Here is a 281,843-nt window from a genome sequence, read left to right as displayed (position 1 = left end):
GCTCTGCAATCACATCCGCCAACTCCTTTAGCACTCTCGGATGCAACACATTCGGCCCAACGGACTTGTGCACGTCCAGCTTTTCTAAATAGTCCCGAACTACTTCTTTTTCCACAGAGGGCTGGTCACCTCCTCCCCATGCTGTGCTGCCCAGTGCAGTAGTCTGGGAGCTGACCTTGTTTGTGAATACAGAAGCAAAAAAAGCATTGAGTACATTAGCTTTTTCCACATCCTCTGTCACTAGGTTGCCTCCCTCATTCAGTAAGGGGCCCGTACTTTCCTTGACTTTCTTCTTGTTGCCAACATACCTGAAGAAACCCTTCTTGTTATTCTTAACATTTCTTGCTAGCTGCAACTCCAGGTGTGATTTGGCCTTCCTGATTTCACTCCTGCATGCCCGAGCAATATTTTTATACTCATTCCTGGTCATTTGTCCAATCTTCCACTTCTTGTAAGCTTCTTTTTTGTATTTAAGATCAACATTACGGGATGTTGAAAAAGACAAAAGACTCTTGTTGTGCTCTTGACCTCCCATTAGCTGAGCAGCACCCTCAAAGGCAATGCTGCCAGTTGGTCACCCCACCATGGGGCTGATAGGGGGCCATTCCCTGGGCCTGGGTGCCTGTGAAAGGCTATATAAACCCCACACTGGCACAGAAGGGGTTAAACTGCTGCTTTAGTCTGGACTGGCCCAGTCCCTCCACACCTGCAATGCCAGGACTGGAGCAGGAGTTAACAGGAGAGACCTTCTCTACTCAGAAGGGGTCCACCCTGGGAAGGGAACAGTCTATGGAGCACCTCCAGCCCCAAAGAGAGGGCTGGCAGCATTCGGGGCTCTGGCCTTCACTGAGTTTCACTTGACCAGTTATGAGCTTTCACACAGGCTGCAAAGCCCTGGGCAAGGCAACTTTCAGAGGCCAAGAGAAGGGGATAGAGCTTAGAGTTTCTCTGCCAGTGAGGAAGGGGTAGCAGGAGGGAAAACTGGCAGCTGATAGTTGGAGGGATGAAGAGATTTGGGGGTATGGAGCGGGACAGAAGCAGCTGGGATTGGGCAGAATTAAGGTCTCTACAGGGTACAGGCAATCGCCATAGGGCTACGAATAAAGCATTTTCCTGTATAAATTTCCAGATTACATTATACCAATTTGTAAAGACACATGAGCTCTTTCCCTCATGGTATCACCTTCACTGGGTTCTTTCTTTTATTGGTAATTCCCACAAGTCAAGAGATAAAAAAGATTCTATCACTTATGAAGTGGCCATTTCAAATTTCTGGGGAGTGTCTATTATTTTGCACTAGGGGCCAGGTCCTTGGAGAAACGGAGCCTTGGTTTCATTTTAACTTGTGCATACTCAGCAGCTTCTGGATTTTGGTTCAAAGTATTAACATGTTTCCCTGGCCTGTTCTTACAAGTACTGCTATAGAAAGTAGGGAGGTGCAGAAACTCACTGCAGGATCAGTAGCTGAGTCCCTTTGATATTTATAGCTCATCAGAAGTGGTGGACCCACTTGATGCTGCCAGAGCCATCTGCCATGGGACCTACATGGCAGAATTAAGGTTGGGTGCCTTAACTGTGAATTTCCAACCCTAGCGTATTGCGATTGCTGTTAAGTGGGTTTGGCAAAATTCATTTTGTCTATTTCTTTTTTTAATTTCAATAGATGATATCGATAATTATTTTTAAGCCCTTTTTTCAATGTTTACAATTTCAATGTTCAGATCTGTGGGAAGTTATGGGGGTGGTCAGACAACAATTATTTAATTACAGTAAATGTTGAGATTTAAAAAGCCAAATTTTTGTAACTGTTCAAACACAAATTGTCAATGTCACATGCAAAACATACAGTGTAAATATCCGTAAATCAAACTTGACTTTCTCCAGAAGCATTTCTATATTTTACCTGTACAGTGAAGTCAACATTTACTGCAATTTATTCATAAAAATCCAATCCTTTCAAGTGTATTTTTAAGTAATGAAGTACTTTACAGTCTAGGAAGTGAAATGCTTGCTTTGAGGATAATTACATCCTCCCTGTGATGTATTTTACTCTCAGTAGCGTAACCCCATCGTGATGTAGCTCCTGTCTGGGAGCTCTGCTGAGGCCAGTGGCATTATGATCAGAAGGTGACACTCTCACACATGAGCAGAGACACATGGGGGAGGGTGGAGGATGAGGTAACATGGAGACTTACAGAGTGTGGGGAGCAAACTCCGTCTCAGTCTCTCCTCTCTCCCACCTCCCAGAGAGGGTAACGCTGATAAATTGTTCCCTGAAATCTAAATAGCCCCAGCATGCGAGACAGTGACTGATGCAGGTGCCTTAGGGGCTGCAGCGCCAACCCCCTGCCTGGACGAGGGGGATGAAGAACTGCAGTAGAAACGGGTTAGGCTAGGAGAGGGCACAGCTGATGTGGGACTGGGAGCTCAGTTGACCAAGAGGCCAGAACTTATGCAGGGGGTTGGGACAAGAAGTCAACAGGACGCGGTAGAGGCACTTCTGTGTTTCCCCTTGTTTACCATCCTGCCATGTATTTAATTTAGAAACTTTTCATTCAGATTTAAACACATTGGAGCGAAGCTCTGTTGAGGCGTTTCCACTTACAGTGGTACAGTTTTAATTAGGTGCTTAATCAGTTGCGAATGCAACACAAAGCAGGCAATAATTAGTGTGCTTTCCTTCATTAACTTGACTGTGTGCGGTGCATAGCTTTAAAAAAAAAGATGGTGTGAGTGAGTGTCAAAAGTTCAGGCATTAAGACATGGAAGTTAGGTGTCAGTTCAGTTCTCATGCGTTTATCTCATTATTTTAATTTCGGTTTTGAATCAGTATTAATACCATGTTGCTTTAATAGCATTAGGGTCTATTTCTATAATAGTTTGGAAGATTTCATCGGATATTATGAACCAGCCATCTTAACCTTTTATTTTGAGATCAGTAAATACTATCCAGCTCCCCACTCCTGAAAGTCTGCAAGCCCTGGCCAGTGGCATGCTCCCTAGAGAGCAAACACCTGACAAGCCCTTTTGCCCTAAAAAGCACTTTGGCTCTTTGACATTGCTTCATCCACCCCACCAGAAAATGCTATAGGTAACCAAGTAATTACAGCGTACCCTCATGAGGTGTAGTTCTACCAGGTATGTGCCAAAATTCAAATGGTTCTGTTTGGTTTATCTTTCATTCAGCTTTGCAATTATTAGATCCCATTTAACAACTGGAACTGAAATAACAAAAACAAGTTAAGAAGAGAGTGGCCTCGGGCACAGGCAGGGGGAAAACAATAAAGGGAAAAAACTGACTATGCAAAAAGGAACATCCCAAACTATCAGAGCCCCAGACCCCCGTCCAACTGGATCCACCCCAGCCAGGCATATCAAGCTGGGCCCCTGAAAAATCGCCCATCCCGTCTGGCAGTGAACGCCGCGTGTTCCAGATGGAGCGATGGTGTGTGCGTCTGCTCCGCTGACATGCTGCTTTGGTACGGAAGGCACCACGGCCACAGGGAGCAGGGACATGGACTCCTACAAAACAAAATCCAACACCGCGTCCCCTCCCACCTCCGCACGGTCTGCCATCCCTTCCCCCACCTCCACATGGCCACTCTCAGCCTATTGCTAACAGTTCCTTCCAGCCTTCAGCTCTATAAATAAATAAAACATGGTGTTACAAAAGGTAGATCCTGCCAGAGCAACCTGATCTCCTTCTGTGAGAAACCTAATTTTTTGGACAAAGGAAATGCAGTAGCTCTAATCTATCTGGATGTCATTAAGGTATCTGATACAGTTCCACATGGGAAACTATTAGTTAAATTGGAGAATAATATGAGAACTGAAAGGTTGATAAGGAATTGGTTACAGGGGAGATTACAAGAGGTCATGGTGAACGGTGAGTTGTCAGGCTGGAGGGAGGTTACTAGTGGAGTTCCTCAGAGATCAGTCTTGGGAACAATCTTATTTCATATTTTTATTAGTGACCTTGGCACAGAAAGTGGGAGCGTGACACAAAGCTGGGAGGGATTGCTAGCATGGAGGAGGCCAGGAATATCATCCAAGAAGATCTGCATGACCTTGAAAGCTGGAGTAATAGAAAATGGGATGAAAATCAGTAGTGCAAAATTATGCACTTAGGGACTAACAACAAGAATTTTGCAAATAAGCTGAGGACTTATCAGTTGGAAGTGACAGAGGAGGAGAAAGACCTAGGTATATTGGTTGATCACAAGATAATTATAAGCTGCCAATGGGATTTGGCTGTGAAATAGGTTAATGCAGTCCTAGGATGCATCAGGCGAGGTATTTCCAGTAGACACAGGGAAGGGTTAGTCCTGTTATACAAGGTACCGATGAGACCTCATCTGAAATACTGTGGGCCATTTTGGTCTCCCATGTTTAAGAAGGATGAATTCAAAGTGGAACTGGTGCAGAGAAGAGCTACTAGGATGACCCAAGGAATGGAAAACCTGCCTTATGAGAAGAGACTCAAAGAGCTTGGCTTGTTTAGCCGAACCAAAAGAAGGCTGAGGGGAGATAGGATTGCTCTCTATAAATACATCACAAGGATAAATACCAGGGAGGAGAGGAGTTATTTAGGTTAAGCACCAATGTTGGCCCTAGAACAAATGGATACTGGCCGCCAGTAAGTTTTGGCTTGAAATTAGGCGAAGGTTTCTAACCATCGAAGTGAAGTTTTGGAACAGCCTTCCAAGGGGAGCAGTGGGGGCAAAAGAACCAACCGGTTTCCAGACTGAGCTCAATACCTTTATGGAGGGGATGGTACAGTGGGACTGCCTACAATGCCATGTAGCTGATCTGCGACTGCTAGCAGCAAATATCTCCAAAGGCAGGTGATGGGAAACTAGATGGGGAGCGCTCTGAGTTACTACACAGACTTCTTTCCCAGGTGTCTGGCTGCTGGCTCTTGCCCATATGCTCAGGGTCTAACTGATTGCCATATTTGGGGATGGGAAGGAATTTTGCCCAGACTCAGATTGGCAGAGACCCAGGGGGTTGGGGTTTTTTCCCTTCCTCTTCAGCATGGGGCATGGCATGGGTCATTTGCAGGTTTAAACTAATGTAAATGGTGGATTTTTTTGTAATTTGAAGTCTTTAAATAATGATTTGATGATACACTGACGGCGATCAGGGCCCCATTGTGCTGCGCTTGGCAGAGAGCCTGACTGAGATCAGCACCCCCATTGTGCTGGGCACTGCACAGACAGAGAGGGACAGTCCTTCCCCCAAAGCAATCACAATCCAAGTAGACAATGGGTAGGAGGAAAACAGAGAGGGGCTGGGACTCCCCAAGGTCACCAAGCAGATCAGTGACAGAGCCAGAAACAGACCATGCAAACTCCAGAGCCCCAACACTCTCAGCTTGGAAAGGTCCCCAGACCCCACTGTATTAGGCTGCGGGAAGAGGTGGTTTGTCCATGGAGGCACAGGCTGTCCTGGCAGGGCAGCTCAGCTGCAGTCCCTGCACACAGCTGGGGGGGTGTCCCCTGGGTCAGGAGAAGTCAGTGTCCAGTCGTGTGGGGCTGTGCTCCTGGCTCGTACCTCCAGCACTCACTGCTGCCCCTCCATTACCAGCTGCACCGTTCAGCCAGCCCCAGGCCTCAGTGAGGTCACTGTCCCCCTCCCCACCCCAAACCGTCCGACTGGGACATGGTGCACCCGTGCCAATCAGACTGCACTAGTGTAAATTGTGTCTGTACTAAGGGTTTGCACCAGTGCCTAAAACACCGGCGTGGCAGAGACCTTCAGTACCCAAAACAGCACTCGAACTGGGATCTCTTTCTAGCTCTGTCACGGACAGCCTGCGTGACCTTGGGCACGTCAATGTTTCTCCTCCCAACTTTCGTCTATTTACCCAGCTGCCCACTCACTGGGGTCTCCTCTCTCTCTCTCCAGAGCTGCTCACCCCTAAGGTCTGTGTGGGTGGCCCCAGGGCCAAGGTAGCTCAGCTCTGGAAGAGTCTCACAAGGGCGGCTGTGGAGTCTCTCTCTCTGGAAGTTTTTAAGAGCCGGGAGGACAAAGCTCTGTCGGAGATAATCTACCTGCACTTGGTCCTGCCTCGGCAGAGAGAGCTGGGCTTGCTGACGTCTTGAGGTCCTGGCCAGCCCTACGTTTCTATGGTGCGATGCAATCTATACGTAGAAAAACACAACCCACAGAATAAAACCCACCGCCGCCAGGCCAGGCAATTGGGGGGGAAAACCCCCAAGCCCCCCAGACCTCCTCTGCGCCGCGCGGGCCAGGTGTGGGTCAGCGGGGAAACCCGAGGGCGTTTCCCGTCGCCGTTGGGCCGAGGGACCGAGCGAGAAGAGGCCGCGCTGGCAGGGAAACGCACCCCCCGGCTGGCGCGCGGGGGGCAAGGGCGAAGTCGCAGGCGGGGGTCGTACGTTACCGCTGGCGGGACGGGGCCCAACGCTCGGGGCCCAGCCCGGTCGAGCGGACGAGGAGGGAGCAAGTGGGGGGGGGGGATGTGGGGGATATTTTCTAGCCATCAGTTGGGGGGGGGGACGGGTCACAAACCCCCCCTTTGACAAGAGGCGAGAAACCCCCCCGGAGCGGGCGGGGGGGGGGATTTCATGGGGCCGGGGGAGGGGGAGGGGGGGCCGTTTGAAGGGATTTTATGGGACTGCCCAGCACAGACAGGCACAAAGTGGGCCCCCCCTTCACACGGGCCGCGGGGGGGGCAGTTTGAAGGGGCCCGGGGGGGGGGCGGTGCCTGGACCAGGGAAGGGGGCAGCAGCGGGGGATGGGCGGGGGCAGCAGCGGGGGATGGGCAGGTGCCCCCCCCCGCTTCTCCCAGGGACCAGAGACACGTCAACCCCCCCCCCGCCCACTACGGAGGCCGAACCGGGACCAACCAGCGCAGGCCCCGGCCCGGCGGGGGGGTCTCGGCCCAGTTCCCCCCCCCCGAGGTGCGGCTCGGACCCAGGCCGGGCGCCCCCCCCCGCCCGGCTCTTACCGGCTCTGCGCCGCTACAGCGGGGCCCGGAAGTGACGTACCCAGAGTGCGCGCGGGGGGGAGGGGGGGGAAGGAGGAGGCACGTGACGGTTGCGGCCGTTTGGGCCGTTGGAGCGCGGCGCGCGCGGGGCTGTGAGGCGGCGCTGCCCCGCCTTCTCCGTTGGGGGCGGGGTTCTCCACAGCCCCGCCCCTTGCCCCGCCCGCCGCTCCCGGCCCCGCCCCGCTCCGGCCGCGGGGAGCTCGGGGGACCCCCACCCCCGCAGGAGCCTGTCCCCGCCCCCCCCGCGGGGTCTGCGCTGGGGGGGGGGGGGGCGGGCATTAACCCCTCGCTGCCCGGGGGGGAGGGGCAGCCCCTGGGCCGGAGCCTGCAGGGAGCGAGCTCGGAGCCCCCCCAGCCCGGGGGGGGGAAATGGGGGGAGACGAAGAGACCGGCGGGGGGGGATAGGGGGAGACGAAGAGGCCGGCGGGGGGGAAATGGGGGGAGACGAAGAGGCCGGCGGGGGGGGAGATGGGGGGAGACGAAGAGGCCGGCGGGGGGGGGGAGATGGGGAGAGACGAAGAGGCCGGCAGGGGGGAGATGGGGGGAGACGAAGAGGCCGGCGGGGGGGAAGCGGGGGCAGATGGCGGGAGACGAAGAGACCGGCGGGGGGGGATAGGGGGAGACGAAGAGGCCGGCGGGGGGGGGGAGATGGGGAGAGACGAAGAGGCCGGCAGGGGGGAGATGGGGGGAGACGAAGAGGCCGGCGGGGGGGAAGCGGGGGCAGATGGCGGGAGACGAAGAGACCGGCGGGGGGGGATAGGGGGAGACGAAGAGGCCGGCGGGGGGGGGAGATGGGGGAAACAAAGAGACCAGCGGGGGAGGAACAGGGAGAGATGGGGGGAGACGAAGAGGCCGGCGGAGGGGGAGATGGGGGGAGACGAAGAGACCGGTGGGGGGGAACGGGGGCAGATGGGGGGAGACGAAGAGACCGGCGGGGGGGGAGATGTGGGGTGACGAAGAGGCCAGCGAGGGGGGAGATGGGGGGAGACGAAGAGGCCGGCGGGGGGGGAGATGGGGGGAGACGAAGAGGCCGGCGGGGGGAAGCGGGGGCAGATGGCGGGAGACGAAGAGACCGGCGGGGGGGGAGATGGGGGGAGACGAAGAGGCCGGCGGGGGGGGGGAGATGGGGAGAGACGAAGAGGCCGGCAGGGGGGAGATGGGGGGAGACGAAGAGGCCGGCGGGGGGGAAGCGGGGGCAGATGGCGGGAGACGAAGAGACCGGCGGGGGGGGATAGGGGGAGACGAAGAGGCCGGCGGGGGGGGGAGATGGGGGAAACAAAGAGACCAGCGGGGGAGGAACAGGGAGAGATGGGGGGAGACGAAGAGGCCGGCGGAGGGGGAGATGGGGGGAGACGAAGAGACCGGTGGGGGGGAACGGGGGCAGATGGGGGGAGACGAAGAGACCGGCGGGGGGGGAGATGTGGGGTGACGAAGAGGCCAGCGAGGGGGGAGATGGGGGGAGACGAAGAGGCCGGCGGGGGGGGAGATGGGGGGAGACGAAGAGGCCGGCGGGGGGAAGCGGGGGCAGATGGCGGGAGACGAAGAGACCGGCGGGGGGGGATAGGGGGAGACGAAGAGGCCGGCGGGGGGGGGGAGATGTGGGGAGACGAAGAGGCCAGCGAGGGGAGAGATGGGGGGAGATGAAGAGGCCGGCAGGGGGGGAGATAGGGGGAGACGAAGAGACCGGCGGGGGGAAATGGGGGGAGACGAAGAGGCCGGCGGGGGGAAGCGGGGGCAGATGGCGGGAGACGAAGAGACCGGCGGGGGGGGGATAGGGGGAGACGAAGAGGCCGGCGGGGGGGGAGATGTGGGGAGACGAAGAGGCCAGCGAGGGGAGAGATGGGGGGAGACGAAGAGGCCGGCAGGGGGGGAGATAGGGGGAGACGAAGAGACCGGCGGGGGGGGATAGGGGGAGACGAAGAGGCCGGCGGGGGGGAAATGGGGGGAGACGAAGAGGCCGGCGGGGGGGATAGGGGGAGACGAAGAGGCCGGCGGGGGGGGGAGATGGGGAGAGACGAAGAGACCGGCGGGGGGGATAGGGGGAGACGAAGAGACCGGCGGGGGGGGATAGGGGGAGACGAAGAGGCCGGCGGGGGGGGGGGAGATGGGGGGAGACGAAGAGGCCGGCGGGGGGGGAGATGGGGGGAGACGAAGAGGCCGGCGGGGGGGAATGGGGGCAGATGGGGGGAGACGAAGAGACCGGCGGGGGGGGATAGGGGGAGACGAAGAGGCCAGCGAGGGGAGAGATGGGGGGAGACGAAGAGGCCGGCAGGGGGGGAGATAGGGGGAGACGAAGAGACCGGCGGGGGGGAAATGGGGGGAGACGAAGAGGCCGGCGGGGGGGGGAGATGGGGGAAACAAAGAGACCAGCGGGGGAGGAACAGGGAGAGATGGGGGGAGACGAAGAGACCGGCGGGGGGGAAATGGGGGGAGACGAAGAGGCCGGCGGAGGGGGAGATGGGGGGAGACGAAGAGACCGGTGGGGAGGAACGGGGGCAGATGGCGGGAGACGAAGAGACCGGCGGGGGGGGGAGATGTGGGGTGACGAAGAGGCCAGCGAGGGGAGAGATGGGGGGAGACGAAGAGGCCGCCAGGGGGGGAGATAGGGGGAGACGAAGAGACCGGCGGGGGGGAAATGGGGGGAGACGAAGAGGCCGGCGGGGGGAAGCGGGGGCAGATGGCGGGAGACGAAGAGACCGGCGGGGGGGGATAGGGGGAGACGAAGAGGCCGGCGGGGGGGGAGATGTGGGGAGACGAAGAGGCCAGCGAGGGGAGAGATGGGGGGAGACGAAGAGGCCGGCAGGGGGGGAGATAGGGGGAGACGAAGAGGCCGGCGGGGGGGAACGGGGGCAGATGGGGGGAGACGAAGAGACCGGCGGGGGGGGATAGGGGGAGACGAAGAGGCCGGCGGGGGGGGAGATGTGGGGAGACGAGGCCAGCGAGGGGGGACATGGGGGGAGACGAAGAGGCCGGCGGGGGGGGAGATGGGGGGAGACGAAGAGGCCGGCGGGGGGGAATGGGGGCAGATGGGGGGAGACGAAGAGACCGGCGGGGGGGGATAGGGGGAGACGAAGAGGCCGGCAGGGGGGGGAGATGTGGGGAGACGAAGAGGCCAGCGAGGGGAGAGATGGGGGGAGACGAAGAGGCCGGCAGGGGGGGAGATAGGGGGAGACGAAGAGACCGGCGGGGGGGAAATGGGGGGAGACGAAGAGGCCGGCGGGGGGGGGGAGATGGGGGAAACAAAGAGACCAGCGGGGGAGGAACAGGGAGAAATGGGGGGAGACGAATAGGCCGGCGGGGGGAAACGGGGGCAGATGGGGGGAGACGAAGAGACCGGCGTGGGGGGAGATGGGGGAAACGAAGAGACCGGTGGGGGAGGAACAGGGAGAGATGGGGGGAGACGAATAGGCCGGCGGGGGGAAACGGGGGCAGATGGGGGGAGACGAAGAGACCGGCGGGGGGGGAGATGGGGGAAACGAAGAGACCGGCGGGGGAGGAACAGGGAGAAATGGGGGGAGACGAATAGGCCGGCGGGGGGAAACGGGGGCAGATGGGGGGAGACGAAGAGACCGGCGGGGGGGGAGATGGGGGAAACGAAGAGACCGGCGGGGGAAGAACAGGGAGAGATGGGGGGAGACGAAGAGGCCGGCGGGGGGGGGGGGAGATGGGGGAGACGAAGAGGCCGGCGGGGGAGGAACAGGGAGAGATGGGGGGAGACGAAGAGACCGGCGGGGGAGAAATGGGGGGAGACGAATAGGCCGGCGGGGGGAAACGGGGGCAGATGGGGGGAGACGAAGAGACCGGCGTGGGGGGAGATGGGGAAAACGAAGAGACCGGTGGGGGAGGAACAGGGAGAGATGGGGGGAGACGAATAGGCCGGCGGGGGGAAACGGGGGCAGATGGGGGGAGACGAAGAGACCGGCGGGGGGGGAGATGGGGGAAACGAAGAGACCGGCGGGGGAGGAACAGGGAGAGATGGGGGGAGACGAAGAGGCCGGCGGGGGGGGGGAGATGGGGGGAGACGAAGAGACCCGTGGGGGCGGGGGGAAGAGGGGAGCAGGGGGGGATTCCCAGACCTGGGACCTGCCCAGACCCACTGGCTGCAGCCTCTCGGGGCAGACTGTCCCTTCCCGGTGAACAAGGAGCAGAAGGAGGCAGAGCCGGATTCGTCGGACACGGGCCAGCCGTGGGTGCTTCGGCGCAGTGTAGACGTGCCCTGGCCGTAGGGCTACGCTGCCGTGAACACACCCAGGGCACCTGTCTCAAACCCCAGGGCAGCTGGCTCAGGCTTCTGGGGCTGGGGCTGCAGGGCTATAAAATGACAGTGCAGACAGATGGGCTTGAGCTCAACCTCTGAGACCCCACGAGGGGTGAGGGTTTCCGAACCCAGGCTTCAGCAGGAGCCCCGATATCTGCACCCCAGTTTTGAGCCCCACAGCTTGAGCTCCAGGAGCCCATGTCATAGAATCATAGAATCATAGAATATCAGGGTTGGAAGGGACCCCAGAAGGTCATCTAGTCCAACCCCCTGCTCGAAGCAGGACCAATTCCCAGTTAAATCATCCCAGCCAGGGCTTTGTCAAGCCTGACCTTAAAAACCTCCAAGGAAGGAGATTCTACAACCTCCCTAGGTAACGCATTCCAGTGTTTCACCACCCTCTTAGTGAAAAAGTTTTTCCTAATATCCAATCTAAACCTCCCCCACTGCAACTTGAGACCATTACTCCTCGTTCTGTCCTCTGCTACCATTGAGAACAGTCTAGAGCCATCCTCTTTGGAACCCCCTTTCAGGTAGTTGAAAGCAGCTATCAAATCCCCCCTCATTCTTCTCTTCTGCAGGCTAAACAATCCCAGCTCCCTCAGCCTCTCCTCATAACTCATGTGTTCCAGTCCCCTCATCATTTTTGTTGCCCTTTGCTGGACTCTCTCCAATGTATCCACATCCTTCTTGAAGTGTGGGGCCCAAAACTGGACACAGTACTCCAGATGAGGCCTCACCAATGTCGAATAGAGGGGAACGATCACGTCCCTCGATCTGCTCGCTATGCCCCTACTTATACATCCCAAAATGCCATTGGCCTTCTTGGCAACAAGGGCACACTGCTGACTCATATCCAGCTTCTCGTCCACTGTCACCCCTAGGTCCTTTTCCGCAGAACTGCTGCCGAGCCATTCGGTCCCTAGTCTGTAGCTGTGCATTGGGTTCTTCCGTCCTAAGTGCAGGACCCTGCACTTATCCTTATTGAACCTCATCAGATTTCTTTTGGCCCAATCCTCCAATTTGTCTAGGTCTTTCTGTATCCTATCCCTCCCCTCCAGCGTATCTACCACTCCTCCCAGTTTAGTATCATCCGCAAATTTGCTGAGAGTGCAATCCACACCATCCTCCAGATCATTTATGAAGATATTGAACAAAACCGGCCCCAGGACCGACCCTTGGGGCACTCCACTTGATACCGGCTGCCAACTAGACATGGAGCCATTGATCACTACCCGTTGAGCCCGACAATTTAGCCAGCTTTCTACCCACCTTATAGTGCATTCATCCAGCCCATACTTCCTTAACTTGCTGACAAGAATACTGTGGGAGACTGTGTCAAAAGCTTTGCTAAAGTCAAGAAACAATACATCCACTGCTTTCCCTTCATCCACAGAACCAGTAATCTCATCATAAAAGGCGATTAGATTAGTCAGGCATGACCTTCCCTTGGTGAATCCATGCTGGCTGTTCCTGATCACTTTCCTCTCATGCAAGTGCTTCAGGATTGATTCTTTGAGGACCTGCTCCATGTCAGATGACCCAGGCCAGCCCTGCTGCCATCTTTATCCCGGGAGAGAGGGACTCTACGGGTACGTCAACATTGCAATGTCAGCCCGGGGTGCTCAAAGCAGCACCCTGGAAGCCCCCTATTCACCACTGTCGTATAAGGGTGACATGGTTTGTACGAAGTCGGCCTGGTGAGGTAAATACTGTGTCTGTAAATCTCCCCAGTGTTTTCCACTGAATGCCTCCAATTAAGTGAGCTGTAGCTCATGAAAGCTTATGCTCTAATAAATTTGTTAGTCTCTAAGGTGCCACAAGTCCTCCTGTTCTTTAGACTAGTATTGGTTTTTCACCAGAAAATTTTCCATTTGGGGGATTTTGTTTTCCCAGTCAGACCTTGCCAAGGGAAGCGGAGAGAAAATGTTTGACTTGCCTCCTTCAGAACAGCTTGGCCTAGACACTCTAGCTGTGGGTCACTGTCGTGGCCTTGCTGAGAAAAGGGGCAGTTTAATCATTTGGGGAGGTCCCAGAGTGTTTGGGGGAGATTATGAGGATGTAACCTTTTGAGATAAAAACTAAGAAATACAGGACTAGAGAATTCTTTTTGAAATCTGGAATTTAGGCACTTGATTTAAAGCAGGGGGGTCAGAGTTCCTGAGAAGGTTTTTGGTTGCAGGAAGCAATGTGACTTCGTCTGTCATTGCACCAAAGGGGGAGATGGTTGCTTGTGAAGGAAGAGAGAAGACTGAACGCCTTCGATGGGGGTGGGATTTGAACCCACGTGTGCAGAGCACAATGGATTAGCAGTCCATCGCCTTAACCACTCGGCCACCTCATCTGAGCTGCCAAGGCTGGGACAGGAGGAGAAATCGAAGGCCAGCAGAGGTTGGGACAATAAGGTGTTTTTAAATATTAAGTGGAAGCAGGGTCTGAATGAGCTCCCCCCTCACATCTAGTGAGGAGCTGGGGGAAAGACTTCAGGAACAGATCATGTTTGCATAGACCCGCTTACTCCGCCTAGGTACACAGCATGATGGGGCGGCTTTGCCAAAAGGACCAGTTTTGGCTGGGGCTGGGTTACAAATCACATGAGTGCAATGAAATGTTATTATCCTTCCTGTATGAGTAAAGGGCGGCAGAACACACCTAGTCCGTCCTGATGGAAGGGCTAGGTGGGTGAGGAATACCTTTTATTGGACTGCTCAGTGTGTGGCCAGTATCTCTGTGTTCTCTGCTGTTCGTGCTGGGGAGCAGGGCTGGCCTCAGGGGTGAGCCACCCGGGCAGCCGCCCAGGGCACCGAGTGGTCAAAGGGGCACCGTACAGCTGTGCAGAGGCCACGTGGCCATCTTCAGCCCTGATGGTGAGATAGTCGCTCTCCTCTTTCTTCATGCTGCTGTTGTTATTCCATGAAAAGTGAAGGATGGAATAAAAAGCTGAGTTTACTCCAGGGTGAGGAAAGAAAGGAACCACCAACCTCCTGGAAAGTCTCAGTGTCTCAGCGAAAACCTGCCCCCTGCTCCTGGAATCATTGACGTGCTGGCAGGGAAAAGGGACTGTCCGAATTGTCGAGGCGGGGAATGAACAACAAACACTCTCATCGTGCTCCAGCCAGAAAGGGAAATGGGCAGGAATTGGAAAGGCGCATTCAGTGAGAACAGAGCCATAGTGCAGTGCGGGGAGGCTTTCAGTCAAGTCATCGTAGCCGGGTGATTAAGGCGACAGACTACAGATCCATTGGGCTTTGCCTAAGCAGCTTTGAATCTTGCCATCTATGGAAGAACTAGAGTTCTGGTTGCTGTAGTGTCTGAGTATACTGGACTGGTCTCACCTTTAGTCCACGCTTAAAATGCAACGGTATCACCTCACTTCAGAGTAGAGACACGAGGTAACAAGAATTCTTCCATTGAGCTAGTGCCGTCTGCACCAGGGCTTAGGGCAGCTTGACGACGTTGCTCAGGGCGGTGGATTTCTCACACCCTGAGAGACAGAGCTAAGCCAACAGAAGTTTCTAGCATAGACCAGCCCTTAGATCCCTATTCGCATTTCCATGGGGCAGGGGACTGTGAGGGTAAAACATCGACTCGCCAATACAGAGCCTGAATTCCCCAGAGTTAATCTCTCTGCGCTTTCCAGAAAAACCACCAAATTCAGTTTGTTATTGCAAGAGAAGGAAAACAAGGGCAATGCTATTTTTTATGATTGATTAAACAAAGTTCAGAGAGTAGGTCTTTACATTAAAAGGAATGACTGATTCCTCTACATAGCACCACATCATGAAATAGGAGGAGAGATAAAAATTGTGACTAAACGCTGATTTCCCGAATGATCCTCAAAATATTATTAATTTCCAGCTCACACCCATTCGAGGTCTGGGCATCCCCAGTTGAACTGCTCTGCATCCACCTTCCCATGAAAAGTGCCGTTCTTGGACAGTCCCAGACTTGGAAGTCTGTGAAATTCAGATTATGAGCAGCAAACCTGGCTCCCCGCACCAGGAGGGATTTGGGAGTTTTGTTCCTTTCACTTTACAGTAACAGAGAGAAAGGGGACCAGCGAGCCAGAAACATGACAGGGGTGGGGGGGAGGTGATGCTCCAGCTCGCTTGGCCCCGGGCCACGCCCCACCCAGGCCCTGCTTCCAGGGACAATGGCCATGTGATCTGAAGCACCCCTCCCTGCCCGGCATGCTCGGCCCCTGTCCCCAGTAGCTGAGTCCAGGCAGGGAGTGGGCCAGAGAAGCCGACGAACTTGCAGGGGCGGGGAGGTGAAGGGAGGACAGAACCCGCCCCCCGGACGACATGTCGCAGGGAGAGGGCAGAGATCATGGACATCATGGCCACGTAGAGTATTCTGACTGCGTTGGTTTGGGTTGTGTCTCGGAGGGGAGTTCTTTCTTTCTTTCTTTCTTTCTTGGACCCTGGTTTTTATAATGAAACTTGAGCCCTGCTTAGCAATACCTTGACCAATCTTTGTAACAAAACAATATTTCCCACCAGTCTTAACCCACCACCTAGGAGTTCATTTAAATGTTGACAAAAACAAATGAAAGGCCAGACCATGACAACTATAGGTAGACAAACGGAAGTATTACAAACTAAAGCACAGACAAAGCAATCAGTGGTACCTTTTGAACGAAATTGCTGGCATGTCGTTTTGCCAGACAGAGCAGAGGTGCTGACTTTCTAATGTGCCAGGGGATCCCCGCCCCCCCCGGCTCCACCCCTGTGGCTGTGGGTTTAATCCATTCCATCGCCAGGTGGTTCTTTCGTATCATTTCCCAGGACCAGGATGGGGGTCATCCCAGGGTAATGTGGAAGCTCTTGAAGCCCCGAACCACTTCTGCCACCAAGATCGGGCATGGAGACCCTCTCCCCCTGAATGCCATATGGCATTAGCTGTATCGGGGGACGGGGAGTATCTCAGTGGTAGGGCACACGCTTTGCACATATGCCTTAGTGTAATAATTCTGCAGATGAACTGTTCTAAGATTATCACTATTTTAGGGCAGGGCTCCCTGACATTTATGTAAAGATGGGATCTTATCTAACTAGGGAAATCTAAGATGTTTATACCACAATCAGCTACATGGTCAGTGGACGTTCGTCGCCCGAAACACGGGATATCAAGAGCCCTGTGACTCTCTTGGGAAAGGAGTTTTATGAATATTTTTAACAGGTTTCCCCCCACCCAAATATTGCAATAGGCTCTCCAGTAAGTGGATATTGAAAATGGTTATTAATCTGGGGTCTCTAAAGTGAGTGTCAGGCTCATGATACAGCAATATCTGAACCGTGGTAAGCAGGGGAGTGGTGTGGAAGGTCCCTGGGGACACAGAGGATCTGAAGTCCCTCACAGGGGAATTAGGCAACGCGGAGTGACAGGGCTTCACACCCTGTACAGACGGGGCTGAGGGAATCAGCGTCTACTCAGGGCTGGGATGGGGCTGCATGGGCAGTAGAATGGGAGGCAGGTTGGGACTGAGGAACCCAGGGAACATTTCAATCCTTAACAACACAAAACACACAAACGCTCCGGAGTCTCTCCCAAGGAATTAACATTTCTTTGCAAAATGCTCAAGGTTTTAACAGAAATGAGTGAAACCAAAGGGCCAGACGATGGCGCCAGAAGCTAAGGAACGAAAAGCCCCAGGATTTCTTTGTGTGCCTTGGTGATGAAAAGGGATTTGGTTCCACTCATTGTATTGCTGTGGCGGGTGACATACCAGGAAGGAGCCATTTCATCTGGACCCATGGGAAAGAGGCCCTTGAGAAATTCCACCAGGATTTCAACAATTTCCACCATACCAGCAACCTCACCTGGACCAGTCCACACAAGAGATCCACTTCCTGGACACTACAGTGCAAATAAGCAATGTCACATAAACACCACCGTATACCGGAAACCTACTGACCAGTATACTTACCTACATGCCTTCAGCTTCCATCCAGGACACATCACAGGATCCACTGTCTACAGCCAAGCTCTAAGATACAACCGCATTTGCTCCAATCCCTCAGACAGAGACAAACACCTACAGGATCTCTATCAAGCATTCTTAAAATTGTAATACTTACCTGGTGAAGTGAAGAAACAGATTGACAGAGCCAGAAGGGTACCGAAAAGTCACCGACTACAGGACAGGCCCAACAAAGAAAATAACAGAACGTCACTAGCCGTCAACTTCACCCCCCAACTAAAACCTCTCCAGCGCATCATCAAGGATCTACAACCTATCCTGAAGGATGACCCATCGCTCTCACAGACCCTGGGGGACAGGCCAGTCCTCACTTACAGCCAGCCCCCCAACCTGAAGCAAATACTCACCAGCAACCACACACCACACGACAAAAACACTAATCTAGGAACCTATCCTTGCAACAAGGCCCGTTACCAAGTCTGTCCACATATCTATTCAAGGGACATCATAGGACCTAATCACATCAGCTACACTATCAGAGGCTCGTTCACCTGCACATCTACCAATGTGATATATGCCATCATGTGCCAACAATGCCCCTCTGCCATGTATATTGGCCAAACCGGACAGTCTCTACGTAAAAGAATAAATGGACACAAATCAGACGTCAAGAATTATAACATTCAAAAGCCAGTCGGAGAACACTTCAATCTCTTTGGTCACTCGATTACAGACCTAAAAGTGGCTATTCTTCCACAAAAAAACTTCAAAAACAGACTCCAATGAGAAACTGCAGAACTGGAATTAATTTGCCTACTGAACACCAACAAATTAGACCTGAATAAAGACTGCGAGTGGATGGGTCATTACACAAACTAAAACCTATTTCCCCATACTAATTTTCCCCCCTACTGTTACTCACACCTTCTTGTCAACTGTTTGAAATGGGCCACCCTGATTACCACTACAAAAGTGATTTTTCATCCTGTTGATAATAGCCCACTTTAATTGAATTGTTTCGACCCCCCACTTGGCAAGGCAACTCCCATCTTTCCATGCACTGTTAAGTATATCTTCCCACTGTACTTTCCACTCCATGCATCCTTTGGCCTGCAAGGTGCAGGAGGTCGGACCAGATGATCACGATGGTCCATTCTGAGTTTAAAGGCTCTGAGTCTAAAAGGGAGAGGGAAGTAAAGGAAACATTTTAAAAAATAAACCAAACATTGTAATACAAGGATGACTTCAACAGCCCCTTTCTTCCTCCACTGGGTGTTGAATGACCTGTTGGGATTTGGGACATCAATTCTCTCATTCCATTGATAAACTGATACAACGTGACAGAAATTAAACCAATTCCCGGCCAAGAAAACATCACATCCCTGCATTGGCCGGGAATCAAACCCAGGTCAACTGCTTGGAAGGCAGCTATGCTCACCACTATACCACCAATGCCTCCAAGGAAAGTGTCTCCTACGTGCCACTTATGCCAAATGACTCACCCCCACAGTGCTCAGGAGCTGGCTGGACAGGCTGCAGGCAGCCTGTCAGCTGTGAGCAGAGACAGGTTCCCAGTGTGATGGACAGATGGGGACCTGGGCTCTACATCCTAGCCCAGGGATCTCAAACTCAAATCACCAGGAAGGCCACATGAGGACTAGTACATTGGCCCGAGGGCCGCATCACTGAAACCTTTTTATACAACGCTATAAAAGTATAGTGAAAAAAATGAAGAGTAAAGACAGGCCCAACAAAGAAAACAAGAGAACGCCACTAGCCATCACCTTCAGCCCTCAGCTAAAACCTCTCCAACGCATCATCAAGGATCTACAACCTATCCTGAAGGACAACCCATCACTCTCACAGATATTGGGAGACAGGCCAGTCCTTGCTTACGGACAGCTCCCCAACCTGAAGCAAATACTCACCAGCAACCACACACCACACACCAGAACCACTAACCCAGGAACCTATCCTTGCAACAAAGCCCGTTGCCAACTGTGTCCATATACCTATTCAGGGGACACCATCACAGGGCCTAATAACATCAGCCACACTATCAGAGGCTCGTTCACCTGCACATCTACCAATGTGATCTATGCCATCATGTGCCAGCAATGCCCCTCTGCCATGTACATTGGCCAAACCGGACAGTCTCTACGTAAAAGAATAAATGGACACAAATCAGACGTCAAGAATTATAACATTCAAAAACCAGTCGGAGAACACTTCGATCTCTCTGGTCGATTACAGACCTAAAAGTGATAATTCTTCCACAAAAAAACTTCGAAAACAGACTCCAAGGAGAGACTGCTGAATTGGAATTAATTTGCAAACTGGACACCATTAAATTAGGCTTGAATAAAGACTGGGAGTGGATGGGTCATTACACAAAGTAAAACTATTTCCCAATGTTTATTCCCCACACACAAACACACTGTTCCTCACACGTTCTTGTCAACTGCTGGAAATGGCCCACCTTGATTATCACTGCAAAAGGTACCCCCTCCCGGCTCTCTTGCTGGTAATAGCTCACCTTAAGTGATCACTCGGGTTACAGTGTGTATGGTAACACCCATTGTTTCATGTTCTCTGTGGATATTAATCTCCCCCCTGTATTTTCCACAGTATGCATCCGATGAAATGAGCTGTAGCTCACGAAAGCTTATGCTCAAATAAAATTTGTTAGTCTCTAAGGTGCCCCAAGTCCTCCTGTTCTTTTTGCGGATACAGAGTAACACGGCTGCTACTCTGTCACCTGATAGTATGCTATTAAAAGTCAAGGTATTAACTTTTTAAAAATTGTTATGCGAAGCGGGGTTTTAATAAAATATGAACACTGAGTAATGCACCTCACTCAAATGACAAAACACGCATTTACTTTTAGCCTTACTTCAGTGAAAGCCCCTCGCCCCCTGCCCCCACCCTTTCTATGATGCCCTGCCCTGCCTCTTCCCCACCCCAACTCCGCCCCCTCTCTGCCCCTATTCCAACTCCTTCCCCAAAACCCCGCCCTGGCCCTGCCTCTTCTCCGCCTCCTCCCCTGCGCACCCCCATCCGATGGATGGACGGACCTACCTCCCTACCTACGCAGCGGGATTCGTGGGACGGCTGGTGGAGCGGGGCAGAGCCCCACGGAGAGGCGGAGCAGTTGGGTTCGGACCATGTAAGGTGCCCTTTAATCCTCCCCCCCCCTCCCATTTCCACCCAGGCTGGGAGGTAAAACTCTGCAGATAAACTTTCGAACTCTGGGGCTGCCCTGACCAGGGACAGAGACCCTCCTCGCGCCCAGCGCACCCAGACTTGGCTACAGCTTTAACGTCTCTTCTCCTTCCTGCCGCTGTCATGCAGCGGGGAATCCCCGTTCCTAGACGTGCTTTTCCACAGACGGTGATGTCCCCCCAGGGCCGTTCCGGGGGCTCCAGGCCCCCACCCCAGGACAGACGGGGCAGTAACCGCACATCACCCCTATGTGACTCCCAGGGACCCCACAGGGACAGCAGCTCCATGCTGGGCCCCAGGGTCCCCCCCCCAAAGCACCTGGGGGGAGGGGGCAGTTCAACCCCCACCTCAGGGGGCTCCTGCTGCCTGGAGCTGACCATATTCTCACAGCCCCTCCCCAGCACAGAGACACCCCATATCCCTCCCCCTCACAGCCCCTCCCCCTCACACTGACACCCCCCATGGACTCTCCCCTCACAGCCCCTCCCTTCTCACATAGAGGGACTTGTTTGCTGGGGCCTGACAATACAAACCCAGGTGTGAGATTTCTGAGGATTTACACACGGAGTCGTCCCCCCCCCCGCCCCCGACTCCCCTGAGTGCAGAGGGGCTGGGCTCAGGCCGCCCGTTTCTCCCAGTGATTTCACACCCCCAGCGTCTCCTCTGATGGTATTTACCAGTGACTCTGTGTGGGGGCGGCGGGGATAAGGGGCTCGGGGAGGCTGAGCCTCCCGAAAGGGGGCAAGAAATGTTTTCTCTCTGTTTCATTCCTCTCCATTTTCTGTTCCTCCCTTCCCTTCCAGGATCCTCCCGGGCATTTCAGGGTGTGCAGTGACCTCCTGCACCCAGGACTCTGGAGCCTTTGGAGCAGCAAGCTCCCGTGCGATCCTCAAGGACCAAGGAGACCCCAGCCTGGGAGGAAAGGCAGCTCTGAGCTTTTCCTTGCTCCCTTCCTGAGGATCAAGGTGATGAAGCCTCTGCCTTGCCTCCTGGGTCTGAATTAATGCCCCATTTCCGACGATCTACTCCAAAGAAACAAATGTTCCTAATCCAGGTGAGTGGAGTTAATTCAGTTCTCAGCCTGAGTCCTTCACCTTCTTTCCTTAGGGCATTGCACCACCATGGGGGTGTTTCATTTCCCTCCCCAGTTTCACACAGAGACACAATTTCCCTTGCACAGATCCCTGAACAGCAAAACCTCCCCGTGTCTCTTGTCCGAGCCCAGCCATTCAACTCCATTGAACCCTTCCGTCCTGCAATGGCACTGGGCAGACAGAGGGGACGCGGCCACCTGCATCCCTGGCGGCGAGACCTTCGCTCCCCTCTTTCTTCATGCTGCTGCTGTTATTCCATGAAAGGTGAAGGGATGGAATAAAAAGCTGAGTTTGCTCCAGGGTGAGGAAAGAAAGGCGCTACCAGCCCCCTGGAAAGTCTCAGTGCCCCAGAGAAAACCTGCCCCCTGCTATTGCAATCACTGATGGGCTGGCAATATGATGGGAAAGGGATTGTCTGAATTAGAATCTCAGGGTTGGAAGGGACCTCAGGAAGTATCTAGTCCAACCCCCTGCTCAAAGCAGGACCAAGCCCCAGTTTTTGCCCCTGATCCCTAAATGGCCCCCTCAAGGATTGAACTCACCACCCTGGGTTTAGCAGCCCAGTGCTCAAACCACTGAGCTCTCCCTCCCCATCATTGTCAAGGCAGGAAACGGACAACAATCTACAGCAACGTCATTAACCACAAACACAGGCTCATCGTGCTCCAGCCAGAAGGGAAATGGGCAGGAATTCTTGTTCCGCCCTGGACCCACTTACACATCCGTCCAGCAGTGAGGGAAGCCAGAGGGTCCTGCACCCCAACTTCGCAGTCAGACGGGACTCTCAGCCAGCCAGTAAAACAGAAGGTTTATTAGACGACAGGAACATGGTCTAAAACAGAGCTTGCAGGTGCAGAGAACGGGACCCCTCAGCTGGGTCCATTTTGGGGGGCAGTGAGCCAGACAACCACGTCTGCACTTCACTCCATGTCCCAGCCAGACCCAAACTGACTCTCTCCAGCCCCTCCTCCTCTGGGCTTTGTCCCTTTCCCGGGCCAGGAGGTCACCTGATTCCTTTGTTCTCCAACCCTTTAGCTCTCACCTTGCAGGGGGGAAGGGCCCAGGCCATCAGTTGCCAGGAAACAGGGTGTCGGCCATTCTCTGTGTCCAGACTCCTGCACACACCTGCCCTCTAGGGCTCTGCAATGATCATACACCCTTACCCCACCCCCTAGATACTTAAGAACTGCCTAGGGGAAACTGAGGCACCCCCATACTATTCAGAGGAAACATTAAGAAGAGTCCCACTTCGTCACATCTCTCCCCCCTTCGAGATCGAACTGAGCGGGGTCACTTTAGCCGGTGACCTGGGGAAGTTCGAAGCCACCAACCTTCCCATGGATGCCCCAGCCTTCCTTGGTAGGAGTTACACCAGGCCCTTCCAGTTTCACGCCCTCCCTTAGGTCGGGGGTGGTCGATAGCACTCGCAGGCCGCATGTGGGAAGGTTTATGCAGCCCATGCCCTTTGGCCACCCCAAGAATGTCTCCCCATTGACCATCACCTTCTGCTCCCACTGGAGATCCGAGGGGCCTGGCCCCAGGAAACTCCACACAGACATATAGGTTGGGACCAGGAGTGGGAGCCTGTCCACATCCCCAACCATCTGGCTGACGGAGTCTATGGCCTTAGGACCCAGCAAGGGAGCTAGACACCGGGGCTTTTCCGCAGGGTCCCCCTGGTTCAAATCGCCAGCCTGCTCAAAGGCAGTGAGGTGGCATCCACACCCCCCCCCCTTAACCAGGGGCAGCAATTTAGTCTCAAGGTTCCCTGCAGAACTGGCCCCCTAGGGTCTATCCCCACTCACCCCTAGGGGGTCCCCTAGGCCTCTCCACTTCCCACCGCCAGTTCATGCTGCTGCTGCTTCTGCAGCTCTTTCTCGGGCTCTCGCTGTCTCTCACAGTCCTCTTGCTCCCTCGGACTCAGCTCCAATCCTGTCCATCTCCGATCCCCCGATGGGGAACCCGATCGTGAAGACCCCCGTCTGGTCGGGGACAGGAGTCTTGGGGATGCCTGGCTCCCACTCCAGCTGCTCCCAGATCCTGCTATAGCCCCATTTGGGTCAGGAATCTGTTCCTTAGAGCGGTCATCCTCCTCCAGCTGCACGATTAACTGTGCTTTGGTGAACTTTCCAACGCTCAACCCTCTCTTTTGGCACAGGGTTACAATGTCCTTCTTAAGGAGACGGTGACAGGCCATCACTCTGCTCCTCCCAAGTTGTTGTGGACTCACAGGCCCGTGTGTTCTCAGCTCCCCACGGTTTCCAGGGAGAACCCCTAGTGTGCCAGCCCTTCTCGAGGTCACCACCTCTTTGCCAGGGTCGAGCTGCAGACTCCTCCGCCCCTTGGACTGCTCGCTGCAATCCCCAGGGGAACCCTGTTACTGCAAAAGTCCTTCTCTCTCCCCGGGCCAAGCCGCAGGCTCCTCCGCCCCTGAGACTGCTCACTGCAGTCCCTAGGGGGACCCCATTACTGCACAGTCCTTCTCGCTGGTCACACACTCCCAGGGGTTAACCGCCCCCCGAAACCGCTCCTCTCTGAGCCTTCAGCATGCCTGGTCCTCGGCAATCCCCCTTCGTGTTACTGCTCCCCAGTCACTTACTGCAGGAAGCGCCATCCACGGGGTGCAGTACATCCCACCGCTGCCACCAGTTGTCACGGAGTCCCTGGGCGATGCTCTGGAGCTGCTCCCCATGAAGCCAGTCAGGACTCTGGGGCAGTCGCCTTTCTGTGAGCAGCCTGTCTGCCGGACACACAGCTCACACAGCTTCCACCTTCCTGGGTCTGACCTCGGAGCATTCAGCCTCCTCTGCCCCTCCGTGCGCTTCCCCCAGCGAGTCCGCTCAGGCGGGGCTCCTGGGGAAGCCAGAGGGTCCTGCACCCCAACTTCGCAGTCAGACGGGACTCTCAGCCAGCCAGTAAAACAGAAGGTTTATTAGACGACAGGAACATGGTCTAAAACAGAGCTTGCAGGTGCAGAGAACGGGACCCCTCAGCTGGGTCCATTTTGGGGGGCAGTGAGCCAGACAACCACGTCTGCACTTCACTCCATGTCCCAGCCAGACCCAAACTGACTCTCTCCAGCCCCTCCTCCTCTGGGCTTTGTCCCTTTCCCGGGCCAGGAGGTCACCTGATTCCTTTGTTCTCCAACCCTTTAGCTCTCACCTTGCAGGGGGGAAGGGCCCAGGCCATCAGTTGCCAGGAAACAGGGTGTCGGCCATTCTCTGTGTCCAGACTCCTGCACACACCTGCCCTCTAGGGCTCTGCAATGATCATACACCCTTACCCCACCCCCTAGATACTTAAGAACTGCCTAGGGGAAACTGAGGCACCCCCATACTATTCAGAGGAAACATTAAGAAGAGTCCCACTTCGTCACACACGCTTTACTGGCCAGAAGGATGGACGATAGAGGGGGGGAACAGGTGGAGTTTTTTTGGGGGGGGAGGTGTTCTGTGGGTGTGGCCTCTGTGGAAGGGGCGGGGACTCAAGGAGAAGGGGCGGTATGGGGGCAGGGCCTCACAGAGAAGTGGCGGTGTGGGGGGGCGGGGCCTCGGGGAGAACGGGCGCCATGAGGGGGTGGGGCCACAGTTCAGACGCCGGCGGCCGCTTACCTGGTGGCAGGGCAGTGGAGTTGACCCTGCTGACCAGCGTGGTCAGGATGGGACTTGTGGGACACTCTCTGGAGGCCAATTACAGTGAAAAAACCAAGTGAGGTGTCTACACTTGCCTTTGGAAACAAAAATTCGGCACAAAAAGCCTTAAGATTCTCATCAAGGCGGTTTTACTAGGTCACTGAAACTGAGGCGTTCCACCGCCGAAAGTGTCTTTGCAGTGCGTACACCTCCACGGTTTCATGGCCCAAAGCTGCCTTTTGGTGAAAAAACCTGGCAGCGTGGCAAGGCCTTAGGCTACGTCTACACTTAAAACACTGGAAACATTCTTCTGATAACCTAGTAGTGTCTACTCTGGGGCTCAGGTCAATTTAACTACAATATGGGCTTTTTGAATAGAAAGGCAATGGACTTCAGCCTTTTACTTGACATTTATGGTTGACGATTCCAGTTTACCTGCTTGATGGTGCCTCCCCTGAGGCAAATCCGGTGTGAAGTATGCCTTGGATACAGATAATGTGTCCCAATCAAGTTAGAATGAGGCAGACTTTGGGTTAATGTCAGTTTTACCCCAGCAGTTGTCTTAAAATATCAGTTACTGCAAACCACATTCAGGGCGCATGTGTGAACCCCAGAAATATCAAATACAAAAGAAAAAACAAAGCCCATTTTCAGGAGGTTTTATAGCCTGGCCTGAGGGTTAAATGGCCATCCTCCACCAGCTTGCATTCTCAAAAGGAAAAGAGGTGTCAGCACCCATAAAAATAACTGGTAGCAAAAATATGTAACAGAAAACCTGCATGATGCACCCCTCAAGATGCTTAAAAATAAATGCAGACATCCTATGACAAACATCATTTCTTTCATTTGCATTTTGTTACGACTGAAAAAAGGTGCCCATCTTTAAAAAAGGGAAGAAGGAGAATCTGGGGAACGACAGACCGGTCAGCCTCACCTCAGTCCCTGGAAAAATCATGGAGCAGGTCCTCAAGAAATCCATTTTGAAGCAACTTGGAGGACAGGAAGGTGATCAGGAACACCAAGAGGTCGTCTAATCCAGTCCCCTGCACTCAAGGCAGGACTAAGTATTATCTAGACCATCCCTGACAGGTGTTTGTCCAACGTGCTCTTAAAAATCCCCAATGATGGAGATTCCACAACCTCTCTGGGCAGTCAACATGGACGTTTCCCACAGTGCACGTAAAGGGCATGCCTTGCCCTTGGTGAATCCATGTTGACTGGGCAATTTATTCCAGTGCCTAACCACCCTAACAGTGAGGAAGTTTTTCCTTATGTCCAACCTAAACCACCCTTGCTGCAATTTAAACCCATTGCTTCTTGTCCTATCCTCAGAAGTTAAGAACAATTCTTCTCCCTCCTCCTTGTAACAACCTTTTATGTACTTGAAAACTGTTATCCTGGCCCCTCTCAGTCTTCTCTTCTCCAGACTAAACAAACCCAATTCTTTCAATCTTCCATGAGCCATCTTCTCTCATAGGTCATGGTTTCCAGACCTTTAATCATTTTTGTTGCTCTTCTCTGGACTTTCTCCAATTTCTCCACATCTTTCCTGAAACGTGGTGCCCAGAATTGGACACACTACTCCAGCTGCGGCCTAATCAGCACGGAGCAGAGCAGAGAATTACTGCTTGTGTTTTGTTTACAACACTCCTGCTAATACATCCCAGAATGATGTTCGCTTCTTCTGCAACAGCGTTACACTGTTGACTCATATTTAGCTTGTGATCCACTATGACCCCAAGATCCCCTTCCGCAGGACTCCTTCCTAGGCAGTCATTTCCCATTTTGTATGTGTGCAACTGATTGTTCCTTCCTAAGTGGAATACTTTGCATTTGTCCTTATTGAATTTCATCCTATTTACTTCAGACCATTTCTCCAGTTTGTCCAGATCATTTTGAATTTTAAACCTATCCTCCAAAGCACTGGCAACCCCTCCCAGCTTGGTATCATCCGCAAACTTTATAAGTGTACTCTCTATGCCATTATCTAAATCATCGATGAAGCTATTGAACAGAACCGGACCCAGAACTGATCCCTGCAGGACCTCACTCATTATGCCCTCCCAGGATGACTGTGAACCACTGATAACTACTCTCTGGGAATGGTTTTCCAATCAGTTTTGCACCCACCTTATCGTAGCTCCATCTAGGTTACCGTCATTTCAACACCATGAAAGTCCTTGTTGCCCAATCAGGCTGGCAAAGGAACCTCTTCTGAAGCCATCAACTATTTCTCATTTTGCCTCATGGAACTTTGGATCCAAATAGTGAAGGACCTTCCACTCAAGCCAGGGCCTCCTTTGGGACTGTAATCAGAGACCCCGAACTAGGGAGCAGTGTTAAAAAAACAAACAGTTTTACCCGGACCGTGGTTCACCACAGCTTCCTTCTCTGGAGCGAAAAATCAACTACTGGGTGCCTTCTATATCGAACTGAGCTCTTGCCAAATCCTTGGCCTTGGTCAGGGTACATTTACACTTCTCTGGTGTAGAATCCTTTACCAAACGACCCAAAATCTGAGCAGTGTTACTGAGGAATGGCTTCCCCAAACACGCCCTACTTGTTTCTTTAATCTGGTGGCACAGGTCTAAATTTGGGACGAGAAACACTCCTGCATCAGAATCCCGGTAAGACACCAAAGGAGGAGAACATATTAAAAACAGATATTCTGCAGCTATATCACATTCAACCCTGAGTTAATTTTAATGCACATTTGCAGCATCTACCAGGGAAAAGTTCAGCAAAAGAGCCACTTTTATTTTCTCCACATCAACACAGACAGGGACAGCATTTCCCACATCCTGGGCCACCTGCACCCAGCTACTTCTGTTAGTTGCACAATTTAAGGCGTGCTGTTCTTCACCATTTCAGAGCGGAGACCTAAACCCACTACTGTTTCCTTGGTAGCACCCCCGATGGCTCGGAGCATCCTCTCCTCGTGAGTGAACTGCACTTGAGCTTCTTGCATGTCATCATGCAGCGGTGGAGGAAAGTGAAAAATAAGATAATAAAGGACTCTTTTAGCAAACAGGCATTTCTCCCAACATCCCCGATAAATCTGAGCTAAATGCTGGAGAATATTCAATGACGTGACCAAATGGCATTCAGGAGAGAGAGGAAAAACCCGCAACACAGAGTGGTAGAAGTCACTTTCTCTTTCATACAAAATGAAATTCCAGAGCAGGTTACATCTGATGACTCACAAATGAGGAGAGCAGATTCTCCCGTCGCTTTTTCCTCTGATCCATTCAAACCCGCTTCACTCAACAGCACTTCATTATTATGGAGCCATGTTATTCACAAAAACAGAAATGAGCATTATCGTAATAGGGAAAAACTGCCAACCTTCTCACCTGCAAACAGTCCCAGCGCAGCAGGAACAAGCCCAGAAGTGGATTTGTCAATGGGCAGAAACTGGGATTTAAACTCGGAATGATTGCACTTGTGTTTGGGATCCATTGGCATTCCCCGTCCAGGCCTGGGACACTTTCACCTCCAGCCCTCAGGAGTCGGATTTAGAGAAGTGGAGGGACAGAATAGGGGGATAAACTTCCATCGTGGCTCAGCTGGATGCCAATGCTGCTGGAGTGAGCGGGCCTACTGATGGTGATGGAGAAGGAGGGAATCCCTCCAACTCACCCCATCTCCTTCTGATGGTGCAGAGGCCAAAAATATGCGTTTGTCCCATTCCTCCTCTTCCTCTGTTTTATATTGAAATATATTTTAAATACGAAAAATGGTGAATAAACCAAACAACTTGCTGTCCAGCACAACCTGGACCAGCAGGAGAAAGCCTGGGAATGAGATAATCTGTCGGCAAAGGGGGAACTTGGTGACTGACAATCGCTCTGCTAGTGCGGTGACAGGATAAATGCGATGCTCAGGGCTTGTCTAGACTATGAAAATTGGTGTCAATTAGGAGAGGTCGAAGGGGAACATGCTGGCTAACCCCAATCACTGAGCCTGGGGTATGTCAGCACTGCACATATAGCGGTGTGTTTACATTAGGATAGCTACCTCCAGCAGGCCAACTCCATGGAAAATCCTAGAGGAGACAAAACCCAGGTCAACCTTCGCTCAGTGTAGCTACTTGAGGTCATCCCGATTTCCCGTATCTGGGGCTGATGGACACTCCTGGCAGGAGCGAGACACACTCCCATGATTCACAGGAGAAAGGAGTTGGTAGAAAAGACCACAGGATTCACCCCTGAGAAGGGAGACCTGCAAAATGAAAAGCGGGCAACTCCCCTGGGTGATGCAAATGCCACAAACAGCACTTAAAAAAAAAAAAGTCACTATGTGGGAATTAGCAAATGTCTTCAAAAAAAAAAATTTCTCTGCCCTGCACAAACTTTTTGTGGTGGTTATCTATCCTGTGAAATCACTGACGTATATTAAGGTGTGAGCGCCGGATAAAACGTTTCCCTTACTCAGAGCATTCATAGGGTGCTCTCCTGTGTGGATCCTCTGATGTTTAAAAAGGGCTGAGCCCTGAGGAAAGGTTTCCCCGCATTCACAGCATATATAGGGTTGCTCCCTTGTGTGCATTCTCTGATGATTAAGAAGGCCTGAGCTCTGAGTGAATTTTTTCCCGCACTCACAGCATGTGTAGGGTCGCTCTCCGGTGTGCATTCTCTGATGAGTGATAAGCCCTGAGCTCTGAGTGAAGGTTTTCCCGCACTCACAGCATTCATGGGGTCGCTCTCCTGTGTGGATTCTCTGATGAATAATAAGCCCTGAGCTCCAAGTGAACTGTTTCCCACACTCACAGCATTCATAGGGGCGCTCTCCTGTATGGATCCTCTGATGTTTATTAAGGTCGTATTTGAAAGTGAAGGTTTTCCCACACTCACGGCACTCATAGGGTCTCTCTCCCGTGTGGATCTTCTGATGTCTAATAAGGGATGAGCTCTGAGTGAAACTTTTCCCGCACTCACGGCACTCATAGGGTCTCTCTCCTGTGTGGCTTGTCTGATGTTTAATAAGTTTTGATTTCTCACTGAACTGTTTCCCGCACTCAGAGCATTCATAGGGGCGCTCTCCCGTGTGGATCCTCCGATGTTTAAAAAGGGCTGAGCTCTGAGGGAACGTTTTCCCGCACTCACAGCATGTATAGGGTCGCTCTCCTGTGTGCATTCTCTGATGATTAAGAAGGCCTGAATTCTGAGTGAAGCTTTTCCCGCACTCACAGCATGTGTAGGGTCGCTCTCCGGTGTGCATTCTCTGATGACTAATAAGGCCCGAGCACTGAGTGAACTTTTTCTCGCACTCACAGCATTCATAGGGTCGCTCTCCTGTGTGCATTCGCTGATGATTAATAAGCCCTGAGCTCCAGGTGAACTGTTTCCCACACTCACAGCATTCATAGGGGCGCTCTCCCGTGTGGATCCTCTGATGTTTATGAAGGTCGTATTTGAAAGTGAAGCTTTTCCCACACTCACGGCACTCATAGGGTCTCTCTCCCGTGTGGATCCTCTGATGTCTGATAAGGGATGAGCTGTGGGTGAAGCTTTTCCCGCACTCACGGCACTGACAGGATCTCTCTCTTGTGTGGCTTGTCTGATGTTTAATAAGGCTTGATTTCTGACTGAACTTTTTCCCGCACTCACAGCACTCATAGGGTCTTTCTCCCGTATGGCTTGTCTGATGTTTAATAAGTGTGGACTTCTCAATGAACTGTTTCCCGCACTCACAGCATTTGTAGGGGCGCTCTCCTGTGTGGATCTTCTGATGTTTAAAGAGGATTGAGCTCTGAGGGAAGGTTTTCCCGCACTCACAGCATGTGTAGGGTCGCTCTCCTGTGTGGATTCTCTGATGATTAATAAGGACTGAGCTTCGAGTGAACTTTTTCCCGCACTCACAGCATTCATAGGGTCTGTCTTCTGTGTGGCTCCTCTGATGTCTGATAAGGGTTGAGCTCCGAGTGAAGCTTTTCCCGCACGCACGGCACTCATAGGGTCTCTCTCTTGTGTGGCTTGTCTGATGTGTAATAAGGTTTGATTTCTCAACGAACTGTTTCCCGCACTCACAGCACTGGTAGGGGTGCTCTCCCATGTGGATCCTCCGATGTTTAATAAGGGTGGAGTTCAGAGTGAAGGTTTTCCCACACTCAGTACATGTGTTTTTTCTCTCTCCTGGGAGGGTTCTCTGCTGGGCTGGGATTTCCTTGATGTCCTCGTGAATTCGATGACAATTAATAGATTTGCCCACTTTCTCCCTGGGCTGGTTTCCCGGCTCTCTCTCTGGCCTGTCCTGGCTCTCACAGGCTTTTCCCTGCACAGGACGCCTGGACACATTCCCCTGGGATCCTTGCGATAATCCCCCATGCGATTCCACTTGCTCAGCATCTTCCTGCTGAGGATTCTGTTCCTCGTTCTCACTCACCGTCCCATCACCTGCTGGGACAGAGGGAGAAATCTCAGAAACAGGAGTGAAAAAGGGAAACAAACTGAAATTAGAGCTGGAGAGACAGAAAAAACCTAATAGCTGAATTCTCCAAAACCCTTCCCCGTAGGGCAGAGAGGAGGGGGACAATTCTGCCTCCACGTCCCATCAGGCAGGGAGCTGCTGCCAGGTGTCAGTGAGGATAGGTGGGAAGCCGTGAGCGATAGCTGCCCATAGGGTACAAGGCCTCCTGGGGATACTCCTGGCACTGAGAGTTTTTGAATTGGTTTAACGATCCCTCACCTGCACAGACACTTCTCAGGATCCCTCCTTCCTCAGATCCCTGGAGATCCAGGACCCACGGCTCCTCCCCTCGTTCCAGCTGGGAGATCACGTCAGGTTTGGAAACGGGAAACCCTGCTCAGGGGAAAGGAAACAAGGGAGATGAGAGGAATTCATGGGACATTCGTCACAAAGAAGATTGTATTACTTTTACCCCAGCCCGTTTTAAATCAGTAAAATCCTGAGGGCAGCTCCCCAGGTGCTCCAAGGTGCAGGACACTCTGCGTATGAGGGGTTTAGCTATCCCCATCTCTGCTGGGAACACACACAGCCCGACGCTCCTCATCAAAGGGGTTCCTAAAACACATGTCCCAGAAAGTAAAGACTCCAGCCAGAGAAGAAGTCACCTTGGACCTGCTTCTTAATCACAGAGAGAAACCCAGAGACAATGGGAGAGTTGTACGAAAGCCGGGATCAGCGAGCATGGGTTGGTGGGTTCAGCGCAGTAAGGAATAGGAGGGACTGGGGTGTCACTAAATGTCGTCTCTCAGGGCTTGTCTACACTTGAGACACCGTAGCTGCCCTGCGGTTGTGCTTCAGTGTAGCCACTCACTACAGCAATGCGAAGGGTTCTCCTGTCGGCTCGGTAGACAGAAGCCTTATTTTCTGTTTAAACATGAACTATTCTAACAACTGTAAAAGCCACATGTTTCTTTGAATTGTCTTGAAATTTTCTGGTTTTTATGGGCATTCAGCGAAGAGCGACTGGTCCAAATCTCGGTTTATTTGATCAAGAGATTCCTGAGATACAGCCCTGCCACCAGAGGCAGCTTTTTACATCAGAACGGCCAGACTGGGTCAGACCAAGGGTTCATCTAGCCCAGTGTCCTGTCTGCCGACAGTGGCCAGTGCCAGGTACCCCAGAGGGAATGAACTGACAGGTCATCATCAAGTGATCCATCCTCTCTCTCCAATTCCCAGCTTCTGGTAAACAGAGGCTAGCGACACCATCCCTGCCCAGCCTGGCTAATAGCCATGGATGGACCTGACCTCCATGAACTTATCTAGTTCTTTTTTGAACCCTGTTATGGTCTTGGCCTTCCCAACATCCTCTGGCAAGGAGTTCCACAAGTTAACTGTGCGTTGTGTGAAGAAATACTTCCTTTTGTTTGTTTTAAACCTGCTGCCTATTTCATTGGGTGACCCCTAGTTCTTGTGTTATGAGTAGTAGTAAACAACACTTCGTTATTTACTTTCTCCACACTAGTCATGAATTTATAGACCTCTAGCATATCCCCCTTAGTTGTCTCTTTTCCAAGATGAAAAGTCCCAGTCTTATTAATCTCTCCTCATATGGAAGCCATTCCATAAGCCTAATAATTTTTGTTGCCCTTTTCTGAACCTTTTCCAATTCCAATATATCTTTTTTGAGATGGGGCAACCACATCTGCACGCAGTATTCAAGGTGTGGGCATACCATGGATTTATATAGAGGCAATACGATATTTTCTGCCTTATTATCTATCCCTTTCTTAATTATTCCCAGCATTCTGTTCGCTTTTTTGACTGCTGCTGCACACTGAGTGGATGATTTCAGAGAACTATCCACAATGACTCCAAAGTCCCTTTCTTGAGTGGTAACAGCTAATTCAGACCCCATCATTTTATATGTAGAGTTGGGATTATGTTTTCCAATGTGCATTACTTTGCATTTATCAACATTGAATTTCGTCTGCCATTTTGTTGCCCAGTCACCCAGTTTTGAGAGATCCTTTTGTAGCTCTTCGCAGTCTGCCTGGATCTTAACTATCTTGAGTAGTTTTGTATCATCTGCAAATGTTGCCACCTCACTGTTTACCCCTTTTCCCAGATCATTTATGAATATGTTGAATAGGACTGGGCTCACAACAGACCCGTGGGGGACACCACGATTTACCTCTCTCCATTCTGAAAACTGACCATTTATTCCTACCCTTTGTTTCCTGTCTTTTAACTAGTTACTGATCCAGGAAAGGACCTTCCCTCTTATCCCATGACAACTTACTTTGCTTAAGAGCCTTTGGTGAGGGACCTTGTCAAAGACTTTTTGAAAATCTAAGTACACCATATCCACTGGATCCCACTTGTCCACATGCTTGTTGACCCCCTCAAAGAATTCTAGTAGATTGGTGAGGCAGGATTTCCCTTTACAAAAACTGTGTTGACTCTTCCTCAACAAATTATGTTCATTTATGTGTCTGACAATTTTGTTCTTTCCCATAGTTTCAACCAGTTTGCCCGGTACTGAAGTCAGGCTTAGAGGCCTGTAATTTCTGGGATCACCTCTGGAGCCCTTTTTAAAAACTGGTGTCACATTAGCTATCTTCCAGTCATTTGGTCCAGAAGCTGATTTAAATGATAGGTTACAGACTACAGTTAGTAGTTCTGCAATTTCACACTTGAGTTCCTTCACAACGCTTGGGTGATACCATCTGGTTCTGGTGACTTATTCCTGCTTAGTTTTTCAATTTGTTCCAAAACCTCCTCTAATGACACCTCAGTCTGGGACAGTTCCTCAGATCTGTCACCTAAACAGAATATCTCAGATTTGGGACTCTCCCTCACATCCTCAGCCATGAAGACGGATGCAAAAAATTCATTTAGTTTCTCCACAATGGCCTGATCGTCCTTGAGGGCTCCTTTACCACCTCCATCGTCCAGTTGCTATTACTTTTTGAGTCTTTAGCAAGCTGTTCTTCAAATTCTTCTTTTGGCCTTCCTAATTATATTTTTTATTTTTCATTGGCCAGAGTTTATGCTCCTTTCTATTTTCCTCACTAGGATTTAACTTCCAGGTTTCAAAGGATGCCTTTTTGCCTCTCACAGCTTCTTTTACTTTGTTGTTTAGCCACGGTGGCTCTTTTTTGTTTCTCTTACTATGTTTTATCATTTGGGGTACACATTTAAGTTGAGCCTCTATTGTGGTGTCTTTAAAAAGTGTCCATGCAGCTTGCAGGGATTTTACGTTTGGCGCTGTACCTTTTAATTTCTGTTTCACTAACCTCCTCGTTTTTGTGTAGTTCCCCTTTCTGAAATTAAATGCTACAGTGTTGGGCTCCTGTGTTTTCCCTGCCACAGGGATGTTAAATTTAATTATATTAGGGTCACTATTACCAGGCAGTCCAGCTCTATTCACCTCTTGCACCAGATCCTGTGCCCCACTTCGGACTAAATCAGGAATTGCCTCCCCTCTGGTGGGTTCCAGGACCAGCTGCTCCAAAAAGCCGTCATTTAAGGTGTCAAGAAACTTTATCTCAGCATCCCGTCCTGAGGTGACATGTACCCAGTCAATATGGGGATAGCTGAAACCCCCCCATTATTATGGAGTTTTTTATTTTTCTAGCCTCTCTAATCTCTCTGAACATTTCACAGTCACTATCCCCATCCTGGTCGGGTGGTCGGTAATAGATCCCTCCTGCTACATTCTTCTTATTAGCGCATGGAATTACTCCTATCCCTGGAGAGTCTATGGCACAGTTTGGCTCATTTCATTTTTTTACTTCATCTGATTCGACGCTTTCTTTCCCATATAATGCCCCTCCCCACACCAGCACGACCTGTTCTGTTCTTCCGATATATTTTGTGCCCTGGTGTTACTGCGTACCGTTGATTATCCTCATTCCACCGAGTTTCGGTGATACCTCTTATATCAATAGCCTCATTTAATACGAGGCGCTGTAGTTCACCCATCTTATTACTTCGACTTCTAGCATTGGTATATAAGTGTCACGGAACGTGGGGCAGTCAGGGCCCACACCGTATTCTGAGAAAACGTTAAGAACATTCCTGCTTCGTCACAATAAGCACTTTAAAAACCTGTCACTTTTGAGCTGTCTGCCATTACATGATGGAACTGAATGGGACTTCTTTTCATTTGACTGATTCCCATCAGATCCAACCCATATTTTAGCATCTTCCATCCTCTTACAATATCGTCTTGTTCTTATAACATTTCCTTGCACGCAGCTGGGGCTCAAACTGGGGTTCTCCTTGTCCCCTGACTGATCTCAGTCCCTCAGTTCGTACATGGCACCCACGACTTCTGCGGGGAGCCAGAACCGAAAAGGTCAGTAACTCTAGAATTTGGCATTTCAGAGTCGCCCAAGCCAAACTGGTGAGTCGCTGACACTGAAATGCACATATGCTGCAAGGCTAAATCCCTTTTAACTGCTAGAGGGTTTCCTGCAACCTGCTGTCACTGTAAAAAGCTGGCCCAAGGAGATGTGTTGTGGCTATTCAACCTGGACTTTACCCTTGAATGTGAGATTGAACCCAACCTCTCAGACCTCGTCTGTTGCGCATATTTCTTGCATTCTGCCGACGTGCTTCTTGGATGTCTTTGCCCTCTGATATCAAAATGTTTAGGTCAAGAGTAGTATTTTAAAGGGCCCTAAAATCCACCTGCAGACTTTTGCCTGGTCCGTTTTGCCAGCATAGCTCTGCCAGGTAGGGATGTGAAGAAACCAACACAGCTATGCCGGCAAAAGCTCTAGGGTCAGCACAGTTATTGTGGCAAAGACACAGATCAGCCCCGCGCTGGTACGGAGGGGGTCAACCCTTCCCTCCTAGCAGAGGAAGCCTTGCCCCTGCGGCTCTGCTGGGCATGTGCCGCCAGGTATAAAAGCCTGCAGAACTGCTGACGGCCAAGGAGGAAGGACACTCGGCGGGGGCTCCAGCCCCGGAGCCGTTACAGCCTTTACCTGCGAGAGCAGAAGAGCCCGAAACCTGGACCAGAGGCCTGCCGCTACCAGAACCCCCGGGAGCGTCTGCTGCCGAGGTGCCTGAAGACCCCGATACCATAGGGACCACTGCGGCCGGAGAGCCGGGAGGCAGGGACCCAGGGAGGGCAAGGGAGTGGTACCCGTAACACGAGCGTGGCTCCACTCCTGAACTAACCCTGCAGCGGGCACTAACCACTGGGAACGGTGCCGTGAGGCTGGGGCAAAGGTTAACAAACTAGCAAGGAAAGCGGCAGATTCTCCATCTCCGGAAATCTCATGTCAGGGCCGGATGCCTTTTTGGGAGAGGATTTAGTCCAACACAAGGTGTTCAGCTGAATACGGCAGTAACTGGATGAAATTCTATTGCCTGAGTTATACAAGAGACCAGACGAGATGACCTAATCATCCCTTCTGGCCTTAAAAACCTGTGAATCTATAACAGATACGAGGAAGGACTAAGAACATGCCGTTGTTTGTGTTGTGTTCTACAGACGGGAATCCCAGCATTTATCCACATCCCCTCCGGCTGTGTGCACTGGGTCAGGTGTAGCCGTAATCGGACGGTGGAGGGAGTACTTGGAGCAGCTTGACAGAGCTGTGACTAGTATGCAGAGAGGTGCATGTGACCCCTGAGGGACCGAGCCTGCCCCATTTCAGTGCTCAGTGTTGTAGGTTGTCAGTACAGGTGCACAAGGGGGAGTTCTTGCCACGGGGACTGTCAGCACCCTGGTGGGATACATGGTAGTGATCTGCAGGGCAAGTGAAGGCAACGACTCAGAAGAAATCCTCAAGGTGAGGGTAAGGGAGTGGGATCGTTTTGTAAGTCGGAGCTGGTTTGCATGGAGTGAAGGCCGGGGTTGGAAGCTTCTGTTCACCATGCGGGACCCAAACCCCAGTTTCACCTTAAACCCAGAAGGTATTTGACCATGTGCTAAACTGCTGATGTGCTCTGTTCCCGCAGTGTCGGATAGCAGGGGAGGGGAGAGGGCTAGTGTGTGTCCCCCTGGCATGTGGGGTGATGCTGAATCAGGGCAGTGTAATGGTTACATTATAGAGATGATGTGAACCTTAATTAGTCACTTCCCCTTCTAAGAACCGAGGGGACAGGAACCCTTACCCAGCGAGGTCACATTCTCGTAGGTCTCCTGCATGACGTCTCTGTAGAGGGCTCTCTGAGCGGGGTCCAGCAGAGCCCCCTCTTCCCTGGTGAAATACACAGCCACCTCCTCGAAGGTCACTGGCCCCTGAAAGAGCAAGAGCCCCCCACTCAGGACCTGCTGCCCCACTCACAGCCCCACTATTCGTGGGGGAGAGGAGCCAATCAAATGGAAGCTCTGGATGGTTTGGCATCAACACCACACCACTCAGAGGATCCAGAAAACACCAGGGTGAGGGGACAAAGAGAGAGGCCGCTTGTCTCTCCCCGCAAATTCATCACACCGACTAATCACAGACGGATACAGGAGATGGAGCCCCCAGCAGGGTCCAGGGCGAGCTCCCTGGTAGGAAGCCCAACACCCTCCTCCTTGTGAGGAGCTGGATATGAGGGACGGGAATCTCCCCTAAGTCTGACTGGTGGGTGCCCCCTTCCTATCTCACAGCAGCTGCTGGTTAGCCGGGTCAGGCTCCAGCACTGGGAGTCTGGTCTGTTTTCCCAGCCCCAGCTAGGTGGGTTGTTTCCTCTTCCACAAATTAGGGCATTTCCACCTCCGAACCTCATGGGTCAGTTCCTAGAATCTAGGTCACTTATTAAATAACTTCCAGCAGGTTTGCCACCCTGTGTCCTCCTCCCTTTCTCCATCCTGTGCATTTCCTGCCTTGCTCCAACCTCCAAACCAGACTAATGAAACCTTCCCACCGCCGGTGTATTTGCTGCCCCTCTCCCTCCTGCAGGAACCCACCAGCAAACCCCCCAATAATCCCTACCTGAGCTGGCTCCTCTGCAGCCATTTCTCTCCCCTGTCCCATGGGAGGACGGGATCAACTGGAGCGAAACGTGGGCGTCATTCTGCAGCCTGGCAGGGTGAGAAGGGCAGTTGTGGAGGTTTAGGAACGGGCTTTAGTTCATTTCACATCACGATTCCCCCAGGTCCTTTCCCTGCAGACAGACAACCTAGATTCTGCCATGCTGGGAAAATGCTTGTTCTCTGTATTACAGTGTAGACCAGGCCCCTCCTGCCAGGCTAAGCTCACAGAGACATTTTTAAGCCTCCCCAGTAACAAATATTGCGGGGTAGCTGTGTTAGTCTGTATCCACAAAAACAACAAGGAGTCCTTGTGGCACCTTAGAGACTAACAAATTTATTTGGGTGTAAGCTTTCGTGAGCTAAAACCCACTTCATCAGATGCATGGAGTGGAAAATACAGAGGCAGGTATAAATACACACCACATGAAAACATGGGAGCTGCCTTACTGAGTGGGGGGTCAGTGCTAACGAGGCCAATTCAATTAGGGTGGATTGGCCCATTCCCCACAGCAATCACGTGCCAGCAATGCCCCTCTGCCATGTACATTGGCCAAACCGGACAGTCTCTATGTAAAAGAATAAATGGACACAAATCAGACATCAAGAACTGTAACATTCAAAAACCAGTCGGAGAACACTTCAATCTCCCTGGACACTCAATAACAGACTTAAACGTGGCCATTCTTCACCAGAAAAACTTCTTTTAAAAACAGACTTCAGCGAGAAACTGCAGAACTGGAATGAATTTGCAAACCTGACACCATCAAATTAGGCCTGAATAAAGACTGGGAGTGGCTGGGTCCCTACAAAAAATAATTTTCCCTCTGTTGATACGCACACCTTCTTGTCAACCGTTGGGAATGGGCCACATCCACCTTGATTGAACTGGCCTCGTTAGCACTTCAAAAAGTAATTCTCCCTGTGTTGATATTCACCCCTTCTTGTCAACTGTTGTAACGGGCGTCCATGTGTTAGCGTCCCCACAGAATCTGCCGGGCATTAGGACTGTGCATCGTTAACAATAAACCTGGCCAAGCGCCTTTGCCACTCAACCCAAGTCCGTGGTCTTCCTGGGCAGTTCGATCCAGACTTGTGGTGCCGGCTACCTGGCCAGAGTCGGGGCAGCACGCAGAGGAAACACACACAGCCAAGCCCTGACAACAGAGAGGGACAGAGAGTTTGAGCCGCCTTCCCTCCTTTAGCAACAACCAGAGCTCTCTGGGGAGAGCAGCAAATGAAACCCCCTCCCCATGGGCACAGCTGCTGATCTCATTTGCCCCCCTGTTCATCTGGAGTCACTCCTTGTCTTTCCTTGCAGTGACTCCGGATTAACACTCGTCCCAATGACACCAGAAGCGCAGTTCAGAAAGGATGAGGCCAGAATCCTCTTCAACAGATCACTGTGTGCGAGTGCTCACCCCCTTCCCACCTCCCTCGATCTAGGGCAAGAACTCGGGGTAACAGTTTTCCTTCCAGAACCTGAAGCCCCTGCAATTTTCCAGAGGGGAGAGAAGCAGAAATCGGTGGTGGTTTCACCTCACCGTGTTTGATAAGTGGATAGAAAGTTATCACCTGCCTCTGCCTCTGCTGGCCAGTCACACAGGCAGAGGGAGCCCGGGGGGACGCTTCTTTAACAGGAGAAGGGAAGGCCTGGAGGGGCCAAAATAGATAAGAAATTTCCATGTCCCGTCACTAGCAAATAATGGCCACCTGGATCCACCCCAGAGGTGGCTGCATCTTAGCACTGTGGGAAGCCCCCCCTCACGGAGACCCTTTGTCACGGGGTTTGGGATATTTCTGGACCCACGCTGCACTCAAAGGGACCTCCTCATCCCGTGCCAGCTGGACAAAAGAAAAGGGTCCAGCCAACTCTCCTGTCGCCAGCTGGCAGCCACTGATCCCCCAAACAGGGGGAGGCCTCTGGCTGCGATGTCTATTAAATATGTGGCTGGTCTCTTTCATCAGCAAACCTTTTAACAAAGATAACGGGGGGAACAAACGATTCACAAAGGAGAGGGAAAGACGATCACTGGGCAATTTAACTCCCTGCGACCTCCAGGATAGAGAAGGACTCAGGGCCACCGGTCTCCTCCAAGGAAGAAGTTGCTGGGATTTAGAGACATGGGGAAGAGCCCCAAACCCGAGAGGATTTTTAATTGACATTTGATAATGACCTAGAAAGAGGCAAAACCTGAGACTTGAGATCAGTGTTCAGAAAGAGAAAAGGGCAGAAATCGGAGGAATTTTGGATCCATTTTTGCAAATTAGGGAGCAAAGTGGAAAATCCGAGGGATTTTATGTCCGTTGTTGTAAGAGGTAAAATCTGAGTGTGTTTCCCTTCCTCATTTGAAAAATGGAGAGAGAGAAAAGAGGCACCGTTTACAAAAAAATTCTACTGTGTTCACGTTCAAGAATTTGAGAAACAGCCTAAATCTGAGATTTTGTTGTTATTTTATAATTCGAGAGATGGAAAATTCTCCGGGTATGAGGAATCGACTAATTAGTAATAGACAACCAGAGAGAAAGTGGGGCAAAATGTTAGGGTATTTTAGATCAGCCTTTGAGAGTCGCAGAGAAAATGGGTCACAAACTCCGCGTTTGATCACCTGAGAGAAAAACGCCCAGACCTGAGGGGATTTTATGTGGCTATTAAATAACGGGAGGGGGAAAGGGGGACAGTTTGAAGGGATTTTATGGGACTGTCCAACACAGAAACACAAAGTGATGGTCCCCCCCCACCCCCACGATTCACAGGGGCCGCAGGGAGACCCTGGGGAGCCAGTTTTAAGGGGGCCGGGGAGCAGGAAGGTCCCTGGAGGAGGGAAGGGGGCAGCAGTGGGGGATGGGCAGGTGGCTCGGGGCAACTGTGTGGGTAGTTTGGGGGGGCAGCCACGTGGATGGGGGAACCTGGGTCTGGGCCGCCCCCATGGGGGACACGTGCCCCTCCCTTCCCCACCCTGGCAGAGACCCGCCCCAGAGGCAGCCGGGTCTCAGGACTCCCCCAAACAGCCCCCCCCCGACCCCCACCCCTTTGGGGGACTCAGGGCAACAATTTCCCACCCGCCCAAGGACAAATCGCTGCAGGGTGGGGGGACCCCCCCGGGGAGGAGACTCTCAGGGGACTTTGGAGGATTATGGCGAGAACAGGGGGGATCCGGGGGGCTGATGGTTGGAGGGGAAAGGGGGGGGTCGCCCCCTGATTTTACAGGGTGGGGGGCAAGTGGCACAAACAGGGCCAGGATCCAATTCATCCCCCCTCCCCGGGTGGCTGCCCAGAGACAGTTCAAGCCCCCGCAACTCCGGCTCCTCCCCGCCGAGATCCACTCACCGTCCTTTGTTCTCCCCGGCCCCGGCCTCCTTCCTCCCGGCCCCTTCCTGTGCCCTGCACATACCAGCCCGGGCGGCAGCGCTTGCTGCAGCCCGGACGCCTGGGTCCCCGCCGCGCGCTGCAGCCCGGACGCCTGGGTCCTCCGCGGCCCGTAGCCGGGTCCCCGCCGGGGGGGGGGGCGACAGGGAGCCGAGGATCCCCGCAGGGCATCAGCCCCACCGTGCCCGACTCCGGCCTGGCGTTGGGGGGGCCTCAGCTCCCCGATTTTCTGTCTAGCCACTTCAGCCCCCCCCCCAACCGGAAAGAGGCCGGCGCTGCTTCGGGGGGGGGGGGGGGACAGGCGTAAAATGTGAGCTCGGCCTCCCAGAGCCAAGGAGAGAACCCAGGAGTCCTGGCTCCTAGCCCCTCCCCCGCTCTACCCACTAGACCCCACTCCCCTCCCAGAGCCAGGGAGAGAACCCAGGAGTCCTGGCTCCCAGCCCCCACTCCCCTCCCAGAGCCAAGGAGAGAACCCAGGAGTCCTGGCTCCCAGCCCCCACTCCCCTCCCAGAGCCAAGGAGAGAACCCAGGAGTCCTGGCTCCTAGCCCCTCCCCCGCTCTACCCACTAGACCCCACTCCCCTCCCAGAGCCAGGGAGAGAACCCAGGAGTCCTGGCTCCCAGCCCCCACTCCCCTCCCAGAGCCAAGGAGAGAACCCAGGAGTCCTGGCTCCTAGCCCCTCCCCCGCTCTACCCACTAGACCCCACTCCCCTCCCAGAGCCAGGGAGAGAACCCAGGAGTCCTGGCTCCTAGCCCCTCCCCCGCTCTACCCACTAGACCCCACTCCCCTCCCAGAGCCAGGGAGAGAACCCAGGAGTCCTGGCTCCTAGCCCCTCCCCCGCTCTACCCACTAGACCCCACTCCCCTCCCAGAGCCAGGGAGAGAACCCAGGAGTCCTGGCTCCCAGCCCCCACCTGCAACCACTGGACCCCACTCCCCTCCTAGAGCTCCAGGCGACCACAAGTGCTGGTCAGAGGCAGGGGAGGGACTGGGCTGTTGGCTCACAGGCCCGGCAAGTCCTGTGCTGGGCCCTCGGACGCCTGGGTTCACACCCAGAGGCAGCCTGTTGCCCAAGGAGCTATGGGAAAGAGCTGAGGCTTGCAGTCCCGCAGGGTGCCAGCTCGAAAGGGTGCCAGGGAAAATGCCCAAGCTCCCCTCCTCACCGCCCGCCCAGCACAGGATGCCTGGGTTCTATCCCCGGTGGGGGATTTTTGTCCTCTGCCTCAGTTTCCCCTGGGTAACCTGAGGCCGATTCCATGCCTCTCGGAGGGGTTGTGGGAAAAGCCGGGAGTCTAGGGGAAGCGGGGGTTGGGGGGGCATCCTCCCATCTTCCCCACCATGGTTCTTCCCAATCCCTGATGTGGTGAGGTGGCTGAGCCCTGCCACACTCTGGGTGTCCCTGCTCCGGCTGGAGGCCAGCGTGTGCTCGCAGGGTCCTGTGGCAGGGAGTTCCCCAGGCTCGCAGCACCACAGGTCCAGATTGGACCCTCCCACCGAGACTCTCCCCAGACGTTCCCCCCATGAGCCACTAGGACCCAGGCCCACCCACCTCATTGGCCAGGACCCCCCCCTCCCCCCGGAATCCCACCACTCCACCTTCCTGGTACCCCACCACCACCTGCCTAGGACCCCCAAAGGGACAGTCCCACCGGGGGCTCCCAGCGGCCACCCCCCCCACACACACACACACACTTCACCAGCCAGGGGCGCCCACACTGGGAACTCAGTCCCTCCTTGCCTGTCTGGGACCCCCTAACCCAGCCCCCAGATCCCTGCTCCCGCTGAGACACCCCCCACCCCCACCCCAGCCAGAGCCCTCCCAGGTCAGTCTGCCCAGAGACCCTCCCTCCCTCCACACCCCTCCATTACCAGCTGCACCGAGAGCCAAAGGGACCCCCCCTCACAGCACCCTGATCTCCCTCTGGTCCCTTCCCGATTCCCCCCCCCCCCACCAACACGCTGGTTCCCCCTGCCCCAGGCTCCACCAGTCTCTACGCTCCCCTTCTCCAAATCCCTGATCCCCCCCCACCACCCCCATCCCGTACTGCCCCGCCCCGCTCCTCCTGGTCTCTTACTTCATCCAACCCCCCCCAGATATCTCCCCACCCCTAATATCTCCCCAGGGCCTCTCTGTCCAGCGCCCCTGCACGGGTCCCCCCAATCCCTTACTACCCCACCCCCCATTGCCTCCTTGACTTCCCCATCTTTCTGCTTTCCCCGGCCCCCCTAAAACCCCAATCTCCCCAGGCCCCTCTGTGCCCCTTCCCCAGGTACCCTGGGTCTCTTGCGCCCCTGGCCCCTCTCCACCCAAGTGCCCCCAGCCCCCCGGCCATGGGCTGCGGCTTCTGCTCAGGTGATGGTGATGAAGGCTGCAGCTGCCGGGGGGAGCTCCGGGCGCAAGGCACCTACCCCGGCCCCACTGCCGTTGTCCGGGCCCCTGGGCGAGCAAAGGGGCAGCCACCCTGCAGCGGGGGTACCGCCCACCCGGCTCTGCCAGCTGGGCATGAATGGGGTCCTGCTGGTTGGCTATGGGCTGGCGGATGGTACCTAGTGTAGCGGGCGGGCCGGGGTCCTGGGTCCCGTCTTGGAGCTAGGGCAGATTGGGGGAGTGGGGCATGGCCAGGGCAGAATGGGGGGCAAGGGGTGGGCCCTAGACCGGGGCAGATTTGGGGGGTGGAGCACAGCAAATGATGGTTTGCTAATGACCAAAAGTATAAGTAGAAATCTTGACTTACTCATGAATGTCATTTTTTTCCAGAAAATCTATTTCTTTTGAGGGTTCATATTTTAAATTCTATTTGGTACCCTCATTTATTTGTCTCAAACTGCAACTTTAATGCTGGTAGCTAAAACTATGTCCAAGTAGATTTCCCTGCCCTTTCAGTGTCAACATTTTTTCTTTTCTTTTTTTAATTTTTCACTAATTAAATGCCTTATTCATATGGAGAGACCTATGACATATCCCACTGCGTGTGAACGAAGATGCTTGTTCGTGATCTAGGATGTTATTCTACTCTCCCTATTCTCTTCCTGTGTACTTTGCCCTCACTAGGCATATGTAACAAAGATCTTGTCTGACTCTTCTATGCATAGTTCGAGTCTCCTGTACTTTCCAGAGTACGAATGTCTTTATACTCCAAATACGTCTCTGTAAACGAATTAAACTTTTAATTAGAAATCACATAATAATTGCACAGCATTAAGAAATAATCATACAAATTTGACATGGAGTACTTTCAGAATGAGGGGCCGCAGCTGGGTCATCTTCCACAGTTTCTGTTTTCCAGAGTCCAATTGAAGAATCCCCAGTTTTTCTGCGGATGAAGGATCTGAAATGTATAGGGAGTAGCCAGGTGGACTGCCTACAAGGAAAACTGCCTCCCCGGCTTCAGTATCAAACACAGAGAATGTCTGGTAACTGCAACAGTCTGCCCCTCCCCGGGACCGACACAAAGGAGGAACAAAATACATGGTTTTTAAAAATCCGTGTTGATTTTTGCCAGGACAAACCCGTGAAATTTTCAGTATGAAGAACATGGCTGAACTGTGTCATAGCAAAACTATGGATCAGACATCAAAGGCTACAACCGTAAAGTACGTAATTAGGAATGTAAACAAGTCCATAGAAAAATCAGCATCCAGCAGCAAATGACGGAAGAGAAGAGTACAGCGTGTGTTTCAGTCTTTGCAGGATGCGGGGGATTACTTACAGAAATAAGGTTTTTAAAAGGAATTTTCAATTGGGGAAAGGGGAGGAGTCCAAGACAGTACTGTAGATCATAGAGTCATTTTAGATAGGTGGATTCTTTGGGAAAGGTAACAGCAAAAATATGAGCACAGGCCCAGATCCACAAAGATAGAAATTAGGATCCTAAATACTTTTGTGGATCATAGAATTATAGAATATCAGGGTGGGTATCTAGTCCTCAGGAGGTATCTAGTCCAACCCCCTGCTCGAAGCAGGACCGATCCCCAACTAAATCATCCCAGCGAGGGCTTTGTCAAGCCGGGCCTTAAAAACTTCTAAGGAAGGAGATTCCACCACCTCCCTAGGTAACGCATTCCAGTGTTTCACCACCCTCCTAGTGAAAAAGTTTTTCCTACTATCCAACCTAAACCTCCCCCACTGCAACTTGAGACCATTACTCCTCGTTCTGTCATCTGCTACCATTGAGAACAGTCTAGAGCCATCCTCTTTGGAACCCCCTTTCAGGGAGTTGAAAGCAGCTATCAAATCCCCCCTCATTCTTCTCTTCTGCAGGCTAAACAATCCCAGCTCCCTCAGCCTCTCCTCATAAGTCATGTGTTCCAGTCCCCTGATCATTTTTGTTACCCTTTGCTGGACTCTTTCCAATTTTTCCACATCCTTCTTGTCGTGTGGGGCCCAAAACTGGACACAGTACTCCAGATGAGGCCTCACCAATGTCGAATAGAGGGGAACGATCATGTCCCTCGATCTGCTCGCTATGCTCCTACTTATACATCCCAAAATGCCATTGGCCTTCTTGGCAACAAGGGCACACTGCTGACTCATATCCAGCTTCTCGTCCACTGTCACCCCTAGGTCCCTTTCTGCAGAACTGCTGCCGAGCCATTCGGTCCCTAGTCTGTAGCGGTGCATGGGATTCTTCCGTCCTAAGTGCAGGACTCTGCACTTGTCCTTGTTGAACCTCATCAGATTTCTTTTGGCCCAATCCTCCAATTTGTCTAGGTCCCTCTGTATCCTATCCCTGCCCTCCAGTGTATCTACCTCTCCTCCCAGTTTAGTGTCATTCACAAACTTGCTGAGGGTGCAATCCACACCATCCTCCAGATCATTTATGAAGATATTGAACAAAACCGGCCCCAGGACCGACCCCTGGGGCACTCCACTTGATACTGGCTGCCAACTAGACATGGAGCCATTGATCACTACCCGTTGAGCCCGACAATCTAGCCAGCTTTCTATCCACCTTATAGTCCATTCATCCAGCCCATACTTCTTTAACTTGCTGGCAAGAATACTGTGGGAGACCGTGTCAAAAGCTTTGCTAAAGTCAAGGAAGAACACATCCACTGCTTTCCCCTCATCCACAGAGCCAGTTATCTTGTCATAAAAGGCAATTAGATTAGTCAGGCATGACCTTCCCTTGGTGAATCCATGCTGACTATTCCTGATCACTTTCCTCTCCTGTAAGTGCTTCAGGATTGATTCTTTGAGGACCTGCTCCATGATTTTTCCGGGGACTGAGGTGAGGCTGACTGGCCTGTAGGTCCCAGGATCCTCCTTCTTCCCTTTTTTAAAGATGGGCACTACATTAGCCTTTTTCCAGTCATCACTGGTCCTAGTGCACCCTAACGGCTCAGGAACAAAATGGCAAACAGAAAGAACTAGGGCTGTCAAGCGATTAAAAAAAATTAATCGTGATTAATTGCATGTTTAATTGCCCTGTTAATAGTAGAATACCATTTATTTAAATATGTTTGGACATTTTCTACTTTTTCAAATATATTGATTTCAATTACAACACAAAAAGAAAAGGAGTACTTGTGGCACCTTAGAGACTAACCAATTTATTTGAGCATGAGCTTTCGTGAGATACAGCTCACTTCATCGGATGCATACTGTGGAAAGTGTAGAAGATCTTTTTATACACACAAAGCATGAAAAAAATACCTCCTCCCACCCTGCTCTCCTGCTGGTAATAGCTTATCTAAAGTGATCACTCTCCTTACAATGTATGATAATCAAGGTGGGCCATTTCCAGTACAAATCCAGGGTTTAACAAGAACGTCTTGGGTGGGGGGGGGGGAGGAAAAAACAAGGGGAAATAGGTTACCTTGCATAATGACTTAGCCACTCCCAGTCTCTATTCAAGCCTAAGTTAATTGTATCCAATTTGCAAATGAATTCCAATTCAGCAGTTTCTCGCTGGAGTCTGGATTTGAAGTTTTTTTGTTGTAAAATAGTGACTTTTATGTCTGTAATCGCGTGACCAGAGAGATCTTCTACACTTTCCACAGTATGCATCCGATGAAGTGAGCTGTAGCTCACGAAAGCTCATGCTCAAATAAATTGGTTAGTCTCTAAGGTGCCACAAGTCCTCCTTTTCCTTTTGCGAATACAGACTAACACGGCTGTTACTCTGAAACCTGTCAGTAATTATTGGCTATTAAAATATCAATTCCATAGCACAGGGACATCCAGCCGCACAATGCTAACACCGGTAAATGAGGAAGAATAAAAAGAGTAATAAAAAACATTTAAAAAGCAAATAAAAGGAGTGCAACTCCCTTCACACTGGATTCCCAAAGCAGGGAATCAGAAGAGCAGATAAACCAAATCTGGGAACTGCGAGGAGGCTTTCTGCAGACGTATGGAATCATAGAAACTTAGAAGATCAGGGTGGGAAGGGCCCTCAGGAGGTATCTAGTCCAACCCCCTGCTCACAGCAGGACCGATCCCCAACTAAATCATCCCATCCAGGGCTTTGTCAAGCCTGACCTTAAAAACTTCTAAGGAAGGGGATTCCACCACCTCCCTAGGTAACGCATTCCAGTGTTTCACCACCCTCCTAGGGAAAAAGTTTTTCCTAATATCCAACCTAAACCTCCTCCATTGCAACGTGAGACCATTACTCCTCGTTCTGCCATCTGCCACCACTGAGAACAGCCGAGCTCCAGTACAATAAACTGAGAAGCGACTCTTTTAAACACTAAAAACATGCATGGGGTATGTGTATGCGGAATATTTCACTGAACCAAGTCTCCTTTCGCAGCTCAGTAAGTCATTCTTGACGGGGAAAGCTGCCTTCTCTAGACTGTACGTCTGATTTCACCTCACTTAAAAATCTTCTTGCTTGCAAAACATTAACGTACAAAAGTACCACAGCACACTAGGACTGAACAACTGCTTAATTTCTCATTTTACCATAGAATTATAAATCCAGTGGAAAATAAACCTTGCACAGACATTGCAGCGTACAGGGTAGAGAGCAGTATGAACAAGTCACTGTCTGTTTGCCATTTTAGTTTGCATTAACAACGAGGAGTCCTTGTGGCACCTTAGAGACAAACAAATGGATTTAGGCATAAGCTTTCGTGGGCTAGAACCCACTTCATCAGATGCATGGGTTCGGTTATAGCCCACGAAAGCTTATGCCCATATACGTTTGTTCCTCTCTAAGGTGCCACAAGGAGTCCTTGTTTTTGCTGATACGGACTAACACGGCCACCCCTCTGAACCCTGTCACCATGCAAGGCATTAGTTTGTATTGACTTTGCAAATCTCTAGATGAGTTGATCCACCCCCTGGAAGACCTCTGCGTACCCCCAGGGTTACACGTCCCCCTGGTTGAGCACCACCGCTCCAGGCACTGGGGTGCCCTGTGCCTTTAAACACACAGCCCTGGGAAGCAGGTGCGGAGTTATATTGTGTGTGGGTTTCCCCTCTGCCACTGCAATGCGTCTCCCTGGTCTTGACCCCCCAGCCCCTGATTCTGCCCCATGGCCCCTCTCCTTGCTGCCTCCAGCTGTTCGACCCTCCTGGGCGGGCAGTGCGGCCCCTGCACAGATTCCCAGCCCTCCCCTCCGATTTGCCCCCTCTAACCTCAGCAGGGGGAGCAGAGGGTGACCCCCAGGGAGGGCAGCCTTTGCAGGGGCGTGGCTGGGGGGCTTGTTCCCCCATGGGGTCTGTGCTGGGGGGGCGTCATTAACGCCTCCCTGCCCAGCCGGGGGGGATGTTCCCCAGCTGGGACCAGCCGCCTGGGCAGCCCTGGGCCGGAGCCTGCAGGTAATTAACCAAGGGCTCGGGGCGGGGGGGGGGAGACGCCTCTGCACAAGGGGGCCCAGGTCCCCCCGCCCCTGGGAACCGGCCCCCGGGTTGTTCCTGCACCTGGGGCGGACCCCGAGCTGCGTTCACACCAGTGACCCCGCTGCCCCCCCCGGCCCCCGGCTCCAGCCAGGGGCTGCCCCAGAGGCACGGGGGGGGGGTCAGATGGGTCAAGAGACCGGGCCGCAGTGGGGTTCCCCTTCGTGTGTCTGGGGGTGCAGGGGCTGGAAAGGGAGGGATGAGAAATGAGCCAGGGAGGGAGGGGACAGACCGTGTGAACTGGGTGGACCTGGCTCTGCACAGGCTGGAGATGGGGGGGGGGTTTCTTTCTGGTTTTGCCACTTCAGTCTCAAACACTGAATAATGTCTCCTGAATTCTTCCCCTTTCCCCTCCAATTATAAAATATGGGGATAAAATCCATGTCGATCCCCCCCCTTTTTTCTCCAATGATTGTCCCTGTCTCTATTGTCCTCAGATTTTGCCCCATTTTCTAATTCCCAAAGGTCACAGTTTAAAGTCTCAGTTGTGAGCTATTTCCCCACCCATTTTATCTGCCGCCAATTGTCCTTGTTCAGGTGGGAAATTGTCGCCATGAGTCATTCCCCCAACTGTGGGTCCAGCTTAGGGGAGCCTGGAGACGCGGCTGGCTCTGGGGTGGGACGGGGCGGCTGGTCTCTGCCAGCAACAGGGCATGGGAGGGACACGGGGGGAAGGGAGAAGTGATTTTTCTCAGTGGCGTAACCAGGCCCAGCTGCCGCCCCCCCCACCCATCTGCCCAGTGCAGCTCCCCACAGCCACCAGCTGCCTGTCCCCTGCCCCTCCCATCCTGCTGCCCCCTCCCCACTGCCAGGGGGCCTTCCTGCTCCAGACCCCCCCCTCCCTGGTCTTCTTAAAACACCTTCACAAAGGGCTCCCTGCTGCCCAGGGGAATGGTGGGGAACCGTTACTGCCTGTGTATTTTACAATCCCATACAATCCTTTCAAACTTTCCCACTCACCCCTCGAATTATTCACCATCCCTCAGGTCTTGGTGTTTTGATCTTATATTATCGAATATTTCGGTTTTGACCCATTTTTCTCCCCAGTTCTCAAGAACGGATCTAAAGTGCCCCGAGCGGCCAGGCGGGTGACGTGACCTCTTTCGCTGGGCCGATTTCCGCTGGTGAAAGAGACACGCTTTCGAGATCCACAGAGCTTCTCCTCAGGTCTGGGGAAGGAACTCAGCCTGGAACAGATTGAGAATCCTAAGGAATTAACCCATATTGCCACAAACCGTTCAAACCGAAGTGAAAAGAACAGGAGGACTTGCGGCCCCTTAGAGACGAACCAATTTATTAGCGCGTAAGCTTTCGTGAGCTGCAGCTCACTTCCTCGGAGGCCTCTGGCGTGGGCAGTTAACACCGCTGCATTCGTGGGACAAAGGGGAATTGGGGAATTAGTGGGTTACAGATTGTCGTAGTGAGACATATAACCAGAGCCAGGACACCACTTTCCCTAAGGCCGACCCTGGCGGGATCTGTGGAGGAGACGGTGTGGGGGGGGGGGCTGGAAGCATGGGGCGGGCACTGGAGGCCAGGAGGGATGCGGGGTGGTGGGGGAGGGAAGCAGCTGGGGGCATCAAAATACAAGTCCACCCAAATGAGGATGAGTTTGTTAACAAAGAACAGAGATTTAAGCGATGTGAGGTAAGAGCAGAAGACAGGTACGGTTACAAACAAAACGGATTTCCTAGCGACGAAGGGCATGTCTACGGCGGTGAACGTACGGCGGTAGTAATGCAAGGTCTTTTAAACGGCAGTGATTTGCGATAAGGATTCGGCCTCCCAGGTTGGCAACAGCATCAGGACTGACAGGGTGAGAACCACTGCTATGAATATCACTAGATGGAGAGACTCTAGGGGGACACGAGGAACCACTCTTAGAGGGGATACAATCACAGGTTATCCCGCGTCTGTTTGCTCGTCATTTCCCCGAGCAGATAAAGAAAGGCCAAAGCGTAGGAACGTAACAGAAGATGGAGGGAAAGTACGTAACGTCCAGCATCGATAGGTTCCCACTCACATCCCCTTGGGGAACGTTGGAATAGGTAAGGGGATCATCAGGTGTTGGCAAGCGTTAGGAAAGGGATCGATATTAAGACAGAAAAGATCATATTGTCTCATCTTGAATACTGCGTGCAGATGTGGTTGCCCCATCTCAAAAAAGATATATTGGAATTGGAAAAGGTTCAGAAAAGGGCAACAAAAATGATGAGGGGGATGGGCCAGCTTCCATATGAGGAGAGACTAATAAGGCTGGGACTTTTCAGCTTGGAAAAGAGACGGCTAAGGGGGATATGATTGTGGTCTATAAAATCATGCCTGGTGTAGAGAAAGTAGATAAGGACATGTTATTTACTCCTTCTCATAACACAAGAACTAGGGGTCACCCAATGAAATTAATAGGCAGCAGGTTTAAAACAAACAAAAGGAAGTATTTCTTCACACAACGCACAGTTAACTTGTGGAACTCCTTGCCAGAGGATGTTGGGAAGGCCAAGACCATAACAGGGTTCAAAAATGAACTAGATAAGTTCATGGAGGTCAGGTCCGTCAATGGCTATTAGCCAGGCTGGGCAGGGAGGGTGTCCCTAGCCTCTGTTTGCCAGAAGCTGGGAATGGGAGAGAGAGGATGGATCACTTGGTGATTCCCTGTTCTGTTCATTCCCTCTGGGGCACCTGGCCCTGGCCACTGTCGGAAGACAGGACACTGGGAAAGATGAACCTTTGGTCTGACCCAGTAGGGCCATTCTTATGGTGGTCATCTGCTGGACATCTTCGGATGTGTTCCCCACCCTACCGCACACAAGCTGGGTGCTGTCTTTTATCCTGAGTGACGCTTATGCCCACTAAGACTCATACACACGTGTAAAGGCTTATCCTTCTCTGTCCTTCCACATCCTACTAAATTCAGGATGCCTCATTTTCCATAGGCTAATTAGTTCCTCTTACCCTCACTAACACTGGCATCAATCAGTTACTAAAGTAACTTGTGCTTATTTTAGAATTCCCCCAAATATTTGTGACTGTTCCGAACTGACATCTTGCGGTGTTAACAGGTACATTGTGGCAAGTTTTCCTAAGCATCAGCAATGAACACACTTTTGCTGTTGTCATGCAATTTATGGGTTCAGGGTCATGTCTTGGGTAACTGGTCCTGTCAACGTATCTTGGGCTTAAGGCCTTGTCTGGCTAAGCCTAATATCTTACAGGCCTTCAGCCTCGCTTTACAGCCTTATCTTACCTACACACCTAATTCACACTCATCTGTGATACAGTCCAAACCCTGTGGTACTATTCCTGCTTCGCTTTTACCAGGTCAAATCTACGTAGAGCAACAGTGTCCTGTGATATACAGGAAGCTAGATCAGATGATCTGGTGGTCCTTTCTGGCCTCGGTCTCTGTGACCATGACTCTTTGATTATGAGCAAAAGTATCCCCAAAAACCTATGAGGGGTTGCTTCCCCCAGCACTGAGATGCAGCCACCTCTAGAGTGGGTTAGTGGCCATTATTTGCCAGTGACAGAGCCTGGAAATGTCTTAAATATTTTGGCTCTTCTGTGCCCTACAGTCTCTTGTTCAAGAAGCATCATCCCCCAGGGCTCCCGGCTGCCGGTGTGGATGGCCAGCAGATCATACAATCGTAGAATATCAGGGTTGGAAGGGATCTCAGGAGGTATCTAGTCCAACCCCCTGTTCAAAGCAGGACCAATCCCCAATTTTTGCCCCAGATCCCTAAATTTTTGCCACCTCAAGGACTGAACTCACTACCCTGGGTTTAGCAGGCCAATACTCAAACCACTGAGGGGCCCGGGTGATTTAAAAGGACCCAGGGGCCCCCAGAACGCAGCGGGGCTAAGGGAAGATTCCTGCCCGCCCTCACTCCGCACTGCTCCCGGAAGCAGCCAGCACCTTCCTGTGGCCCCTGGGGAGGGGGTCTCCGTGGGCTGTGCCGGCCCTGAGCGCCGACTCCACAGCTCCCATTGGTCGGGAACTGCGGCCAATGGGAGCTGTGGGGGCGGTGCCTGTGGGCACTGGCATGTGGAGACGCCCTGGCCCCCCGCCCCTCTAACGGGGGGGCCCGGGTGCTCAGGGGAGAGTTGGCAGGGCCGGGGCAGGTTCCCTACTTGGTTCCTAGGAAGCCGCGACCTCCAGTTCCTAGATCCATGTGGTGCCTTCTCTCCACCCCGAGCCCCAGTTCTGCAGCTCTCCAAACTGGAGAAATGGTCTGAAGTCAATAGGATGAAATTCAGCAAGGACAAATGCAAAGGAGCGATCAATTGCACACACACAAAACGGGCAATGACGGCCTAGGAAGGAGCCCTGCGGGAAGGGATCTGGGGGTCAGAGTGGATCACAAGCTAAATATGAGTCAACAGTTTAACACTGCTGCAAAAAAAAAAAAAGGAAACATCCTTCTGGGACGTATTAGCAGGAGTGTTGAAAGCAAGACACGAGAATTACCGTAATTCTTCCGCTCTACTCCGCGCGGATTAGACCTCAACTGGAGGATTGTGTCCAGTTCTGGGCACCACACTTCAGGAAAGAGGTGGACAAATTGGGGAAAGTCCAGAGAAGAGCAACAAAAACGATTCAAGGTCTAGAAAACATGACCCATCAGGGAAGAGTGAAAACACTGGGTTTGTCTTAGTCTGGAGAAGAGAAGACCGAGGGGGGACATGATCACAGTTCTCAAGGACATAAAAGGTGGTTACAAGGAGGGAGAAGAATAGTTCTCCTTAACCTCTGGGGACAGGACAAGAAGCAATGGGCTTCAATTGCAGCCAGGGCAGTTCAGGTTGGACATTAGGAAAAATTTCCTGCCTGTCGGGGTGGTGAAGCACGGGAGTAAATTTCCCAGGGAGGTGGTGGAATCTCCATCGCCGGGGATTTTTAAGAGCAGGCTGGACAAACACCTGCCGGGGATGGTCTAGACAATACTTAGCCCTGCCTTGAGTGCAGGGGACGGGACCAGCTGACCTCTCGAGGTCCCTTCCAGTCCTACGATTGGCTGGGAACCACAGCCAATGGGAACTGCGGGGGCGGTGCCTGGGGGCAGAGGCAGCACGTGGAGCTGAGGGAGGGGAGTTCTTGTTGCCCTTCCGGGGAGCACCCCCCCCCAGGTCAGCACCGCCCCACACCCTACTCCCCAGCCCTGAGCCCCCTCACCCACAGATATGTAGGTACTCTTACCCCACTCTTATTACCAGGGCTTGTGTTTGGGACATTTCTGGCCTTTGAATGGCAGAGCCTGGAATGTCTTTCTGCAGGGAAAGGTTTGGGAAGGGGGTGGACAGAGAACTGGGATGTGACGCTAACTGACGCCTGTTCCGACATCTCCCCGAATGCTCCTTTTGCCTTGACAGGCTGCAGAATAACCTCCATGTTTTCTCCCAGACCACCCCCTCCTCCCGTGGGAAGGGGAAGGGGCAGGGGCAGGGCTGCACTGGAACCGGTTCAGGTCGGGACTGTCCGGGAGTTGCCGGTGGGAGAGGAGCAATGAATGCATTGATGGTGGGAGAAGGCAGAAAAATATGCCATGGAGCTGAAAGAAGGTGTGACAAACTTGCTGAGACTTGTGTCACCCGGTTCCTAGAGTCTAGGACGAGACTCTTAGGGTTTGGGGGGGGGGGGGGGGGAAATGCCTTCATTTTTGGAACAGGAAACAACCCCCCCCCCCCCCATCCCTGGACAGTCTTGGGAAAACCTTCCAGACCCCTTGGGCTGGAACTGAAACTGATCAACCAGCGGCTGCTGTGAGAGAAGAAAGGGGGCACCCACCAGTGGGGCTTAAGGGAGATGCTCCATCCCCTCACATCCAGCTGCTGGGAATGGGGAGGGAGTTGGGCTACTTACCAGGGGGCCTGGAGCCTGCTGTGGGCGGGGGGGTCTCCATCTCCTGTATCAGCCCCTGGCTAGTAGGGGAGTGATGGATGTGAGGACCCCTGTCCCCTCTCTCTGCTGGGGGGGGGGGCGAGGGTCTCTCTCTTTCTCCCCTCACCCTGATGCCTCCTGGGTGCTCTGAGCGGGGTGGGGGTGGGACTCTGTTGACTGTGAGCCACCCAGAGCTTCCGTTTGATCGGCTCCTCTCCCCCACGAATAGTGGGGCTGCGAGTGGGGCAGCAGGTCCTGAGCGGGGGGGCTCTGGCTCTTTCAGGGGCCGGTGACCTTCGAGGAGGTGGCTGTGTATTTCACCAAGGGGGAGTGGGCTCTGCTGGACCCCGCTCAGAGAGCCCTCTACAGAGACGTCATGCAGGAGAACTACGAGACTGTGACCTCGCTGGGTAAGGGTTCCTGTCCCCGTGGTTACTAGAAGGGGAAGTGACTAATTAAGGTTCATGTCACCCCCACAATGTAACCTTAACTCTGCCCTGTTTCAGCGACACCCCACCATGCCAGGGACACACACACCAGCCCTGTGCCCTGCCCTGCTACACAACACGGGGAACAGAGCATGGGAGAACTACGGCACAAAGTCTTAACAACTCTTTGCTAAGGCAGAACGGGGGATAGGTCTGGCCTCGTGAACGGGAGCTGCTCTGAGCTTCCTCCACGCAAACCAACCCAGACTTGCAAAATCTCACCACCCATTTACCCTCCCCGTGAGGATTCCTTCTGCGTCATTGTCTTCGCTGAAGCCCTGGAGGCCATTAACCCCTCCGCCAGCAGAGTGCTGACCGTTCCCACGGCAAAAACGCCCCTTTGCTGGTACCACCTAGCAAACTCAGCCGTGAAATGAGGCAGACTTGGGCGCTCAGGGGCCACCCGTACAACACAGACGGTAGAATTTCATCCAGTCACTGCTGTCATAAGCTGAATACCTTGTCTTGGACTAAATCATCTTCCGGAAAGGCGTCCAGCCTCGACTTGAAGACTTCAAGAGATGGCGAAACCTCCACTTCCCTCGATAGCTCTTAACCTCTGCACCACCCTGACAGACACGTTCGCAGTGGCTATTGCCGGCTCCGGGGTTAGTGGCCGGGGGCAGAGTTAAGGATGTAGTGTACTTTACCTCTTCATTTTCTGGTTTTCAGAGGTTTAACTTTAGCCACCGTCCGTATGCTGGAAGGGCATGAGGCAGCGCTGGGCAACTGTAGTTAAATTAACGTAGTTTGTGGACATTGGATTTCCTTCATTTTTTTTTAATGAACTTTTTTTGCCACTATAATTGTGTCTACACTAGAGATTTTGCTGGCATAGCTATGGGGGGGGGGGAGGGTTTCACATCCCTAACCCACAGAGCTATATTGTCCACACTTCTAAGTGTAGACCAGGGAAAAGTCTGCATTTGGATTTAAGTACTCTAAAATATTGCTCTTAACCCAGGCATGTTGCTATCAGAGGACAAAACTTCCAAAAGGAACTCCTTCAAAATGCAATAAAAATACACAACACACGTTGTCCGAAAGCTTTATCTCAGGAGCCCCTGGATCCATTAAACCCAAATTTCAACCAATAGCCCTGCTCGGCATGCCAATGAAGAGTAGCAAATTTCAAGACAACATGAGTAAGCGTGAGTACGTCACCACAGTTAGAATGATCATGCCAAACCAAGCTAATTTCCTTCTTTGACAAAGTTACTGGCTGTGTTCCCTCTTAATTTTTCCCATCCATGTGCGGAATGAGTTTTGTTATGTGCACCAGCATGGAGGTGTTGTGTGGCAGGGGTGGGGATGAGGGTTTCAGGGTGTAGGAGGGGGCTCAGGGCTGGGGCGGAGGGTTTGGGTGTGTGTGGGCGGGGGGGGGGGGCTGAGGGCTCTGGCTAGGGGCCCAGGTGCTGGTGTGGGGAGACCACGGCAGGTCCGGGGCTGTTACCTGCACACAATAGGGCACCTCACCTTTTCCCAGTCCATAGGGCTCCAGGTGTAACCCGGTTAATGTGGGCACTCACACGTTGTCCCAATTCGTAAGGCTCCAGGCAAAAAGCACCTACCCGTTCCCAATTCGTAGGGCTCAGGGTGTAACTAACCTGGCCAATGTAAGTACCCACACCCTTTCCCAGTACGTAGGGCTCTGGGTGTATCCTACTTCTGTAGGTGTGCAGGACCTTTTACCAGTGAAAGAGCCTTACACGGTAATATCCCGATCCTCTATTTATTAACCATTACCAAGCAGAATACACATTAAGCCTACAATGCCATGCTCACCAGCCCTGATCACGCAGGCGAACTTTCCCTGTTGGCCAGGCAAGGTTGGTGTCGTCTGGGTCCTACTTGCTGCACGTCACGGTCGGGCAGAGGATTCTTAACAGCTCTGATCTTAGGCTGAGTCTTGGGGGTGAGTTCTTCTTCTTCCAGGTCTTTCCGTCGTCTTCTTCTTCTTCTCTTCCCAGCCGATCTCCTTCTTGGACCTCACTTTATACAGTGAAACTTGAGTCCTGCTTAGCTAGACCTTAACCAATCATTATACGAAAATTTTACTAACCAAGCCTAACATAGTGTAACAAAATTCTTTAAGCTATCCTACCCCACCACCTCCATTAATTTACACCTGGCAAAATTAATTATGAAACAATTAAAGAACCAGACAGAGACTATACAGACAAACAATAGGGAAGTGAGGACCATAATGACAAAACAAAGAAATGAGGACTTCACAACCACTACTATTGATAAGTGATTTCTTGACAGACAGGACGCCATCGAACTAAGTTTTCTTTAGCCATCTTAAGATCTGTTTCTTTATCTGTTGATAGTGGGGGCCATTAAGATGGGGTCTCCTTCCTGACAGCCTGATATGACATTGTTTTAATATAAATTAGATGGAATGTGAGGATGTGACTTCCGGCTTCTCAGCTAATGACTGATGCTCTTTTAATCTGGCTGCAAACGAAGGCCTTAGCTTTACGTGGCTGGGGCCGGGGGAGAGGCGCCTCTCCCCGGCTGCAGTCCTGAGCGCCTGCATGGCCCTTGATAGGCTGCTGCACGGCCGTACAGCTTAGAGGGAACTTAGATTACTGGCCTAGTGGATGCGGGGGAAGCAGAAGAGTTGTTATAGCTTGATCTGAGGAATAGTGATACAGTCCCACGTGACATTTGCATAAGGAAATGAGGGGAATATGGGAGGGTGTCTCCTAATTGAGATCAGTCCTGGGTCTGGTACTAGTCAATATTTTAATTAATTACATGGACAGTGGAGTGGAGAGTATGCCTATAAAATTTGTGGTTGACACCAAGCTGGGAAGGATTGCAGGCACTTTGGAGAACACTATTAGAATTTAAAATCACTCTGACAAATTGCTCTGAAATCAACAAGGTGAAATTCAATAAAGGCAAGTTCAAAGTACTCCACTTCGGAAGGAAAAAATCCAATACACAACTACGAAATGGAGAATATCTGTCTAGGTGGCAGAACTGCTGAAAAAGATCTGAGGCTATAGCGGATCACAAAATGAATACGAGTCAACAGTGTGATGCTGTTGCAAATAAAGCTAAGATCGTTGTTTGGTGTATTACCAGGAGTGTCAGATGTAAGATATCGGTCGTACTTGTCCTGCTCTATTTGGTACTGATGCGGTCTCCGTGTCTAATTCTGAGCATCACGCTTTAGATGTGGGAAAATTAGAGAGAGTTCAGAAGAAAGCAACAAAAAATACGAAATTTAGAAAACTTCACCTGTGGGGAAAGGTTAAAAAAAACTGGATAATTTTAGGCTTGAGAAAAGAAGCGTGAGAGGGGGATCGGATAAAAATGTTATGGTCTGCTGTAAGAAGGATGGCGCTGAATAATTCTGCATGCCCACCAGGGTAGAACAAGAAACGATTAACTTAATCTGAAGCAAGGGAGATTTAGGTTGGATATTCGGAAAATCTTTCTAACGATAAGGGGAGTTAATTACTGAAATAGGTTCCCAAGGGAGATTGTGGAATCCCTATAGTTGTAGGTTTTTAAGAACAGGTTGGACACACACACCTGTCAGGGATGGTCTAAGGTTTCTTTGTCCTGCCACAGGACGTCTTTCCAAGGTGCCTTCCAGTGTTACCTTTCTATAATTCTATCCCCCTTCACACGCTGGGCAATTTTCATACTGCCTACCATTATACCTGACTCTCTGTAGTCCATAATTCCTCAAAATGGGCTTTATTGACGTCTCACACCCCTGAGATCCTGTATTCAGTGACATCCCTTCTCCCTCCTCTTCCTTACTGCACAGAACCCCACTAGCCCATTCTCACCGGTCCCAGCTTCCTTAGGATTTTTACCACTATCACTGGGTCTCATTCTGTCAGTAAGAAGCTGTTTCAGGGGGACTTCCCCTCTGGCCAGAGATTTCACTTCCTGGGCCATGGAGTTACCTACGCTATGTTTTAGGAGCCCCTTTGATGAGGAGTGTCTGGCTGTGTTTGTTCCCAGCAGAGACGGAGATAGGGAATTCACTCAAAAGCAGAGGGACCTGCACCTTTGAGCATATGGGGAGCTGGCCCCCAGGGTTTTATTGCTTTAAAATGAGCTGGGGTTAAAATAGTAGAACATTTTTCGGTGACAAATGTCCCATGAATTCCCCTGATCTCCCTTGTTTTCCTTCTCATGAGCAGGGTTTCCAGCCTCCAATCCTGATGAGATCTCCCAGCTGGATCGAGGGGAGGAGCCGTGGGTCCTGGAGCTCTGGGACAGAGAGCTCCTGAGAGGTGGCTGTACAGCTAAGGACTGATTAAACCAACTCAAAGACTGGCAGTGCCTGAAGGAAACAAGTGGGTTTGCCTACCAAGACCTTGGGAGCTGTCCGTGTTCAGGATTGTCCCCAGCAGGGGTCAGGTCCTCAGGGCAGATATGGCTCAGGGCTTCCTACCCATCCCAGCCCCCGGCAGGAGGTCCTTCCCTTCCCTCTGAGTGTTTGCATGCGACATAGAGGCAGACTCAATTCCCTCCTCTCTCCTCCATGGGGAAGAGTTTAGGGGAATTTGTTTCCTGATAATTTTCCCCCATTTCTCCAACACTTTTGGTTTGCTCTCCTCTTTTTCCATTCCTGTTTCTGAGGTTTCTCTCTCTCTATCCCATCAGGTGACAAGATGGTGAGTGAGAACAGGGAGCAGATTTCTCAGCAGGAAGTGGCTGAGGGAGAGGCACATAGGGGATTATTGCAAAGATCTAAAAGTAATGCGTCCATGTGTTGTGAGCAGGGAAAAGCCTACGAGAGTCAGCGCAGACCAGAGAAGCAGCAGGAAAACCAGCCAGGGGAGAAAGCTGGTGAATCCATTAATTGTGAGGGAACGCACAAGAACCTCAAGGAATCCACAGCCCAGCAGAGAATCCTCATGGGAGAGAGAAACATCTCATGCACTCAGCGTGGGGAAAACTTCAGTAACCGCTCAGTTCCTATTAACCATGAGAGAATCTTCACGAAAGAGAGACTCTATGAATGCTGTGAGTGTGGGAAAACCTTCACTCGGAGCTCACACCTCACTCGACATCAGAGAAACCATACGGGAGAGAAGCCCTATGAATGCTGTGAGTGCGGGAAAAGCTTCAGTCAGAGTTCAGACCTTATTAGACACCAGCGAATTCACATGGGAGAGAGACCATACGAATGCTGTGAGTGCGGGAAAAACTTTATTTACCGCTCGGACCTTATTAGACACCTGAGAATCCACACAGGACTGAGACCCTACGAATGCCCAGAGTGTGGGAAGAGCTTCAGTGACAGCTCAGCCCTTCTTACGCATGAGAGAATCCACACGGGAGAGAGACCCTACGAATGCCGTGAGTGCGGGAAAACCTTCACTGACAGCTCAGCCTTTAGTAAACATCAGAGGATCCACAAAAAAGAGAGACCTTATGAGTGCTGTGAGTGTGGGAAAAACTTTCATCAGGGGTCACACCTCATTTATCATCAGAGAATCTGCAAGGGAGATGAACAACATACAGCTCTTGTCCAGGCATGACAAAGGATTTTTTTTCCCTGTAGGTCTTTTGCTACATAGTGACCTGCAAGGCTATTTGCACCATTTGCTTCGCTGTGTCCCCTCAGCGTACTCATGTGAATTGCCAGTTTTTGCCTTTGCAATTCACCCTTCTTTGGAGTTTCTCCCATGGTCCTTATGATCAACTCCTTTGTCCTATGAGTCTTGTGACTATGTGTCCTTCCTACCAGATATTTCCATCAGCCCCATGTGGGAGAGACAGGACTTATGACAGGTTCCCTGGGGTGCAACCTGGAACTGGGGTATCAGTAAGCCCTCTGTCTTACCAACCTGGGCTCCCTCTCACAATATGATGATGTGACAAGCTGCAAACCTCTCCAGGTCCTGTGCTTACACAGCCATCCATAGGCTGGGATACATCCAACTGAGTAACAGAAATGCTTCTCCTAGGCACTCGTGAACCAACAATAGAGAGGCTTCAGCCAATTTCTCTAGCTCCCCAGACTAGGACCCCAGGTCTGTACCATCTTGCCCTCGTCAGAAGACTGACCAGTGTGAGTTTATAACCCAGTTTGCCCCTCAATGTGGAGAGGACATGCACCAGCTCTTGTTCCTGAGCAGATTTCTCAAGCACTGCAAGCAAAACACTCTGTTTTAGGTTAAATATAAAACAGATTTATTAACGACAGAAAGGTAGATTTTAAGTGATTATATGTAATAAGCGCACAGATCAAAGTTGGTTACCTATTAAATAAAAAGTAAAATCGCAGTCTGAGTTCTATAAACTAGACAAGATTTGAATCAAGCCGTGTCTCACCCAGATGACATAGTTCCTTCATACACAGGCTGGGATTCACCACCTCCCCAGGTCAGTCTTTGTCCTCCAGACATGTTTCCACGTGTTGAGTTGGGAGGGGAGTGCAGACAAATGATGACGTCACTTCCTCTCCTTTATAGGTTCCTCCAGCATGGTGAATACGGGGTGCCAGGGTTTTGCTTTGGGGAACAGAGTGTCACCGGGGTGACCTTAACTAACTACGTCAAGGTAAAATCTACCTGGACCTCATCTCCCCTAGATTGCCCAGGGAGTTCGCTAGCTCGAGTTAACTATTCTGATATAAATACACAGCGAAAGACAGAGTCTGTGCATAGTGGACAGACGCATCTTGCACATTTCCTCCATTATTTTTGTACCATGTTTCTTATTTAAAAGATATTTAAATATAACAAGAGCAGGGGCAGTGGGGGACAAGTGTCATCTCAACCTCTGTGACAGCCGAGGGAGATGGGGTGAATCGGAGGAATTTCCTCCCTCCCCATCATCCCCCAGCGGTGCTACTTATGGTCAGAGCCATACACAGCATTTATCTCCTTCACAGTTTGATTTCTGTGATCCTAAAACAGACTCATTAGAGCTGGAGAGGAAAGTGTCACAGAAGTGGAAGGGAAATTTGAATGGAGCCCGAATACAGTGTGATCATTCAGAGTTTACATCCCAGTTTCCAAAGCCATTGGTTGGCTTTTTCCTGCCAAGTTGGGATGGCTTGCAGATGGGAAGGTTGGCTGTTTTTCTCCCATTATGATGATGCTAAAACTTTCATAAATAACACACCTCCCTATTTCTGAGACAACGCTGAGTGAGGCGGCTTTGAATGGGTGAGAGAAGAGCACCATGGGAGAATCTTTTGTCCTGATTCTGAGTCATCAGATGTAACCTGCTCTGGAATTTCACCCTCTATGAACCTGAAAGGGGCTTACACCACTCTGAGATGTGGCTATTTGCTGTTTTAACAAAATTAGTTGCTAGGACCTTTTATTAATTCAAGTGTAAAAACCTGCTACCATCTGTGTCACAAGAGTTAAATAGTGTGCTAAAAAAAAAAACAAAAAACCCTGTACGTTAAAAAATGTAAATACATTAAACATTTTAGAAATTCACCCAAATCTTCTATTTTAAAAAGCACAAAAAGCCAACCCCCCCATGTACATTAAATTAAACTCCCAAATATGTTGAAAAATCTTAGCTTTTATATTTACAAAAAATAGCAGCCATTCAAGAACATAAAACAGTTATAAAACTTAGCAATCTTAAAAAAAAAAGACAGCTTTAAAATCAGACGATATAAACTTACTAAACAAGAAATAAACAACGGGTGTTCCTTCAATTAAAAGTGCACAATAAAGTTACTAAAATAATTAAATCAGGAAAATGCAAGAATTTAAAAGAGTAAAATCTCATCTAATCGCCTTTTATGATGAGATTACTGGTTCTGTGGATGAAGGGAAAGCAGTGGATGTATTGTTTCTTGACTTTAGCAAAGCTTTTGACACGGTCTCCCATAGTATTCTTGTCAGCAAGTTAAGGAAGTATGGGCTGGATGAATGCACTATAAGGTGGGTAGAAAGCTGGCTAAATTGTCGGGCTCAACGGGTAGTGATCAATGGCTCCATGTCTAGTTGGCAGCCGGTATCAAGTGGAGTGCCCCAAGGGTCGGTCCTGGGGCCGGTTTTATTCAATATCTTCATAAATGATCTGGAGGATGGTGTGGACTGCACTCTCAGCAAATTTGCGGATGATACTAAACTGGGAGGAGTGGTAGATACGCTGGAGGGGAGGGATAGGATACAGAAGGACCTAGACCAATTGGAAGATTGGGCCAAAAGGAATCTGATGAGGTTCAATAAGGATAAGTGCAGGGTCCTGCACTTAGGACGGAAGAACCCAATGCACAGCTACAGACTAGGGACCGAATGGCTAGGCAGCAGTTCTGCGGAAAAGGACCTAGGGGTGACAGTGGACAAGAAGCTGGATATGAGTCAGCAGTGTGCCCTTGTTGCCAAGAAGGCCAATGGCATTTTGGGATGTATAAGTAGGGGCATAGCGAGCAGATCGAGGGACGTGATCGTTCCCCTCTATTCGACATTGGTGAGGCCTCATCTGGAGTACTGTGTCCAGTTTTGGGCCCCACACTTCAAGAAGGATGTGGATAAATTGGAGAGAGTCCAGCGAAGGGCAACAAAAATGATTAGGGGACTGGAACACATGAGTTATGAGGAGAGGCTGAGGGAGCTGGGATTGTTTAGCCTGCAGAAGAGAAGAATGAGGGGGGATTTGATAGCTGCTTTCAACTACCTGAAAGGGGGTTCCAAAGAGGATGGCTCTAGACTGTTCTCAATGGTAGCAGATGACAGAACGAGGAGTAATGGTCTCAAGTTGCAGTGGGGGAGGTTTAGATTGGATATTAGGAAAAACTTTTTCACTAAGAGGGTGGTGAAACACTGGAATGCGTTACCTAGGGAGGTGGTAGAATCTCCTTCCTTAGAGGTTTTTAAGGTCAGGCTTGACAAAGCCCTGGCTGGGATGATTTAACTGGGAATTGGTCCTGCTTCGAGCAGGGGGTTGGACTAGATGACCTCATGAGGTCCCTTCCAACCCTGATATTCTATGATTCTATGATTCTATGATTCTAAAAGCAAAAGGGTTGATACCAAAAAAACTGCAAAATGTTTTAAAAGCTCAAGTGACATTGAGGGAAAAGCTAAAACTTTGGAAAAGCTTAGTTTAAAAAAATACCGTGGCGCAAGAACAAAATAACATGGTTAAAAATCATCAAAAATTTACACTTGTCTCACCTTTGCTTCCTCTAAAACTATTTTTAAAAGCTTTAAATTAATTAGCAAAAATATAAAGCAAGCACGCCTGAAACAACAGTACAAACAAGCAAAAATTCCAAAGTAGCGAGTAAAAATTATTTTGTATTATATTATTTGTATTAGCCAAATAATGACGTTTAATCCAGCTAATCGAAAGGCTGTTATTTATTGGTACTTAACTGTTGTTTAAAAAAAAAAATTGAAGACAAAAAAGTTAGTTCTCACAGACAAAATACAGGTTTCCGAGTAGCCGCCGTGTTAGTCTGTATCCACAAAAAGAACAGGAGGACTTGTGGCAGCTTAGAGGCAAATAAATTTGTTAGTCTCTAAGGTGCCACAAGACAAAATACAGTTATTGAAACATGTCTACTAAATGGTTACAGAGTAAACAGCACCTTTGTCAACAACATGTCAACAGCGTTTTAAACTAACATTGCTAGCTTTAAGGGGAGGGTGTGGTATTTTTAAGAACTGTACTTCCTCACCGCTAGGCAAACAGCTTATAATATTAAACAACAAGGACCAAGAACTTCCAAGCATTACACAAAGTTACGGCAAACCTACTGGGAAGTTCCAACACATCCCCAGTGTAAAGAGCGTAATTTAAGGTACTTTTTACCAGGACATTAAATTCTCAAATACAAAGTCGCTCTGCTTGGGTGGATAAACCCTAAAACAGACTGAATAAGTGAAGTCCTAAAGCGTGCTGAAAAGCTGTAAAACACAATCCAAGTGAACAAACGAACAAGATCTCCACTGTAAAAATTACTAATAGTTAGTAAAATAAAAGAAAGCATTAACTAAAATAAACAAAAAGATTTCTGCCCTGGAAACCAGAGGTCTACTCCTTTTCCTTTTCTACTCCTCTTTCCCTCTTTAGCCTCCTCTTTTGCGTCCATCCACCGCTCTGGCTAACCTCGGAACCTCATTATCTGTAAAAAATAGCAGTATATAATTTTTTTTTTTTTTTTTTAAATAAAGCCTAGCAATAAAAAGGTATTTTAATTTAACAGCCTGAGGTAATAACATCCAGAAACGCTATTAAATTGGTTTCAGAGGAGCAGCCGTGTTAGTCTGTATTCGCAAAAAGAAAAGGAGGACTGTTAGGATATAGATATTCAGGCCTGTCTGCAAAGGCCTGTACTCTAAGAATTTAGGTGTATTCTTATCACTTGGCTAGTTCTAGAGGTATAAAAGAAAGAATCAAAATCACTGTCTGCTGGTGTAAGGGCCTTCTCTTACTGTGACAGTCTGAGGCCCTGTGCTTAGGCTCAGGCCTTTGGCTAAGCAGCAGAGGCAGCCATAAGCTGGGAAGCGACCGGTCACATCCTCACTTTCCAAACGAGTCACATCGAAAGAAGGTGCTATTGGGCTGTTAGGCACTATCAGGACAGGATTGTATCCTATCGCCTCCAGAGAAAGGGAAGTGCCTAGAAGATGTAAAAGGAAACTTAGTTTGATAGCATCCTGTCTGGCAAGAACTCACTTATCAATAGCTGGGATGTGAAATCCTCACTTCTGTATTGTTTTGTCATTATAGTTCCCACTTCGCTGTTGTTTGTCTGTATAATCTCTGTCTGGTTCTGTGATTGTTCCTGTCTGCTGTATAATTAATTTTGCTGGGTGTAAACTAATTAAGGTGGTGGGATATAATTGGTTAAATAATCATGTTATGATCTGTTAGGATTGGTTGGTTAAATGTCAGTAAAATGACTGATTAAGGTATAGCTAAGCAGAACTCAAGTTTTACTATATAGTCTGTAGTCAATGAGGAAGTGACGGGGGTGTGGGTGTGGGGGTGGGGGTGTGAGATGGGAACAGGGAATGGGGGTAAGAAAATTGGAATCATGTTTTGCTAAAGGGGGAGATGGGAACAGGGAATGGGGGTAAGAAAATTGGAATCATGTTTTGCTAAAGGGGGAGATGGGAACAGGGAATGGGGGTAAGAAAATTGGAATCATGTTTTGCTAAAGGGGGAGATGGGAACAGGGAATGGGGGTAAGAAAATTGGAATCATGTTTTGCTAAAGGGGGAGATGGGAACAGGGAATGGGGGTAAGAAAATTGGAATCATGTTTTGCTAAAGGGGGAGATGGGAACAGGGAATGGGGGTAAGAAAATTGGAATCATGTTTTGCTAAAGGGGGAAATGGGAACAGGGAATGGGAGTAAGGAAGTTGGAATCATGCATGGCTAACAGCAGGAATGGGAACAGGGACACAGGTGTAAGGCTCTGTGGTGTCAGAGCTGGGAAGGAGGATACTAAGGAAGGAAACTGGAATCATGCTTGCTGGAAGTTCACCCCAATAAACATCGAATTGTTTGCACCTTTGGACTTCGGGTATTGTTGCTCTCTGTTGATGCGAGAAGGACCAGGGAAGTAAGTGGGTGAAGGAATAAGCCCCCTAACAAGGACTTGTGGCACCTTAGAGACTAACCAATTTATTTGAGCATAAGCTTTCGTGAGCTACAGCCGATGAAGTGAGCTGCAGCTCACGAAAGCTTATGCTCAAATAAATTGGTTAGTCTCTAAGGTGCCACAAGTCCTCCTGTTCTTTTTGCTATTAAATTGCAAAGCTCAAAAATGTTTAAAAGTGCCTTCGTTTTCAATGCCCTTGCAAAATCTTTGCCTCCTAATAAGGGGAAAATACAGTTTTATTATGCAAAATTTTAATAAAAGCCAGCTTTCAAAATGTTGTGATTTCATGTCGCGTTTTCACAAGTCGCACAGCCCGGTTATGCCTGTAAAGGTTCTAAAGACAGCACATGGCTGTGGAGTGAGTCGCCTTACCCACTTTAAAGCTAAGCAGGTTGGAAAGATGGAGTTTTACAATTGAAGGTAAAATCTTCCTATGAAAAGAAAAGCAGCTTGAAACCGTTTGAGTCAGCCGGTCGTGGATGCTTAAAAACTGTTTCTCCCACACAGAACAAGTGCACCCAAAAAGCAATAGAAGTAAGGAGTTTTTCCCATACACGTTTTCCTTTCCCCTCTGCCTCTCTTCCCCACTCCTCTTTGTCTAAACCCTTCCCTGGTTCATCTCTTTCCCTCCCCTCCCTTGGCCAATCTGCTCTCCCAACGGTCCCTGCTTTACTTTTCTACCATTCCTCCCCCTTCTTCTTACGGCTTGAAGCCGGTTCAAAGAGAGATCTGGCCAAAGTACAAACAATATATATAACCTGCCGTTTGTGTGTTCTTTACCCAAAAATGAATGCAAAAAGTGTTTTTACCGATAAAAATAAAAAGGACATCAGTGTCTTAATGGGTGTCTTTCTCTCCTTTCTAAATAGTCTTTAACGTATATAAACAGCTAGACCGAAGCAATCCAAGATACAGCCTAGATATAAAAGAATTTTCTTCCATAAACGTATTTGGGAAAGCTCAAAATGTTGAGGTTTGGAGAGTGATTTGGCTCCCCATGCAAGTAGGGAATATGAAATTCACCCTTTGCCGAAGCGTAGTCCAAGAGCTACCATACCTAGTGTTGGGGAAAATTAACCATGCGTTGTGTTTGGATCAGATCCGCCTGAGGCTACCTTTATTCAAGCATGCGCATGCAGGGCGAGTCAGCCAGCCAAGCTGCTGCTCTGCTGAAAAAGGGAACACAGAAGCTTAGACAGCTCAAAACCACAATTTAGTTACACATACTTCCTTATTAATATTTTCCCTTATTAGGAACACAGAAAAAACAAGCTTTTCCTGTTTTTCACAGGTTGTTCTTTTGCGGTTACCGGCTTTCCCAACACTAATTGTTGAAGTTACATTAGACAAGACTGGTTACTGCAATTCTGTCTTGTTAGTAATTTTCCACACTCTCTTCTTCTGCCCGGTGACCACGTACACAGTTATCTTGACCAGAGTTTAGGCCTACTCTCGTTTTTCATCTACACCGACGAGCAACTGCACTGGTCTATTTTGAATACCAGCAAGATTGTCTCTCTTTAAAGAACAATCCAGTGTCCCTAAATCCCACCAAAGGCCTGTTAAAATCTGACCAAACAGTTTCAAGTCACATGGGTAATGTGTGAATTTTCTGGAGAAATTCCACCCTTTGCAGAGAATTTTGCTATAAATATGATGTAAGGGACTGCCGAAGACTTTGTTACAGCCTAGCTAGGGAACTTCCGCTTTCTCGAGGCCGCCCGGTCACTGTAGGACATGGGAAACCAGCTGTAACCAGCTTTAGGCCGGTTCTGTCTGCCCTGCATGGCCCTTTGCCAGGTAGTGGAAGTGCTTATTATGGCTCGCTGTTTACCCCTTCGTTGGACTCCGTCCCAGGCAAAGCTCCGGTGTGCTGGGTTCTCCGCCTCCGTGACAGCAACGCTTGGAGTCCCCGTTGCGGGTGTGTCACTAACCTTCAATAAAGCCAATAACTCGCGGCTTAGCTGCGTGTGGGTCTCATTTTTCAGAGTACCTCTGCCAGCCTGCGGTGCTTCGAACACCTTGGCCCAGAACATGTGGTAATTCCGAAAGGACAAGTGTGGGATGATCCCATGGGTTATTTCAATCCCACTCAACATTTCCAGGAAATGAGCCTAATATTAGCTTTAAGAAGACCATCTCGTAAATTTTAAGGAGGGTAATGCCTTTGTTTTAGTGCATAATCCATTGTCTAAAAGTATTAAAAAATTCTTGCACCATTTAATGTAGGTATTGCGTTGTCTTCCATATGGAAAGGACAAAACTTTGTCCCATCAGTTACCCACTACTGGTAAAGTCCCCGAACTAAACTTAATAGAGAGGGTATGTGTTGTACTGTACCTTCCTTTCAATTTAACACTCATTCAAAAACAATAAATCACAAAATTCTCCCTACACCTAGCTAATTCAAGTGGAAAAATACGATTAAATAACAAACGGAACACACACACAAATGAAATCCTGTTTAATTCTAGTGCAATAACATCAGTTTGACAATCTATCATGCTGCGTAAAGTTAAAAAAAATGGAAATTCCTCCCCCAAAGATGCATATTTTCCAAAACAAGTGAAAAAAATGAAACGAAGCTTGCTAATAGTTTAGCCTTTAAAGATAAAAACTGAATGAAAAAAATCTGTTTTCTAAAAACTGTCTGACGTGTGTAAAAAAACCCTCCACACAATAAAAATTAAAACCCCTTCATCATCAAATCAGTGTGAAAAATGATATCATATTCTATGAACTGCTCAAAAATGCATACAGAAAATTTAAACTTCCTAGGATATATACATAAATATATTGAAGAATTTCTTCTCCATATAATGTACCCTTGTGCCAGTTTAAAAAAAAAATCTAAGCTGTAAAAGTTAATTAATTATAAACAACTAAGAAAATCCTCCTAAATAAGTAGCCCGTGCAATCTGTACATCACAATGTAGCCAAGCTAAGTTTAAAAAACAAACCAACCAACCTCTTAAACATAGCAAAGTTTCTAAACCCTAAAAGTGATTCCAAAAAAAACCCCAACACAAACTAGCTTTCATTTGTTAAAAAACGTAATATAGCTGAAAAAGAATGCCCTTTGGCGTAAAAATTTCCCCAAGTAAATTTAATTATTTCATTCACAAAGCTTTATTTACAGCAAAACAAGCAAGCAAATAAAAAATAACCACTGATGTTCATAATACTTTAATTTTTAGTACCATTGTTGCTGGGGAAAATTTGTCATTAGTAAAAGGTCAATGAGCCAGAAAAGAGTAAATTATTTAGCCTTCAAAATTCACTCTACTGTAAGCTCATAAATTGCAGACGCCAATGAATTTTAATACTCTTTCCAGTGTGTCAGAACTATGTTGTTTCCTGGCCATCTGCAATTACTGCAGGCGATTCATTCAAGAATATACCAGACCCCTTAGAAAACTACCTCAAGAACATCTTCCCCACATGCTCAGGGTTCAGCCGATCGCCATATTTGGGATCGGGAAGGACTTTTCCTCCAGGGCAGACTGGAAGAGGCCTTGGGGGTTTTTCGCCTTCCTCTGTAGCGGGGCGCGGGTCACTTTCAGGAGGATTCTCTGCTCCTTGAAGTCTTTAAACCACTATTTGAGGACGTCAATAGCTCAGACACAGGTGAGAGGTTTTTCGCAGGAGTGGGTGGGTGAGATTCTGCGGCCTGCGTTGTGCAGGAGGTCGGGCTAGATGATCATAATGGTCCCTTCTGACCTTAGTATCTATGAATCTATGAAAGTTCCCTCTAATTTTTGACAGGCCATGTGCGCAAAAAAGTTTTTCTGTGCAAATTTTTGTGTGCGCGGGGTTTCGGATCTGCGTGAGCATGCAGACGCGCACAGCTTGGAGGGAACAGTGGAGAGGGGTTGTCCGTGTGCGGCTGATCTCTATTGCAGGAGTATTTGTGTACAGAAAGCAAATCACACTTAGAATGCACAGCCTCTGTGCACCGATTTCTCCTGCCCTGGGAAGCCACCAACCCGCAGGGCCCAGGCCACCTCTCGCTCAGCAGCGGGGCCAGGCTGGTATCAGCAGGGTAATGTAATAATGGGGGGCCTTAAGTGTGAGGCTTTTTCTGGTGTCCCCCCACAGTCCCTGCCCCAGGGAAGCAGACCCTAGGGGTAACAAAGGGGCAACAGCAGCATTGAGATTTTGCCATTCTCAGCCCGGCGGGTCACCAGCCTGAAGGAGACCCCCGGGGCGAGTTCCCTTGGGACTCACTAGACACTGGGATGGGGATTTCCCCAGCTCCCAGTGGGAACCAGCCAGGGCCAGGCAGCAAAAGGAGCTGGGAAACTCTTCCCCCGCCCCAACCCCACTTCTTTTTCCCTCCACCCCACCCCCCCTTTTCAATTTCTCTCTCCTCTTTCCCTTTCTAGCCCCTTCCCCATCTCCTCTCCCTCTCTGGCTGGGAGAATGGGTCACTTTCCTGCTCCCATGGGGGACCCACACACCCCTGGGACTGGGACTGGCAGACGAGGTGTATTGGGGGGGGGTATCTCTGGCTGCAGCCCAGGTTGGTGTTTGCAAGACACAGGAAGGGGCTGGAGCCGCTGGAGGCTGGAGGAAGGAGCCTGGAGAACAAAGCCCAGACCCCGGACCAGAGGTTGCTGCTGCTCCCCGGGGTCTGTGCTGGTGGGGCGTCATTAACCCCTCCCGGCTCGGGGGGGGCTTTCTCCAGCTGGGACCAGCCCCCCTGGACTCTGCCCGCACCAGGAGCCCCCTGGTGAGTGAGGGACCCCCGGGGAGGGGGAGGGAAGTGCCCCTCTGCACAAAGGGGTCTGGGAAGCTCACATCTGGCAGCATCTGGGAAGCCCCCTGCCCTGGGGCCCCGCTGGGGGGATTCAGGTGGGGAAGGAAACCAGGCCCCGCTGTGGTTTCTACCTTTGTGGGTCAGGGAGGGAGGGATGAGAAATGAGCTGGGGTGGAGGGAGGGGGCAGACCGTGTGAAGGGGGGGAGATGGACCTGGCTCTGGGCGGGCAGGAGATTGCAGGGGGCTGCGGGGGGGGGGCGCTCAGTGATTTGAGCATTGGCCTGCTAAACCCAGCGTTGCGAGTTCAATCCTTGAGGGGGCCATTTAGGGATCTGGGGCAGAAATTGGGGATTGGTCCTGCTTTGAGCAGGGGGCTGGACTAGATACCTCCTGAGGTCCCTTCCCACCCTGATATTCTATGATTGTGTGAAATCGGATTGTCCCACTTCTCACTCATACAAATCTTCCCCCTTTCTTTCTAATCAGCAAGTACTCGTATCAAATCCACGTCACCTTTTCTTCCAGCTGACTGAGCCTTTCTCTGTTCTCCTCAAAAACGAATGAGGAGTCCGGTGGCACCTTAAAGACTAACAGATTTATTCGGGCACAAGCTTTCGTGGGTAAAAACCCCACTTCTTCAGCTGCATGGAGGGAAAATGTGTTTGTGGATACAGACTAACGCGGCTACCCCCCGATACTTGACACTCTGGTCTCCTCCCGAGATTTTGCTGCATTAATTCTCAAAGGCCTGTTTAAAATCTCCTCTGATTTGGGATATTTTCCCACCTGTGTTATCTGCAGTGATGGGTCCTTGTTTGGGTGGGAAATTGTGAGTCATCCCCTAAAGGGGAAAGGGGTTAGGGGGTGCAGCCTGGGAGAGCCCCGAAACCTGGCTGGCTCTGGGGTGGGGCGGCCGTTCTCTGCCAGCAACAGGGCCTGGAAGGGGCACCGCAGGGGAAAGCAGGAGCAAGTGTCACCAACGGGGAAACCACTCCCAGCAGGTGCCTGCCCGTCTGCCCAATGGAAGTACCCCGCAGCCACCAGCTGCCTGTCCCCTGCCCATCCCCACCCCACTGCCAAGGAGCCGTCCGGATCCGCACCCCCTCTTCTGCCCCTTTAAAGCAGCCTCCCCAAGGGTTCCCTGCTGCCCATGGGACTGGGGCTGGCGCTGGGGAACCAGTACTGTCTGTTTACCGAACCGTCATCTACAATCCTTTCAAACTTTCCCACTCAGAATTGAATATCAATATAAAATCCCCATAGAACTTTGTGGTTTTTCCCCCCCCCTCATAGTATCAATTTTGGACCCATTTTCTCCCCCATGATCAAAGCTACATACAAAACACCCTAACCCCCCATCCTCCTCTCTCGCTAGTTAGGTATTACTGATTTCATATGTCCCAGATTGCTCCCGGTTTCAATAATTCTAAAAGATTATTAATATAAAATCTCCCCCGGTTTTGCCCCTGTCTGGCATGTTGATACCAAAGTCCTGGCGAACGTTGCCCGTTTCTCTCTTTCTCCATATTATAAAATATGGATAAGCCAGTCATTCAAATTTTACTTCTTTACCTATCACCCGCTATGGATGGAAAATCCCACATTTCCCCGCTGTCCTTTCAGAAAATGGATCCAATATCCCTCAGATGTCCACCTGTCTTTGTCCCATTACCGAACATGGCTCTCAAACCTCGCATTTTGCCTTTCTCCATGTCATTATGAAATGTCAGTTAAAAATCCTCTCCAGTTTGCGGGATGTTCCTCGTGTTTTTTAAATGCAGAAATGTCTCTGTTTCTGGTGGGAGCCAGTAGCCCCAAGTCATTCTCCACACTGGAGATCCCAGAGGGTTAAATTCCCAAATGATCAACTTTCCCCTCTCCTTTGAGAATCAATTGTTCCCCCCTTTTATCTCCATTAAAAATGTTTGCTGGTGAAAGAGACTTGCCCCACATTGAATGCCCATCAAAGCCAGAGGCCTCCCCCTCTTCAGCGAATCAGTGCTCACAGGAGATTTGGCTGGACATTGATGGCACAGGATGAGGGGCTCACTCCTCTGCTGTAGGGTGTAACTGGCTCTTTGCTAGCCCAAGCAGTGCCCAGGGTGGCTGAGACTCTCCGTGCTCCTGTATTAACCCATCGCCGCTTTCTCCAGAAGTGTCCCAAACCCCACGGCCAACGGTCTCCACGAGGGGTTGCTTCCTGCAACACTGAGATGCAGCCACTTCTGGGGGGCGCTCCAGGGAGGCCAGTGGCAGATCATGGACAAAGTTCTTAAGTATTTTGGATCCTTCATTCTCCTGTGAAAGCAGCACCCCACCTGGGGTTCCCTGTACCTGCGTGAATGGCTGGCACAGGGTGGTGATATCTTTCTATCCACTTATCAAACACTGATATAAAATCATGACAGATTTTGCTTCTCCCCCCACCCTTTGAAACTGGAGGAATTTTGGAAGGAAAACTGATGCCCTGAGTCCTTTTTCTAGAGATGGGGGGGGGACGGAGGGGGTTAAACTCCCCTCAGCAATGGGTCTGTTTAAAAGGATTGTGGCTGCCTCCCTCCTGACCCATGTTTCTGGGCTCGTTGAGACCAGTGTTAATCCGGATTCATTGCAGAGGAGGATGAGGAGTGACTCCAGATTAACAGGGGGGCGAATGAGATCAGCTGTCCCTGTGGGGAGCTGGTTCCATTATCTGCTGTCACCAGAAGCTCTGGGTGCTGCTAAAGGACGGGACGAAGTTATCTCTGTGTGTGTCTCTCTCTCTCTCTCAGGATATTGGTGTTGAGTTTCCTGGGTCAGGGGCTGCAGCCTCCATTGTGATCTGGGAGACCAGATTTAGCAGCTGCTGCTCCCCCAGCGGGATCTGTGCCAGGGAGTCGCCATAATTAAAGTTTCCTAGGTGCCCAGCCAAGGTGAGGACTTTCTCCAGCTGGTGCTAGCCCCCTAGGGCAGCCCTAGGCTTTGCCGACATCATCTCATGGTCCGGAGACTCCCAAGTGATCGAGGGAGAGTTTGGGGAAAGTGCTATGTCTGCTCTTGTCGGTAAAATTTATGTCACTCAGGGGTGTGAAAAAAAACAAACCCCGGACTGACATAAGTTACGCTGACAGGCGCGCCGGTGTGGACAGTGCTATGTCAACGGCAGACACTTTCCGACTGACATAGCTACCGCCGCTCGTTACGGGGTGGTTTAATTATGTCGACGGAAGAGTTCTTTCCCGTTGGCATAGAACAGGTACCCGGGAGTCCTGACCGCCGTGCAGCTGCATCGATACAGCTAGGCCGCTGTAGGGTCTCTCGTGTAGACATGGCCTAATCTACTTCTAGAACCAGTTCTTATTGTCGTTTATGTCCCTTGCTTGGAGTGAGTCACCCTGTGCTTTAGCCTTTCTAATTTTGTACCTACACCCTTGTGCTGTTCGTCTGGACTCGTCCTTAGCAGCTCTCCGTGTTTCCAGTTTTCGAAGGATTCCTTCTTCTTTTCAAGAGCTACTGATGCAGGCCTCTTACTCTGACCTTTCGTTTGGGATAGTTTCCCGCTGAGCCTTTAATATGATCTTTTTGAGAAACTGCCGGGTCTCCTGAACTCCTGTTTCCTCTAGATTTCCTTCCCACGGGACCTTACGGACCCGTTCTCTGGGTTTGTTAAAGTCCGCTTTTTTGAAGTCCAGTGTCCTCATTCTGCGGCTTTCACACCTGCCTTTCCTTGGACTCATTAAGTCCATCATCTCATGATCGCTTTCACCCAAATTACCTTCACAACCAATTCCTCCCTGCTAGTCAGAATCCCGTCTCAGATGGCTCTCCCCGTGGTTACCTCTTCCGTGTTCGGAAACAAAAGTTGTCCGCAATATGTTCCAAAAACGTACTGGCCATTTTCTCTTTGGCCATAACAGATGTCTTGGCAGCTACTGTCGCCCCATTGCTATCAGCTCGTATCTGTTGGGTGCTCCTTTTATTTTCATGGCAGAGGCTAGAATGGCTACTGAAAAAGGGCCTGGTTGGAGCCGTGAAGTGAAATGAACGAAAGCCTGTTCTGAAATCTCCCTTGTAGCTCTTCTCGCCCTGCCACGCTGCAGAACGATGTCCATGTTTCGCTCCAGCTCATCCCAGCCTGCTACAGGACGGTCGCGGGGAAGGGAAATGGCTGCAGAGGAGCCAGTTCAGGTAGGGATTATCGGGGGGGTTGCTGGTGGGTTCCTGCTGGAGGGAGAGGGGCAGCAAATACACCGGAGATGGGAACTTCTGGGCAGTTTAGTCTGGAGGTTGGAGCGGGGCAGGAAATACACAGGGTGGAGAAAGGGAGGGGGGAAAGTGTGGGACAAACTTGCTGGGACTTGTTTAACCTGGGCCCTAGGTTCTAGGAACAGAGAATGGGGTGTGGGGGCGGGGGTGTCAATGTGGAAATTCCCTTATTTGTGGAACAGGATACAACTCCCCTGGGCAGGAGTGGGGAAAAAACTCACCAGACTCCCAGGGCTGGAGTCTGAAACTACTGATCAGAAGCTTCCATTGGATATGAAGGGGGCACCAACCAGTGAGGCTTAGGGGAGATGCTCTGCACCCCCACATCTAGCTGCTGGCACTGGGGACGGCGTTGGGCTTCCTACCAGGGAGCTCTCCCTGGACCCTGCTCGGGGCTCCATCTCCGGTATCCGTCTCTGGCTAGTAGGTGTGTGATGCATCTGCTGGGAGAGAGGAGGGGCTCCTCTTCGCCCCTCACCCTGGTGTTTCCTGGATGCTCTGAGCGGGGTGGGGGGTGGGATTTTGTTGACTGGGAGCTTCCCAGAGCTTCCATTTGTTTGGCTCCTCTCCCCCACGAATAGTGGGGCTGTGAGTGGGGCAGCAGGTCCTGAGTGTGGGGCTCTGGCTCTTTCAGGGGCCGGTGACCTTCGAGGCGGTGGCTGTGTATTTCACCAGGGAAGAGGGGGCTCTGCGGGACCCCGCTCAGAGAGCCCTCTACAGAGACGTCATGCAGGAGACCTATGAGAATGTGACCTCGCTGGGTAAGGATTCCCATCCCCTCGGTTCTTAGAAGGGGAAATGGAGAGTTAAGGTTCATGTCACCCCCACAATGTAACCTTAACTCTGCCCTGATTCAGCATCACCCCAACATGCCAGTGACACATACACTAGCCCTCTGCCCTCCCCTGCTACCCAACGCTCTGGGAACAGGGCACAGAAGACCTTGAAATAGTTATAACCATTAGAAACAACTTATCAGCATCACCATGTCCGACTATACAAATTAAATATCCTTAAACCAATCTCTAATAAGTTCTCAAGCTGTATTTTTCTTCTTTTGCCTAGCTGCGCTACACTGTTATCATCAGTGGAATTTTGTTTGCTTGGTTTGTGTGTCTGAAATCAACGTTTACTGACATGTACCAATAAAAATCTAACCCTTGCAAGCCAATCCATTCACTGTGGCCCGAGCCACCCTTCCTGAACCCTTATGTTCCTCACAGCCCCAAGACGAGCCTTTCCCTGGCACAAATGTGCCTTTGGTGGTGTTATAGTGGGTAGTGACACTTCTGGGGACACATCGGTTCTCACCCATCCCTCCCCATCTGCAGCAGCCACAATCTCTATTCCCTACCGGCGCCTTGGATCTGTGAGCCGGTGCCTCCCGAGGTCACGTCGTCTCATAAGCGCCGACTCCATGGGTGCTCCGGAGACAGAGAGGAGCAAGCGGCGGGTGGGTGGGTGGGAGGAGCCGAGGGGGAGGAGAGGAATGGGTGGGAGTCACTCGGGGGGGGGAGAGGGCAGAGAGGAGTGAGCAGCAGGGGGGCCTCAGGGGAGGGGGCAGGAAGGGGCAGAGTGGGGGCAGAGTGGGGGTGGAGCACCCACCAGCAAAAACAAAAGTCAGCCCCTGGGCTTGGTCTGATTTTAATCTTTTTATATTCTCCTTTTCAAGAGGAATTAGCACGTTGCTCCTGCATTATAGCCTCTAACTCTCCAAACTTCTCCAGATTTTCCCATACTTCTCCCGCTCACACCTGACTTACTCGATTCCCCAGTTCTTCAAAATATGCTTTCCTCTCCCCTGACATACTGTAGGGAGTGTCATCCCTAGATGGCCAGCCCATCTTCCCCATCACTGGCTCTGGGCCTCTCTCTGTCAGTAAGAAGCAGTTACACGGTGGCTTCCCCGCTAGCTGGCTTCTCCACTTTCTGGGATATGGAGTCACCTTCTGTGTTTTAGGAGCCCCCTCGATGATACATGTCTGTTGTGCATGTTTGCAGCAGAGATGGTGATACTTAAATCCCTCCAAAGTAGAGTGACCTGCCTCTTGGAGCATCTGGGAGCTGGGCCCAGGATTTTATGGCTGGGTTTAAACTAACAGAATGTGACAAATGTCCCCTGAATTCACCCGATCTCCACTTGTTTTCTTTCCCCTGAGCAGGGTTTCCAGTTTTGAAACCTGACGTGATCTCCCAGCTGGAACAAGGGGAGGAGCCGTGGGTCCCACATCAGCAGGGCTCAGAGAAAAGGGCGATCCTGAGAGGTCCCTGCACAGGTGAGGAATCATTAAAACCAACTCAGAATCTGTCAGTGCCTGAAGGAAAGAGCTGGGATTCCCTGAAAAGATCTTGTGAGCTCTCTGTCTCAGATCTTGTAGCAGATCCCTTCCTGACCTTCCTTTCCTGTGAGCCTTTGGGTAGGAGGTGGAAGCAGAATTGATCCCCCTCTTCTCTCCCCAATGGGGAAGATTTTAGGGAATTCAGTTCCTGGTTTTTTTCTCTCTCCAGCACTTATTTTGATTTTCTCTTCCTTTTTCCTGATTCTGAGGTTTCTCTCTCTGTCCCAGCAGGTGATGGGACGGTGAGTGAGAATGAGGAGCAGAATCCAAAGCAGGAAGATGCGGAGCAAGTGGAATCACCCAGGGCATTAGCACAAAGATCTAATGTGAATGTGTCCAGGAGTCGTGAGCAGCAAAGTGCCTGCAAGAGTCAGCACAGGCCAGGGAGAGAGCAGGGAAACCAGCCAGGGCAGAAAGTGGGTCAATCCATTAATTGTTGGCAAACTCACAAAGACCTCAAAGAAACCGCAGCCCAGCAGGGAATCCCCATGGGAGACAGAAACAACACATGCCCTGAGTGTGGGAAAGACTTCAGTTACCGCTCGGCCCTTATCACACATCGAAGAAGCCACACAGGAGAACGACTCTACATATGCTGCGTGTGTGGGAAAAGCTTCACTCAGAGCTCACACCTTGTTAGAGATCAGAGACTCCACTCAGGAGAGAGACCCTACGAATGCTGTGAGTGCGGGAAATTTTTCACCCAGAGCTCAACCCGTGTCCGAGATCGGAGAATTCACACGGGAGAAAGACCCTATGGATGCACAGAGTGTCAGAAGAGGTTCAGTGACAGCCCAGCCCTTATTAAGCATCAGAGAACCCACACAAGAGAAAGACCCTATGAGTGCTGTGAGTGCGGGAAAACCTTCATTGACAGCTCCTCCCTTATTAGGCACGAGAGGGTCCACATAGGAGAGAGACCCTATGAATGCTGTGAGTGTGGGAAAACCTTCACTCAAAGCTCAGCTCTTATCAGGCATCAAAGAACCCACACGGGAGAGAGACCTTACGAATGCTCCGAAAGCGGGAAAAGCTTCACGGACAGCTCACACCTTATCAGGCATGAGCGAATCCACACAGGCGAGAGACCCTACCTATGCGCAGAGTGTGGGAAAAGCTTCGTTGTGAGCTCAAACCTTGTTGCGCATCGGAAGAGCCACAAGGGTGATAAAAAATCATTAAAAAAAAAAAACCTGACCAAAGATAGATTTTTTTTCTTTAATATTTTTGCTAATTCCCACATAGTGACTTCTGAGGCTATTTGTGCCATTTACGTCTCAGATGCGCCAAGAGAGATGCCCATTTTTGCCTTTTACAGCTTGCCCTTTTTTGGGGTGAATCCTGTGGTCCTTTCTATCAACTCTTTTGTCCTGTGAGTCCTGGCAGTATGTGCCAAGAATGTCCACCAGCACCAGCTGGGAGAGATATGGGTGATCTCCACTAGCTACATCTCCCAGATAAAATCTACCAAGGTCTTTTCTCCACTAGGGTTTTCCATGGAGTTAGCTAGCTTGCATTAGCTCGTCTCATGTTAAAACAGAACTACTCTTGCACAAAAGATGTAGCCCGTGTCGAGTGGCCGGGGTTATCACGCCCGTTTCCTCATCACCTCACCTAGCCATGACTTGTCCTAGTCTAAACCAACCTGGAGTATCACACTGACACTGTGCCTCTCCCTGAAAAGCAATTGTTAGGGTCACCAAGTTTCCCCTTTAGGGAACAGATTGCCTCATTCCCACTTGTTCTCAAATTGCCCTGGGTGGTACTGAACAGTGGTTATTTTGGGGTACCATTTTTCTCATTACAAATATATTTAAATATATCAAAGAGCGGGGGGGGGGACAGTGTCATTTCAGCCTCTGTGACCCCAGAAAGAGATGGGATGGGTTGGAGGGATTCTCTCCTTCCCCATCACCCCAGCAGTGTTACCTTCTACAAGAGCTGTGTAGAGTTTATCTTCTTCGCATTCTACCCCTCCACCACCCAAAGTGTCCCATGATGCAGTGTTCTCAGCCCTCTGTGCTTTAGACTCTCTTTAGTGCCTTTGATCCTAAATCAGACTCGTTAGGGCTGGAGATGAAAGTGTCACTGACCTGGAAGGGGAATTCCAATGGATCCCAGACACAGTGGGAGTTTAAATCCCAGTTTCCATCTATTGGCAGAGACACTCCTGGGCTTTTCCCTGCTGAGATGGGATTGTTTGTAGATGGAAAGGTTGGCTGCTTTTCCCCCGTTATGATAATCCTAAAGCTTTTGTGAATAACACAACTCAATAATAATGAGACAGTGCTGAGTGAAGCAGGTTTGAACGGATCGGAGGAGAATGTGATGGGAGAATCTCTTGTCCTGATTGAGTCATCAGATGTATCCTGTTCTGGAATTTCATTTTATATGTAACTGAAAGTGTCTTTATTACCCCTCTGTGATGTGGGTTTTTCTCTCTTTCCTGTAAGCCACTGGGTCAGATAACTGGATACTAATTTTGTTTGACCAAATCTAGCTTAGATTTATTGTGGGCTTTGAGATAAATGACCATTTGCTAAAAGAGTCATTTCTTTATTTATTTTTGCTTTTCCCCCACCACTCGGTGATGACATGGAGGAAGTTCAGGTGGACTTTAGTCAACAAAGGATAATACTCCATGCTATTGGACATGTTACCAAGGAAACAGCACTGTCTTTAAATCTCCATTCTGAAATGGTGAACCACAGGACATCGAAATCATGCAATTAACTGAAGTGACTGAATACAATTACAGTGGTTTTCAACTGTTTGGGTCAGTATTGTCTCAGATGATCTTGGAATAGAATTCCACAGTAAGTGACTTGGAACTGGGAAACTGTAAGTCTCTTGGTTCGAAAAGAAGGTGTGACCCAGGCCCTACAGGGGGTTATTCCTGAAGAGATCGCCTCGCCACTCCTGTGATTTGGGAAATGCTGTCCCGAATGATGCAGATGCAGAGGTGGTGTTTTTGTTGAACTCACCCTTTGTCGGTGCTGCAGATGTCCACAGAATGAAATCAGTGTTAAATGTGAGATAGCGGCAAAAAAAAAATCCCCACCTATTTTCAGAAAGAAACCCCACCTCTGGTAGCTTCCAGAGATTCTGATCCAGACCTGCAACTGGTCCCTAACTTAGACCTGTGCCATCCGATTAAAGAAATGAACTGGGCATGTTTGCGGAAGCCGTTCCTCACTAACACGGCTGAGACTTTGGGTTGTTTGGAAAAAAGATTCTCTCCCAAAGAAGTGTAAATTTACCCTGATGAAGGTCAAGAACTCAGGCAGAAACAGCAGGCAGCCCGTGGTTGGTTTTCGCCTCAGGAGAAAGAAGCTATGGGTTACTATGGTAAACTGTTTTGAGAACACTCCCTAGTTCAATTGCATTGATTACAGTGTCAAAGGATGCCGTGGTTAGACTGCGAACAATTGTCCTCTACCGTTTGGATCCAAAGTGTCGTAAGCTGAAGAAAGGAATAGTTGTTGCCTTCAGAGGACATTCCTTCCCCGTGGATCCCAGTCTGTCTGCCTGGTTGGGCAACTGGGACTTCCATGCTGTGCAAGTGAGGGAATGATGGGTCAGCCTCCGTGACCGGCGTGCAGAACACACGAATGTCGAGTCCTGTTTCTATGGTTTCGTGTCAAAGGTCCGGTCTACACTGCAGTGGGCTGGAGCACCCATGGGGAAAAAAATGGTGGATGCTAAACACCCATCTGCAGCCCCCCCCCATCAGCTCCTCCCCTTCCTCCTGCACCTCCCACCCACCAGCAGCCCCGCCGATCAGCACCTCCCGCTCCCTCCCCGCACCTCCTGCCCACCGTGAGGACTTGGGCTGGAGCCTGGGTTCTGAGACCCCTGCCCCCTCGTGGGGTGTCAGAGCCCATGGTCCAGCCCAAGCCTGAACTTACACATTGTGATTTTTAGCCCCACATCCTGGGCCCTGCAAGCCCAAGTCAGCTGACCCGGGCCATCTCTTGCCATGCTGCAGGTCTTATTCCAGTGGAGATGTACCCGAAATGGACACCCATCTGCTCGGGTTACTGTGCTAGGATTTATAAGCTTTGAATAACTGTTGTATGTGTCTGATGATTCGACTCAGTTTGGTGACCTGATTTCAGTGCAATATTGTTGTTAATGCATTGATTTACTGGTTTGAGCTGAACTTCCTAACTGTGCGTTCAACTCATAGTTGGTTTATTAGTGTTTATAGGGGCTTAGCCTTAGTGTGGTGTGTGTTCTTCATTTTATTTGTTCATTTTAATAAAAATTATAAGCGGATATGGAGTCACATTTCTATCAATAAGCGACATGGGCCAGAGCCATAGAGAATCTGGGGGCAAATTCTAGCCAGTCCCTCTAAATTAACCTGGTCCTCGTGGAGGAGCATGTGAAGGGTGTGCTGATCTCAACTCTGGCTGTATCGTGTGGGGCTCAGAACACCACAAGAGAAAATCAGCTCTCCTGGCCCAGGCTTTTGGGTGTGTGTGTGTGTGTGAGAGAGAGAGAGAGCAGTGTGGCTCACTGAAGGGGGCTCAGTGAGGTGGGGGAGTGTCTCTGAGTAGAGGCAAGGGGGCTTGCTGTGCAGTCATGACCAGGGCCAAGCCCAGCCTGCGCCCCTTTCTGACTTGCCCCGGGTTGTGCCTGGTCAGGCCCAGCTGACGCTGGGGGTCTGGTTTGAAGGGCTGTAAATGGAGGTAGAAAGCTTGTACAATTCAGCCACTGTGATGCTGACAGCGTAAATGTATGTGCATTAAGAGGGCACATTGGGGCATTCTGGACAGAGGGCAGAGTTAAGGTTGTGTGGACAACCTTAATGGTGAATTTCCTGGTTTTCAGACATTTGAGTTGTGCTGAAGTTGAGGTTCTGCAAGGGATGATATCCCACCAGGCACCCTAAACTCTGTGTTAATCAAGTTTTTTGCCCTTTAATTAAGCCAAGGAGGGGTGGTCATGGCTGCCCACTAGACGTTAACCAACTCGCAAGGCTGACTGCAGGGGTAAACGTTTAGAAAGAAAACAATGAAAATTGGCCAGAAGTCCTTGAAAACAAATCATATGCCTCCTATCTGCTCTGGTAAAGGTGGTAAGAAGTGAAGGAAAGGGATTCAAAACCATTCCCTAAGGGAGATGTTTCACCATCTCCATTCTGGGTGTCTTCAGTATAAAAGAAAAGAACAAGAAAAGCAAATTGAATTCACAGGAAAAAGTTAGCAGATTTCTTTTCCCTCCCAGGCCCCCAAGAGAAAACCCTGTTCTCCACACAATCCTTTGCTTTATAGTTAACTGCTACCCTGAATGTCTTCTATTAACAAACCCTACATCTGCTTCCTCCAGAGTCTGTGTGCTTAGGATAGGATGAGGAACTGCCAGTCATTTCCTCTTCAGTCTACCTCAGATACAGATGAGATGGCCCTCCCTCACCGTGTACACTGTCCATCTGTCTGTCCATCCACCGTCCATCCATCATTCATAGAATCACAGAATCATAGAATATCAGGGCTGGAAGGGACCTCAGGAGGTCATCTAGTCCAACCTCCTGCTCAAAGCAGGACCAATCCCCAATTAAATCATCCCAGCCAGGGCTTTGTCAAGCCTGACCTTAAAAACCTTTAAGGAAGGAGATTCCACCACCTCCCTAGGTAACGCATTCCAGTGTTTCACCACCCTCATAGTGAAAAAGTTTTTCCTAATATCCAATCTAAACCTCCCCCACTGCAACTTGAGATCATTACTCCTCGTTCTGTCATCTGCTACCATTGAGAACAGTCTAGAGCCATCCTCTTTGGAACCCCCTTTCAGGTAGTTGAAAGCAGCTATCAAATCCCCCCTCATTCTTCTCTTCTGAAGACTAAACATCCCCGGTTCTGTCAGCCTCTCCTCATAACTCATGTGTTCCAGTCCCCTCATCATTTTTGTTGCTCTCCGCTGGACTCTTTCCAATTTTTCCACATCCTTCTTGTCGTGTGGGACCCAAAACTGGACACAGTACTCCAGATGAGGCCTCCCCAATGTCGAATAGAGGGGAATGATCACGTCCCTCGATCTGCTGGCAATGCCCCTACTTATACATCCCCAAATGCCATTGGCCTTCTTGGCAACAAGGGCACACTGCTGACTCATATCCAGCTTCTTGTCCACTGTCACCCCTAGGTCCTTTTCTGCAGAAAAACTGCAGAACCCCCAACAGAACCCCAACAGGGGCAACTTAACTATTTCACTCGAGGAGGTGTAAGGAATAAATCAACAGGAACACAGCACTTCCGTCTGATAAGATGCATGCAAGGCAGCGTGCTCTATCTAAAACTGACGTTTATCAGATTTAAGCACCCACGAACATAAGCAATAGGTTTAGAACATCCCAGATATTTACCTAACATCTGGAATGGTATTGAGTAATTAACAGCAGGTTAGCAGAGGACAGTTGCTGTCCCACCGGGGCGAAAGGGTGTCAAGATGGCTTCAGAGGACTGCTCCAAAGTGCAATATATTAGCTAATCTTTTAAAACTACCTTCTACACAACACACAGGTCATAATGACACCTACTAAATCATCACTTTTCTAACTTTCAATAAACTTTTCATATCAGCGGCATCGAGACTCAAGGTTTCCCAACCACCCAGGTTTTCAGGCTCAGTTGTTTACATGTTTATCCCTCCCTCCCATTCTGTTTAGCAAAAACTGCCAGCTAGATTTGACCTTGCGTCTGAAAGCCTGTCTCCAAATTAACCCTTAACTATGCGGTGTTCTATTTCATTACTTCATGGTGGCTGAATGCACATAATATGGCTGCAATTAGCTTGATCACGTTCTGGGGTATACACACCCCTCAAATCCAGGGCAACACCCCAATATGCCCTCTTAACACGCATACATTTAGTCTGTCAACACCATAGTGGCTGAATTGTACAGGGTTTTGTGGAGGGGGTCAGTGGGGGGGGGGGTGTCTTTAAGCAGGGTCAGGCACTGTTCCCTCTAAGCTGTGTGCGTGAGCACGCACACGCAGATCCTAAACCCCGCGCGCACGGCGAAACCCCGCGCACAGAAAAATTTGCACAGAAGCCCAACAATTTTCACCGAAGAAATTTTTTGCGCACACAGCCTGTCAAAAATTAGAACAGGAGGACTTGTGACACCTTAGAGACGAACCAATTTATTTGAGCATAAGCTTTCGTGAGTTACAGCTCACGTCATCGGATGCATACATCAGAAGCTCACGAAAGCTCATGCTCAAATAAATTGGTTCGTCTCTAAGGTGCCACAAGTCCTCCTTTTCTTTTTGCGAATACAGACTAACACGGCTGCTACTCTGAAACCTGTCAAAAATTAGAGGGAACATTGCGGGCAGGAGTTTTTTCTCTGCAGTCGCTGTCATGGCCAAGTCCAGCTGTGGTCCTCTCTGGTTTTCCCAGCTTTGGGCCTGGTCAGTCCCAGCTGACGTTGCGGGGGTCTGCTGTGAAGCGCTGTAAACGGAGGCGAAAAGCCTGTGCCAAGTTGGAATGACTGAGGTGTCTGTCTTGGGCCATAGACTGGGCAGTAGAAAGTTGAGGCTGGAGCCTGCAGGCCATCCAGGAGCGGTGTAGGCCCCGAACGAAGTGAGTGGTGAGGCTGTTTCTAGCGAGTGCCGGACTGAGCCTGTCTGCCTCAGTGACGGAGCCTGTGCCCGCAGGCTGAAGCACGGAACGGGCCCGTCTTGCTAGCACGCAGGGCCACCTGGGTCTGCCGCCATCAGAACCACAATCCCTGGAGGGGAGGAGACCAAAGCGCTGGAGTGAGAGACGAGTCCAGTCTCCAGAGCCGGCTCGGACCGGGGCTGCCTTTCCGGGTAGGGAGGAGGCAGCACGGGGGTGAAGTCCCCCTCCGGTGGGGGCAGCTTAGAGGGACTTCAGGCTGTGTGTAGGAGGGGTCCCCTCGAGCGGCAGCATCCTGGGGCTTTTCTCTGGGGAGCTGAGCATGGCCTGGCTCAGGAGGGGCAGGGAGCTGGGGCTGCTCTCACTGGGCAGGGAACAAACTGACCCCATGTGCTCAAAATCTCACCTGCGTGGGGGAGAGGAGGAGGGACTGACTCATGATTTCTGAAGGGTTTGGGGTTGTAAAATGACATCCAATCCCAGCCCTCACCCCCAGCACAGAAATGTCTCCTACTTTGCGCCAGCTTGCAGCAGGGGGGCAACAGGGGTGCAGAGTATATCCCTCCCTCCAGCCCCAGTGCTGGGATCAGGGGGTTCCTTGCTAGCAGATGGGGGAGCAGTCTGTAACTCCCCCAGGCCCAGTGCTGGGAGTGGGGTGCCTGGTGGGGGTAACCCTGCAGTGCAGGGGGTTCAACCCTTATCCTGCTGGCCTGGCTGCTGCCCAATCTGCCCCATACACCTCCATTTACTGTACCCCCCTGAATGCTCTGCACGGATAACCCCTCTGTTCCCCACAAACCACTCATAGCCCCTCCCCCAAGGTCTCCCAAAGCTCCTCCGAGCCCCCGGGGAGGGGCAGAGGGGCCCATGCTAGATGCAGCAAGCATGGTCATGGGGGAGCACAGGGTGGAAAGGCCCAGACCCCCCTCACTCAGCCCAGCCCATGGGGGCAAAAGGACTGGGGCCCACAGGGGAAAGAGGTGGACGTTCATGGGGTGACGGGACTACAGGGCATCATTGTGGCCATGGGGGTATCAGCGTGAAAGGAGGGGCTGTGAGGGGGAGGGTCCATGGGGGTGTCAGTGTGAAGGGGAGGGCCTATGAGGGGGAGGGCTATGGGGCATCTCTATGAGGGGGAGGGGCTGTTGGGGGGAGGGTCCATGGGGGCGTCAGTGTGAGGGGGAGGGGCTGTGAGGGGGAGGGCTATGGAGTGTCTCTGTGAGGGGAGGGGCTGTGAGGGGAAGGGTCCATGGGCGCGTCAGTGTGAGGGGGAGGGGCTGTAAGGGAGGGTCCATGAGGGTGTCAGTATAAAAGGAGGGGCTGTGAGGGGAAGGGTCCATGGGGGTGTCAGTGTGAGGGGGAGGGGCTGTAAGGGAGGGTCCATGAGGGTGTCAGTATAAAAGGAGGGGCTGTGAGGGGGAGGATCCATGGGGTTGTCAGTGTGAGGGGGAGGAGCTGTGAGAGGGAGGGTCCATGGGGGTGTCAGTGTGAGGGAGAGGGGCTGTGAGGGGAAGGGTCCATGGGGATGTCAGTGTGAGGGAGAGGGGCTGTGAGGGGAAGGGTCCATGGGGGTGTCAGTGTGAGGGGGAGGGGCTGTAAGGGAGGGTCCATGAGGGTGTCAGTATAAAAGGAGGGGCTGTGAGGGGAAGGGTCCATGGGGGTGTCAGTGTGAGGGGGAGGGGCTGTAAGGGAGGGTCCATGAGGGTGTCAGTATAAAAGGAGGGGCTGTGAGGGGGAGGATCCATGGGGTTGTCAGTGTGAGGGGGAGGAGCTGTGAGAGGGAGGGTCCATGGGGGTGTCATTGTGAGGGGAAGGGTCCATGGGGGTGTCAGTGTGGGGGGGGGCTCTGAGGGGAAGGGTCTCTAGGGGTGTCAGTGTGAGGGGGAGGGGCTCTGAGGGGAAGGGTCCATGGGGATGTCAGTGTGAGGGGGGGGAGCTGTGAGGGGAAGGGTCCATGGGGGTGTCAGTGTGAAGGGAGGGGCTGTGAGAGGGAGGGGCTGTGAGCATATGGTCACCTCCAGGCAGCAGGAGCCCCCTGAGGTGGGGGTTGAACTGCCCCCTCCCCCCAGGTGCTTTGGGGGGCCCCTGGGGCCCAGCATGGAGCTGCTGTCCCTGTGGGGTCCCTGGGAGTCACAAAGGGGTGATGTGCGGTTACTGCCCCGTCTGTCCTGGGGTGGGGGCCTGGAGCCCCCGGAACGGCCCTGGGGGGGCATCACTGTCTGTGGAAAAGCAGGTCTAGGAACGGGGGTGACAGCGGCAGGAAGGAGAAGAGAGCGTTAAAGCTGCAGCCAAGTCTGGGTGCGCTGGGCGTGGAGGGGCAATCAATCCGACTGAGCCTTTAGTCTCCGGGACCCCCGGAGCTCTGCTCCGACCAGGCTGAAGTGGGGAGACAAACCTGCTGCCTTTGCTGATGGCTGAACTCAGGCCTTCAGATTATGATACTCAGGCACGGCCAGCCGCACGGGGGAAGCTCACTGAGCAGCTGCCTGGCCTCCGGGACAGGAACTAAGCAGCGGTTTTCACCCAGGGGTCACGGGGGGCCGTGAGCAGGTTTCAGGGGACCTGCCAAAATAAACCAGAGAGCAGGGCCAGCAGTAGCCTCACTGGGGCCCAGGGGGGAAAGCTGAAGCCTGAGCCCCACTGCCCGGAGTCAAAGCTGAAGCCCGAGCAACTTAACTTCACAGGGCCCCCGGTTGCCTGGGGCCCCGGGGAATCGCCCTGCCTGCTACCCCCTAACACTGGCCATGGCTTTTAATCTACTGGAGATGCAGAAAAACCGTTGTGGCACAGGTGGGCTGGGGAGTTTTTATAGCATGTTGGGGGGGTTCAGAAAAACCCCAGGTCTAAAGCATGCAGGGCCCCAGGAAGCAGGGAGGGAACTTTGATTCCCAGAGAACTGCCCTGGCTCCCTTTCAGCAGCAAAGAAAGTCCATTCCCCCCACCCCTGATGAATCAGCCTGGAGCTAAGGGCAGAGCGGGGGGGTTTCTCCTTTCACTCCTGCTGGGGAGTGCGGGGGTCCCGGGGGCATTTCTAGACGAGCATTTGGAATTGAATTGGGGGAACCGGCCGTTCAGAACGGAAAGCTCACGTTCAGACAACATCTTTCTTTACAGTTTTTTATAATACGATATAATCCTTCAATCCTAGTGTCGCCGTCGTCGATAACATGGCTTGGTCAGCCTGGTAGGACACCGAGGGTAAAACTGACCCGCTCTTCAAAGCCGAGAGAGTGGAAAGAAATCACCTCTCAGAGTCAATGCGTGTAGAAGAGGGGTAATCAACAGGCAGATGGCAGGCCAAATCTGGACTGCCAGACGCTTTCGAACGGATGCCGAAATCTTTTTATCTACCGATTATTATCGTTATTGTTATTTTTTATTATTATTTTCTCTGGAGCAAGACATTTGGACCTCGACAAAAAATAATGGATCACCCCTAAGAATCGCTACTTTCCTTATGTCCTGCTGGCCATTTCCTTTCCCTCCTTTCGGTGAAAAGTGTTGGGCTTTTGCGCAGAAACTTTATTTCCTCGGGAGAGACCCAGGAGCGGGGGCTGCCTGCACGTACCAAGCACCCGCTAGATTAGAAGGTGACCGACGAACACCCTTAAGACGAGGCAGCCGTCCCTGTCAAAAAATCATCTCCCGGCTCCACTTGAGCAACAGCCTGAGTCGTTCCTTAGCCGGGCAGAGCCCAAGGATCGGCATCGTCAGCAGCAGCAAACCCTCCTGTGCGTAGCAGGAACCAACGCCCAAGGTCTTTAGAAAGAGCTCTCTCCTTCCTTCTGCGGTGAAATTTGCCATTCTGGTCCTGGATTTTCATCGCCCGTCTCAGAGGGCAGAGGTGGGGTGGAGGCTACCGCAGGCTGGGGTGTGGACCCCGTGTCCCCATCTGTCCGTCACGCTGGGAGCCCGTCTCCGCTCCCAGCTGACAGGCCGCCTCCAGCCTGTCCGGCCAGCTCCTGAGCGCTGCGGGCGTGAGTCATTTGGCGTAACTGGCACGTAGGAGACACTCTCCCCAGAGGCATTGGTGGTATAGTGGTGAGCATAGCTGCCTTCCAAGCAGTTGACCCGGGTTCGATTCCCGGCCAATGCAGGGACGTGCTCTTTTCTTGGCCGGGAATTGGTTCCAAGGAGTCACCGCTTGCTCCTCTCCTCCCCCAAGGCCCAGCTTGCCCACTGCTCCTGCCCCTACACCCCTCCTCCGAGGCCCTCTCTGCCCCCTCCCCAGAGAAGTGTGGGTGTGAGGGTCTGGGGGGGGGGGGAAGAGGCGGAGCAAATGCGGGAACAGGAGCAGCGTGGGCGGGGCCCATGGGGGTAAGAGGCCAAGCCCAGGCGGGGTCAGGGGGTGGACATGAGCCCAGCCCCTCTGCACTCAGGGGAGCAGTGTGGGGCCGGGTGGGGGGCTCCGTGAGTAAATCCTCAGAAATCTCACACCTGGGTTTGTAATGTCAGGCCCCAGCAAACAAGTCCCTCTATGTGGGAAGGGAGGGGCTGTGAGGGGGTGGGGGGGGCTATGGGGTGTCTCTGTGAGGGGGAGGGGCAGTGAGAATATGGTCACCTCCAGGCAGCAGGAGCCCCTGAGATGGGGGATGAACTTCCCCCTTCCCCCAGGTGCTTTGGGGGGCCCTGGGGCCCAGCATGGAGCTGCTGTCCCTGTGGGGTCCCTGGGAGTCACAAAGGGGTGATGTGCTGTTACTGCCCCGTCTGTCCTGGGGTGGGGGCCTGGAGCCCCCGGAACAGCCCTGGGGGGACATCACTGTCTGTGGAAAAGCACGTCTAGGAACGGGGATTCCCCGCTGCATGACAGCGGCAGGAAGGAGAAGAGAGAGTTAAAGCTGTAGCAAAGTCTGGGTGCCCTGGGTGTGAAGGAGGGTGCCCAGCTCTCCGTCTGCAGAACGGCCAACCCCAAACGTTCAAAAACCCTGAGTCAAGAGCACCAAAAATCACGAGATTGGCTTTAAAACCATGAGATTCTGCAAAAAAAGGAAGAGAGCTCTGGATCTTTTTAATCGCCTTCTGCTTGTTGAGCATTTAGGGCGCACGGGGGTCCCATTTTGAAGCTTTCTCCACAGCCACGTACTGTTTCTTTAAGAGCCAAGGCTGAAATCATCACATACTCACTTGACTCCAGGAGCTGGGGCTTTACGGAAAAACAATAATTCTCACGCGACTCATGGCAGAATCCCGAGCGCTGGCGAATCGAGTGAGTCCTTATTCCCCGGGATTCGCCCCCCGGAGCTCCGCCTCGACAAGTCTGAAGTGGGGGGCAAAGCTGCTGCCTTCGCTGATGGCTGAACTCAGGCCCTTAGAGTGGGATATTCAGGCACGGCCAGCCGCACGGGGGAAGCTCACTGAGCAGCTCCGGGACCGCCTGAGCCTGCAGGGCCCCGGGGGGCAACGAAGCAGCCGGGTCAGGCTGGGAACCTTGATTCCCAGGGAACTGCCCTGGCTCCCTGCTCAGCAGCGAAGAATAATTTCTCTCCCATTCCCCAGTAAATCAGCCTGGAGCTAAGGGCAGAGCTGGGGCGGGGGTTCTCCCTTCACTCCTGCTGGGGAGCGCGGGGGTCCCGGCGGGGGCGTTTCTCGAAGAGAATTTGGAACTGAACTGGGGGAACCGGGCACCTGCCTTTCATGACAGACTACGTCTTTATGGGCAGCTTTTTCATAACGTGGGTGTTGCCCAGGGGTCGGGGCCTTCGCCCCCGCGGCGTTGGCTAGAAGGCCCGTGTGAGGAAGCTGGAGCAGTCGGCCGGCTTTTGGAAGCCGCTGCGTGCCTCGGTTTCCCCGGCATGCTGCCTTGTGACCCGGCGGGGTGGGAAAGGGCCGCTTGCTCTGGGGGACATAGGTGGGGGTGTCGCCGCGCGGTGGGGGGCTGGGGGAGGGGGCCTTCGCCCCTCTATCAATGGGTCGTTTGAGAAGACGAAGGCAAATACAATGGCCCGGACAGCGACGCCAAGCAACCAACGACCCCGAGGGAGATGGACCCCCCCCACACCCACCCACCAGGAAAGGGTTAACAGCCCCCAACCCCCTCCCCTCAGGCGGGCCCTCCCCCCCCCAGATCGTGGCTGGGAGAAGTGGGGGAAAGGTCAGCGCACCTCCTCGCCCCGCCCCCAGCCCCGCGCGGCACCAGCCCCGCCCCCGACGGGCGCCGCGCCGCTCGCAGCCCCGCCCCCCAGGCGCGCGGCGCGCCCCAACCGCCCTAACGGCGCCAACGGCCGCGGCGGCGCCAGGGGGGAGCTGCGTCACTTCCGGCCCCTCCGAACCCTGCTGTCCGGGGGGGGGGAGAGCGAGCCCGTCATTAACCCCTCCGTGCCCGGCCGCGGTGGGGGGGGGGCGTTTTCTCCAGCCGGGACCAGCCCTGGGGCCGGAGCCCCCCCCGCGGTGAGTGAGAGACCCTGGGGGGGGGGCAGCGCTGGGGCCTGGGTCCCCTGTAGGGTGGGGGGAGGGGAGAAGCCGGTTTGGGGGGGGGAGTTAATTGCCCCCCCCCGGTACAAATTCTCTCACACGTGGCTGTAAAACCCGGGGCGACCCCCCCCTTCCCTCCGCCCCCCCCGTTCTCCCCCTAACCCTCCCGCGCCCCTTGACCGCCCCCCCCACCCGGGGGTCCCCCCCCCACCCGGCAGCGGTGCGTCCTGGGGCGGGTGGGAAATGGGTCCCCGGAGCCCCTCCCCCAAAGGGGTGGGGGGGGTCGGGGGGGGGGCCCTGAGACCCGGCTGCCTCGGGGGTGGGGGTGGGGATGGGGGGGGGCCGGTCTCTGCCAGGGCGGGGCACGTGCCCCCCATGGGGGCGGCCCCGACCCGGGTTCCCCAATCCCCGCGGCTGCCCCCCTCCCCCCCCCGAACTGCCGACACAGCCGCCCCCTGCCCATCCCCCCCCCACTGCTGCCCCCCTTCCCGCTCCCCGGCCCCCTTAAAATCATCCCGCCCCCCCCCCGGGCTCCCTGCGGCCCGCGTGGGGACCCGTCACTTTCCGCTTCTGAGGCGGGCGGCCCCATAAAATCCCTTCAAAGGGTCCCCCCTTCCCCTCTCCCCTCCGTGCATAGCCCCGTAACATCCCCTCCGGCCGGGGTGTTTTCCCCTCAGGGGATCGAAGGCGGCGTTTGGGCCCCCGTTTTCTCCCCCGTGCTTGGAGACGGATATCAACCACGCGACCACGTTGCCCGAATATGCCCTGAGAATTTTTTCTGTCTCTCTAATGATAAAAGACGAACGAAATCGCAGATTTAGCCCTTTTCTCGAATTCCTGACCAAGGATGTGAAATCTTTGTAAATGTTGCCCGTTTTCTCTCTATTTATCAGCTATTGATGAGGAAACACACTCAGATTTTACCTCATCTCCGCAACTGATAGCAAATCCCCCCGATTTTCCTCTCTCCTCTCTTATTTACAAAAATGGATCCAAAATTCCTCGGATTTTCACCTTTTTCTCTTTCGTTTCTGAACGCGGGTCTCACATCTCAGCTTTTGCCTCTTTCTAGGTCATTATCAAATGTCTATTAAAAATCCTGTCCGGTTTGCGGCTGGTACCCATGCTTCTAAATCCCAGCAACTCCTTTTTTGGAGGGAACCGATTGCTCTAAATTGTTCTCCATCCTGGAGGTTGCAGGAGTTAAGTTGCCCAATGATCATCTTTCCCCTCTCCTTTGAGAATTGTTTGTTTCCACCTTTATCTCCGCTAAACGGTTTGCCGATTAAAGAGGCCAGCCACATACTTAATAGACATCAAAGCTAGAGGCCTCCCCCTCCTTAGCTGCTAACAGCAGAGTTGGGTGGCCCCTTTTTTTTTCTCCTGCCGGCACAGGATGAGGAGGTCACTCTGAATGCAGTGCTAGTCCAGGGGTACCTCCAAACCCCACGACAAATTGCCTCCACGAGGGGTTGCTTCCCACGCTGCTAAGATGTAGCTGCCTCTGCGGTGGATTCATGGTGGCCATAATTTGCTAGTGACGGTGCATGGAAATTTATTAAATATTTTGGCTCTCCAGGCCTTCTAGCCTCCCTTTAGGGCTCCCTCTGCCTGTGTGAATGGCCAGCAGGGGGTGGTGATAAGTGAACAGAAAGTTATCAAAAACTGATTTTGCTTCTCTCCCCTCTTCCAAACCTCAGGAACTTTAGGTTCTGGAGAGAAAACTCTTGCCCTGAGTCCTTGTCCTAGATCTGGGGGTGAGGGAGGTGGGAAGGGGGTTAGTACTCACACCCGGTGATCTGTTGAAGAGGATTCTGGACTCATGCTTTCTGAACTGTGTTTCTGGTGTCATTGAGACCAGTGTTAATCCGGAGTCACTGCAAGGAAAGACAAGGAGTGACTCCAGATGAACAGGGGGGCAAATGAGATCAGCACCTGTCCCTGTGGGGAGGTGGTTTCATTTGCTGCTCTCCCCAGAGAGCTCTGGTTGTTGCTAAAGGAGGGAAGGCTGCTCAAACTCTCTGTCCCTCTGCTCGGATACGGGGGTTCAGTTTCCTGGGTCAGATGCTGCAGCCTCCATTGTGATCTTGGAGTCCAGGCTTAGCAGCTGCTGCTTCCTCGGGAGGAGGGGGAGAGAACCTGTACTCGGAAGTGACCTGAATTAAAGCTACCTCTGTGCCCGGCCAAGATGAGGACTTTCTCCGGCTGGTACTAGCCCCCTAGGGCAGCCCTAGGCCCTGTTAATACTAAATTCTGAGCCAGAGACTCCAAGTAATTGAGAGAGACCCCAAGGAAAATGCTGGCTGTTGTCAGGGCTTGGCTGTGTGTGTGTTTCCTCTGCGAACTGCACCAGCTCTGGCCAGGTAGCCGGCAACACAAGCCTGGATCGAACTGCCCAAGAAGACCACAGATTTGGGTTGAGTGGCAAAGGCGCTTGGCCAGGTTTATTGTTAACCATGCACAGTCCTAATGCCCGGCAGACTGTTCGGCAACAATAACACGGGGACGCCCATTACAATGGACTCGGCTCGGAGTGGTGGGACTTTCCACCCCCTCTGTGACCCCTCTTTCATACACTGATACAAACAAGTTATATATTGCCCCCTGACGTGATTAGTTACCACCCTTCACCTTGTGCTTGGTGGTTAGATCAAAAGATCTCTGTCCATCACCCTGTCATCCTGCCCTGATCTTTAGGAGGGGTCAGTGTGTCCCTGTATCATCTCTGGGGAGTGTGTTTACACTATAACTTTGTATCGAGGGGTTCTGGTACTACCCTTCTGGTAGGTGTTTACGTGGCTTCTTAGTGCCTAGGAGTGGTTGTGTTTTTGCAACACCAGCCCTATTCTTGCCAAGTTCAAGTACCAGACAGTGAACTTGCAAGCAGGCATCTGTTTTGTAATTGAGCCAGACTTTTGCTCAGACCCTGACTCTTGCAAACTTCGCTTTGTATCCGAAGAGCTTGATTTTAGTTTGGGCCTTAAGCCTTACACCATCCTGTCTCAGGCTTTCTGCTAAACCGGGGACTAGCATGAAAGTGACTCTGCACAAACAGCCCCTCCGCATTTCTCCTCCCATTAGCAATTGCAGGAGCAAATCCAGCCATGGAAGAGCAACCAATTCAGAAATAGGACTTTTCCAGCCTGAGGGGCAGGGACAGGGGAAAGAGAGACTGACTGTGGGAGAAAAAGGTAGCCACCCCTGGATGGAATCACTTTCCTGTAAACAAAATGAGGATCAGAGAGAAGAAAAGCCAGTCCCGGACTCCATATTCCCCCTGCTGGGCTGTGGCTGCCATGGTGTCCGTGTCAGAGGGAGTCCTCCAAAGTAACTCCTTTGGTTCTGCTCTTTTCTAATAAAGACTTTGTTACTGGAAAGGCTTAAAAAATGTCTCTGGGAGTTTAGACTGGCAGGTGGGGCCAGGTCTACACTGTAATAAAGAGATCAAGCAATTTCCCAGCATGGCAGAATCTATCATGTCTGTCCGAAGGGAAAGGGCCTGGGGGAATCGTGATGTGAAATGAACTAAAGCCTGTTCTGAAATCTCCACAACTGCCCTTCTCGCCCTGCCAGGCTGCAGAACGATGTCCGTGTCTCGCTCCAGCTCATCCTGTCCTCCCATGAGACAGGGGAGAGAAATGGCTGCAGAGGAGCCAGTTCAGGTAGGGATTAACCGGGGTGGCTGGTGGGTTCCTGCAGGAGGGGGAGGGACAGCAGATACACTGGAGAGGGTAAGGTTTGCACACTCAGGCTGGAGAAAGGGAGGAAGCCTAGATTCTAGGAACAGACCCATGGGGTTTGGTGGTGGAAATGCCCTAATCTGTGGAACAGGAAACAAATCTCCTAGATGGGGCTAGGAAAACTGACCAGACTCCCAGTTCTGGAGCCTGATCCAACTAACCAGCGACTGCTGTGAGATATGAAGGGGGCACTTACCAGTCAGAGTTAGGGGAGGTGCCCCTCTCTCATATCCACCTCCTTACAATGTGTTGGGCTTCCTACCAGGGAGCTCGCCCTGGACCTTGCTGGGGGCTCCATCTCCTGTATCAGTCTGTTGCTAATAGGTGTATGATGGATCTGCTGGGAGAGACAAAGGGACTCTCTTTGTCCCCTCACCCCGGTGTTCCTGGATCCTCTGAGTGGTATGGAGGTGGGACTCTGTTGATGGGAAGCCATCCAGAGCTCCCATTTAATTGGCTCCTTTCCCCCATGAGTAGTGGGGTTGTGACTGGGGCAGCAGGTACTCAGTGGGGGGCTCTTGCTCTTTCAGGGGCCGGTGACCTTCGAGGAGGTGGCTGTGTATTTCACCAGGGAAGAGGGGGCTCTGCTGGACCCCGCTCAGAGAGCTCTCTACAGAGACGTCATGCAGGAGACCTATGAGAATGTGACCTCGCTGGGTAAGGGTTCCCGTCCCCATAGTTATTACAAGGGGAAATGAGCAGTTAATGTTCATCACCCCTACAATGCAGTCTCAACTCTGCACAGTCGCCCTCTGCCCTCCCCTGCTACAGAACACTGGGAACAGAGCACCGGAGAACTACAGCACAAAGTCTAACACCTTCTCTTTGCTGAGGCAAAACTGAGGTTCAGGTCTGGCTTCCTACCTATGGCCCTCCCTCAGACACTGATCCTACTCCACACAAACCAGCTCCGACTTGCAAAATACCTCTCCCTTACCCCCTCTGCCAGCTTTTGTCGACAAAAGAATGAAAGCGTACACACTGCGATGTGACTTTTGGCGGCAAAAACGCCCTGTTTTGGCAATAAAATACAACCACCCAGATGAGAGACATACACCTTTTTCCTCTAAATTTTTGTCGACAAAGTGGCAGTGTATTTGTTGCTTTAATTGGCCTCTTGGAGGTGTCCCACAATGCCCATCGTGACTGTTCTGGTCAGCGGTTTGAACTCCACTGCCCTGCAGCCAGGTAAAGAACAATCTACCCCTCCCTCTTAGAAGCAAATCTCCCTCTTAGAAGCCCCGGGAATTTTTGAAATTCCATTTCCTGCTGCTTGCTGTGGAGAGTTCTCATCGCATCTCCCCAGGTGACCAGGGCAGGTTATCGCAGCAAACGTTCTCCCGCTTGGACCACTGGGGTTCTGCTCAGTGTATGGGGAGAGGAGGCTGTGCAGTCCCAGCTGCGCTTGAGCCGTAGGGATTAGGATACCTACAGGCACATTTCTCGAGGCTTGTGTGAAAAGGGTTATGATCAGGACACACTGCAGTGCAGAGCGAAGATAAAGGAGCAGAGGCAGGCATACCATAAGGCAAGGGAGGCAACCCGTCACGCTGGTGCTGCACCTAAGACCTGCTGGTTCTATAAGGAGCTGGGTGCTATCCTTGGTGGTGACCTCACCTCCACCACCAAGAGCCCCGTGGATACTTCGGCAGGCGTGGAGGCGGTGGAAAGAGGATCTAACCCAGAGGATGAAGTAATCGATGAGGAGGTGGAGTCAGATGATGATGTGCAGCTCCCAGTAGGCTCGTCTGGTGGGGCAAGCAGCCAGGAACTGTTCTCCACTCCAGAGGTGTCTAGGCAGTCTCAGCAGTTGCTCTCTGGGGAGCAAGAAGCAGGAGATAAGATGCCTGGTAAGTGGCTGTGGCCTGTGTGGTGCGGAGGTGGGTTCTGGTTATAGAAACGTGGGAGGCTGGCTGTGTTTCTGTGAGCTGGACAGTTTCCTGTATAGCTAATTGGTACGGCAGAACAGGGTGTTGATGCACGCCGAGATCTCACAGGAATAGTCCAGAGAGATCTCCTGGAGGTGCTCGGCAATCCTCTGCCAAAGGTTCCTTGACAGAGCAGCTTTGTTCCTTCCCGCATTGTAGGAAACTTTCCCGCGCCATTCGGCAATCACTTGTGCAGGTGAGCAGCACAGGGGCAGAAGCCACAAGCATGGAGTAGGTGTACCCTCATGTGACCTGTGGTGCCCGGGGCAGCCCTCCCTGGAAATACCAAGTTCAGGGCAGGCTGCAAAAGGGAGTGCAGATACCCACCAGTCTAGGGAGTAACACTGAAGTTAAACTCCCCAACCAGTCACAAACTGTGCTTCTGATTCCTCACACTGGTTATCAAGAAGCAAAAAAGAAATCACACAGCCCCCTTATTGCATTCCAGTCAGCACCTAGCTCTAGTACAGTGAGAAGTTATTTTAAAAACTCTGCTCACATATATAAAATATTCTTCTGACCCCAAAGGGTCAGCCACATTACCAAGTCAGTATAGATTTGGATCTTACCCAAAATACCATGCTGCCAGCCAATCCTTTAGTATCTAAAACTAAAGGTTTATTATAAAGAAACAGGTTTCAGAGTAACAGCCGTGTTAGTCTGTATTCGCAAAAAGAAAAGGAATACTTGTGGCACCTTAGAGACTAACCAATTTATTTGAGCATAAGCTTTCGTGAGCTACAGCTCACTTCATCGGATGCATACTGTGGAAAATACAGAAGATGTTCTTATACACACAAACCATGAAAAAATGGGTGTTTACCACTACAAAAGGTTTTCTCTCCCCCCACCCCATTCTCCTGCTGGTAATAGCTTATCTAAAGTGACCACTCTCCTTACAATGTGTATGATAATCAAGATGGGCCATTTCCAGCACAAATCCAGGGTTTAACAAGAACGTCTGAGGAACGAGGGGGGGGGTAGGAAAAAACAAGGGGAAATAGGTTACCTTGCATAATGACTTAGCCACTCCCAGTCTCTATTCAAGCCTAAGTTAATTGTATCCAATTTACAAATGAATTCCAATTCAACAGTCTCTCGCTGGAGTCTGGTTTTGAAGTTTTTCTGTTGTAATATCGCAACTTTCATGTCTGTAATCGCGTGACCAGAGAGATTGAAGTGTTCTCTGACTGGTTTATGAATGTTATAATTCTTGACATCTGATTTGTGTCCATTTATTCTTTTGCGTAGAGACTGTCCAGTTTGACCAATGTACATGGCAGAGGGGCATTGCTGGCACATGATGGCATATATCACACTGGTGGATGTGCAGGTGAACGAGCCTCTAATAGCGTGGCTGATGTGATTAGGCCCTGTGATGGTGTCCCCTGAATAGATATGTGGGCACATTTGGCAACGGGCTTTGTTGCAAGGATGAGTTCCTGGGTTAGTGGTTCTGTTGTGTGGTATGTGGTTGTTGGTGAGTATTTGCTTCAGGTTGGGGGGCTGTCTGTAGGCAAGGACTGGCCTGTCTCCCGAGATTTGTGAGAGTGTTGGGTCATCCTTCAGGATAGGTTGTAGATCCTTAATAATGCGTTGGAGGGGTTTTAGTTGGGGGCTGAAGGTGACGGCTAGTGGCGTTCTGTTATTTTCTTTGTTGGGCCTGTCCTGTAGTAGGTGACTTCTGGGAACTCTTCTGGCTCTATCAATCTGTTTCTTCACTTCCGCAGGTGGGTATTGTAGTTGTAAGAATGCTTGATAGAGATCTTGTAGGTGTTTGTCTCTGTCTGAGGGGTTGGAGCAAATGCGGTTGTATCGCAGAGCTTGGCTGTAGATGATGGATCGTGTGGTGTGGTCAGGGTGAAAGCTGGAGGCATGTAGGTAGGAATAGCGGTCAGTAGGTTTCCGGTATAGGGTGGTGGTTATGTGACCATCGCTTATTAGCACTGTAATGTCCAGGAAGTGGATCTCTTGTGTGGACTGGACCAGGCTGAGGTTGATGGTGGGATGGAAATTGTTGAAATCATGGTGGAATTCCTCAAGGGCTTCTTTTCCATGGGTCCAGATGATGAAGATGTCATCAATATAGCGCAAGTAGAGTAGGGGCATTAGGGGACGAGAGCTGAGGAAGCATTGTTCTAAGTCAGCCATAAAAATGTTGGCATACTGTGGGGCCATGCGGGTACCCATAGCAGTGCCGCTGATTTGAAGGTATACATTGTCCCCAAATGTAAACCTTTTGTAGTGGTAAACACCCATTTTTTCATGGTTTGTGTGTATAAAAACATCTTCTGTATTTTCCACAGTGTGCATCCGATGAAGTGAGCTGTAGCTCATGAAAGCTTATGCTCAAATAAATTGGTTAGTCTCTAAGGTGCCACAAGTACTCCTTTTTTATAAAGAAACAGAAAGGGCAAGAAGAGAGATATTAAATGGTAAAACAATCACATACACACAAAGATTTCAAAGTCCATATATCAGGTTCTTAGCAGTATTGGTGAGTTGCTGGCTTGAAAGTTCCTCTGGAACAGATCTACAGCTTGGATGGGTCATTCAGTCCTTTGTTCAGAGCTTCAGTTTGTGGCAAAGTTCCTCCAGAAGTAAGAAGCAGGATTTAAGACAAAATGGAGAAGATGCAGCTGCCTTTTATAGACTTTTGCCATTTGGCTTGTAGTTCCTTTGTTTCAAACACAAGCTGCCCAGTACATGGCTTGGAAGCCTTTTCCGTCCATAGGTATGTCCCTGCATGCCTTGCTGAGTCATAAGGTGTATCCCTTGCCTTCTGTCAATGGGTCAGTTGTATAGCTGATGGTCCTTAATGGGCCATCAAGCAGGCTAGGCAGTGCTGATGCCAAACTGTCTGGGGGTGTCACCCAGAAGCATAGCACAAGTTTGGAAATACAGACATACGTACATATCTAAACTCATAATACAAAGGTGATACAAACACATAAATGAGATTATCATATCTGGCAACTTATAACACTTTTGTAGATATCTTCCATGGCATATCTGGCACAACTCATTGCAATTTTACACCATTGGTATTCATAATATCCTCACGTGTCCCCCAGATTCCATATAGCGTGACACCTCATTTCCCTGTTTACCCCTAGCAGTGAGAGATCTGCTAGAATGACCCGCACCTGTGGAAAACATTCACCATGCTTTGGGTGTTCACAGAGATGTGTGCTTGCCGAGGGTCAGTGAGAAGTAATTGTTATGTTGCAAAAGGTGTATTTAACTGAAACGGTGTCAATGTTGTGCGTGAATTTAACAATCCTGCTTCTGTGCATTGTTCCCTGTGCTTCGGCAGATGTGGCCTTCAGGAACGCCCCCAAGCACCCTGGCCAAGCATCTCCGCCAGATAACAAAGCGCCCAAGACGGAGCAAAGAAGACATGTTCCGGGAGGTACTGCACTGCTCCAGTGCAGAGAAAAGGGAATGCAAGGAGTGCTGGGAAGCTGAAAGGCAGAACAGAAAAGAAGATCAGGAATTTAAGGACGCTACTGAACGGATGATTAAAGTAATGGAGGAACAAACACACATGCTGAAGTCCTTAATAGAGCTGCAGACTGAGCAGATCTGTGCCTGCCTTCCCCTGCAGCACATTCAGAACCCTTTTCCATGCACATACACCCCCCCTCCGCCCGCACAGTCCTTTCCACTTTCTGGTTTCCCCTTCACTCCACCCCCTCGGACAACTTTCACACTGAGAGTTAGACATACACGCACCTTTGAAAGTCTGCCCTTCCCTGGTTCCTCCTTTCCCACCAAGCATCTTTGTGTGTGTCTGTGTGGGCTGTTTCTTGTGCAATAAAAATAAAGGTTTTGAATGGTAACTCATCTTTGTTTCCTACAGATTGAGAGAGCAGGCACTACCAACACATACACAGCCAGTTTATTCATGTGCTTGCGGGAACGTAAGGCCCAAACGTTTTCCTGGAAAGCAGTGGAGACTACATGTTATGTAACATTGCAGCACCAATCACAGAGAGATACATTTTCATTTTCAACGTGTTGCCTCAAAGCCTCCTTGATTTGAATTGTGCTCCTCTGGACTCTTCTGAAAGCCCTGGTATCCAGCTGCTCAAAATCAGCAGCCAAGCGATCTGCCTCAGCACTCCAAGCCTCAGCAAACCTTTTACCCTTAGCATCACAAAGATTATGCAACATACAACATGCGGCTATGACCATGGGACTATTATCTTCATTAAGGTCTAACCTGTCATAAAGGCATCACCAGCATGCCTTCAGTCTGCCAAGGGCACATTCAACTGTCATCCAGCACCACCTCAGCCTGTTGTTGAACCGTTCCTTACTGCTCTTCAGGTTTCCTGTGTAAAGTTTCATGAGCCACAGCTGTAAGAGGTACGCCAGGTCTCCTGAGGATCACCATCCCCCTGAAAATGTGTATGTCATGCACCTTCCTGGACCGCATGGATGTCAGTGAAACTCTCACAGTGATCCACAAGTGCCTGCAACACCATGGAGCAGTACCCCTTCCTATAGATGTACTCTGTCACAAGGTGGTATGGTGCCAAAATTGGAATATGTGTGCCATCTATCGCCCCTCCACAGTTAGTGGATGGCTTTGCAGAAATCGGTTTCCCTATTTCATGCATATTTCCCAGAGTTGTGGACCTGGTCCTTCGTAGCAGGATGCAATTAATTGCCCTGCACGCTTGCATTAATGCAGCCCCAACGTTTGTCTTCCCAACTCCAAATTGATTTGTGACCGACAGGTAGCAGTCTGGCATCACCAGCTTCCACACAGTGATTGTCATGCACTTCTCTATCGATAGGACAGCTCTCATTCTGGTGTCCTTGTGCTGCAGGTCTGGGGCGAGCTCCGCACACAGTTCCAGGAAGGTGGCTTTCCGCATTTGAAAGTTCTCTAGCCACTGTTCTTCATCCCACACCTGCACGACGATACGATCCCACTATTCAGTGCTTGTTTCCCGAGCCCAGAAGCCATGGTCTACCCTATGCAGCTGTTCTATGAATGCCAAAAGCAATCTTAAGTTGTTCCTGTTCATATCAGGCATCTGAGAGTCTTCTTCAATTAGGAACTTGACGATTAACTGCACTGCCATCCGCAATGTCTTCATGACAGTTAACAGAGCATAGGAGAGCAGGGTGGGATCCATCCCGTCTCACAAAGATGCCGGGGTGCACAGCAAAGAAGGGTCATTGAAGAATGCTGTGAAAGAAAGCCGGAAGCCCATGGAGTGCTGGCACAGAAAGCAATGAATCGAGCCCGGTCCCAAGAGATGCCACGATCCGCTTCGCCTTCTCACAACATGTAGCAACAGAAGATGTCGAGGTGGACGGTGGGATAGGTACCCACAGTGCATTGCTCACACTGTTGATAGTGTCCCAACCGTGGATGCGCTCTGCCGACAGGGAGCGAGTGTGAACATGACATTCTGACTTTTATTATGCTGATTTTTGAGTGTCAACATCGCCTTTGTTGACATAATTTGGTAGTGTAGATAAGGTCAAATTAACTTCTAACTTAACAAGCTAAAACAGATTCAAATCATATGTCTGTCTCTCCCCATATGTTGTGTCAGGCTGGGTTTCCTTTCAGCCAGGACTCTTCCTTCCTCCCTCCCCCCCTCCCAAGTTGAGTTATTCAGGAGGAGTTGATGTCATGATGGAGGCGGGGGAGGGGAGTCTCAAGCATTTATTCCACCTCTTTTTATAATTCAGTCCTTTGTGCTAGAAACACTTTCAATCCTCGGGTGAGTCATGGTGACATGCTGTCTGTTTTGTTCATGAGCGCCTAGCCATCCATGTGATGGAATGTAAATGTCTGGTTCACACCTTTCCCAGACCGGAGAATGGCCATTTAACCAGGTGATCGCCTTGCTGTCTCTGAGGAAGTGGTCTGTGGGTGTTCCCCAGAACTGTACCGTTTTCAGTAACATCATACAGTAAACTCTAATAACGGTACGTAGTGATGCTACACATGGTCTAAAAGGTTGATAATGTTCAGCAGGTTTTGAATTTTCCAAGGCATACTTTGGACAAAATATATCATAATTTTGTAAAAGAGTGAATACAGGGGTACAGACTGTTACAGTGTCTGTGTGCGTTCCCAGCAGATATGTTGGTAGTTCAGGCCCTCATAAGCAAAGCATTCTGTACCTTTGAGGACCTGAGGAGCTGGCCCTGGGATTTCACTGGTTTACTAAGGACTGGGGTTTAAATTAATAATTATCATCATGACAAAGTCTTATGAATTAACCTGATCTCCTTTGTTTTCTTTCATCTGAGCAGGGTTTCCAGTTTCCAAACCTGATGTGATCTCCCAGCTGGAACAAGGGGCAGAGCCATGGGTCCCAGACCTCCAGTGTTTAGAGGAAAGAGAGATCCTAAAAGGTCCCTGCACAGGTGAGGAAATATGAAACCTACTCACAGTCTGGAAGTGCCTGAGGGGAACATCTAGGATACCCTAGAAAGACCTTGTGAGCTCTCTAATTTTAGGATTGCCCCAGCAAATGTCATATCCTCCAGGCAGATACAGCTCATGACTTCCTACAGATCCTAACTGACACCTGTCAGTGGCATCTTACCTTCCCACTGAGAATTTAGATGGGATGTGAAGGCAGAATTGATTCTCTTTGGGGGAAGAGTTTGGGGGAATTCAGTTCCTGATTTTTATTTGACATCTCTCCAGCACTTATTTTGGTTTGCTCTTCCCCTTTCTATCCCTGTTTGAGGTTTTTTTTCTATCACAGCAGGTGATGCGATGGTGAGTGAGAATGAGGAGCAGAATTCTCATCAGAAAGATGAGCCACACAGAGCCTTAACGCAAACATCCAAAGGGAATGTGTCCAGGAGTCATGAGCAGGCAAAAGTCTGTGAGATTCAGCAGACACCAGAGAGAGAGCAGGGAAACCAGCCAGGAGAGAAATTGGATAAATTTATTTGCTCTTGGGGAACTCACAAGGACCTCAAGGAAACCACAGCCCAGCAGAAAATCCTCGGGGGACAGAGAAAAAATACATCCACTGAGTGTGGGAAAAGCTTTAGGGACCACTCAGTCCTTCTTGTGCATCAGAGAATACACAGAGGAGACAGACCCTATGAATGCTGTGAGTGTGGGAAAACCTTCATTCGGCGCTCACACCTTATTACGCATCAGAGAATCCACACAGGTGAAAAACGCTATCCATGCTGTGAGTGCGGGAAAAGTTTCACTGATCTCTCATCCCTTATCTCTCATCAGAGAGTCCACACGGGAGAGAAACCCTATGAATGCTGGGAGTGCGGGAAAAGCTTCTCTCAGAGCTCAACCCTTCTTACACATCACAGAATTCACACGGGACAGAGACCCTACGAATGCGGTGAATGCGGGAAAAGCTTCACTCAGAGCTCACACCTGACTATACATCAGAAAATCCACACGGGAGAGAGACCCTATGGATGCTGTGAGTGTGGGAAAAGCTTCACTCTGAGATCGCACCTCATTAGGCATCAGAGAATCCACACGGGAGAGAAACCCTTTGAATGCTGTGAGTGTGGGAAAAACTTCACTCTGAGCTCAGACCTTACTACGCATCAGAGAATCCACACGGGAGAGAGACCCTACGAATGCTGTGAGTGCGGGAAAACCTTCACTCGGAGCTCAGCCCTGACTAGACATCATAGAATCCACACGGGAGAGAGACCGTATGAATGCCATGAGTGCGGGAAAAGCTTCACTCGGAGCTCAGCCCTGACTAGACATCATAGAATCCACACGGGAGACAGGCCCTATGAATGCCGTGAGTGCGGGAAAAGCTTCACTCAGAGCTCAGCCCTTATCTATCATCATAGAATCTGCAAGGGGGCCAAACACCATAAAAACCTCTAGATCTATCAAAACTTTTATTTTCTTTCATAGTTTTCCTAATTCCCATGTAGTGACCTTTAAAGCTGTTTGAACTGTTTGCACCACCATTATTCCTCATTGTGTTCAAAAGAGTTGTCCATTTTCACCTTTTCTAGTTTTGCCATTTGCCCTGTTTTGCGGTGGACCTGGTTGTCCTTGCTATCCACTCCATTGTCCCGTGAGTAATGGAAGTGGGTCTGTCCTTCCAGGAAACCGGGAGAATCACATTTATACTTTTCCTCCTTTTGCCAAGTTATTTGTATCACCAATGATACAGATTGTAGCTTTCCCGGTTGTTCTCGCGTTGCACTGGGTTATGCTGAGCAGCAGTTATTTGTGGACCTTTATTCGTTATATTTCAATGAAGAGGAGCAGGGGCAGGGGAAAAGGTGTCATTTCAGTCTCTGTGACACTGGGAGGAGAGGGGGTGACTCAGAGATTGCCTCCTTCCCCATCGTCCCAGAACGGTTAGCTCCTGTCTGAGGCATGCAGAGTTTATCTTCTTCACATTCTATCCCTCCACCTCTCAAAGTGTCGTGTGGTGCAGTGTTCTCAGCTGTCTCTGCTTGGAGAGGATGTTTTGACTTCTTTAATCAGAGTCACTATGTCTGCCAAAGAAAGTGTCAAAGATCTGGAAGGGTAATTCAAGTGCATGCCAAACACAGTGGGATCATTTGGAGTTTAAATCCCAGTTTCCATCTATTGGCCAAGCCACCTTTGGGAAGGTTGGCTGTATTTCCCCCCATTATGAGGATGTTACATTGCTAAAACTTTTGTAAATAACATAACCCAATAATGCGACAGTGCTGAGTGAAGCAGGTTTGAATGGATCAGAGGAGAATGTCATGGGACAATCTCTTCTCCTGATTCTGAGTCATCAGATGCAATCTGCTCTGGAATTTCACTTGACACTTTCATTTTCATGTAGTCTACCTCTCTGTGATATGGGTTTCTATCTTTTCTGGAGACTGTTTGGTCACCCAGTTGGATATTAATTTAGTTTGACTGCATGTAACTCAGATTTATTGGAGACTTCGAGACAAATGGCCATTTGCTAAAGTCATTACGTCTCACTGTTTTTGTGGATACAGGCTAATACAGCGACCCCTCTGATATTTGGCACTTTACTTTGGCTTTTTCCCCACCTGTCCGTGATGACATGGAGAAAGTTCAAGTGCAGTTCTGTCAACAGGAGAGAACTCTCCCATTTACTGGACATGCTAACAAAGAAACAGCCGTGATTTAAAATCTCCACTCGGAAATGGTGAACCGCAGCAAACCCCAAACTGTGCAACGAACTGAAGGAAGTGCAGATGATCACAGTGGAGTTCCATTATTTGTCAATATTGTCTCAGATGATCTGGGGAGAGGATTCCACAGTAAGTGAGTTGGAGCTAGGCAAAATGCTCATGTATTTGATTCCCAAAGTAGTAACCCAGACCCTACAGAAGATCTGTCTTAGGTAATGCTATGGTATGGGAAATGCTGCCCTTTATGATGCAGATGTCGAGGAAATAGAAATGGGTTTTGTTGAATTTACCCTACGTAGGTGCTGCAAATGTGTATAAAATGAAATCAGTGTTGAAAATGAAATAGCTGCAGAAAAATAGCTATTTTTGAATAGAAACTCCAACTCCGGTAACTAACAGATTCTGATCCAGGCCTGTATATAGTCCCTAGCCTGGACCTGTGCCACCAAATTAAAGAAAAACTGGGCACGTTTCGGGAAGCCATTCCGCACTAACACTGCTGAGATTTTGAGTGGTTCGGTAAAGGATTCTACTTCAGCGAAAGGTAAATTTAACCTAACCGAAGCCAAGGATTTTAAAAGAAATGGGTTAGCAACAGTACACACCCAATTCTTGGTTTTCACCCCAATAAGGGAAGCTGTGGTGACCAATGGCCCAAGGAAAATGTTTGTAGAACACCACTCCCTAGTTCAGTGTCACTGATTAGTCCCAAAGGATGCCATGGTTAGTTTGAGCACAATCATGCTTCACTCTTTGGATCCAAAGTTTCATTAGGCAGAGAGAGTCATTTAGAGGACATTCCTTCCCTGTGGATCTCAAACTGGCCGCCCGATTGGGTGAAAAGGACTTTTATGCTGTGGAAGTGATGGTAACTAATGAGGGAATTACTGTGTTGGGCTCCAATTTCAGACTGCAGGAATCACAGATGTTAAGTCCCGAGTCTATGGTTTTATCTCTTAGGACTTGTCTACACTTACGAGACTGCATGGGCACAGCTGCATTGGTGCCACTGCTGCTGTAGCGTTTTTATGAAGAAGCTCTAAGGTGAAGGGAGAGAGCTCTCCCATCATCTCAATTAATTCACCTCCCCGAGAAGTGGCAGCTTTGTCGGCAGGAGAAACTCTCCTGCTGACAAGGCACTGTCTATATGGCGGGGAAAACTATACCGTGTACCTCAAAGTAGCATCCCGGAGCCCCTATATTCACTACTGTCATGTGATTATGATATGTTTTGAACAATGCATGCTTGAATCTTTATACCTTAATGTCCTGTTGAATTATTTGTAGTATCATTGTATGTGAAGTTGTGGACTACTGCTGTATGTGTTACTGAAATACATTGTGAGGTTGGGAAACGCCCAGAGCCAGCCTTTCAGTTGCAACAGAGATACAGCTATCAGTCACCAGACAGGCATTGATGGCCCATCAAGAAGAATCCACTCGCCCAGAGGCTCCTTAGAGAGGGCACATACGTAATGGGGACAGCCTAACCGACGTCGCAGCAAGAATCTTTCTAGCAGCTGGAAGAAAGTATAAAAGAGGGATAGTGACATTTCCCCCACCTCAACACCTGGAAGATCGTCTGGAAGATGAAGACTTTGAACTAGGGAGATTGGCCCCAGGCTGGAAGGGAGTTCAGTCTGAGTATTGAGACCTGTGAGCTGCCTGTAACATCTATTAGGGTGAGACACTTTGATTCAAATCTTGCTTAGTCTGTTAAAGTTCGAATTTAGACTGTTTCTATTTCTGTTTCTTAGGTAACTAATTTTGATCTCTATGCCTGCTACTTATAGTCACTTAACATCTGTCTGTAGTTAATAAATCTGTTTTATATTTTACCTAAACCAGTGTGGTTTTGGTTGAAGTGCTTGGGGAATCTCTGCTCAGATTACACGGGCTGGTGCATGTCCACTTTCCTTTGATGAAGTGGCAGATGAGCTTGCACTGTTCAAGGGTGTCTTGAGCAGTGTAAGACGGCATGTTTCAGGGGTGTTCTTCTGGGGGTTGGAGTGATTGGCAGGTGCCTTTCTAGGTTGTAGCCCAGGGATCCCATCATAGGGGGTTAGTTTGGTATCACTACATTGCTCAGAGCTGTGGATTTTTCACATGCTGAGCAACACAGTTGTACTAAAATGGGACTGTAGCGGCAGAAGATTCAGAGAGATACGAACTCACAGAAGTGGGTGGCACCTACATTGGGACAAACCACAAGTTGCCTTACGGGTTCACTTGGTGGCAATGGGAATTTGTGACCTGGGTGCCACCTGGAACTGGGATACCACTGACCCCTCTGACCCACCAGTCTGGGCTCCCTCTCACACTGTGTTGGTGAGACAAGCTGCGGACCTGTTCCCAGTCTTACACTTCCACCAGCATTCACGCAGGCAGGGACACACCCAGCTGCAGTTACATGCAGGCTGGCCAGTCACTGCATGAACCAAGGACAGAGAGGCTTCCCAGCCTAGGACCCCAAATCTGCACTGACTTGCCCTGGTCAAAACCCTGACCAGTATGAATTTATTACCTGGTTCACCCCGCCCTCCTTGTGGAGAGGTACAGCCAACAGCCTTTGGACACAAAGCTGAGACTTTTTCCCCAAACGCTTCACTTAAAGGTACACTGGGTTAGATTAAAACATAAAACAAGTTTAACTGCAGAAAAACAGATTTTAAGGGATAACAAACAGATGAAAGCAGATTATCTAGCCGTTTCTAACCCTGACTGATGATAGCAGCAGGCTTGCAGATTCTTAAGGGACAAGGGGGGGAGGGATAGCTCAGTGGTTTGCGCATTGGCCTGCTCAACCCAGGGTTGTGAGTTCAATCCTTGAGGGGGCCATTTAGGGATCTGGGCCAAAAATTGGGGATTGGTCCTGCTTTGAGCAGGGGGTTGGACTAGATGATCCCGAGGTCCCTTCCAACCCTGATCTTCTATGATTAAGCTGCAGCTTGGGCTTCCCATCCCCATTCCAAGTCCTTTTCCATTGGAGCTTCTCTTAGGTGTTGAGTTGTGGGGGAGTGAAAAACAACAGATAATGTCACTCCCTGCCTTATATAACTTTTCCACAGGCCAGGAACCCTTTGTTTCAAACTTGGTTCCCAGCCCAGTTTGTGGAAAAATACAGGTACCCAAAATGGCATCCAGAGTCACGTGATCTGATCACATGACCTTGCAGAGTCACAGCAGCCATTATTCATAGGCTGTCTGGAGCATTCTCAGGAAGATTCTCCTAAAATCTGTTGTTTTCCCTAATGGCCCATTACCCTGAATGGGTCCTTCACAACCAGCTATTTAGACTGGAAGCATCTTGCCAAGTGGGTGTCACCCGGTGTGACGACATGTGAAATACAGATCCATAGTCCATATTCATAACTTCGGGTACAAAAATGATACATGCATATAAATAGGCCTGTTGTGTTCAGCACATTGTAACTTTTCGAACGATACCTTACATGAGCCATCTTGTACAAAATGTATCATAATTATGCCATGAGCATCATCATCACAGCACTGACGAATATGGGGTGCAGTGGAACACAATTACAAGAAAATGAACGTGTACAACAAGATTTTGTGATCTTTGAATGTGTGATTGGTACCACTATAGCCTGATTTTTAGAGGGTTGTATGAGCAGTTGATGTGACCAGAAGATAATAAGGTTCTTGTCCCGGAATCAGGCTACACAGACTCAGTCGTCCTGAGTTCAAGATCTTGCAAGGATCCTTGGGGTGTGTGACAAGAACACTCGCACTGAGGACAAAACAAAGCCTGAGAGACTTTTATTAAAATAAATGGGAAAGTTATCAAAGCTCCAAACCACAAATCAAAAGGAAATAATACAGTTCTGGGGGTATGTGTGGGACCATTGTATAAAAGTTTTCCTAGATTAGCATCCTCACTCCTTCCTTGGGGACCAAGTGGTGAGAGACAAAGGACCAGCCTCGTCGTTGGCATGCCAAATGAGTCCGATGGTCCAGGTTCCTCAACACTCGACATTGATGGCAAATAATAGAGCTGAAGGGTCACATGCTGAGTAGCTAAGTTACCAGCTCAGAGAGTCAAAAAATTAAGATGAAAAAGCCAAGAGCTGGAAAAAGCTAGCCAGAGCGGCTTCCACATGGTGGTTTGCCCTCTTCTGGGGTCTGAGCACTCTCCTGAATATTCATGCCAGTGCCCAATCTTCCATGCCCAAATCTAATATCCTCACCCACATAATATTGGGGTGCACTTATCCTATAGGCTAGCATAGTCATATTAACGCCAACGAGCTCGTTCTGGAAACCTGTTGCTCAAACAAGTTTCTGGTCGTTACGTGCATGTTCTTGTGATGTACCTTGTGGTTACTGTTAAGTCCCAAATGTCTTAGGTAGACATGTTTAGTTCCCCAAAATCCAAAAGGGTAACTATTAGGCCATTTATCTATGCCAAAGGTCACAAGACAAATTTATGCTAATTTACTTAAGCTAATCATACAGGCTGGTAGGATCCGTGCATTACAGCCAAACATCATAGAATAATCCAATACAGAAATATAAGCCAAATATAATAAAACAAAGAGCAAACCAATAAATAAAGGCAGGATATCATAAAGCAACCATCAGGCTAGCCCTATGGGCTACACCACTGAAAAGGAAATTAAAGGTGAAGTTATGGGTTAAAGAGTAAGAGACTAATTATGTGATCACCTGAATTATATTGGAAAATTGAATTTGTCTTGGTTTTTGTTTTCTTAGTAGTACAGGAAATGGTGGCTAATGTAATTTACCTCCTTTAGCGTAAGGAATTACGATGTAAAACCCCACCCCAAAGGTTGGAGTGTGGAAATATGTGTGAGAAATAATATATGAGAGAATATTGGCCCAGTATAGATTTTATATTTTGTATTTCAAATGGAATTTATTTAGAGTAGCTTCCAAGTCCGTTTCAATCAAAAGGAAAACGACCCGAGGAGACAAGGTGTATAACCTTTTACCCAGTTAGACCGTAAGGGTCACTGAGGCTACGTCTACACGGGCACTTTCATCGGCCAAACTTTCGTTGCTCAAGGGTGTGAAAAAACACCTGTGTGCTAAAGGCTGCAGGGCCCACATGGCATGGTCTGGGTCCAGGGTCCCGCTGCCCTAGCCAATGTGGTGGGGTCCCAGCTGCCCTGCCACCCGCTGCGGTGGGGTCCAGGGCCCCACAGCTGTCCTGCCTTTCCCTACCCCACGCAGCAGGATCCGGGCCGCCGGGGCTGCTGAACTGCTCTGCCCCGAGCAGTGGGATTCAGGGCCGCCCTGCCCCACGCAGTGGGGTCCGGGGCTGCTCTGCATGGTGGGGTCTGGTGCCACTAGGGCAGCACTGCCTTGCTACGCCACCGGGCCTGGGGCTGCCCTGCCACCCAGCCGGGTCTGCTTCTGGCCCCACTCTGTGGAGGGAACTCAGGGCATAGGGGTCCGTGGGGGGGCCGCTGTGGTTCTCAACCAGCGGCCCAGGTAACACACGGTGGGCTACAACGATAAATCGGTTGAGAACCACAAGCGCTACGCCCTTCGGCAAGGTGGTCTTACAATGCAGGCACACTTTGGCGTGCGAACAGCTCCATAGTTCGGTGGACGTAAACTGCCTGAGGTCGACGTCACCTTGCAGCGTAGACAACCCCGTAATCGGTGTCTCTGGGCACAGCTGCCTTTCCCCAATTCTCCTTTCTTCTTCTGGCCCCAGCTCTCAGATCTTTCCTGATTTACAGCGGTCTCCCATCACCCATTCTCTCCGAGCATCTCCCGCCGACACCCCTTTAAGGTGACATAACGTACGTAGCTCAGGGGTTGGGGTTTTCACACACCTGAAAGCCAGGGGTGAGGAACCTATGGCCCACCGGCTGGATCTGGTCCGTGGCAAGTCTCCGCACTGCGGGCCAGAAGCCCCGAGTTTCGCCCTGCTGCAGGGGGAAGCTAGAGTCAGCTCCAGCTGCCGGAAGTGGCCAGCATGTCCCTGCTGCCCCTAGGAGCAGGGGTGATCAGGGAAGCTCCATGCACTGCCCGTACCCCCAGCGCAGGCTCCGCAGATCCTATTGGCTGGGAACCACGACCAATGGGAGCTGTAGGGGAGGCGCCTGTGAGTGCGGGCAGCATGCACGGCGCAGAGCCCCCTGGCCCCTCCGCCTAGGAGCCGGACATGGCAGCTGCTTGCGGGAGCAGCGCGAAGCCAGGGCAGGGAGGGAGCCTGCCTGAGCCCCACTGCACTGCCGACCTGGAGATGCCTGAGGTAGGCACCACCTGGCCAGAGCCCGCACCCCAAAACCCCTGCCCCAGGTCAGCACACCCTTCCCCCCGCACCCTAACTCCCTCCCAGACCCTGCACCCCCACCGACACCCCAACTCCCTTCCCCAGCCCTGAGCAAACTCCCTCCTGGAGACTGCACCTCCCCGCCCACACCCCAACCCCTGCCCCAGCCCCGAGTCTGCTCCTCCACCCCAGACCCCTCATCCCCAGCCCCACCCCGGAGTCCACATCCCCAGCCACAGCCCTCACCCCCCCCTCCTGCACCCCAACCCCCTGCCCCAGCCTGGAGCACCCTCCTGCACCCGCAACCCAAAAAGGGACAGGGGGCCCTTGTCCCGCGCCATGGCGGAAGCTCTCCAGCTGGCACGTTGCTGCCCACACGGGCGCTATGGGGAAAGGCACTGTCTGAATTGTCACAGTGGGGCACGAACAAGAAGCTCCCGCAACGTCATTAGCCACAACTATGCGGCCACCGTGCTCAGGCCAGAAGGGATGCGGCATCCCCTAGTCTCGGGAAAGCAGGACCCAGATTTCCTTTCAGCAGAGATCACCACCGCAGGGCAGCGGGCCGCACCCGGCAGCTGCGCGGGTTAAGGAGATGGCCTGGCCGTCCATCGTGGGGTCCCCAGGATCCCCACTGCAGCTGGGTCCAGCCTCTCAATGCATGCTGGGGGGACGGAAAGAAGGGGAAGGAAAAGTTAAACATCCCCCCCAAAGAACAGACATCTCCTTCCCTAATCCTGGCCCTTCCAAGTTTGCCTTGACTGCCCTACCCGTCCGAGGATTTGGGGCAGAACAGCACCCAAGGATTCAGCCCCCTTCAATCCCACCCCACGTGGCTGTCCTCCACCAGCCCCCCAACACCACCCCATCAGCCTTCCTCTCTGATTCAATCTTTTCTTCGCCTCCCAGTCTCCCGTGGGGCTCTCCGTCATCTTTGGCCCCTTCTTGGGGGTCTCATGCCCCCTTCCCTGGGTCTGGTAGGGAGCCCAGGCCCACCCTCTCCTCTGGGTTGTAGCCCCCCAGACCCTATAACCAGCAGACAGCGGCTGCTTAGACACCGTTTCCCTGCTCACCGCTCTCTCTGGGGCCACCGCTAATCCTCAAGCCACCAGCACAGACCACCTCCCCCTGCCCTATTTATCCTCTTCCCCCAGATCTATTGCCCCACTGAACCCCTCACACATCCTGCTTTTATTCCTATGTCTGCCCCCTGGGGGGGGGGGGGACTGCAAACAGGTCTCCAGTGGGGCGGTAGCTGGGCCTGTGAGGGTCAGGGCTGAGGTGCCCACTCCCCGATGTCCACGATACTGGACCTTCTGGGAAGGTTTGGGGCCCACCCCCTTTCATATGGCCGGGCCGGGCCGGTCCAGATGAGTCCTGCCTTGAGTGCTGGGGACCGGACTCGGCCACCTGCCGAGGTCCCGGCCGGGCCTGCGACTCTAGGACTCGCCCACCGACGACGCGGCCAGTGGCGTGGGGCGGAAAGCCCAAGTCCTTTCCGGGGACAGCAACGTGGGGGGCTGAACGCAGCGCAGGGGGGGCCGCGGGGGGGCTGCAGGCGCGGAGGCCCCGCCTAAGGAGGCGGTGAGGCCGCGGGGTTTGTCCTGGGAGAAGAGAGAGACCCGGGGGGGGTGGGGTGTCCAGCGCCGGGGATAAAGGGAGCCCCCCCCTCCCTTCTGAGAGCCAGCCCCACAGCTGCCCCACCCCACATCTCCCTTCCAGCCCCACAGAGTGGGAGACAAACCCCCATGCTGGGGATAAAGGGAGCCCCCCCTCCCTTCTGAGAGCCAGCCCCACAGCTGCCCCCCACATCTCCCTTCCAGCCCCATAGAGTGGGAGACAAACCCCCATGCTGGGGATAAAGGGAGCCCCCCCTCCCTTCTGAGAGCCAGCCCCACAGCTGCCCCCCACATCTCCCTTCCAGCCCCATAGAGTGGGAGACAAACCCCCATGCTGGGGATAAAGGGAGCCCCCCCTCCCTTCTGAGAGCCAGCCCCACAGCTGCCCCCCACATCTCCCTTCCAGCCCCACAGAGTGGGAGACAAACCCCCATGCTGGGGATAAAGGGAGCCCCCCCTCCCTTCTGAGAGCCAGCCCCACAGCTGCCCCACCCCACATCTCCCTTCCAGCCCCACAGAGTGGGAGACAAACCCCCATGCTGGGGATAAAGGGAGCCCCCCCTCCCTTCTGAGAGCCAGCCCCACAGCTGCCCCCCACATCTCCCTTCCAGCCCCACAGAGTGGGAGACAAACCCCCATGCTGGGGATAAAGGGAGCCCCCCCTCCCTTCTGAGAGCCAGCCCCACAGCTGCCCCCCACATCTCCCTTCCAGCCCCACAGAGTGGGAGACAAACCCCCATGCTGGGGATAAAGGGAGCCCCCCCCTCCCTTCTGAGAGCCAGCCCCACAGCTGCCCCCCACATCTCCCTTCCAGCCCCACAGAGTGGGAGACAAACCCCCATGCTGGGGATAAAGGGAGCCCCCCCCTCCCTTCTGAGAGCCAGCCCCACAGCTGCCCCCCACATCTCCCTTCCAGCCCCATAGAGTGGGAGACAAACCCCCACGCTGGGGATAAAGGGAGCCCGCCTGCCCCTCCCCTCGCCAGCCCCACAGCTGCCCCCCCCTCCCAGAGCCAGCCCCCCCCCAGTGCGGTGCGTCGCGTCACTTCCGGCCTCTGCTTCCCCCCCGCTTGACACATCCCCGCCCCCCCCCAGTCCGGGGCCGCCGGTGGGAGCCGCCCGGTGAGTGAGAGACCCCGGGGGGGGGAGGGGAGAAGCCGGTTTTTGGGGGGGGGGGAGTGTTAATTGCCCCCCCCGGTACAAATTCTCTCTCCCCGCCTCACACGTGGCTGTAAAACCCGGGGCGACCCCCCCCCTTCCCGCCGCCCCCCCCGTTCTCCCCCTAACCCTCCCGCGCCCCTTGACCGCCCCCCCCACCCGGGGGTCCCCCCCCCACCCGGCAGCGGTGCGTCCTGGGGCGGGTGGGAAATGGGTCCCCGGAGCCCCTCCCCCAAAGGGGTGGGGGGGGTCGGGGGGGGGCCCTGAGACCCGGCTGCCTCGGGGGTGGGGGGGGCCCGGTCTCTGCCAGGGCGGGGCACGTGCCCCCCATGGGGGCGGCCCCGACCCGGGTTCCCCAATCCCCGCGGCTGCCCCCCTCCCCCCCCGAACTGCCGACAGAGCCGCCCCCTGCCCATCCCCCCCCCACTGCTGCCCCCCTTCCCGCTCCCCGGCCCCCTTAAAATCATCCCGCCCCCCCCCCCGGCTCCCTGCGGCCCGCGTGGGGACCCGTCACTTTCCGCTTCTGAGGCGGGCGGCCCCATAAAATCCCTTCAAAGGGTCCCCCCTTCCCCTCTCCCCTCCGTGCATAGCCCCGTAACATCCCCTCCGGCCGGGGTGTTTTCCCCTCAGGGGATCGAAGGCGGCGTTTGGGCCCCCGTTTTCTCCCCCGTGCTCGGAGACGGACCCAAAATGCCTTAAATGTTTGCCCCACTTTCTCTCTAGGTCTCCGTTACTAACGGAAGATGCCCAGAGATTTTTTCCTGTCTCTCTACGTATAAAATACGAACAGTCTCAGGGTTACCCCTTTTCTCAAATTCGTGAACGTAAAATCTTTGTAAACGCTGCTCCTTTTCCTTGTATTTAGCCATCAAATCTTGATGCGAAATACGCTAAAGGAGGGAAGGCTGCTCAAACTCTGTCCCTCTCTGCTCAGGGTCCGGGGGTCCGGCTCCCTGGGTCAGAGGCCGGGGTCCAGGCTTCGCAGCTGCTGCTTCCCCCAAGGGGGCAGGGGGAGAGAGGTGCTTAATTAAGGCTTCCTCTGTGCCCGGCCAAGGTGAGGACTTTCTCCGGCTGGTACTAGCCCCCGAGGGCAGCCCTAGGCCCTGTTAATACTAAATTCTGAGCCAGAGACTCCACGTAATTGAGAGAGACCCCAAGGAAAATGCTGGCTGTTGTCAGGGCTTGGCTGTGTGTGTGTGTCCTCTGCGAACTGCACCAGCTCTGGCCAGGTAGCCGGCAACACAAGCCTGGATCGAACTGCCCAGGAAGACCACAGATTTGGGTTGAGTGGCAAAGGCGCTTGGCCAGGTTTATTGTTAACCATGCACAGTCCTAATGCCCGGCAGGCTGTTCGGCGACAATAACACAGGGACGCCCATTACAATGGACTCGGCTCAGACAGTGCTTGGACTTTCCACCCCCTCTGGGACCCCTCTCTTCTACGCTGATACAAACAAGTTATGTATTACCTCTCTGACGTAGTTCGTTACCACCCTGCACCTTGCACTTGGTGGTTAGATCAAAAGATCTCTGTCCATCACCCTGTCATCCTGCCCTGATCTTTAGGAAAGGTCAGTGTGTCCCTGTATCATCTCTGCGGAGTGTGTTTATACCATAACTTTGTGTCGGGGTGTTCTGGAACTACCCCTCTGGTAGGTGTTTCCGTGACTTCTTAGTGCCTGGAACTGCTTGCGTTTGTCCAAGGCCAGCCCTGTTCTTACCAAGTGCATGTACCAAACGGTGAACTTGCAAGCAGGCTTCTGTTTCATAACAGGGCCAGAGTTTTGCTCATAGTCTGACTCTTGGTAACTTTGCTTTACAGGAGCAAAGCCTTCGGCCTTACACCAGGCCTTTCTACCAGGCCTCATATCTCAGACTTTCTCTTTCTGTTACACTGGGGACTGGCAAAAAAGTGATTCTGCTCAGGCAGCCCCTCCCACTAGCAATTGCAGGAGCAAACCCAGCCATGGGAGAGCAATGGGACTTTCCCAGCCCGAGGGGCAGGGAGAGGGGACACAGGAAAGAGAGACTGAAAAGGGAAGTGGGAGAAATGAGTGGGGAGAGAGATTTCCAGATCTCTGATCTGCCCAGTCACACGTACTGCAGCATCCCTGGGCAGAATCACTTTCCTGTGGGCAAGATGAGGATGAGAGAGAGGAAAAGCCAGTTCCTGCTGCTGTATCCCTCCTGCTGGGGTGTGGCTGCCCTGGGGTCAGTGTCAGAGAGAATCCCCCCAAGTGATTCCTTTGGTTCTGCAATTTTCTAGCAGAGACTTTGTTACTGGAGAGGCTTAACAATGCATCTGTGAGCTTAGCCTGGCAGGAGGGGCCCGGTCTACACTGTAATGCAGAGAACAAGCATTTTCCCAGCATGGCAGAATCTAGGCTGCCTGTCTGCAGGGCAAGGGCCTGGGGGAATCGTGATGTGAAATGAACTAAAGCCCGTTCCTAAACTCCACAACGGCCCTTCTCGCCCTGCCAGCCTGCAGAATGACGCCCACGTTTCCCTCTGGCTCATCCCAGCCTCCGTTGGGACAGGGAAGAGAAATGGCTGCAGTGAAGCCAGATCAGCTATGGATTATTGGGAGTTACTTCTGGGTTCCTGCAGGCGGGAGAGGGACAGCAAATACACAGGAGGTGGGAAGGTTTGCACCGACTGGTTTGGAGGTTGGAGCAGGGCAGGAAATTCACAGGGTGGAGAAAGGGAGGAGGACAAGGTCTGGCAAACCTGCCAGAACTAGTTTTAATATGTGGCTTAGATTCTAGGAAGAGACCAGTGAGGTTTGGAGGTGGAAATGCCCTAATTTATGGAACAGGAAACAATCAACTTGGAAAACTGGGCAGACTCCCAGTGCTGGAGCCTGACCCAACTAACCAGCGGCTGCTGTGAGATAGGAAGGGGGCACCCACCAGTCAGATTTCGGGGAGATTCCCCTCCCTCATATCCAGCTCCTCACAAGGAGGAGGGTGTTGGGTTTCCTACCAGGGAGCTCGCCCTGGACCCTGCTAGGGGCTCCATCTCCTGTATCCGTCTCTGGCTAGTAGGTGTGTGATGGATCTGCTGGGAGAGAGGAGGGGCTCTCTCTTCGCCCCTCACCCTGGTGTTTCCTGGATGCTCTGAGTGGTGTGGAGATGGGACTCTGTTGACTGTGAGCCACCCAGAGCTTCCATTTGATCGGCTCCTCTCCCCCACGAATAGTGGGGCTGTGAGTGGGGCAGCAGGTTCTGAGTGTGGGACTCTTGCTCTTTCAGGGGCCGGTGACCTTCGAGGAGGTGGCTGTGTATTTCACCAGGGAAGAGGGGGCTCTGCTGGACCCCGCTCAGAGAGCCCTCTACAGAGACGTCATGCAGGAGACTTATGAGACTGTGACCTCGCTGGGTAAGGGTTCCTGTCCCCTCGGTTCTTAGAAGGGGGAATGAGGAGTTATGGTATATGTCACCCCCACAATGCCACCTCTACTCTGCCCTGTCTCAGCGTCACCCCAACATGTCAGGGACACACAGACTAGCCCACTGCCCTCCCCTGCTACACAACACCCTGGGAACAGAGCACAGGAGAACTACAGCACGGTGTCAGATTTCTCCTGTTTGCTCAGGTAAAACGGGGGGTTGGGTCCAGCATAACGAACAGAAGCTTCCAACCCCTGCCCCTCTCTCAAACACCGAGCCTGCTCCACCCAGACCAGCTCCGACTTGCAAAGTGATCCCACTCCCTTACCCTCACCATGAGGTTTCCTTCTGAGTCGTTGCCTTCACTTGCCCCTCACTAAGCCCTGGAGACCACTAGCGTGTATCCCACCAGGGTGCTGGCAATCCTCAGGGCAGGAACTCCCCCTTGTGCACCTTCACTGACACAACCTACAACACTGAGCACTGAAATGGGGCAGGCTCGGTCCCTCAGGGGTCACACGCACCTCTCTGCATACTAGTCACAGCTCTGCCAAGCTGCTCCAAGTACTCCCTCCACCGTCCGATTACGGCTACACCTGACCCAGTGCACACAGCCGGAGGGGATGTGGATAAATGCTGGGATTCCCGTCTGGAGAACACCACACAAACAACGGCATGTTCTTAGTCCTTCCTCACATCTATTCTAGAGTCATAGATTTTTATTTTTTTTGTTAAGGCCAAAAGGGATGATTAGGCTTTGTAGTCTGATTTCCTGTGTAACTCCATCCAGTTACTGCTGCACTGAGCTGAATATGTTGTGTTTGACCAAATCATCTTCCGGAAAGGCAGCCAGTTTGACACGAAGACTGCAACAGAGGGAGAATTCTCCAGGTCCTGTGGTCGTTTGTTAACCTTTGCAGCACCCTGGCAGAACCATTCGCAGAGGCTCTTACCAGCTGCAGGGTTTCAGTTGGGAGCAGAGTTAAGGTTGCATTGCAGGGGGGCAGCACTGGGCAACCGTAGCTCTGCAGTAAAGTAGTTTCTGGGCATTTAGTTTGCTACATTTTTTTAGTGGACATTTTGCCACTAGAACTGTGTCTTTTGCCAACATAGCTATGTTGGTTCAGGGGGAGAGGGGCCCCTATAGAGCAGAGCTATCCTGGCAAAACTGTAAAGAGCAGACCATGTCAGAGCCTGCATGTGGATTTTACAGCACTTGAAAATATTCTCAACGGGGAAGCAAAACACACTTTACTGGACTTTGTACAATTTGTCCTCATCTTTCCTGAAATATGGCACCCAGAACTAGACATAATACTCCAGTTCAGGCCTAATCAGTGCAGGGTAGAGCAGAAGAGCTAATACGTTCCAGAATTATGTTTGCTTTTTTTGCAACACTGTTCAATCATGTTTAGTTCGTGATCCACTATGAACCCCAGATCTTTTTCTGCAGTGCTCCTTCCTAGGCAGTCCTTTCCCATTTTTATGTGTGCAGTTGATTTTTCCTTCCTAAGAGAAGTACTTTGCATTTGACCGTATTGAATTTCATCCTATTTATTTAATACCATTTTTCCAGTTTGTCCAGGTCATTTTGAATTTTAATCCTATTCTCCAAAGCACTTGCAACCCCTCCCAGCGTGGTATTGTCCACAAACTTTAGAAGTGTACTCTCTATGCCATTATCTTTTAGAAGTGTACTCTCTATGCCATTATCTAAATCACTGATGAAGATACTGTACAGAACTGGACCTTTGGGATCCCACTCAATATGCCCTTCCAGCTTGACTGTGAACCACTAATAATTACTCTCTGGGAACAGTTTTCCAACCAGTTTCACACCCATTTTACAGTAGCTCCCTCTAGGTTGAAATTTCCCTAGTTTGTTTATGAGAAGGTCATGGGAGACAGTATCAAAAGTCTTACCAATGTCAAGATATACCACATTTATTGCTTACCCCCTATTCACAAAGCTTGTTACCCTGTCAAAGAAAGCTATCAGGTTGGTTTGACACGGTTTGTTCTTGACAAATCCATGCTGACTGTTACCTATCACCTTATTATCTTCTAGGGGTTTGCGTATTGCTTGCTTAATTATTTCCTCCATTTTCTTTCTTGCGACAAATCATACTGTTGGTCTGTTTCCATGGTGGAAGCTGCAGGGTGTACCCCGTACATCCAAATGTACCCCCAACATGCCATTATCTAAACTCTCAGGATCCTGTTTGTTTTGTGTGTAAATTTTCTAATTTCACAATCTCTTCATTAGCATTTGGCTCAGCATACAAACTGCAACACCTCCCCCATCTGTCTCCTGTCTTAATCTTAGTCCCTTTGAGGGTTCTGTGTCTGTAGAATTTCCAGCACAGTGGGATCTGGTCAATGGCTGGGGATATGAGCATTACAGTAATAAAAATAATAAATAACTGTAATTCAGAGGGTCCAGGCAGTGGGAGGGAGGCTGTTGGCGAGCAGGGGAGTGTCCAGGTGGTGGTAGGCTGGTGGGGGGTAGGTTTGGGGTGAAGAGTTCCTGTGAGCTGGGACGTCTGGGGCAGGGGAAAGGAGATGTATCATGGGGTAGGTTCTGTAGGGAGTTGTGATGCAATGGAGGGCTGGAAGAAATGGGAAGGAGTTGGATCAGGATGTCAAGGAGTTGGGGGGGGGTGCGAGTAAAGGGGAGGTGGGGGCTGGGTAGTGTTTGCTCCAGGAAATGGGGGAACTAGCAATGGGAGGGAGGGAACAGGAGCTCTTGGGAGTCGGAAGCAAAGATGACTTGGGGCAGAGGGAAGGTGAGACGGGAAGTGGCTGGGCCGTGGGAAATTTGGGGGATGCTCTAGTGAGGAAGGCTGCAGGCAATGGGAGGGGAGGAGAGAACACAAGGAGCGGGTGCTCCTGGGGCCGAAGAAGGTGGAGAGGGGTGAGAGCAGTGAGTGGAAGGGGAGTGGGTGTTGTAATGAGTGAGAGGACTAGGTGCACCCTGTCCCCTTCCTGGTGTCTCTCAGTGCCCCCCCCTCCACCCACAGGTGTCAGGCTTCCTGCCTTTTCCTCTCCGAGACTGGAATTCTGCAACTATCCTGCTCCTAGAATAGACCGGGGCTACAATGTCCTATATATCCACTGTGCTTACCCAGCAGGCCTGGCACAAATGTGCACTTCCTTGGTTATGTCTGTGACCCTCACAGCATCCCGGGGCAAGTGGCTCTGTGGTATCTGATAACAAGTTTCAGCTGGCCTGACCCATTCAGTGTACCCCAACTCACTAATGTCTTCACCTGTATTAAAAAGGTGTCACGTAAGATATCAACAGAAAGCTACGGACATAATGTTCGTTAATATTATTGCATGGTGTATGTATGGAGGAGAAATGCAAGATTACAGATAGGTGGGAAATGATGTTCTTAAAGCATGTCTGTCAGCCAGGGTTGAAGTTCCCCCACTCTAGACAAAGGCAGGTGGTTCTGCCACCTTGAAGGCACTTTCAGGGTACATTAAGAGACAATGGGAATGCAATTTACATAACCAATAAACAAACCCATCACACTAACAAGGGGCAGAGAGAACCACTGAGCATCATGGCAGGGGAGGACCAAATTCTATTTTAGCAAACACCAGCAGGGGAAGAAACCACCATGGAACTTCATTTAAGAAGACAAAGGAACCAAGCCCTTTGCACTTTGGGGGAAATATTGAGCAAAGGGGTGCTCTGCCCTCTTGCTGGAAAATAGTGTGGTCAGAATCTTACCTTGCAGCAGGACTATAGTTTTATTAGGTCATTGTTCACTTCCACTTTCTGGTAACCGTTTCTAACTCTGTTGTTTATACCTGAACTCACTTTAAATGCTTGTGTTAGATTAAATGTTTAGTAAATTAATCCAGTGCTGTCTTTGAATACAAGTGATGGTTATCTCCAATTAAAGTGATAAGCTGGGCCATTTGTCTCTTCTGAAGAACAACCAATCCTTATTCCTCTGAACAGTCCTGGAGAAAGTAGCCATTGCAGAGCACATGGTTTTGGGAAAATTCAGGAGTGGGGATGTTGCGTTCTCTTGTCAGTTGTGTCCAAGGCTGTGGAAGCCAGAATGTGTCAGGGGTGCCGCAAGCAAGCTGCTGGAGTCAGAGAAGCTAGTCCAGGGTCACTTATCACACAGACACTCAGTGTGTCCTTGAATGCTGGCTGGGAACATCCAGACAAGAGAGCTCCAGCAACAGAACAGTGAAACTCACCCAGGATTACAGATGACACAACTCCGCACTGCTCCGGATTGCCCCCCAGAGTGTGAAAATGGCCTAGGTTGGTAGTGAAACATCTTGAGACGTGGAGAGTCTTGCCCCCCCATCACCATGTGCAATAGCCACAATCTCTCTTCTCTGCAGGCTCCTTGGATCTTGGGCTCCATCATTCCTGGAGTCACCTGGCCTGATTCTTATTTTTCACATTCTGCTTTTCCCAGAAGGAAATGGTAAACCCCAGAAACTGCTAAAGTAGAAAGCAATGTGTATCTGTGTGTGCGTGCGCACGAGGGGATGAGAATAACTCCTACACAGCACCAAAAGGCAACACGCCCTCAGAGCCAAACGGGGCGGGAGGGAGAAGTGATGCCTGTAACAGAAGAGCCTGTCCCAGTTGTCAGCTGACAGCGTTCTGCAGCTGAGCAGAGGGCACAGCCCACTCTAGAGAGCATAAGGAAGTGTGTGCTGGAGGGGGCCCCTGGAAGGGAAAAGGGAGAGATGCTTTAAGAAGATAAGAAGGGAGACTCCTGTGGGGAAGAAGAAAAGCCCTGGGCAGTCTTATAAGCAGTTGATTGTACCCGTCCAGCAGCAGGGGGGCGTTTAATGTTGTTAGCACATAACTGTCCTTTTGCTAGTCACTCAGGGGTGAATGCCCAGGATAGAGGGGGTAACTCAGCCTCTGTCCACCCCGGTAGGTAGCCTATAACTCAGGCTGAGAGAGTGAACCGTGTGGCTGACCTTCGGAGGAGAGCAGTCACCCAGCCAGCTCCTCGGGGCACACAGGGTGGTGACAGACAGGCTCCCACTCCAGCCCCTAGTGTACATGTCCTGTTATACTGAATTCAGGCACCTGTGATCCCCCGTGAGAATGGGAAGGTTTAGAAAGTAATCTGGCCTTGGGGGAGGTAAATGATATCCCCATTCTTGGGAACGTTTTTTTTCTATGTGGCTACGGCTGTCAATAGGGCACGTTAGCTAAAGGCACAAGAATCTTAGATCCTCCTGTTAACACGAGTTCTGCCATTCGACCAGGTAACCTGTCAGTCTCTAGGACCACCCTTTGTTTAACCAGAGAAATCTGTGCACCATCCTATTTCCATCCCATGGATGCCTGCCCGTTGATTTTGACAACGTTAATATGCTCCATATCTGTCTCTGCAGAGCCAGTTCTCCCAAAATGTGTCAGGTAGACTCCAGACACCTGTGGGGCTTTTGGGCTAATGCTAGTTGCATTAACATGGATCGGTTGGGGCTTGGTTTCTTTCAGCAGGGTACTGATAGACTGATAACACCTTCTTGGGCTCTCTTCCTTCACAGGGGGTCTGTGATGGAGATTACCAGGAGAGGAATGATTTGGGGTGGGGGGAATGCCTCGGCTCCCAAATATCATTTTTCCTAGGGGTAAAATGAGATTCCCCCCCCTTATATTTCCTCTCCTCAGCTTCTGTGGCTTCTTGCTTAAAATAACAAGCTGTGCGTAGATCTTGCTCACTGCGCCACGGTGACATTACCCAGGGTACAATCTGGACTGTTGAACAGCCGTGTCCCCTCAGTTCCCCAATGTGGGGTGCCTTTTGCACTCCTGGGTAGTTAACCCACAGTCTCCAGCCTGTAACTCGCTCCTACCTGCAGAGTATTGAGTGCTACTAGTCCGGGGGGGGGAGAGGTCTCACGACATAGATTTTGGTGGCCTTGGAGTGCGGCCACGAACTCTTGCTGGCTGCTGCGCTGACCATTTTCCCTAAAATACTTAATTAGCTTTAGGAAAAACAAAAATAGGCACCTATGCATGTCCAAAGCATTGTAATTTATGTAGGGGGTTTTTGCAGACTCGATAATAAAATAATGTACAGTTGTCTCGATTCTTTATTGTACCTTAACAGCAGAGAGGTGCTTAACAAATAAGGTGCTTTGCATGTTCTTGTCTTTTGTTCTCGTTTCTTTTGCATTTGTGGTGGTGGTTTTTTTTTCTTTCTAGACTTGCTAGCTACTAAGTCTGCTATGAAAAGTGATATTAAAATAGAAATATCACTTTTCACAGCAGACTTACTCAGCCCTGGCGAGCTGGGTCGATGGGGGTGAGATTGGGGCTGGCACTCACTGTCGTGTGGCCAGGGCCCAAAGCCCTGTGGCCGGGACCCAGGGCTGGAGCCTGAAGTCCTGCAGCAGGGGACCAGAGCCCTTTGTGGGCGCCAGGGGCAATGGGGAGGGGGACTTGAGCTCAGGTTGGCACCCACTACCATGTGGCCAGGACCAGAGCCCAAAGCCTCACAGCTGGATCCCAGGGCTGGAGCCTGCCGCTGCCCAGCTGAAGCTAGGGACCAGACCCTGAAGAGGTAGCAGGGGCCAGGGGAGATGTGGGGTGTTGAGCCCGGAACCGGCACCCCCCGCATGCCAGGGCCGTAGCCCCACGGCTGCATCTTGGTGTCCCACAGCTGGAGTGCCTGGGATGAGGCCCGCTGCTGTGTGGCTTGAGCCTGAACCCCCACGACCAGAGTCTGCCACCTCAGGGCTGAAGCCCAAGCCCCACCATGCCCAGAAACAGGGACAGGGCCCAATCCCTGCTGTCAGCCCTGAGGGATAGGCTGCTGCTTTACCTACCCCAATCACCACCCAGGATGCTGTGGCGGTAACAAAAGCCCCTGGTGACCACATTTGAGAAACACTATATTAGTCAGCCACTCAGAAATTATTCCAGGGGACAATACTAGCAAATTCACTCGTCTGAGACTTTTCCCCGGAAATGTGCTTCTTGCAGTATCCAACACACTATGGATACTCCTATAAAGTCTGTCATTTTGTCAATGGAAAATGACATACACAAGCCTTATTATCCCAAATGGAGTTTCCCGTACACTTTAATCCAAACACACTGGTTAGTTAAAACAAGTTTATTAACTACCGAAAGAAAAGATTTTAAGTGACGACGGGTAATGAGGCATAAAAATCAGAATTGTTTACAAAAGAAATGCAAGATAAAACACAAGCTAACGTCTAAGTTAACAAACTAAAACGGATTCAAAGCAAATGTTTCTTTCCCCATATGCTGAGACAGGCTGGTGGCCCTTTCCGCCAGGGCTCCCTTCACCCTTTCCTGCTGCCCAAGTTCAGTTCTTCAGGAGTTGTTGATGTCATAAGCCCAGAGAAAAGAGAGAGAGAGAGAGAGAGAGTCTCAAGCGATTTTCTTACCTCCTTTAATCATTCCATCCTTTGTACTGGAAACATCTTCAATTTTGAATCATGGTGACAGGCTGTCAGTTGCGGATGTGAGCTTCAAACCATCCCTGTGATGGAATGTAAATATCTTCAAAAAGAAAAGGAGGACTTGTGGCACCTTAGAGACTAACAAATTTATCTGAGCATAAGTTTTCGTGAGCTACAGCTCACTTCATCAGATGCATGCAGTGGAAAATACACAGTGGGAAGATTTATGTACACAGAGAACATGAAACAATGGGTGTTACCATACACACTGTAACCAGAGTGATCAGGTGAGGTGATCTATTACCAGCAGGAGAGCAGGAGGGAAAAAACCTTTTGTAGTGATAATCAAGGTGGGCCATTTTCAGCAGTTGACAAGAATGTGTGAGGAACTGGGGGGGCGGGGGCAGGGGGATAAACATGGGGAAATAGTTTTACTTTGTGTACTGACCCATCCACTCCCAGTCTTTATTCAAGCCTAAGTTAATTGTATCCAGTTTGCAAATTAATTCCAATTCAGCAGTGTCTTGTTGGAGTCTGTTTTTGAAGTTTTTTTGTTGAAGAATTGCCACTTTTAGGTCTGTAATCGAGTGACCAGAGAGATTGAAGTGTTCTCCGACTGGTTTTTGAATGTTATAATTCTTGATGTCTGATTTGTGTCCATTTATTCTTTTACATAGAGACTGTCCAGTTAGACCAATGTACATGGGAGAGGGGCATTGCTGGCACATGATGGCATATATCACATTGGTAGATGTGCAGGTGAATGAGCCTCTGATAGTGTATGTGGTTAGTGTTTTTGTTGTGTGGTGTGTGGTTGCTGGTGAGTATTTGCTTCAGGTTTGGGGGCTGTCTGTAAGCAAGGACTGGCCTGTCCCCCTGCCGGAGAGTGGCTATTTGACCAGGTGATAGCCTTGCTGTCTCTGAGGAACCGGTCTCTGGGTGTTCCACAAAACTGTAATATTTTCAGTAACATCATACAGTAAAATCTCATAACTTTACAAACAGTGTTGCTTCACATATTTTAACAGGGTGATCATGTTCAGTGGATTATGAGTTTTCAAATGATACCTCACAATGCATACTTTGTACAAAATACGTAATTTTGTAGGAGTGAACATAGGGGTACAGACTGTCACACAGTGTCTGTCTGCGTGTGTTCCCAGCAGATATGCAGGTAGTTCAATCCCTCATAAGCAGGGTGTTCTGCACCTTTGAGAACCTGCAGAGCTGGCCCTGGGATTTCACTGGTTTACTAAGGATTGGAGTTAGACTATTCTTTATGACAAAGTCTTATGAATTCACCTGATCTCCTTTGTTTTCTTTCATCTGAGCAGGGTTTCTATTTTCCAAACCTGATGTGATCTCCCAGCTGGAAGAAAGGGAAGAGCCATGGGTCCCAGACCTCCAGGGTTCAGAGAAAAGGGAGATCCTGAGAGATCCCTGCACAGGTGAGGAAACATTAAACCTACTCAGAATCTGTAAGTGCCTGAAGTTGACCTCTGGTGTACCCTACAAAGACTTTGGGAGCTCTCTGAGTTCAGGATTGTCCCCAGCAAGCGTCATATCCCCAGGGAAGATATAGCTCATGGCTTCCTACAGATTCTAACTGACACCTGTCAGTAGCTTCTTCTCTTCCCACTGAGAATTTAGATGGGATGTGAAGGCAGAATTGATTCCCTTTGCGGGAATTCAGTTTCTGGTTTTTATTTGACCTCTCTCCAGCACTTATTTTGGTTTGGTCTTCCCCTTCCCATCCCTGTTTGAGGTTTCTCTCTCTGTCCCAGCAGGTGCTGGGATGGTGAGTGAGAATGAGGAGCAGAATTCTCAGCAGGAAGATGCTGAGCAAGTGGAATCACAGGGAGCATTATCGCAAAGATCGAAAGGGAATGTGTCCAGGAGTCGTGAGCAGGGAACAGCCTGTGAGATTCAGCACAGACCAGAGAGAGAGCAGGGAAACCAGCCAGAGGAGAAAATGGGGAAATTAATTTACTGTGGGGGAACTCAGAAGGACTTGAAGGAAACCACAGCCCAGCAGGAAAGCCTCAGGGGAAAGAGAAAAAATACATGCACTGAGTGTGGGAAAAACTTTACCCACTGCTCATCCCTTATTAGACATCAGAGAATACACACAGGGGAAAGACCCTATGAATGCTGTGAGTGCGGGAAAAGCTTCACTAACAACTCAAGCCTTATTACACACCAGAGAATCCATTCTGGGGAGAGGCCCTATGAATGCAGCGAGTGTGGGAAAAGCTTCACTGACAGCTCACACCTTACTAAGCATCACAAAGTCCACACTGGGCAGGGGCTCTATGAATGCGGAGAATGTGGAAAAAGCTTCACGGACAGCTCAGCCCTTCTTAAACATCACAGAATCCACACGGGAGAGAGACCCTACGTATGCTGCGAGTGCGGGAAAACCTTCAGTCAGAGCTTTGAGCTTACTAGACATCAGAGAATCCACACGGGGGAGAGACCTTACGAATGCTTTGAGTGCAGGAAAAGCTTCATTCAGCACTCACACCTCATTAGGCATCAGAGAAACCACACAGGTGAGAAACCCTATAAATGCTGCGAGTGTGGGAAAAGCTTCACGCAGAGCTCAGACCTCATTATACATCAAAGAATGCACACGGGGGAGAGACCTTATGTATGCTCTGAGTGCGGGAAAACCTTCATTCAGCACTCACACCTCATTAGGCATCAGAGAAACCACACAGGGGAGAAACCCTATGAGTGCTGTGAGTGTGAGAAGACCTTCATTCAGTTGTCAGAACTTACTAGACATGAAAGAATCCACACAGGAGAGAAACCCTATGAATGCCGTGAGTGTGGGACAAGGTTCACTCAGAGCTCATCCCTTAAATATCATCAGAGAATCTGCAAGGGAGAGAAACACCATAAAGACCTCTAGGGCTATCTAGCCATTTTTTTCTTTAATACTTTTGTTAATTCCCATGAAGTAACCTGTAAGGCTGTTTGAACCGGTTGCAGCACTGTTATCCCTCAGCTTGTCCGGATGAGTTGCACATTTTTGCCGTTTGCATTTCATCCTGTTTTGGGGCGGACCCGGTTGTCCTTGCTATCCACTCCATTGTCCCATGAGTAATGGGAGTGTGTCCCTTGTTCCAGGAAACAAGGAGCATCACATTTATACTGTTCCTCCTATTGCAGAGTAATTGTTAGGTTCATGAATGATACAGATTGTTTCATTCTCAGTTGTTCTCACGTTGCTCTGGGTTGTGCTGAAGAGCAGTTATTGTGTGGACCTTTCTTCCTCATTATATTTAAATGTATTTTAAATGAAGAGGAGCAGTGGCAAGGGAAAAAAATGTCATTTCAGCCTTGGTGACACTGGAAGGCGATGGGGTGACTCAGAGAGATTCCCTCCTTCCCCATCACTCCAGAACGGTTACCTCCTTTTTGAGCCACGCAGAATTTATCTTCTTCACATTCTATCCCTCCACCTCTCAAAGTGTCGTGTGGTGCAGTGTTCTCAGCTGTCTGTTCTTGGAGAGGATGCTTTGACTTCTTTAATCCTATATCAGAGTCACTATGACTGGAGATGAAAGGGGGATTCAAATGGATCCCAAACAGTGTGGGATCATTTGGAGTTTAAATTCCAGTTTCCAACTATTGGCCAAGCCACTTGGGGGAAGATTGGCTGTTTTTTCCCCTTGTTATGAGAATGCTAGAACTTTTGTAAATAACATAACTCAACAGTGCTGAATGAAACAGGTTTGAATGGATCAGAGGAGAATGTGATAGGAGAATCTCTTGTCCCAGTTCTGAGTCATCAGATGTAACCTGCTCTGGAATTTCACTTGAGACCTTCATTTTCATGTGTTCTATATATCTGTGATGTGGTTGTCTATCTTTCCTGAAGGCTGTTTGGTCACCTAATTCGATATTAGTTTAGTTTGACAGGATGTAGCTCAGATTTATTGGCAACTTTGAGATAAATGACCATTTGTTAAAGTCATTACTTCTCACTTTATTTTTGCTTTTTTCCCACCTCTACATGATGACATGGAGAAAGTTCAAGTGGAGTTCAGTCAACAGGAGAGAACTCTCCCATTTACTGGACATGCTAACAAAGAAACAGCAGTGATTTGAACTCTCCACTTAGAAATGGTGAACAGCAGCAGACCCAAACTGTGCAACGAACTGAAGCAAGTGCAGATGATCACAGTGGAGTTCAGTTGTTTAAGCCAGCGGTTCTCAAAGTTCATTGCAATGTGACCCCCCTTCTGACAACAAAAATTAATACATGACATGCCCCTCCCCCCTGGTGGAAGCCGAAGCCCGAGAACTTCAGCCCCAGGCAGCTCAGGGAATGAAAGCCACAGAATAGCTGCAGAAAAATATCTATTTTTGAATAGAAACTCCACCTCTGGTAACTTACAGAGATTTTGGTCCAGACCTGTATTTAGTTCCTAGCCTAGACCCATGCCACCAAGTTAAAGAAACCCTGGATGCGTTTGGAGAAGCCGTTCCACACTAGCAGTGCTGAGATTTTGAGTGGTTTGATAAAGGGTTCTACTTCAGAGACGTGTAAATGTACCCTAGCCATGGCCAAGGATTCAGAAAGAAGGGGGGGTAGAAATAGTACACACCCAGTTCTTGGTTTTCACCCAGCAAAGGAAGCTAAGGTGACCAATGGCCCAAGGAACATTGTTTGTACAACACGACTTCCTAGTTCAGTGTCACGGATTACGGTCCCAAAGGACGCCATGCTTAGTTTGAGAACACTGATCTTTCACCATTTGGAGCCAAAGTTTCATGAGGCAAATCGAGAGAGCGAGAGAGTGAGAGTCCTTCCAAGGACATTCCTTCCCTGTGAATCCCAAACTGGCTGCCACTTGCATGCTGTGGAAACGACGGTCATGAATGACATGTTCATTTGGCTCTGCAGGACACACAAATGTTCGAGTTCTGATTCTAGGGTTTTGTGTCTTGGGGCTCGTCTACCCTTCAAATGCTGCATCGGCACAGCTGCACCGGTGTAACTGCGCTGCTCTAGTGCTTTAATGAAGAAGCTCTACGGTGAAAGGAGAGAGCTCTCCCATCAGTTTAGTTAATCCACCTCCCCAAGAGGTGGTAGCTTTATCAGCAGGAGAAGCTCTCCCGCCAATATGGCACCGTCTACATGGGGCGGGGGGGTGATAGTAGCACCCTGGAATCCCCATATTCACCACTGTCATATGCTTGATACGTTTGTACAATGCATGCCTTGTGAAGTGTCGTTTTAAAAGTCTTGGTCTGTTGAACCTTAATACCTTGTTGAATTGTAGGTACTATCTTTGTATGTGAAGTTGTGAAGTACTGCTGTATGTGTTACTGAAATACGTTGTGAGGTTGGGAAATGCCCAGAGCCAGCCTTTCGGTTGCAACAGAGGAACAGCTGTCGCTGGCCAGACGGGCGTTGATGGCCCATCAAGAAGAATCCACTCTCCCAGAGGCTGCTTAGAGAGGGCACATACGTAATGGGGACAGCCTAGCCGATGTCACAGCAAGGATCTTTCTAGGAGCTGGAAGAAAGTATAAAAGAGGGACAGTGACATCATCACTTGGCCTCTCTCCCTTCCTCCCCCCACCCCCACTGTCAATGTCTGGAGGACAACGACTTTGAAGTAGGGAGATTGGCCCCAGGCTGGAAGGGAGTTCAGTCTGAGTAATGAGAACTGTGAGTTGCCTGTAACATCTATTAGGGTGAGAGACTGTTTGATTCAAATCTTGGTTAGGCCTTGTTTGTACTACGCAGCTTTTAGCGACCGACACTCCAAGTCACACTCACCTTCTATGTAGCCCCCATCCCCACAAGAACCCCAGTTCCATTCAGAGCCCCCCACCCTAAGCACCCCTCAGAAGAACTCCAGCACCCCTCACACCCCACATACCTCTGCCACCCCATCCACTCCCTGTCCCCTCCCCTCTGTCCCCTAAAAGAACCCCAGCACATCCTAGACCCACATCCACAGACCATCAGAACACTACCCCATAGGTTCCCAGCCTACAGCCCCATCACATGCACCCTGCCCATAACTCCTCCCCCAGCTACGTTGATGACAACAAGAACACTGGGAAGACAAAGACTTTGAACTGGGGAGATTGGTTCGGGGCTGAGAAGGAAATTCAGCCCATGTATTAAGAGCGATGAGCTACTGGTAACATCTATTAGGGTGAGAAAGGCTGTTTGATTCAACTCTAAAAGTTTAGGATTTAAAATGAGTGTTTAGTTACCTTAAGGAAATAAAAAGTATCTCTGACCTTTATGCCTACCACTTATAATCACTGGAAATCTATCTTTGTGTAGTTAATAAACTTATTTTAATGTTTTACACTGACTAGTGAGTACGTCTAAAGTGCTTTGAGGAATCTGCTCAGATTACAAAGGCTGGTGCATATCCATTTTCCTTTGATGAAGCAGCAAACTAATTAATGAGCTTGCACTGTTCCAGAGAAGGTCTTGAGCAGTGTAAGACGGTACATTTCTGGGGTGCAAGGCTGGAGGGATTTCCTGGGGTCTCCCTGTGATGGGGCAGCTGCCCCACACTGGCTGGCAAAGGGTTAATAGCAGCCACCAGGCAATCAGAGGAAGGCTTTGAAGCAGCCAATCAGGGCCAGGCTGGGCCCTATAAAAAGGGCTGCAGGGCAGCGAGGAGCTCAGTCTCTCCCTGGAGCTTGAGGGAGAAGGCCTGGATGTCCACAGAGAGAAGTGCCTGGGACAGAGCCGTGCTGGACAGGGACAGGGACAGGGTCAGGGGAGCAAGCGGAGCTCCAGCCTGGCTGGCTCCCAGACTGAGGCCTTGACACAGGGGCTGAGTAGGTGCTGGGGTTATGGGGAAGTGGCCCAGGGAAAGCAGGTAGCGGCGGGGGGAAGGAGAGGTAGCGAGCAGCTGCCAGCTGTGGCGGCCCAGAGTAGCGGGTGGGCCTGGCCCCCCCCTTTGCCCCACTGGGCATCGAGGGAAGTGGCCAGCCTAAAGACTGGCTAGGGGCTGCAGTTCACCACTGCCACGAGAGTCCGGGCGAAGGACTGCCGGTTCCCCTGGAAGGGAGTTGAGTGGAGTTGAGGCACAGCTGGAGGGCTGGGCCGTGAAGAGGATGCCGCATCCCGGGAGCGATATGGGTCCCCACAGCCAGTGGAGCGAAAATTAAAATAGAGATGGAGTGACAGAGAGTGAGACACCACAAGAGGAAGGCGCCCTGCTGACAGAGCTAATTCCCTGAGCAACCAGACCATCGCCAGGGCATCATGGAATGGGCCCCCTCATACCTCGAGAGAACCTGCTTCAATACAGAAAAACGCATTGACAACCCCACTAATGGTCAGCCACCACTCCCCGCTACAACCCATGTGGGGGATCAGCAAAGAATTACAATCCAGACCCAATTCTTTCCACATCCTGAAAGAAATCTTTCCCCAACCCACTCTTCTGGCCCCCAACCTCATCAGCCCAACCAGACTCCCTACAGACCGGGACACACCAACTCAAAGCTGCACCAGACTCCGCCAGCACAACGGTTGCCAAACCTGCCGCCATGTCTCCCCTGCTGCGACCCCACAAAACACACCTGCCGAGATCCACGAACTCACACAGACAAATAATAGAAGACAAAACCACCCCATCACCCGTGGACGAACCCTCCTCACAACGTGATCACTCAAGATCTCACCTCTCAGGCTGAGCCCGCGAAGGAAACCTGCAAAACCCCTTCAAAAGACGAGCCTGGGAGCTGAAATGCATAACGTTGCTAGACTCTACAAATCAGGCTCTCAACAACCAAACCAAGAAAAAAAAAGAGACGCTGGTTACAGGTCTCACTGGAACCATCTGTAATCCACGAATTCTCCGACGAGCGCAAGGCGGTCATGGCCCACTTCAGCTGGAAGAGTGTCTGGCGACATGGGTTAATTTCTCACGCTTCGGCTCCGCTCAGAACCTTCCCAGACCTGAGGAGAAGCTCTGTGGAGCTCCAACGCTTCTCTTCCACCGACGGACACGGTCCAGCGACAGCGTCACCTCACCCACCTGGCCGCTCGCGGCACTTCAGATCAGTCCTGCAGAACGGGGGAGAAAACGGGTCAAAACCGAAAGATTGGATAATATAAGATCAAAACACCGAGATCTGAGGGCGGGTCAATAATTTGAGGGGAGAGCGGGAAAGTCTGAAAGGGTTGTATGGGATTCTTAGGGGTGGCAGGGGCACCCCTGGTATGGGGCGGTGAGCCCCCTGCCCCGCCTCTTCTGCCCAAGACCCCACCCCACCCCACCCCACGGCCGCCACCCAAGAACCTCAGAGCCTCAGCCAGCCAGGGCCAAGCCCTGAGCCGGACCACACAGAGGTGCTCTGAGCCCCTCCCCAGCCCCCTTCCTGCCCTGCCCCCACCATGTCCCTCCCCCTCACCCCCCCACCAGCCTCCTTCTTCCCTCCCCCCAACCCCCTCCTGCCCCATTGATATTCCTGCCCCGCCCCCACCATGTCCCTCCCCCTCACCCCCCCACCAGCCTCCTTCTTCCCTCCCCCCAACCCCCTCCTGCCCCACTGATATTCCTGCCCCAGCATACCCCTCCCCCATCACCCGCCACCAGCCTTCTTCCCTCCCCCCAACCCCCTCCTGCCCCATTGATATTCCTGCCCCCCTCACCCCCCCACCAGCCTCCTTCTTCCCTCCCCCCAACCCCCTCCTGCCCCATTGATATTCCTGCCCCGCCCCCACCATGTCCCTCCCCCTCACCCCCCAGCCAGCCTCCTTCTTCCCTCCCCCCAACCCCCTCCTGCCCCACTGATATTCCTGCCCCAGCATACCCCTCCCCCATCACCCCCCACCAGCCTCCTTCCCTCCCCCCAACCCCCTCCTGCCCCATTGATATTCCTGCCCCCCTCACCCCCCCACCAGCCTCCTTCTTCCCTCCCCCCAACCCCCTCCTGCCCTCCCCCCAACCCCCTCCTGCCCCACTGATATTCCTGCCCCAGCATACCCCTCCCCCCTCACCCCCCCACCAGCCTCCTTCTTCCCTCCCCCAGGCCCCCATTACCCCCCACCAGCCACCTTCCCTCCTGCCCCATGGATGCTCCCCGGCCCCGCCCAGGCAGCGCCCCCAGAACGGGCCGGGGGAGCGGGGGCGGGGCCGCTCCCGGCTCCGCCCCCCGCGCGCGGCGCGCTGCGGCTCCAACCGCCCTAACGAACCCGCCTCGCGCCGCGCTCGCCGGGTGCGTCACTTCCGGCCTGTGCCGCGCGACCCCGCGCCCCCTCCCCCCGGGCCCGTTCTGCCCGGTGCGCTGAGGCCCCGGAAGCCGGTAAGAGCCGGAGCCGGGGCCGGGGGGGCTGAACTGTCCCTGGGCGGCAGGAAATCCCCGGGGGGGGGGATTAATTGGATCCGGTCCCTGTCTGTGCCCCTCCCCCCCCGCCCCGCCCCGCTGGCGGCCCCCAGGCCCCCCCCCGCCCCGTCACCCGCCCCTCCCCCCCGCTGGCGGCCCCCAGAGCCCCCCCGCCCCGTCACCCGCCCCTCCCCCCCGCTGGCGGCCCCCAGAGCCCCCCCCGCCCCGTCACCCGCCCCTCCCCCCCGCTGGCGGCCCCCAGAGCCCCCCCGCCCCGTCACCCGCCCCTCCCCCCCGCTGGCGGCCCCCGGACCCCCCCCGCCCCGTCACCCGCCCCTCCCCCCCACTGGCGGCCCCCAGGCCCCCCCCCCGCCCCGTCACCCGCCCCTCCCCCGCTGGCGGCCCCCAGGCCCCCCCCCCCGCCCCGTCACCCGCTCCTCCCCCCCGCCCCGCTGGCGGCCCCCAGGCTCCCCCCGCCCCGTCACCCGCCCCTCCCCCGCTGGCGGCCCCCAGACCCCCGTCACCCGCCCCTCCCCCGCTGGCGGCCCCCAGACCCCCCGCCCCGTCACCCGTCCCTCCCCCGCTGGCTGCCCCCTTCCCTGGGCCAGGGATCTTCCCGCCCCCCCTTCACACTGCCCCCCTGGGCTCCCTGCAGCCCCTGTGAATGGGGGGGAGACGTCACTGTCCAGTCCCAAAAAATCCCTTCAAACTGCCTCCCGCGCCTCCCCCTTCCGCCCCCCCCATGAAATCCCCTCCGCTCTTGGCATGATAACACACCAACCACGCCTCTGTGTTTCCCCTGCCCCCCCAGCTCGTCACCGGGGGCATCCGATCTCTGCCAGCGGCGCCCCTTTCCCCCGAGTCCATCATTGCAGGGACACGCGCTCAGACTTGACCTCCTCTCAGAAATCCCGCCCGTTCCCCGGCCTTGTCTGACCGCGGGTCTCGCCTCCCAGCTTTGGCCTCGTTCCAGGTCATCATCCAACATCAGTGAAAAATCCTCTCGGGTTCGGGGCTCTTCCCCAGGTCTCTAAACCCCAGCAGCGTCTCCTTCCTTGGAGGGGACCCGTGGGCCTGAGTCCTTCTCCGTCCTGGAGATCGCAGGGGGTTAAGCTGCCCAGTGATCGTCTTCCCCCTCTCCGTTGAGACTCGTTTGTCCCCCCCCGTTATCTCTGTTAAAAGGTTTGCCGATGAACGAGACCAGCCACATATTTAATACCCACCAAATCCCTCTTTGGGCGACTGGCCAGCGGGGCGAGGAGGGTGGTAACTTTCTATCCACTTATCAAACACGGTGAGGTGAAACCACCAACAGATTTTTTTCTTCTCTTCCCTCTGGAAAACTGCAGGAACTTCAGGTTCTGTAGGGAAAATTCTTACCCCGAGTCCTTGTCCTACATCTGAGGGGTGAGGGAGGAGGGAAGGGGATTAGCACTTGCACCTAGTGATATGTTGAAGGGGATTCTGGCCTCATCCTTTCTGAACTGTGCTTCTGGTGTCATTGAGACCAGTGTTAATCCGGAGTCACTGCAAGGAAAGACAAGGAGTGACATGAACAACTGTCCCTCTGGGGAGGTGGTTTAATTTGCTGCTCTTACCACAGAGCTCTGGTTGTTGCTAAAAGAGGGAAGGCTGCTCAAACTCTCTCTCCTGGATATTAGGATTCAGCTTCCTGGGTCAGAGGCTGCAGCCTCCATTGTGATCTGGGAGACCAGGTTTTTGTTTTTGTGTGTGCCCGAGAGGGAGCTGGGAATTGACTTTCTCCAGCTGGTACTAGCCCCTGGGGGCAGCCCTAGTCTCTGCTAATAGTAAACTTTTAGCCAGAGACTCCAGAAAAGTGTGCGACCCGCAGGGAAAGTGCTGGGGATTAGGCAGAGTCACTTTCACGCCAAATAGCTTCTCCTCATTTCTCCTCCCATTAGCCATTTCCAGGAAAAAATCCAGCCATGGGAGAGTAAACATCCCAGGGATGGGACTTTCCGAGCCACAGGGGCAGGGAGAGGGGACATGGGAAAGGAGATAGAAGGGGAAAGAAGAATGTGACTGAAAGGGGCAGTGGAGAAATGAGTGGGTAGAGATCTCTGATCTGCCCAGTCACACGTATTGCAGCATCCCTGGGCAGAATCACTTTGCTGTGGACAAGGTGAGGATCAGAGAGAGCAAAAGCCAGTTCCTGACTCCACATTCCTCCTGCTGCGGTGTGCCCCTGCTCGGGGATCAGTGTCAGAGGCACTCCCCCAAAGTGACTCCTTTCTTTCTGCTCTTTTCTAGCATTCTGTTCAGACACTTTGTTACTGGGGGGGCTTAAAAATGTCTCTGTGGGCTTAGCCTGGCAGGAGGGGCCAGGTCTACACTGTAATACAGAGAACAAGCATTTTCCCAGCATGGCAGAATCTAGGCTGTCTGTCTGCAGGGAAAGGGCCTGGGGGAAGCGTGATGTGAAATGAACTAAAGCCCGTTCCTAAACCTGCACAACGGCCCTTCTCGCCCGGCCAGGCTGCAGAATGACGCCCACGTTTCCCTCCGGCTGATCCCGTCCTCCCATGGGACAGAGGAGAGAAATGGCTGCAGAGGAGCCAGCTCAGGTAGGGATTATCGGGGGGTTGCTGGTGGGCTCCTGCAGGAGGGAGAGGGACAGTAAGTACACAGGAGGTGGGAAGCTTTGCCCCGTCTGGTTTGGAGGTTGGAGCGGGGCAGGAAATACACAGGGTGGAGGAAGGGAGGAGGACGGGGTGTGACAAACCTGCTGGGATTTGTTTAATGAGTGGCCTAGATTCTAGGAACAGACTGCAGTGGTGGTGGAATCGTCCCTCTCCGTCTGGGTCGGAGGGAGTCCTCACCACGTCCTCGGGATCACTGCCTAGTCTCAGGGGAATTAACAGTCCAGGTGTCAGTGTCCCGACCTCCCTAACAGGCAAGAACCCCAGTCAGTACATGGGTTCTGATCCTCAGGCAGGAGCAGGGCCACCCAGGAGTCTGTCGGCTCTGGGCCCTTAGGCAGGGGCAGAGCAGACAGCGGTTTAGGGGCCAGGCCTCAGGCAGGGTGGGCACCATTGGTCCAAGGCCCCAACCCTAAGGCAGGGCAGAGCGGTGAGCTGTCTAGCACCCGAGCTTTGGCAGGCAGTAGGTGAACACTGGCCTACAGTGGGCAGGCTGCTGCCCCAGCAGTGGGGGGCCCGGGGCCTACCCGACTCCACCTGGTCCCAGCCCAGGGCCTAACAGTGGTGGAGTGGTCTGCCGCTGGGTCAGCAGGGCGTCCAGCCGCAATATGCTGACCGCAGTTCAGGCTGCAGTACCGCCAGACTGGGGTCGGCTGCCCCTGGGCCACTTCCTCCCCTCCCCTGGGGTGTACCTGGAACAGCGGCTGCCCTGTCTGCCCGGGGTTGGCAGCCAGTGGCAGTCCCGGCAGCTCCCCAGGTTCCTCCGGGAGCAGGGTGTCTCTTGGCTTGGCAGCAAAGCCGGCGGCCTGGAGCAACCAGGATGTGCCGCCTTTTAAACTTCTGGTACTGCTTCTCCACTTCTGGGTCAGAGGGAGCCCCTCTGCTCCGCCCCACTGCAGTGGCTGGCCAGTCGTCCTGCTGGCTGGAGGTCTCCCTGGCTGCTGCTGCTGTGTGGGGAGCCCTGCCGGCCTGCCCTCCGGAGGGAAGCGAGGACCCCACCACCATCCCTGGGGTCTCTCCTGGCTGGCTGCTGCTTTGGAGCCGGAGGAAAAGGAGGGTTTGCAGGACACTCTGCAGGGGGTTTGCTCCTATGGTGGTGGTAGCTACTGCTCTTGTGGGGTGGGGACCTGGAGCCCTCCCCCTAGCCCGTCTGCCGCCCCCCACCCCCACCCCCACCTACCCTCTGGGCCGGCTCTGCGCCCCTCGACACGGCTGCTTCCTTCACCCTGGTCAGCACCTGGCCGGACTGCAGCGGCCGGCACAGATTGAGTTCTGCACACGCACCTGTCTTCAGTCTGCTCCCTTCCCCTTCCCCTTCCCCTCCATTGCTCCCCCTCGCTCAGCCCCCTGGCTGCCTGCGCCATGTTCCTCCGGGAGCACTTGCGCTCCTTTATTATTTATTACATTGCCCCCCCCCCGTTCACTGCTCCCCCCCATTGATACTGTAGTCCCGCCCCTTCCCAGTGCAGCCGGAGGAGCAGGTATCCCCACGCTGCACCGGTGATCGCGCTTCCCCCGCCCTGCCTCGACTGGCCTCCCTGTACCTCTTGGGGGCCGTCACCACAGCTGTGGAGAAGGGCCAGCTGGGGGGGAGGTATGTTCCCCTTGAGCTCCTGGAAGACTTGGGGTGCGGGTGGTTTTTACCTCTGTCCCACCCTTCCTTCCCAATGCTGCCCTACTGCTCTTCCTCTCCACCCTGCGGAAACCCCTTTCTCTCATCAGCCCCCTCCCCCTGGGCTGTAAGGACCCCGCCCTCTGTCACGCCCTGTCCTTCCGCTGGCAGGTCCAGGTCCACCTGCTGGAGGCGCTAGAGGGGTCCTTTCTGGGGTCCCCCCAGGGGGCCCATTGCCAGGTGCTTTACTCTTCGGAGGAGGCCCGGTGCTACCTCTGCCAGGTGACGGGCATGTCCGGAGAGACTGGGGGTAACCCCCTGTGGTGCCCAGACAGGTGGGTGGGCCCCACCTCCGTCGGACACAGTCTGGTGGGGCCCCTGGAGGAGAGGACAGCAGGGCTGCTGCCGGGCATGGGAGAGGGCCCACCACAACGGGAGGTATCTCTTCCCCTCATTGTCCCCCCGGCTCGGCCCCTGTTAGTCAGCCCTCTGCCTCCACCTTGTGGGGCTGGGTGCTGAGAGAGGGGAATGCGTCAAACGGAAGGCATGGGCTCACCACCGCCCTTGACGCGGAGGGGGAGGAGGCCCCCCGCAAGACCGAGGGGGGCTGCGACTGCCGAGCCGTCCGTCGCACTCCCCGAGAGGGCCCACAGGTGGAGCCAGCTGAGGATGCTGTGGGGAACGGCACCGCCCTCCGCCTGGAGTCGCTCCCTGAGGGGGCCTCGGATGGAGCCCCTCCCGCCCCCTCGTCATCTGTGCCCCCCTCGGCGCTGAGGCAATTGTTGCCTCCGTTGCTGGGGGGGAGAACTCTGGGGTGGCGGGGGAGATTTTCACTCCAATTGTCAGGAAATCGAGGCCCTGGCTCTGACCCCGGTCACCCAGCGGGGGGACGACCCCTTGCCAGAGGGGCCTCGGTCTGGACAGCGGATTTGTCCCGCTGCCGCCTCCTTTCCCTCCCCTACCCCAGGCCGCTGCCTCCACTCTCGACCCTGGGGTGTTCCTGGGCTCATCCATCTGCCCAGCCACAGACAGCACCTAGCCCGCGCCCGCCAGTTCCCTTGTGGCGATGGGCAGTGCCGAGAGCGCGGGCCCCGAGCCCCTGGGTGCACCCCCTCTTGAGGTGGACTGCTGCCGTTCCTCCCAGCTGGGGGCCCAATTGCAGATGCCATCCTGCCCCACACCGTGCATCACTGAGGGCCCCCTTTCTCTCCCTGTACCCTCAGCCCCTGAACCCAGTCGAAAGGTGCTGTACCCTAGGGACACTGACCCCACTTCTGCCTCTGCTCCTGATCCCGTTCCCACTCCCAGTCCTGCTCCTGCCCCTGTCGTATTCTCCGACTCTCTCCCGGCCACCTCTCATACTGCTGCCGCCCCTGGGGTCATCTCGTTTCCCCTTCCCTTGGACGATCCTCAGGGGACAGTTTCGTGTCTCCCCTTCCCACCCTTCTCTGAGCGGCTGCGGAGGTGGACGTGACTGCTCCGGTGCCTTTCCCTATGGGGGGGACACTGATGCTCAACCAGCTGGTCCTGTCCGTGCTCTGAGACCAGCCCCGTGTATCTGTCCCGGCTCCAGAGGTGAGCTCTGGAGTTCTTCTGGCCAGCATTGCGCTGGGTCTCACTGCACAGACGCGTGGGGTTTGGAGGGGGAAACGCCCTAATTTGTGGAACAGGAAACAACACACCTAGCTGGGGTTAGGAAGAAGAACCAGACTCCCAGTGCTGAAGCCCGACCTGACTAACCACCAGCTACTATGAGATATGAAGGGGGCACCCCCAGGTGTGGCGTAGGAGACATGTCTCTCCCCTCATATCCAGCTCCTCACAAGGAGGAGGGTGTTGGGCTTCCTACCAGGGAGCTCGCCCTGGACCCTGCTCGGGGCTCCATCTCCTGTATCCGTCTGTGGCTAGTAGGTGTGTGATGGATCTGCTGGGAGAGAGGAGGGGCTCTCTCTTCACCCCTCACCCTGGTGTTTCCTGGATGCTCTGAGGGGTGTGGAGATGGGACTCTGTTGATAACAAACCATCCAGAGCTTTCATTTGGTTGGCTCCTTTCCCCCACGAATAATGGGGTTATTTTGCTGTGCTCTCTCTAGATGTGGGGGTGAGTCATTTGGCATAAGTGGCACATAGGAGACACCACCAATGCCTCTGGGGGGGGGGGTATAGCGGTGAGCATAGCTGCCTTCCAAGCAGTTGACCCGGGTTCAATTCCCGGCCAATGCAGGGATATGATGTTTTACTTCCCTGGTGGTCTAGTGGTTAGGATTTGGTGCTCTCAGTGCTGCAGCCTGTGTTCAATTCCCAGTCAGCAGAAGATGTTTCTCTTCAACGCATATGGAACCAATCAAACTTTTCTAGAGCCTCAGAGCAGAAATTAGGCCTGTTCCCACCATGGACCGTTTATACCAATAGAGCTGTGCGAATCATTTGTTGTTTCGCAGGGGGAGGGAGAGCTCAGTGGTTTGAGCATTGGCCTGCTAAACCCAGGGTTGTGAGTTCAATCCTTGAGGGGGCCATTTAGGGATCCAGGGCAAAAATTGGGGATTGGTCCTGCTTTGAGCAGGGGGTTGGACTAGACGACCTCCTGAGGTCCCTGCCAACCCTGAGATTCTATGACTGGGGCAGCAGGCACTGAATGTGGGGCTCTTGCTCTTTCAGGGGCCGGTGACTTTCGAGGAGGTGGCTGTGTATTTCACCAGGGAAGAGTGGGCTCTGCTGGACCCCGCTCAGAGAGCCCTCTACAGAGACGTCATGCAGGAGAACTATGAGAATGTGACCTCGCTGGGTAAGGATTCCTGTGCCCATGGTTACTAGAAGGGGAAGTGACTAATTAAGGTTCATGTCACCCCTACAATGTAACCATTACACAGCCCTGTCTCAGCATCACCCCAACATGCCAATGACACACGCGGTAGCACTGTGTCTTCCCCTGCTACACAACACTGTGGGAACAGAGCACAGGAGAACTACAGCACAATGTCAAATATCTCCTGTTTGCTCAGGTAAAACTGGGGGTTGGGTCCCACATAATGAACAGAAGCTTCCTACCCCTGCCCCTCACTCGAACCCCGAGCCTACTCCACCCAGACCAGCTCCGAGTTGCAAAGTGATCCCACTCCCTTACCCTCACCATGAGGTTTCCTTCTGAGTCGTTGCCTTCACTTGCCCCTCACTAAGCCCTGGAGACCACTAGCGTGTATCCCACCAGGGTGTTGGCAATCCTCAGGGCAGGAACTCCCCCTTGTGCACCTTCACTGACACAACCTACAACACTGAGCACTGAAATGGGGCAGGCTCGGTCCCTCAGGGGTCACGTGCACCTCTCTGCATACTAGTCACAGCTCTGCCAAGCTGCTCCAAGTACTCCCTCCACCGTCCGATTATGGCTACACCTGACCCAGTGCACACAGCCGGAGGGGATGTGGATAAATGCTGGGATTCCCGTCTGGAGAACACAACACAAACAACAGCATATTCTTAGTCTTCCTTGTAGATATTCTAGATTCATAGACTCTAGAAAAGATTATGGCCAGAAAGGGATGTTTAGGTCATCTAGGCTGATCTCCTCTATCACACAGACTGTAGAATTTCTTTCAGTTACTGAGCTGAACACCTTGTTTGACTAAATCATTTTCAGAAAGGATTCCAGTCTTGATGTCCTGAACTGACGGAGAATACCCCAGGGACTGGGGTAGTTTGTTAATCTTTGCACTACCCTTAGAGAACCATTTCCAGTGGCTCTTATCAGCTGCAGGGATGAGGATGGGAGCAGCAGAGTTAAGGGGCAATGCAGGGATGGGGTGTACATTTACTTTTCATTTTCTGGGTTTGCAGAGATTTAAGTTTAGCTACCGTCCATATGGTGAAAGGCAGGAGACAGCACTTCAAAATATTCTCAGCAGGGAAGCGATAGACATACCCCAACCGCTGAGCCCTCTGAGAGTCTCCCTGGAGAGTCCAGCCCCTGTTCCATTGGACGCTCACAGTACACTCAGATTCACAGATATTCCAGTTTAACACAGCACTTAGACGATGTCTACAGTAGCACTTTTGTCGGTAACACTTCCGTCAGGCGGGTGTGAAAAAAAAACACCCCTGACCAACATAAGTATCCCCACAAAAGCAGTGGTGTGGACAGCGCTATGCTTGTGGGAGCCGCTCTCCCGCTGACATAGCTACCGCCGCCTGTAGGGGGTTTCATTCTGCCGAGAGGAGAGAGCTCTGCCGTTGGCATAGAGAGGCGACATGGGAGACTTACAGCGGTACAGCTGTGGCTCTGTCGTGTAGACATAGTCTGAGAGGTGTGTAGAGAGAAAACAAGTCATAGTTTAATTAATGAAGTCTAGAGATTCCAGTGATAGCAAGGAGAAGTCTTGGGAAAAAATAGTTACACATCAAGTACAATCAGAGCACTCTGTCTAGATCCTAGACGTACAGACCTTGAGCCTTTCGTATGTCCTACAGCAATGCTCACGCAAAGGCCTTCCAGTGTTTTACAGCCAGACTGGGCTGTGACCTTCTGTTCATGAGACAAATCACACTGCCAGCTTGCCGCCATGCTGGAGGATGCAGGGTGTACCTCTGTACAGCCAAATATATCTCCACATGCCATTATCTTACCTCATAAACAGGATCCTTCTCTTTGTTATTTCGTGTAAATTTCCTCTCTTGAAGATGTCACAATTTCTTCATTAGCATTTGGCTCAGTGTACAAACTGGGACACTTCCCCCACCTGTCTGTTCCCATCTGTCTCTTGTCTTATTCTTAGATTGTCAGCTCCATGGGGCAGGAATTGTGTTTTTGTTCTGTGTCTGTAGAACATCCAGCACAGAGGGATGATGGTCAGTGGCTGGGGATATGAGCATTACGGTAATAAAAATAATAAATACCAATCCTTGGGAGGGTCCAGGCATGGGGAGGGAGGGTGTTGGAGAGCAGAGAGGTGCGGGGGGGAGGTTTGGGGTGAAGAGATCCTGTGAGCTGGGATGTCTGGAGGCAGGGGGAAGGAGATGTACCATGGAGTAGGTCCTATAGGGAGTTGCAATGCAATGGAGGACTGGAAGAAATAAGAAGGAGTTGGTTTCAGTGGGCATGAACCTTTCAGAGCACCCCAACTCACTGAAGTCGTAACCTGTGCAGTAGAATCTCAGAGTTACAAACACCTGGGGAATGGAGTTTGTTTGTAATTCTGAACAAAACATTATGGTTCTTGTCATAAATATAAAGGGAAGGGTAAACGCCTTTAAAATCCCTCCTGGCCAGAGGAAAAATCCTCTCACCTGTAAAGGGTTAAGAAGCTAAAGGTAACCTCGCTGGCACCTGACCAAAATGACCAATGAGGAGACAAGATACTTTCAAAAGCTGGGAGGAGGGAGAAAAACAAAGGGTCTGTGTCTGTCTGTGTGATGCTTTTGCCGGGGACAGAACAGGAATGGAGTCTTAGAACTTAGTAAGTAATCTAGCTAGGTATGCGTTAGATTATGATTTCTTTAAATGGCTGAGAAAATAGCTGTGCTGAATAGAATGAATATTCCTGTCTGTGTGTCTTTTTTGTAACTTAAGGTTTTGCCTAGAAGGATTCTCTATGTTTTGAATCTAATTACCCTGTAAGGTATCTACCGTCCTGATTTTACAGAGGTGATTCCTTTTTACTTCTATTAAAAGTCATCTTGTAAGAAAACTGATGCTTTTTCATTGTTCTGAGATCCAAGGGTTTGGGTCTGTGGTCATCTACGCAAATTGGTGAGGATTTTTACCAAACCTTCCCCAGGAAGTGGGGTGCAAGGGTTGGGAGGATTTTGGGGGGAAAGACGTGTCCAAACTACGTTTTTTCAGGAACCCAGATAAAATTTGGTGGTGGCAGTGGAAGTCCAGGGGCAAAGGGTAAAATAGTTTGTACGTTGGGGAAGTTTTAACCTAAGCTGATAAAAGTAAGCTTAGGAGGTTTTCATGCAGATCCCCACATCTGTACCCTAGAGTTCAGAGTGGGGAAGGAACCATGACAGTTCTTCTTTCAAATGTTTATAACCGAACATCAACTTAATACAGCTTTTAAACTTCATTATGCAGAAGAAAAATGCTGCTTTTAACCGTCCTAATTTAAATGAAACTAGCACAGAAATGGTTTCCTTTTCGTGTCAAATCTTTTTTTTAAACTTTTTAAGGCTATGGCTGCACTACTGACACTCTAAGCCAACAGGAGAGAGTTCTCCCATCGACTTAATTACTCCAGGCCCCAGGAGCAGGAGTAGCTATGTTGGAAGGAGAAGCTCTCCCAATGACATAGTGCTGTCCACACCAACACGTCACTGTAACTTACGTCGCTCAGGAAGATGTAACATAATTGATGCTGATGTAATCTGTACTGTCTACTAGCCTAAGATACCAATTAGGGCTGTCAAGCAATTAAATTAATTGTGATTAATCAGACTATTAAAAATAATAGAATTTTAAGTATTTATTTAAGTATTTTTGGATGTTTTCTACATTTTCAAATCAATGATTTCTATTGCAACGCAGAATACAAAGTATACAGTGCTCACTATTTCTCATTACAAATATTTGCACTGTAAAAAACAAAATAGTAATTTTTGAAGTACTGTAGTGCAATCTCTTTATTATGGAAGTTGAACTTACAAATGTAGAATTATGTACAAAAAATAACTCCATTCAAAAATAAATAAAACTATGTAAAACTTTAGAGCCTACAAGTCCACTCAGTCCTATTTCTTGTTCAGCCAGTCGCTCAGACACTCAGACGAACGAGTTTGTTTACATTTGCAGGAGATAATGCTGCCCGCTTCTTGTTCACAATGTCACCTGAAAGTGAGAACAGGTCTTTGCATGGCACTGTTGTAGCCAGCATCACAAGATATTTACATGCCAGATGTGCTAAAGATTCATATGTCCCTTCATGCTTCAGCCACCGTTCCAGGGGACGTGTCCATGCTGCTGATGAGTTCTGCTTGATAACAATCCAAAACAGTGTGGACCGATACTTGTTAATTTTCATTATCTGAGTCAGATGCCACCAGCAGAAGGGTGATTTTTTTTTTTTTTTTGGTGGTTCAGGTTCTGTAGTTTCCGCATCAGAGCGTTGCTCTTTTAAGACTTCTGAAGGCATGCTCCACACCTTGTCCCTCTCAGATTTTGGAAGGCACTTCATATTCTTAAACCTTGGGTCGAGTGCTGTAGCTATCTTTAGAAATCTCACATTGATACCTTCTTTGCATTTTGTCAAATCTGCAGTAAAAGTGTTCTTAAAACGAACAACATGCGCTGAGTCATCATCTGAGACTACTATAACATGAAATATATGGCAGAATGTGGCTAAAACAGCCGGGGAAATACAATTCTCCCCCAAGAAATTCAGTCACAAATTTAATTAACACATTTTTTTAACAAGCGTCATCTGCATGAAGCACGTCCTCTGGAATGGTGGCTGAAGCATGAAGGGGCATACCAATGTTTAGCATATCTGGCACGTAAATACCTTGCAATGCTGGCTACAAAAGTCCCATGTGAACGCCTTTTCTCACTTTCTGGTGACGTAAATAAGAAGTGGGCAGCATTGTCTCCCGTAAATGTAACCAAACTTGTTTGTCTTAGAGATTAGCTGAACAAGAAATAGGACTGAGTGGACTTGTAGGCTCTAACGTTGAGTAAGGGGGTGCTCTGCCCTCTTGCTGGAAAGTAGTATGGTAAGAATCTTACCTTGAACCAAGACTAGTTTTGTTAAGTCGTCCTAGTCTCCAGAAAGCATTTTTCACTTTCACTTACTTGTAACCATTTCTGACTTTCTCCTTTACACCTAAACTCACCTTAACGCTTTTGTTACTAAACTTGTTTTACTCTTAATTTAAAGAATTTGGGTGGTGTCTTTGAATTCAAGTGATAGCTAACTCCAGTTGAAGTGATGAGCTGGGCCATTTGTCTCTTTTGAGGAGCAAGCAATCCTTATTATTCCTCTGAATGATCCAGGAAAAAGCAGCCATTGCAGAGCACATGATTTTGGGAAAATTCAGATGTTGCTATCTCTTGCCAGGTGTATCCAAGCCTACTGGAAGCCAGAATGTGCCTGGGGTGTAAGAAGCAGGCGGCTGGAGTCAGAGCTGCTGGTCCAGGGTTATTTATCTCACAGACACTCAGTGCGTCCTTGAATGCTGGCTGGGAACATCCAGACAAGGGAGCTCCAGCAGCAGAACACTGAAAGTCACCCAGGATTACAGATGACACAACTCCTCACTGCTCCGGATTGCCCCCCAGAGTGTGAAAATGGCCTAGGTTGGTAGTGAAACATCTTGAGAGACTTGCTCCCCCAACCCCATCTGCAATAGCCACAATCTCTCTTCCTTGCAGGCTCCTTGGATCTTGGGCTCCATCATTCCTGAAGTCACCTGGCCTGATTCTTATTTCTCACATTCTGCTTTTCCAGAGGAAATAGAATATGTTACTCCTGACTTATAGCGGCTAATTTCCCTGCGTTCTCCACACCCAGAGATTTTTATATTCCCTCCCGTTACACCTGACTCACTAGATTCCCTAATGCCGCAGTATGCGCTTTCCTGACACCTAGTACTGCTGAGATCCTGCATTCAGTGATCTCCCTGCCCTTCCTGTTCCTTACTGCACAGAACCCCATCAGCCTATGCTGACTGTTCCCAGCTTCCCTAGGACTCTCTTATTGTCTCTGGACCTGTCTGTCAGCAAGAAGCAGTTCCTGGGAGACTTGCTCACTGCCTGGAGTCTTCACTTTCTGAGACATGTATTTACCTTCTGTGTGTTTTAGGGGCCTCTTTGATAATGAGTGTCTGCGACATTACCCAGGGTACACTCTGGACTGTCGAATAGCTGTGTCCCATCAGTTCTCCAACCTGGGATACCTTTCACACTGCTTTGCTGTGAGAACAGCCACTCCTGGCCAGTTAACACACATTGTCCAGCATGTAACTCGCTCCCAGCTACACAGTACAGAATGCTACTACTCAGCCACTCGTGAATTAAACCACAGGGGAATACCGGCACATTCTCTAGTCCCAGATTTCCCCCCACAAATGTGTGTCTTGCACTCTCCAGCACATTACTAAACCGTACAAGGTCATAGAAAGTCTGTCATTTCATCAATGGAAAATAACATGCACCAGGCTTGTTATCCCAAGTGGCATTTCTCATACACTTTAATCCAAACAATAAAGTTGTTTTACTGTTTTATCTATTAACTACAGAAAGAAAAGATTTTAAGTGACTACAGTAAGGAGGCATAAAAGTCAGAATTGCTTACAAAAGAAATAAAAGATGAAACACAAACTAACGTCTAACTTAACAAGCTAAAACAGATGTATAGCAAATGTCTCTTGCTCACCATATGCTGTGACAGGCTGGGTTTCCTTTCAGCCAGGGGCCCCGCCTCCCGAAGTTCAGTTCTTCAGAACCTGTTAAGAGCCTCCGCTCGAGCCAGATATGAGCACGTGATAGGAGCTGTGGGAGGCAGGCGTGCTAGTGGAGAGCTGAGTGGTGCAGATGCTGACAAGCACCAGGCGGGAAACCCTACCCAACAGGGCAAACAGCCCTTCCAGGCCCCGGATGTTTGAGGGAAGAGAACCCACCAGAGGGGAGAGACTGTGTATCTGGCCTGTTGCTACCATGCCCGGAGGGCCTACCAGAGATTAAAAGGCTCCTTTCTCCCTTCTGCCATCAAGAAGGCTGGGAGGAACCCTGCTCAGGGAAGCTGTGGACAGTAAACCCAGGGGCATGGGGAAATCCTGAGGGGGAGAGAGGAATACCCCAGCCCACCACTAACAGGAAGCATGGAACTCACTGATGTGGAGAAGGAGCTCTGTCACACTTTATATATGTAGTGTTTCTATTTTCATACATAGTTTAACAAGACAATAATGTTCAGCATATTATGAGTTTCCAGATGATACCTGACATGGCATACTTTGTACAAACTGTATCATAAGTTTGCAAAAGAATGAATGCAGGATTAGTGTGTGTCTGTGTGTGTTCCTAGCAGATATGTGTGTATTTCAATCCCTCTTGAGCAGAGGGTTCTGCATCTTTGAGGACCTGAGGAGCTGGCCCTGGGATTTCACTGGTTTACTAAGGACTGGGGTTTAAATTAATAATTATTATCATGACAAAGTCTTATGAATTAACCTGATCTCCTTTGTTTTCTTTCATCTGAGCAGGGTTTCCAGTTTCCAAACCTAATGTGATCTCCCAGCTGGAACAAGGGGAAGAGCCATGCGTCCCAGACCTCCAGGAATCAGAGGAAAAAGAGATCCTGAGAGATCCCTGCACAGGTGAGAAACATTGAACCAACTCCGAATCTGTAAGTGCCTGAGCGAAAAATCTGAGGATACCCTACAAAGAGCTTGAGAGCTCTCATCAGGATTGTTTCCAGCAGGTGTCATATCGTCACAGTAGATATAGCTCAGGGCTTCCTACAGATCCTAACTGACACCTAGCAGGAGCTTCCTCCCTTCTGTCTGAGAATCTGGATGGGATATGAAGGGGAATTCAGTTCCTGTTTTTTGACATCTCTCTCATTTTGGTTTGGTCATCCCTTTTCCCTCCCAGTTTGAGGTTTCTCTCTCTGTCCCAGCAGGTGCTGGGATGGTGAGTGAGAATGAGGAGCAGAATTCTCAGCAGGAAGATCCTGAGCAAGTGGAATCACACGGAGTATTATCCAAAATATCCAAAAGGAACATGTGCAGAAGTCACGAGCAGGGAAAAACCTGTGAGATTCAGCACAGAGCAGAGCGAAAGCAGGGAAAACAGCCAGGGGAGAAATTGAGTACATTTATTTACTGTTGGGGAACTCACAAGGACCACAAAGAAACCACAGCCCAGCAGAAAACGCTCAGGGGGAAGAAAAAATACACATGCACTGAATGTGGGGAAAACTTCAGTGACTGCTCAACCCTCATTGCACATCACAGAATCCACACAGGAGAGAAACTCTATGAATGCCGTGAGTGCGGGAAAACCTTCAATCGCAGCTCACACCTCACTCGACATCGCAGAATCCACATGGGGGAGAGACCCTATGAATGCTGTGAGTGCGGGAAAGCCTTCAATTGCAGTTCACAGCTCAGTAGACATGAGATAATCCACACAGGAGACAGACCCTATGAATGCCAAGAGTGTGGGAAAACCTTCACTCTCAGCTCATATCTTACTACACATGAGCGAATGCACAGGGGGGAGAGGCCCTTTCAGTGCTCTCAGTGTGGGAAAAGCTTCACTAGGAGCTCATCCCTTATTAGACATGAGAGAATGCACACGGGAGAGAGACCCTACAAATGCTGTGAGTGCGGGAAAACCTTCACTTCCAGCTCAAACCTTATTCAGCATCAGAGAATCCACACAGGGGAGAGGCCCTATGAATGTGGTCAGTGCGGGAAAGCCTTCAATTGCAGCTCAGAGCTCACTAGACATGAGAGAATCCACACAGGAGAGAGACCCCATGAATGCCGTGAGTGTGGGAAAACCTTCGCTCTCAGGTCAGATCTTACTACTCATGAGAGAATCCACACAGGGGAGAGGCCCTTTCAGTGCTTTCAGTGTGGGAAAAGCTTCACTAGGAGCTCAGACCTTACTAGACATGAAAGAATCCATACGGGAGAGAGACCCTACGAATGCTGTGAGTGTGGGAAAAGCTTTCTTTCCAGCTCAAAACTTATTCAACATCAGAGAATCCACACAGGGGAAAGGCCCTATAAATGCGGTGAGTGTGGGAAAGCCTTCAGTTGCAGTTCAAAGCTCACTAGACATGAGAGAATGCACAGGGGGGAGAGACCTTATGAATGCTGTGAGTGCAGGAAAACCTTCACGCACAGCTCAGATCTTACTACCCATGAGAGAATCCACACAGGGGAGAGGCCCTTTCAGTGTTCTCAGTGTGGGAAAACCTTCACTAGGAGCTCAGACGTTATTAGACATGAGAGAATCCATACAGGAGAGAGACCCTACGAATGCTGTGAGTGTGGGAAAAGCTTCATTTCCACCTCAAACCTTATTAAACATCAGAGAATCCACACCGGGGAGCGGCCCTATAAATGCGGTGAGTGCGGGAAAGCCTTCAATTGCGGTTCACAGCTCACTAGACATGAGAGAATCCACACAGGGGATAGACCCTATGTTTAAGGCAGGGGAGTGACATCATCAGGGTTCTTCACTGACTCCCCACCCAAAGAGACTCTTGGAGACACCTAAGGAACAAAGAGTGAACTCGGGGGAGAAGGGCTGGACCCAGGCTAAAGGGGTTTCTAGCCTGTGAAAGGAATACATGGGGGTTTTAAGCTGCAAGGAAGGGCAGCTGGCCCCTTAAGAATCTCTGCAACCATCTTAAATCATCATCTAGGGTGAGAATTTGCTACTCATAGCCAATCTCTTTAGTATATTAAGTTTAGATTGTGTTTTGTGTATTTGCTAGGTAATCTCCTTTGATCTCTTTGCTATCCCTTATAACCACTTAAAATCTACCTTCTGTAGTTAATAAACTTGTTTTTGTTTTGTCTAAAATCAGTGTATGGAAGTCATAACTTGGGGCACAAAGCTGTCCTATATTCCCTCTCCACATTGAGGGAGGGGGTGAATTTCATGAGCTTATGCTGTACAGTTCTCTGTGGAGCACAAGGTGGTATCATTTTGAGTTTCCCTCCAGGTGGGGGTGCGTGCCTTAGAAAATGAGAGGTGCCTTACCTGTGCCTTCCCATGCAGGGACCAGGTAAAGAACCTGTGTGTATGTACCTGCAGCTGGGTGTGTCCCCTACCTGTGTGTGCTCTGGTGGAAGTGCAGGGTGAAGCCCGGAGGGCTTGGCAGCTTGTCATAGCAGTACAGAGTGAGTGGAAACCCAGGCTGGTGGCTCAGGGGTCTCGGTGATACCCCAGTTCCAGGTGGCACTCCAGGGGGGAACCCGTCACAGTAACTGAAATTAATATTTTTGAAAATGTAGAAAACATCCAAAAATATTTAAATCCATGGTATTCTGTTCTTAACAGTGTGATTAATCATGATTCATTTTTGTAATGGCTTCACTGCCCTACTCACTGCACATCAGAGAATCCACACGGGAGAAATATCCTATAAATGCTGTGAGTGTGGGAAAACCTTCAATCGTAGCCCTCAACTTGCTCGACAGAAGAGACTTGACACGGGAAAGAGACCTTTTTAACACTGTGAGTGTGGGAAAAGTTTCACTCAGAGCTCAGCCCTTATCAGAGAATCTGCAAGGGAGCTGAACACCATAAAAACCTCTAGGGCTATCCAGACATTTTTTTCTTTTAACACTTTTGCTATTCCCATGTAGTAACCTTCAAAGCTGTTTGAACCATTTGCATCAGTGTTATCCCTCAGCTTGTCCAGGCCCTGGACAAGCCCAGGAGTTGCCCATTTTTCCCTTTGACAGCTCACCCTTTTTTGGGGTGGACCCGATTGTCCTTTCTATCCACTCCATTATCTCATGAGTAATGGGAGTTTGTCTCTCCTTCCACAAAACAAGGAGCATCACATTTATACCGTTCCTCTTATTCTACAGTTATTTTTAGAATCCCCGATGATACAAACTGTATCATTCCCAGTTCTCACATTGCTCTGGAGCGTGCTCAATGGCATTTTTGGACCTTTTCTTAAATTTATGATATATTTAAATATAATGACGAGCAGGGGCAGGAAAAAAATGTCATTTCTGCCTCTGTGACACTGGAAGGAGATGGGGTGACTCCAAGAGATTCCCTCCTTCCCCATCACTCCAGAACGGTTACCTCCTGTCTGAGGCATGCAGAGTTTATCTTCATCACATTCTAAACCTCCCACCGCTCAAAGTGTCCTGTGATGCAGTGTTTTCAGCTGTCTGTGCTTGGAGATGATGTTTTGACTTCTTTAATCCTAAATCAGAGTCGCTATGGCTGGAGATGAAAGTGTCAAAGACCTGGAAGGGGACTTCAAATGGATCCCAAAGACAGTGGGATCATTTGGGGTTTAAATTCCAGTTTCCATCTATTGGCAACACCACTTGTGGGAAGGTTGGCTGTCTTTTCCTCTCATTATGAGGATGCTAAAACTTTTGTATATGACATACCTCAATAATGAGACAGTGCTGAGTGAAGCAGGTTTGAATGGACCAGAGGAGAATGTGATGGGAGAACCTCCTGTCCTAATTCTGAGTCATCAGATGTAACCTCCTCTGAAATTTCACTTGATACTTTCAATTTCATGTTTCAGAGTAGTAGCCGTATTAGTCTGTATCTGCAAAAAGAACAGGAGTACTTGTGGCACCTTAGAGACTAACAAATTTATTTGAGCATAAGCTTTCGTGGGCTACAGCCCACTTCGTCGGATGCATGCATTTTCATGTTGTCTACCTCTCTGTGATGTGGGTTTCTATCTTTCCCGAAGGCTGTTTGGTCACACAACTGGAGATTTGTTTAGTTTGACAGGCTGGAGCTCAGATTTATTGGAGACTTTGAGACAAATGACCATTTGTTAAAGTCATTACCTCTCACTTTAGCTTTGCTTTTTTCCCCACCTCTCCATGATGACACGGAGAAAGTTCAAGTGCAGTTCTGTCAACAGGAGAGAACTCTTCCATTTACTGGACATCCTAACAAAGAAACAGCCGTGATTTAAAATCTCCACTCGGAAATGGTGAACAGCAGCAGACCCCAAACTGTGCAATAAACTGAAGCAAGTGCAGATGATCACAGTGGAGTTCAATTGTTTAAGTCCATGGTTCTCAAACTTCATTGCACCGTGACCCCCTTCTGACAACAAAAATTTCTACCTGACCCCTATCCCCTCTGCGGAAGCCAAAGTGCGTCAGCCCCAGGTGGCAGGGCAGTAGCCTGAGCTCTGCATGGGGAGATGAAGCTGCAGCCCGAGTCCTGCTGACGGCAGGGGGACTGAAGCCCTCAAGCTTTGGCTTCAACCCCAGGCAGGGGGGCTTTTCCTTTAGTCCAGGGTCTAACGCCAACCCTGGCGATCCCCTTAAAACGGTTTGAGAACTGCTTGTTTAAGTCAATGTTGTCTCAGATGAGCTGAGGAGATAATTCCACAGTAATTGACTTGGAACTAGGCAAAATGCCCTTATATTTGGTTCCCAGAGCATCTGTAACCCAGGCCCTACAGAAGATCTCTCGTAGCTAATACTATTTTATGGGAAACGCTGCCCTTTACGATGCAGATGTGGAGGAAATAGAAGTGGGTTTTTTTGTTGTTCTTGAATTTACCCTTTGTAGGTGCTACAAATGTGTATACAATTAAATCGCTGCAGAAAAATAGCTATTTTTTAATAGAAACTCCAATTCCGGTAACTTACAGAGATTCTGGTGCAGGCCTGGATCTAGTTGCTAGCCTAGACCCGGGCCACCAAGTTAAAGAAAAACTGGCCACGTTTCAGGAAGCTGTTCTGCACTAGCACTGCTGAGATTTTGAGGGGTTTGGTAAAGGGTTCTACTTCAGAGAAGCGTAAATGTACCCAAGCCAAGGCCAAGGCTTCGGAAAGAAGGAGAAAAGGTATATGCCGAGTTCTTGGTTTTCACCCAGTAAAGGAAGCTATGGTGACCAATAGCCCAAGGAAAATTGTCGAACACGACTCCCTAGTTCAGTGTCACTGATTACAGTCGCAGAAGATGCCATGGGAACAATCATCCTTCATTCTTTGGATCCAAAGTTTCATGAGGCAAAGAGAGAGACACCTTCAGGGGACATTCCTTCCCCGTGAATCCCAAACTGGCTGCCTGATTGGGTAACAAGGACTACCATGCTGTGGTAATGATGGTAACCAATCAGGGAATAAACATGTCGGGCTCCAACTGCAGATGGCAGGACACACAAATGTTTAGAGTTCTGATTCTGTGGTTTTGCATCTTGGGGCTCGTCTACACTTCAAATGGTGCATCGGCACAGCCGCACCGGTGTAACTGAGAGCTCTCCCGGCAGCTTAGCTAATCCACCTCCGCAGGAGGCGGTAGCTTTGTCACTAGCAGAAGCTCTCCCACCGATATGGCAATGTGCACATGGGCGGGGGGGAGCGGGCGTGCAATACTCTGTCCCTCAAAGCACGCTGGAATCCCCCTATTCACCACTGTCATATGATTGACATGTCCTGTACAATGCGTGCCTTGGGAGGTATCGATTTAAAAGTCTTGGTCTGTTAAACCTTAATATCTTCTTCAATTGTAGGTGCGATCATTGTATGTGAAGTGTGGAGCACTGCTGTATGTGTTACTGAAATACATTGTGAGGTTGGGAAACGCCCAGAGCCAGCCTTTCGGTTGCAACAATGGAGAAGCTATCGCTGGCCAGACGCGTTGATGGCCCACTAAGAAGAATCACTCTCCCAGAGGCTCCTTAGAGAGGGCACATACGTAATGGGGACAGCCTAACTGATGTCACAGCAAGGATCTTTCTAGCAGCCGGAAGAAAGTATAAAAGAGGGAAAATAACATAATCACTTGGCTTCTTCCCCCTACTCCGTCTCAATACCTGGAAGATCGTCTGGAGGACAAAGACTTTGAACTAGGGAGATTGGCCCCAGACTGGAAGGGAGTTCAGTCTGAGTATTGAGACCTGTGAGCTGCCTGTAACGTCTATTAGGGTGAGACACTGTTTCATTCAAATCTTGCTTAGTCTGTTAAAGTTAGAATTTAGAATGTTTCTATTTTTATTATTACGTAACTAATTTTGGTCTCTATGTCTGCTACTTATAGTCACTTAAATCTGTCTGTAGTTAATAAATCTCTTTTATATTTTACCTAAACCAGTGTGGTTTTGGTTGAAGTGCTTTTGGGGAATCTCTGCTCAGGTTACACAGGCTGGTGCATGTCCACTTTCCTTAGAAGAAGTGCCAAATTAATTAATGAGCTTGCACTGTTCAAGGGAGTCTTGAGCAGTGTAAGATGGTAAGTTTCTGGGGTGTAAGGCTGGGGGCTGAGGTGATTGGCTGGTGCCTCTCCGTATTTTTCATGTGTGGTTCGGAGAGCATTCATGCAATTTAACTGGGTGCGGGGCTCCACGTGCCAATGGCTGAGTGATCACAGCGCCTGGCAAGGTTTGCTGCTTGTCACTGGCATAGTATTGTGTGAGAGAACCCAGGCAGGAGAGTTAAGGAGGCACAGTGGTCCCACAGTGCCAGGTTTTACCCCGGGGATCCCATCACAGGGGGTTAGGTCAGTATAACTACGTTGCTCAGAGGTGTGGATTTTTCAAATTCTGAGCAATGTCGTTATCCGATATAGGACTGTACTGCAGACCAGACCTTCGTTTTTCTGTTGTATTTTATGCATTTGCATCACTTCTCCTCTACCTCCTCTGAAAGATTAAGAAGTGTGAAAATACAAGAGGTGTTTTTTCTCATGATGCAAATATTCTCACACAGGAGACCCCTTCCACCAACACACACGGCAGAAGATCCCAAAATAATACTGTTCTGGAGGTACACGTGATACCATTGTTTAAAAGTTTCCTAGATTAGCATCCTCACACCTTCCTTGGGGACCCAGTGGTAAGAGACATAGGACCAGCCTCGTCTCTGGCATGCCAAATGAATCTGATGGTCCAGGTTCCTCAACACTCAACAGTGATGGTGAACAATAGAGCTGAAGGGTCAAATGTTGAGTGGCTAAGTTACCAGGTAAGAGACTAAGGGCAGGTCTACACTACGGAGTTAAGTCAACCTAAGTTACATTACTCCAGCTATGAGAATAACGTAGCTGGAGTTGACGTAACTGAGGTCAACTTATTGAAGTGACTACACTGCGTTGGGTCAATGGGAGAAAGTCTCCTGTCGACTTACCTTATGCTTCTCTTTCCGGTGCAGTACTGGAGTCGACGGGAGAGCAATTAGCGGTTGATTTAGCAGGTCTAGTGAAGACACACTAAATCAACCCCCGGTGGATCAATCGCTACCGTGTCGATCCACCGGTAAGTGGAGACAAGCCCTTAAAAAATAAAGATGATGAAAGAGCCAAGAGCTGGAAAAAACTAGCGAGAGCTGCTTCCACATGGTGGTTTGCCCTCTTCTGGGGTCTGAGCACTCTCCTGAATATTCATGCCAGTGCCCAACCTTCCATGCCCAAATCTGATTTCCTCACCCACATAATATTGGGATGCACTTATCCTATAGGCTTGCACACTCATACCTATTAATGCCAACGAGCTCATTCTCAAAACCTGTTGCTCAAACCAGTTTCTGGTCATTACTTCCATATTTTTGTGGTGTACCTTGTGGTTACTGTTAAGTCTCAAATGTCTTAGGTAGACATGTTTAGTTCCCCAAAATCCAAAAGGGTAACTATTAGGCCATTTATCTATGCCAAAGGTCACAAGACAAATTTATGCTAATTTACTTAAGCTAATCATACAGGCTGGTAGGATCCGTGCATTACAGCCAAACATCATAGAATAACCCAATACAGAAATATAAGCCAAATATAATAAAAAGCAAACCAATAAATAAAAGCAGGTTATCATAAAGCAAGCCAGCAGGCTAGCCCTATGGGCTACACCACTGAAAAGGAAATTAAAGGTGAAGTTACGGGTTAAAGAGTAAGAGACTAATTATGTGATCACCTCAATTATATTGGAAAACAAAGTTTTCTTGGTTTTTTTAGTAAGGCAGGAAACCGTGGCTAATCCTGACAAATGTATTAATGTAATTTACCTCCTTTAGCATAAGGAGTTCTGATGAAAACCTCACTCCAAACCTTGGGGTGGGAGAACGTGTGAGAGAAATAGCGTATTGGCCCAGTACAGATTTTCATTTTTTGTATTTCAAGCAGAACTTATTTTGAGGAGCTTCAAAGTCAACTTCTACTGAAAGGAAAACGACTCGAGCAGACAAGGTGGCAGTGTCTTTTTCTTTTGATATCTCTGGGGTTCACACACACAACTTCCCATAATGCAATGTTAACCATCCCATAATGGGGGAGGGGAGCAGGTGGGGGACAGTTGGGGCAGCACTGGGGGGAGGGGAGAAGCTGGGGGGACAGTTGGGGGAGGGGAGCAGGGGGCGCTGGGGGGAGGGGGAGTAGGTGGGGGACAGTTGGGGGCGCTGGGGGGAGGGGAGAAGCTAGGGGGACAGTTGGGGGAGGGGGAGCAGGTGGGGGACAGTTGGGGGGCGCTGGGGGGAGGGGAGAAGCTGGGGGGACAGGAGGGGGGGAGGGGAGAAGCTGGGGGGACAGGTGGGGGAGGGGGAGGGGAGCAGGGGGCGCTGGGGGGACGGGAGGGGTGGGGGAGGGGGCAGGGGGCGGGGTCCGAGCGCGGGGCCGCGCGGTGGCTGCCGGGAGGAGGCGGCGCGAGCGGGCCGGGGCCGTTGGAAGGTCCCGCGCGCCGCCCCCCCCCCCCGCGCCGCGTCACTTCCGGGCGCTGCCTCTGCCCGCTGCGCCGAGGCCGGGTAAGGGGGGGGCGGGGGCCATTCCCGGGGCAGGAGGCCGGGGGGGGAGTTGATTGGATCCGCCCCCCCCCGTCACCCAAACGCCCCCCCCCTGCCCCCCCCCACTGCTGGCCTCGCCAGGGACCTGCCCGCGCCCCCCCCCCGCCCTCGGGCCGTGTCCCCTGCCCCCCCCCGGGACACGGGCCCCCCAATCCCTCTTGTTCCCCTTTCTCAGAGAGCTGGGGGGGGGACACACTGCGCCTTTACCCCCCCCGACCCAGCGCCCCAACACAGCCCCCCCCGCCCCGACCCAGCCCCCCGACACAGCCCCCCCCCCCGCCCCGACACAGCCCCTCAATACACCGCCCCCCCCGGCCCGACACAGCCCCCCCCGGCCCGACACAGCCCCCCAACACAGCCCCCCCCGCCCCGACACAGCCCCCCCCCGCCCCGACACAGCCCCTCAATACACCGCCCCCCCCGGCCCGACACCGCCCCCCCCGGCCCGACACAGCCCCCCCCCGGCCCGACACAGCCCCCCCACACAGCCCCCCCTGCCCCGACACAGCCCCCCCTGCCCCGACACAGCCCCCCCACACAGCCCCCCCTGCCCCGACACAGCCCCCCCCTGCCCCGACACGGCCCCTCAATACACCGCCCCCCCAACACAGCCCCCCCGCCCCGACACACCGCCCCCCCAACACAGCCCCCCCGCCCTGACACAGCCCCCCCTGCCCCGACACACCGCCCCCCCCCCCGACGTCCTGCTTTCCTCTCTCTCTGCTTTTCAGAAACCGACCCCCAATCCCGCCGGTTCCCCGGCCTTGTCTGACCGCGGGTCTCGCCTCCCAGCTTTGGCCTCGTTCCAGGTCATCATCCAACATCAGTGAAAAATCCTCTCGGGTTCGGGGCTCTTCCCCAGGTCTCTAAACCCCAGCAGCGTCTCCTTCCTTGGAGGGGACCCGTGGGCCTGAGTCCTTCTCCGTCCTGGAGATCGCAGGGGGTTAAGCTGCCCAGTGATCGTCTTCCCCCTCTCCGTTGAGACTTGTTTGTCCCCCCCCGTTATCTCTGTTAAAAGGTTTGCCGATGAACGAGACCAGCCACATATTTAATACCCACCAAATCCCTCTTTGGGGGATCAGTGGCTGCCAGCTGGCGACAGGAGAGTTGGCTGGACCCTTTTCTTTTCTCCAGCTGGCACGGGATGAGGAGGTCCCTCTGAGTGCAGCGTGGGTCCAGAAATATCCCAAACCCCGTGACAAAGGGTCCCCGTGAGGGGTGGCTTCTCACAGTGCTGAGGTGGATCCATGGTGGCCATTATTTGTTAGTGACCGGAAATGTAAACTTTTTAATTATTTTGAACCTCCAGCCCTTCCTTTCTCCTGTTCAAGAAGCATCCCCCTGGGCATCCTCTGCCTGTGTGAATGGTCGGCAGGGGCTGGCAATAACTTTCTATCCATTTATCAAACACTATGAGGTGAAACCACCATCGATTTCTGCTTCTCTCCTCTCTGGAAAACTGCAGGAACTTCAGGTTCTGTAGGGAAAATTCTTCCCGAGTCCTTGTCCTAGATCTGGGGGTTGAGGGAGGTGGGAAGGGGGTGAGCGCTCCCACACGGTGATCTGTTGAGGAGGATTCTGGCCTCATCCTTTCTGAACTGCGTTTCTGGTGTCATTGAAACGAGCGTTAATCCACAGTCATAGACTCACAGAAGATTAGGGTTAGAAGAAACCTCAGGAGGTATCTAATCCAACCTCCTGCTCGAAGCAGGACCAACCTCAACTAAATCATCCCAGCCAGGGCTTTGTCAAGCCAGGCCTTAAAAACCTCTAAGGAAGGAGATTCCACCACCTCCCTAGGTAACCCATTCCAGTGCTTCACCACCCTCCTAGTGAAATAGTGTTTCCTAATATCCAACCTAGACCTCTCCCACTGCAACTTGAGACCATTACTCCTTGTTCTGTCATCTGCTACCACTGAGAATAGTCTAGATCCATCCTCTTTGGAACCCCCTTTCAGGTAGTTGAAAGCAGCTATCAAATCCCCCCTCATTCTTCTCTTCCGCAGACTAAACAATCCCAGCTCCCTCAGCCTCTCCTCATAAGTCATGTGCCCCAGCTCGCTAATCATTTTTGTTGCCCTCCGCTGGACTATCTCCAGTTTGTCCACATCCTTTCTGCAGGGGGGGACAAACATGGACGCAATACTCCTGATGTGGCCTCACCGGTGCCGAATAGAGGGGAATAATCACTTCCCTCGATGGGCTGCATTAGTAGGAGCATTGCCAGCAGAATATGCCCTTAGCCTTCTTGGCAACAAGGGCGCCCTGGTGCCTCATGTCCAGCTTCTCATCCCCTGAAATCCCCAAGTCCTTTTCTGCAGAACTGCTGCTGAGCCATTCGGTCCCTAGTCTGTAGCGGTGCATGGGGTTCTTCCGTCCTAAGTGCAGGACTCTGCACTTGTCCTTGTTGAATCTCATCAGATTTCTTTTGGCCCAATCCTCCAATTTGGGTCACTCTGGACCCTATGCCTACCCTCCAGTGTATATACCTCTCCCGCCAGCTTAGTGTCCTCTGCGAACTTGCTGAGGGTGCAATCCACACCATCCTCCAGATCATTAATGAAAATGTTGAACAAAACCGGCCTCAGGACCGACCCCAGGAGTTGTTGGAGTCACTGCAAGGAAAGACAAGGAGTGACTCCAGATGAATAATTGTCCCGGTGGGGACGTGGTTTCATTTGCTGCTCTTACCACAGAGTTCTGATTGTTGCTAAAAGAGGGACGGCGGCTCAAACTGTCTGCTCAGGATACGGGGATTCAGCTTCCTGGGTCAGAGGCTGCAGCCTCCATTGTGATCTGGGAGACCAGGTTTAGCAGCTGCTGCTCCCGCAATGGGGTTCTGTGCTGGGAAGTGACCTTAATTAAAGCTTTCTCTGTACTTGTTCAAGGTGAGGGCTTTCTCCAGCTGATACTAGCCCCCTAGGGCAGCCCTAGGCTCTGTTAATAGTACATTTTTAGCCAGAGACTCCAGGTAAGTGAGAGAGACCTTGGAGAAAGTGCTGGGGACTGTGCAGACTCACTTTCATGCCAAATAGCTCCTTGTTTCTCCTCCTTTCAGCAATTGCCAGGAAAAAAATCCAGCCATGGGAGACAGATAATTAAGGAATGGGGCTTTCCCAGCCAGAAGGGCTGGGAGACAGGACAGGGGAAAGACACTGAAAGGGGCAGTGGGAGAAGTGAGTGGGGAGAGAGATATCCAGATCTCTAATCTGCCCAGACACATGTATTGCAGCATCCCTGGGCGGTGTCACTTTGCTGTGAACAAGAGGAGGATCAGAGAGAAGAAAAGCCAGTTCCTGACTCCATATTCCTCCTGCTGGGGTGTGGCTGCCCTGGGGTTAGTGTCGGAGGGACTCCTTTGGTTCTAATCTTTTCTAGCATTCTGTTCAGACGCTTTGTGACTGGGGGGACTTAAAAATATTTCTGTGAGCTGGGCTTGGCAGGAGGGGTCAGATCTACACTGTAATAAAGAAATGAAGCATTTTCCGAGAATGGCAGAATTTAGGATGTCTCTCTGCAGGGAAAGGGCTTGGGGGAATCGTGGTGTGAAATTAATTAAAGGCTGTTCTTAAATCTCCACAGTTGCCCTTGTCGCCCTGCCAGGCTGCAGAATGATGTCCGTGTTTCACACCAGCTCATCCCCTCCTCTCATGGAACAGGGAAGAGAAATGGCTGCAGAGGAACCAGTTCAGGTAGGGATTATTGGTGGGGTTGCTGGTGGGTTCCTGTTGGACGAGAGAGACAGCATATTAAGGTTTCGTCAGTCCGGTTTGGAGGTTGGAGCGGGGCAGGAAATACACAGAGTGGAGAAAGGGAGGAGGCCAGGGTGTGGCAAACCGGCTGGAATTTGTTTAATGAGTGTCTTAGATTCTAGGAACAGACTGTAGTGGTGGTGTAATCGTCCCTCTCCTTCTGTGTCAGAGGGAGGCCGCACCGCCTCACCATGCCCTCAGGATCACCTGCCTAATCTCAGGGGAATTAGCAATCCAGGGAAAAACCCCAGACAGGAGCAGGGCCACCTGGGAGTCTGTCGGCTCTGGGCCCTTAGGCAGGGGCAGAGCAGGCAACGGTTTAGGGGCCCAGGCCCTCAGGCAGGGCATGGCACTGACGATGCAAGGCTCCAGTGCTAAGGCAGGGCAGAGCGGTGAATAGTCTAGTGTCCTAGCTTTGGCAGGCGATAGGTGAACATTGGCCTTTTGGCCTACAGTGGGGAGGCTGCCACCACAAGGGTAGGGTGGTAGGGGGACTCGGGCCCACCTGACTCCACCGGCTCCCAGCCCAGGGCCCTAACAGTAGTGGAGTGGTCTGTCAGCGGGGATTCCATTGCACCAGTTTTGAAATACAAATCATAGAATGGTAGGACTGGAAGGGACCTCGAGAGGTCATCTAGTCCAGTCCCCTGCACTCAAGGCAGGACTAAGTATTATCTAGACCATCTCTGACAGGTGTTTGTGTGACCTGCTCTTAATAATCTCAATGACGGAGATTCTGCAACCTCCCTGGGCAATTTATTCTTCTCTTTTCCAGACTAAACAAACCCAGTTTTTTCAGTCTTCCCTCATAGCTCATGTTTTCTAGACCTTCAGTCATTTTTGTTACTCCTCTCTGGACTTTCTCCAATTTGTCCACATCCTTCCTGAAATGTGACATCCAGTTATAGGTAGGTATAGGCTCTGACTTTTATACTTCCTCTCCCATCTATCCACATCTGGTGGGAAGGCCGAGGCAGGTCTGGCTCTGCCCACCTGGGTACAGAGGATGGTTCTTCCCCTTCTAGGTCAGAGGCAGGCCACTTCTCCTCACTACAGTGGCTGTGTACAGAGCCGTGAGCACAGGCGTGTACGTGGCGTGGTTCACCCCCACCACCGACACCTGTCCATTTTGCGTTGTGAGAGAGACCCTGACACACGCCTATCTGGAATGCACCAGGTTGCAGTCCCTATTCTGGCTCCTCCAGAACCTCCTTTTGAAATTCTGGCTGCATCTTTCCCCACATCTTTTCCTATATAAACTGTCCATGGCCCCACGAAGTCGCAAAACCTCTTCATCAGCCTCCTCCTGGCCCTGGCCAAAGTGGCCATCTACAATACCAGGAGGATGCTGGATGGGGAGGTGCCTATTTCTGTTCTTCCCTTGCTCACCTATCCAGGCAGAGGTCCTCTGGACAGCATCCACTGGCTCACTTGACAGCTTTGAGGAGCAGTGGTGCTGTCCAGGATTCTCTGCTTGGTGCTTCCTCATCTCCTCTAGATCCCTAATTTTGAACCTATGACCCCCCACTCCTAGCCCTGTTATTCCTTAGTTGTCCCCGGTATCATGTTGGGTCCCGGGTCCAGTGGCTCCTCCCACAAGGCTGGAATTCCCGGAATTCAGTAAGGCCTCATTACACAGACCTATGCGGTTTGGAGGTGGAAATGCCCCAATTTTGTGGAACAGGAAACAACCCACCTAGATGGGGCTAGGAAAACGGACCAGACTCCCAGTGCTGGAGCCTGACCCAACTCACCAGCGGCTGCTGTGTGAGGGGGAACCCAGCGGTGAGGCTTAGGGGACATGCCTCTCCCTTCAGATCCAGTTCTTCACAATGATGAGGGTGTTGGGCTTTCTACCAGGGAGTTCTCCCTGGACCCTGCTGGGGGCTCCATCTCCTGTATCAGTCTGTGGCTAGTCGCTGGCGAGCTCTCGAGGTTGAGGATCTCTTCCACAGGTTTGATTTTTTGTGGGTCCTTCGGTGACTGAGGAGTCCGATCCTTGAGCCACAGGCTCATTGGCAGACATTGCAGATGGTGTTGGAAGACAGGGTTGGGCCACGATTGCTGCGTGACCGTTGTCTTTCCTTTCTTTTCTGGTGTCTTTCTGTGACCAGGGCAAGGCAGTTTTCCTGCAAAGGGGATGTTCCTGCTCTGACAAGTCTTCGCCAGTTATCCCTGTTCTCCCAGTGTGTGGTGTCAATATCACATTTCTTGCTGTTTTTCTTGAGGGTGTCTTTAAAGCATTTCTTTTGGCCTCCCCATTTCCTTTCTCCTTTGGTGAGTTGGGCGTACAGCCGTTGTTTTGGTAAGCACACATCAGGCATGTGCACACAGAGCCCGCTCCACCTCATCTGGTGCTGGATAATAGGGGCCTCAACCCTGAAGATGCTGGCGTTTGTGAGGACCCTGACATTAGTGCGATGATCCTCCCTCTTCACGTTGAGGATCTGCCGAAGAAAGTGCTGGGGCTGGGTTTCCTGGTTTTTCCAGTGTTTTCTGTAGGTCACCCATGTCTCGCAGCCGGGGAGGAGAGTTGGGCTTACCCCCGCTTTGTAAGCTAAACGCCTAGTGCGTGTTGTGATTGTTAAATGCCTGGCGAGGCAGTCTGCCAAAGACAAGGCTGGCACAGCAGACTCTGTGCTGAATCTTGACATCTGTGTCTGCCCTCTGTGAGAGATGGCTGCCAAGATAGGCAAAGTCTGTGCTGGGAGAGACAAGGGGCTCTTTTTGTCCCCTCACCCTGGTGTTTTCTGGATGCTCTGAGCGGGGTGGGACTGTGCTGATGGTGAGCCACCCAGAGCTTCCATTTGATTGGCTCCTCTCCCCCATGAATAGTGGGGCTGCGAGTGGGGCAGCAGGCACTGAGGGTTGGGCTCTTGCTCTTTCAGGGGACGGTGACCTTCGAGGAGGTGGCTGTGTATTTCACCAGGGAAGAGGGGGCTCTGCTGGACCCCGCTCAGAGAGCCCTCTACAGAGACGTCATGCAGGAGACCTACGAGAATGTGACCTCGCTGGGTAAGGGTTCCTGTCCCCGTGGTTACTAGAAGGGGAAGTGACTAATTAAGGTTCATGTCACCCCTACAATGCCACCTCTCCTCTGCCCAGTTTCAGCATCCTCCGAAGATGCCTGTGACCCACACACGAGCACTCTCCCGTCCCCCGCTACACAACGCTTGGGGGGCAAGAGCACATGAACAGTTCAGCACGGTGGTCACCAGCCGGGGGTGCAGTGAGACTGCCTGCCCCGACCCCATGCCGCTCCCGGAAGTGGCCAGCACAGCCTGGGGGAGCAGGGTGCTGGGGGTCTCCCTCTGTGCGCTGCTCCTGCCTGCAAGCCCTGCCCCCGCAGCTCCCATTGGCCAGAAACGGGGAACTGTGGCCAATGGGAGCTGCGGGGGAGGTGCTTGCAGAGAGGGGCGTGCCCCCCATCCCTTCCCCCCAGGGGCTTCCGGGAGCAGCGTGGGGCCAGGGTAGGCAGGGAACCTGCCTTAGCAGCAGCCAAGCTGCACCACCAACCGGGAGCGCCGGAGGTAAGTGCTGCCTGGCAGGAGGCCACACCCCAACCCTCAGCCCTGAACCCCCTCCCAGAGCCAGCACCCAATACCCTCTCCTGCACCCTGAACCCCCTCCTGCACCCCAAGCCCCAGCGCTGACCCTCCTCCTGTAGCCAGCACCCCAAACCCCCTCCTGCACCCCAACATTCTACTCCAGCCCAGACCCCCCTCCTGCAACCAAACTCCCTTTCAGAGCTTGCACCCCTCACTGCCTTCTGCACCCCAACCCCCTCTTGCACTCCAAATCCCAGACTTGAGCCCCCTCCCAGAGCCAGCACCCCAAACTTCCTCCTGCACCCCAACACTGCCCCAGCCTGGAGCCCCCTCCTGCACCCAAACTCCCTCCTAGAGCTTGCACCCCTCACCCCCTCCTGCACCCCAACCCCCTGCCTCAGGCTCAGCCCAGAGCCCCCTCAGCACTGGTGTGAGGTAGGGGTGATTTTTCAGAGTCCTAAACAACAGAGTTATCCTGGCAAAACTTTCAAGAGCAGACCATGTCAGAGTCTGCATGTGGATTTTACATGAAAATATTCTCAACTGGGAAGCGATAGACGCACTCAAATCGCCAAGCCCTTTTGAGGCCATGTCTACACTACGAAGTTAATTCGACATTATGTAAGTCGACATCAAGGCTGTGAATTAAGCAAGTCGATCTTGTGTGTCCACACCATGCTCCTTGTGTCGGCGGAGTGCGTCCTCACTAGCATCGCTTGCATCGATGCATGGAGCACTGCACTGTGGGTAGCTATCCCACAGTGCAGGTAGCCAAATGGAATTTTGGGTAGGGCTTGCAATGCCTCATGGGAAAGCTTGTTTGCAGATGCACTGAAATAATCATCAAAGCTCTGGGAATCATAGGACTGGAAGGGACCTCGAGAGGTCACCTAGTCCTGTCCCCTGCACTCATGGCAGGACTAAGTATTATCTAGACCATCCCTGACAGGTGTTTGTCCAGCCTGCTCTTCAAACCTCCAATGATGGAGATTCCACAACCTCCCTGGGCAATTCATTCCAGTGCTTCACCACCCTGACAGTTACGAAGTTTTTCCTAATGTCCAGCCTAAACCTCCCTTGTTGCAATTTAAGCCTGTTGCTTCTTGCCCTATCCTCAGAGGTTAAGAAAAAACAATTGTTTCCCCTCCTCCTTGTAACAACCTTTTACATACTTGAAAACTGTTCTCATGTCCCTTCTCAGTCTTCTCTTCTCCAGACTAAACAAACCCAATTTTTTCAATCTTCCCTCAGAGGTCATGTTTTCTAGACCTTTCATCATTTTTGTTGCTCTTCTTTGGACTTTCTCCAATTTGCCCACATCTTTCCTGAAATGTGGTGCCCAGAGCTGGACACAATACTCCAGTTGAGGCCTAATCAGCGCGGAGTAGAGCAGAAGAATTACTTCTCGTGTCTTGCTTACAATACTCCTGCTAATACATCCCAGAATGATGTTTGCCTTTTTTTTTTTTTTTTTTTTTTTTTTTGCAACGGTGTTCCACCGTTGACTCATATTTAGCTTGTGGTCCACTATGACCCCCAGATCCATTTACGCAGTGCTCCTTCCTACACAGTTACACCTCCAGTCACTGGTGTGTGGCCAGCGCTCTGTTGGCGGGAGACACTCGTTGCGGGTTTAATGATGTCAGTGGGAGAGCTATCTCCCATGGGCATAGAGCAAGTAGATGGGAGACTTTCTTGCTGCTATACAGTCTGTAGTGTAGACTTAGTCTAAGATAAAAGTGGCAAAGAGCCCTGTGGCACCTTATCGACTAACAGACGTATTGGAGCATAAGTTTTCGTGGGTGAATACCCACTTCGTCGGATGCCTGGAGTGGAAATTTCCAGAGGCAGGTATAAATATGCAAGTAAGAATCAGGCTAGGGATAAGGAAGTTAGTTCAATCAGGGAGGATGAGGCCCTCTTCTAGCAGTTGAGGTGTGAACCCCAAGGGAGGAGAAACGGCTTTTGTCGTTGGCGAGCCATTCACAGTCTTTGTTTAATCCTGAGCTGATGGGGTCAAATTTGCAAATGAACTGAAGTTCAGCAGTTTCCCTTTGAAGTCTGGTCCTGAAGTTTTTCTGCTGCAGGATGGCGACCTTTACATCTGCTATTGTGTGTGTCCAGGGAGGTTGAAGTGTTCTCCTACAGCTTTTTGTATATTGCCATTCCTAATATCTGATTTGTGTCCATTTATCCTTTTACGTAGGGACTGTCCCGTTTGGCCGATGTACATGGCAGAGGGGCATTGCTGGCACATGATGGCGTAGATTACATTGGTGGACGTGCAGGTGAATGAACCGGTGACGGTGTGGCTGATCTGGTTAGGTCCTGTGATGGTGTCTCGGGTGTAGATATGTGGGCAGAGTTGGCATCGAGGTTTGTTGCATGGATTGGTTCCTGAGTTAGAGTTACTACAGTGTGGTGTGTCGTTACTGGTGAGAATATGCTTCAGGCTGGCGGGCTGTCTGTGGGCGAGGATTGGCCTTAATGTTCTTAATGTTTCCTCTGAATATTGTGGGGGTGCCTCAGTTTCCCCTAGGCAGTTCTTAAGTATCTAGGTGGTGGGATAAAGGTGTGTGATTGTTGCAGAGCCCTACTGTGATGGTGTCTGCACAGAGAATGGCCAACACCCTGTCTCCTGGCAACTGATGGCCTGGGCCCCTCCCCTGCAAGGTGCCAACTGAAGGTGTGGGAGAACAACGAGATCAGGTGACCTCCTGGCCCAGGAAAGAGACAAAGGCCAGAAGAGGGGCTGGAGAGTTCAGTTTGGAGCTGGCTGGGGAAATGGAGTGGGGCCCAGACGGGGCTCTGGCCTCCCTGGCTCCAAGATGGACCTGACTCAGGGGTCCTGATTCCTGTACCTACAAGCTCTGGTTTGGACTGTGTTCCTGTCGTCTAATAAACCTTCTGTTTTACTGGCTGGCTGAGAGTCACGTCTGACTGCGGAGTTGGGGGGCAGGGCCCTCTGGCTTCCCCAGAAGCCCTGCCTGTGCGGACTCGCCGTGGGAAACGCATGGTGTGAGAAGGGGATGCTGAATGCTCCGAGGTCAGGTCCAGGAAGGTGGAAACTGTGTGAGCTTTTTGCCCTGGAGACAGTCTGCTCACAGAGAAGAGGTATGGTCTCTAAGCATTTTACAGCCGAGCTGGGCTGTGACCTTCTGTTCATGAGACAAATCTCACTGCCAACTTGCCGCCACGCTGGAGGATGCAGGGTGTATCTCTGTACTGCCAAATATACCTCCACATTCCATGATCTTACCTCATAAACAGGATCCTGCTGTTTATTATTTTGTGTAAATTTCCTCTCTTGAAGATTTCACAATCTCTTCATTAGCATTTGGCCCAACGTACAAACTGGGACACCTCCCCCATCTGTCTATCTGTCCCCATCTGTCTCTCTTGTCTGATTCTTAGATTGTCAGCTCCGTGGGGCAGGGGACTGTTTTTGTTCTGTGTCTGTAGAACATCCAGCACAGTGGGATGATGGTCAGTGGCTGGAGATATGAGCATTACAGTAATAGAAATAATAAATACCAATCCTTGGGAGAGTCCAGGCAGTGGGAGGGAGGGTGTTGGAGAGCAGGGGAGTGTCCAGGCGGTGGTAGGCTGGTGGGGAGTAGGTTTGGGCTGAAGAGTTCCTGGGACGTCTGGGGGCAGGGGGAAAGAGACGTACCATGACATAGGTCCTGTAGGGAGTTGTGCTGCAATGGAGGGCTGGACGAAATGAGGAGTTGGTTTCAGCGGGCCTGACCCATTCATTGTACCCCAACTCGCTAATGTCTTAAACTGTGCAGTAGAACATCCGAGTTACGAACACCTGGGGAATAGAGGTTGTTCAGAACTCTGAAAAGTTCGTAAGTCTGAACAAAACGTTGTGGTTCTTCTTTCACATGTTTACAACTGAACATTGACTTAATACAGCTTTGAAAGTTTATTCTGTAGAAGAAAGATGCTGCTTTTAACCATCTTAATTTAAAAGAAACTAGCACAGAAACCCTTTCCTTTTCGTGTCCAATCTTTTGTTTTAACCTTCCTATTTATTTTTTAGTCGTTTATGTTTAACACAGTGTGGTACTGTGTTTGGCGGGGTGTGGGTGTGTGTCTTTGCTGCTGCCTGATGGAGCACTTCCAGGTCCAAATGACCTGTCGTCGAGCAGTCAGTCGGTAACTCTGGGGTTCATAACTCTGAGGTTCTGCTGTTTTTGAAAGGAAGGGACAGATGCCCTAAGCCAGTGGCAGAGAGCTCTCCCATTGACTTAATTTCTCCAGCCCGGGCGGCAGCAGCTATGTCGGTGGGGAAAGATCTCCCGCTGGCATAGCATTGTCCGCACCTGCACTTAAGTCCGTGTAACTTCTGTTGCTCAGGGGGGCAGTTTATTCACATCCCTTAGTGACATAAGTTATACCAATGTGAGCTGTAGTGTGTACCTAGCCTAAGATAGTAATAGAAAGCTAATGACATCATGTTCATTAATATTGCGTAGTGTATGCCTGGAGGACAAATGCAGAAGTACAGACATTTTGGGAATGCTGTTCTTAAAGCACGGCTGCCAGCCAGGGCTGAAGTTACCCCACCCTAGACAAAGACGGGTGGTTCTGCTACCTTGAAGGCATATTCAAGGTACATTAAGAGAAAATGGGAATGCAATTTACATAAAAGAAACCGTCAAACTATGCAGAGGTAGCCACTCAGCATCAGGTAGGAGAGGATATCGCAGAAACAGGCCAATTTGCATTTTAGCAAACACCAGCAGGGGAAGGAAACCAGCATTGAACTTCCTTCATCGCGAGACTCCAGGCCTCCTTCCTCACAGCTTGAATGACTTTTACTTTGGAGGGGAACCTTCAGAAAACTCCCTTTCAAAGGTTCACTGAACTATACCAAAGAGAGGCGGAGACTCCCAAGTTATCTTTCATTTAAGAAGACAAAGGAGCCAAGCCCTTTCGACTTTGAGGGAGATACGGAGCAAGGGGGTGCTCTGCCCTCTTGCTGGAAAGTAGTATTGTCAGATTAGTGAAAAATTTCAAAGTCCCCCCTCGGCCACCAGGTCAACCCCGAGGAAAAGGGCTGAAAAATTTTCAAAGTCCATGCTTGGCCATCAGGTCAACCCCATTCAAACTAATGGGTTGACCTGATGGCTGGTTGTCTCGCGGATGTCCAGAAGGGGTCGCCCAAAGTCACCTCTGCCGACCAAGGGAACCGCAACGTCAGACAGGATTCCAGGTTGGTCCCGCTGAAAGGGGGGGTGGGATTTTCGACTTTTCCATTAGGGCCAGAGGACCAAACGAGTCCGTCATGGGGCCGGGGGCTCGCCCTGTGGCTTCTTTTGGGGCCATGGGTCCCCAGTGGAGGAAGCCAGCGGGGGAGCTGGGCACCCGTCACCCACACCCTTGTCCTCCGGCTGTGACCATCTGACTTGGAGGAGCCAGGGGCTGAGGGGCGACCAGGGGCTTTTCACCCCACCCCACCCCACCCCGTCTCCCGCCCTTCTTCCCCAGAAAAGGAGAGAGCTGGCTCAGACCGGGAAAAGCTGCCTACGGCACCTGGGATTCCCTGGCGTTCACCCATCCAAGTACTAGCCAGGCCCGGGACGGTTTACCTTCCGAGATCGGACGGGATCGGGGGGCGTTCGGTCCGGTATGGCCATAGGCACCCGGCTTTGCGCCGCCTCGTCCGCTTTCCCTTACTGACTCCCAGGCCTGCTGGACCGAATCCCGGGCTCCCCCGGTTCCCCCGCGTCGCCTGCCGTGCAGCAGGGCCCCCTGCCTCAGGTGGGCCCGATCCTTTTTTTTGAGCTCTGGGGACTGGCCTGGCTGCTGGAGCTCCCCCCCTCCCCCTTCTGGCATCAGGGAAATTTTTTTTCAGACTTCCAGGGGCCCGATCCCTGTCCTCAGCATTGCGGGGCGGCCGGGGGCCTTCTCTCACTGCAGTCATGAACGGCGAGACGCTCAGCCACCAGGTCAAACCCCGAGAAAAAGGGCTGAAAAAATTTCAAAGCCCTCCTCCCTCCCCCCCCCCTTGGCCACGAGGTGCAAAGAAGCCTTATTATTCTTGTGAATGGTCCAGGAAAAAGTAGACAGTGCAGAGCACGTGGTTTGGGAAAAATTCAGGAGTGGATGTGTTACTGTCTCTGACAGGTGTATACCAGGCTGGTAGAATCCAGAATGTGCCGGGGTGTAAGAAGCAGGCTGCTGGGGTCAGAGCTGCTGGTCCAGGGTTATTTATCTCACAGACACTCAGTGCGTCCTTGAATGCTGGCTGGGAGCATCCAGACAAGGGAGCTCCAGCAGAACATTTCAGATCACCCAGGATTACAGATGACACAACTCCGCACTGGTCTGGATTGCCCCCCAGCATGTGACAATGGCCTAGGATGGTAGTGAAACATCTTGAGTCTTGCTCCCCCAACCCCATCTGCAATAGCCACAATCTCTCTTCTCTGCAGGCTCCTTGGATCTTGGGCTCCATCATTCCTGAAGTCACCTGGCCTGATCCTTATTTTTCACATTCTGCTTTTCCAGATGACTGTGTCTGTTGCTTCTGATTTCCCAGCATTCTCCACAGCCAGGGATTTTCATACTCCCTCCCATTACACTGGGCTCACTAGATTCCCCGATGCCGCAGTATGTGCCTTCCTGACCTCGAATAGTGCTGAGATCCTGCATTCAGTGATCTCCCTGCCCTTCCTGTTCCTTACTGCACAGAACCCCACCAGCCCATGCTGGCCATTCCCAGCTTCCCCAGGACTCTCGCATCGTCTCTGGACCTCTCTGTCAGCAAAAAGCAGTGCCAGGGAGACTTGACCTCTGTCTGGAGTCTTCAATTTCTAAGACATGGATTTACCTTCTCTGTAGTTTAGAACATAAGAACAGCCATACTGGGTCAGACCAAAGGTCCATGTAGCCCAGGATCCTGTTTTCTGACCATGGCAATGCCAGATGCCCCAGGGGGAATAAACAGACAGGTTATCGTCAAGTGATCCATCCCCTTTCACCCATTCCCAGCTTCTGGCAACCAGAGGCTAGAGTCACAATCCTGGCTAATAGCCATTGATGGCCATTTTATACTGCCTTTTATACTGCTTTGCTGTAAGATCAGCCACTCCTGGCCAGTTAACACACTGTGTGCAGCATGTAACTCGCTTTCAGCCGCACAGTGTTGGGTGGTGCTAGTCAGCCACTTGTGAATTATACTGCAGGAGAACACCTGCAAATTCGCTAGTCCCAGACTGTCCCCCTGGCACTCTCCAGCACATTACTAAACAATACGAGGTCATATAAAGTCTGCTCACTTCATCAATGGAAAATGACCTTCAACAGGTTTGTTATCCCAAGAGGAGTTTCTCACACACTTTAATCCAAACACGCTAGTTATATAAAACAATAAAACAACTTCATTAACTACAGAAAGAAAAGATTTTAGGTGACTACAAGTAATGAGGAATAAAAGTCAGGATTGGTTACAAAAGAAATAAAAGATAAAATGCAAACTAACGTCTAACTTAAGCTAAAACAGATTCACAGTGAATGTGTTCCTCCCGCTATATGCTGTGACAAACTGGGTTTCCTTTCAGCCAGGACCCTGCCTCCCCAATTTCAGTTCTTCAGGAGTAGTTGTGATGAGCAGAGAGAAAAGGGGAGAGATACTCTCAAGCATTTTCCCCACCTCTTCTTCTTATTCAGTCCTTTGTGCTAGAAACAGCCTCATTTTTCAGCTGAGTCATGGTGATGGGCTGTCTGCTGTGGATTTGAGCTTCAAGCCGTCCCTGAGATGGAATGTAAATTTCTTGTTCACACCTTCCCCCTGCTGGAGAATGGCCGTTTAACCAGGTGATAGCTTTGCTGTCTCTGAGGAACTGTTCTGCAGAATTCTAGCATTTTTTCAGAAACATCTACAGTAAAATCTCATGTGTTTACATACACAGTGTTGCTACACATATTTTAACAGGACAATAAAGTTCAGCATATATTCAATTTCCAAATTATGCCTAACAAGACATACTTTGTACAAAATATATCATAATTTTGCAAAAGAGTGAATATACAGTTACAGACTGTCACAGTATCTGTCTGTGTGTGTTCCCAGCATATATGTGAATAGTTCAACCTCTCATAAGCAGGGTGTTCTGCACCTTTCAGAACCTGGAGAGGAGGCCCTGTGATTTCACTGGTTTACTAAGCACTGAGTTAAATTAAGAATTATTTTTTATTACAAAGTCTTAGGAATTCACCTGATGTCATTTGTTTTCTTTCATCTGAGCAGGGTTTCCAGTTTCCAAACCTGATCTTATCTCCCAGCTGGAACAAGGGAAAGAGCCATGGGTCCCAGACCTCGAGGGTTCAGGGGAAAGAGAGCTCCTGAGACGTCCTTGCGCAGGTGAGGAAATATTAAACTAACTCAATCTGTAAGTGCCTGATGGAAAAATCTGGGATACCCTACAAAGACCTCGGGAGCTCTCTGAGTTTGGGAGGATTGTCCCCAGCAGATGGTGTATCCTCAGGGCATATATAGCTTATGGCTTCCTACAGATCCTAACTGACACATATCAGTGGGAAGCTACTGACAATTTGGATTTGATATGAAGGCAGAATTGATCCCCTCCTCTCTCCATTTTTGGGGAAGAGTTAGGGGAATTCAGTTCCTGGTTTTTGACATCTCTCCAGCACTTATTTTGGTTTGCTTTTTCCTTTTCCATCCCTGTTTGAGGTTTCTCTCTCTGTCCCAGCAGGTGATGCGATGGTGAGTGAGAATAAGGAGCAGAAGTCTCAGCAGGAAGATGCTGCGCAAGTTGCACCTCACGGAATATTATCAAAAATAACCAGAGGGAACATGTCCAGGAATCATGAGCAGGGAAAAATCTGTGAGATTCAGCAAAGACCAGAGAGAGAGCAGGGAAACCAGCCAGGGGAGAAATTTAATAAAACTATTTACTGTCAGGGAACTCACAAAGACCTCAAAGAAACCACAGCCCAGCAGAGAAGCCTGACAGGAAGGAGGAAGAAAAAAGACACTGAGTGTGGGGAAAACTTCAGTGATGGCTCAGCCCTTATTAAACATCAGAGAATTCACACTGGTGCGAAACCCGATGAATGGTGTGAGCGTGGGAAAAGCTTCACTGAGAGCTCAGAACTTACTGCACATCAGAGAATCCACACAGGGGAGAGGCCCTATGAATGCTCCGAGTGTGCAAAAACCTTCATTCACAGCTCACACCTCAAGACTCATCAGAGAATCCACACGGGGGAGAGGCCTTATGAATGCTGTGAGTGTGGGAAAACCTTCAGTCGGAGCTCAAATCTCATTAGACATCAGACAATTCACACAGGAGAGAGACCCTATGAATGCTCTGAGTGTGCGAAAACCTTCACTCACCGCTCAGACCTCAAGACACATCAGAGAATCCACACAGGGGAGAGGCCTTATGAATGTTGTGAGTGTGGGAAAACCTTCAGTCGGAGCTCAAATCTCATTAGACATCAGACAATTCACACGGGAGAGAGACCCTATGAATGCTCTGAGTGTGCGAAAACCTTCAACTGCAGCTTCCACCTCACTCGACATCAAAGAATCCACATGGGGGAGAGGCCCTACAAATGCTGCGAGTGCGGGAAAACCTTCACTCACACCTCATACCTTGCTAGACATCAGAGAATACACACAGGAGAGCGACCCTATAAATGCGGTGAGTGTGGGAAAGCCTTCAGTCGCCGCTCACACCTCCATACACATCAGAGAATGCACACCGGAGAGAGACCCTATAAATGCCGTGAGTGTGGGAAAACCTTCATTCGCAGCTCACAGCTCGCGAGACATCAGAGACTCCACACAGGAGAGAGTCCCTATGAGTGCAGTGAGTGTGGGAGAAGCTTCTCTCAGAGCCCAAACGTTGCTCAACATCAGAGAATCCGCACACGTGAGAAACCCTATAAATGCGGCGAGTGTGGGAAAAGCTTCAATGAGAGCTCAACCTTATCAGACATCAAAGAGCCCACAAGGGGGAGTGGCCCTATGAATGCCGTGAGTGTGGGAAAAGCTTCACTCGGAGCTCAGCCCTTAACTATCATCAGAGAATCTGCAAGGGAGCTAAACACCATAAAAACCTCTAGGGCTGTCCCAACACTTGTTCTTTAATGCTTTTGCTAATTCCCACATAGTAACCTTTAAAGCTGTTTGAACCGTTTGCATCAGTGTTATCCCTCAGCTTGTCCAGACGAGTTACCCATTTTTGTCTTTTGCAGCTCTCTCTTTTTTGAGGTGGACCTGGTTGTCCTTACTATCCACTCCATTGTCCCAGGAGTAATGGGAGTTTGTCTCTCCTTCCACAAAACAAGGAGCATCACATTTATACTGTTCCTCTTATTGCACTGTTGTTTTTAGAGTGACCAATGATAGATTGTATCATTCTCAGTTGTTCTCACATTGCTCTGGAGTGCGCTCAACGGCATTTGAGGACGTTTTCTTCAGTTATAATGTATTTATATATAATGAAGAGAAGCAGGGGCAGGAAAAAATTGTCACTTCAGCCTCTGTGACACTGGAAGGAGATGGAGTGACTCAGTGGTTCCTTCCTTCCCCAGCACTCCAGAACGGTTTCCTCCTTTCTGAGGCATGTAGAGTTTATCTTCTTCGCATTCTATCCCTCCACCTCTCAAAGTGTCATGTAATGCAGCGTTCTCAGCTGTCTGTGCTTGGAGACGATGCTTTGATTTCTTTAATCCTAAATCAGAGTCACTATGACTAGAGACGAAAGTGTCAAAGACCTGCAAGAGGAATTCAAATGGAACCCAAACACAGTGTGATGATTTGGAGTTTGAATTCCAGTTTCCATCTATTGGCAAAGCCACTTGGGGTGTTTTTTTCTCCCTTATGAGGATGTTATATTGCTAAAACTTTTGTAAGTAATGTAATTCAATAATGAGACGGTGCTGAGTCCAGCAGGTTTGAATGGATCAGAGGAGAATGTGATGGGAGAATCTATTGTCCTAATTCTGAATCCTGAGATGTAACCTGCTCTGGAATTTCACTTGACTCTTTCATTTTCATGTAGTCTACCTCTTTGTGAGGTGGGTGTGACAGTATGCCCCCATATTCTTCATAGAAATATTGTTATAATTATAGCATATCTAAGATGTATTTTATGCAAGATGGGTCATGTGAGGTCCATTGGAAAGGTTATGATGTACTGAATGTGATTATCCTATGTATGCATTATTCTTTTTGTATCTAAAGTTAGGAATATCGGCTATACATCTGTACTACAAAAGTATTTGCACCTGGGGAACGCCCACCAGACAGAATACAATCAGTCTGGATTGGCCATTAGGAAGAACAATTTATCTTTGAAGATGCTAATCTCCCACCTTTCTGAGAAGCTTTTCTGGCATGCCACAAACAACCTCTGACTCATGGCTGTTTTGACACTGCAGGGTCATGTGATCACATCACCTGGTACTGGACTCCATGATAGAATACCAGTATTTTTTCCACTGCGGGGGGAACCACACTCAAAAATAAAGGGTTCTCACCATATGTAAAATCTATTTAAGTCTGGAGAGTGGCTTAATCAATGTTCATTCTTCACTGAATTCCTGCCCAGGATGACTGCTGGAAACATCTAAGAAACAAAGACAAGGGGCGGGGGCGGGGGGGGGGGCGGTGCAGAAGGACTGAGCCCAGGCTGGGAAGGTGTCTGGCCTGTGAAAGAAATACCTGGAGTTTTAAGCTGCAAGCAAGAGCAGCTTGCCTTCAAGAAGCTCTGCAATCTGTCTAAAACAACATTTAGGGTGAGAAATTACTACTTGTAACCCATTTCTTCAGTATTAAGCTTAGCTTGTGTGTTTGTTTCATTTGCTAGGTAATCTGCTTTGATCTGTTGGCTATCCCTTATAATCACTCAAAATCTATCTTTTGTAGTTAATAAACTTGTTTTTGTTTTCTCTAAAACCAGTTATTCATAGCTGGGAGGTATAAAAAGCTGTGCACATCTCCCTCCACATGGACAGAGGGAGTGAATTTCATGAGCTTACGCTGTACAGTGCAAGACAATACAATTTTGGGTTTGCACTCCAGGGGTGTGCACGTGAGTATCTGGGCAGTTCCTTGGCTGAAGTCTTCCCATGCAGCGCTGATTTCAGTGTCTTTCTGCAGCTAGGTGTGCTGGAGGACACTGGAGGGCCTGGCTCAGCAGGACAGTGTAAGGGAGCCCAGGCTGGTGGAAAAGACGGTCTCAGTGGTACCCCAGTGTATCAGGTGGCACCTCAGAGTGTGGGGCAACCCCTCACAGTGGGTTTCTCTTTCCTGAAGGCTGTTTGGTCAACCAGTTGGATATTCATTTAGTTTGACAAGATGTAACTCAGATTTATTGGAGACTTAGAGACAAATGACCATTTTGCTAAAGTCATTGTTTCTTGCTTTAGCTTTGCTTTTCCCCCCATCCCTCCATGATGACGTGGAGAAAGTTCAAGTGCAGGTCAGTCAATAAGAGAGAACTCTCTTTGTTAGCGTGTCCAAAATCTCCACTGGGAAATGGTGAACAAGAGCAGAACCCCAACTAACTGGAAGAAGTGCATATGATCACAGTGTAGTTCAGTTGTTTAAGTCAATATTGTCTCAAATGCTCTGGGGAAGGAATTCCACCCTAAGTGATTTTGAACTAGGCAAAATGCCCATGTGTTTGGTTGGTTCCCAAAGCATCTGTAACCCAGGCCTTACGGAAGATCTCTCCTAGCTAATCCTTTGGTAGGGGAAGTGCTGCCCTTGATGATGCAGATGTTGAGGAAATAAAAGTGGGGTTTCTGTTGAATTTATGCTTTGTAGGTGCTACAAATGTGTATAAAATGAAATCAGTGTTGAAAATGTAACAGTTTAAGAAAAATAGCCATTTTTTAGTAGAAATGCCAACTCTGGTAACTAACAGAGATTCTGATCCAGGCCTGTATCAAGTCACTAGTCTGGACCTGTGCCACCAAATTAAAGAAAATAGGGCGTGTTTGGGGAAGCCGTTCTGCCCTAGCACTCCTGAGATTTGGAGTGGTTTGGTAAAGGATTCTACTTCAGAGACGTGTAAATGTACCCGAGCCATGGCCAAGGATTCGGAAAGAAGGGGGGGTAGAAATAGTACACACCCAGTTCTTGGTTTTCACCCAGTAAAGGACGCTATGGTGACCAATGGCCCAAGAAAAACAAAACAAAAAACCAAGACAACTTTCAATTTTCCAGTATAATTCAGGTGATCACATAATTAGGCTCTTACTCTTTAACCCATAGGCCAGCCTGCTGGCTTGCTTTATGATATCCTGCCTTTATTTATTGGTTTGATGGGATCCCCGGGGTAAAACCTGGCACTGTGGGACCACTGTGCCTCCTTAACTCTCCTGCCTGGGTTCTCTCACATAATGCTATGCCAGTGACAAGCAGCAAACCCCGCCAGGCACTGTGATCACTCAGCCCTCGGCATGTGGAGCCGAGCACCCAGCTAAATTGCATGAATGCTCCCCGAGCCACACATGAAAAATATGGAGAGGCACCAGGCAATCACCCCAGCCTTACACCCCAGAAACATACCGTCTCACACTGCTCAAGACTCCCTTGAACAGTGCAAGCTCATTAATTAATTTGGCACTTCTTCTAAGGAAAGTGGACATGCACCAGCCTGTGTAACCTGAGCAGAGATTCCCCAAAAGCACTTCAACCAAAATCACACTGGTTTAGGTAAAATATAAAAGAGATTAATTAACTACAGACAGATTTAAGTGACTATAAGTAGCAGACATAGAGACCAAAATTAGTTACCTAAGAATAAAAATAGAAACATTCTAAATTCTAACTTTAACAGACTAAGCAAGATTTGAATGAAACAGTGTCTCACCCTAATAGACGTTACAGGCAGCTCACAGGTCTCAATACTCAGACTGAACTCCCTTCCAGTCTGGGGCCAATCTCCCTAGTTCAAAGTCTTTGTCCTCCAGACGATCTTCCAGGTGTTCATAGAATCATAGAATATCAGGGTTGGAAGGGACCCCAGAAGGTCATTTAGTCCAACCCCCTGCTCAAAGCAGGACCAAGTCCCAGTTAAATCATCCCAGCCAGGGCTTTGTCAAGCCTGACCTTAAAAACCTCTAAGGAAGGAGATTCTACCACCTCCCTAGGTAACGCATTCCAGTGTTTCACCACCCTCTTAGTGAACAAGTTTTTCCTAATATCCAATCTAAACCTCCCCCACTGCAACTTGAGACCATTACTCCTCGTTCTGTCATCTGCTACCATTGAGAACAGTCTAGAGCCATCCTCTTTGGAACCCCCTTTCAGGTAGTTGAAAGCAGCTATCAAATCCCCCCTCATTCTTCTCTTCTGCAGGCTAAACAATCCCAGCTCCCTCAGCCTCTCCTCATAACTCATGTGTTCCAGTCCCCTAATCATTTTTGTTGCCCTTCGCTGGACTCTCTCCAATTTATCCACATCCTTCTTGAAGAGTGGGGCCCAAAACTGGACACAGTACTCCAGATGAGGCCTCACCAATGTCGAATAGAGGGGAACGATCACGTCCCTCGATCTGCTCGCTATGCCCCTACTTATACATCCCAAAATGCCATTGGCCTTCTTGGCAACAAGGGCACACTGCTGACTCATATCCAGCTTCTCGTCCACTGTCACCCCTAGGTCCTTTTCCGCAGAACTGCTGCCTAGCCATTCGGTCCCTAGTCTGTAGCTGTGCATTGGGTTCTTCCGTCCTAAGTGCAGGACCCTGCACTTATCCTTATTGAACCTCATCAGATTCCTTTTGGCCCAATCTTCCAATTGGTCTAGGTCCTTCTGTATCCTATCCCTCCCCTCCAGCGTATCTACCACTCCTCCCAGTTTAGTATCATCCGCAAATTTGCTGAGAGTGCAATCCACACCATCCTCCAGATCATTTATGAAGATATTGAATAAAACCGGCCCCAGGACCGACCCTTGGGGCACTCCACTTGATACCAGCTGCCAACTAGACATGGAGCCATTGATCACTACCCGTTGAGCCCGAGTTGAGACGGAGTAGGGGGAAGAAGCCAAGTGATTATGTTATTTTCCCTCTTTTATACTTTCTTCCGGCTGCTAGAAAGATCCTTGCTGTGACATCGGTTAGGCTGTCCCCATTACGTATGTGCCCTCTCTAAGGAGCCTCTGGGAGAGTGATTCTTCTTAGTGGGCCATCAACGCGTCTGGCCAGCGATAGCTTCTCCTTTGTTGCAACCGAAAGGCTGGCTCTGGGCGTTTCCCAACCTCACAATGTATTTCAGTAACACATACAGCAGTGCTCCACACTTCACATACAATGATCGCACCTACAATTGAAGAAGATATTAAGGTTTAACAGACCAAGACTTTTAAATCGATACCTCCCAAGGCACGCATTGTACAGGACATGTCAATCATATGACAGTGGTGAATAGGGGGATTCCAGCGTGCTTTGAGGGACAGAGTATTGCACACCCGCTCCCCCCCACCCATGTGCACACTGCCATATCGGTGGGAGAGCTTCTGCTAGTGACAAAGCTACCGCCTCCTGCGGAGGTGGATTAGCTAAGCTGCCGGGAGAGCTCTCAGTTACACCGGTGCGGCTGTGCCGATGCACCATTTGAAGTGTAGACGAGCCCCAAGATGCAAAACCACAGAATCAGAACTCTAAACATTTGTGTGTCCTGCCGTCTGCAGTTGGAGCCCGACATGTTTATTCCCTGATTGGTTACCATCATTACCACAGCATGGTAGTCCTTGTTACCCAATCAGGCAGCCAGTTTGGGATTCACGGGGAAGGAATGTCCCCTGAAGGTGTCTCTCTCTTTGCCTCATGAAACTTTGGATCCAAAGAATGAAGGATGATTGTTCCCATGGCATCTTCTGCGACTGTAATCAGTGACACTGAACTAGGGAGTCGTGTTCGACAATTTTCCTTGGGCTATTGGTCACCATAGCTTCCTTTACTGGGTGAAAACCAAGAACTCGGCATATACCGTTTCTCCTTCTTTCCGAAGCCTTGGCCTTGGCTTGGGTACATTTACGCTTCTCTGAAGTAGAACCCTTTACCAAACCCCTCAAAATCTCAGCAGTGCTAGTGCAGAACAGCTTCCTGAAACGTGGCCAGTTTTTCTTTAACTTGGTGGCCCGGGTCTAGGCTAGGAACTAGATCCAGGCCTGCACCAGAATCTCTGTAAGTTACTGGAGTTGGAGTTTCTATTAAAAAATAGCTATTTTTCTGCAGTGATTTAATTGTATACACATTTGTAGCACCTACAAAGGGTAAATTCAAGAACAAAAAAACCCACTTCTATTTCCTCCACATCTGCATCGTGAAGGGCAGCGTTTCCCATAAAATAGTATTAGCTACGAGAGATCTTCTGTAGGGCCTGGGTTACAGATGCTCTGGGAACCAAATATAAGGGCATTTTGCCTAGTTCCAAGTCAATTACTGTGGAATTATCTCCTCAGCTCATCTGAGACATTACTGACTTAAACAAGCAGTTCTCAAACCGTTTTAAGGGGATCACCAGGGTCGGCGTTAGACCCTGGACTAAAGGAAAAGCCCCCCTGCCTGGGGTTGAAGCCAAAGCTTGAGGGCTTCAGTCCCCCTGCCGTCAGCAGGACTCGGGCTGCAGCTTCATCTCCCCTGCAGAGCTCAGGCTACTGCCCTGCCACCTGGGGCTGATGCACTTTGGCTTCCGCAGAGGGGATAGGGGTCAGGTAGAAATTTTTGTCGTCAGAAGGGGGTCACGGTGCAATGAAGTTTGAGAACCATGGACTTAAACAATTGAACTCCACTGTGATCATCTGCACTTGCTTCAGTTCGTTGCACAGTTTGGGGTCTGCTGCTGTTCACCATTTCCGAGTGGAGATTTTAAATCACGGCTGTTTCTTTGTTAGCATGTCCAGTAAATGGGAGAGTTCTCTCCTGTTGACAGAACTGCACTTGAACTTTCTCCATGTCATCATGGAGAGGTGGGGAAAAAGCAAAACTAATGTGAGAGGTAATGACTTTAACAAATGGTCATTTGTCTCAAAGTCTCCAATAAAATCTGAGCTCCAGCCTGTCAAACTAAACAAATCTCCAGTTGTGTGACCAAACAGCCTTCGGGAAAGAGAGAAACCCACATCGCAGAGAGGTAGACGACATGAAAATGAAAGTATCAAGTGAAATTCCAGAGCAGGTTACATCTGATGACTCAGAACTAGGACAGGAGATTCTCCCATCACATTCTCCTCTGATCCATTCACTCAGCACTGATTTTTGGAGAGGTGGGACTCCCTGGAGCAGGAAGTGGGAGAGGGGGTTCTGGTTCCACCTGTATATCAAGTCCAGTTCATGTTTCCTTTCTTTTTCCTTCTCCTCCATTTCTTTACCTTGGAGTTCCAGGGCCCTTTGGTACGCAGCTTCTTGTCTGGCATTCTCTGCTTCAATCTGCTGTCACTGCAACTCCATACGTCTTCTGTGTTCTTTCCCCCTCTCTTCTGCCTGTAGTCTGTACAGCTCCAGCTTCTTACTAGTTTCACTTCCTTGCAGTTTCCTGTTTCTTTCTCCCTACTTCCCTTGCCCGAAATAAGCAAACGGAGAATAACTGGTAACTTCTCTGACTGATCTTCAGCCTCTACATTTAAAACTCACATAAAATCACCACCAGTGTCTCAGAGCAACAAGCCGTGCATATGATCCTGCTCCACTGCACCACTGTGACGGGTTCCCCCCTGGAGTGCCACCTGGAACTGGGGTATCACCGAGACCCCTGAGCCACCAGCCTGGGTTTCCACTCACTCTGTACTGCTATGACAAGCTGCCAAGCCCTCCGGGCTTCACCCTGCACTTCCACCAGAGCACACACAGGTAGGGGACACACCCAGCTGCAGGTACATACACACAGGTTCTTTACCTGGTCCCTGCATGGGAAGGCACAGGTAAGGCACCTCTCATTTTCTAAGGCACGCACCCCCACCTGGAGGGAAACCCAAAATGATACCACCTTGTGCTCCACAGAGAACTGTACAGCATAAGCTCATGAAATTCACCCCCTCCCTCAATGTGGAGAGGGAATATAGGGCAGCTTTCTGCCCCAAGTTATGACTTCCATGCACTGATTTTAGGCAAAACAAAAACAAGTTTATTAACTACAGAAGATAGATTTTAAGTGGTTATAAGGGATAGCAAAGAGATCAAAGGAGATTACCTAGCAAATACACAAAACACAATCTAAACTTAATATACTAAAGAGATTGGCTATGAGTAGCAAAGTCTCACCCTAGATGATGATATAAGATGGTTGCAGAGATTCTTAAGGGGCCAGCTGCCCTTCCTTGCAGCTTAAAACCCCCATGTATTCCTTTCACAGGCTAGAAACCCCTCTAGTCTGGGTCCAGCACTTCTCCCCCAGTTCAGTCTTTGTTCCTTAGGTGTCTCCGAGAGTCTCTTTGGATAGGGAGTCAGTGAAGAATCCTGATGATGTCACTCCACTGCCTTAAATATCTTGCATATGGTGGGAACCATTTGTCTCCAAGCTTGGTTCCCATGCCTTTCAGTGGAAAAACATTGGTATTCCAAGATGGAGTCCAGTATCCGGTGATCTGGTCACATGACCCCCATAGTGTAATGTGACCAGTGTCATAATCCCATAGTGTCATTGCAGAGGACATGCTTCCATGCTGATGATGCTCGTTAAAAAAACAACGCACTAATTAAATTTGTGACTCTTTTTTTTAACGACCGTCATCAGCATGGAAGCATGTCCTCTGGAGTGGTGGTTGAAGCGTGAAGGGGCACACAAATGTGTAGCGTATCTGGTATGTAAATACCTTACAATGCCGGCTACAAAAGTGCCATGTGAACACCTGTTCTCACATTCAGTTGACGGGCATAAGAAGCAAGCAGCATTATCACCTTTAAATGTAAACAAGCTTGCTTGTCTTAGCGACTGGCTGAACAAGAGGTAGGACTGAGTGGACTTCTAGACTGTAAAGTTTTACGTTGTTTTGGTTTTGAGTGCAGATATGGAACAAAAAAAAATCTACATTTGTAAGCTGCAATTTCAAGTTAGAGATTGCACTATGTTACTTGTATTAGATGAACTGAAAAATACTATGTTTTATCATTTTTACAGTGCAGAAATCTGTAAGAAAAATGCTATAAACTGAGCACTGTACACTTCGTATTGTGTTGTAGCTGAAATCAACATATTTGAAAATATAGAGACATCTACAAATATTTAATAAATGTCAATTGGGATTTTATTGTTTAACAGTGTGATTAAAACTGAATAATCACGTGAGTTCACTGTGATTAATGGACAGCCCTAGTACTGAGTTATGAGCTTTGATTGAAAGTTTTCCCGAATTCACAACACTCATAGGATCTCTCTCCCGTGTGGATTCTCCAATATCTAGTAAGGCGTAAGCTGAGAGTGAAGGTTTTCCCACACTCAGAGCATTCATAGGATTTCTCACCTGTGATTATTCTGATGTTGAGCAATGTTTGAGCTGTCAGTAAAGCTTTTCACACTCATAGCATTCATGGGGGTCTCTCCCGTGTGGATTCTCTCACATGTTGTAAGATCTGAGCTGTGAGTGAAGGTTTTTCCTCACTCTCAGCATTCATGGGGTCTCTCCCCTGTGTGGATTCTCTCATGTCTGGTGAGCTGTGAACCGCAATTGAAGGCTTTCCCGCACTCACCGCATTTATAGGGCCGCTCCCCGGTGTGGATTCTTTGATGTTTAATAAGGTTTGAGGTGGAAATGAAGCTTTTCCCACACTCACAGCATTCGTAGGGTCTCTCACCCGTGTGAATTCTCTCATGTCTAGTAACATCTGAGCTCCTACTGAAGCTTTTCCCACACTGAGAGCACTGAAAGGGCCTCTCCCCTGTGTGGATTCTCTCATGGGTAGTAAGATCTGAGCTGTGCGTGAAGGTTTTCCTGCACTCACAGCATTCATAAGGTCTCTCCCCCCTGTGCATTCTCTCATGTCTAGTGAGCTTTGAACTGCAACTGAAGGCTTTCCCACACTCACCGCATTTATAGGGACTTTCCCCCGTGTGGATTCTCTGATGTTGAATAAGTTTTGAGCTTGCAATGAAGCTTTTCCCACACTCACAGCATTCATAGGGTCTCTCTCCCGTATGGATTCTCTCATGTCTAGTAAGGTCTGAGCTCCTAGTGAAGGTTTTCCCACACTGAGAGCACTGAAAGGGCCTCTCCCCTGTGTGGATTCTCTCATGAGTAGTAAGATCTGACCTGAGAGCGAAGGTTTTCCCACACTCACGGCATTCATAGGGTCTCTCTCCTGTGTGGATTCTCTCATGTCGAGTGAGCTCTGAGCTGCAATTGAAGGCTTTCCCGCACTGACCGCATTCATAGGGCCTCTCCCCTGTGTGGATTCTCTGATGCTGAATAAGGTTTGAGCTGGAAGTGAAGGTTTTCCCACACTCACAGCATTTATAGGGTCTCTCTCCCGTGTGCATTCTCTCATGTCTAATAAGGGATGAGCTCCTAGTGAAGCTTTTCCCACACTGAGAGCACTGAAAGGGCCTCTCCCCCCTGTGCATTCGCTCATGTGTAGTAAGATATGAGCTGAGAGTGAAGGTTTTCCCACACTCACGGCATTCATAGGGTCTCTCTCCTGTGTGGATTATCTCATGTCGAGTGAGGTGTGAGATGCGATTGAAGGTTTTCCCACACTCACAGCATTCATAGAGTTTCTCTCCCGTGTGGATTCTCTGATGTGCAATGAGGGCTGAACATTCACAGAAGTTTTCCCCACACTCAGTGCATCTATATTTTCTCTTTCCTCTGAGGATTTTTTGTTGGAGTGTGGTTTCTTTGAGGTCCTTTTGAGTTCCCCAACAGTAAATTATTTTTCCCATTTTCTCCTCTGGCTGGTTTCCCTGCTCTCTCTCTGGACTGCGCTGAATCTCACAGACTTTTCCCTGCTCATGAATCGTGGGCTCTTTCTCTTTGGATCTTTGCAATAATGCTCCATGCGATTCCACTTGCTCAGGATCTTCCTGCTGAGAATTCTGCTCCTCATTCTCACTCACCATCCCAGCACCTGCTGCAACAGAGAGAGAAACCTCAAACTGGGATGGAAAAGAGACGACCATACCAAAATAAGTGCTGGAGAGATGTCAAAAAACAGAAACTGAATTCCCCTAAACTCTTCCCCCAAATTCTGTCTTCACATCCCATCCAAATTCTCAGACAGAAGGAAGGAAGCTACTGCCAAGTGTCAGTTAGGGTCTGTAGGAAGCCCTGAGCTATATCTGCTGTGACGATATGACACCTGCTGGGGACAATCCTGAACTGAGAGCTCTCAAGCTCTTCGTAGGGTATCCTCAGATTTTTTGCTCAGGCACTTACAGATTCTGAGTTGGTTAAATGTTCCTCACCTGTGCAGGGACCTCTCAGGATCTCTTTTTCCTCTGAATCCTGGAGGTCTGGGACCCATGGCTCTTTCCCTTGTTCCAGCTGGGAAATCACATCAGGTTTGGAAACTGGAAACCCTGTTCAGATGAAAGAAAACAAGGAGATCAGGTGAATTTATATGACTTTGTCATGAAAAATAAATATTAATTTAAAACCCAGTCCTTAGTAAACCAGTGAAATCCCAGGGCCAACTCCTCAAAGATGCAGAACCCTCTGCTCAAGAGGGATTGAAATACACACATATCTGCTAGGAACACACACAGACACACACTGTGACAGTCTGTAACCCTGTATTCACTCTTTTGCAAAATTATGATATATTTTGTACAAAGTATACCTTGTCAGGTATCATTTGGAAACTGATAATACGCTGAACACTTTTGTCTTGTTAAACTGTGTGTTAAAATAGAAACACTGCATATATAAAGTGTGACAGAGCTCCTTCTTTGCCTCAGTGGGTTCCGCGCTTCCTCTGAGTGGCAGGCTGGGGTATTCCTCTCCCCCTCAGGATTTCCCCACTGTGACATTATTGACATGAACTGTGACCGTATAGATCATTGTTGCAACCAAGGTCCTATAGTTGCACCAAATCTTGTACAAAGGAGGTCAAGTGAGGTGTCTATGAAAAGGTTGTAATTTCCTGGTTATGATTATGCTATCTGTATGTGTGTATCATTTTTGTATTTGAAGTTATAAATATTGGCTATGTACTTGTATCTCACTGTTTGACTCTAAGTATCATTAGTAAAGCATTTGGTCAGCTTCTTGAGAAAGAATTCTTCAGATTAAGTGCCCAATCAAGAAACACTTAACTGACAATGGACCTTGGGAGACTCCAATCCACATCTGAGGAGCCCTCCTGGGAATGTTCAAAGTAGCATGTGAGCAATGGCTGCTGCCTGCAAACTGAGTCATGCTTGGACATGTGACTTGCCATGTGACCCCAAACTCCATCTTGCTGCTGTGATTTTCCACAGTAAGAACAAAAAGATCCTTCCACATGGCAGAGGATATAAAAGGCCCTGGAACCCCCTCCATTTTGTCTTCAATCCTGCTTCTGACCTCCGGCGGAACTGTGTTTGAAACTGAAGCTCTGAACAAAGGACTGAACGACCCATCCAAGCTGGGATGTTTGTACTCCAGAGACTTGATTGGTTTAAATCAGCAGTAATCCCATTAAGCCTGAAACAAGCCTTGACTAAGAATTTTACAATTGTTGTATGTATTTGATTCCATTTAACCAATTCTAGCTATCTCTTTTTCCTTTTATGAATAAACCTTTAGATTCTAAAGGATTGGCAACAGCGTGATTTGTGGGCAAGATCTGACTGGTATATTGACCTGGGTCTGGGGCTTGGTCCTTTGGGATCGGGAGGACCTTTTTTCTTTTACCGGGGTATTGGTTTTTCATAACCATTCATCCCCATAACAAGTGGCACTGGTGGGGATAATGGGAAACTGGAGTGTCGAAGGGAATTGCTTGTGTGACTTGTGGTTAGCCAGTGGGGTGAGACCGAAGTCCTCTCTGTTCCGCTGGTTTGGTGTGCTTTAGTAGTGAAGGACCCCCGGCCTTGGGCTGTGACTCCCCTGCTCTAAGCGATTTGTCCTGAATTGATACTCTCAGTAGTGTCCTGCCAAAGGCCGCATTGTTACACCCACGCCCCTGGGTTTATTGTCCACACCTTGCCTGAACAGGTGAAGCCCAGCCTTCTTGACAGGGAAAGGGGGAGGGGAGCCTCAATCTCTGGTAGCCCCTCCAGGCATGGTGACGACAGGCCAGATACCCAGTTCAGTCTCTCCCCTCTGGTGAGTTCTCTTCCCAAAAAACCTCTGGTGCCTGGAAGGGCTGTTTGCCCTGTTGGGCAGGGTTTCCCCTGCCTTTCGCCTCTGTATGTGGGGGGAGAGGGAGTTTCCCTCCTAGCGCCTCTGCACCGCCCAGCTCTCCAGTAGCGCACCTGCCTCCCACAGCTCCTATCACGCGCTCATATCTGGCTGGAGGGGAGGCTCTTAATGGGTTCTAGCAGGCCCCTTGATTGGCCCCATGTGTCTTAATTAACCTGGAGTAACCCCTGTTCAGTTACCAGGGGGAAAGGAACCTGCTTATCCTGGGGCTAATATACTGGCCTTCCACCACTCTCCTGTAGCCCTCTGGCTTGACCCCGTCACAAAAGATATAAGATTTTACTTATATTTACATTTTATCACAGGGAAGACTTGAACCTCACATCCACAACACATGGAGCCTGTCACCATGACTCAGCTGAAAACTGAAGATGTTTCTAGCACCAAGGACTGAATTATAAAAAGAGGAGGGGAAAACCCTTGACAGGTAGTAGTAGCATTCTGTACTGTGTAGCTGGGAGCGAGTTACATGCTGGGCAATGTGTGTTAACTGGCCAGGAGTGGCTGTTCTCACAGCAAAGCAGTGTGAAAGGTATCCCAGGTTGGAGAACTGATGGGACACAGCTATTCGACAGTCCAGAGTGTACCCTGGGTAATGTCGCAGACACTCATTATCCAAGAGGCTCCTAAAACACACAGAAGGTAAATGAATGTCTCAGAAAGTGAAGACTCCAGGCAGTGAGCAAGTCTCCCAGGAACTGCTTCTTGCTGACAGACAGGTCCAGAGACAATAAGAGAGTCCTAGGGAAGCTGGGAACAGTCAGCATAGGCTGATGGGGTTCTGTGCAGTAAGGAACAGGAAGGGCAGGGAGATCACTGAATGCAGGATCTCAGCAGTACTAGATGTCAGGAAAGCGCATACTGCGGCATTAGGGAATCTAGTGAGTCAGGTATAACGGGAGGGAATATAAAAATCTCTGGGTGTGGAGAACGCAGGGAAATTAGCCGCTATAAGTCAGGAGTAACATATTCTATTTCCTCTGGAAAAGCAGAATGTGAGAAAAATCAGGCCAGGTGACTTCAGGAATGATGGAGCCCAAGATCCAAGGAGCCTGCAAGGAAGAGAGATTGTGGCTATTGCAGATGGGGTTGGGGGAGCAAGTCTCTCAAGATGTTTCACTACCAACCTAGGCCATTTTCACACTCTGGGGGGCAATCCGGAGCAGTGAGGAGTTGTGTCATCTGTAATCCTGGGTGACTTTCAGTGTTCTGCTGCTGGAGCTCCCTTGTCTGGATGTTCCCAGCCAGCATTCAAGGACGCACTGAGTGTCTGTGAGATAAATAACCCTGGACCAGCAGCTCTGACTCCAGCCGCCTGCTTCTTACACCCCAGGCACATTCTGGCTTCCAGCAGGCTTGGATACACCTGGCAAGAGATAGCAACATCTGAATTTTCCCAAAATCATGTGCTCTGCAATGGCTGCTTTTTCCTGAGGAATTCAGAGGAATAAGAAGGATTGCTTGCTCCTCAAAAGAGACAAATGGCCCAGCTCATCACTTCAACTGGAGTTAGCTATCACTTGAATTCAAAGACAGCACCGGATTAATTTAGATTAAGACTACAACAAGTTTAATAACAAAAGCGTTAAGGTGAGTTCAGGTGTAAAGGAGAAAGTCAGAAATGGTTACAAGCAAGTGAAAGTGAAAAATGCTTTCTGGAGACTAGGACGACTTAACAAAACTACAATCTTGGTTCAAGGTAAAATTCTAACCATACTACTTTCCAGCAAGAGGGCAGATCACCCCCTTACTCAATATCTCCCCCAAAGTCCAAAGGGCTTGGCTCCTTTGTCTTCTTAAATGAAAGATAACTTGGGATTCCCTGCCTCTCTTTTGTATAGTTCAGTGAACCTTTGAAAGGGAGTTTTCTGAAGGTTCCCCTCCAAAGTAAAGGGCATTCAAGCTGTGAGGAAGGAGACCTGGAGTCTAGTGATGAACGAAGTTCAATCCTGGTTTCTTCCCCGGCTGGTGTTTGCTAAAATGGAATTTGGTCTGTTCCTGCGATAACCTCCCTTGCCGTGATGCTGAGTGGTTACATCTGCCCCTTGTTAGTTTGATGGTTTCTTTTATGTAAATTGCATTCCCATTGTCTTTTAATGTCCCTTCAAAGTGCCTTCAAGGTGGCAGAACCACCTGCCTTTGCCTAGGGTGAGGTAAGTTCGACCCTGGCTGGCAGACACACTTTAAGAACATCATTTGCAGCGTCTGTAATATTGAATTTGTCCTCCATACATACACCATGCAATAATATTAATGAATACGATGTCATTAGGTTTCTATTGGTATTAGGGCTGTCGATTAATTGCAGTTAACTCACACGATAAACTCAAAAATATTAATCGAGATTAAAAAAATTAATCACGATTAATCGGTTTTAATCACACTGTTAAACAATAGAATACCAATTAAAATTTAATATTTTTGAATGTTTTTCTACATTTTCAAATATATTGATTTCTATTACAACACAGATTAAAGTGTACACTACTCAGTTTATATTTTTATGACAAATATTTGCACTGTAAACATAATAGTATTTTTCAATTCACCTCATATAAGAACTGTCATGCAAGCTCGTTCTTGTAAAAGTGCAATTTACAAATGTCTATTTTTTTGTGTTTTAAAATCAACATTTGTAACTGCCCTCAAAACCAAAGCTTTAGAGCCTACAACTCCACTCAGTCCTACTTGCTTACATTTACAGGAGATAATGTTGCTCACTTCTTATTTACGTCACCAGAAAGTGAGAAAAGGCGTTCACAGGGGACTTTTGTAGCCAGCATTGCAAGGTATTTACGTGCCAGATATGCTAAACATTGGTATGGCCCTTCATGCTTTGGCCACCATTCCAGAGGACATGCTTCATGCAGATGACGCTCGTTAAAACAATAATGCGCTAATTAAATTTGTGACTGAACTCCTTGGGGGAGACTTGTATGTCTCTGGCTCTGTTTTACCCGCATTCTGCCATTTATTTCATGTTATAGTAGTCTCAGGTGATGACTCAGCGCACGTTGTTCATTTTAAGAACACTTTTACTGCAGATTTGACAAAATGCAAAGAAGGTATCAATGTGAGATTTCTAAAGATAGCTACAGCACTCGACCCAAGGTTTAAGAATATGAAGTGCCTTCCAAAATCTGAGAGGGATGAGGTGTGGAGCATGCTTTCAGAAGTCTTAAAAGAGCAACGCTCCGATGCGGAAACTACAGAACCTGAACCACCAAAAAAAAAAAAAAAAAATCACCCTTCTGCTGGTGGCATCTGACTCAGATAATGAAACTTAACATGTATCGGTCCACACTGCTTTGGATTGTTATCAAGCAGAACCCATCATCAGCATGGACACATGTCCCCTGGAATGGTGGTTGAAGCATGAAGGGACATATGAATCTTTGGCACATCTGGCATGTAAATATCTTGTGATGCTGGCTACAACAGTGCCATGCAAATGTCTGTTCTCACTTTCAGGTGACATTGTAAAGAAGAAGCGGGCAGCATTATCTCCTGCAAATGTAAACAAACTTGTTTGTCTGAGTGTTCGGCTGAACAAGAAATAGGACTCAGTGGACTTGTGGGCTCTAAAGTTTTACATTGTTTTATTTTTGAATGGAGTTATTTTTTGTACATAATTCTACATTTGTAAGTTCAACTACCATAATAAAGAGATTGCACTACAGTACTTGAAAAATAGTATCACTTTTGTTTTTTAAAGTGCAAATATTTGTAATGAGAAATATAAAGTGAGGACTGTATACTTCCTATTCTGTGTTGTAATAGAAATCAATAGATTTGAAAATGTAGAAAACATCCAAAAATACTTAAATAAATGGTATTCTATTATTTTTAACAGTCTGATAAATCACGATCATAGAATCATAGAATATCAGGGTTGGAAGGGACCTCAGGAGGTCATCTAGTCCAACCCCCAGCTCAAAGCAGGACCGATCCCCGACTAAATCATCCCAGCCAGGGTTTTGTCAAGCCTGACCTTAAAAACTTCTAAGGAAGGAGATTCCACCACCTCCCTAGGTAACGCATTCCAGTGTTTCACCACCCTCCTAGTGAAAAAGTTTTTCCTAATATCCAACCTAAATCTCCCCCACTGCAACTTGAGACCATTACTCCTTGTTCTGTCACCTCCTACCACTGAGAACAGTCTAGAGCCATCCTCTTTGGAACCCCCTTTCAGGTAGTTGACAGCAGCTATCAAATCCCCCCTCATTCTTCTCTTCTGAAGACTAAACATCCCCAGTTCCCTCAGCCTCTCCTCATAAGTCATGTGTTCCAGTCCCCTCATCATTTTTGTTGCCCTCCGCTGGACTCTTTCGAATTTTTCACATCCTTCTTGTAGTGTGGGGCCCAAAACTGGACACAGTACTCCAGATGAGGCCTCACCAAAGTCAAATAGAGGGGAACGATCATGTCCCTCGATCTGCTGGCAATGCCCCTACTTATACATCCCAAAATGCCATTGGCCTTCTTGGCAACAAGGGCACACTGTTGATGCATATCTAGCTTCTCGTCCACTGTCACCCCTCGGTCCTTTTCTGCAGAACTGCTGCCGAGCCATTCGGTCCCTAGTCTGTAGCGGTGCGATTAACAGCCCTAATTGGTATCTTAGGCTAGATACAGAGTGAAGATTACATTGGCATAAATTATGTTACTCTGGTGTGTGAGTAAACCACCTTCCTGGGCGACGCAAGTTACAGTGACGTGTTGGTGTGGACAGCACTATGTCAGTGGGAGAGCTTCTCCTTCCAAGATAGCTACTCCTGCTCCTGGGGCCTGGAGTAATTAGGTCGATGGGAGAACTCTCTCCTGTTGGCTTAGAGTGTCAGTAGTGCAGCCATAGCCTGCCACGGCACCTTTTACACACACTACAACCTCAGGGTTACAAACACCAGAGTTATGAACTGACCGGTCAACCATACATGGCATTTGGAACGGACAGTACCCAATCAGGCAGCAAAGACCTCCCGCCCCCCACATAATTAAATAAATAAATACAGAACTGTACTGTGTTAAATATAAATTACTAAAAAAGGGGGGGGGACTCTTAAAAAAAGATTTGACATGAAAAGGAAACTCTTTTTGTGAATGTTTCATTTAAATGAAGACGATTAAAAGCAGCATTTTTCTTCTGCATAATGAAGTTTCAAAGCTGTATTAAGTCGATGTTCGGTTGTAAACATTTGAAAGAAGAACGGTAACGTTTTGTTCAGAGTTACAAACAACCTCCTTTCCCCAGGTGTTTGTAACTCTGACGTTCTACTGCACAGGTTACGACTTCAGTGAGTTGGGGTGCTCTGAAAGGTTCATGCCCACTGAAACCAACTCCTTCTTATTTCTTCCAGTCCTCCATTGCATTGCAACTCCCTATAGGACCTACTCCATGGTACATCTCCTTCCCCCTGCCTCCAGACATCCCAGCACACAGGATCTCTTCACCCCAAACCTCCCCCCCGCACCTCTCTGCTCTCCAACACCCTCCCTCCCCATGCCTGGACCCTCCCAAGGGTTGGTATTTATTATTTTTATTACCGTAATGCTCATATCCCCAGCCACTGACCATCATCCCTCTGTGCTGGATGTTCTACAGACACAGAACAAAAACACAATTCCTGCCCCATGGAGCTGACAATCTAAGAATAAGACAAGAGACAGATGGGAATAGACAGGTGGGGGAAGTGTCCCAGTTTGTACACTGAGCCAAATGCTAATGAAGAAATTGTGACATCTTCAAGAGAGGAAATTTACACGAAATAACAAAGAGAAGGATCCTGTTTATGAGGTAAGATAATGGCATGTGGAGATATATTTGGCTGTACAGAGGTACACCCTGCATCCTCCAGCATGGCGGCAAGCTGGCAGTGTGATTTGTCTCATGAACAGAAGGTCACAGCCCAGTCTGGCTGTAAAACACGGCAAGGCCTTTGCGTGAGCATTGCTGTAGGACATACGAAAGGCTCAAGGTCTGTACGTCTAGGATCTAGACAGAGTGCTCTGATTGTACTTGATGTGTAACTATTTTTTCCCAAGACTTCTCCTTGCTATCACTGGAATCTCTAGACTTCATTAATTAAACTATGACTTGTTTTCTCTCTACACACCTCTCAGACTATGTCTACACGACAGAGCCACAGCTGTACCACTGTAAGTCTCCCATGTCGCCTCTCTATGCCAACGGCAGAGCTCTCTCCTCTCGGCAGAATGAAACCCCCTACAGGCGGCGGTAGCTATGTCAGCGGGAGAGCGGCTCCCACAAGCATAGCGCTGTCCACACCATTCCCTTTTGTGGGGGATACTTATGTTGGTCAGGGGTGTGTTTTTTTCACACCCGCCTGACGGAAGTGTTACCGACAAAAGTGCTACTGTAGACATCGTCTAAGTGCTGTGTTAAACTGGAATATCTGTGAATCTGAGTGTACTGTGAGCGTCCAACGGAACAGGGGCTGGACTCTCCAGGGAGACTCTCAGAGGGCTCAGCGGTTGGGGTATGTCTATCGCTTCCCTGCTGAGAATATTTTGAAGTGCTGTAAAATCCACATGCAGACTCTGATGTGGTCTGCTCTTGAAAGTTTTGCCAAGATAGCTCTGTTGTTTAGGACCACACACACACAGCTATACTGGCAAAAGGATGAGTGTGGACACAGTTACAGTGGCAAAACGTCCACTACAAAAGATGAAGCAAACTAAATGCCTAGAAACTACTTTACTGCAGAGTTAAGGGTGCCCAGTGCTGTCTCCTGCCTTTCACCGTACGGTCGGTGGCTAAACTTAGATCTCTGCAAACCAGAAAATGAACAGTAAATGTACAGACCTTCCCTGCATTGCCACCCTAACCCTGCTCCCATCCCTTCAGCTGGTAGGAGCCACTGGGAATGGTTCTCCAAGGAACTGGGGTATTCTCCATCTGTTCAGGACTTCACATCAAGACTGGATGCCTTTCTGAAAATGATTTAGTCAAACAGAAGGTGTCCAGCTCAGTACAGCAGTAACTGAAAGAAAGTCTACAGTTTGTGTGATACAGGAGATCAGCCCAGATGACGAAATCATCCCTTCTGGCCTTAAAATCTGTGAATCTATAACAGATACGAGGAAGGACTAAGAACATGCCGTTGTTTGTGTGGTGTTCTACAGACGGGAATCCCAGCATTTATCCACATCCCCTCCGGCTGCGTGCACTGGGTCAGGTGTAGCCGTAATCAGACGGTTGAGGGAGTAGTTGGAGCAGCTTGGCAGAGCTGTGACTGTGATATGCAGAGAGGTGCATGTGACCCCTGAGGGACCGAGCCTGCCCCATTTCAGTGCTCAGTGTTGTAGGTTGTCAGTACAGGTGCACAAGGGGGAGTTCTTGCCACGGGGACTGTCAGCACCCTGGTGGGATACATGGTAGTGATCTGCAGGGCAAGTGAAGGCAACGACTCAGAAGAAATCCTCAAGGTGAGGGTAAGGGAGTGGGATCGTTTTGTAAGTCGGAGCTGGTTTGCATGGAGTGAAGGCCGGGGTTGGAAGCTTCTGTTCACCATGCGGGACCCAAACCCCAGTTTCACCTTAAACCCAGAAGGTATTTGACCATGTGCTAAACTGCTGATGTGCTCTGTTCCCGCAGTGTCGGATAGCAGGGGAGGGGAGAGGGCTAGTGTGTGTCCCCCTGGCATGTGGGGTGATGCTGAATCAGGGCAGTGTAATGGTTACATTATAGAGATGATGTGAACCTTAATTAGTCACTTCCCCTTCTAAGAACCGAGGGGACAGGAACCCTTACCCAGCGAGGTCACATTCTCGTAGTTCTCCTGCATGATGTCTCTGTAGAGGGCTCTCTGAGCGGGGTCCAGCAGAGCCCCCTCTTCCCTGGTGAAATACACAGCCACCTCCTCGAAGGTCACCGGCCCCTGAAAGAGCAAGAGTCCAACCCTCAGTGCCTGCTGCCCCAGTGACAACCCCATTATTCGTGGGGGAGAGGAGCCAATCAAATGAAAGCTCTGGATGGTTTGTTATCAACAGAGTCCCACCCCCACCCCGCTCAGAGCACCCAGGAAACACCAGGGTGAGGGGCGAAGAGAGAGCCCCTCCTCTCTCCCAGCAGATCCATCACACACCTACTAGCCACAGACGGATACTGGAGATGGAGCCCCTAGCAGGGTCCAGGGCGAGCTCCCTGGTAGGAAGCCCAACACCCTCCTCCTTGTGAGGAGCTGGATATGAGGGGAGAGACATGTCTCCTACGCCACACCTGGGGGTGCCCCCTTCATATCTCATAGTAGCTGGTGGTTAGTCAGGTCGGGCTTCAGCACTGGGAGTCTGGTTCTTCTTCCTAACCCCAGCTAGGTGTGTTGTTTCCTGTTCCACAAATTAGGGCGTTTCCCCCTCCAAACCCCACGCGTCTGTGCAGTGAGACCCAGCGCAATGCTGGCCAGAAGAACTCCAGAGCTCACCTCTGGAGCCGGGACAGATACACGGGGCTGGTCTCAGAGCACGGACAGGACCAGCTGGTTGAGCATCAGTGTCCCCCCCATAGGGAAAGGCACCGGAGCAGTCACGTCCACCTCCGCAGCCGCTCAGAGAAGGGTGGGAAGGGGAGACACGAAACTGTCCCCTGAGGATCGTCCAAGGGAAGGGGAAACGAGACGACCCCAGGGGCGGCAGCAGTATGAGAGGTGGCCAGGAGAGAGTCGGAGAATACGACAGGGGCAGGAGCAGGACTGGGAGTGGGAACGGGATCAGGAGCAGAGGCAGAAGTGGGGTCAGTGTCCCTAGGGTACAGCACCTTTCGACTGGGTTCAGGGGCTGAGGGTACAGGGAGAGAAAGGGGGCCCTCAGTGACGCACGGTGTGGGGCAGGATGGCGTCTGCAATTGGGCCCCCAGCTGGGAGGAACGGCAGCAGTCCACCTCAAGAGGGGGTGCACCCAGGGGCTCGGGGCCCGCGCTCTCGGCACTGCCCATCGCCACAAGGGAACTGGCGGGCGCGGGCTAGGTGCTGTCTGTGGCTGGGCAGATGGATGAGCCCAGGAACACCCCAGGGTCGAGAGTGGAGGCAGCGGCCTGGGGTAGGGGAGGGAAAGGAGGCGGCAGCGGGACAAATCCGCTGCCCAGACCGAGGCCCCTCTGGCAAGGGGTCGTCCCCCCGCTGGGTGACCGGGGTCAGAGCCAGGGCCTCGATTTCCTGACAATTGGAGTGAAAATCTCCCCCGCCACCCCAGAGTTCTCCCCCCCAGCAACGGAGGCAACAATTGCCTCAGCGCCGAGGGGGGCACAGATGACGAGGGGGCGGGAGGGGCTCCATCCGAGGCCCCCTCAGGGAGCGACTCCAGGCGGAGGGCGGTGCCGTTCCCCACAGCATCCTCAGCTGGCTCCACCTGTGGGCCCTCTCGGGGAGTGCGACGGACGGCTCGGCAGTCGCAGCCCCCCTCGGTCTTGCGGGGGGCCTCCTCCCCCTCCGCGTCAAGGGCAGTGGTGAGCCCATGCCTTCCGTTTGACGCATTCCCCTCTCTCAGCACCCAGCCCCACAAGGTGGAGGCAGAGGGCTGACTAACAGGGGCCGAGCCGGGGGGACAATGAGGGGAAGAGATACCTCCCGCTGTGGTGGGCCCTCTCCCATGCCCGGCAGCAGCCCTGCTGTCCTCTCCTCCAGGGGCCCCACCAGACTGTGTCCGACGGAGGTGGGGCCCACCCACCTGTCTGGGCACCACAGGGGGTTACCCCCAGTCTCTCCGGACATGCCCGTCACCTGGCAGAGGTAGCACCGGGCCTCCTCTGAAGAGTAAAGCACCTGGCAATGGGCCCCCTGGGGGGACCCCAGAAAGGACCCCTCTAGCGCCTCCAGCAGGTGGACCTGGACCTGCCAGCGGAAGGACAGGGCGTGACAGAGGGCGGGGTCCTTACAGCCCAGGGGGAGGGGGCTGATGAGAGAAAGGGGTTTCCGCAGGGTGGAGAGGAAGAGCAGTAGGGCAGCATTGGGAAGGAAGGGTGGGACAGAGGTAAAAACCACCCGCACCCCGAGTCTTCCAGGAGCTCAAGGGGGACATACCTCCCCCCCAGCTGGCCCTTCTCCACAGCTGTGGTGACGGCCCCCAAGAGGTACAGGGAGGCCAGTCGAGGCAGGGCGGGGGAAGCGCGATCACCGGTGCAGCGTGGGGATACCTGCTCCTCCGGCTGCACTGGGAAGGGGCGGGACTACAGTATCAATGGGGGGGAGCAGTGAACGGGGGGGGGCAATGTAATAAATAATAAAGGGGCGCAAGTGCTCCCGGAGGAACATGGCGCAGGCAGCCAGGGGGCTGAGCGAGGGGGAGCAATGGAGGGGAAGGGGAAGGGGAAGGGAGCAGACTGAAGACAGGTGCGTGTGCAGAACTCAATCTGTGCCGGCCGCTGCAGTCCGGCCAGGTGCTGACCAGGGTGAAGGAAGCAGCCGTGTCGAGGGGCGCAGAGCCGGCCCAGAGGGTAGGTGGGGGTGGGGATGGGGGGCGGCAGACGGGCTAGGGGGAGGGCTCCAGGTCCCCACCCCACAAGAGCAGTAGCTACCACCACCATAGGAGCAAACCCCCTGCAGAGTGTCCTGCAAACCCTCCTTTTCCTCCGGCTCCAAAGCAGCAGCCAGCCAGGAGAGACCCCAGGGATGGTGGTGGGGTCCTCGCTTCCCTCCGGAGGGCAGGCCGGCAGGGCTCCCCACACAGCAGCAGCAGCCAGGGAGACCTCCAGCCAGCAGGACGACTGGCCAGCCACTGCAGTGGGGCGGAGCAGAGGGGCTCCCTCTGACCCAGAAGTGGAGAAGCAGTACCAGAAGTTTAAAAGGCGGCACATCCTGGTTGCTCCAGGCCGCCGGCTTTGCTGCCAAGCCAAGAGACACCCTGCTCCCGGAGGAACCTGGGGAGCTGCCGGGACTGCCACTGGCTGCCAACCCCGGGCAGACAGGGCAGCCGCTGTTCCAGGTACACCCCAGGGGAGGGGAGGAAGTGGCCCAGGGGCAGCCGACCCCAGTCTGGCGGTACTGCAGCCTGAACTGCGGTCAGCATATTGCGGCTGGACGCCCTGCTGACCCAGCGGCAGACCACTCCACCACTGTTAGGCCCTGGGCTGGGACCAGGTGGAGTCGGGTAGGCCTCGGGCCCCCCACTGCTGGGGCAGCAGCCTGCCCACTGTAGGCCAGTGTTCACCTACTGCCTGCCAAAGCTCGGGTGCTAGACAGCTCACCGCTCTGCCCTGCCTTAGGGTTGGGGCCTTGGACCAATGGTGCCCACCCTGCCTGAGGCCTGGCCCCTAAACCGCTGTCTGCTCTGCCCCTGCCTAAGGGCCCAGAGCCGACAGACTCCTGGGTGGCCCTGCTCCTGCCTGAGGATCAGAACCCATGTACTGACTGGGGTTCTTGCCTGTTAGGGAGGTCGGGACACTGACACCTGGACTGTTAATTCCCCTGAGACTAGGCAGTGATCCCGAGGACGTGGTGAGGACTCCCTCCGACCCAGACGGAGAGGGACGATTCCACCACCACTGCAGTCTGTTCCTAGAATCTAGGCCACTCATTAAACAAATCCCAGCAGGTTTGTCACACCCCGTCCTCCTCCCTTCCTCCACCCTGTGCATTTCCTGCCCCGCTCCAACCTCCAAACCAGACGGGGCAAAGCTTCCCACCTCCTGTGTACTTACTGTCCCTCTCCCTCCTGCAGGAGCCCACCAGCAACCCCCCGATAATCCCTACCTGAGCTGGCTCCTCTGCAGCCATTTCTCTCCCCTGTCCCATGGGAGGACGGGATCAGCCGGAGGGAAACGTGGGCGTCATTCTGCAGCCTGGCCGGGCGAGAAGGGCCGTTGTGCAGGTTTAGGAACGGGCTTTAGTTCATTTCACATCACGCTTCCCCCAGGCCCTTTCCCTGCAGACAGACAGCCTAGATTCTGCCATGCTGGGAAAATGCTTGTTCTCTGTATTACAGTGTAGACCGGGCCCCTCCTGCCAGGCAAAGCCCACACAGTTTTAAGCCCCCCCCCCCCCCGCCAGTAACAAAGTTTCTGAACATAATGCTAGAAAAGAGCAGAACCAAAGGAGTCACTTTGGAAGAGTCCTTCTGACACTGACCCCTAGGCAGCCACACCCCAGCAGGAGGGATGTGGAGTCAGGAACCGGGTTTTCCTCTCTCTGATCCTCATCTTGTTCACAGCAAAGTGATTCTGCCCAGGGATGCTGCAATACATGTGTCTGGGCAGATCAGAGATCTGGATAACTCTCTCCCCACTCATTTCTCCACTGCCCCTTTCAGTCACATTCTTCTTTCCCCTTCTATCTCCTTTCCCATGTCCCCTCTCCCTGCCCCTGTGGCTCGGCAAGTCCCATCCTTGGGATGTTTGCCGTCCCACGGCTGGATTTTTTTCCCGGAAATCGCTAACGGGAGGAGAAACGAGGAGAAGCTATTTGGTATGAAAGTGACTCTACATACTCTCCAGCACTTTCCCTGCGGCTCTCACACTTTTCTGGAGTTTCTAGCTCAAAATTAACTATGAACAGAGCCTAGGGCTGCCCTCAAGGGCTAGTACCAGCTGGAGAAAGTCAATTCCCAGCAAAGGTGGGGTCCCAGATCACAATGGAGGCTGCAGCCTCTGACCCAGGAAGCTGAATCCTAATATCTAGGGCAGAAAGTTTGAGCCGCCTTCCCTCTTTTAGCAACAACCAGAGCTCTGTGGTAAGAGCAGCAAATTAAACCACCTCCCCAGAGGGACAGTTGTTCATGTCACTCCTTGTCTTTCCTTGCAGTGACTCCGGATTAACACTCGTCCCAATGACACCAGAAGCACAGTTCAGAAAGGATGAGGCCAGAATCCCCTTCAACAGATCACCGTGTGCGCGTGCTCACCCCCTTCCCACCTCCCCCAGCCCCCAGATCTAGGGCAAGGACTCAGGGCAAGAGTTTTCCCTACAGAACCTGCCCACGAAAGCTTATGCCCAAATAAATCTGTTCGTCTCCAAGGTGCCACAAGTACTCCTGGTCTTTTTGCGGATACAAACTAACACGGCTGCTACTCTGAAACCTGAAGTTCCTGCAGTTTTCCGGAGGGGAGAGATGCAAAAATCTGTTGGTGGTTTCAACTCACCGTGTTTGATAAGTGGATAGAAAGTTACCACCCCCACCACCACCCCGGCCAGTCACACAGGCAGAGGGAGCCCGGGGGGGATGCTTCTTTAACAAAATGGAGGGGGCCAAAATATTGAAGACACATCCATGCCCTGTCACTAGCAAATAATGGCCACCGTGGATCCACCCCAGAGGTGGCTGCATCTTAGCACTGCAGGAAGCCGCCCCTCATGGAGACCCTTTGTCACGGGGTTTGGGATACTTCTGGACCCACGCTGCACTCAGAGGGACCTCCTCATCCCGTGCCAGCTGGAGAAAAGAAAAGGGTCCAGCCAACTCTCCTGTCGCCAGCTGGGAACCACCGATCTGGGGAGGGCTCTGGCTGCGATGTCTATTGAATATGTGGCTGGTCTCTTTCATCGGCAAACCTTTTAACAGAGATAACGGGGGGAAACAAACGATTCTCAAAGGAGAGGGGAAAGATGATCCTTGTGCAATTTACCCCTCTGAAAGTCCAGGATTTTTAACTGACGTTTGGTAATGACCTAGAAAGAGGCAAAACCCGAGAGGCGAGATCCGCGTTCAGAAATGAACGAGAAAAGGGCAGAAGCGTAAGGAAGGCGGCTCCAGTTTTGTGAGAGACGAGAGGGACATCGGCGGGGTTGTGCGTCCGGGGTGGAGAGGACGTAAAAAATCGGTGGTTCCCCCTCAACACCGGATCAAGGCAGAGCGAGAGAAAGGGGCGACATGGACACAGATTTGAGCCCCCCCCCCCGGTTCAGCAATCTGAGAGAAGGGGTAAATCGGAGATTTGGTGAGTGATGGATCATTAGCCAGTAGCCGATTAATGAGCGAGAGTGACGATGTCATTAGAAGAAAAGGAGTCGTTGTGGCACCTTAGAGACTAACCAATTTATTTGAAGTGAGCTGTAGCCCACGAAAGCTCATGCTCAGATAAACTGGTCAGTCTCTAAGGTGCCACAACGACTCCTTTTCTTTTTGCGAATACAGACTAACACGGCTGCTCCTCTGAGAGATGTCATTAGAGGTCATTATTAACAGTGAACCAGAGAGAAGGGGGGAATGTGTGTGTGGGGGGGGGGTCTCGGAGTATTTTATATCCACCTGCCACAAGTTGCGGAGAAAAGCGGGTCCCGAGCCAGGGAGCTGATCGCAGGAGGGGAGCGTGGGATTAGGGGTGGAAACTGGGGGGGGAGGGGGAAGTGTGAAGGGGGGGGTGGGAAGGTCCCTGGCCTAGGGAAGGGGGCAGCCAGTGGGGGAGGGGCGGATGACGGGGGGGGGGAGCGGTCTGAGGGCGTCCAGTGGGGGAGGGGCGGGTGACGGGGGGAGGGGTCTGGGGCGGCCAGTGGGGGAGGGGCAGGTGAAGGGGGGGAGGGGTCTGGGGGCGGCCAGTGGTGGGGGAGGGGTGGGTGACGGGGGAGGGGTCTGGGGGCGGCCAGTGGGGGGGGAGGGGCGGGTGACAGGGGGAGGGGTCTGGGGCGGCCAGTGGGGGGGGAGGGGCGGGTGACGGGGGGGAGGGGTCTGGGGGCGGCCAGTGGGGGGGAAGGAGGGTGACGGGGGGAGGGGTCTGGGGGCGGCCAGTGGGGGGGGAGGGGCGGGTGACGGGGGGGGAGGGGTCTGGGGGCGGCCAGTGGGGGGGAGGGGCGGGTGACGGGGGGGAGGGGTCTGGGGCGGCCAGTGGGGGGGAGGGGCGGGTGACGGGGGGAGGGGTCTGGGGGCGGCCAGTGGGGGGGAAGGAGGGTGACGGGGGGGAGGGGTCTGGGGGCGGCCAGTGGGGGGGAGGGGCGGGTGACGGGGGGGAGGGGTCTGGGGGCGGACGGGGGGGAGGGGCGGGTGACGGGGGGGAGGGGTCTGGGGGCGGCCAGTGGGGGGGGAGGGGCGGGTGACGGGGGGAGGGGTCTGGGGGCGGCCAGTGGGGGGGAGGGGCGGGTGACGGGGGGAGGGGTCTGGGGGCGGCCAGTGGGGGGGAAGGAGGGTGACGGGGGGGAGGGGTCTGGGGGCGGCCAGTGGGGGGGAGGGGCGGGTGACGGGGGGGAGGGGTCTGGGGGCGGACGGGGGGGAGGGGCGGGTGACGGGGGGGAGGGGTCTGGGGGCGGCCAGTGGGGGGGAGGGGCGGGTGACGGGGGGGGAGGGGTCTGGGGGCGGACGGGGGGGGAGGGGCGGGTGACGGGGGGAGGGGTCTGGGGGCGGTCGGGGGGGGAGGAGTGACGGGGGGGGAGGGGTCTGGGGGCGGTCGGGAGGGGGAGGAGTGACGGGGGGGGAGGGGTCTGGGGGCGGTCGGGGGGGGAGGAGTGACGGGGGGAGGGGTCTGGGGGCGGACGGGGGGGGAAGGAGGGTGACGGGGGGGAGGGGTCTGGGGGCGGCCAGTGGGGGGGAGGGGCGGGTGACGGGGGGGGAGGGGTCTGGGGGCGGACGGGGGGGAGGGGCGGGTGACGGGGGGGAGGGGTCTGGGGGCGGTCGGGGGGGGAGTGACCGGGGGGGGAGGGGTCTGGGGGCGGCCAGTGGGGGGGGAGGGGCGGGTGACGGGGGGGAGGGGTCTGGGGGCGGCCCGTGGGGGGGAGGGGCGGGTGACGGGGGGGAGGGGTCTGGGGGCGGCCAGTGGGGGGGAGGGGCGGGTGACGGGGGGGAGGGGTCTGGGGGCGGTCGGGGGGGGAGTGACCGGGGGGGGAGGGGTCTGGGGGCGGCCAGTGGGGGGGGAGGGGCGGGTGACGGGGGGGAGGGGTCTGGGGGCGGCCAGTGGGGGGGAGGGGCGGGTGACGGGGGGGAGGGGTCTGGGGGCGGCCAGTGGGGGGGAGGGGCGGGTGACGGGGGGGGAGGGGTCTGGGGGCGGACGGGGGGGGAGGGGCGGGTGACGGGGGGAGGGGTCTGGGGGCGGCCAGTGGGGGGGAGGGGCGGGTGACGGGGGGAGGGGTCTGGGGGCGGTCGGGGGGGGAGGAGTGACGGGGGGGGAGGGGTCTGGGGGCGGACGGGGGGGGAAGGAGGGTGACGGGGGGGAGGGGTCTGGGGGCGGCCAGTGGGGGGGAGGGGCGGGTGACGGGGGGGGAGGGGTCTGGGGGCGGCCAGTGGGGGGGAGGGGCGGGTGACGGGGGGGAGGGGTCTGGGGGCGGACGGGGGGGGAGGGGCGGGTGACGGCGGGAGGGGTCTGGGGGCGGTCGGGGGGGGGAGTGACCGGGGGGGGAGGGGCACAGACAGGGACCGGATCCAATTAACTCCCCCCCCCCCGACCGCCCCTCCCCCACGCCGGCCTGACGCGGCTCCGGCTCTTACCGGCTTCCGCGGCCTCAGCGCAGCGGGCGGAAGGCCCAGGGCGGGGGCGGGGCCGCGGGGCGCGCGCGCGCGGGGCACCGGCCGGAAGTGACGCCCCGGCCGAGCGCGGCGCGAGGCGGGTCCGTTCGGGCGGTTGGCGCCGCCAGCGCGCCGCGCGCAGGGGGCGGAGCCCGGAGCGGCCCCGCGCCCCGCCCCCCTCCTCGCCGGGCGGGCGGGGCGACAGCTCTGGGGGCCGTTAACCCTTTCCTGCCCCACCCTGGACGCCGCGTCCCCCCCGCCCCCGCAGCGCGGTGCCCCGAGGGAGCGGGCGGCGGGCGCTGCGCATGCGCGCGCACCGAGCATGCGCCGTCCCCTCGGCTGAAGCCGCCGCCCTCCCCCCTGCCCGTCCTTGCCCTGAGGGTGGGGGGGGGCAGCAGCTGGAGGCAGGGTTCGGTGGGGGGGGGGGCACAGTCAGGGCTGGGGCGGGGCGAGGCGCTGGCAGAGGGGAAAACCCGGCCCAGGCGGGGGGGGGGGCAGTCACCGTGGTGGGGCTGAGCCCCCCCCCCGTGTTGGCAATAATGGGGGGGGGCAGAGGGGCTTTTTTATGACCCCTCCCCCAGAGGGCACCTCTCCGCCCGGGCTGCCCAGGGCGGGTGCTTCAAGGCCCGGGCCCCCCCCCCCCGGCCAGTCACCGCCCGGGGGGGCTGCCGGATACTGGATTCAGGGAAATATTTTCCATGCCCCCCCCCCCCGCCCGGAGAAACAAAGACACCGGCTCAGGGCGTCCGGCTGCGTAAAGTCTCCGCGGGGGCCCCAGGTTTGTTCTTCTCGGCTGCTGGGGGTCCCCGAATCCCCCTTCGCCCCTCACCCCGCGTCACGGCCCGTCTCCGGTCGCTCTGTTCCTGACGTTAAGCGAAACGATGTTAAGCGAATCCAAGGTCCCCATAAGAATTCATGTAAACGGGGGGTTTAGGTTCCAGGGACATTTTTTTCGCCAGACGAAAGACATTTGTCCCGGCGTCCCCGGGCCGTGCTCTGGGCCTGCTCCCCGTGGAGCCGGGCAGGGCTCTGGGGGCGCCTCCTCTCGGGGAGCAGCCTGGCTGCAGGACACCCAGCTCCCCCCGGCTTCCCCCTTCCTGGCTCTGCCCCTCCGGGCGCTTCCCACAGCCCGTCCGCCCAGGCGGGGTCCTGGGGCGGCCAGAGGGTCCTGCCCCCCAACTCCGCAGTCAGACGGGACTCTCAGCCAGCCAGGAAAACAGAGGGTTTATTAGACGACAGGAACATGGTCTGACACAGAGCTTGTAGGTGCAGAGAACAGGACCCCTCAGCCGGGTCCATTTTGGGGGCAGGGAGCCAGACAACCGCATCTGCCCTTCACTCCATGTCCCAGCCAGCCCCAAACTGAAACTCCCTCCAGCCCCCCCTGCTCTGGGGTTTGTCCCTTTCCTGGGCACCTGATTCCTTTGTTCTCCAACCCTTCAGCTCTCACCTTGCAGGGGGGAAGGGCCCAGGCCATCCGTGGCCAGGAAACAGGGTGTCGGCCGTTCTCTGTGTCCAGACCCCTGCACACACCGGCCCTCTAGGGCTCTGCAACGATCATACACCCTTACCCCACCCCCTAGATACTTAAGAACTGCCTAGGGGAAACTGAGGCACCCCCACACTATTCAGAGGAAACATTAAGAACAGTCCCGCTTCGTCACAACATTATATACATATACAGTATAAGTTTTAAATAATTTTAAACAAACTAATACTGTACTCTCCAATGATGATTGTGAATCACAGAATCATAGAATATCAGGGTTGGAAGGGACCTCAGGAGGTCATCTAGTCCAACCCCCTGCTCAAAGCAGGACCAATCCCCAATTAAATCATCCCAGCCAGGGCTTTGTCAAGCCTGACCTTAAAAACTTCTAAGCTTGGTTGAGGCAGGGCATAGTGGGGTTGGGGCGCAGGGGCTTGCCCGCTCCCCAGCTGGAACCCCGGGTGGGCAGAATGGGGCAAGCCCCCAGCCCCGCTCTCTGGCAGGAGTGCCGGGTGGGTGGGTGGAGCGGGGCGAGCCAAACAACCTTATAATGGAACGTTGCACGACTTTAAACGAGTATGTTTTCTAATAGATCAGCAACCTAATAACGAAACAATGTTAACCGGGATGACTTTAAGTGAGGAGTTACTGTAAGTACTTGCTAGTTTTCGCAATGACATCTGTGTTTCTAGCATTGCACTTGCGATGTTTTTTACTGTGGTTTCTAACTTGGCATTTTTAATTCTAACTTTTTCTTCGTATTTTTAGAGCAGAAGTTTATTCTGCTGGATCATCTGACTCCCAGCCTGGCTGAACTTCTGGGCTGGTCTCAAAACTCTTTCTTCATTCAGTCCACCAATGGTGATTGCCTTTTGCAACTGCTCTGTTGCCTCTCAATCCAGCCCTTAGTGTTTTTCCGCATGCCATTGCTTGTGTGTAGAACTGGATTCGCAAATATTCAGTACAGGCCATATACTCTCTCATGTCACGTCCTTCTGAAAGGCAAACATCTATTGTCATTTTTGCTGAACATCAGAACTGCCCTAGCGGGTCAGACCAATAGTCCATCTGGTCCAGTATCCTGTCTTCTGACAGCGGCCAGTGCCGGGTGCTTTGGAGGGAATGAACACAACAGACAATCTCTGAGTGAACCATCCCATCATCCCCTCCCAGCATGTGGCAGTCAGAGGTTTAGGGACACCCAGAGCATGGGCTGCACCCCTGATTATCTCAGCTAATACCTGATGCACCTATCCTGAGGGCCTGACCCTCTTCACCGGGAGCCCTGCCCTCATCAGTACAGGAGAGATGAAGGAGCACCCAGGCCTGGCTCCTCTGGGGTGCTCAGGACAGCTGGCAGTGCCTTCTGCCCCTCCCCGTTTGCCATCAGGGCATTTAGGCTGCAGCAATCTTATGGCTTCCATGTGCACGGGTGCGTTTGGGGGAGGGAAAGGACTTCTTGGCCCTCTTCTCACCTCAGCCACCGCTAATGCCTCTGTGTGATGGCAGCCACATTTTGACCCTGTAATAAACAGATTGGAATGGCTTCTGCCAGGAAAAATGTCAGGTGAGCCTAGATGGCCCTCAGGCGGGGAAATAGGAAATCCAAAATACCTTGCTCTCATTTCTACCTACCAGAGACTAAAATACACCTGCCTGGAGACAAACCCATCTGGCTCCTCTTTAGAGGCATTGGTGGTATAGTGGTGAGCATAGCTGCCTTCCAAGCAGTTGACCCGGGTTCGATTCCCGGCCAATGCAGGGATGTGATGTTTTGGGGGGAGGGATAGCTCAGTGGTTTGAGCATTGGCCTGCTAAACCCCGGGTTGCGAGTTCCATCCTTGAGGGGGCCATTTAGGGATCTGGGGCACAAATTGGGGATTGGTCCTGCTTTGAGCAGGGGGTTGGACTAGATGACCTCCTGAGGTCCCTTCCAACCCTGATCTTCTATGATTCTATATTCTGTGATACCCTACAGACGTCAAAATCTCTTTCTGAACAAGCCCTTCCATCTCCAATGAGATATTACCCCAGGAGCTGGCCGGCATCTACCCTCCCTTTGATCAGAAACTTCTCTCGGTCAAGGCCACAGGACAAGTGCCTTGCTGTCCGTGCCTGCCTGCCGAGTTGATGGTCAGGGATGGCTCCAGCATGAAAGTACATTGAAGGCGAACCCGAAGGAAACGAATGATCTTTCACATGTCCCCCGCCCCAGGACAATGAATCCAGCCCACAGGATGCTCCATTGTGAGCACAGTAAAGGAAGCTGCAAAATAAATGAGAATTCAAGGATCTCACTCCCTTTTTTCCAGGCCTCTGTTAAGAGGCAATTGTGCACCAGGCAGGGTGGTTGGAAGCCCAAGACTTTATGCGTCCCCGTCCCCCACCCCCTCCCCATAGGGCTGGGGATCTGTCAGCTGTGGCCTGCAGGGGAATGGACCAATCAGCTGCGGATACAGAGAGGGCATCAGGCCACGCCTCCAGCCCGCTCTGCCTCCTGCCGCTTACTCCTGGGTTCTCGCCCCCACCAAGCCCCGTCCCGACCCCTGCGGGGGCGCCTCTGGCTCCCGCGTGCGGCTCCGCATCACCCCATCGCCCTTGACGGCTGGCAGGGGCCGCCGGTAAGAGCCCAGCCAGCGCGGTGTTTGCAGACACAGGAAGGGGCTGGAGCAGCCGGGAGCGGTGGGTGCCGGGAGGAAGGAGGCAGAACAAAGCCCCGAGACAAGGGGGGGGCTGGAGCAATTTGTGCGGGGGGAGGGGGGCTGAGAGCCAGTGAACCACCCTGTGTATGATGGAAACCGCTCCCCCCCCAATTCCTGTGCGCAGAGCTCGCAGCTCCCTGGGGTGGGGGCCCTGGCCCAGCTCCCCTGTGATCCGGGGGGGGGGCTGAGCAGCTGCGCCAAACCCTGTGCGGTCTGTGCTGGGGGGGAGCCCGTCATTAACCCCTCCGTGCCTGGCTGGGGGGGGGCTTTCTCCAGCTGGGACCAGCCCCCGGTGAGTGAGAGACCCGTGGGGGGAGCGCTGGGGGGGGCAGAGGCTGGGGCCCGGCGGGGGGGGTCCCCTGTGGGGGGAGGTGGGGTGTCGGGAGGGGGGAGAAGCCAGAATTGTGGGGAGAGAAGGTCGGGGGGGGGGAGGGGGTTGAACTATCTCTGTACAGCCAGGAAATTCCCAGGGGAGAAGTGGGGGGCGGGGGGGGGAGGTGAGTTAATTTGTTCTGGTCCCTGTTTGTGCCACTTGCCCCCCCCCCAAACTCTCTCTCGTTCTTCCCCTTTTCTCTCCCAGTGTCACACGTGGCTGTAAAACCCGGGGCAATTCCCCTCCCCCTTCCCCTCCAACCATCCACTCCCATGCCCCCCCCCCCATAATCCTCAAATGTCCATTTACAGTCTCCTCCCATGGAGGTGGGGGGGGATTTTCCCACCCATTTTATCTGCAGCGATTTGTCCTTGTTCCGGTGGAAAATTGTCACCCTGAGTCATTCCCCCAAAGGGATCGGAGTCGGTGGGGGCTGTTTGGGGGAGCCCTGAGACCCGGCTGCCTCTGGGGTGGGGATGGGGATGGGGTGGCTGTTCTCCGCCAGCAACAGGGCAGGGAAGGGCACAGGAGAGGAAGGGAGGAGCACATGTCCCCCGTGGAGACTGGCCAGACCCCGGTTTCCCAATCCCAGTTGCTGCCCCCGAACTGCCAACACCGTCGCCCCCAGTCACCTGCCCATCCCCCACTGCTGCCCCCTTCCCTCACCCAGGGACCTTCCAGCTCCCCCCTCCCCGGCCCTCTTCAATCAGCTCCTCAAAGGGCTCCCTGCTGCCCAGGTGAATCCTGGGTGTGGTGGGGGGGAGGACCATCACTTTCTGTCTGTGTTGGGCAGTCATATAAAATCCAGTCAAACTGCCCCCCTTTCCCCTCCCGTTATTTAATAGCGACCTAAAGTCCCCTCAGGCCTGGGTGTTTTTCTCTCGTGTTCTCAAATGCAGCGTTTGGGGCCTGCTTTTCTCTGCAAATCTCAAAGACTGATATCAAATACTCTAAAATTTTGCCCCTTTTCTCTCTAGGTGGCTGTCCCTGATTGAATCTGCCCAGAGGCTTTCCCCTGTCGCTCTAATTATAAAATACAAAGAAAATCTCAGATTTGGCCCTTTCTCAAATCCTTGAACGTGGGTCTCAAATCTTTGCAAATGTCGCCCCTTTTTCTCTCTTCACTGATCAGATATTGATGGGGAAACGCACTCAGATTTTACCTCATCTCCACAACTGACAGAAAATCCCTCAGATTTTCCACTTTTCTCTAACTTACAAAACTAGATCCACATTCCTCAGGTTTCCGCCCTTTTCTCTTTCATTTCTCAACATTGATCTCAAATCTCAGGTTCTGCCTCTTTCTACGTCATCATCAAACGTCAATTAAAAGTCCTGGATGCGTCAGGGGAAATTGCCCAGTGATCGTCTTTCCCTCTCCTTTGAGAATCATTTGAATCATCTGAACTTTTTATAAATGTTCTCCGAACAAATCACATAACTCATAACTCACCCCTAAGAGGCTAACAATTTCCCTGGCCACTGCCCATAACCATTCTTCTTGGGACTAGAAATGCTTTGCTGATAACTGCAATAAAATGTATGGGGCAGAGACACCTAACCCCAAGGTCGGCTGTCCAAACATTCCTTCTGTTTTCATGGAACCATAACTCCCTTTTCCCGACCTCCCATGGGAATACACAGGGTGGAGAAAGGGAAGAGGACAGGGTGTGGCAAACCTGCCAGAACTCACTTAATAAGTGGCTTAGGTTCTAGGAACAGACCCATGAGGGTTCAGAAGTAGAAATACCCTAATTTGCGGATGGGGCTGTGTCGCGGGGTAGATACACCCGGCAAAGGGGTGTCCAGTCATGTACAGTGGGGAGCTTACGTCTCGGCTGCCAGAGTCTCCCGGATGGCCTAACCCATAAAACAGGAGAGCGTGACCTAGCGGTCAGAGTTATTTGGCTACCTTTGCTCCCCGGGGCAGCGTGACCTAGCGGTCAGAGTCCGTGGGCTACCGTTACGCTCAGGGCAGAGTGACCTCACAGTCAGGACAGATTTTGGGCCACCATCCAGGGGCTGTGGCCATTGAGCAGGGCGGAGCGGCAAACACCCAGTCTCAAGAGTGCAGTGTCGTAACTCCAGTGAACTGGACTAGTGTCTCTTTCCCCTGGGCCGCTTCCTACCAGGTCCTCGGGGTCCACAGGTCCTCTGGGTCTCTCGGGTCGTTGGCTGGCGCGGTCTATGGTGTCTCAGTCCCTTCCGGGGTCTCTGCAGGGTGTCCGGTGTCCCCCTGGCCTCTGTGGACTGGGGCTCCCACAGATCCCTGGAGGGAGGTCGCAATGTGCATCCTTCCTCCTTGGCAGCGCAGGCCGGCAGAGCTCGTCTGCTTTCCTTTGTATCCTGCTTCGGGGCTGAGCATGCCTAGCAGGCACGGAGGGGCGTAGTTTCCTCGGCCTACAATGCACAGCTAACCCCAGCATGGCCTGTGCGGAGGAGATAGATCTCATCACAGGCGTGGAAAACAGCCCAGACTCCCAGTGCTGGAGCCTGACCCGACTCACCAGCGGCTGCTGCGAGATAGGAAGGGGGCACCCACCACTCAGATTTCGGGGAGATTCCCCTCCCTCATATCCACCTCCTCACAAGGAGGAGGGTGTTGGGCTTCTGACCAGGGAGCTCGCCCTGGACCCTGCTAGGGGCTCCATCTCCGGTATCCGTCTGTGGCTAGTAGGTGTGTGATGGATCTGCTGGGAGAGAGGAGGGGCTCTCTCTTCGCCCCTCACCCTGGTGTTTCCTGGGTGCTCTGAGCGGGGTGGGGGTGGGACTCTGTTGACTGTGAGCCACCCAGAGCTTCCATTTGATCGGCTCCTTTTCCCCACGAATAGTGGGGCTGTGAGTGGGGCAGCAGGTCCTGAGTGTGGGGCTCTTGCTCTTTCAGGGGCCGGTGACCTTCGAGGAGGTGGCTGTGTATTTCACCAGGGAAGAGGGGGCCCTGCTGGACCCCGCTCAGAGAGCCCGCTACAGAGACGTCATGCAGGAGAACTACGAGAATGTGACCTCGCTGGGTAAGGGTTCCTGTCCCCTCGGTTCTTAGAAGGGGAAATGCAGAGTTAAGGTTCATGTCACCCCCACAATGTAACCTTAACTCTGCCCTGTTTCAGCATGACCCCGACATGCGAATGACACACACACCAGCCCTCTGCTCTGCTCACTACACAACACCCTGGGAACAGAGCACAGGAGAACTACAGCACGGTGTCAGATTTCTCCTGTTTGCTCAGGTAAAATGGGGGGTTGGGTCCCACATAACGAACAGAAGCTTCCAACCCCTGCCCCTCTCTCAAACACTGAGCCTGCTCCACCCAGACCAGCTCCGACTTGCAAAGTGATCCCACTCGCCTACCCTCACCATGAGGTTTCCTTCTGAGTCGTTGCCTTCACTTGCCCCTCACTAAGCCCTGGAGACCACTAGCGTGTATCCCACCAGGGTGCTGGCAATCCTCAGGGCAGGAACTCCCCCTTGTGCACCTTCACTGACGCAACCTACAACACTGAGCACTGAAATGGGGCAGGCTCGGTCCCTCAGGGGTCACGTGCACCTCTCTGCATACTAGTCACAGCTCTGCCAAGCTGCTCCAAGTACTCCCTCCACCGTCCGATTACGGCTACACCTGACCCAGTGCACGCAGCCGGAGGGGATGTGGATAAATGCTGGGATTCCCGTCTGGAGAACACCACACAAACAACGGCATGTTCTTAGTCCTTCCTTGTATCTGTTATAGATCCATAGGTTTGTAACGCCAGAAGGGCTGGTTTAGGTTATGTAGTCTGATCTCCTGTACAACTGTGACGGGACCCCCAGGGTGCAGCCTGGGACTGTGGGATCACTTTGCCCCCTGAACTGTCTCCGGCCTGGGTTGTCCCTCCCAAAGCCTCGCCAGTGACCAGCAGCAAACCCCTCCAGGCGCTGTGATCACTCAGCACAACCTGATGTGGAGACCCCACACCCAGCTAGGCTGCATGAACACTCCCAGAGCCACTCACGAATCACACAGAGACCGGCACCAGCCAAATCCCCGCCCCCGCTCCCAGCCTTGTACCTCGGGAATATACCGTCTTGCACTGCTCAAGACGAGCAATGCAAATTTATTAATTGGTTCCCCACTTCGTCAGTGGAAAGTGGACACATACCAGCCTTTGCAAAACCTGAGCAGATTTACCATACGCTTCAGGGAAACTCATTGGTAAAGATAAACAGCAAAACAAATCTATTGGCTACAAAAGATAGATTTTTAAGTGACTATAAGTGATAGGCAAAAAGTCAGAGTGGTTACCAAAATAAAATACCAGCACGCAGTCTAAACTCTCAACCCTATTAGACAGGGCAACAACTGGATTAAGCAGGTTTTCTCACCCCACTGGATATTGCAGTTCATAGGACACAGGTTTGTCCCTTAAACCTGGGCCAGTCTCCTCTGTTGGCGTCTTCAAACTTCTGAGCATGTTTGTTGTTTGCAGCATAGGTGGGGGCAGGAGAAAGGCCAGGCAAGTGGCCCCTGTGTTCTGTTTTATACCCTTAGTCCAGGTGCTTGGAGAACACAAGCCCAGGCATGTCTGGGGGCATTGCTGAGTCCCCAGGCAAGGTTCAGCAATTCTCCTGGTGTGGCCTCATGCAGGTGAGCCATTGCATTATAGCTCCCTTGTTGGACAGTGGCTGGTGACTTCTGTTCAGCACCCACCCGGGTGTTGGTTACCTCCCTTGTCATTGCCTCAGGAAAGCTAGTATCTGGGCACCTCCCAAACCCACAGCGTGTTTTAGTTACAACCACACAACACAATTCTCATAACTTCATATGCACTGAAGAGAGACACATTTAGATAGAGCAGTGGCTTTCAGCAGATCATAACCTTTTTCTTGATACCTCACACGGCCTGCTTTATATGCAATATGCAATTATATATAAATGAGGAATATGGGGGTTGCCGGGCGCTCCCCCAAGGCATGGAAAGTCACAATAACTCGGGCAATAGAATTTCATCCAGTTACGGCTGTCCTGAGCTGAACACCTTGTGTTTGACTAAATCCTATTCAAAATTGCATCCAGCCTTGACACGAAGACTTCAACAGAGGGAGAATTCTCCAGTTCCTGTGGTCGTTTGCTCACCTTTCCAGCACCTTGACAGAACCGTTCCCAGTGGCTCTTACCAGCTGCAGGGTTGGGAGCACAGTTAAGGATGCATTGCAGGGGTAGTGTGTATGTTAACTTCATTTTCTGCTTTGCAGAGGTTTATGTTTAGCCACCGTCCATATGATGAAAGGCAGGAGACAGCTCTGGGCACCCTTAACTCTGCAGTAAAGTAGTTTCTGGGCATTTGATTTCCTTCATTTTCTGTAGTGGACTTTTTGCCACTCTACCTCTGTCTACACTTGAGCTTTTGCCAGCATAGATAGGTTGGATTTGCAGGGGAAGGGAGCGGGAGGGAAAGTGATTTTTCATCGCCCGAAACAATTGAGCTACCGCAGCAAAACTTTCAAGAGCAGACCGCGTCCGAGGCTGCATGTGGATTTTACAGCACTTCAAAATATTCCCAGCAGGGACGCGATAGACTCACACAAACTGCTGGGCCCTCTGAGTGTCTCCCTGGAGAGTCCAGCCCCTGTTCCGTTGGACGCTCACAGTATTCACAGCTATAGCAGCTTCAGAGTGACCCTTCCCATCAGCGATCCACTTAACCCAGCACTTAGATGTGTTTAGAGTGAAAACAAGGAAATGTTTATCGAATGAAGTCTCGAATTGTAAGTGACGGCAAGCAGAGGTATTGGGGAAAACGACACTCAAGTACAATGAGAGCACGGTTCCTAGGACCCACACTTACGAACGCGATCCTCTCATGTGTTGTAAATGCTTGTGCAAAATGCTTATTGTCTGTTGGTGAGACAAACCATGCTGTCCGCTTGCCGCCAGGGTGTGCCCCTGTACGTCCAAATGTACCTCAACGTGCCATTCATAGACCGGATCCTGCTGCTTTGTGTGTGTGTAAATTCCCTCTCGCAGATTTCACAAGCTCTTCATTAGCATCTGGCTCTGTGTACAAATTGGGACACCTCCCCCGTCTGTCTGTCTGAGCCCATCTGTCTCTTGTCTTCGCATTACACTGTCAGCTCTTGGGGGCAGCTTTTTGTTCTGTGTCTGCAGAATCTCCAGCACCGTGGGACTGTTGCGTGTCTGAGTTAATGACTCAAGGTTGTCAGAATAACCGGCTCAGTTGGAATTATTTAATCTAAGATCATCAATCGGAGATAAGTACAGCAGTATACAGAGTACAGACAGAAATAGGTACATTACCACCCTTTGTTGTTAGACTAAGAGCTGGATCTGTGTCGCCCCGGCATCCGGAGGGGACGTGCAGTGTTCGTTCCCCCCAACTAAATTCCCATATCGGTATCCTTATAGAGGGTTTCGGACAAAGGAAACCTCATTGCCAAGAATATTCTCCCAGAACCATATGTTCTGGTGTCGTTTCTGTACATTCTCAGTTTACCTGATTTATGAGTGAAGGCATGATCATTTACAGCCGGGAGAACTAACAGTTCTTCAAGATAACATCTCTCAGTGGGTCCTTCTTACCCCACAATCATCCTTCCCTGTTGATTTCCCCAACAGGAAATATCTGCTGTTACGTTCATCCCTTATTAGTTTCCCAAGTCTATATGTGCTTATGCCAGCATTATGGATATGTGTTAAAGAGAGGGTTTCCAAGCTTATCTGCAGTTGTATAGACATGGAAGGTGTGCAAGACTGTTAAAATATAGAATAATAGAGAACATTCCTGAACCGGGTCACTTACCGGTCAAGGGTCGGTGTTCTGGGCCTTAGAATTCAGAGAGACTCTTTGTTGAACTAAAAGTATTAATATTTAATAACCGGTACCAACAGGATCCTGGTCAACGGCTGAGAATATGAGCATTGCAGTAATACAAATAATAAATAACAATAATTGGCAGGTCCAAGCAGTGGGGGAGAGAGCAGGGGAGTGGCCAGTCGGTGGTAGGCTGGTGGGGGGTAGGTTTGGGGTAAAGAGTTCCTGTGAGCTGGGACGTCTGGGGGCAGTGGGGGGCTGGAAGATCTGGGAAGGAGTGGAGTTAGCATGCCGAGGAGTTGGAGGGGGGGAGTAGCAGGTAGGTGGGGGCTGGGTAGTGTTTGCTCCAGGAAATGGGGGAAACTAGCAATGGGAGGGAGGGAAGAGGAGCTCTTGGGAGTCAGAAGCAAAGAAGACTTGGGGCAGTGGAAAGGTGAGTTGGAAAACGATTGGGCAGTGGGAAATTTGGGGGAGCCTGTAGTGAGGAAGGCAGTGGCAATGGGAGGGGAGGAAAAAACACAAGGAGCAGGTGCTCCGGGGGCAGTGGGATGAGAGCAGAGTGGTTGAGAGCAGTGGGATGAAGGGGAGTGGGTGTCAAAATCAGGGAGCAGGCTAGTGCAGCCTGTCCCCTTCCTGGTCTGTCTCATAAGAGCGGCCAGACTGGGTCAGACCAAAGGTCCATCCAGCCCCGTGTTCTGTCTTCCAACAGTGGCCAATGCCAGGTGCCCAGAGGGAAAGAACAGAACAGGGAATAATCAAGTGATCCGTCCTCTCTCTCCCGTTCCCAGCTTCTGGCAAACAGAGGCTAGAGACACCATCCCTGTCCATCCCAGCTAATAGCCATTGATGGACCGATCCTCCATGAATTTATCTAGTTCTTTTTCGAACCCTGTTATAGTCTTGATCTTCACAACCTCCTCTGGCAAGGAGTTCCACAGGTTGACTCTGCGTTGTGTGAAGAAATACTTCCTTTTGTTTGTTTCCCAGAAGCTGGGAATGGGCGACAGGGGATGGATCACTGGGCGATTCCCTGTTCTGTTCATTCCCTCTGGGGCACCTGGCCCTGGCCGCTGCCGGAAGATAGGACCCTGGGCTAGCTGGACCATTGGTCTGACCCAGTCTGGCCGCTCTTACATTCTTATGTAGATAGCTAACTCTAGTTCAAGTAATAAGTGGTACCATTTGTCTCTCTTGATTAGCAAAGAATCCTTATTATTCCTCTGAATTCCTCAGGAAAAAGCAGCCATTGCAGAGCACATGATTTTGGGAAAATTCAGATGTTGCTATCTCTTGCCAGGTGTATCAAAGCCTGCTGGAAGCCAGAATGTGCCTGGGGTGTAAGAAGCAGGCTGCTGGGGTCAGAGCTGCTGGTCCAGGGTTATTTATCTCACAGACACTCAGTGCGTCCTTGAATGCTGGCTGGGAACATCCAGACAAGGGAGCTCCAGCAGCAGAACACTGAAAGTCACCCAGGATTACAGATGACACAACTCCGCACTGGTCTGGATTGCTCCCCAGCATGTGACAATGGCCTAGGTTGGTAGTGAAACTTCTTGAGACGTGGAGAGTCCTGCTCCCCCATCACCATCTGCAATAGCCACAATCTCTCTTCTCTGCAGGCTCCTTGGATCTTGGGCTCCATCGTTCCTGAAGTCACCTGGCCTGATTCTTATTTTTCACATTCTGCTTTTCCAGACTAATTAGAATATGTTGCTCCTGAATTATAGAATCTAATTTCCCAGCATTCTCCACACCCGGAGATTTTTATGCTCCTTCCCATTACACCTGACTCACTAGGTTCCCTAATTCTGCAATATGTGCTTTCCTGACATCTAACAGTGCTGAGGTCCTGGTGTCACTGTGCCTCCGTGGGTCCCCGCTGAGAACACCAGATTCAGGACAAACTGCTGAGAAATAGGGCAGACTCCACCCCAAACCGGTGGTTATTCTACCATTGGATGTACCAAGGCAGTAGCAAAAGCAAACGTCTGTCTCCCCACACAGTCGTCAAAAAGGCAATCTCCTTAAGCATTGCAGCGTCTACTTCGCCACCCAGACACTCGACCTTATGAGTGGTGGATATTGACAACCCATGTCATCAAAGGGTTCTTCTGATCTCAGAAGATCAGCCACACAGCCAGCTCAATCTATAACTCAGATCTTACCCAAGAATCACGTTGTTGCCAGTCTTTTAATAGCGAACATCTAAAGGTTTATTTATAAGAGAAAAGAAAAAGTTAAAAGGTTAAGGAAATCACACACACACACACACACATATATATATTTGCAAAGGTCTTGTATCAGGTTTGAAGCAGAGATGGAATAAACTGCTAGTTAGCAAAAGTCGTCTCTGGAAATTACCCAAACAGCCTGCGGGTCATCAGTCCTTGTTTAAGGCTTCCTTGTTAGCAATCCAGCCCCAAGAAATGAAACAGGAAAAGAAGACAAAATCCACAGTCTTTTATACCCTCTCGTGTGTGGACGGAATTCTACTGTCCCAGACAAAGCCCTCCGTCTAAGTCTGTAGAAAATGACAGGGACAAGATGGAGTCCAGGGTCACCTGAGCAAGTCACATGCTCTTAAAATACTCGCTAACTGACAGGGGCAAACCACCGGTCACTTGGAGGCTAATCACAGAACGGTAGGACTGGAAGGGACCTCGAGAGGTCGTCTAGTCCAGTCCCCTGCACTCATGGCAGGACTAAGTATTATCTAGACCATCCCTGGCAGGTGTTTGTCCAGCCTGCTCTTAAAAATCCCCAACGATGGAGATTCCACAAACGTCCTGGGAAATTTACTCCAGGGCTTAACCACCCTGACAGGTAGGAAATTTTTCCTAACGTCCAACCTAAACCGCCCTTCCTGCAATTTAAGCCCATTGCTTCTTGTCCTATCCTCAGTAGTTAAGAAGAACAATTTTTTTCCCTCCTCTTTGTAACATAAGAACGGCCATACTGGGTCAGATCAAAGGTCCATCTAGCCCAGTGTCCTGTGCCAGGTGCCCCAGAGGGAATGAACAGAACAGGGAATCATCAAGTGATCTGTCCTCTCTCTCCCATTCCCAGCTTTTGGCAAACAGAGGCTAGGGACACCATCCCTGCCCATCCTGGCTAATAGCCATTGATGGACCTGACCTCCATGAACTTATCTAGTTCATTTTTGAACCCTGTTATATTCTTGGACTTCACACCATCCTCTGGCAAGAAATTCCACAGGTCGACTGTGCGTCGTTTGAAGAAATACTCCCTTTTCTTTGTTTTAAACCTGCTGCCTGTTAATTTCGTTGGATGACCCCTAGTTCTTGTGTTATGAGAAGTAGCAAACAACACTTCCTTATCTACTTTTTCTAGACCAGTCATGATTTTATAAACCTCTCTCATATCCCCCCTTTGTCGTCTCTTTTCCAAGCTGAAAAGTCCCAGCCTTCTTAATTGCTCCTCATTCGGAAGCCGTTCCAGACCCCTCATCATTTTTGTTGCCCTTTTCTGAACTTTTTCTAATTCCAATATATCTTTTTTAAGATGGGGCAATCAGAACGGCACGCAATATTCAAGGGTGTGGGCGTACCATGGATTTATATTGAGGCAATACGATATTTTCTGTCTTATTATCTAATGACCTTTTATGTACTTGAAAACTATTATGTCCCTGTTCAGTCTTCTCTTCTCCAGACTAAACAAACCCGTTTTTTTCAATCTGCCCTCATAGGTCATGTGTTCTAGGCCATTAATCATTTTTATTGTTCTTTACTGGACGTTTTACAATTTGTCTACATCTTTCCCGAAATGTGGCCCCAGAACTGGAAACAATACTCCAGTTGAGGCCTAATCAGAGCGGAGTACAGCTGACAAGCTAATACATCCCAGAATGATGTTTGCTTTTTTTGTAAGAGCGTTACACTGTTCACTCATATTTATCTTGTGATCCGCTATGACCCCCAGACCCTTTTCCGCAGTACTCCTTCCTAGGCAGTCATTTCCCATTGTGTATGTGTGCAACTGATTGTTCCTTCCTAAGTGGAGTACTGTGCATTTGTCCTTCTTGAATTTCATCCTGTTTACTTCAGACCATTTCTCCAGTCTGTCCAGATCATTTTGAATTTTAATCCTATCCCCCAAGGAACTCGCAACACCTCCCAGCTCTGTATCATCTGCAAACTTTATAAGTGTACTTTCTATGCCATTATCTAAATCATTGATGAAGATATTGAACAGAACTGGACCCAGAACTGATCCCTGCCGGACCCCACTCATTATGCCCTTCCACCTGGAATGTGAACCACGGATAACTACTCTCTGGGAACAATTTCCCAACCAGTTATGCATCCATCTTATAGTAGCTCCATCTAGGTTGTATTTCCCGAATTTTTTTATGAGACAGTCATGTGAGACAATATCAAAAGCCTTACTAAAGTCAAGATATACCACATCTACCGCTTCCCCACTAGCCACAAGGCTTGTTACCCTGTCAAAGAAAGCTATCAGGTCGATTTTAACATGATTTGTTCTTGACGAATCCATGCTGACTGTTACTTATCATCCTTCTAGGTGTTTGCAAATTGATGGCTTAATTATTTGCTCCGTTATCTTTCCAGGTACAGAAGTTAAGCTGACTGGTCTGTAACTCCCCGGGCTGTCCTTATTTCCCTTTTTATAGATGGGCACTAGATTTGCCCTTTTCCAGTTCTCTGGAATCTCTCCTGTTTTCCATGACTTTTCAAAGATAATCGCTAATGGCTCAGATACCTCCTCAGTCAGCTCCTTGAGTGTTCCAGGATGCATTTCATCAGGTCCTGGTGACTTGAAGACATCTAACTTGTCTAAGTAATTTTTAATTTGTTCTTTCCCTATTTCAGCCTCTGATCCTCCCTCATTTTCACTGGCATTCACTATGTTAGACGTCCAGTCGCTACTAACCTTTTTGGTGGAAACTGAAACAAAAAAGTCATTTAGCACTTCCATTTCCACATTTTTTGTTGTTATTTCCCCCCCTCATTGCGTAATGGGCCTACCCTGTCCTGGGTCTTCCTCTTGCTTCTAATGTATTTGTAGAATGTTTTCTTGTTACCCTTTATGTCTCTAGCTAGTTTAATCTTGTTTTGTGCCTTGGCCTTTCTAATTTTGTCCCTACATACTTGTGTTATTTATTTATATTAATCCGTTGTCATTTGACCTAGTTTCCACTTTTTGTAGGATCCTCTTTTGGATTTCAGATCATTGAAGATCTCCTGGTTAAGCCAGGGTGGTCTCTTGCCAGACTTCCTGTGTTTCCTATGCAGTGAGATAGCTTGCTCTTGTGCCCTGAATAATGTCTCGTTGAAAAACTGCCAATTGTCTTAAATTGCTTTTCCCCTTAGACTTGCTTCCCATGGGATCTTACCTACCAACTCCCTGAGTTTGCGAACATCTGCCTTCTTGAAATCCATAGTCTTTATTTTGCTGTTTTCCCTCCTACCATTCCTTAGAATCATGACCTCTATCATTTCGTGATCACTTTCACCCAAGCTGCCTTCCACTTCCAAATTCTCCACCAGTTCCCCCCTATTTGTCAAAATCCAATCTAGAACAGCCTCCCCCCAGTAGCTTCCTCCACCTTCTGAAATAAAAAATTGTCTCCAATACATTCCAAGAATTTACTGGCTAATTTGTGCCCTGCTGTGTTATTTTCCCAACAGACATCTGGGGAGTTGAAGTCCCCCGTTACCACCAAAGCTGTGCTGTGGATGATTTTGTTAGTTGTTTAAAAATGTGTCTGCTGTTAGAGTCATCGGGGTCAAATGAGTTTCTTCTATGGTCCATTCTGAGAGTTAAATGTTCTTTGATGGGCCATCAACACGAAGCTATCTGGCTTCCTCCTTTCCCAGCCAAGCATCTTTGTGGGTCTGTGCATGCTGTTTCCAGTGCAATAAAAGCGAAGTTTTTGAACGGTAACTCATCTTTATTTGTTTTCTACACATTGGGATAGTGGGCACGTCCAGTACATAAGCCGACATTTTAATCATTGGCTTCCTGGAATGTAAGGCCCCAAATCTCAGCATTACTTCCCAGGAAAATGACATGTAAAGTAACATTGAAGCACCTCTGACAGAGAGATACATTACTAGTTCTCATTTTCAAAGTGTTGCCTCAAAGCCTCCCTGACTTGAATTCCTCCCCTCTGGGCTCCTCTGACAGCCCTGGTATCTCGCCGCTCAAAATCAGCGGCCAAGCGGTCTGCCTCAGCACTTCACCCACGAGCAAACCTTTCACCTTTAGCTTCACAAAGGTTATGCAACGTGCAATCACAGAGCTATGATCATGGGAATATTATCCTCATTAATGTCTAACCTGTCATAAAGGCATCGCTAGCGTGCCTTCAATCTGCCAAAGGCACATTCAACTGTCATCCAGCACCACCTCAGCCTGTTGCTGAACCGCTCCTAGGTGTCCCGTGTAAGGTTACATGAGCCATGGCTGTAAGGCATACGCTGGGTCTCCCAGGATCACTATAGGCATTTCCACATCGCCCACTGTGATCTTCTGGTCTGGAAAGAAAGTCCGTGCTTGCAGCTTTCTGTACAGGCCGGTGTTCCTGAAGATGCGTGCGTCATGCATCTTCCCAGACCACCCTGCATTGATGTCAGTGAAACGCCCATGGTGATCCACAAGCTCCTGCAACACCATGGAGAAGGACTCCTTCCTATTGATGTACTCCATCACAAGGTGGTCTGCTGCCTAATTTGGAATGTGTGTGCCATCTATCACCCCTCCACAGTTAGGGAAACCCATTTCTGCAAAGCTGTCCACTATTTCACGCACATTTCCCATAGTCACGGACACAGTCCTTCATAGCAGGATATGATTAATTACCCTGCACACTTGCATTAATGCAGCCCCAACGATCTACTTCTCGACTCCAAATTGATTCATGACCGATCGGTAGCAGTTTGGCGTCACCAGCTTCCACACAGCGATTGCCACACGCTGCTCTATCGATAGGGCAGCTCTCATTCTGGTATCCTTGTGCTGCAGGTCTGGGGCGAGCTCCGCACCCGGTTCCAGGAAGGTGGCTTTCCGCATCTGAAAGTTCTCTAGCCACTGCTCTTCATCCCACACCTGCACGACGATACGATCCCACCACTCAGTGCTTGTTTCCCGAGCCCAAAAGTGACGGTCTACCCTCTGCAGCTGTTCTGTGAATGCCAAAAGCAATCTAAAGTTGCTCCTATCCATATCATGAAGCATGTCGGGCACCCAAGAGTCTTCTTCAGGGGGGAACTTGACTATTAACCGCACTGCCATCCGCAATGTCTTCGTGACAGTTAACAGAGCATGGGAGAGCAGGGCGGGATCCATCCCTTCTCACAAAGATGCCGGGGTGCACAGCAAAGAAGGGCCATTGAAAAATGCCGCAAAAGAAAGCCAGAAGCCCGTGGGACAGAAGGCAATGCATCGAGCCAGGTCCCAAGATGCGCCACGATCTGCCCTGCCTTCCCGCAACACGTAGCGACAGAAGGTTTCGAGTTGGACGGTGGGATAGGTACCCACAGTGCATTGCTCACACTGTTGATGATGGTGCCCCAACCATGGACGCGTGCTGCCGACAGAGGAAGCAAGTGTCAGCATGAGATTCTGGGGGTTTTTTTATGTTGACTTTTGGGTGTCAACATCACTATTGTCGACAAAAAATTGGTAGTGTAGACAGGGCCAGAGAGAATCTCTCCTGTTTTCCCCTCCTCTTTTTATAATTCAGTCCTATGTGCTAAAAACGTCTTCAGTTCTCAGCTGAGTCATGGAGATGGGCTGTGGATGTGAGCTTCAAGCCATCCCTGTGATGGAATGTAAATTTCTTGTTCACACCTTTCCCCCCCCCCCCCCCCCCGCTGGAGAATGACTATTTGACCAGGGGCCAGCCTTGCTGTCTGTGGGTGTTCCCCAGGATTGAAATGTATTTTCACTAACATCCTACAGTAAAATCTCATAACTGTACATACACAGTATTGCTACACATTTTAACAGGACGATAATGTTTGCTGATTATGCATTTCCAAATGATACCTGGCAAGGCGTACTTTGTACAAAATAGATCATAATTTTGTAGAAGAGTGAACATAGGGGTACAGACTGTCACACAGTGTCTATCTGCGTGTTCACAGCAGATACATCCCTCATTAGCAGAGTGTTCTGGACCTTTGAGGACCTGGGGACCTGGATCTGGACTTTATTGGTTACTAAGGACTGGGGCTTAATTAAAAAAAAAAAATTAATGACAACATCTTAGGAATTCACCTGATCTCATTTGTTTTCTTTCATCTGAGCAGGGTTTCCCGTTTTCAGACCTGATGTGATCTCCCAGCTGGAACAAGGGGCAGAGCCGTGGGTCCCAGACCTCCAGGGTTCAGAGGAAAGGGAGATCCTGAGAGATCCCTGCACAGGTGAGGAAACATGAAACCTAGTCAGAGTCTGAAAGTGCCTGAAGGAAACATCTGGGATCCTCTACAAAGACCTTGGGAGCTCTCTGAGTTCAGGATTGTCCCCAGCAAGCGTCATATCCCCAGGGAAGATATAGCTCATGGCTTCCTACAGATTCTAACTGACACCTGTCAGTAGCTTCTTCTCTTCCCACTGAGAATTTAGATGGGATGTGAAGGCAGAATTGATTCCCTTTGCGGGAATTCAGTTTCTGGTTTTTATTTGACCTCTCTCCAGCACTTATTTTGGTTTGGTCTTCCCCTTCCCATCCCTGTTTGAGGTTTCTCTCTCTGTCCCAGCAGGTGCTGGGATGGTGAGTGAGAATGAGGAGCAGAATTCTCAGCAGGAAGATGCTGAGCAAGTGGAATCACAGGGAGCATTATCGCAAAGATCGAAAGGGAATGTGTCCAGGAGTCGTGAGCAGGGAACAGCCTGTGAGATTCAGCACAGACCAGAGAGAGAGCAGGGAAACCAGCCAGATGAGAAATTGAGTACATTTATTTACTGTCAGGGAACACACAAGGACCTTAAAGAAACCACAGCCCAGCAAAAAATCCTCAGGGGAACGAAAAAAAATACATGCACTGAGTGTGGGAAAAACTTTCGGGACTGCTCATCCCTTACTAAACATCAGAGAACACACAGAGCAGAGAGACCTTTTGAATGCTGTGAGTGCGGGAAAACCTTCATTTGGCATTCGCACCTTATTACGCATCAGAGAATCCACACAGGTGCGAAACGCTATGAATACCGTGAGGGTGGGAAAGCCTTCAATCCGAACTCAAACCTTATGGCACATCACAGAATCCACACAGGTGAGAAACTTTATGAGTGCAGTGAGTGTGGGAAAAACTTCACTCAGAGCTCAGACCTTACTACACATCAGAGAATCCATACGGGAGAAAGACCCTATGAATGCCGTGAGTGTAGGAAAAGTTTCATTCGACGGTCACACCTGATTACGCATAAGAGAATCCACACCGGGGAGAGGCCCTATGAGTGCGGTGAGTGTGGGAAAACCTTCACTGCCAGCTCAAACCTTATTCAGCATCAGAGGATCCACACCGGGGAGAGGCCCTATGAATGCAGTGAGTGCGGGAAAAGTTTCACTCAGAGCTCAGATCTTACTACACACCAGAGAATTCACACAGGGGAGAGGCCCTATGTATGCTGTGAGTGCGGGAAAAGCTTCATTCGACGGTCACACCTGATTACGCATCAGAGAATCCACACAGGGGAGAAACCCTATGAATGCTGCGAGTGCGGGAAAACCTTCACTGCCAGCTCAAACCTTATTCAGCATCAGCGAATCCACACCGGGGAGAGGCCCTACCAGTGTTGTGAGTGCGGGAAAAGCTTCGCTCAGAGCTCAGAACTTACTACACATCAGAGAATGCACAAGGGAGAGCGACCCTACGAATGCTGTGAGTGCGGGACAAACTTCACTGACCGCTCCGCCTTTCTCAATCATCAGAGAATCCACACGGGAGAGAGACCCTACGTATGCTTTGAGTGCGGGAAAACCTTCACTCGGAGCTCAAACCTCATTACACATCAGAGGATCCACACAGGGGAGAAACCCTACGAATGCGGCGAGTGCGGGAAAAGATTCACTCACAGCTCAAACCTTATAACGCACCAGAGAATCCACACGGCAGAAAGGCTCTACCAATGTGAGTGCGGGAAAAGCTTCACTGAGAGCTCAACCCTTCTTAAGCATCGGAGAATCCACGCAGGAGACAAACCCTATGAATGCGGCGAGTGCGGGAAAACCTTCCCTCGGCGCTCAGCCTTTATGTCTCATCAGAGAATCTGCAAGGGAGAGAAACACCATAAAAACCTCTAGGGCTATCTAGCCATTTTTTTTTCTTTTGCTAATTCCCACGTAGTAACCTGTAAGGCTGTTTGAACCGTTGGCATCAGTGTTATCCCGCAGCTTGTCCAGACGAGTTGCCCATTTTGACCTTTTGCCATTCATCCTGGGTTGAGGTGAACCTTGCTCTCCACTCCATTGTCCCACGAGTAATGGGAGTGCGTCCCTCCTCCCAGGAACCAGGGAGCATCACATTTAGACGGTTCCACCTATGGCAAAGGTCCTGTTAGAGTCTCCAATGATACAGGTTGCTCTGGGTTGTACTGAGGAGCAGTTACTTTTGGACAGTTTTTATTTTCATTTAAAATATATTTAAATATTGCGAAAAGCAGGAGCTGCGGGGGGGGGAAGTGTCATTTCAGCCTCTGTGACACTGGAAGGAGATGGGGAGATTCCCTCCTTCGCCATCACTCCAGAACGGTTACCTCCTGTTTGAGCCATGCAGAGTTTATCTTCTTCATATTCTAGCTCTCCACTTCTCAAAGTGCCGTCTGATGCAGTGTTCCCAGCTGTCTGCGCTTGGAGATGACGCTTTGACTTCTTTAATCCTAAATCGCTATGGCTGGAGATGAAAGTGTCAAAGACCTGGAAGGGGACTTCAAATGGTTCCCAAAGACAGTGGGACATTTGGGGTTTAAATTCCAGTTTCCATCTATTGGCAAAGCCACTTCTGGCAAGGGGGCTGTTCCTCCCCTCCCCCCACCCCCATTGTGAGGATGCTAAAACTTTTGTATATAACGTCACTCAAAAACGAGACAGTGCTGAGTGAAGCAGGTTTGAATGGATCAGAGGAGAATGTCATGGGAGAATCTTGTCTTGATTCTGAGTTATTAGGTGTAACCTGCTCTGGATTTTCCCTTGACACTTTCGTTGTCATGTAGTCTATCTCTCTGTGACATGGGTTTCTATCTCTCCTGAAGAATGTTTAGTCGCCCAATGGGATATTAGTTTAGTTTGACAGGATGTAGCTCAAATTTACCAGAGACTTTGAGACAAATGATGATTTGCTAAAGTCATTACTTCTCACTTCAGCGTTGCTTTTTCCCCACCTCTCCCTGATGACGTGGAGAAAGTTCAAATGCAGTTCTGTCAACAGGAGAGAACTCTCCCATTTACTGGATGTGCTAACAAAGAAACAGCCGTGATTTGAACTCTCCACTCGGAAATGGTGAACAACAGCAGACTGAACAGAAGGACGTGCATCTGATCACAGTGTAGTTCCATTGTTTAAGTCAATATTGTCTCAGATGATCTGGGGAGAGAATTCCACACTAAGTGACTTGGAACCAGGCAAAATGCCCATGTATTCGGTACCCAGAGCATTTGTAACCTAGGCTCTACAGAAGATCTTTCCTATGATATGGGAAATGCTGCCCTTCACAATACAGTGTGTGGAAGAAATAGAAATGGGGGGTTTTGTTGAATTTATCCTTTGTAGGAGCCACAAATGTGTATAAAATGAAACAAGTGTTAAAAATGGAATCGCTGCAGAAAAATAGCCATTTTTGAATAGAAATGTCACCTCTGGTAACTTACAGAGATTCTGATCCAGGCCTGTATCTAGTTCCTAGTCTAGACGGTGCCACCTAATTAAAGAATATTGGGGCATAGAATCATAGAATCATAGAATATCAGGGTTGGAAGGGACCCCAGAAGGTCATCTAGTCCAACCCCCTGCTCAAAGCAGGACCAATTCCCAGTTAAATCATCCCAGCCAGGGCTTTGTCAAGCCTGACCTTAAAAACCTCTAAGGAAGGAGATTCTACCACCTCCCTAGGTAACGCATTCCAGTGTTTCACCACCCTCTTAGTGAAAAAGTTTTTCCTAATATCCAATCTAAACCTCCCCCACTGAAACTTGAGACCATTACTCCTCGTTCTGTCATCTGCTACCATTGAGAACAGTCTAGAGCCATCCTCTTTGGAACCCCCTTTCAGGTAGTTGAAAGCAGCTATCAAATCCCCCCTCATTCTTCTCTTCTGCAGGCTAAACAATGCCAGCTCCCTCAGCTTCTCCTCATAAGTCATGTGTTCCAGTCCCCTAATCATTTTTGTTGCCCTTCGCTGGACTCTCTCCAATTTATCCACATCCTTCTTGAAGTGTGGGGCCCAAAACTGGACACAGTACTCCAGATGAGGCCTCACCAATGGGGCATGTTTGGGGAAGCCGTTCCGCACTAACATTGTTGATTTTTTTGCGTGGTTTGGTAGATTCTACTTCAGAGACGTGTAAATGTGCCATAATCCAGGCCAATGATTTAGAAAAAAGTGGGTTAGAAATAGTACACCCCCAGTTCTTGGTTTTCACCCCAATAAAAGGAAACTATGATAATCAACAGCCCAAGGAAAATCGTTTGTAGAACACCACTCCCTAGTTCTGTGTCACTGGTTACAGTCCCAAAGGATCCCATGGTTAGATGGAGCACAATCATCCTTCACTGTTTGGCTCCAAAGTTGAATGAGGCAGAGAAAGAGAGAGAGTTCTTTAGAGGACATTCCTTTCCCGTGGATCCCAAACTGGCTGCCTGAGTGGGTAACGAGGACTTTCACGCAGTGGAAATAACGGTAACCAGTGAGGGAATGCATGTGTCAGGCTCCAATTTCAGACTGCAGGATACACACATGTTGGGTCCTGATTCTCTGTTTTTGTCTCTTAGGGCTTGTCTACACTTACAATGCTGCATCTGCAGTGCTGTAAGGAAGAAGCTCTGAGAGCTCTCACATCCGCTCAGTTAATCCACCTCCCCAGGAGGTGGGAGCTATGTCAGCAAGAGACGCTTTCCTGCCAACACGGTGTGGTCTATATGGGGCGTTAGGTCAGTATAACTAAATCGTTCAGGGGTGTGGATTTTTCACACCCCGAAGCAATGCAGTTATACCAGTATAGGACTGCAGCGTAGACCAGATTTTGGTTTTGCTCTTGTGTTGTGTGCGTTTGCAACCTTTCTCCTCTACGCCCTCCTACTTTGAAAGATTAAAAAGTGTGAAAATACAAGGAAGGTGTTTTTTCTCATGATGCAAACATTCCCCCAGAGGAGACCCCTTGGCACCAACACCCACCGCAGAAGATCTGGAGATCTGCGAACTCCCATGAGTGGGACCACAACTTGACTCAAAGGTTCACTTAGTGACTGTCCTAATTAAAGGAAAACTAAGACGTAGGGCAAGTTTTTGTGATCTTTGAATATGTTACCTGATTATAGAGAGTTGTGTATTATTGTTATAGGGTCACCAATTGATCTGACCAGAAGAGAAGTCCCTTATCCCGGAATCAGGCTACCTGTGTTAACCAGGTGTGACAACCTTAATTATATTGGAAAACTGGAAGTTGTCCTGTGTTTTGTTTGCTAGTAATGCGGAAAACAGTGGCTAATCCTGAAAAGTTTATTTGATGTAATATACTCCCTTTTGCATCAGGATTTCTGATAGAAAACCTCACTTCAATGGTTAGGGTGGGAGAACGTGTGTGAGAAATACTGCAGAACCAAATATTGGCCCAGTACAGATTTTCATTTTTTGTATTTCAAGCAGAACTTATTTTGATGAGCTTCAAAATCAATTTCTATTAAAAGGAAAACGACTCGAGGAAACAAGGTGGATAACTTTTTGCCCAGTTAGACTGTAAGGGTCACTGAGTTCCTCCCTTCTCTTATTTGCCAAGGAAAGACAGGACATCTGTCAGAGGATGTCTCCATTTATTTTTAAGCAGCGTGAGGGATGCATCATGCAGGTTTTCTGTTACATATTTTTGCTACCCGTTCTTGTTATGGGTGCTGACACCCCCTTTTGAGGAGGGTAACTGGTAGCACATGGCCATTTAACCCTCAGGCCTTAGAGAGACTGAGCCCCTCTGGGAAAGAAGTCATGACATCAATTCCAACCTTGATTCGTCTCCCTATATGTGAGAAAGCTACTAGCATGGAGGGCTGGGCCAGCTGTCCGCTTGCCTGGTTCCTCAGCTGTAGCTAGTGTGACTCCCACTAGGCCCCGGTGAAGGGATGAAAAACAGGGGAGGGACTGGGGGAAATGCGGTGTCTTTCCCTGTCTCTGTTGGAAATCAGGGAGAGAAAGGGGGCCATAAAGTCCCTTCAGATTTTGCCTCTTCTCTCTCTCTAATACTAATAATAAAATTCTCCCCCAGTTTTGCCCCTGTCCCCCCTAACTAAAATGTGTATAAAATCCATGTAGCTTCCCCCCTTTTCTCTCAAACTATCTACCTTTTCTCGCTTCCCCTTCTCTGGGTTTGCCCCATTTCTCTCCCCAGTTCTCAAAATGTCCATTTCAAATCATCTCTGATGTGGGGGGATTCCCCCACCCATTTGATATGCAGCGATTGTGGGGAATTGTCCTGAATCATTCCCCCAAATGGGCAGGGGGTTAGTGGGGGCTGTTTGGGGGAGTCCTGAGACACAGCTGCTTCTGGGGTGGAGACGGGGTGGCCCTTCTCTGCCAGCAACAGGGCATGGAAGGGGCCAGGGATTTCCCCTTACCCCTGAATTTCCCCATCACCGGTCATAGACTCACAGAATATCAGGGTTGGAAGGGACCTCAGGAGGTCGTCTAGTCCAACCCCCTGCTCAAAGCAGGACCAATCCCCAATTTTCAGCCCAGATCCCTAAATGGCCCCCTCAAGGATTGAACTTACAACCCTGGGTTTAGCAGGCCAATGCGCAAACCACTGAGCTATCCCTCCCCGCCCCTTGCGTGTGATCCATAGATGGGAACCCCTCTCCAGGAGCCTAGTGGCTTCCCTGCTTGACTCCAGGTGTGAGGGGCTCTCAATCTTCCTTGTTGGCGTCATGCCACTTGAATTAACTAATGGAATAAATTCAGTATTAATTGGGCCACAGACAGCAGGAGAATCCCTCTTTAGCCCAGCGCACAGGCGCTCCCCTGAAAGGCAGGACACCCCTGTTCCACTGTTAACTCTCGCCCCCAGGATGAGTGCCTTGCCCCGGACGAACCGCAACGAGCGGCCTCGCCCTCCTCCCTGTCCCATTTGGGTGACCTCTGGGCATCGAGCACTCGTAGATTCTGTTGCTCCTGAATTATCGGGGCTAATTCCCTTGCCTTGTCCCTAGGGCTGGGGGATTTTGACACTCCCTCCCACTGCACCTGACTCATTAGATTCTCTGATTTCCCACAAGGTGCTTTCCTGCCATCTAATCCCCCCTGAGATACTGCTGACCCCCTTACCATGCATTACTAGGCTGAATCCCACTTGCTCACGCTCCCTGACCCCTGGCTTCCCTTGGATTGTCTCATTTTCACTGGTCCCTTCTGTCAGTAAGATGGTGACCCAGGGAAGTTCCCCCTCTGGTTGGAGTCGCTACATTCTGGGACAGAGAGGTGGTTTAGGTGTCCCTTGGATGATGAGATGCAGATAATTAAATATGGAACACCAGAGGAGCTGTCCCCAGGATTTCCCTGCTTAGAAATGAGCTTGAATACAGCCTGGCCCACCTCCACAAAGATGCGTCAGAACTGGAAAAAGAACAGCGAAGGGCAACAAATGTGATTAGGGGTACGGAAAACGCCTGCGCGAGGGGAGAGTAAAAGAACCGGAAATGGTCACCTCAGAAGGGAGACAACTGAGGGGGGCATATGATCGAGATCTATAAAACCATGAGTCATGTGGAGAAAATGAATGAGGGAGTGTTATTTACCCCCCTTTGCACTCACAAGGGCTAGGGGTCACCCGAAGCATCTCCAGGGCTATGAGGAAAGGGAGATGCTGAGAAGGGCATGGGCAGGTAAGAAATTAGTTAAACCCCCTTCCAAAAAAATCTCAGGGCCTCCAGGAAACAGCCGGGACCCTGGGAGCTCTCGGAGTTCAGGGTTGTCCCCCTCAGAGGTGCTATCCATATGGCTCATGGCTTCCCATCCATCCTCACTGACACCTGGCAGCAGCTCCCTCTCTGACCTCCTTTCCCCCTGAGTTTTCAGATGGGAGGTGGAAGCAGAATTGGTCCCCTCCTCTCTTCCCCTCTGGGGCACAGTTTGGTGGGTTCAAGTCCTGTTGTTTTTTCTCCCATCTCTCCAACCATTTAATCTGGTTTCTTCCCAACTTGCCAAGGTTTCCTTTCTCCTCGGCACAGGGAGCAACCCTCCTCCCCGCATCCCAGCAGCCGAGACGGGAGGATGAGCAAGAACGAGGGGGGGACGCCTCAGCCGCGAAAAGCCGAGCCAGAAGAACCACATGGGAGATTGGCAGGAAGATATAAAGGGAAGGTTTCCCAGAATCGTGAGCAGGGGAAAGCCTACGAGAGGCAGTCAGGGAAGAAAGAAGGTGAACCCATTAATGCCAGGCTGAGTTTGCCCCATGCCAGAAGCTGCACTCCCACCCAGCCACTTCAACCAGACCTGTGGGGCCCATCTCAGTACCCTCCCTGGCCTGGCCTGGCCTGGCCTGGCCTGGCCTGGCCTGGCCAGGCTCTGCGCACAGTCCCCCTGGCATCCGCCTGCCCGCACTGACCTTGCTGCTTGTCTTATATAGGGCCCTCTGGCCCCGGATTGGTCGCTCCATCACCCCTTCTGATTGGCCACGCCTCTGCAGTCACTCTAGGCTGCCCGGAGGACTTCTCGCTGCTCTTTTCTGGGGCAGGGTGATGCAGGGCCATGGAGCCTCCAGCAAGGGGCCTCCGGACCTAGTCCCTCCTGCCCCACCCCTCCCCACTGTCCGAGAGACATCCAGCCCCATAACCCCTCCTTTTCCCTTTTTAAAGTGGTGCTGATGTGGAGGTCAGGAGAGGTGGGAAGAGGCTCCCCCCAGTGACCAGCCTCTGGCTCTGTGGGGAAGTGGTTTCATTAGATGCTACCATCAGAGGTCTCTGGTTATTGCTATGGGATTGAGGTGCAGGATCTCTGTTCTGTTAGGTCCTTGTACTGCACACAACACCATGGTACGTGAAATTGTATCAGCCTGATTGAATACCTTTCACTCTCCTTTCAGTTTCACGTTGTTCTTGGTTGTCTTGTCCTCTCCCCTGCGGGAGAAGCTTGTGCACCGGAGCGGCTCGTTTTGGTAGGGCTGTCTGCTTGTGACGCTTTCTGGTGGTGGTTCCAAATAGACTCCTTGGTACATATTTGCCGTTAGAGGAGACAACATTTAGAAAATAAATGCACCTTGCCTTCAGCGTGGAAGGTGGTGAGGTGTGAGATGGTCCTTAGTTCCTAGGAGAGTCCATTCCAGAGTCTCAGAGAAAGCTCTGTCTCCCGCACAGATGAGCTGGGTTAAAAAAAAAAAAAAGATAATTTCATGGAGGAGGAGTCCATCAATGGCTATTAACCAAGATGGTCAGCGATACAACCCCCTGCTCCAGAGGTCCCTAAACCTCTGGCTGCCAGAAGCTGGGACTGGATGACAAGGGATGGGTCACTCGATGATCGCCCTGTTCTGTTCATTCCCTCTGAAGCACCTGGCACCGGCTGCTGTCAGAAGACCCAATCTGGCCGTTCTTATGAGCTTTACCCTTCTTGTAGAGAGCTCCGTTGTGCCAGGTGGTAAAGGCCCGATCATTATCCGCTAGGATTGTTACCCTGGAATTTGACAGCCCTGCGTATACCCTGGACGTGACAGCCCGGCCGTCAGCGATTTTGTGGCTGAAACCCTAATACCACCTAGGTAGGAATGATCTTAGGCCTTCGTGAGACAAGGTCAGACAGCGGCAGGCTTGCAGTCTGTTAACCAGAATGGGAGGATGGGACAGAAAGTTATGGAAGTGAACACAGCGACCTGGGTTTGAAGTGCCCCTGACGTATTGTTGTTATGGCTAGAAATACTAGAAGTGTTTTGAGATAACGAGCAGTTGGTTGAAATTAGGAGAATTGGTGACCCAGTAGAGGAGTCTATAGGTTATGTGCTTTGTTAGAGTTTGCCATAAAAGATTAGGTGAAAGTAAGCGCCTTGGAGAAGTCCGAGGGAGCTTTTCTTAGGGCAAGGAGCTGGCATCTAAACCCCGCATCAGCTGGATGGAAAGAGGGCCCCTGGAAGCCCGGCTGGTGATCACTCAAAACCATCTCAGACTGTGGTTAACTTTATCTGGGTTGTCCTAAACCTACTGCGTGCATGTGTGTGTGCGTTTAATATCTAATAAATAGTAGTTTTAGAGAAGAGCACGCTTGCTTGTATCAATCTTTTATCAGACGGAAGCCCCATGTTCCCATTGATTTATTCCTGACGCTGCCTGCAGAGAAACAGCCAGATCTGTGCTGACCTTCATTAAAGCTCCCTCTAAGCCCTGCCAAGGTGGGGACGGTCGCCAGCTAGGACTAGCCCCAGACGCTGCTGACAGGAACTCCTGATCAGAGAGTCCAGGTGATTGAGAGAGACCTCAGGGAAAGCGCTGAGGACAGGCAGGAAATTGACTGCACAGTGAGCCCTTCCTCCTCCCCCATCTCTGCTCCTCGTGTATCTGGGAGGACACCCCAGAGCTGCAGTCATCATTAAGATTAAGGCCAAAAGGGATGATTCCATCAGCGAATCTGACCGGCTTCACCCAGGCCCTTAAATTTCTCCCACTGACCCTGTATGGGGTCCAATAACTTGTTGCGGATAAAGCTTATTTTCCTGACTGGCATCCAGCCTTTCTGGCCCTGCCAGAGCTGGTTCTGTGATGGGGAGAAAGAGCCTCCAAGAATGGGGTGGTGACCAAGTTTTGCATCTTGAGGGCGGAAGGAAACAGGAGCGAGAGAGAGACTGAAGAGGACTGGTGTGGAGAAAGTAAATCAGGAAGTGTTATTTACTCCTTCTCATAACACAAGAACTAGGGATCACCAAATGAAATGAATAGGCAGCAGGTTTAAAACAAACCAAAGGAAGTATTTCTTCCCCCAACACCCTGTCAACCTGTGGAACTCCTTGCCAGGGGCTGTTGTGAAGGCCAAAAATATAACTAGGTTCAAAGAAGAATTAGATAAACTCATGGAGCATACATTTTTCAATGGCTATTAGCCAAGATGGTCAGGGATACAACCCTATGCTCTGGGTGTCCCTAAACCTCCAATTTCCAGAAGCTGGGACTGGATAGCAGGGGATGGATCACTAGGAATTCCCTGTTTTGTTCATTCCCTCTGAAGCTCCTGGCTCTGGACACAGTCGGCAGACAGGACACTGGACTAGATAGACCATGGGTCTGACGCTGTATGGCCGTTCTAATGTTCTTATTCAATTTCCTCTGTCGCTGACTTCTGCCAGTTCTTCCTCAGTCTTCTTCACTTTCTCTTTCCTCCCTCAAGTATCTAGTTCAATATTTGCTTATATGTATCCCATCTTCCCTGCAGTGCACCTGTCCCAGCTACCTGCCCCACCTTCTTGGCTCCCAGTAGGAGTGGGAGGTGGGGGGCCAAACAACTTAGTGTTAAGAGCCAGACTAATGTCTGCGTGTGATTGTCTAACAGGGCTGCTTGAGATTGTGGGGGACAGAGCTCGGAAGCCCTGGGGCTCACTTCTGGTTTATGTCTTATGTTAGTTACTAAGAATCTCATGCTTCAGGGTTTCAGATGGCCCCGTGCAGGGGTCAGGAAGGGATTTTTTTCCCCCAGTGTATTCCGGGCGGTCTTTTTATCTCCTTTCGCTGGCCCTGGCTGGAGATGGGACAGTGGGCCGGGGGGGCGCTGAGGGCTCTGAGAAGGATCCGGGAGTTGTGGTGGATCACTGGAGATGATAGTACTGCTCTACTCAGCGTGGGTTCAGTCTCAGCCGGAGCACCGTGTCCAGCTTCGGTCACCGATGTATAGAAAGGATGTGGGGGAAGTGGAAAGGATCCAGAGGTGAGTGACAAAGGTGATCAAAGGGGTGGAATGCAAGCCCGATGGGCAAAGGCCGAAGGGGTTCGGTACATTTAGGTTGGAAAAGAGGAGATTAAGGGTGGATGTGATAGCGGTCTTCAAATACTTGAAAGGCTGCTGTAAAAGAGATGTAGAAAAGTTGTTCTCTCTTGCCACCGAGGGCAGGACAAGAGGCGACGGGTTCAAACGACAGCTCAGCAGATAACGGTGAGGACAGCAGGACAGCTGAACAGACTCCTCGGGAGGCCCCGGGAGCTCCTTCACCGGAGGTTTACAGAAGGAGGCTGGACAGCATCTGTCTTGGCTGGCTTGGACACAACAAATCCTGCGCCTTGGCAGGGGGTTAGACTAGATGAGCCTTGCGGTCCCTTCTAGCCCTATGGTTCTGTGACGCTGATCCTCTGTTTGACCAGATGTTGTGAATCCTTCCAAAAGCGGCGTTTGCTTTTCCTCAGCTTGCACGAATACCTCCAGTGCCGACACCTTCAGATGTCCCCACACTCCCCCGAGAGCAAAGCTCTTCGACTGGTTAGGTTTCTTTGCCAGTCACCTGCCCCTTTGCACCTGTTGTCCAGATTCCGTCCTTCACCATCTTGGTTTTCCCAGCATTTACTTGCAATCTAATTTTTGATTGCCCTGGTTGACCATTTTGTTCCATGTCAAACTTAGTAAAGCAACGTCCTCAGCAAAGTCAAAGTTTCAGAGGAGCAGCCGTGTTAGTCCGTATCCGCAAAAAGAACAGGAGGACTTGTGGCACCTTAGAGACTAACCAATTTGTTTGAGCATGAGCTTTCGTGAGCTTTATTAGTCTCTAAAGTCAAAGTTGTGTAACTCGTCTGCGCCAACCCATCGGACACGGTCCATAATGCCTTCTGCTGCCGGCTTCGTCAGCCACTCTCTAGCGAATGGAAAGAGGATTGGTGATGAGACACACCCCTCATCTCACCCCTCTCACAATATGGAGCCATGCACCAAAGCCTGCATCCAATCCCACTGCTCATCTCAGAGTTACGAACGCCTGAGTTACGAACTGGCCGGTCACCACACACCTCGTTTGGAACCGGAAGTCCACAATCAGGCAGCAGCAGCGAGCAAAAAAGAAAAAAAGCAAATACAGTACTGTGCCGTGTTAAACATAAACTACTGAAAAAGTAAGGGGGAAAAGCAGTAATTTTCTTCTCCACCGTCAAGTTACAAAGCTGTATTAAGTCAATGTCCCGCTGTAAACTTTTGAAAGAACCACCCTAGCGTTTAGTTCAGAGTTACGAACATTTCAGAGTTACAAACAACCTCCCTTCCGGAGGTGTTCGTAGCTCTGAGGTTCTGCTGTACATCCGTCATATAAACTCCTCCTTACGTAGCTCAGCTTGTCTATGTTCCTCAAGGTCTCTCTGCGGACCCCATCAAACGCTTTCTTGAAGTTGACTACGCTGCCGCAGCTTTTTCGATGAACAGCTGAGGAACGAACATCTGTTCCCAAATGGTCTGGCTGGCTGGACCCCAGCCCCTCTGCTCACAATGCTTCTTTCCCGCCCTCCTTAATTCAGTCCAGCAGGACGGTAGCCAGGATTAATAACAGCCTGACACCGCTCTAGTTTGTGCGCTAAGATCCCCCTTTTCGGCACCGTCACAATGACGCCACGTTTCCAGTCATGGGGCACTTTCTCCTTCACCCTTATTTGGTTAGTTTGGTTAGCTGTTCAATTCGAACTCAGTACCGCTTCTTGAATTCTGTCCACCCTGGGAGCTCTCTCCTGTTGGAGCCCTGTGGTTCCTGCTTTCACTTCTTGGGTGTTACTGGTCCCTCGTCTAGTGCCCACTTAGCACTGGCCTTTCTCTGAAACCTGGGCATGATCTTTGGCTCCGGGCAGTTTAATCTGGAATGGACTTGCACTTTTCATCATCTGACTTGTTCTTCGTGCATTTTAACTATCTGTCCATGAGAGTCGCTGATGGGCATCGCCTCTGGGGGTCTGATTTTTCCTGAGCTGTCTTCCACTATTTATTAGAGCTGCTGGAAATCTCTCCTCTCTGCCGCTGCTTCTGCCTCCACAGCTTTCACCGGGACCCAGGCACTTCTGTCTTGCGTGCCTCTCAGCTTTCGTCTTTTGCCCTTTTCCCTCACGTTCGCCTCTAAGGTCTGCCTCTTGCACGGTTCCTTTTTGGCCCCTCGTCAATCAATGCCCACGTTCCACCTTCTTCTGGCCTCTTCGGTGGCCCACTGCCGTCTTGTCTACTGCCCTTTTTCCGTTCAACCATCTGCCTTACAGACTTTTGATCAGCCTGCTCCTGTAAAACACCGGCCCAGTTGCTGAATGCAATCTGGAACCTCCCCCGTCTTTCTTGGACCCGGCACTCCTCTATCGCTCCAACTCGCCTTTTGTCTCTCTTCATCATCTGTTTGAGTTTCAGTTGTAACATAGCCGCTAAAGGATAATGCTCTGAGACCCCATCTGCTGACTCAGGCACCCCCCTGAGCAAATGCCCAACCCTGGGATATACCCACATGTTCTCTCCGATTGACAGTCGCACTGTGGGCTGATCTCCCTGCGAGCGTCCAAATCCTCTTGTGCTGAAAAAGACTGTCTCCTGTCTACAGGCTGTTTGTGCCAGGGAGATTCAAGCGCCATTCGTAACTGCTTCCCAGCAGGTAGCGTTGTTGCCCATTTGTGCATTGAAGTCCCCTATCATTAACTTAATGTCATGGCTGGGCACACAAGCCGGCACTTGCTGAACTGCTGCTGGTGGAGTATACCCTTTTCGCCGTCATCTGCTGCATTTCCTGTGTTACACAGACAAAACTGGACAGGATCGTTTCAGGGGACAAGACAAGGTGTCACGTTTATTATAATAACACGATTTGATTTAAGACCAATAACTAAAATCTAATACCTATATACACACACCAAAACTTCTACCGCTGCTAGATAGTTCCCAGTCCTGAATGGAGCTTGAGTTCGTGGCTTAGGTTCGTAGCTGGTGGCGGCTCACTGGCCAGGAAAGCCGGGCACAAGGAAGGGCTGGGGCTCTGTTGGGCATGCACCGATGCCCTTCCATGTTGGCAGCAGAATGTTACCCGCCAAAGTCTTCCATCTCATCCATCCTTTTTGTAGGCTTTAGTTTGAATCCAGAGTCTACAGGTCTTGCTGTGTCCGGCTGCCTCTGGGGCCGGTGTGACTGGTCACCCGTCAATTGCAGACCTGACTTTCAGCCTGGGACCTGGCTTTGATCTTCCTTCCATTGTACTTTTGTCCTTTTCTTTTGAGGGTGGGCTCTTCTTGCTTTGTCAGGGCTGTTGTCTGCATCTTCAGCCCTTGGTGTTCACACTTGATTTCATCAGGGCCGGCTGGGGCTGGAGGTTGATTCCAGCACCCATACGTACCTCATTCACACAGCAAACTAATAAGATTACAGCAGGGTTTTGCAAAAATGAAGTGAGCATTTTAAAATGGAGTTTGAGTTACAACATGGACACGTGTCAGGAATGGCAAACAGGGAGCAGACGTTCCAATATAGACAAATATAATGAATGACAAACAGGGAGCAGACATTACAATGGTGAAACAGTGCAAGTTTCAGTGATTTAAGCAGCAATTGGATTGAAAGTGAAACTCAATTAGCCAGTTCTCGGGGTACCTGGTTTTATGAATGAATGTTGTTTCATTCATAAAACTTTACTTATGAAGTTTTATTAATAAAGTGAACAATTAAAAACAATTTCATTGATCAGTTCTACACCTGGGGCAGATATCTGGATTACTGTACACTTGACAGGTCTTGTTTGCAGGCTGGTGGTTGTTGGTCTGTCACGCAATGGCTTCCAAAGTCCCCCAGATAAAGAAAAGAAAGCGGGCACCTGACCAAAAGAGCCAAGAGGAAGGCTAGAACTTTTTAAAACGGGGAAAGAAACTTTCCCTTTGTTGGTTGTTCTCTCTGGGCTGCAAGGACATGGAGCAGCAATGCTGTAAGCAGGGATGCTGTGTAAGGTTTGAAGCAGGTATGAAAAGTGATCTTCCATACCTAGAAGGAATCATTGGGATAAGGAATGTTTACCTAGATGCGATCAGGTTTATTTCTTTATTTTGGCTTGTGGACTCCTCTGTGCTAACCTCAGATGCTTTTGTTTGCTTGTAAACTTTAAGATGGACCCCCAAGGACGCTGTTTTGGGTGCTTGATTTTTTGGAATTGCTCTTTTAAAATCTAGCAAAAGCCTAAGTTTCAGGTGTATTTTCTTCCTTTTTGTTTTGAATAAAATTTACCTTTTTTAAGAACAGGATTTGGGTTTTTGTGTCCTCCGAGGTTTGTGCCCATGTCGTTTAATTAGCTGGTGGCAACAGCTGGTTTCCTTTGTTTGTTTTCTTTCTCCACTCTTCCCCGGAGTGGGGGGGTGAAAGGGCTTGCGGGTACCCCACAGGGAGGAATTCCCAAGTGCTCCCTCCTGGGTTCAAAGGGTTTTTTTTGCATTTGGGTGGTGGCAGCGTTTACCAAGCCAAGGTCAGAGAGAAGCTGTAACCCTGGGAGTTTAATACCAGCCTGGAGAGGCCCGTATGAATTTTTAGAATCCTTGCGGGCCCCCAGCTTCCGCACTCGGAGTGCCAGAGTGGGGATTCAGCCTTGACAGTTGTGATGTTACCCAGCGTCATTCCTACACGTCTGTCATGGGTTCATCCTGCTGAGTATAAGATCGTTGCCCCCTCAGACAGAAACATGACATGTACAATTCCCCACGCCCAGTCCATCACATCCCACTGACACCAAGTATTCTCTCATTTCTCGTGGAAGCTGTGTCAGCTGTGACGGGGCAAGGCCAGATGGCTATAGAAAAGTAGTGGGAGATAGATAGATATATTAGCTCCAGGCTAAACAAATCCCTGGTACCAGGATAAGTGAAGTGGAAGCTGCTCCAGGTCAATTAAGACACCTGGGGCCAATTAAGAACTTTCCAGAAGGCAGGGACAAGGCTAGGTTGATTGGGACACCTAAAGCCAATCAGGGGCTGGATGAAACTAGTTAAAAGCCTCCCAGTCAGTCAGGTGGGGGTGCATGTCAGGAGCTGTGGGAGGAAGTCGTGCTGTTGGAGAGGCTGAGTAGTACACACCGTATCAGGCACAAGGAAGGAGGCCCTGAGGTAAGGGTGAAGTGGAGCTTGAGGAAGTGAGGGCTGCTGTGGGAGAAGTAGCCCAGGGAATTGTACAGGTCATGTTTCTAAAAGGTCAGCTACCATAGCTGATACTATTAGGGTCCCTGGGCTGGAGCCCGGAGTAGAGGGTGGGCCCGGGCTCCCCGCCTGCCACCTTTGCCCCCTGATTAATCACTGAGACTGGGAGACAACAGAGACTGTGCAAGGAAGGATAACTTCTCCTCACCTCCCTCGCTGGCTTATGATGAAAACGGCTCAGTAGACTGTGACCCTTGTCTCTAGAGAAAGAAGGGTTACGTGGAGGGTCACAGTGAGCCTCTGAGGCTAGCAAAACCCGCCAGGAAACGTGGGACCCACGGAGGCAAGGACAGAGCTTTGTCACACAGTTTCCTGTAGTTCACAAAGTACGTACAGCAAAGTTCTCCATGAGTGGGTTGAAGAATTCTCCTCTTTTTATCCAGGCTTGCAATCGGCACTGTGGCGAACAGTGAGAGAGTTACACAGCCGGCCTCCGCAATGTGCCGAAATGTGAGAGCCCCTCACCGCAGCACACACCACTCACACCAATCCACACCGCACACCCATAATAACTCCAAACATGCGTAGCCCCTCACCCCAGCAAGCACCGGCCGTCCACCTCCTTCCCAAACCAACCCCAATTTCCCAGCCCAGCCCCTCCTACGCCCAGATCACCCCCACACAACGCAACCGGCAGGCACAATAGCCCCAAACACCGCTCTGAAGCCTAAAACGCCTGTTGAATCAGGCTGATGTGACAGCAGCAGCTAACAGGGTCAACGAGAGCTCGTCTTGTTGATCTCCAGGTTCAATCATCACGGAGATTTGCCATCTCTTGCCGTCCAATTTTTTCAGTTCTCAGCCATTTTCAGCTTCTTTATGCACTTGACTTTCAGCTGCTCATTACCAGTTCCTCCCCCGATATAGCCGAGGATTACCTTTGCCTTTCACATTGGTGTCTTATAATCCATCCTCTGAGTGACTAATACACCCAGGTCTTTCTCCTCTGTCATCCCCAGCAGATGAGTCTCCAGTTTATCGTGACTGATTCCCCAGCCTCCTCCACACACTTGGGGATCTTCCGAATCCCTTCCACTGCATCTGACTCACTATGTTCCCTAATTCCTCAAAAGGGGCTTTCTTGGCCTCCCATGCCCTCAGCTGCTGCATTCAGTGAAAGCCCCTGTTCCTTACTGCGCCAAACCCACCAACCCATCCTCACTGGTCCCAGCTTCCTGGTGAGTCTCTCATTGCCACGGGGCCTCTCTGTGTCAGTATAAAGCAGTCCCAGGGTGACTCCCCGCTCTGGCTGGGACATAGAGATGCCGTCTCTGAGTTTTAGGAACCCCCTTTCGTGATGAGTGTCTGGCTGTGTGTGTTCTCAGCAGAGCACAGATACTCTTGGATTACCTGGGGGGCTGGGCCCAGAATGTTACTGTTTAGAAATAACCCGGGGTTAAAACAGTAGAACTTTCCCGGTTACAAATGCCCCATGAATTCACCCAGTCTCACTTGTTTTCTTTCCCTTTGAACAGGGTTGCCAATTTCCAAAACGGATGTGATCTCCCAGCTGGGAAAAGGGGAAGAACCCTGGGTCCCGGAGCTCCAGGGCTCCAAGGAAAGACAGAGTCTGCGAGGCGTCTGCACGGGTGAATTCATTAAACCCACTCTCTGAGCTCAGGATTGTCTCCTGCAGGTGTCGTAGCCTCGGGGCAGATATCGCTCATGGCTTCCTCCCTATCCAGTCCGATGCCTGGCTGCAGCTCCCTCCCAGGTCTCCCTTCCCCCTGAGTGTTCGAGGGGATGTGAGGGCAGAATTGATCCCTGCCTCTCTCCCTTAAGGGGAGGAGTGTCAGGGATTCAGCTCCTAATTCTTTCAATCTCCACAGCACTTCCTTCGGTTTGTTGCCCCGCGAGCCTTTCCCCTTTTGGCTGGGCCCAGGGAATGACTGATCGCTGGATTCTTTCTCGCTGTCCCAGCAGGTGATTCGATGGTGGGTGAGAACGCGGAGCAGAACCTTCAGGAGGAAGACGCTGAGCAACTGGAAGCACATGGAGGATTATCGCGGACATCCACAGGGAATGTGTCCAGACGTTGTGAGCAGGGAAAAGCTTGTGAGAGTCAGCACAGGCCAGAGCAGCAACAGGGAAACCAGCCACGGGAGAAAGTGGATAAATCCACTAATTGTCAGCGAACTCACAAGAACCTCAAAGCAATCACAGCCCAGCAGCGAATCCCCACGGCAAAGAGAAAAAACCCATGCACCGAGTGTGGGAAAAACTTCAGTTACCGCTCAGACCTTCTTATACACGAGAGACTCCACCCGGGGCAGAGACCTTACAAACGCTCCGAGCGTGGGAAAAGCTTCCACCGGAGCTCAGCCCTTGTTACACACCAGAGGATCCACCCAGGAGAGACCCCCTATGAATGTGCCGAGTGCGGGAAAAGCTTCTCGGTGAGCTCACACCTTATGCGACGCCAGGGCACGCACACCGGCGAGAACCCTTATAAATGCGCCGACTGTGGGAGAAGCTTCAAACAGCGCTCCAACCTTGTGGCACATCAGAGAATTCACACGGGAGAGGGACCCTATATGTGCTCTGAGTGCGGGAAACGCTTCACTCAGAGCTCAGCCCTCATTAAACACCAGCGGATCCCCAAGGGAGACGAACCATATAAAGGGCTGGACAAAGGTTTTGCCTCCCGCAGAGTGGCCTTGAAAGGGTGTTTGCACCATTCGCTCACTGTGGTCTCGCAGGGGAGTCGCTTGCTTTTACAGCTTGCCCTCCGGCAAATCCCATGATCCTTTCTATCAAGTCTTCTGTCCCATTAGTCATGGGAGTGTGTCCCCCTCCTACCAGGAATGTCCATCCGCCCCCGGTGCGGGCGACAGAGCTGATCTCAACTAGCCACACTGAGGTCAAATCTATCTCGGCCTCAAGTCCACGGGCATCATTTTTATACTGTCTCTCCTCCAGCCCACCCCCCACCTGCAAGCTGACTGGGGTGAGTCTGAGAGATTTGCTCTTTCCCCATCACCGTCTGGCCCCCGCCCAGCAGCAGCAGCTTCTGCCTGAGCTACACAGAGTTTGTCCTCCTTACATTCTCCTGGGGGGCTGAAAGGGGTGATTTCAACTGTTGGAAACAAAGTAATTTTCTTTTAAAAATTACGAACAAACATTTGGCTTAGAGAAATGAGAGAGGGGAGGCGAGCTCGACTAATTGTTTATCTTACTGCAACTCAAGGTACTGGCTTCCACGTTATTTCTGTTACAATCTTTTTTGTATGCCTCTCCGTGGAGAGTTTTTAACCCTATTAGAGTAGGCTCAGCTTTACAGGGGTACTTTTCTCCAGGTACGTTGAGACCAAGGTATATTGTTTCTCAAAATTATGGGGATTCCGTTCTCTGGTATATCCTTAGACAACTAAGAATGTTTATAAATGGGCAAAATAATTTGCTTTAAGGGCAGGTGTACCCTGTAGGTTATTAACAAATAACCAGCCCGTTTATAATTGGGCAAAGTGACAAATCGTAGCTAAACCCTATGAAAATGAAGAAAATATTCAGATCTGTTCATTAGAAGACGCCATTTAAGGACCTGTTTTCAAACAGACCAATTATGAATATCAAGAATTTTAAATCCCGCTATTTCTCTGTTTATCAATGTTTAGCCCTTTTCTCATCTCCAGTAAGTCATGGTCTGGCCACTTGAGAAACTGTTTGTATTTTAAGTGACAACACCACTTTCAAATTCCAATAAAATCAAAACACGAGTTCAAATCTAAACCCCTGGCGTTGTCCCAGCCCTGGTCTACACAACAAACTCATGTCAGTGTAAGTGCATTGCTCCGGGGTGTGGAAAATCCACACCCCTGAGCAATGTAGTTATACTGACCTAACTCCCAGTGTAGACAGCGCTTTTCAGGGAAGTGGCGTACCTATGCCCGTGGGAGACGCTCTCCTCTTGGTATAGCTACAGCAAAGCAACTGCAAGTGTAGACAAGCCCTCAGTTAATGTTCTCTTGCCGATCCACGTTGAGGTTTTGGGGAGGTTTTCCTTGGGTGTAGCCAGACAGCCAGCCCCCCCCCTCAGACCAGCATTGCTGGAAACACAGGAGGAAGCCGGAACAGGGCACTTAACATATATTCCAGCCCAGCCTTTGAAGCTGTGAAAGCACAGGTGTGCTGCTACAATGTGCCTCTGGGAACAGATACGACGATTAAGCTCACAGCAGGCAGAGGCCCTGTGACAGACATGGCTCTTAGCCCCTACTAAATAGCGTGATGCACACACACCAACATCCTAGGTGGGAAAATATTTACCCTGATAAAAGAAATGTCCAGTAGTCGAAACTTATTGTTTCTCTCCCTTGCAAGTGTAAACTACTCTTGCGAAAGCTGGCGTCACCCAGACAGACCAGCCTCAATTTGGCATAAGAAAGGAGAAAGAGAATAAAGGAGTACAGAGGTATAAGTAGGGGACCTACAGCACCATGATTTTTGAGTGCTTTTCACTATCTATCTGCTGGTCAGATAAGTGACAGCCTCCCAAGGCTTCTGCAGCTAAGAGGGTCCCTAAGCCTTGTCCCTTATTCGTCTTTCCGCGGAATTGAGTGACCGAGCCTGGCCTGGCACCGCTGGAATCGAGAGATGCAAGGAGGGTAAGAAGCACCCACACCTGATCTCCTATCTTTAGTGTACACATATTTTGAAATAGAGCTCTATACTTTGTTTTCTTTCTTTGGGATTGTGGCTTCAGTTTTGTAACTTGTTTGTGTGTGTAACATCTCTACATTTAAATAAGTAGGCACTAGCAATTTTGTAACCACGTGATTAGAATCTAGCTTAATAAATGTTGGTAACCATTTGTGCATAAGCCTGACTTGTTTTCTCTGGTTTACTGTAAAGCAGCCAACACAATTAAAGAACCTCAGCCGTTTTGGCTCTAAAGCCTGGCCATTAGGTGAGAGTACTAAGAGCCTAGTGTTGAGTTGTGCCGCCTCCACGGGGCAAACTCTTGGGGCACCTGTCAGTCAATCCTGGCCGCCCGCTGCGAAGGAGCTCTGAGCTCTAGCAGTTAAAGTCACGGGTGGTTAGGACCTTGGGTTAAAGTCACGGATGGTATAAACGGGCATAGCTGGCACCTACCTCACCAAACATCCTTGGCCGTCGGCTAACATTGGGTTAGATTCTTCTTGAGTCTTCTCTGTTTTGCTCAGTGGTCTGTGGCAGCTTGCTTACAGAGCTGGATGGGGTGTGCTTGCTATCCAAGCAGGATTCTTTTATACCCTTCTGATGTTCATGAAATGATGGGAAACCTCCCTCCCCCCCTTCAGGTGTGCTGAGATTCAAAGTTGGTTGTGTTCACTCTTTCGTTGACTTTACACCTTGGCTTTGGTCAGAGGATCCCAAACCTATTTTCCTGCAACGTCCCCCCTCACCCCTCCATGGGAGTCACATAACAACCCCCACAACTGCTGCCCAGCCTGGGCACAAAGTGACTCACTGAGTGGGGCGGGCAGCTCACCCTGAGGTGACAAGAAGACCCAGCCGGCTCCATTCCCCACAGGAGCTACTTATATAAACCATGGGTTTCAGAGGAGCCGCCGTGTCAGTCTGTATCCGCAAAAGGAACAGGAGGACTTGTGGCACCTCAGAGACAAATAAATTTATTAGTCTCTCAGTTGCCACAAGTCCTCCTGTTCTTTATATAAACAATGAGATCAGGCACGAACGTTTGCATTTAGATACAAAATACTTGCAAATATACATTTCAAAAGACGTTTATTCCATCTTAAGCATTTGATAAACAGCAAAACCTTTCATTGGAAATGTGATGTAGAAGACACGTGATGTATAAAACGTTTCTCACCATACACGTTCTCCAAGTTTAATGAATGACGACTTCAGTGGGTTTACGAAATAAATGAATTTCAATAAGGATATTTCTCAAGTTCTGCGTGCAGGGTTAAGCTGAGGTTTTTCCTTTGCAAAGAAGAAGGCTTAAAGATGCACTTTATGACTTCATTTCTTGTTCTTATAACACCTTGTTGCAACTGGGTCTCTTCCTGAAAACGTACCTGCTTCGAGTGACCATTTGTTCGCGATAGCAACATGCAAAGCACAAATTTCAATTACAAATGCAGCTTTTAAACATAGTACAAAGAAAACAGTGTAAAGTTAAAGTAAGGTGACATTTAAAGGGCCGCTTTCTAAGTCATCCTTATGACCAAGGAGGGGTTATTTGCTTGTTCTCGGGAGATAAGGTAGAAAGTGTGGGGGAATCCCTTCTGCGTTTCAGGCAGGATCAAGCCACGCACAGGAACACACGGAGACTGGGGTCTGGTCGTGTTTATTGAAGCAGAAACATAGCTGAACGATACTCGATTCCCATCCCCACATCCCGAGGAGTGAGCACCGAGATCCTTTCACGTTTCCCCTTTATTGTCATCATCTGCCCGCCCCCTTCCCAGGTGGGCAGCCGATACGCTTTCCTCTTCTCCAATAGGTTTTCTTCATTAGTTTCTTCTGGAAGCCAGGGCACCCGTGCCCACATCTTACAAGAGTCAACCTGGACCTTTGCGAAATACTAGGTGAGCAAATGAAATCACAGAACTAATCATGTGAAATACAATTTAAATTCATTCGTAAAATGTATAAAATCATATTCCTTGAACATACCATCATTAGTCAAGATAGGACTATCAGCAGCCGTGGAAATATTTACTAATATGATCATGTGAGCCTGGACTCCAAATTGGGCCAGTAACTTTCCATGCACCTGCACTGGGCGAGGCTATAAATTGCGAGCTGAGACATCACTGCTTGACCTCCTTCCTGCTCTAATCTTCCGGACTGTGAATATACAAGTAAAAGGGGTGTTTTGCACAATGGACTGAAGACCGTCCAATCTTTTTGCAGTGCCCAGGGAGACTTTTGCAAACCAGCAATCTATTCCCTCACTGCCCCAAACCTGATCTAAGGGCTTTGCCATCATTTGTGTGCATATGTTCTATTAACCCTTTATAACTCCTCCCCGGGCCCACCAATCGACGCTACCAAGAGACACCTCCTCATCAATTATTGGGAGTGGATCACATCCACCCTGACTAAATTGGCCTTGTCAGCACTGGTGCTCCACTTGTGAGGTAACACCCTTCTCTTCATGTGCCAGTATATATTTATGCCTGTAGCTGTAATTTTCACTCCATGCACCTGAAGAAGGGGGTTTTTACCCACAAAAGCTTATGCCCAAATCAATCTGTCAGTCTTTAAGGTGCCACCAGACTCCTCGTTGTTTTTGTGGATAGAGACTAACACAGCTACCCCTCTGGTGCTATAATGAGATAACTGGCTCTGTGGACATGGGGATAGCAGTGGACATGATATATCTTGACTTTAGCAAAGCTTTTGATATGGTTTCCCACAGTATTCTTGCCAGCAAGTTAAAGAAGTATGGGCCGGATGAATGGACTATAAGGTGGGTAGAAAGCTGGCTAGATCGTCGGGCTCAGCTGGGAGTGATCAATGGCTCCATATCTAGTTGGCAGCCGGTATCAAGTGGAGTGCCCCAGGGGTCGGTCCTGGGGCCGGTTTTGTTCAATATCTTCATAAATGATCTGGAGGACGGTGTGGATTGCACTCTCAGCAAATTTGCGGATGATACTAAACTGGGAGGAGTGGTAGATACGCTGGAGGGGAGGGATAGGATACAGAAGGACCTAGACAAATTGGAGGATTGGGCCAAAAGAAATCTGATGAGGTTCAATAAGGATAAGTGCAGGGTCCTGCACTTAGGACGGAAGAACCCAATGCACCGCTACAGACTAGGGACCGAATGGCTAGGCAGCAGTTCTGCGGAAAAGGACCTAGGGGTGACAGTGGATGAGAAGCTGGATATGAGTCAGCAGTGTGCCCTTGTTGCCAAGAAGGCCAATGGCATTTTGGGATGTATAAGTAGGGGCATAAGCGAGCAGATCGAGGGACGTGATCGTTCCCCTCTATTCGACATTGGGGAGGCCTCATCTGGAGTACTGTGTCCAGTTTTGGGCCCCACACTACAAGCAGGATGTGGATAAATTGGAAAGAGTCCAGCGAAGGGCAACAAAAATGATGAGGGGACTGGAACACATGAGTTATGAGGAGAGGCTGAGGGAGCTGGGATTGTTTAGCCTGCAGAAGAGAAGAATGAGGGGGGATTTGATAGCTGCTTTCAACTACCTGAAAGGGGGTTCCAAAGAGGATGGCTCTAGACTGTTCTCAATGGTAGCAGATGACAGAACGAGGAGTAATGGTCTCAAGTTGCAGTGGGGGAGGTTTAGATTGGATATTAGGAAAAACTTTTTCACTAAGAGGGTGGTGAAACACTGGAATGCGTTACCTAGGGAGGTGGTGGAATCTCCTTCCTTAGAGGTTTTTAAGGTCAGGCTTGACAAAGCCCTGGCTGGGATGATTTAACTGGGAATTGGTCCTGCTTCGAGCAGGGGGTTGGACTAGATGACCTTCTGGGGACCCTTCCAACCCTGATCTTCTATGATTCCTACGTCACCACCGCAGCGTGGTTCGGTCACTGCTGCCGCGCCCCTGGCTGCCGTCACCGGCCGGGGGGCCCTGCCCCCCCCCAACGAGGGCCGCACCCCGCGGTGGAGATGCGGCCACCTCTGGGGTGGGGGCCACTATGGCTCCTGAACCACATCAGGGCCTTCTGTGACCCTGCTGCCCACCCCCGCTGCCTCGCCCAGGGCCCAGCGGCCCCCTGCCCCCGCCCCAGCTCGGGGGTGGCCAAGCCCTGCGTGGGAGCCACGGCTCAGCCCCCGTGGGCAGCGTGGCGGATCCGCCCCCGGGGGCCGAATAAAGGGACTGGAGACAACCAGCACCGGGGTCTGTCCATTGCCCGGGCCCGGGCCTCCAGCTGTTAGGACAGGGCTCATTCAACCCGCCCCCCCCAGGGCCCAGCATCCCCCTGCTGCCCTGCACCCCCTGCTGGGCCCCTGCCCCACTCCCTCCAGCCCAGCACCCCCGGGTGCCGTCTTGGGGCCAGCCCGGCCTCTCCCCCGACGCTGGCCCCGATTCCCCTAACCTGGGAGAGGTTGAGGATGGCGGGAACCGGCCCCTCCCGTGGCTCGCCTTGGGGCTGCCGACCGGGTCCTGCATGGCTGGTTCACCGGAGCTGCTGCTTCCTGGCACGGCCCGGGGGTGATTTCCCTGGAGCTCTCCAGGACCCCCTCATGGGGCTCCGGCTCCATCCCAGGCCCAGAGCTACCCCGCATCTGCCCGGCCCGCCTGCTTTTAAACCCTTTCTCCGCCCCTGCCATGACGGATAGGGCCAGCTGCACCCCACACGGCCGAGGAAGGGGACTCAATCTTGGCTGGCCAGTTCCTGCCAATCTAACCTGGGGGGAAATCGCTGGGGGATCACGTATGGTGATCAATTAGACCCACAGCATGTGAGCAAGGACCAGCCAGCCCCAGGAGATAACGGTGAATAACCGTACGGCCAGTGCAACCGCTTGGCTGACCGGTGTGACACCGTTCAGCGTTCCAGGATATCCATCCTTAACTGATCATGTCCCGTGTGGGGCCGTGCCTAAAGCTTTACTGAAGCTCCAGGATATTAGATTTACTGCACTCCCCTCAGCTGAAAAGCCAGTTACTTCCTCAAAGAAGGAAATCGGTTTAGTGTGGGACAATCATATGCAAGAACAATAAAGTCCAGACCAGTAATGTATATATACACATGTGGTGCTTTAATCAGGCCAATTTCACAAAGCTGAAAACAATTATGAGCCAAATCAGCTGGAAGGAAGAATTTAATCCCAAAAATGTCAGCCACAATCCTCCACTTGAGGAAGAAGGCTGTGCTTTTAAAACCAAACCAAACCAAACCAAACCAACAATCTGGTTTAGAAAAGCGAAGACAGTGGTAAAAAAAATACAAAATAAAAAAAAAAAAGATAAGAAAGGGGAAGTTGATAGCAATGAATATAAATCAGAAGTTAGGAATTGTAGAAAACTGATAAGGGAAGACAAGGGACACAAGGAGAAATCTGTGGCTAGCAGAGTTAAGGACAAAATATATTAGTGGGGGAAACAATCCTGACCAATGTATTGGCCCATTAGTAGATGGGACTGGTAGATTTATCAATAATAACGCAGAAAAGGCAGACATGTTCAATAAATATTCTTGTTCCATATTTGGGGGGGGTGGCGGGGGGGGGGGGTGGAGATGAGCCAGTCTCATCATACAGTGGTGATAATACACTTTCCTTTCTAATAGCAACTCTGGAGGATGTTACAAAGAATTTACTGAAGTTAGACATTTGAAAAATCAGCAGGTCCAGATAACTTGCATCCAAGAGTTTTAAAAGAGCTGGCGGAAGGGCTCCTTGGACCATTAATGTTGATTTTCAATAGGTCTTGGCACACTGGGGAAGTTCCAAAAGTCTGGAAGAAAGCTGATGTGCCAATTTACAAAAGGATAAATGGGATGCTTTGGGTAATTTATAGGCCTCTCAGCCCAACATGGATCCCGGACAAGATAATGGAGTGGCTGATAGGGGACTCGATGAATAAAGTACTAAAGGAGGTCAATGTAATTAATGTCAATCAACATGGGTTTATGGAAAACAGATCCGTCAATCTAACTTGGTATCTTTTTTGCGGAGAGGACAAGTTTAGTTGAGAAAGGTAATAGCATTAGGACAATAGACAGACTTGTGTACAGTGTCTGAGAGGTGATTTTGCCTCTGCATTTGGCCCTGGTGCGACCGCTGCTGGAATCCCGTGTACGGTTCTGGGCCCACGAGACAAGACAGATGTTGGTAAGTTGCAGAGGGGTCAGAGAAGAGCCACAGGAATGATGAAAGGCTCAGACACCCTGCCTGAGAGCGAGAGACTCAAAGAGGCTCAAGGAATGAGTTGATCACAGTCCATAAGTACCTACATGGGTGCCACGGTGGCAGGGGTCTGGTGCTCTGGAGCAGTCCCAGGGAGGACCCCTTCAGGATGCCAGCCTGCCCCCTTAGGGGCTCTCGCTGTCACGCAGGGAAGCCACTTGGCTTCACCACCTCCTGGGATCAAACCTCAGAGCCTTCAGCCCCCCAGCTGCTCAAATCCAGCTGGCATCCTGGAGAGGGGTGGCCATCCCTGGGCATTAGTTGCTAGGTATCAAGTATCCAGGCAATTAGAGCGACCATGATCTTCTCGGACTCCCATGGCCATGGGGCCCAGACCCCACACAGCCAGCCGCCTGTTACCCCTGTATCTCTGCAGACAGTGAATAACCTTTCCCCACCACCTTGCTATCCATGCACCACACAGGGGAAACTGAGGCACACACACTATTCATACAAAATATTATGGAAAATCCCCACTCCGTCACAATAGGGAACAGATATTTAATAATGGGCTTCTCAATCTTGCAGGGAATGGTCTGACACCACCCAATGGCTGGCAGTTGAGACTGGACGAATTCAGACTGGAAAGAAGGCGGCAGTTGTGAACAGTGGGAGTAATTAGCCATGAAAACAGTTTCCCAGCCGTCGGGGTGGATTCTCCATCCCTGGCCATTTTTCAAGCAAGACTGGATATGGTTCTAAGAGCTCTGCTCTGGGAAGGGGTTGGGGCCGACGGGCCGTTCTCCAGCCTGCGGGATACTGGGGGTCAGAGGAGACATTCACAATGGTCCCCTCTGGCCTTCGAAGCGCTGGAGCTATGAACGTCAACCTCCAGTCAACAGAGGAACGATGTTAACTATTATCCGCTCACAAGGCGCAACTCCTGAGAGAGGGAGTAAAACTCCTTGCTCCGGGACCGGTAACCTCACATACCAATTCTTTGGCTATTCTGGGATAGAAATTACATTCCAAGCTCATAGAGATCAGGCCATGGTGTGTCACAGGGCTCAGCGGGAGGGGCACTGTTCTGTGGGCAGCGGGGGGTGCTCTCCCTTGGCAGTCTGTGCTACTCCCCAGAATCAACAGCATTTCAGGGGCAAAGAGTTAAAAACAGATGATGCAATCTCATCCCACTTTCCATTCCACTGGTATCGCTGCAGCCTAAACGTTACCAAAGTTAGACATTTTTAAATCAGCAGCCCCACAGAACTTGCAGTGAAGAGTTTCAAAAGAGCTGGCTGAGGAGCTCACTGGAGGTTAATGCTGATTGTCAACAGACCTTGCAGCACTGGGGAAGTTGCAGAAGAACACGAATCTTGTGCCAGTTTTTACAAAGGATAAATAGGATGACCGAGGTAGTTCGAGGCCTGTCAGTCTGACCTCAATCCCGGACAAGACAATGGAGCGGCTGATTTAAAAATCGGATCTGCAGAGTCTGGCTTCGGTGGTGGGCGATGGAGAGTGCACCTGTCCCACCTGCCTAACCTGTGCTGGCACATCCCTCCCTTTCCACCGCCCGGCCCGCAGTATGTGACAACAATGCCCCAGCAGCATGACCTCCCTCCAGCCTCATTTTCTGCCTTGATTCAGGGCCTGCCAGGCCAGCTCCGGGGTGGGGTCAGTGTGTGAGCACCCTGACTCGTTAGCCCTACGGGGGGGCGGAGAAGCGCAAGAATATCACAGAATTGATGACAAACGGCCCCTGATCCTTTGTAATTCAAAGTAAAGTCCTCGCGGGGCTAAACGTCTGTTGGGTGCGGCGTGTTTCCCACACACTTGGAATATTCTGTCCAGGGTGAGCAGTGTTCCAAGGAGATCACCACCTGGGGACGGTGCCACCCTGTGCCAGGAGCAGCAGCTAACCTGGGTTGGTGCCTGTGAGTGGCTTGGACCCCAGCCCTACCCTTCCCCTGGCTGTGCCTACTCCAGCCCGTGTCACTGGAGGTCAGGGAGCCCAGGGCCCCCATTGCTCTGAGCATTGGGAAATTCCCAGCCCAATGCACCACGGGGAAGGAGCTCCAGACCCCACTCCCCGTCCAAGGACAGCCCCCCATGGGCAGAGGGCTCCAGCCTCCTCCCAGGACAGAGGGCTGCAGCTCCCCGCCCCCGCGGGAGGGATTCCCAGCCACGTGCATGGACGCAATGGAGACGACATTTCCCAGCGGTCCCCATGCGGCAGGTTGCCAGCCATGACTTTCTGGGGCAGTTTTCCCTCCAGCTCTTCAGCACCCAGGCTGGGGAGTGGGCCCAGGATGTGCACTCAGGGAGGGGGACTTTGATCAGGTAACATTGCGGTGGCCACAGGCTCAGAGATCTACTGGGAAATGGTTTTTCCTGCACCACCCTCAGCCAGCGAGGGGTGCCTGCTGGTTTTTACCAAGAAAAGGATCATAACTTTTCCCCTTGGGGCAGCTGTCTCCCCCCGTGCCCATTAGAGCTGGATTTTCACCCCCTCCCAATCACCAAGGAATCGAAGCTGAGCCCCACTTACCGGGGAAGCATTTACAGGGGTCTCTTTGACACTTATTTCTTTGCTAGGGAAACCAAAAAGTCCCAACAGCCAGTGACAAAATCGCTAAATTGGCAGCACTGCGAGCGTTTAGCAGTCCCACTTCCTCCTTCCTGGTTTTATTTATATGGCAACAGAACCTTTTACCCGATTTAAATTTCTTTTGTAAGGTCCAACGCTGCTTGGCTTCGGGCAGTTCTCAATGCATCAGCTGTCATTGGCAGAGGAGTTTCTGATGCCTTTGATCTCAACCCAGGGATGTCTCCAGCTGGCCAGTCCCACCACTGAGGAGACCCAGCCTCAGCTCTGAGCTTTTCCACTCTCCCTTCCTAGGAGCCAAGGTCCAGCTGAAAAAAAGAGTTTTTCCTTTGCACAAATTGACGAGCAGCAGCATCTCTGTGTCTCTTGGCCGAGCCGGGTATTAAATTCCGTGGGAGCTTTCTGCTCTGCAAAGGAACGAATGGCCAATCAGAGGGGTCAGGGCCACCTTCCGCTGTGACAAGAAGCAACGTGCTCCCCTCTGGATGCCGCTGCGAGCTCATGGCAGGCTGGGAAGGGAGGCTGGCGGAGTTCATTCCAGGGTGGGGAAAGAAAGGATCTGCCAGTATCCCGGTGCCCCAGGGAAGATCTGATCCCCCCCACACATTATTACACCACGGATGTGCTGGAGATATGACAGCAAAAGGGACTGTGTGAATTGTCACGGTGGGGAATGAACCGTCATCTATAGCAGTGGGGCTCGAACCAACCCTTGGAGTGCAACCCCCTCAATAAATTAAACACTTTTTAATACATTTAACACCAATATCAATGCTAGACGCAAAGCAGGGCTTGGGGGGGAGACTGACAGCTCACAACCCCCCATGTAATGACCTCGCGACACCCTGAGGGGTCCCGACCCCCAGTTTGAGAACCCCTGATCTACAGCGGCCTCCCCAACTCTGCCCCATCAGCCGTCCCCTCTGAGTCACTCTCTTCCTCACCCCCAGTCTCCCCCAGGCCTTTCAGATATCTGTGGCCTCTTTGTGGGGGTTCCACAGCCCGTTCCCCGGGTCTGGTGGGGGCGCAGGTCCACCCTCTCCTCTGGGCTCCAGACCCATTAACCAGCAAGCAGGGGCTGCTCAGACAGCCGCTCCCCACTCACCAGGCCCACCACTAAACCCCACCAACTTCCTCTTGGGCCTGTCCTCGCCCCCAGCCGCCCAGCTCAATTCCCCCACCGAACCCCTCCCCAGGTTCTCTCCAAACCTGCCTCTCCCACAACGCCCCCCCCAACTTTATTCCCCACTGAACCCCTCACACCCCGGCTTTTGTTCCTCCTCAAGTCTGTCCCAGTGGCCAGGAGGGGAACTGCTGACAGGTCTCCAGGCTGGGGGTAGCTGGCCCTGTAGGGATCAGGGCTAAGGACCTTCTGGGAACAGTGTGGACCCGCCTCCTCTCATGTGACCCCGCCCCCATTCAACCTCTCTCACACAAACCCCGCCCCCTCCAACATGACCTCACCCCACATGCCCGTGCACAGATGGTCACACTGCAGGAGGGGGCATTTTTAAGAGCGCACCGTCCAGCCCCCACCAGCAGGACCTCATATGCACGGTGCGTAGGAGGTCACGGCGGAGGGGGCGGGGCCATGTGCTCCTGAAATAGCCCCGCCTCCCCAGTCGACACGGAGAAAACCAGGGCGGGTTTTGTGCCGGTCCGGCCCGGGGACAAACCTTGGGATACGAGACCGGCTGGCGAGGGGCTCCGCAGTCAGGACTCCCCCTCGGGGTGCTCCAGGCACCACTCGCAGGCGTTCTGGAACATGCGCAGCCAGGGCGAGACCTCCATGGTGCGGCGCCAGTCGGGCGGCATCCAGGCCCACTGCCAGGGCAGGACGCAGCGCTCAGGGTGGGGCATCATGGCCAGATGGCGCCCGTCGGGCGAGCAGAGCCCGGCGATGCCCAGCGGGGAGCCGTTGGGGTTCAGGGGGTACTCCTGGGTGGGCTGGCCCTGGTCATCCACGTAGCGCAGCGGGGCCAAGCCCCCCGATGTCACTGCAGCCAGCACCTCGGGTGAGCGGAACCGCATCCGACCTGGGGCAGGAGAAAAGAAGGGGGGAGATGGGCAGAGAGCCCCAGCGGGACACCCCCCACAACAGGCCCACCGCCTCCATACCCCGATGTTGCCTCGGGAGTGTGAAAGCGCATGCGAGCTGGGGAGGGCGTGGGAGGGAGACAGATAAAGCCCCCCCGCACATTCTCTCACTGTCATGATGGCCAGCAGGGCAGGGAGTGGGGAGCCCAGTTGCTTGCCCTGTACAGCAACGGGGGTTCTCCTGGTTGTGCGGACCCCGACGTGCTCCACTTGAGCTGGGCAGGCCCTTCACGTGCTGAGACGGGGGGATTTTCCTTAGCTGTGGCCAGCGCCTGCGCCCTTCTCCTCCTGCACCGGACCGAGGCCCTGAGCACAGAGCTCTCCAGTTCCTTCTGCTTGGCAAACACCCTCTGGGGGAAGGACCCGCGGGGGCGGGGAAGGAGAGCGGGGGGGACACACTCAGGAATCGCCCTCTCCAAGAGCTCCAGCTACTGTACGAGCCAGGGAACCAGACTCCAAAAGAGACACACCCCGGAGCCGACCTGCCATGACCGTCCAGGGACGGGTCGAGCAGGCAGGACGCAGCCTGAGATTCACTGCAAGTCTCTACGAGGAGCTCGCTTCCCCTCTCCTACGTCTCGTTCTCTGCAGAGGGGACACTAAGGCTCGTCAGACATCCAGAGAGTGGAGCTCTCTGGTGGCACGTGGCTTGGCTAGAAGGTAGGTGTGCCGAAGCTGGAATATTTGGCAATCTTTTGGAAGCCACTGTGTGCCTCAGTTTCCCCTGTTTGCTGCTTGGTGACCCAGTGGGGTGGGAAAGGGCTGTTTGCTCTTGGGGCCGGCTGAGGAACATAGGTGGGGGTGTCACCGAGCTGTAGGAGCCTCAGCCCCTGTATCAATGGAGCATCTCAGAAGATGACGGCAAATACAATGGCCCGGACAGTGACACCAAGCTACCAACAACCCAGAGGGAGATGCACCCCTCCACCTCTCCTCGGGGAGGCTACACAGCATTTCCCCAGCCGGAGAACAAAGGACGGGACAGGCTGGGGGTGGGGAAATAAGAGTCGGGGGCTGGAAGGCGTCGGGGCTCTCAGCTGGAGCCAGACAGAGAGACAGACGGAGCTTGAGCCCAGGGGTTCACCACAGCCTGGCTGGGCTCTGGGCTAACCAGGATGGACGATGCTTTAACTTCAGCGCTCGATGCTGCCTGGAGGCCTGCAACCCCGCTGGCTCCTCGCTGACCCCTCTGCAATCGACTCAGGCCTTCTTGAGCTGAGGGCACCAGAACTGGATGCCAGGATCCCAGCAATGGTCGCACCAGAGTCCAATCCAGAGGCACCTCTCTCGAGGTGCCCCCCGTTTGCTGAAGGGGACCCCAATGCTCGGAAAGGAGTACTCTACCACTGACGGTTAAGCAGGAACAATTTACCCTCCCCCACCCCCACCACGTCGGCTGGAGGACCCGTCTCCGACCACGGGTGCTGCAAAGGAACCGGAGAGACGGTCGGGCCGGGCCGCACCGTGCTCCACGCTCTTGGGGAGCAGCTTGAGGGGGAGAAGGGGGCAGGTACGGCCCAGCGGAGCCTGCTGGGGAAAAGCCTTCCCGTCTCAGGCGCACGGACACCTCGAGAGCCACACACACAGGACCATGGCTCGACGGAGAGACGCACCCGACGGGGGGGGAGCCCAGGGCAAGGACCCCTCCCACCATATTAGGGAAGGACCCCCCAGCCACTCCTCTGGGGTAGGACGCAGAGGCTGGTTATACAGGGACCCCTCACCCAGCGCTGGGGTGGGGCGCGGAGCTGTGTATATGGGACGGAGCGAGCAGCCCCCCAGAGCTGTTACCTTCTCCGTGAGCCACCCAGATTCCCAGGGTGGAGCCAGCCATGCCCCGCAGCATCACCGCTGGGCTCTGCTCGACGGCCAGCGCCACGAAACGCGACTCGAACCGGCCCGAATCGTTGGGGGCCAGCAGCACCCCGGGACGGACGGCCCCACCTGCGGACAGACAGGCTGAGTGAGCCCTGCCCTAGACTCCCCCACCCAGACACCTCCCCAAACCCTCCAGCCCACCCACAGGCCCCAGCCCCACTCACCCGGGGGGTCGCTCGTGGGGCTCCCGCCCCCCACCCAGCCCAGCCGCGCCATCAGCTGGCAGCCGTTGCAGACACCCAGGCTGAACGTGTCCCTGCGCCGGTGAAAGGCCTCAAACTGGGCTCGCGCCCGGGGGTTGAAGGTCACCGAAGCTGCCCAGCCTGGGGACAAAAAGGCACACTGGGGGTCAATCACCTGGGGGGCATGGGGTGCGGGGCCTTTCCCTTCTAGGGGCCACTGGCTCCAACCTGGCCCCCGACGGGGACTGGCTGGCTCAGAGGGGTGGGGAACGGGGCTCGGAGCCTGTCCCTTCTAGGGGGTGCCGGCTTCCAGCTAGCCCCAGGGTGGGGACTCGCTGGCTCGGCGGGGGGTGAGGGGAGTGGACACGCTGGCTGGCTGGGCGGGGGGCGAGGGGAGTGGACACGCTGGCTGGCTGGGCGGGGGGCGAGGGGGAGTGGACACACTGGGTCGGGAGGCGAGGGGGGCACTGGCCGGGGCGGGGGACGAGGGGAGTGGACACGCCGGGTTGGGAGGCGAGGGGGGCACTGGCCGGGGCGGGAGGCGAGGGGGGCACTGGCTGGGCGGGGGACGAGGGGAGTGGACACGCCGGGTTGGGAGGCGAGGGGGGCACTGGCCGGGGCGGGAGGCGAGGGGGGCACTGGCTGGGCGGGGGACGAGGGGAGTGGACACGCCGGGTTGGGAGGCGAGGGGGGCGCTGGCCGGGGCGGGAGGCGAGGGGGGCACTGGCTGGGCGGGGGACGAGGGGAGTGGACACGCCGGGCCGGGGGGCGAGGGGGGCGCTGGCCGGGCCGGGGGGCGAGGGGGGCGCTGGCCGGGCCGGGGGGCGAGGGGGGCGCTGGCCGGGCCGGGGGGCGAGGGGGGCGCTGGCCGGGCCGGGGGGCGAGGGGGGCGGGAGGCGAGGGGGGCGCTGGCCGGGCGGGAGGCGAGGGGGGCGCTGGCCGGGGCGGGCGGCGAGGGGGGCGCTGGCCGGGGCGGGCGGCGAGGGGGGCGCTGGCCGGGGCGGGAGGCGAGGGGGGCGCTGGCCGGGGCGGGAGGCGAGGGGGGCGCTGGCCGGGGCGGGCGGCGAGGGGGGCGCTGGCCGGGGCGGGCGGCGAGGGGGGCGCTGGCCGGGGCGGGCGGCGAGGGGGGCGCTGGCCGGGGCGGGCGGCGAGGGGGGCGCTGGCCAGGCGGGAGGCGAGGGGGGCGCTGGCCAGGCGGGAGGCGAGGGGGGCACTGGCTGGGTCCCGGGCAGGGCTCTCACCTTTGGCAGACCCGAGGACGTCCGCGTAGCTGAAGCCCCCCACAAAGACCAGGCCCCGGAACGACTCCAGAGTCACCTGCCCTGTGTACAGGTCCTGCATGGTCACGTCCCAGGCCTGGGGAGAGAGGGGGGTGGGGCCGAGGGGTTAGAGTCGGGGGGTGGGGGGCAGGACGCCAGGGTTCGGAGTGGGGGTGGGGAGGTCTCACCTGGAACCCCGCCATGATGAAGGCTGCCACCATCTCGCGGTCCCCGTTGCTGCCCTCCTCGCGCAGGACGGCCACGCGCGGGCCCGGCTGGGCTGCGGGCAAAGGGGGGGTGAGAGACCAGGGCCGGCTGGGCTCAGTGCACCCCCACTGGCAGAGACCCCCCTCCCGCCACGGGGACCTGGGGACACCCCACACACACCCCTCCCTCCCAGAGAGCTCCTTTCTCCACAGCCATCTGGGGACACCCCCCCCACACCCCTCCTCCCCCCAGTGAGCCCCCCCCCGGGGCCCCGGCCCTCACCCATCTGGCACAGCAGTGGGGGCTCAATCTTGGGGTCGAAGGTCAGGGTGAAGCTGGGGCCCTGGCGCTGTGCCAGCCCCCTCTCCTCCTGCCCCACGCAGTGGGGTGACGCTTGCAGCCGCTCCAGCTGGACACTCGTGGCCTCCCAGAGGGCGCGCAGCTCACCCACGGGCCGCACCAGCTCCTCTCGCCCGTTCACCCGCAGCCGCACCTAAGGGGCACGCAGGGGGTGGGCCGGGGGGCTGCAGCACTGGGGCCCTCGCTCCAGACCCACAGCCCTGCTCGCCCAGCCCTGCCCCCCAGCTCTGCCGGGTGCCCCTCACTCCCAACCCGCAGCCCCTGCTAGCCCAGCCCTGGGCTCCCCCCAGCTCTGCCGGGTGCCCCCCACTCCCGACCCACAGCCCTGCTAGCCCAGCCCTGGGCCCCCCCAGCTCTGCCGGGTGCCCCTCACTCCCGACCCACAGCCCTGCTAGCCCAGCCCTGCCCCCCAGCTCTGCCGGGTGCCCCTCACTCCCGACCCGCAGCCCCTGCTAGCCCAGCCCTGGGCTCCCCCCCAGCTCTGCCGGGTGCCCCTCACTCCCGACCCGCAGCCCCTGCTAGCCCATCCCTGGGCTCCCCCCAGCTCTGCCGGGTGCCCCTCACTCCCGACCCGCAGCCCCTGCTAGCCCAGCCCTGGGGCCCCCCAGCTCCGCCGGGTGCCCCTCACTCCCGACCCGCAGCCCTGCTAGCCCAGCCCTCCCCCCAGCTCTGCCGGGTGCCCCTCACTCCCGACCCGCAGCCCCTGCTAGCCCAGCCCTGGGGCCCCCCAGCTCTGCCGGGTGCCCCTCACTCCCGACCCGCAGCCCCTGCTAGCCCAGCCCTGGGCCCCCCCAGCTCTGCCGGGTGCCCCTCACTCCCGACCCGCAGCCCCTGCTAGCCCAGCCCTGGGGCCCCCCAGCTCTGCCGGGTGCCCCTCACTCCCGACCCGCAGCCCCTGCTAGCCCAGCCCTGGGCTCCCCCCAGCTCTGCAGTGCCCCCCAGTCCTGACCTGCAGCCCCCTGCTACCTGCCCTCTGCTCCCCCCAGCTCTCCGGTGCCCCTCACTCCCGACCCGCAGCCCCACTCACCATGGACTGGGGGCCCAGGGGTCCCGTGTGCCCGATGGGCAGGCATCGCACTCCAGCCTCCTCGTACCGTCTGCAGACGTCTCCTGCCACAGCGCTGGGCACCTCCAGCACCAGGCCCAGCTCCTCGGCAAACAGCACCTCCAGGGCTGGGGGGGAGGGGAGTCAGCTTGGGGGGGAAATGGGGGATCGGGGGGGGCGGGGGGGCTCGTGTGAGGTGGTCGGTGAGGTTGGCCTTGTGGGGGAGGGGTCCAGGCTCTCCCCACTGGGCTACGGGAGGGCTCAGGACAGAGGGTTGGGGAGGGGTTATGGGACAGGATCCCCCGTTCCCCGCCGGGCTGTGGGGTTCAGGGCGGGGATTTGGGGAGGGGGTTTGTGGTGGGGTTTTCCATTCACCGCTGGGCTCTGGGGCTCGGGACAGGGGTTCGGGGCGAAGTCCCCCATTTACCCGCAGGTTGTGGGGTTCGGGGCAGGGCCCCCCACTCACCGCTGGCCCCCGGTGCCACCATCTCGGCCTGCAGCCCACAGTTCCCGGCGAAGGCCATCTCCAGCAGGCAGGTCACCAGCCCCCCGTCACTCACGTCATGCCCTGCGCTCACCACCGACTCTGGGGGGACAGCACCGGGTGGGACAGCTCCCCCCCAGCACCCCAGCTCCCCCCAGCCCCAGGGGCACCCAGGCCAGCTTCACTCCACCCCCCAGCCCCGCCCCTCAGACCCTGGGGTGCCCACCTCAGCTCCCCCCCAGCCCCAGGGGCACCCAGGCCAGCTTCACTCCACCCCCCAGCCCCGCCCCTCAGACCCTGGGGGTGCCCACATCAGCTCCCCCCCAGCCCCAGGGGCACCCAGGCCAGCTTCACTCCACTCCTGGGGGTGCCCACATCAGCTCCCCGCCAGCCCCGAGGGGCACCCAGGCCAGCTTCACTCCACCCCCCAGCCCCGCCCCTCAGACCCTGGGGGTGCCCACATCAGCTCCGCCCCAGCCCCAGGGGCACCCAGGCCAGCTTCACTCCACTCCTGGGGGTGCCCACATCCAGCTCCTCCCCCAGCCCCAGGGGCACCCTCCAGGCCTGGGGAGGCCACCTGGCCAGCCCCCCTCACACCTCCCCCAGAGCAGGGCTCACCCCCCCAGCAGGGACGGACAGACGGACGGACACACCTTGCAGCAATTGCTGGGTGACGCGGAAGCAGGCTGCCAGGCTGTCCGGGTTCTCCAGGTCTGGGCAGCGATCCCCCAGCTGGGCGTAGCACTGCGCCAGGGCACTGCCCCCCAGCCGGTGCCGCTCGGGGCACAGCTCCACGTACAGTAGGGCCCCTGCAGGGCAAGAGAGATGGGGTCAGAGCCAGACACCAGGGTCCCCGAGCCAGCCAGTCCCTGGCCTGTGGCACATCAGAGCCAGCGCCCCGGAGAGGGGAAAGGCCCCATGCCCCACCCCTCTGAGCCAGCCAGTCCGTGCCCTGGGGCCACATGGGAGCTGGTGCCCCCTAAAAGGGAAAGAGCCTGTGCCCCATTCCCCACTCCCCTGAGCCAACCAGCCCCCGCCCCTCACCTTTGCCATCGGGGCACTTGAGGTCAGGTGTGACGGTGGCCGTGATGTCCGGACACACGGCGTAGGCGGAGACGACCAAGGTCCCTGTGGGGAGATGGGATGGGGTCAGTGGGGAGTCCAGCTAGCCTAGGGGGGTGGGGAAGCGGGGGAAAGAGCCAGTCTGGGGGGCCAGGATAGCGGACTCCCGGGGGCCAGAAAGCCAGGGCACCTGCAGGGGATGAATTGGGGACCCTTTACGGGGTGGACAGGGGAGTGAGGACTGGCTGCAGTGGGGGCAGAGGGGGCATGGGGCAGTAGCTTTGGGGATGGACATGGAGCGGCCCTGGTGTGCACACCCCTCTAACAGAGGAGGTTTGTGGGAGATGAGCCATCTGGTGGTGTGCCTCAGTTTCCCTATGGACAGATGCCCGGCCTGCTGAGCGTGGAGAGGTTACGTAGCTGGCATGGGACGAGGGAGGGTGGAGGCCTGTCAGAGGGGGACCCGGGGACTCATGGGGGCTGGAGACAGCGGAGCGAGGGGGCCCACAGAATCTGGGATGGGGGGCTGCTGGGGCAGGGTGAAGGGGCAGAGCCCACCCCCCACACTCACCGGGCGCCATGACGATGTCCGTGCCCACGCGGGCCGCCATGCTGAGCGAGTCCTTGCCCCCGTCCACGGCCACCCCCAGCTGGGCCATGACGGCGCACATGGCCCCACAGGCGTCCACCAGCGCCGCGCCCTCGCCCGCCTGCTTGGCCGCCCACATCCAGTTCCCGCTGCACTTCACGTCCTGGGGGGAGAGGGGGGTCAGCCACGGGGCCCCGGCCAGCCCCATGCCTCCTGCACTGCCCCATAGTCCCCCCACTGCACCACAGCCCCCCCAGTTCCTGCTGCACTTCACGTCCCAGAGGGGAAGGGGGGAGAGAATCAGCCACATGAGCCCACAACCCCATACCCCCCGCCCCCAGCCAGGTCCAGTTGCACTTCATATCCTGGGAAGAAAGCGGGGTGAGACACGGGACCCCCATACAGCCCCAATCTCCCCCCCACACACACACAGCCCCATGGGCCCCCTGCACCTCCAATACCCATTGCACTTCACATCCGGAGGGAGCGGGGGTCAAGAGGAGGAGGATTAGCCATAGGGGGGAAAATGTCAGACACAGACAAGCCCTTCCCCACTCAGCCCCCCCCAGCCTGTCCCCTCCCCAAGCAGACCCCCCCCAGCACCCCAAACTCCCCTCCCCAAGCAGACCCCCCATGGCTCACAGGGCGACTCACCCGCAGGTCGGTGACGCGGGCAAAGACCAGGTTGGTGAGCGCCTCCCCCACGGCCAGCCGGGCCCCCGCGCCCGGGTCGATCAGCCCCTTGAGTGGCTGCTCCCCGAGGGCCGTGGCTGCCCCCACCGTCTCAAAGGGGGACAGAGCCACCACGGCAACGTCGGCCAAGGGGGTGTGCAGGGGACCCACGCACTGCTGCTGGGCCACCAGCCCCGTCACCGACCGGTCCACCTGCCACAGGGACACACGGCTCAGGGTGGCAGTACCCCTCTGTGGTGAGGTGGGGGAGCAGAGAGCTGGGGCTAGGGGTCAGGGGGCATTACCCCCTACAGGACAACGACAGAGACGTGGGGTCAGGGGGTGCAGGACACTTTCCCCTCCGGGAGGGCAGACACACAGGATCAGGAGGTGTGGGGATATGGCACTCAGGGGGCAGAGATACAGTGCCAGGGGGCATGAGGCACTCACCCTCTGGCATGGGAGGGCAGAGACAGGGTGTGATGTTATTGACATAATCTGTAACCGTATAGATCACTGTTGCAACCACTGTTCTATATGGACAGCAAATATTGTCCAGAGATTGTCGTGTAAGGTGTCTACAGGAAGGCGATGGCTGGCTGGTCAGGATTATGCTGTCTATACGTAGGGATCATTTTTGTAGTTGAAGTTATGAATATTGGCTCTATACTGTCTGTAGTTCAAACTTGTGCTGTGCTTCTGGGGGACACCCCAGACAGTTTGGGGTCAGCTCGGCCTAGCCTGCTGGACGGCCCATTAAGGACCATCAGCTATACGAGTGACCCATTGAGAGAAGGCAGACACGCCTGGGGACTCAGCCAGGCAGGCAGGGACCTGCCTATGGACCGACCCCTGAGGTGTTTCCAGGCCATGGGCTGGACAGCTTGTCTTTGGGACAAAGAAAGACAGACCACATGGCAAGAGACTATGAAGAGCTGCTGCAGCTCCCCCATCTGGTCTTCAATCCTGCTTCCGACCTCTGGAGGACCCCTCCCGGCTGGGGATGTTCTGCAGAGACGGGATTTGAACCTGCAGCTTATTCCATCCCTGCTACAAGCCTGAACCAAGAACTTGGCCATGACTGGATGGAATTGAGTCCATGTAACCAATTCTGGCTCTCATCTCTATCTTTTTCCTTTTATGAATGAACCTTTAGATTTTAGATTCTAAAGGATTGGCCACAGCGTGATTTGTGGGTAAGATCTGATTTGTAGATTGACCGGGGTCTGGGGCTTGGTCCTCTGGGATCGAGGGAACCTTTGTTCTTTTACTGGGGTATTGGTTTTCATAACCATTCGTCCCCATAATGAGGGGCACTGGTGGGGATACTGGGAAACTGGAGTGTCTAAGGGAATTGCTTGTGTGATTTGTGGTTAGCCGGTGGGGTAAAACCAAAGTCCTCTCTGGCTGGCTGGTTGTCTTTGCCTTGGTGTGCCCAGAAACCCCAGCCTGGGGCTGTAACTGCCCAGCTAAGCCATTTGCCCTGAATTGGCCCTCTCGGTTGGGTCCCGCCAGAGCCAGCATCGTTACACAGGGTTGGGGGCACTACCCTCTGAATCGTCACGAGCTCACTTGGGCCACACGGTACCTTGTTGGTCAGGTAGCGTTTGCTGGCCACGGCCGGCAGCCGCAGGACCCGCTCCAGGGCGTCCCCCACACTCAGCCCAGGGGGCAGGCACAGGCGGTGGAGGGCTGGGCTGCTGTGGGACAAGACAAATTCCTGGAGAAAAGATGGGACATTCATGAGTTAATCCAGCAGGGGACGCTGTGGGGAGCAAGCGGGGGGCACCATCTGTCTGGGGAGCTCCCCGCTACTCCAGCCCTGGCCTCTCCCAGATGGGGCGCCGTGGGGGGGCAGTCTGGGGGGATCTGTGGGTGCGACCCCAGGGCCCCCCCCCCCGTACCTTTTGTGGCATCTTGCCCAGCACCCACTCCAGCTGCAGGTCGACTGGCGTCTTCTTCCCACTGGGCTTCACTGGCGCCACGTCCGTCACTGGGGCCTCCAGGTCGTCCACCAGCACAATCTGAGGGGGGGTAACCCATGGGGGGGTGTCAGTGACGAGTCACAGCCCCCCCAATCTATGCCCCGGTGCGCTGGGGTGTGGAGGGCCAGGGGGCCCAGCGGTTAGCACCCCACCCTCCAGCCCCACAGAGATGCCTGCTTCCTGCCCCTGGGCTGGGCGTTTGGGCTTTGCCCAAGGGGCTGGAATGAGAGGCTGGGGCGGGGCCGGGGCAGCTGCCTGGCCAAGGGTTCTCCAACCGGAGGGGACACCCTGGGGAAGGCAGCCCGCCCCACTGCCAGCCCCCTCTTAACCCAACCAGCCCATGCCCACCCCGCCCTCTCCGGTGTCGGCACCCCCTTCTTCCCACCTCCAGGCCCCATCTCTGCTACCAGGGTCCCCATCCCAGCCTTTGTGCTACACCCCCCTTTCCTCTCCACAGAGCCCCCCAGTGCCCCTCCCCAGTCCCAGCCAACCCCACCCCCGGCACCGCTCCAGAGACCCAGCCCCGCACGCCTAGAGACCCATCCTCACCCCCACGGCCCTGGCTCAAACCCCGCATGTACAAATCCCCCAATGACCCAGGGCCCCACCATCAGTCCCCACCCACTGAGCCCTGCTGCCCTGTCTCCCCATGTGAGCCACTCCCCACGTATGAGCCCTACCACCCTACCCCTGCAGTCCGAGCACCTCCCCCCCACGAACCCCATCAGGCCTAGCCACCCGTGCCCTGCTGCCCCACCTCCAGTACCCCGTGTCCCCGGGGCTAAGAGTCCTGGCCCCAACCCCCTCCCACCAGTGCCAGTCCAGGCCCTGCTTCCCCCCACACTCCTGGACTCAGGCCTGGCCCCCCCCTTCCCCACCCCAGGCCGCCCCTCCCCCAGACCCAAGTCCTGGCCCCGGGCCCCATGGAGTGGGGAGTATTACCCTGGGAAGGGTGCATGGGAGTTTTACGAGCTTACTGTCTTCTGCTAACCCGGGGCGTGCCGCCGTGTCCCTGGGGTGCTGCACCAACACGAGATGGGGACGGGAAAGAAGTGGGGGACTCCCCTGAGGGACCACACCGGACGGCCAGCAGGTAAAGGCTGGCGGCTGCCCTTCGTAACCTGAGCCCAGGTGACCTCTTCTGCCCGGGGAACTGGACAGAGGCTGGCGGAGGGGCCGCAGGGGTGGCTGGGTGAGGCAGCAGGAAGGGGAGTGAGGTTAGGTGGTGGGAGGCCCAGAACCCAGGTCTGTACCGACAAGCTCTGGCTTGGGCTGTGATCCTGTCGGCTAATAAACCTTCTGTGTTCCTGGCTGGCTGAGAGGCAGGGTGAAGGGCAGGAAGTGGGGGGTGCAGGGGCCTGACTGCCCCACACTCTGTGACACTCCCACGCGCCAGTCCCCCCGCAGCTGCCTGTCCCTAGGCTCAAGCCATCATCACATGCAGCTCCCGGCTGCCCGTCCCTCGGCCCGGTGCCCCCAGCCGCCCCGCCAGCCACAGCCCCGGCCCGGCTCCCCCACACCGGCGCCCGTACCCGTCCGTCCCCGGCGATGGTGCCCACGACGTTCACGGGGCAGCGTTCGCGCTGGCCCAGGCGTTGCAGCAGCGCGGCATCGGTGGGGCGCAGCAGGAGGGCGTTGGACTCCTGGTACTCGGCCCCCCAGATCTCCAGCACGCTCAGCGTGGGGTCACCCAGCTGGGAGGTACATGGGTGTCAGGGAGGGGGGAGGGGAGGAGGTTGGGGGCCTGGCGCAGGGTCCCACACACCCAGAAGGGGCCAGAGGGGGAGGGATGTGGGGGGTCCCACATACTCAGGAGTGATGGACAGGGGTGGGGTCAGGGGCTGAGAGCAGCCCTATGGTGAGGCCGGGGGCTGGGGGGAAATCAGGGGTCCCACACACCCTGGAGCCGCCAGCTGGGGGCCGGGAGCATCCCTGCTTGGCAGCCCCACACCACAGCACTGCTGGGGGCAGGGTTGCAGCCAGCCCCATGGGGGTGAGTCGAATATTGAACTGAATATTGGGGATGGGGGGGCTACGGCTGGGCCCAGCCTCAGAGAGGGGAGACTCCTGGTACATTGCGGGGGGTTGTAGCCTCACCCCTACTATGGAGTGGGGGAGCCATGGGGTCATGCCCAGCTACCCTGAAGCTGGGACAGGCCCACACACCTGGGAGTGGCTGGTATGACGGGGCAGGCTGGGAGGGGAGGGGGTCCCCACACACCTGGGAGCAGTTGGCGTGGGGGGCAGAGGGGTAGGGGGTCCCCACACACCTGGAAACGGCTGGCGTAGATCACAGCCCCGGCTGGGTCACTCAGCTCCTTCAGCACGTTCCCTGGAGGGCCAGACAGGAAGAGTCACCCACTGCTGGGGCACTGTGCCCCCCCACTACGCCCCACCCAGGCACTGATCCCCCACCCCACCACCCTGGAACCACTGCCCCCCCCGGCCCTGCCCCCCCTCACCATTGCCCCCAGCCCCCTGGTCGTGGAGGCTGCAGATGGGGTTGGCCTTCCCTGTCTCCACACAGCCCCGCAGCACCCGGTTCATCTTCTGCTCCATCTCGGGGTCCCCCCGCTGCACCGCCCCGAAATCCAGGTCGCTGGCGTTGTCACCCTGCACCTGACGGGAGATGGGGGGGGGGGGAAGTCACCTGACACAAATCTTCTGATACAGCCTTGTGACGAAGTGGGACTGTTCTTAATGTTTCCTCTGAATAGTGTGGGGGTGCCTCAGTTTCCCCTAGGCAGTTCTTAAGTATCTAGGGGGTGGGGTAAAGGGTGTATGATCATTGCAGAGCCCTAGAGGGCCGGTGTGTGCAGGGGTCTGGACACAGAGAATGGCCGACACCCTGTTTCCTGGCCACTGATGGCCTGGGCCCTTCCCCCCTGGGAGGTGAGAGCTAAAGGGTTGGAGAACAAAGGAATCCGGTGACCTCCTGACCGGGGACAGGGACAAAGCCCAGAGGAGGAGGGGCTGGAGGGAGTTTCAGTTTGGGGCTGGCTGGGGACGAGGAGTGAAGGGCAGACGGGGTTGTCTGGCTCACTGGCCCCCAAAATGGACCCAGCTGAGGGGTCCCGGTCTCTGCACCTACAAGCTCTGTGTTAGACCATGTCCCTGTCGTCTAATAAACCTCTGTTTTCCTGGCTGGCTGAGAGTCCCGTCTGACTGCGGAGTTGGGGGGCAGGACCCTCTGGCTTCCCCAGGAGCCCTGCCTGAGCGGACTCGCTGGGGGGAAGCGCAGGGAGGGGCAGAGGAGGCTGGAGGCTCCGAGGTCAGACCCAGGAAGGTGGAAGCTGTGTGAGCTGTGTGTCCGGCAGACAGGCTGCTCACAGAAAGGCGACTCCCCCAGAGTCCTGCCTGGCTTCATGGGGAGCAGCTCCAGAGCATCGCCCAGGGACTCCGTGACAAGCCTCAACCCCCCAAGCCTAATCCTCCCAGCAGCACCCCCAAATCCTGCTCGCCGGTATTGTCCCCCTGCTTCTGGGGGGGACAGGGCTCAATCGAACACAGCACCAATGCCCCTGCTCTCAGGCTGGGGAGAGCACGTGGGGGCACTGCCCAGGCAGCGCTGGGCACAGAGGACTGTGGGCCTCGTTGGGAAGCGAGTTGGGGGCATCCTAGGGGTCACATAGGGATAGGAGGCCGGGGAGGCCCCACTACAGACATGGTGGGTGAGGGCTGCATGGGCCCCACTGTTGGAGGGGGTATGTGGCAGGGTGGGGGTAACACAAGGCCAGAGCTGAGGGGGGCAGGCCTCACTGTGGGAGGGGGCCAAGTAGGCTGCACTGTGGCTTGTGGGGGGGTGACAAGGGGGCAGGGCTGTATGGGGGCAGTGAGCGGGTGTCCCTGGGGGGTAAAATAGGGGGAGTCATGTCAGGGATGTAAGTCGAGCAGTATGGGCAGTGGGTGGGGGTGGGGCTCTACTGACCCTCCATCCCCCCAGCGCCCATAGGGAAACCCCCCGTCCCTGCCCCCCAGGTCACCTCCTCACTCACCTGGATGGAGGAGGCTGAACTCCCCCCAACTCCGATCCGGTACACAGGGCCCCCCACTTTGACCACCAGCATCCCTGGAGGGAGAGCGAACAGTAAGACCCCACAAAACCCACCCCAGCCCCATGGCAAGGCGCTGCCTCTCCCTCACCCCCCTTCGCAAAGAGGGGGAAGCCCTGGGGCCAGATGGCTGCTCCCAGTCAACATGGGGTCTGAGTAGGGTGACCAGACAGCAAGTGTGAAAAATTGGGACGGGGGTGAGGGGTAATAGGAGCCTATATAAGAAAAAGCCCCCAAAAATCAGGACGGTCCCTAGAAAATCGGGACATCTGGTCACCCTAGATCTGGGGGAGGCAGGGCAGGGAGGTTCTTAGGCTGTGGGGGAACTGCACGATGTGGGGGGAAGGGGCAGAGGGGGTTTGCTAGGGAGTGGCACGGAGTGGGGGCATACTCACCAGGCTCGGGGGGCTCCTTGTGCACGTGAATGTCCTCCATGGCGCCGATCCCCCCGCTGAACATGATGGGCTTGATCCATTCGCGCCGCTGCCCGTTGGGGAGCCGCTGGCCGAAGGAACGGGCGAACCCTGCCCGAGATTGGCGGGGGTTAGAGCAGAGACACCCCCCCCAGCCTCTCCCCACTGGGCACCACAGCCCTTTAGTGCTTGGCATTTCTCCTGCTCAGGTTGTTATATCCCCCCCACCAGAGCAAGACGCATCCCCTTCCTCCGCTGCCCAGTGTTCCCCAAGGCCGCCCTAGAGCCGGATGCGTCCCCCCTGCCAGGCGCTCCCCAACCCCACCCCAGAGCCAGGCACATCCTCCCTGCCAGGCGCTCCCCAAGCCCGCCGCGTCCCCAACCATCGAAGGACAGACTAGAACCCACAGCCTCCTGGCCGCCCCAGAAGGGCGGGCGAGGGCCAGGCAGGTGCCCCTTCTGAGGGGGGAGCAACAGGGCAGCTGATGGGGTGACTCTTGGGAGCAGGCCCCTGTGAAGATTCAGCTCAGCCCCCACCCGCCAGGATGGGTCCCCCCAACCCCCAGAATGGCCCCTCCAACACTCACCAGCCAGGACAGGTTCCCCAAACTTATTGCCGTAGTCAGAGGCGCCATCGCTGGCCCTGAGGGCCACCTGCAGGGGCTGGGCGTAGTTCTTGGGGTAAGGCAATGCCGGGTCCTCCCAGGGCAGAGGGTAGCCTGGGGGCAGGGAGAGACGGTCAGGGGGTGCCAGCCTGGATGCCGGGCTCCCCAACCCCAAGGGGCGCAAAAGGCAGCCGGACGGCTCAGTTGGCGGCAGGAAAGACGTCTTCTGAACCCAGGCGAAGCCGGGGAGTGGACGAGCCGCAGCGCCCTGGGACCAGGACCAGAGCAGGGAGCCCAGCAGGCAGTGCCCCGCGGGGACGGCGGGAGGGGAGACGGAGGGGGTGGGGAGTAACCCGGGAAGACCCTGCCTCGCAACCGCAGGGTTAGAAGGAGATTGATGGGGGGGGGGGGGTGAATCCTTTTGAGTCAGCAAACAGACCCCCCCGCAAGCCAGGAGACCCTGGGGTGGGTGCAGGGAGCGTGGAAAGCCAGGCCCTGTGGCAGAGCCATGCAGGTCCCGGGCACGCTCCGGTCGCAGCCCTTGGGGAGCAGGCCTGGCACAGGGGTGGGCGGCTATGGCTAGGCACGCAGGCGGGGCGGGGGGGGAGTGTCTCGTTATCTGGGGTGTGAAGATGAGGTCAAGGGAGGTCCAAGGGTGGGAAGTGGAGGGTCCTGTGGCTCATGGCCAGGTGGAGGAGGGGCTCACGGTTTGGGGGAAGAGTGTCCTGGGGCCTGGTCCCAGGGGCAGGAGGGCCCTGTGACTTCAGTTGGGGGCAGGGTGGGCCTGAGGAAGGGGTCCCAGGGCCTGGCAGAGGAAGGGGAGGAGGAGGTGGCTGGGGGGAAGTGGGGCCCCCCTACTCTCACCAGGGATGTGCAGGTTTCCGAAGCTGTACCCCGCCGTGCCGGCGATGACGTGGGCCCCACGCCCCGTGCACTGCACGTCCCGGATCCGCCCGCCTGTTCCCGTTGCGGCGCCGCTGAATGGGGCCACCCCTGGGGAGCACACGGGGGTGAGAGCGAGGAGACACCCCTCCTAGGTACCCCCCAAAACACACACCCCAGAGTGCCAGGCCCACAGCCGCCCCACACAGGAGGCCCCTGCACCTCATGGCCTGGGGCATGCGCACGGAGAGCAGGGAAAGCGTGTAGCATCCACCCCTCCACAGCCCATAACCCCACGTACTGCCACCCGCCCCCCCACAGACCCCTGACCCATGGACACCCTCTCACCCCCCCACATTCACTCTGCCCCCCCTGGATTTCCCCCAATGTCCCCCCTGCAGACTGCCACACAACCCCCTGGCCACGCCGCCATGCCACCCCATGGATAGAAGCCCCCCATACATATATATTCCCCTGCACACACACAGCCCCCCTGCCCCCCGCACTGACCCGTGGGGAAGTTGTGGGTCTCTGCAGTGAAGATGACATGCCGGGTCGACTTTCTCTTCTCGAAGCGGCTGGGGCGGGACGGGTCGCGGGGCCAGAGGGAACACACGGCCCTGCCCTGGATGGCACTGGGGGGAGAGAACCGGCCACGGCCGGCCGTCACCACGGAGCCCCACCCCCATCCCTGCCCCAAGGGGGCGGGGGGAGAGCATCCCAGCCATGGCCACCAGCCACAAAGCCCCACCTAGCCCAGAGGAAGTGAGAGTTTGAATCCAACCCTGGCCATGAGCTCGAGCCCCATTCCCATCCCCACGGATGGGGGTCCCAGGCAGGCACCTGCTGTTGTCCGAGAACTTGATGACGTTGTTGGGGTTGCTCTTCTCCTGGGTCCGCATGATGGACTCGAACAGCGACTCCGAGACCTCCTTCCCGTCCACCAGGAGGCGCCCTTTGAAGAACCAGTGTCGGCTGTGCTCGCTGGGGGGCAGGGATAGGGGGTGAGACACGCACATAGGGGGGCCTTTCCCTCAAGATGGGTGTGGCTCCCATCCGGCCTCAGGGCAGGGGCTGGCAGAGGCAGGGAATGGGGTGCCCGCTCCTATCCGGCCCCAGGGCAGGGACTGGCTGGCTCAGAGGGGCAGGGAATGGGGCACGGGGCCTTTCCCTCTAGGCAACGCTGGCTCCCCTGGAGGGTGAGACAGGAAGAGTCACCCACTGCTGGGGCACCGGGCCCAGAGTCAGAGGGATCAGAGGGGCGGGGAATGGGACTTGGAGTCTTTCCCCTCCAGGGGATGTTGACTCCGATCCAGCCGCAGGCTGGCTCAGGGGTGCTGGGAATGGGACACGGGGCCTCTCCCCTCGAGGGGGCGCCGGCTCCCATCCGGCCCCAGGACAGGGGACTGGCTGGCTGGGGGGACTGGCTGGCTCAGGGGTGCTGGGAATGGGACACGGGGCCTCTCCCCTCGAGGGGGCGCAGGCTCCCATCCGGCCCCAGGGCAGGGGACTGGCTGGCTGGGGGGACTGGCTGGCTCAGGGGTGCTGGGAATGGGACACGGGGCCTCTCCCCTCGAGGGGGCGCCGGCTCCCATCCGGCCCCAGGGTAGGGGACTGGCTGGCTGGGGGGACTCGGTGCCGGTACCTGTTGGACTGGGCCAGGTCGAAGCACTCCACGCTGGTCGGGTTGCGCCCGTATTTCTTGAAGAGCTCAGTGTAGAAATCCAGGTCCCAGGAGTCGAAGGCCAGGCCTGCGGGGGAAAGGGTGGAATGGGGGGGGAGAAGAGACCTTTGACCCCCAGCTCTCTCCATGGTGGGCAGAACCCTCCCCCCCACACAGGACATTGAGGGGCTTGGGACATTGCGTCAGCCACAGCTCCCACCCCACCCCAGTCATTCATCTTGCAGAGCCCCAGCTTCAACCCCTGGGTGTCCATCTCCTCCCCCCCACACGCCCCACCCCAACCTCTGCAGTGTGCTCAGCCGCTCCCCACCCCCCCGCCATACCCAGCTCCCCATGCCCAGCCCCCCAAGCCTGACTCCCATGATACCCAACCACCCCCATTAGTCCAGGTACTCAGCACCCCGCCCCCCATACCCAGCTCCTGGTTGGCTCGCTCCAGCTCGGTGCGGCCCCCCCCCAGCACATCCACATGCCAGGTGGGGGCACGGCGGGTGGCCAAGGCGAAGCTGCGGATTGGCTCCTCATAGCGCTGCTCCGTCATCCGGTCACTGAGCACCGCCACCAGGGCGGCCTCCTCAGGGGGTGTGGGGTGTCGGGCACACTGCCAGGGAGGATGGGGGTGAGAATGGGGAGCTGTCTCTCCTCCCCTTGGGTGAGAAAGGGGACCCAGCGCCCGCCCCGAGAGGGTGACAACAGGAACCTCCTGCCCCTCCCCGCTGTGGATAGGCACTGGGGGTGGAGGGGGGCTGAGAACTAGGATCCCCCCCATCACCAGGAGCAGGAAGGGGAGACAGACAGACCAAGGCCCCCCATACCCCCACCTGTAGATCTGGGCATCGGGGGGGGGGGAGCAAGCGGCCCAGAAACTGCCTCCCACCCCAGAGCCCCATTAACCCCACAATGCCGGAACCTCCCCACCCATCCCCCAGGGGTCATCCCCTCCGTTCCCAGGGGTCCCACATCCCCCCTCACCTGCAGCAGGTAGCGGCGGGAGCACTCGACACGGTCAACACAGCCCAGCCCCGCGGCCCGGCACACGGACACCACGTTGGTGGAGAACGGCGTGGAGAAGTTCAGCCTGCGCCAGGAAAGGGTTAACAGTCCCGGGAGACACAGCCCCAGCCCCACAGCTGCCCCTCCACTCCACAGCACCCTCCACTAAGCCTCTCACCCCTCTCCCTGCGGCACAGCGCCCCCTAGCCCTCACTGGGGCCAGCCCTGTCTGCCAGGGGAGAGCACCCCTTACTGAGCCCCTGGCCCGCTCCCTGCGGCACAGCACCCCCGATTCAACTCCCGGCCCCCAAGGCACGGAGCCCCCTGCTGAGCCCTGAGACGCACCGTGGCCCGATCTCCACCAGCAGGTCGGTGGGCCCTGGGCACAGGAAGGACTCCGTGGCAACGTCTCCGGATTCAAAGGGGCAGCCGAAGAGCCAGTGCAGCAGCTGGGTCTCCTGGGGATTGGGGGGCGACGCACCTGCAGGGGAGAAATGGGGCTGATACCCAGCAGGCAAGGGGGCTGAGGGTCCTGCCAGGTAGGGGAGCCCCCATGGGACATGATGCCCACTTCTGTTCCTAACGTTCTGTTCGCTTTTTGACGGCCGCGGCACGTCGAGGGGATGTTTTCAGAGAACTCGCCACAATGGCTCCGCGATCTCTTTCTCGAGTGGTAACAGCTAATTTAGACCCCGTCATTTTGCGTGCAGAGTTGGGGTGATGTTTTCCAGCGTGCATTACTTTGCATTGATCAACACTGAAATTCACCTGCCATTTTGAGGCTCAGTCACCCACTTTAGGCCTTGCTGGAGCCCTGGGCTTAACTAACAGTGTGACCCAAAGGCTGTGAACCAGAGGAGGCCGGGCCTTGGCAAAACAACACCACACTAGGCATTGGCTATCCAAGAAAGCACAGGCCTGACCAGAGGGGATGGAACAAGAACACCCAGAGTTCTCAAGGAGCGACGCAAACACATTCCTAAGAGAGGGGACAGGGACACGGCAACCCCCTCCGAAGATAAGGGGGGGCTGACAGGAGAATGGTTGGTTCAAAGCAGCAGGTAGGAGGAGAAGGGTGGTAACTAACAACGTCTGGGGCGAAATGCGTAACTTGTTTGTACCGAAGTCACCGGAACGGCCTCTTTGTCCGGCCGAGGGGACGGTGTCCGGACTGAGCCGGCACCATTGTCGCGGGCACACCTGGGTTAGGGCACTTGTCACCACAGAGCCAGGGCACTAGTACTGGGCGTCGTCGACAAGACACCGACCCGACCGCCTTGGCCACTGCACCGAGCCGGTGGTCCTTCTCGCAGCTGAAGCGTGGGGGGGGGGGGGGCGGCGGGGCATGCGGGGCTACAGGCCCCCCCCCCCCCCCCGCAGATTGCTCAGTTACAGGATGTGTTTGGGCTCCCTCCCTGCTGAGCAGCTGAGCCAGGAGCTGCCCCAGGCAGGGAGAGGCAGAGGAGCAGCTGGGAGCTGACGGGAGAGGGAGGGTGCTGGACCATTGGATCATGGCCCTGCCCCGTCCGCTCCCCCGGGGGCGCCCGGCTCTGGCCGCTGCCGGAAGACAGGACGCTGGGCTGGACGCCCCTTTGGCTCTGACCCAGCCTGGCCCCACCCTTTGGGGGTCCCGGGACCAGCGGCTCCAAGAGGCCTCGTTGCCCCCCCCGCCCGTACCTGTCCAGCTGACGCTGTAGCACAGCTCCCTGTGCAGGGCGCGGACGCCCCCCAGCACCGCCTGGGCCGAGCGCAGCAGGGAGACAGGGCCACCCTCCGCCCCGGGGCGCTGGAAGTAGTGCAGCACCGCCATGGCGGGGTCCTGGGGGGGGGGAAGAACAGGGTCAGTGTCCAGCCAGAGGGCAGCCCCCCACTGCGTCCCCCCACAGCGCCCACCCCCCACAGAGACCCCCCACTGTAACCCCCACAGGACCCCTACACAGCCACACAGTGCCCCCCACTGCACCCCCCCACTCTAACCCCATATACCCCCCCACTGCACCCCCCCACTCTAACCCCATATACCCCCCACAGCGACCCCCCCACTCTAACCCCATATACCCCCCCACAGCGACCCCCCCACTGCACCCCCCCCACTCTAACCCCATATACCCCCCCACAGCGACCCCCCCACTGCACCCCCCCACTCTAACCCCATATACCCCCCACTGCACCCCCCCCACTCTAACCCCATATACCCCCCACTGCACCCCCCCACTCTAACCCCATATACCCCCCACTGCACTCCCCCACTCTAACCCCATATACCCCCCACAGCGACCCCCCCACTCTAACCCCATATGCCCCCCACAGCGACCCCCCACTGCACCCCCCCCACTCTAACCCCATATACCCCCCCACAGCGACCCCCCCACTCTAACCCCATATACCCCCCACTGCACCCCCCCACTCTAACCCCATATGCCCCCCACAGCGACCCCCCACTGCACCCCCCCCACTCTAACCCCATATACCCCCCCACAGCGACCCCCCCACTGCACCCCCCCCACTCTAACCCCATATACCCCCCCACAGCGACCCCCCCACTCTAACCCCATATGCCCCCCACAGCGCCCCCCCACTGCACCCCCCCCACTCTAAACCCATATACCCCCCCCACAGCGCCCCCCCCACTCTAACCCCATATGCCCCCCACAGCGCCCCCCCCACTCTAACCCCATATACCCCCCACAGCGACCCCCCCACTCTAACCCCATATACCCCCCACAGCGACCCCCCCACTCTAACCCCATATACCCCCCCACAGCGACCCCCCCACTCTAACCCCATATGCCCCCCACAGCGCCCCCCCCACTCTAACCCCATATACCCCCCACAGCGCCCCCCCCACTCTAACCCCATATACCCCCCACAGCGCCCCCCCCACTCTAACCCCATATACCCCCCCACAGCGACCCCCCCACTGCACCCCCCCCACTCTAACCCCATATACCCCCCACTCTAACCCCATATACCCCCCCACAGCGACCCCCCACTCTAACCCCATATACCCCCCCCACAGCGCCCCCCCCACTCTAACCCCATATACCCCCCACAGCGCCCCCCCCACTCTAACCCCATATACCCCCCCACAGCGACCCCCCCACTGCACCCCCCCCACTCTAACCCCATATACCCCCCACTCTAACCCCATATGCCCCCCACAGCGCCCCCCCCACTCTAACCCCATATGCCCCCCACAGCGCCCCCCCACACCCCTCTCAGCCCCCCCCCGCCCCCGTTACCCCCCGCGCGGCCAACCGACCTCATGGAACCAAACCCCGTTTTCCCGCCGCCGGGCAGGGGGCGGGGCAGGGGGAGGGGGCGGGGCCTGGGCTCCCCCTGTGACTCCGCCCCCCGGCTGGGCGGGGGGAGCAGCGCGGCGGCCTTTGCGATCAGCCCCCCCCCCCCTCCCGGCAGGAGGGGCCCCCCCGAAATCCCTCCCCACAGCATGGCCACGGCGTCTCCCCTAGACCCGGACCGGGGGGGGGGGGTCCCGGCGTCTCCCCTAGACCCGGACCGGGGGGGG

At 52.5% G+C, this 281,843-nt stretch overlaps 10 protein-coding genes and 1 long non-coding RNA gene across 17 annotated transcripts in view; 7 read left to right on the top strand and 4 right to left on the bottom strand.

Moving 5' to 3' along the window:
• LOC311514131 (uncharacterized protein) overlaps positions 1–6,047 on the bottom strand; it is a 23,005-nt gene extending 16,958 nt beyond the window's left edge. The window contains exon 1 of the mRNA XM_084616543.1: positions 5,918–6,047. The gene's annotated coding sequence lies outside the window, so the exon portion shown is untranslated. The remainder of the gene's footprint in view (positions 1–5,917) is intronic.
• Positions 6,048–27,874: 21,827 nt separating this feature from the next.
• LOC311514099 (uncharacterized protein) lies at positions 27,875–42,147 on the bottom strand. 3 transcript variants are annotated; one of them, XM_084616456.1, is made up of 6 exons: positions 41,860–42,147; positions 39,467–39,685; positions 38,491–38,579; positions 37,682–37,808; positions 31,826–31,939; positions 27,875–31,536 (listed from the first exon to the last, which is right to left on the bottom strand). In XM_084616456.1, exons 3-6 carry the CDS (start codon positions 38,530–38,532, stop codon positions 29,507–29,509), a joined length of 2,313 nt encoding a protein of 770 aa, XP_084472582.1. In that variant the 5' UTR covers positions 38,533–38,579; positions 39,467–39,685; positions 41,860–42,147; the 3' UTR covers positions 27,875–29,506. The 3 variants fall into 3 exon arrangements, with proteins under 3 accessions (XP_084472582.1, XP_084472584.1, XP_084472583.1); XM_084616458.1 differs by having other exon boundaries at positions 27,875–31,533; XM_084616457.1 differs by lacking the exon at positions 39,467–39,685.
• Positions 42,148–78,927: 36,780 nt separating this feature from the next.
• LOC311514149 lies at positions 78,928–158,090 on the top strand. Its single transcript, XR_014709835.1, has 2 exons — positions 78,928–78,960; positions 157,514–158,090. It is a non-coding gene; the product is annotated as an uncharacterized lncRNA (long non-coding RNA).
• Positions 92,852–111,435, top strand: LOC311514115 (uncharacterized protein). Of its 3 annotated transcripts, XM_084616510.1 has the most exons (6): positions 92,852–93,039; positions 96,637–96,725; positions 97,334–97,460; positions 98,456–98,653; positions 105,017–105,130; positions 105,478–111,435. In XM_084616510.1, the coding sequence occupies exons 2-6, from the start codon at positions 96,648–96,650 to the stop codon at positions 106,593–106,595; spliced, it is 1,635 nt and encodes a 544-aa protein (XP_084472636.1). In that variant the 5' UTR covers positions 92,852–93,039; positions 96,637–96,647; the 3' UTR covers positions 106,596–111,435. The 3 variants fall into 3 exon arrangements, with proteins under 3 accessions (XP_084472636.1, XP_084472638.1, XP_084472637.1); XM_084616512.1 differs by lacking the exon at positions 98,456–98,653 and having other exon boundaries at positions 92,853–93,039; positions 105,481–111,435; XM_084616511.1 differs by lacking the exon at positions 98,456–98,653 and having other exon boundaries at positions 92,856–93,039.
• LOC311514126 (uncharacterized protein) lies at positions 116,825–134,074 on the top strand. Its single transcript, XM_084616534.1, has 4 exons — positions 116,825–116,871; positions 120,159–120,285; positions 129,062–129,175; positions 129,515–134,074. Exons 2-4 carry the CDS (start codon positions 120,252–120,254, stop codon positions 130,639–130,641), a joined length of 1,275 nt encoding a protein of 424 aa, XP_084472660.1. The 5' UTR covers positions 116,825–116,871; positions 120,159–120,251; the 3' UTR covers positions 130,642–134,074.
• LOC311513948 (uncharacterized protein) lies at positions 132,461–153,829 on the top strand (the record flags this gene model as incomplete). Its single annotated transcript, XM_084616164.1, has 5 exons — positions 132,461–132,535; positions 136,758–137,030; positions 143,982–144,108; positions 151,515–151,628; positions 151,931–153,829. The coding sequence occupies 5 exons, from the start codon at positions 132,461–132,463 to the stop codon at positions 153,472–153,474; spliced, it is 2,133 nt and encodes a 710-aa protein (XP_084472290.1). The 3' UTR covers positions 153,475–153,829.
• A 2,565-nt stretch (positions 158,091–160,655) lies between the features above and the next one.
• Positions 160,656–182,663, top strand: LOC311514109 (uncharacterized protein). Its single transcript, XM_084616494.1, has 5 exons — positions 160,656–160,724; positions 164,348–164,457; positions 167,406–167,532; positions 176,329–176,442; positions 176,795–182,663. Exons 2-5 carry the CDS (start codon positions 164,377–164,379, stop codon positions 178,195–178,197), a joined length of 1,725 nt encoding a protein of 574 aa, XP_084472620.1. The 5' UTR covers positions 160,656–160,724; positions 164,348–164,376; the 3' UTR covers positions 178,198–182,663.
• Positions 182,664–187,291: 4,628 nt separating this feature from the next.
• Positions 187,292–207,828, bottom strand: LOC311514118 (uncharacterized protein). Its single transcript, XM_084616516.1, has 4 exons — positions 207,763–207,828; positions 199,178–199,304; positions 189,468–189,581; positions 187,292–189,133 (listed from the first exon to the last, which is right to left on the bottom strand). Exons 2-4 carry the CDS (start codon positions 199,209–199,211, stop codon positions 187,671–187,673), a joined length of 1,611 nt encoding a protein of 536 aa, XP_084472642.1. The 5' UTR covers positions 199,212–199,304; positions 207,763–207,828; the 3' UTR covers positions 187,292–187,670.
• Positions 207,829–210,829: 3,001 nt separating this feature from the next.
• On the top strand, positions 210,830–232,801 carry LOC311513974 (uncharacterized protein; the record flags this gene model as incomplete). The annotated part of the gene is made up of 5 exons (XM_084616190.1): positions 210,830–210,836; positions 211,670–211,890; positions 215,229–215,355; positions 227,452–227,565; positions 227,902–232,801. 5 exons carry the CDS (start codon positions 210,830–210,832, stop codon positions 229,446–229,448), a joined length of 2,016 nt encoding a protein of 671 aa, XP_084472316.1. The 3' UTR covers positions 229,449–232,801.
• Positions 232,700–249,284, top strand: LOC311514127 (uncharacterized protein). The gene is made up of 4 exons (XM_084616535.1): positions 232,700–232,767; positions 235,551–235,763; positions 245,958–246,071; positions 246,403–249,284. Exons 2-4 carry the CDS (start codon positions 235,616–235,618, stop codon positions 247,224–247,226), a joined length of 1,086 nt encoding a protein of 361 aa, XP_084472661.1. The 5' UTR covers positions 232,700–232,767; positions 235,551–235,615; the 3' UTR covers positions 247,227–249,284.
• An 8,634-nt stretch (positions 249,285–257,918) lies between these two features.
• LOC311514095 (phosphoribosylformylglycinamidine synthase-like) lies at positions 257,919–281,625 on the bottom strand. 3 transcript variants are annotated; one of them, XM_084616440.1, is made up of 30 exons: positions 281,580–281,625; positions 279,995–280,136; positions 278,663–278,798; positions 278,297–278,402; positions 277,739–277,925; positions 277,286–277,391; positions 276,484–276,624; positions 276,151–276,275; positions 275,623–275,751; positions 274,741–274,872; positions 274,136–274,264; positions 273,684–273,757; positions 272,151–272,307; positions 271,959–272,020; positions 271,221–271,382; positions 269,608–269,727; positions 269,292–269,423; positions 267,686–267,916; positions 267,014–267,194; positions 266,425–266,508; positions 266,034–266,189; positions 265,363–265,482; positions 264,879–265,024; positions 263,774–263,984; positions 263,473–263,564; positions 263,267–263,381; positions 262,008–262,166; positions 261,757–261,909; positions 259,545–259,904; positions 257,919–258,275 (listed from the first exon to the last, which is right to left on the bottom strand). In XM_084616440.1, the coding sequence occupies exons 2-29, from the start codon at positions 280,125–280,127 to the stop codon at positions 259,582–259,584; spliced, it is 4,002 nt and encodes a 1,333-aa protein (XP_084472566.1). In that variant the 5' UTR covers positions 280,128–280,136; positions 281,580–281,625; the 3' UTR covers positions 257,919–258,275; positions 259,545–259,581. The 3 variants fall into 3 exon arrangements, with proteins under 3 accessions (XP_084472566.1, XP_084472567.1, XP_084472568.1); XM_084616441.1 differs by having other exon boundaries at positions 257,919–258,270; XM_084616442.1 differs by having other exon boundaries at positions 257,919–258,176.
• Positions 281,626–281,843: the final 218 nt, after the last annotated feature.

This window comes from Lepidochelys olivacea (genome assembly GCF_965140295.1).
Source record: "Lepidochelys olivacea isolate rLepOli2 genome assembly, chromosome: 28".
NCBI classification, from domain to species: domain Eukaryota; kingdom Metazoa; phylum Chordata; order Testudines; family Cheloniidae; genus Lepidochelys; species Lepidochelys olivacea.
This window is presented reverse-complemented; position numbering and strand designations above follow the sequence as displayed.

Excerpts from the sequence above, each read along its gene's own strand:
- LOC311514118 (XM_084616516.1), bottom strand. The coding sequence starts at position 199,211 with ATGCAGGAGAACTACGAGAATGTGACCTCGCTGG. Across the intron at positions 189,582-199,177 it reads CGAGAATGTGACCTCGCTGG|GGTTTCCAGTTTCCAAACCT; the intron begins GTAAGGGTTCCT and ends TCATCTGAACAG. Across the intron at positions 189,134-189,467 it reads CCTGAGAGGTCCCTGCACAG|CAGGTGCTGGGATGGTGAGT; the intron begins GTGAGGAACATT and ends TCTCTGTTGCAG.
- LOC311514099 (XM_084616456.1), bottom strand. The coding sequence starts at position 38,532 with ATGGGACAGGGGAGAGAAATGGCTGCAGAGGAGCCAGCTCAG. Across the intron at positions 37,809-38,490 it reads CTGCAGAGGAGCCAGCTCAG|GGGCCAGTGACCTTCGAGGA; the intron begins GTAGGGATTATT and ends TTGCTCTTTCAG. Across the intron at positions 31,940-37,681 it reads CGAGAATGTGACCTCGCTGG|GGTTTCCCGTTTCCAAACCT; the intron begins GTAAGGGTTCCT and ends TCCCCTGAGCAG.
- LOC311514095 (XM_084616440.1), bottom strand. The coding sequence starts at position 280,127 with ATGGCGGTGCTGCACTACTTCCAGCGCCCCGGGGCGGAGGGTGGCCCT. Across the intron at positions 266,509-267,013 it reads GGACATCGTCATGGCGCCCG|GGACCTTGGTCGTCTCCGCC; the intron begins GTGAGTGTGGGG and ends ATCTCCCCACAG. Across the intron at positions 261,910-262,007 it reads CCCCACGAGCGACCCCCCGG|GTGGGGCCGTCCGTCCCGGG; the intron begins GTGAGTGGGGCT and ends GTCTGTCCGCAG.
- LOC311514115 (XM_084616510.1), top strand. The coding sequence starts at position 96,648 with ATGTCCGTGTCTCGCTCCAGCTCATCCTGTCCTCCCATGAGACAGGGG. Across the intron at positions 98,654-105,016 it reads AGCAGGAGATAAGATGCCTG|GGTTTCCAGTTTCCAAACCT; the intron begins GTAAGTGGCTGT and ends TCATCTGAGCAG. Across the intron at positions 105,131-105,477 it reads CCTAAAAGGTCCCTGCACAG|CAGGTGATGCGATGGTGAGT; the intron begins GTGAGGAAATAT and ends TTTCTATCACAG.
- LOC311514109 (XM_084616494.1), top strand. The coding sequence starts at position 164,377 with ATGATGTCCGTGTTTCACACCAGCTCATCCCCTCCTCTCATGGAACAG. Across the intron at positions 164,458-167,405 it reads CTGCAGAGGAACCAGTTCAG|GGGACGGTGACCTTCGAGGA; the intron begins GTAGGGATTATT and ends TTGCTCTTTCAG. Across the intron at positions 176,443-176,794 it reads CCTGAGACGTCCTTGCGCAG|GTGATGCGATGGTGAGTGAG; the intron begins GTGAGGAAATAT and ends CTGTCCCAGCAG.
- LOC311514127 (XM_084616535.1), top strand. The coding sequence starts at position 235,616 with ATGAGCAAGAACGAGGGGGGGACGCCTCAGCCGCGAAAAGCCGAGCCA. Across the intron at positions 235,764-245,957 it reads GCAGTCAGGGAAGAAAGAAG|GGTTGCCAATTTCCAAAACG; the intron begins GTGAACCCATTA and ends CCCTTTGAACAG. Across the intron at positions 246,072-246,402 it reads TCTGCGAGGCGTCTGCACGG|CAGGTGATTCGATGGTGGGT; the intron begins GTGAATTCATTA and ends TCGCTGTCCCAG.
- LOC311514126 (XM_084616534.1), top strand. The coding sequence starts at position 120,252 with ATGCAGGAGACTTATGAGACTGTGACCTCGCTGG. Across the intron at positions 120,286-129,061 it reads TGAGACTGTGACCTCGCTGG|GGTTTCTATTTTCCAAACCT; the intron begins GTAAGGGTTCCT and ends TCATCTGAGCAG. Across the intron at positions 129,176-129,514 it reads CCTGAGAGATCCCTGCACAG|GTGCTGGGATGGTGAGTGAG; the intron begins GTGAGGAAACAT and ends CTGTCCCAGCAG.